General features: G+C 48.4%; 12 protein-coding genes across 18 annotated transcripts in view; 6 read left to right on the top strand and 6 right to left on the bottom strand.

The window, feature by feature from the left end:
• KIF1A (kinesin family member 1A) overlaps positions 1-6,904 on the bottom strand; it is a gene marked incomplete at both ends in the record, with an annotated part of 20,313 nt that extends 13,409 nt beyond the window's left edge. Inside the window, 9 exons of the mRNA XM_082003427.1 lie at positions 24-41; positions 319-384; positions 706-783; positions 1,170-1,281; positions 1,641-1,819; positions 2,013-2,078; positions 2,511-2,690; positions 2,789-2,865; positions 6,799-6,904. Coding sequence (XP_081859553.1) covers positions 24-41; positions 319-384; positions 706-783; positions 1,170-1,281; positions 1,641-1,819; positions 2,013-2,078; positions 2,511-2,690; positions 2,789-2,865; positions 6,799-6,904 — 882 coding nt within the window. The remainder of the gene's footprint in view (positions 1-23; positions 42-318; positions 385-705; positions 784-1,169; positions 1,282-1,640; positions 1,820-2,012; positions 2,079-2,510; positions 2,691-2,788; positions 2,866-6,798) is intronic.
• A 7,634-nt stretch (positions 6,905-14,538) lies between these two features.
• On the top strand, positions 14,539-18,161 carry AGXT (alanine--glyoxylate aminotransferase; the record flags this gene model as incomplete). The annotated part of the gene is made up of 11 exons (XM_082003505.1): positions 14,539-14,793; positions 14,914-15,106; positions 15,446-15,510; positions 15,576-15,676; positions 15,921-15,991; positions 16,324-16,408; positions 16,664-16,759; positions 17,013-17,082; positions 17,197-17,292; positions 17,490-17,618; positions 18,054-18,161. The coding sequence occupies 11 exons, from the start codon at positions 14,539-14,541 to the stop codon at positions 18,159-18,161; spliced, it is 1,269 nt and encodes a 422-aa protein (XP_081859631.1).
• A 657-nt stretch (positions 18,162-18,818) lies between these two features.
• On the bottom strand, positions 18,819-23,864 carry MAB21L4 (mab-21 like 4; the record flags this gene model as incomplete). The annotated part of the gene is made up of 5 exons (XM_082003578.1): positions 23,018-23,864; positions 21,698-21,920; positions 20,719-20,872; positions 19,166-19,522; positions 18,819-18,911 (listed from the first exon to the last, which is right to left on the bottom strand). The coding sequence occupies exons 1-5, from the start codon at positions 23,499-23,501 to the stop codon at positions 18,819-18,821; spliced, it is 1,311 nt and encodes a 436-aa protein (XP_081859704.1). The 5' UTR covers positions 23,502-23,864.
• A 10,505-nt stretch (positions 23,865-34,369) lies between these two features.
• On the top strand, positions 34,370-54,518 carry SNED1 (sushi, nidogen and EGF like domains 1; the record flags this gene model as incomplete). The annotated part of the gene is made up of 32 exons (XM_082003472.1): positions 34,370-34,573; positions 37,588-37,875; positions 38,461-38,601; positions 39,331-39,493; positions 40,420-40,545; positions 40,689-40,802; positions 41,588-41,701; positions 41,979-42,092; positions 42,220-42,336; positions 42,637-42,762; positions 43,042-43,146; positions 43,586-43,699; positions 43,847-43,963; positions 44,444-44,560; positions 44,644-44,760; positions 45,025-45,138; positions 45,220-45,393; positions 45,593-45,706; positions 46,660-46,773; positions 47,214-47,327; positions 47,415-47,528; positions 48,160-48,456; positions 49,629-49,812; positions 49,902-50,014; positions 50,548-50,826; positions 51,251-51,395; positions 51,676-51,758; positions 52,525-52,611; positions 52,871-52,990; positions 53,452-53,539; positions 54,178-54,261; positions 54,482-54,518. 32 exons carry the CDS (start codon positions 34,370-34,372, stop codon positions 54,516-54,518), a joined length of 4,338 nt encoding a protein of 1,445 aa, XP_081859598.1.
• Positions 54,519-56,945: 2,427 nt separating this feature from the next.
• Positions 56,946-58,058, bottom strand: MTERF4 (mitochondrial transcription termination factor 4; the record flags this gene model as incomplete). The annotated part of the gene is made up of 3 exons (XM_082003539.1): positions 56,946-57,357; positions 57,460-57,644; positions 57,722-58,058. The coding sequence occupies 3 exons, from the start codon at positions 58,056-58,058 to the stop codon at positions 57,004-57,006; spliced, it is 876 nt and encodes a 291-aa protein (XP_081859665.1). The 3' UTR covers positions 56,946-57,003.
• A 1,158-nt stretch (positions 58,059-59,216) lies between these two features.
• Positions 59,217-82,173, bottom strand: PASK (PAS domain containing serine/threonine kinase; the record flags this gene model as incomplete). Its single annotated transcript, XM_082003428.1, has 17 exons — positions 59,217-59,371; positions 59,579-59,725; positions 60,680-60,813; positions 62,258-62,457; positions 63,958-64,092; positions 64,681-64,806; positions 65,582-65,749; positions 66,952-67,133; positions 67,771-69,068; positions 70,235-70,409; positions 75,345-75,507; positions 75,858-76,151; positions 77,351-77,485; positions 78,056-78,196; positions 79,514-79,684; positions 80,646-80,881; positions 82,002-82,173. The coding sequence occupies 17 exons, from the start codon at positions 82,171-82,173 to the stop codon at positions 59,217-59,219; spliced, it is 4,032 nt and encodes a 1,343-aa protein (XP_081859554.1).
• Positions 82,174-83,422: 1,249 nt separating this feature from the next.
• PPP1R7 (protein phosphatase 1 regulatory subunit 7) lies at positions 83,423-100,023 on the top strand (the record flags this gene model as incomplete). Of its 4 annotated transcripts, none has more annotated exons than XM_082003824.1 (10): positions 83,423-83,465; positions 84,394-84,516; positions 88,812-88,897; positions 89,856-89,921; positions 90,563-90,693; positions 91,594-91,756; positions 95,229-95,345; positions 96,342-96,446; positions 97,390-97,476; positions 99,702-100,023. In XM_082003824.1, the coding sequence occupies 10 exons, from the start codon at positions 83,423-83,425 to the stop codon at positions 99,876-99,878; spliced, it is 1,098 nt and encodes a 365-aa protein (XP_081859950.1). In that variant the 3' UTR covers positions 99,879-100,023. The 4 variants fall into 4 exon arrangements, with proteins under 4 accessions (XP_081859950.1, XP_081859951.1, XP_081859953.1 ...); XM_082003825.1 differs by having other exon boundaries at positions 88,842-88,897; XM_082003827.1 differs by having other exon boundaries at positions 84,394-84,501; positions 88,842-88,897.
• Positions 100,024-105,576: 5,553 nt separating this feature from the next.
• ANO7 (anoctamin 7) lies at positions 105,577-113,586 on the top strand (the record flags this gene model as incomplete). The annotated part of the gene is given in 27 exon segments (XM_082003321.1): positions 105,577-105,684; positions 105,760-105,826; positions 106,320-106,477; positions 106,756-106,863; positions 107,225-107,362; positions 107,488-107,538; positions 107,858-108,176; positions 108,519-108,609; positions 108,833-108,930; positions 109,231-109,273; positions 109,275-109,365; positions 109,453-109,461; positions 109,465-109,590; positions 109,886-109,981; positions 110,073-110,177; positions 110,605-110,714; positions 111,084-111,138; positions 111,277-111,374; positions 111,513-111,658; positions 111,863-112,068; positions 112,430-112,474; positions 112,478-112,507; positions 112,510-112,574; positions 113,052-113,098; positions 113,101-113,132; positions 113,235-113,354; positions 113,503-113,586. Coding segments are annotated over 27 exon segments (2,646 nt in total).
• Positions 113,587-116,894: 3,308 nt separating this feature from the next.
• HDLBP (high density lipoprotein binding protein) lies at positions 116,895-135,833 on the bottom strand (the record flags this gene model as incomplete). Of its 2 annotated transcripts, XM_082003611.1 has the most annotated exons (26): positions 116,895-116,981; positions 117,714-117,842; positions 118,309-118,425; positions 119,875-120,060; positions 120,251-120,394; positions 120,994-121,128; positions 121,851-121,955; positions 122,600-122,754; positions 123,522-123,660; positions 124,388-124,606; positions 124,835-125,056; positions 125,936-126,154; positions 126,464-126,595; positions 126,760-126,846; positions 127,165-127,278; positions 127,536-127,640; positions 127,945-128,084; positions 128,788-128,866; positions 129,330-129,434; positions 129,989-130,096; positions 130,308-130,514; positions 131,350-131,565; positions 132,033-132,239; positions 133,897-134,112; positions 134,649-134,803; positions 135,725-135,800. In XM_082003611.1, the coding sequence occupies 26 exons, from the start codon at positions 135,798-135,800 to the stop codon at positions 116,895-116,897; spliced, it is 3,804 nt and encodes a 1,267-aa protein (XP_081859737.1). The 2 variants fall into 2 exon arrangements, with proteins under 2 accessions (XP_081859737.1, XP_081859738.1); XM_082003612.1 differs by lacking the exon at positions 130,308-130,514 and having other exon boundaries at positions 135,725-135,833.
• Positions 135,834-166,304: 30,471 nt separating this feature from the next.
• SEPTIN2 (septin 2) lies at positions 166,305-173,036 on the top strand (the record flags this gene model as incomplete). The annotated part of the gene is made up of 6 exons (XM_082003374.1): positions 166,305-166,397; positions 167,726-167,827; positions 168,142-168,287; positions 168,963-169,046; positions 171,410-171,467; positions 172,932-173,036. 6 exons carry the CDS (start codon positions 166,305-166,307, stop codon positions 173,034-173,036), a joined length of 588 nt encoding a protein of 195 aa, XP_081859500.1.
• A 19,894-nt stretch (positions 173,037-192,930) lies between these two features.
• FARP2 (FERM, ARH/RhoGEF and pleckstrin domain protein 2) lies at positions 192,931-267,679 on the top strand (the record flags this gene model as incomplete). 2 transcript variants are annotated; one of them, XM_082003762.1, is made up of 26 exons in its annotated part: positions 192,931-193,134; positions 210,952-211,056; positions 212,442-212,484; positions 216,747-216,825; positions 218,743-218,840; positions 221,106-221,220; positions 228,623-228,770; positions 230,142-230,237; positions 231,622-231,785; positions 231,932-232,000; positions 233,135-233,192; positions 233,863-234,118; positions 247,544-247,722; positions 253,120-253,209; positions 254,462-254,595; positions 255,593-255,674; positions 256,696-256,933; positions 257,993-258,123; positions 258,946-259,014; positions 259,412-259,501; positions 260,181-260,263; positions 262,136-262,254; positions 262,928-263,091; positions 265,360-265,467; positions 266,248-266,399; positions 267,589-267,679. In XM_082003762.1, 26 exons carry the CDS (start codon positions 192,931-192,933, stop codon positions 267,677-267,679), a joined length of 3,165 nt encoding a protein of 1,054 aa, XP_081859888.1. The 2 variants fall into 2 exon arrangements, with proteins under 2 accessions (XP_081859888.1, XP_081859889.1); XM_082003763.1 differs by having other exon boundaries at positions 233,863-234,103.
• Positions 267,680-273,466: 5,787 nt separating this feature from the next.
• STK25 (serine/threonine kinase 25) overlaps positions 273,467-282,269 on the bottom strand; it is a gene marked incomplete at both ends in the record, with an annotated part of 18,044 nt that continues 9,241 nt past the window's right edge. For both annotated transcript variants that reach the window (XM_082003828.1, XM_082003829.1), the window contains 7 exons: positions 273,467-273,506; positions 275,123-275,259; positions 278,824-278,895; positions 279,191-279,305; positions 280,192-280,337; positions 280,554-280,739; positions 281,021-281,178. In XM_082003828.1, the coding sequence (XP_081859954.1) occupies positions 273,467-273,506; positions 275,123-275,259; positions 278,824-278,895; positions 279,191-279,305; positions 280,192-280,337; positions 280,554-280,739; positions 281,021-281,178 (854 nt within the window). The remainder of the gene's footprint in view (positions 273,507-275,122; positions 275,260-278,823; positions 278,896-279,190; positions 279,306-280,191; positions 280,338-280,553; positions 280,740-281,020; positions 281,179-282,269) is intronic.

Here is a 282,269-nt window from a genome sequence, read left to right on the forward strand (position 1 = left end):
CCCAGTCTGGCCAGGGCACCCACCTTGTTCGGTCCCGAATCCTGCAAAGAAAGGGAGAGACACTGTTTAAGTGAGCTGTGCCCCTCCTCAGCACCCACCACAGCTCCTCATCCCCCAAGCACAGAGTGGTGGGCACAGGTCCCCAGGGAGATGGCAGCCTCACCAGCCCAGCTCATCCCAGCCCTGGGGACAACTTGGGATGTATCCGCCCATCCCTCGGAGCCAGGATGCTCCATCCCTCAGAGCTGAGCCCATCCCTGCTGAGCTAAGCCTGTTCCCCTGCGGTGCCGCTGCTCATCTGCACTCCAGCTACCTTACCATTTCGGCCAGGGCAGAGATGACTTTCCCCAGCGTGGTCAAGGACTTGTTGATGTTTGCTCCTTCCTGGTGGAGAGAGGAAAAGCCCAGATGCTCAGGCCCCATTTCAGAGCAGCGCTAAAGCCCAGTGCACCACGAGGATGGGGAAGTTCCAGTACGGGGTAGGCAAAGGGCAGCTGGTCTTACTGGGTAACCAGCACCTCCCCGTTGGGACTCATGGACCCCAGTGGAATTGGCACTGGGCAGCTTTCAAACAAAACCCCAACAAGGATTTTGGCAGCGTAGTGGGCAAAGAACCAGGCAAGGAAAGGAGATGTCACAGCTAGGAAGGAGGGGGCAGGACACGGCGTCCACGCCAGCAGAAGGGGACTTTGTGCGAGCTCTCACCTTTAGTCTTGTGCCCTTCGCGCCAGTGGAGTCAGCTCGCTCGCTCCCTGCCAGGTCCACCAAGCTGATTTTGCTGACCTGCAGGCAGAGACGAGGCTGTCAGCCCCGGCAGGCACAGCAAACCGGGCCCCGGCACAGAGCTGAGGACGGAGCAAAAACCTCTTGCAAGGCGACACTGCTCTGAAGGCAGAGGTGGACTCTGCGAGGTCATCCTCGCTGGGATTTGGCCAGGAGCAGGGCTAATATCCTTGCAGGCAGGGCTGGAGGGCACCAGCTGCCAAATATCCTGTCTAGGGGCCAGTCTCTTGAGGGATCATGAGCCCAGCGTGTGCCTGGGACTTATCTCCAACCTGTTTCAACCCTCCATCAGGCCACACCATCTTGTCCCAAGTGCTGTCGACAGCACACAAAGCCCTTTCCAGGTCCATACAGGTTCTCCTGAGTCCCCCAGGCCCCGCTCTCACCTTCTCAGTGGTGATGTCTGTCTCAGCATCGTGACGCTTCTGTGTGAAGATGATGTTGAACACGGCATGGGAACGGCTGCTGGTCTCATTCATGTTGGTGGCAGCCACCGTGCTGTGGGGAGAGGAGGACAGGGAGGTATGACACTCTGCAGGGGACACTGCAGTGGCTGGCAACGGGGCCAGGGCTCATTTCAGGACAGGGTAATGATGGGAAGGTAAGTCTGGAGGCTGGAAGAGGACTCTGGGAGGAGACATGCAAAAGTCCAGGCTTTCTCCTGCTGGCTTCAGAGTGTTTTGAGAGCATGAAGGACATAAGGTGCAAATAAGTGGGGGGGGTACCCAATGCTCAGATAGGAGGGGACTTCCACCTCCAGAGCAGCCTGACCCAGCAAAGCCAGGAAGTCAAGCAGGAATTTCTGCAGTGTCTACAAGCTCTCCAAATGCTGGGCATCTCCTGCTTCCCCAACTCACCGGGCCTTGTTCCCAGAGTCCATGAGGTCCTGGATGTCATTGTAGGAGGTCACAGCCAGCTTGGAAAGGTCCTCAACGTATGGGCCCATAAGGGGATGCTCCCTCACCCGCAAGTTCCCCTTGTTCTTGGGGTTCAGGAGGTCCCTCACACGCTCACAGTATATCTCCATGTAGCTCACCTACAGCAGAGGGCATGGGCAGGGCTAGCAGCCGGCAGGACGTGGACACTCAGCACGCGGGCAGAATAAGGTGCTGCCCACCCCCCACACACACATAGGGACAGGAGCCCCCAGAAGGGGGTCTGCACACTGGCATGGCTTCAGAGCTAGGTGGGAGGCTGGACCCAGACTAGGCAGGCAATGGGGTGCCTACCTCCACAGAGTAGGACATGTTGTCATTGGTTGTGTCGTTGATGCGGGAGAAGAGGTCCTCGCACAGCTGCGGAGAGAAGAGCCAGGCTGCTCAGCCCCCTGCTCTGGCAGGGGATGCTCCTACTCAGGGTGCCCAGGCCACAGGGATTTCTACCTTCTCACCCCAAAAACCTGAGCCCCTGAGTGCTGCATCAGCTCCTGAGGAGCTGAGAGAACCCCCCGTGCTGATATGGGGGGTTCAGCACCCCTGAGCTCCCTGGCACCCTGCTGGGCCAGCAGACGGCAGCTCTCGGCAAGCACAGCTGGCAGCAGCTCGGTGCTTGGACTACCACTGCTCGCAAGCACCAGCCTCATGCAGCCAGACTATAATTCATCTGGTCTCCGAGGGTCAGCGTGACCCTCCTTGTCCCCCCACCCTCTGGCTCTGCTCCCCTCTTCCCTCCCCACTCTGCTTTTCCTTTGGGCATCCCGCTGGGACCGGGGAACAGGCAGGCGGTACCTGCGGGATGATGCCTTGCTGGTCCTTCTCCTGTTTCCCCATCATGGTGTAGGACTTTCCGGCACCCGTCTGCCCGTAGGCGAAGATGCAGACGTTGTAGCCTTCGAAGGCGTGTTGCAACATCTCCTCGCCGATGTCCCGGTACACTTGCTTCTGAGATGCATAGTTGATGTCTGCGGGCTACAGAGAGGAGGGGGACAAGGAGAATTTGGCAAGGACGTCCTCCTGCCTCTCCCCAGCCCAGCGCGCCAGGTGGGCTCATGCCTCCCACCACTTACCGTGGTGTGGGACCAGTAGGAATAGTCAAAGCTGAAGCTTTTTGGTGTTTCTTTGGGCTGCTTTGGGTTCAGGATAGCTAGGGGCAAACAGATGGGAACATGAGGCCACCCGGCCACCCATGGTACCCCCGCCACCCACATTCTGCTCATGAGGGGAGAAGGGTGATGGGGTTCAGTCCAAAACAGTCCTGGAAAGCGGGACCGGGACCCTCCAGCTCCATAGATGCATCCAGAGCCCCCAGATCCCAACAGTCCCAGCAGAGGGGGTGGGTGCCACAGCCAGCAGAGCCTGCACCAGCCTAGGCAGCAGGGCAGCGCCTTGCCCCATCATCCTGCTGGGCACGGAGTGGGGGAAATGGCTCCTTCCTGCTTTGGCACCTGCCCATGGGAGCCTGGCACCGGGACGGGAGGGTCACAGCCTTTCTTCACCCCACAGCTGCAGGGGCCATGCCCAAAGTCACATGCGTTGGTGCTGTGGGGTGGGAGCAGCCGCAGCCCCTCAGGGCTCCCCCAGGCCCCCTCTGGCTCCAGACTCTCCTCCCCTGCGCTTTCTTTTGGGTCCCCAGTCCCAGCAGGGTGATTAATGCCTCGTGTTACACCGCCAGCGGAAACAAGAGCCTGCTTTTTCCCATCCCCTGGTGAAAAGGACGTTGCCATGGAAATTGGAAACTGCATCACCACTTCTCCTCACTCACCACTTTTTTTTTCCCCTCATAGTGCATTTACGATGGGTTTTTTTTCTGAAACAACAGATGCATCAGAAGAAACCCAAACCAGCAGGGTAATCATGAGATCCAGCCATCAGACATGTTAGGCGACATTGAAATGACCTTGCGGGCTGGTGCAGCACAGCTCCCGTGCCCACAGCACACAGCTGCTCCCTGCCACTGCTGGGGACAAGGAGGCCATACAGCACCAAGGTCGATGGAGCTCCCTCCATCACAGGCCCAACCTGCCCTGCCCCGGGGCCAGCGCTCAGCCAGGGCTCACACCTGCTTGGGATTCAAGCTGGGACCTTCCCAAGCAGCCCCAGGCATGGCACAGCTGCTCCCTGTGGGCTCGGATGCCCCGGTGCATGGCATTATGGATAGGATGCTTTCTGTCTGAATTCCTCCTCCATTGTCATGACAGGTTCTCCCACAGGAGGGATCCACCACTTCTGGCCTGAGACCTGCCCATCCCTGCCGGCAAAGGCAGCAAGGCAGGCAGGTGGAAGGTGGGAAGCAGGGTCAGGATCCAGCCCCAGCCGTGAAACCGCAGTGTGGTGCTGCTCGGATGCCCCAGCTCCAGCACCAAAGAGGGGCTGGGCACTGGCTCCCTGCCCACTGGAGACACCGTGACTCAGATGCTCTGGATGCCTCCTGCATCCCGGGCAGACTAATTACCAAAGCCAGAGCTGCTCTCTCAGGAGGAAAGGACTGGGAAGTGACATCTCCATAGCAACCGCCCATCCCACAGCTGCAAACGGGGCTTTGGAGGTCCCCACTGAGATTCAGGCACCAGCCCTTCTGGGCAGCGTGGGCAGCCACAGGGGCTGCCCATCCCTGCCAGTGCCTGGTTGGTGTATTGAGGGCGTGTAAGCAGCCGTTACAAAGAGAAGCAGGTGTGGAGGCCATGCAAGAAGCCATGTGGAGCATCTCGATGGCTCCTGGGGTTCACCTGGCAGCTCTGCCATGCCACCCAGCCCCTCGGCTCTCAGCTTGGCTCTGTCTGTGCCCTGCAGAGATGACCCTCTCCAGAGGAAACGGGAGCATCACCTCCCAAAAAAATGAGTCCAATGGGGGCAAAAGCAGGAGTGGGCAGGATGGGACCATACAAGGTGGCTGTTCTGCATCCCAGTGCCAGCTCACACCAGGCACAGAGTGGAGAAGCAGCTGGGGATGGCACTGGGTGGCTCTGGGCATCCCAGCTGCAGGCGCCCAGCTGGCCCTGCAGGCTGGAGACCGGGACACGGGGTGGAAGGAAGCTCATCGAGAGCAGTGGGTCTCCCATTCCCAAGCTGAAACACCCTCCCATGTCCCTTGCATTCCCATTTATTTGCACCCCGCGTGGCTGTATGACACTGGTGGGTTTTTCCTCTCCTGTGACCAGGCATCCCAGGGCTTTTGCTAAGCTGCTGCAAAAAGATTCGTGCTCTGGCCAAAGGCGATTAAAAAGCAAAGGGCGGGGGGGGGGGGGCAGACAGACATACAGACAAGAGGGGGAGGAGGAAAACATCTAGAGATGACCCTTGCCTTCACCCTTCAGGTGAAGGCAGCAGCATGGCAGAGTGTAGCAAGTGGGCAAGCACGGAGCAGGATAAAACCCAAGACCCACAGGAGAGAAAATAATCGCTGTATTTTAAAGCCTGCAGAGGCACGGCTCTGGCCAGAGAATATGAATAGCCTTGCAGGATGAAAGCCGGGGTCCCTTCCGCTGTCCTGGCGGGAGCTGCCAGGAGAGGGGCCGGGGGTGTTGGTGCCCGGGCTGGTCCCCAAGGCCATGCGGAGGGGGGCACGCCATGCGAACAAAGTGGCAGTGTCGGCAGGCAGGCGGGTGGCGGCGGCTATACGTTTGGGGGGAAAAGGACGGCAGAGAAGGGCTGACCCCTTCCTTCCCACCCTGGTCCCCGTCCCCTGCTGTCCCCCACAGGGCTAAATGAATTAGGCAGAAGAACAACCTCCCCCACCCCAGTATGTGTGGGGGTCTCTGCAAATAATCCCAAGAAGGCGGAAACTTGTTCTTACCCCTAAAACACATTTATTTTTGGCTTCTCTGCAAGGAGCCGGGGGGCCGAGACAGTCCCGCTCTGCGGGGGGCAGCCGGCACTACTGGCCTCCTCCCACCTCCCCCAGCCGGCAGGAGAAGCAGGAGCCAGAGCCCCCCCGGCCCCTGCCCCCCAGCCCCAGCCGAGGGGATTAGCTGACAGTTTGTCCATTCATGGAGAAAAACCTCGCTGTCAGCAAAGGGCTGGCTGGGGCGCTGCCCCTGCCCGCAGCCCTGCCGGCCCCCCGGCCCAGGCAGGCCCGCAGCTCCTGCTGCGCCAGAATGGCTTCCTCGCCACGGGGGGAGCGGCTCCGCACCCCGGGCACACAGAGCATTCCTGCGCAACCGGGCAGGACAGCCCCCCCGGCACGCCAGAGACCGGCAGACGCTGCCCCACGGATCCCCCCATTCTCGCTGCCCAGGCCTAGGCTGAGCGGGGGACCCGGCAGGGTCACCCTTGGGTCCCCTCCCTCTCCCTCCCGCTGGGGTTGTCATGGCAGCCCGGCAGCGCGCGCCGCGGGGGTGGCTGGCGCCGGTTTTTCACCCACCGCCACCAGTGACGCAGAAAGCCCCGGGCGGGCAGGCAGGCAGGGAGTTATTTTAGACGCTGTCCCATCTGGAGGCTTCCAGAGGAGGGATTCGGCCACCTTGCCCACCCCGTACTGCCAGCAGCCATTATTTAAAGAAAGAGGGGAGAATGCCCGACGGGTTCCTGATGGGACAGGCAGCTCCAAGCCCCTGTGCTGCATCCCCCCTCCCTGAGCACACCATTCCCCCGGCAAACCCCGCTCCAGCCCCTCCATCCTGCTGCTGTTGCGGCTCCAAACCCCACAGAAGCAGCGATGGGTGCCCACGCGGTACCCGGCCGGGCAGGGCCGTCAGGAGCCGCTGGCTGGCCGGTGCGCAGCTTCTGCACTTCAGCAGGCGACCGCAGGCTGGGCACCCTCGGTCCCACATCCATGCACCCGCGTTTCCAGGCTCTTCTGATACTTCCTCGCCCATCGCCTGCTTGGGGGTGCAGCCCAAGGGCTTGGTGCCACACAGACCCCGCCACTGCCATCTCAACAGCAGGACTGCATTCCCCTGGGGGAACGGTGACATCTCCCCACACGTTCCCTCCTCTGAAAGACGCCGGGTGCCGCGGGCATCTGTACCAAAGATCCTGGCAGCCCGGTGCTCGCTGCTGTGGCCAGACCACGCGTGCCCCTCCCTGAGCAGCACCCAAAGCCTTCCCGAGCCTATCTGCCCCCGATGCCAGCACTCACTGGTGGTGCTTCCCGACATCTGGATAATGCATTTAGATTCCCGGCTCATCTCCCGGGAGTTGAAGGGCCGGACGCGGACCGCCACCTTCACGGATGCTCCCGCCATCGCGCCGGCTGGAGGTGGGTCCTGCTAGCGGGGAGCAGTGGCTGTCCTGCAAGGAGGGAAGAAAAGGGGGTTAGAAAAACTCACATCCCAATCCCCATCTTGCAGCTGTGCCAGAAAAGTGAACAGAAAGCCTGTGCAATGAAACCTCCTGGGATTGCTGGTTTGCCTCTGCCTGAAAGATGACATTTTGTTTCATCCCTTAACCTGCCTGCATTTTGCCTCTGCCACCTCCCCCTTCTATCTTAGGTCGGGACCCCCTGCTCGGTCCCAGAGGACATCCCTACCCTTACCCGAGGGCAGCACCCAGAGCCTCCGTCATCCTGCAGTGTCACTCAATGGGTGCCCACAGCAGGGGACAGGGCCACGTAGGCACCGTCAGCATCAGTGTGACCCCCAAGGAGCAGTTTCCCCATCGCAGGGTGCCAAAGACACTGAGCAGGTAGCCCCTCACCTGCAAGCAAGCCCACAACCCCCTGCCCATCACCTGAGCCTCCTGCCTCTGCTCCAGCCCAAGCACAGGAGGGACCAGGCAGCAGGACTGGCTGGAGGGGGGAGGAAAACAATGGCATTCACATCGAGAAAGGAGGCGGCTGTTGAACACAACTGCTGGTATTTGCCTGTCATTCAGCTCCCAGCAAAAGCAGAAGCGCGGCGTCAGCAGGAGCAGCACCAGCCAGCAAGCTGGTAGAGATCACACTCAGCTCAAGCTCCCAGCTCATGATCATTTTTCCACTCCTTCTGATAATAAATTATTAAACACAAACCTCACAAGACAAAACAAACCACTCTCTAACATCTCCCAGAGCAGCTGCTCATCCCAGCATTGGTGTCCAGGGTCTCTGCAGCCGGTCCCACCTTCCCCGAGCCCCAGTTAAGCCTCACTAGCATTGGCCAGAAAAGAATGCTGGGGTCCTTCCCTTGACCACTGGGACCTTCAGGATGAGCCCTGACACAATCCATTCCTGCCTTCTAACATCCATCCCCTCTTCTGCCCATCCCCTGCTCCCTGGGTCCCCGTGCTGAGCCAGCCGGCAGAAGGGGAGCTCAGCACCCCATGGCATGGGCAGGCACCAGCTCCTCCAGTATGCCCGCCAGTGGGACTCCTGCAAGGGTGTTTGCAAATTCCCTGAGGCTTTTTGACCCTGGTCTTTGCCAGCGGGATGCTCGCTCTGGGATAAAGGAGATCAGGAGTGAGCAATGGCACAGCTCTGATTACGCAGGCCATGACGCAAAGGAAGTGGAGCAGTGAGGATGGCTCCTCAACACCAGATGGGTTTTCCCACAGTGGAAATGAAAAGTACAGCTAAGTTTGTGGAAAAAGAGGGGAAAAAAAAGAAGAAAAAAATAAATCCACAGAATGGAAAGTGTCCCAAGAGGGGATGGCTTTAAAACCAACTGAAGTCTGACAGCTCCAGTTTTGTTTCCAAAGAGGGTGGGAGGAAAGCAGGTATACCTGCCCCCAGAGGCAGGTATATTCAAGGCACAGTGGAAAAATTTGTGGCCAGAAAGTATTATAAGCTCAGCGCTGTCTTTCAAAAACGCTTCACCTCTTTTAAAAGCAATCCCTGCATCCCCGACACCAGGAGGAGGACAAATCTCCCGTTAAGAGTTCCCAAGCCCTCCTTTCACCACCCTGCTGGGGCAGCTCCGGAGCTCCCACTGCACTCAGACAGCAATTGCACCCTTAAATCCCACCAGCTCCAGAGTTCAAGCATTTGATCTCAGGCTTTCTTGTGTGCAGATTATTTTAAGTCGGCGTTTAACACCACCGTTGAGTCCCTGAGCCAGCAAGCGGGCTGCTGTATACCAATGGGCCTCTGCCTTCCCCACTCTGCTGCTTTCTCAGATGGGGCAGAAAGGAAAAATTAAACAGGACTCCTTGCCAAAGGGGAATGAAAAGTTGGTTTTCCCATGAAACGATGCGATATATTCCTGGGTGGAAGGGCTGCATCCTCACAAGGCCATCAGCTCAAGCTGCTCCATGCTGCGGCACCGCTGGTGCTCAGGTGCGATAGATCCATTGCTGGACTAAACCCCACACAGCACCCAACAACTGCCCATGTCAGATGTTTCCCTCTCCTCCTTCCGCAGCCGGGACAGCTCCCTTCCCCCTGCTTTGCAGTCTCTCCAGCTCCCAGGGCTGTGAAGAGGTGGGTCAGGTCCCCAGGCTCCCACCTTGTGGCACAGCCCTTGGCAAGAACCACTGGCACCAGAACGGCATACCTATCAGCAGCCCTACCAGCCCCAGGACTGACTGCTGCCCACCACGGGCAGCTTCAGACCCTGCCCTCGTTCCCTCCCGCCCCTGGGCCATTCCCATCATAGCCCTCTCCCAGCCCTATCACTTCCCACAAAGAAGCTCCGGTTTCTCCTTTGTCCCACTTTTCCAGGTGCCTTGTCTTGCACTGTGGCCTCCATCCGTGGCTGCTCACACTCCTCTGCCAGGAGGGCCCGCTCAGCCCCGCACCAGTCCCCCCCAGCCCACCCTCACTGGCCATGAGAAGCCGTCTCCTCACCAGCAAGGAGAGGACTTCCTTCTCTCCCTGCCATCCTAATGCCCGCATCCCGGCATACTCCCAGCAAGCCACCTGGCTCGCCTAGCCCAGCAGTGCCGGTGTTCCCTGCTGCAGAGCCACCACCAGCTCAGCTCCATTTTCTGTCTCCATCCATTTCCTTCAGCTTCCTTGGTCAGCAACACAGTGCTTCCCTCGTGCTCCTCTGCAGCTCTCTAGCCCCGTCTCTGCCACAGCAGCGCAAGGACCCCAGGCAGCACCATGCCCCCTTGGGGAGCACCAGCAGCCCCTGCCCAGCCCCTTCCTGAGCCTCCTCTCCTTCCCCTAACTCTTTATTTCCCCAGCTCAGCTGCGGGGAGGAATTCAGCCTGCAGCCCACATAATGCAGCCACGGCCAGCACCGGCATCACTGGCCACAGGCACTCAGCATCATTCAGCATCCCGCAGCGAGAGGATACATGCTGCAGCGTGCAGGCTGTGGACAGGCAGGGCAGGGGCAGGCAGCCAGCCCCAGGGCAGGCAGGCAGCTCAAGCCCAGCCAGCTCGCTCTGCCTGGGGACAGTCAGCCACCGCCTGCTTAATTCTCCATCGAGAGAAATTCAATAAGCCGCTATCAGCCTTTCGCTGGGAGGAGGCCAGCACCATGGCCCCACTCTCCGCTCCCTCCCTGCCTCCTCTCAGGGCCACCCCACACGCAAGGGAGACAGTGGAGGACGACAGGAGAGTCACCAGGGCCATGGTGCAGGGACAAGTCCGGACCTGTCCCCCAACCCTGCAGGGCACCTCTTACCCCCCATCCTGCACAGCCTGCTGCGCTCTGCCCATCCCTACCGGCACACCCACCAGCCTTTGAGCGAAAGGCCTAGAGAGCGATGATTAACTGGATCAGCTAAGATTAATTGGACAGAGATTAGCTAACGAGAGCTCTCTTAAGCCTGAGGGCTACTGACTGGCAGCCCTCCTGCCTCCACTGAGAGGTGACCAGTGGGACGGGGAGCATTATCCCCAAGTGCCACCCGCAGCAAACTCTTCCCCAAGGCTGCTGCGGGGACATGCCGTGCTGCCTGTCCCCTGGGTGCTGCAGGACACCAGAGTTCGAGTGATGCTAACGCGGGTCGGCACAGCCAGGATGCCCCATTCCGTGCACACAGCGCAGGGCAGAGGCTGCTTCGCCAGGGCCGCAGGCAGCTCTGGCAGATGAAGAGCTGCCTGCGCCGAGGGAAACCCTAGGCGAGTTTCTCCTTTTGTATGCGCGCATCCCCATGTCACCTCGGTGGCGAGGGCGGATGCCCCGTCTGGCTGCATCTCCTGAGCCATGGAGCTCTCAGCCACTGACGGGCTTTGTTTTAATGAGCCCTTCTCCTGTACCCTTCATTGGGGCCCCCCAGCTCTGTCTGGGACCACGGGACCCTGCCCTCCCTCTGGGGACATCAAGGGACCCTGGGGGCAGCTGGCCTGAATGACGTGGCACCATTGGTGCCTGCCAGCCGAGCCCGGCAGCTGCTCCCCGCTGGCCTCTCGCCCTGTGCAGGGCAAGGGGCCGTGACGGTGCAGTTTTCCCTGGAGCAGCATCTGCGGGCAGGGAAGCAGCGTGGAGAACAGCCCAGGGCAAGTGCCACCCCATCCCCAGCTGAAATCCAGACCCCTGCTTCCCCAGTGCCATCATGGGCACCCTGCCCTGTGCCTCCTCACCTCCTGCCCACCCCAGTGGGGGACATGGCTTCAGGGCACTGTTTGCAGCTCCCTGAGAATTTAAAAATGGGTTAAATTTGCAGGTAGCAAAGCTAAGGCCATGGATGAGGGGTTTTGCTCACTACCAGCCAGCTCCCTGTCCCTGCTGCAAAAGCAAGTCACCTCACACTCTGTTGCTCATTCCCTCCATCCTCTCTTCCGCACACTAAAACCCACAGTGGGGAAAAGCTGCACAGAAAAGGCAGCGAGCACGGCTGGGCATGGAGAGGGGTGGGCAGACAGGGATGGGGGGAACACCAGGTTCCAACACGCCCCAGGGTTTGGGGGGTGCAGCTCTGGCCACATGCAGGGAGGTGGGGTGGTGGTGGTGGCATCTGTGCCAGCGCCAGCTACAACATCCCAGACAAAATGGAGGTCAGCGGCAGCGTGCAGGGATGATAGAGCCCACCACGCCCCTGGCCATACCCCGGGAGAGGTCTGCTGCCGCCCCCATGCCACCAAGGCCAGCTGCGGAGGGGCTGCTCTGGGCACTGGGGTATGGAAGGATGGCCGTGGGGTGTCAAGGGAGATGCTCAGCTGGTTCCTTGCCCTCCCCGAGCCCCACAGCCAAGGTGTGGGACCTGAGCAGGCAGGCGGGAGACCCTGGCGCACAGAGGGTCTGCAGGGTCCGGGGGAGAGGATTCTGCCCCATGGGGGAGGAGGAGGAAGACAATGGGGCAGGTGCAGGGCTGCTCCCTGGGAGCCAGGGTGGCCAAGCGCCGAGCTCTGCACCAGCCCCTCCGCCCAGGGACCACCCCCTTCTCCAGCCAGAAGCCATCGGCACTAGCCCGCAGTGACATGGCAGCCCTCGCCCAGCTCCCCCCAAGCCCAAGGTCAGCAGCAGCAGCTTGCCCTCGTGGGGCAAGCAAGAGCCTCAGCTTCGCAGCGCCTTCGCCAGCCACCTGCCCAGGCGCCCACCGCTCCCTCCGGCCAACGCCCGCGTCCACTCCGCAGCGGGACGATGATGGCGCAAGATGGCTCAGCTCGATGGCCGGAGCCACCTGCCCCGGCGGCGAGAGCGGGACGGCTCTGGGGTGAAAAGGGCTCCGTGTGCCCCCTCCCACGGGCTGCGGCGACGGCATCCACCCCCTCCCCGCCCCAGCCTGGTGCCGGGGCCGCAACGGCGTCCCCCGTCCCCGGGACGCCCCCCCCTCCGGTGGGATCCTTCTGGAAGCCGGGGCGGCACCAGCCCTCCCCCGCGCCTCGGGGAGCCCCGCAAAATGGCCGCCAGCCGCAGCCCCCCGCCCCGCCGGGAGGGCGCATCCCGCTGCCCCCCCGTCCGGGTCGAGAGGGGCGGCACCGCCATCCCGGGGCAGCCCCGGGGACCCGCCTCGGCCAGCGCCCGGGGACTGCGCCCGCGCTGCCGCTGCCCCGCCCGGGCGCGGCGGGGCTGCCCCGTCCCGCGCGGCGCCACCCGACCCTACCTGTGCCCGTGCCCGTGCCCGTGCCCGTGCCCGTGCCCGTGCCCGTGCCCGCGCCCGGTTCGGCGGGACGCAGCGCTCAGCCGCAGGCGGGGGGCGTCGGCATGAGGCGGTGCGGTGCCGGTGCCGGTGCCGGTGCCGGTGCGGGCGGCGGCAAGCAGCCCCGCCCCTGCGGTCCCCGCCCGCCCCGCCCCGCGCGCTGGTTGGCCGCCGCCGCCCGGGGGAAGGGGCGGTGAGGGGACCGGGAGGGCGCGAGCCGGGGATGGAGAGGTGACGTCAGCGCATCCCTCCCACCCCCGGTCCGCGCTGCGGAGCCGCCGCAAGGGCGCGGGGAGGGGCGGGGTATCCCGCGTCACCCGGCAACCGTCGCCCGGCAACCGCCTCCCCACCCCTCGCCGCCCCTTCCGCGGTACCCTGGCCCCGCCGTGCCCAGGCCGCCTCTCCGGCCCCGGCCCCAGCCCCCGGCGGCCCCGGCCGCCCGCACCCGCCGCCGGTGCAGCGTTACTTCACCCGCCGGGCCGCCGAGCCCCAGCCCGCAGCCCCAAGCGGCACGGCCGGCTCCTTCGCCATCTGCGCCGGGGAGTTCAGACCAGTGCGGAAAGAAGATTACACCGTGGCCGCCAGCTGTTCCCAGCAGCGCACCCTCCATCGCCCCTCCACTCCCACCGCAAGGCCACACGTCCCCTCCCCGGCCGAGCCGTTCCCCAAATCTGCCCAGCGGACACGCCGCTGAGCGGTCTTCATCCCCCCACCCGCTGCTGCGCCGGTGGGTCTCCAGCGTGTCGCTCCTGACAGTGTTCTAGGGACGGAGCGTTTCGGGGGTGCTGTGAGCATCCTGCAGCAATCCCGGAGGCGGGGAGTCCCCTCAGCCAGAGGAGCACGTGGCTGGGACACAGGATGAAGGGCTGGCTCGGGACCTCTCAGGACATCAGTACTTCTGGTCCTTACTTCGGTAGACAATGACCAGGCAGCAGTCCCCAGGCTAACTGTGGTTTCCATCAACCACGCGGTGCCGGCCACACCTCTCAGAGATGACCATCTGGCTGTTGGGCAGAAGCGCTCTTGCCTGGCACCGTGCCAGCCCCACACTCCTGCCCCAAATACCTTCAGCACCAGCAGCCGGTGCCAGCTCTGCCGTGGGGCACTTTCCACCGCGTAACTGTCATCCTCAGCCCAAAGCTTTGCTCACTGAGTGGCTCCTCTGGCCAGAGACCCGCTCCTGGATCTGCCAGGAGCCGGCAGTGGGCAACGCATTTGCGTTTCAGAGTATGGGTGGCAGAGAACATGCCAGAGGATGGGCATGATGTGGTGGACCATGGGCACATGTGGCAGGTGACAGGCACAGCATGTTGAACAGGCATAGCATGTTGAACAGGCACATATGGCCTGTGGCATCATCAGGACACACTGTGATGCCCACGAGCCATGCTGAGCCCACAGAGCATGGCTCGCTGTGGCAGGGACTGCAGCCATGTCCCACCCCATGGCTCTGCCCCTGTGCAAACCATCTTGATGGCCAGCCTCCTCCAGGTGGCCTTCTGCAAGGCAGGTCCTTGGTCAGGGAGACCTGTCTGACGGATCTTTGTGCTGCTGGAGGAGTCATGACTGTGGCAGCTGTGCCAGGCCAGTCCCAGCACAACCATCCCATGGCACAGGTGCTGCGTGCCAAGGAGCAGGGATCCCACCTCCTGGGGTAGTATCAGGAACCATCAACCATAGTGTCCTGGGGGCCATGGGGATGGGGTCTGCGTGGGTGCTTGCCAGTCCCAGAGGTTGGTGTGCCTGGGGAGCAACACCCCCAGCAGTAGCAAAGGGGGATCCCCCAAAATCAGGGGGCCAAGATAGCAGGGACGGTGCTGGTGGCACATTAACTGGAGAGGAGGCGGCCAGGGCAGAGTCCACGCTGGCAGGGGGAGCGCCAAGCCCCAGGGTCAGGGTCCACAGGGACGCTGGACACTGCTGGCACAGGATGCACTGCGCTGCGGTGCTGGGTGCTGCACGGGCAGCCTCAACTGCTCCTCTCCTCAGGGCTCGGCTCCTGGGGATGGCAAGGCGTGCCATGGCCACCAGCCTGCTCCGCGTCCCCCCACCCCAGGAGCTGCTCCGTCCCCTGGCCGTGCCAGAGAGGCTGCTGCTCGGGCCGGGGCCCAGCAATGTGCCCCCCCGCATCCTGGCTGCAGGCGGCCAGCAGCTCCTGGGCCACATGCACGCCGAGGTACTGCAGGTGAGCTGCCCCAGCCCAGCCTTCCTCCCCTCCTCTCCCTTGCCTCTCACAAGGGGCTGGGACAGCTCCCCTGGGGTGAGGGAGGCAATAGCAGTGCTGGTCGGTCCCCTGCTGCCACAGGTGATGGATGAGATCAAGGCGGGCATCCAGTACGCCTTCCAGACGCAGAATCGGCTGACCCTGGCCATCAGCGGCACCGGCCACTGCGCCATGGAGGCCGCCCTCCTCAACCTGCTGGAGCGTGGTGACACCGCGCTGGTGGCCGTCAATGGCATCTGGGGACAACGTGCTGCCGACATCGCCAGGAGGTTGGGTATGCTGGGGACAGCGGGATGGCACTGGTGAGGCTCGGGGGACAGGGCTTGCAGGTGGGATGCCAGAATGTGATCCCTGGCTTGCTGTCTCCATCCTGGTGACTGTGACCAATGACATGGCTTCTGCAGCTGAAGAGCGCTCCAGGTTTTTTCCAGGGTGATGATCCTCTGTTTACGGTGGTTTATGACTTTTCCACCGGGTAAATCTGCAGGAGGCCAGACCCTGGCAAGCGGCTGTGCTCCTAGTTCATGCATGACCGATTGCCCCATGGAGCTTGTGGCTGCCCAGTGGGATGCATGCCCAAAGCTCACTCTCCCTCTGCCCAAATCCTTCCCAGGAGCCAATGTCCATGAGCTGCTGAAACCCCCGGGCGAATACTTCACTCTGTGGGACATCGAGGAGGTGAGTGCAGGGTGGCAGGGGTGAGCTGGCCCTGGGAGCCGCACCTTCCCTTCTGTTTCATGTAGGGCCTGGTGCGGCACAAGCCCTTGGTGCTCTTCATCACCCATGGCGAGTCCTCCACGGGGGTGCTGCAGCCGCTGGAGGGGCTGGGCGAGCTGTGCCACCGGTCAGTGCATGGCGGGCACCCGTGGGGGCTGGCGGCATCCCAAGGTTGCTGTCGGGGATTGGGGCATGGGGATTTATACGCCCTGGGGGCTCCTCTGGCTCTGTTGTGCTGGAAGCAGTTGGTGCCTGTGAGACACACGGCCCTTGTGGGGACCAGGATGCTGGGGTTGGAGGAAGAGGGGTGGCAAGAGAAGGTGGCAGGAGGAGGTGGCAGGGACACCAGGCTGAGCTCTGTCCTCCCACAGGCATGGCTGCCTGCTACTCGTGGACGCGGTGGCATCGCTCGGGGGAGCCCCCATCTTCATGGACCAGCAGGGTAAGAGCCACAGTGCCATCTCAGACACACAGGGGACAAGTGTGCTTCATGCTTGGGCCAGGGAGGGAGGGCAGTAGGATCAGTCCTGCCTTCCCCATTTCTGGCTATAGCAGTGCTAGAAACTGGTCCAGCTGCAGACAGAGAGCCTGTTCCCCTCAGGGGACCATCAGCACTGCCAGGGTATCCTCCAAAGCTGGCCAAACGCAAGAAGGACCTGCAGCGTGTGCCACGCTGTGCTTCCCACCCGCTGCTTGCAGCTGGTTTGGGGGGGCTCACGCGTGTCCCTGCTGGGAGCCTCCAGTCCCTAAGGAGCTGCCTCCCCTCTTGGGCAGAGATCGACGTCCTGTACTCGGGGTCTCAGAAAGTCCTCAACGCCCCCCCCGGCAGTGCCCCCATCTCCTTCAGCGAGCGAGCCAGGTAAGGGCAGCCCTGTCCAGCTGGGGGGAAAGGCGATGGGGCTGGGGGGAGGCTGTCACTCCCCTGCTTTGCCAGCTGTCCGCACCAGCCCCGCTCTGAAGAGCATACCCAGCAGCAGCTCTGCGGGGCCAGAGCCCGGCCCATCCCTGGGCAACAATGGGTGCTGGAGCCAAGCTCGGCACTCGCTTCAGGGGATCCCTCCCTGGAGCTGGTGGGGTCAAGGTCCAGCTCTTCCCTAGGACTCTGCTTTGCCAGGGAGAAGTTGCTGAGGAGGAAGATGCAGCCCCCATCCTTCTACCTGGACATGGGCTGGCTAGCAAACTACTGGGGCTGTGACGGCGAGCCGCGAAGGTGAGGGCAGGCTGTCCTGGACAGATGGCCGCAGCTGCCCCACTGCGCCTTCGCCACGGCCGGGGGGCTGCCTGCCCTGCAGGGCTCAGGCCCTGTCTCCCCATCGCAAAGCGGCCCTGGGGGATTTGCATCCCCCCTGCACTGGGTGTGGAGGAGGGAGGACACCGCGCCCCAGTTCCCCCCACCACGAGCTGGAGTACTGGTCTGCCGTGGGCCGGGCTGAACCTGCCTGGGTGCCCCGTGGGTTTTGCAGGTACCACCACACGGCACCGATCAACAGCTTCTTCAGCCTGCGGGAAGGCTTGGCCATGCTGGCGGAGATGGTGAGCGGCGCCGGGCAGGCACAGAGGCACTGGCACTGCCAGTGGGGCTCGGGGGAGCAGTGGGCACCGGGCCCCGCGCGCGGTAGGGACCTTCTCCCTCCTCTCTGTCCGCAGGGTCTGGAGAGCTCGTGGGAGCGCCACCGGGCCAACTGTGCCCAGCTGTGCCAGGGGCTGCGCGACCTGGGGCTTGAGCTCTTTGTGAAGGAGGAGGTGGGTGAGGGGCTAGCCCACCACCGCCGCATGCGGGCAGTGCGAGGACACGGCCCTGTGCAGCTGGAGACATGCCTGGGCAGGTTTTGATGCTACGGAAAACACTCCCTCCCCAGCAGTGTCTCTCTCCTGGCCGGCTGCTGGGCTCATGGTGGGGACAGGAGCTGCAGATTTAACCCAGTTTCTCTCTTCCCCAGAAGGCGAGACTTCCCACCATCACCACTGTCAGGGTGCCCGAGGGCTACGACTGGAAGAAGATCACAGCCTTTCTCATGGACCACCATGCCATCGAGATTGCCGGGGGCCTGGGCCCCTCAGTGGGCAAGGTGGGCAGCATCCTCCCCTCCCGCTGCCCACGCCTGGGCACTGAACCCGGCTGCAGCTGCATCCATCAGTAGCGCACCCCACGATTAACGGGTGCTCTTTGGCTGCAAACAGCAAACACATGGCTGGATGCATCCCATCGCCTGCAGCAATGCATAGCAGCTCCTAACCGCACACAATTTCTGTGTGTAATTGAATAACCACGCACATAATTAGCAGAGGCACACATCTTTAGAGGAACCGCATGTTAAACAGGAGCAAGCAGGGAGTTGTGCATGTGCACTTCACACCCAGCCGTGCCCATGGCTGCTCCTTGTGTGCCCCTGCTCTGCACAGGAGCCTGCGCTCCGCTGGCCGCTCTGCTCACAGGGCGATGGCTCCGGGGCATGGCCGCAAAGGTGGGTGCTGCAAGGAGACGCTCGCCCTTCTCCTCCCAGGTCCTGCGAATCGGCCTCATGGGCTGCAACTCGACCAGCAGCAACGTGGACCTTGTGCTGCGTGCCCTGCGAGACGCCCTCAGGCACTGTCACCACAGCAGGCTGTGAACACCCCTGCAAAGGGGGGATCCGGACGAGGCGGCACGGCACTCCCCCCCATGCCCAGCTGCAGACAGCTGGCGGGCAGAGGGGCTCCGCTGCCTCCCCGGGATACTGTCAGGAAACACTGCAACACCCAGCAACCCAAGCCAGAGCAGGAAGGAGAAGCTGGGAGAGCAGGGGATGTGGAGGTGAGGGCTGCAGCTCAGCAGACGTGGGACGTGGACCAAACGCCTTCTCCCAGTCCCCCACACAGGGTTGCTCCTCACCCTGATGTCCTGACCCCCCAGCTGCTCCCTTTCCCCTGCCCCCAGGGCATGGCAGCCCCACTGCATCAGGGCTGGATGCAGGATCCGACCACAGGTCCCTTCTCCTCCCACCACCATCACCCTCGGCTATTCCTGCACCAGAACCCAACACTGCGGAACACCAGCCACTCCCCCAGATTAGGTACCCTGGGATGAAACACCCACCCCAGCGCCCAGCTCTACCAGGGTAGCCAAGAGGCCATGCATCCCCACCCAGCTGCAGCAGATGTGCACTCGGCCCTGGTACCATCTTCCCTCAATAAAGCGACATGGCAGCGTGCTGCTCCCTGGCCCTGTAGCTCGCCTTGTGCCCCCCTGAGTTCTGACACACCCAGATGGGGCGGCAGCAGGGTCCTGCTCAGCTCTGCTGGGGGGTTTCTTGACGGATCTTGGAGAGGAGCTGGGACATTGCCGAGTGGCGCGCGCCATCCTGGATCCGGTACACCTGGAACTAAGCAGAGGCAGGTGGGGAGTGAGGGGAGAGGGCTCCCCACTCTGCCTGAGCAGAGGGGATGCTCTCCCCAGCATCGCCAGCCTCCCGCAGCCTCCACAGCGGGGTTGGGCAGTGCATGCCAGCGGCTGCCAGTGGCCGGAGGGCTCTGGGGGGCAAACTCCAGCGCATCCTAAGCTGCCCAGCCCAGGTGGTTTCTGGCACTGCCACACTCTGCCTCGCGAGACCAGCCCAGGGTCTCTGGTCCCTGTTACCTGGCTGAGCAGGATGTCAAAGTAGGCTGTGTCCCAGTAGGACCCGTCCTTGGCGGGGAGCTGCAAGAGGGCTTGGGTGCCAGGATCTGCCTGCCGGTTGTCAGTGCGTGCAGGGAGGCCAAAATGGAAGCGGAGGAAGTGTCGGGGATCCCAGGCGAAGCTCTCCACCTTACGGTAGAGGGAGGTGGGGTCCAGGGCCTCTCCTTGGAAGAGGTTCTCCTCCGGGTGCAGGAAGTGGGGCAGGTGCCCAGTGGCCAGGCAGCGGAGGAGGATCACCAAGAGCCTGTAGACTGAGCCCTCCAGGTCCTGCCAGTCCTCTGGGGAGGGGAAGAGCTCCATGCTCCACAGCAGCACCATCTGCGGGGAGGGAGAGAAGGGTGCAGGATCAGGCACTCCCCACAAAGGCCATGCCTTCATACCCTGCAGGCAACTGCACAACCACCCGTGGGGCTGAGCCCTCAACACAGGTATGATGTCCTCAGCGGCCCAGGGCTGCGCAGGCTCTCAGAGCTGCTGCTTCAGCTGCTGCAGGCACAGCTGATGCCCCACCACTCCTTCGTTTTGAACCTTTGCTGCACTCCCCAAAGATCCCCCATCTCAGGTCTGAGGCAGGTCCCAGCTCCACAGCAGCTCTGAAACAACATGCCCAAGCTTTCCACAGGCACCAAGCAATAGTAAAAAAACCTTGCTTGTGGTTTCCATCAGCTGCCGGCAAGGCAGGTGAACCCCCAGCAGCTGCCATGCCAGTTTCCTTGGCATTGCACTGGCAAACGGCCTGGCACCGATGCCTTTTGGCAATATAGTGTAATAGGCAATGCACACAGTGGGCTGGAGCAGATGCTTTTTTGGACAGATGCATACTATGCCCTTTTAAAACAAAAAAATCAAAGAATGCAACATAAAGCAAAACCCATAGGACTTGGGTTACTTGGAGCTGGAGCCATTCTCTCAGCAGAAGACGACTTTGCCTCCTTCTCCACCCTGGCCCGGGGAGCCACCACAAGGCAGGGCACACCTGGACTGTGCCAACAGGTGCTGTCCCCAGCATGGCCACTCTCCCGATCGGCGTCACCAGCTGGTGCGTGTCCAGAGTGCCAAAAACAGGCCTGGTGGGGAGAGAGGGTTTTGTCAGACAAAACGCCACCCTCAGCCCTGTCTGGGCACCTCCCAGCACGCTAGGGCACAGGACGACCTGCAGCATGGCACGCATGGCAACACAATCCCCAGCAGGGGCCTGTGCCAGGGGATGCCTGACACATCGGCACAGAGTCCCAGCTCTTGACGCTCAGGGTGTTTCAGGCTGGAGGTTGCTGGTTCAATCCAGCAAGTGCCTGTTGTTTGCCAGGAAGAAGGATAAAACACCCCTAACCATGGCTGACACTATGCATCCTACCTGGACACAGCCATGGGCTGGTACATCCCAAAGCACTGCAAGCACTTGCCTTTGTTGCTTGGGATCCTCCAGCAGCGACTCGGCTGCAGCAGGGTACAGAGGAGCAGCCTTGGCTCTGCCTGCCCAGAGAGCCACGGTCCCGCCAGCAGAACCTACCTACCTTCAGGTGGTTGAAGGTGAGACCACACTTCCCACCCTCCTCTCCCCAGTCCTGGCTGCGGAGCTGGTCAAGCAGGCGAAGGCTGTCCAGACGGGGTCCCTTCAGTGTGTCCACTGCCTGGAGCAGCTTCAGGATGGGGAGGTGAGTGGAGGATCTGGCGAGAGAAAGTGGTGAGAGGGAGGATGGATACCCGCATCCTCCCAGCTGGAGAGAGGATACTGCAGTGACGCGGTGCATGCGGGGATCCCCCCGGGCTGCCCATGTGGGCCCGGACACGCAGCACCCTGGATCCACCTCCCACACCTGCCTCCGGCAAAGAGGCACCAGGGAGATTTGCAGTGTGATGGGGATGCTGCTGAGCAGCTCCTGCCTTCCCGGGAGGTACAAGAGGGGAGGCGAAGTGGGGTTGTGCTCCCCGACGTGCAGCGGGGAGGGCTGCAGGCTGCCCTGGAGGGGAGGGTGGATTGGACCCCAAGGAGGGGCCGAGCATCCGGCTGGACCACATTGTGCCCAAAATAAGCCTGGTCCAGCCAGATGCTCGGCCCCTCCTTGGGGCCGGGTGGCTGTGCTGGCAGGTGAGATGTGTGTCACCCCAGCCCTGCTCCCTGCTGCAGCCCGCCCTGGGGGGCACCTTGTCACCCTGCTGCTGCCAGATGCCCAGGCTTGCTCCCAAAGCCCGAGCAGGGATTCGAGAGCTGCTGCCCCCCAGCATGGGCGGGGTTCAGCTCCTGCAAAAAAATCTGGGGGGCCTCTTCAGTTGCACACCCCCCCCCTTTCCTTGAGCTGTCTGTAATTTGGTTGAGGTTTTTCCCCCAACACAGGGCAGTGTGTTTGGGCATCAGGAGGGGGTGCTTCACCCCCCTGCTGACATGTCCCTCCACTTTTCCATCACCTTTTTCCCTACACCTGGCAGTGCTGCCGGCCAGGGGGGATCCCCGGGGAAGGGTCACCCCACTATGCATGCGGCTGAGCCACTCACCTCCAGCAATGGGGAGAGGCAGGGATGAAGTGGGCCTCTTCTGTGGCCTTCCAGAGGCTGCCTTTGGGGAAGCCCCTGTCACTCTGCCGCCCTTTGAGCCGGAGCGGCTCCTGCCACCTCCTCACCACGGGGACAATGTCAAAGCGGATGGTCTTCCAGCCGCCACGGATCAGCAGGGAGAGCTCCATGGCATCTTCCTGCAGATTTTCGGCACTGAGATCACCTAGATGAGGAGGGTTTGGCTGCAGTTAGGAGGTTAACGCAGCCGGTCCCGCAGGCTGAACCAGGTATGTGCCGCAATGCCTGTGGGCACGTCCCACCCCGCTCAACTCATCCCTTTCCAATACTGCGGTTTGTCTGTGGTTCCCCAGCAAAAGCTGTTCTCCAAACCCTGACGGGGTGGTTTTCGGGAAGGAGCATCGCTCCAGCGGGACTCAGGGCCAGCCCAGCGGGTGTGGGCACAGCAGAAAGCCCCGAGCAGCCAAATGGGGCCGTGCTGCTGCGTGGCTGAGCAGTGCCAAGAAAAACAATGTGCTCTGAGAAAAATGGACCAGAAAAGGTCTCAGGTTGTGGGGGCAGAGGAGGACAAAGGCTTGGCTGTGGAGGAAGGAGGGATGCTGGTGGGCTTGCTCGGGCTGGGTTCTTTCAGAACCCAGCTTTCAGACCTGCTGGTCCTCTCACATCACCTTTCACCAGGGATGAGATTTACTTCAAGAAGCACCCTTGGAGATGGAAATGCATGGAAGTGCTGATGTGACCCCTACGGGCATTCCCAGGGTCTCTTCCCCACTGTGTCATTCCCAGGGATGCTGCTCCCAGCTGGGGCCCGTGTGTACAGGGCCGGACCCATGCCCCAAGGTCCCCGTCCAGCCCTGACATGCCTCCAGCTCACCCTCCAAACAGCCTCATCCAGGGACGAGGGGGCACTCTGAGGCCAGGAGAGACAGAGGGAACATGGTTAGAGACAGCCAAGCATGCCAAATGCCTCAGCAAACCATCCCTGGGGACTAACAGCAGGGTAAGTCCAGCGTGGAGCCACCCACCAAGGAGGGTGCCATCAGCCCAGGTGGAAGATGCCCAAGGATGACTCTGCTGTCGTGGAATGGCAGGGAGTAGTTCGCATCTCCCATTCCTTAGCTGAGGGCAAAGCCTGTTCCAGCGCTTGGCAGGGTGCTTCCTTGCTCATGCAGGATTTGGGTGGGCCACATGCCCGGGAACTTATGCCCCAGCCCGTTTGTGCAGGGACCACCACCCAGCCGGGACCCCCAGCTGTGCTGGAGGCAGCTCCTGGCCGGGGAAGCGCCCTGCCCGTGTACGCACCTGGCTGAAGCAGGAAGCGGCGTTGGCAGCACACGATGGCAGAAACAAGGAGCTCTTTCAGGTGCTGGAGGACTTTGCCCGGAACCAGGCACCCCGCACCACCTCCCCGCTCCATCGCACCCACCATGCTGGTCCAGTCCTCCAAGTCAGTCCCTGGAGAGGGCACTTCCAGATAGCAGCTGCCCAGCCCTGGACAGTGCCCAGCTGGGGTGTCCCCAGGCTGGCATGCCAGCACCCGCAGGGCATCGCCATCGATCCGCAGGGGGACCTCCACGGTGACAGCATCCTCGGAAGCGCAGAGAGCAAACTCAAAGGCTTCCAGGTTCCTGGCGTAGTCCACAAGGAAGCGGGGTTCCCTGTCATGGACACCCTCCAGCAGGGTCAGCAGGATGTCCTCGGCCCGCTGGAAATGCTCGAGCCGCTGCCTCTCGCGGGACACGATCACCCCAAGGTAGCTGTGCCAGTGGGAAGCGCTGGCTGTCATGGCAGCTCCGCCACTGTCCCAAGCCTGCTCTAAGCAGGAGTAAAAATGTGTGGGCAGGGAGGGCAGGGCTGGGAGTCAGTGCGGGGCGGGTGGAGGGAAGCCACAGCGGGGCGTTGGCAAGCACCACTGCTGGGCGAGCGCCAAGGAGCGCTGCCGAGAGCACTGTGTCCCCCCGGGGCAGACCCAGGGCGGGGGACCGAGTCACACCCTGGACCCCTGGCAATGCAGCAGGATGACAAGGGATGCTCAGCCGGTGGGTCATGCCAGGATGACGCTGTGGTCTCCCCACGCCTCTCCCGGCACTGGCGCTGTGTGCCGGCAGCATCCCCTCGCAGCCAGTGCCAGATGAAGGCAAACCTCCGCCCTCTCTGCCTGGCCCAGCTCGGCTTGGCAGGCCCAGCTCCCTGGGGCTGCCGGGTCAGGTCTGCTCCAAACTTGTGTTGCGCCCACGGGAGCTGGGAGCAGGCACATGCTGGAGCCGGGCCGTGCTGCGGTGACTGTGGGAGGGCTGCGCGACCCCACGCCCAGCATGCAGGCCCCCAGCGCAGCCCTGCGGGCCCAGCCCCGGGCCCAACCTGCAGCTCCATCAGACTCAGGCTCGAGCTCAGGCTCAAGCTTGCCAGATGCTGGCAGCCCCCGGCGCCCCTCGGCCGGGCAGACCGCCCGAGCCGGGCTCCCGCCGAGGCCGCGGGCAAGTTCGGGCTCCACGCGTGGGGCGCCCCGCCCCGCCTGTAGGCCCCGCCCCGCCTGTAGACCCCGCCCCGCCTGTAGGCCCCGCCGTCATCCCGGCAACTCCGCCCCCGCCACGCCCGAAGGGCGACAGCTAAGGTCTCCATAGCGACGGCGCGCGACTTGCAGCGTGGTTGCCTGGCGACGGCGCTGGGCCGCGGGGAGCATCGCCACGGGGGGACATGCAAAACGTCTCTTTCGGCCCCAAAACCGCGGCGCAGCGGGATCGTAGAGGGCCGGGGACCCAGAGGTGGCGGTCCTCAGCCTGGCCGCCGCCAGAAGGAGCGGATGCTGCTGAGGCAAGGGCTGTGTTTTGGGACTGTGCTCCGATCTGAGGGGGTCTTGGTCACCTTCCGCCTCCTGAGAGCTGCCTGGGAGAGGCTTAGCCCCTGGGCTGCCCTGAGTTAGGACAGCTCCGGCCACAACTGGCTGTTGTTTCTGAACAGCCTTTCAGGCTGTACCCTCGTACCTGCCCTCAGTCCTCCAACATCTCCCATAAATCCCAGAGAGGTGAGTGCATGCTGTGCCCTTCCCGGGGCAGGTTCCCCCGCTTCACGGGCCCTAATCCGGAGCTCTTAATAATCACAGCCTGCGGATGGAAGGCAGGCCTCTCCCAGCAGGACAGTAATCCCAGGCTTCCCTGCAAACCGTTCCTGCCCTTGGTCAGAGCAGGGGAGGGAGTGAGGGAGACTCCATGGCAGTGGAAATCCATATGGGAAGTGGGTCAGAACTGAGCATGGGGCCCTGGGACCACTTCTGGGGAGAGGAGAGAGCGCCATGGGGCTCACAGATGGTCCTCCCACTTCCTGAGCTCAGGTTCTTCATGGTCCTTTCACATAGGCCAGACGACGTTCCTGGATCTCCCCGGGGTTGTTTCCAGTTTGTCCCTGTGCCTCCTCCAATCTTGCATGGCTGAGGAACCACTCTGCACACAGAGGTCTGTCCCTCATGGTCCTCTGTCCTTCCACCAGCTGAGCTCCAGGGAGCTCCAGCTGCCTGCCAAGAGGGAGCAGGGCCAGAGCTTCAACCCACAGAGTGTCCTCATGCACCTGCAGTACGAGCCACAGAGGTGAGTGGGGGCCCGCACCAGGCTCCACACCGCCTGGAGGCTGGGGATGCCCAAGGCTGGGGACCCCCAACCAGATTTTAAACCCCTGACAGCGGGCGACAGGCTCTACATCTCCTTACCTGAGCCCCACGCTCCTGATTTGACCCCACCTGAGCAGGGGGCCCTCAGCCCCCCATGCTGAGCACTGTCCCGGCTGGGGCTGCATGCACAGCCTGGTCTTGCCCTCCTCCATCACGCAGGGAGGACAAGCTGGCTGGCATCCCAGGGAGGAGCTGAAAGAGGCAGGACTACCTGCTGCCGAAGCAGGGCTCCTGGGAGCTTCACCCTCCGTGTCAGAGGAGTCTGGGCTCATCCTGGAGGATGCTTAGCCCAAGCCAGGCAGGAGAAACAACCAATCCAGGCCTCGATGTAGGGAAAAGGGGGCAGAGAGCTGCAGGCCACTGCTTTCTCAGGGGTGGTGGAGCACGGTTCATTGCTGGCAGGGTCACGGTGTGCCCGAGGAGCATCACTTGGTCACAGATGGAGTCTCTGAGTGGCAGCAGCCAGGACAGTCCTTCAGGCAGGGTCTGGCAGTGATGCTGGAGGAGGCCACGGGGGTCATGCAGAAACTGAACTGTGAGTGGGAGCGGTACTATAGGAAGGCAAGGCTCATCAGAGTGGGGAGATGGGGCAGTCTCCCCAAGTGGCTTGGTGCTGTTGGGGAACCGTGTCCTCCTCGGCACGGTGCTGGCTGACCCCGCAGTGTGACCCTGGCTGCCTGCTCCCATCACTGCCAGAGCTCTGGCATTGGGAGGAGCAAGTGCGATGTCACTCTCCCAGCTCCTCACCACCTTTGGTACCTGCACTTCGCAGACCTCCGTCTGTGACCAACCATTGAGAGGTGGGTGCTGCAAAATGCTGCCCTCTGCCCCTTCCTGCAGGCCAGGGCCTGCCCCATTCCCCCTTCTTTTTCCTTCTTCCTCTTCCTCCTTCCCCATCTCCTTCCTCCTTCCCCATCTCCTTCCTCGTTCCCCATCTCCTTCCTCCTTCCCCTCCTCCCCTTTTTCCTTTCCTCTCTCCCCTCTCCTTTCCTCTTTCCCTTTCCCTTTTCTCCTTTCCCTTTTCTCCTTTCCCCTTCCTTCCTCTTCCCTTCCTCCCTCCCTTTCCTCTTTCCGCTTCACCTTCCCCTTTCCCTTCCTTCTTCCTCTTTCCCCTTCCCCTTCCCCTTCCTTCTTCACCCTTCCCCTTTCCCCTTTCCTGCTTTCCCTTTCCCCTTTCCCCTTTCCCCTTTTCCCTTTCCCCTTTCCCCTTTCCCCTTTTCCCTTTCCCCTTTTCCCTTTCCCCTTTCCCTTTTCCCCTTCTTCCTTTCCCTTCCCCTTCCCCTTCCCCTTCCTCCTCCTCCTCCTCCTCTCCACCGCAGGCAAGGGGCCAGGAGCAGGCCCTGGAGGAGCAGCTCCCCCACTGCTGCCAGGCACAGGCAGCGCAGGCAGCGGCCCTGCTGCAGGCGCGGTGGGACAAGGAAGAGCTGGCCAGGGAGCATGCTGGCTGGCAGCACAGCTGGCAACACAGCTGGCCAGCTGGGAGAGGTGGGAGCAGCCGGAGGCACTGCTGGTGCTGCCCGATGCACTGGGCTGGGGGGCAGCTCGGCAGGTGAGGGCTGGGGTGCAGACACCCCTCTGGGTGTCCCCCTCGAAGCAGAGGGATGGCCACCAAGGCCAAGCAGACAGCTCAGCACGGCGGGTCTGGCCCCTGCCTGCGCTTTGCCTGCCAGCGGGGAGGTTGCCTGGTGCTGAGACCTTTGCATGGGAGCCGTGGGGCACGAGGCCACCCGTGCCCACTGGCTTCCCTCCACGCACCCAACCCAGCAGATGCGACCCCGCGGGAGGGAGATGTGCTGGTGTGGGGAGGGGACGGCGTGGGCCGGGGTGCTGGGGAGGCAGCAGAAGCTCCGTCCCGTGTGGAGGAGGCAACAAAACACCGCAGGGGCCGTGCCATGCGCAGGGCTGGGCGTTCAGGGCAGCGCCAGGCTGGGTAACCCAGCGATAGGCTCAAACGTAGCACACCTCCATTGGAGGTGAGACGTGGGGGTAAATTTCGAAGGAAGAAGGTCAGTTAGACCCGGTCTGGAGGAGTCACCGGGAGGCTGGCGGGGAGCGGCCTGGCACTGGCAGAGGGGCTGGGCTGAATGAGCTAATCGCTCGTTTTCCATCTCGGCATTTTATGGTTCTATGAATTTTCACTCCGTTAGAAACAGGAGAGAGAAAACAACCTAAAAATAAGAGCAAGGGCAAGCGAGAGAGAGGGAAAAACACAGGAGCATGGGAGCGCTTGACATGGCAGGGGTGGGCGAGGGGCTGCCGAGAGTCCCCGGTGTCCCTCACCCAGCTCACCCCTCTGTAGGACACCATGCACAGCGTCACCGCTGACCCTGGCACCCTGCAAGATGCCATCGCCACCCAGCAGAAACACATCGGGGCTTTGAGCTGGTGGGTGGAGGAGCTGGTGGGAGGCAGGGAGACCGGGATGCGGGAGGCAGGTGATGCTCTGCCCCAGTGCCCCGGCTCTGCACCGGCCCCAGTGCCGGTACCCCTGTGCCTCACGAGCCTCCCGCCCGGAGCGGCACGGCCTCCGGCAAAAAGGCTGGGATGGGGAGGGGGGACGCAGGCAGGGGAGGTAGAGAGGAAGGGAGAGTAATTTAACATGACAGGCTGTTTATTTTGGCAAAAAGGGTTTCTTTTCAACAGATTTCAAAGCCTGGCCCTGGGGCTGGGGGGGGGACCACACAGAGGAGTGAGAGAGCAGGGGTGTGAGGGGGGCTCGATGGGGCACCTGGGCCGAGAGAGTTGGAGAGGACCCCCCGCCTGCTTGTCCCTGGGGAACGGCCGGGTTTTCACACCCCCGGGTGTGCTCCCCCCCGCCGCGGGGTGCCCTCGCGGGCGCCCGCGCGCTCCTGCCTGCACGTGCTTGCCTGCACGCACCCGCGCATGTTCGCACGCTCCCCCAGCCCCTGCGCCTTCCTCCGGGCCAGGGCTCAGCTGGAGTCTTGGCTTCCCCCAGCGACATTTCAAAAGAGCCTGTTTATTAAAAAAAAAAAAAAAAAATTGCTAGGAAAGAAATAATTATTATAATCACATTAAGAGCTTTGGCTGTAAAAGCCCTGCGAGAGCGCAGGGAAGGAGCCGAGGCTGCTAACGGCAGGGAGCACGGGGGGTGGTTTTCCTGCCTTGTGCTCTTTTTTTTTTCAGTCCCAGTCCAACACCCCCCCCCGCTTTTCCTCCCCTTTATCCTGGGAAATGAAAACAATTTATTTAATGATGGATCGTCCCTTTCTCTGGTCACTGACCTTCTTGGTGAATTTCTGCTGAGCTCGGCGGAAAACGTGAGGCTGGGTTGTGGATCCCATCTGTGGGTGGGGGAGGGGAGTAGGGGAGCTCACCCTCATCCTTCCCAAAAACCGCAGCAACGGTCCTGGGGAGCAGGATGAGGCGGGCGGGGACAGTCCCCACGACAGCGAGGTGCTCTTCTGCAGCTGCTGTCCCTGCAGCTCTGGCCCCGGGGCTTTGGTAGCAGATGTGGGGGCTGCGGCGGCCCCCAGAGCCCCCCACCCTCTTCTCTCTCCAGAAGTCCCACAGGTGTTCCCAGCACCCACGTCCCCGGTGGGCCTGGGGTGGGCGGTGGGCTCTGGCCTGGGGTGCAAGGGCTGGGCCGGGGTGCAGTGCCGGAGAGGGAGCGGGGAACAGAGGAGCTGTACGCAGGGTGGGAGCAGGGGATGGAGGAGTGGTCTCCATCCCGCTGGCAGCAATGTCCCCCCTTGCTGCCCGGTGCTGGGGTGATGGAGAGGCTTTCTCGGCTCAGAGTGGCCATGGGAGGCAGTTTTCGGACCCGGCCAGGCAAGGGGCCCAGGCGTGAGGCCGGGGACAAGGCCAGGGATGCATGCGGGGCTGCACGGGGCTGCCAGCAGCGGCCGGTAACAAGCGCCCCGCAGCAGCCGGTTTGGCCCCCGGCCGGTCCGGTGCTTGGCCAGGCTCTGCGCCCCGGAGAGAGAAAAGCCGGGGGAGTGAGGGGAAGGGACAGGGTCACACCAACCAGCACCTTTCATTCAGGCGGGCTGTCAGCACCCAGCGTGCATCGCCCCGGGGCCCCGGGCACGGGTGCAGCCTGGCATCCCCGGCCGGTCGTACTCAACCCCCAGCTGACCTGCGAGGCAGGCATGGAGCAATCCAGCATCCAGCCCCCCTCTCTGTCCCTTCCTCTGCCATGGCCTGTTGCTCAAAGCATGGTTCTTGTAAAAACACGTAAATATTTATACAAGAATAATTTAAAAAACATGGTCTGTCAAATAATCAAAGCAGCAGAACATCCGAGGAGCTTTCAGCTGGATTGGGAAATCCGGTGTTGCTTTCCGACGCCACGCTGTGATGCTGGAGGTGCTCATGGCTGGCCCTGGCCCTGCAGGCTGCCGGACTTGCCGGCGCGGGTTCGCAGCAGGTTTGAGGTCTTCCTTAATGTGGTTTGGGGACCACAGCAGTGGGTGGCTTTCACTTGCATCAGCTTGAGCCACCCGCTGCTGGGAGCCCCAGCTAGGGATGGGACTTTGCCAGACATCGATTTCAGACTCAGGCGTCCTGGTTTCGGCACCATCCCCTGCACTGGGACCATGCCAGGAGCCGGAGAAAACTGTGGGTGAAGTGCTGCGTCCCTGTCCTCCCCCAGGCTGCATGGCAGGGCTGGGGACTGGTGTGGGGAGTGGCAGGGTGGCCCCCGGAGCTGCGGGGTGGCAGGGGTACTTCCCAGCGGCATCCCCATCCCTCCCGAGCTGACAGCACCCTCAGCATTTCAAAAGCTTTGCTTTGCAGCGGTGATGTGAGAGCCTTGGGCCAGGGTTTCCCCCCAGGGAACGAGATTTGTGTCCATCTAAATGCTTGCACATCCCCGTTTGCACTGGTGTCACCAGGCGCCAGCACAGCCAGACGCCTGTCCCGCGTCCCGGTGGCACCACATCCCCCGGGCGCTACCGAGAAGCCCTGAGCTGCAGCTCCCCAGGGAGGCAGGGGAATGGCCTTAAAATGGCAGTACCTGGAGAACCCCAGCCCTGTTTCCTTCTGTTCCCTTGGGGCTCCCCTGGTTGGACCAAGACGGGAGATGCGATTGCCACCGAGCGATGACCCTGCTGCCATAGCTCAGCCCGCCTGCAGCCGCCACATGCCTCGGCTATGCTGTTCAGGGAGTGCCAGGGTGGCAGGGGGAGGCGAGGGGGTGGGAGAGGGGAAGGGGTCCCTCCTGTTCCCATGGCCCCATAGGGCTGGGGGGCAGAGGCAGACACTGCTGCTGGCTGGGGCAGCACAGGGGGAGCAGGAGCCGTGTGTTGCAGCAACCTCCGTCCTCCTGGCTGCCCTCCAGCCCCTTCCCACCACCCGCATTTATGCGCGTGATTCGTGTTCTTGCATTCTTTGAACCTGGGCCAGATAACGAGTTCAAACCCTTTCATTAAAACCTCATCTCCCCCACAAACGCCCAGGCACCTCCCTGGGCTACCTGGCTGCCTTGCCCACCCTGGGGAGGGGGCTCCTGGGGCTAGTTCCCCCCTGCAGGAGGTGATGCTTGTGCCGCGCACGTGTTCAGCATCCGCAGGGAACACTCTCTGCGCTTGGCCTAATTATCTGGAAGGGAGGGGGATAGCCAAATCCAAACCATGTGCTGACCTGCAGGCCCCTCCGCCCGAAAGCATCCATGCTGAACGCTCTCTGGATCATTAATAGCTCCCCGTGTCCTTTCTGCACACCCCCCCCAAACACGCAGGGCCTGGCTGGGGGGTTAGGCTTTGTGCTCTTTTCCAGTGGTTTTCCAGGGCTGCCTTTCGTGGGAAGCAGCGGGCGGCCCTGGGGCCATGAGTGGCAGCCAGGAGGAACCAGGGGACAACTGCCTGCAGTTTTGAGGCAACCCGGGTGCTGTGATGCCGGGCAGAGACAGGCTTGGGGTCAGCCGAAGGGCCTCTGCCTCCATCACTCGCTCCTGGAGGCAGCATCTGCCCTCCCTCTGGTGCAGCTTTGCCGTGGGTGAGCTTGTGCCACAGCGTGCCTGGCACCCGCCGGCCTCCTTAGCCCAGCCGGGTGCCTGCAGAGCGGCCCAGGAGGAAGCACCGGGCCCAAATGCCACTGGGACCCGTGCTGAGGCGTTTTGCTGAGGAGCATCACTGGGCAGCGGAAGCCCGGGGTGAACGCTTGGGATGCTCCTGGGGCCTGCACAGTGCCCACCCCGGTGTGACAGCCCCACCAAACCCACCACCCGGGGTAAGCGCGGGGGGTCCCAGCTCTGTTTTGGAGGTCACCAAGAAGCTGGACCCCTGAACGGGCAGAAGAAAGGGGCACTCGCTCCTGGAGAGGGAGCGGGCGACAGCAGCCAGAGCTTGGCCAGATGGTGCAGGGAGACGGCTGCTTCCCCCCGCGCTCCTCCCAGCCTTCCCAGCACAGAGCCCGGCTTCGCACCGGCTCCAGCTCCTGGCTCAGAGGAAATGGCTGCCGGCCGTGGCCCGCAGCTGTTTTCCCCGCTCTGTTCGCTGCTTTCAATTTAACACGCTGGGGAGCTGGACCGGGACGACGCAGGGGGAGCATTGTGGTGCTTTCCCGTGCGAAGCCTGCCTGGAAGAAAATCCTTCCCTTGCGCCTGGGATGGCTGTGGGCAGGGCTGCTCCCTCCTGCCTTCCCTGCCTGTCTCCAGGGGGAAAACTCACTGGCAGAAACCTGGGATGGCCCCTGCGGGGATGCTCATGGCGGCGGGGGCAGGTTGGTGCCACGATGTCCCCATGTCCCTTGGGAACTGAGCTTGCAGTGGGGCCTGGCACGGCAGGGCAGGGCTGGCAGACAGGACTTTTGGGAGCACATGGCATGAGGTGGGTGCAACCCCTGCCACGGGACCGTGGGGCTCACCCTCCCGGGTGCGAGGTGGTGGATGGCGACAGCCAGAAGGCCCCCCGGCTGCTTGCCAAAAGAGATGGGTCTCAGCCGGCCCCCCCAGAGACACCAACGGGCTGTGTGAAGAGGGTGGCGGTGCCCCGCTGCATCCCCCCGCGCAGCGTCCCCCGGGCTGGGGAAGGGGCGAGCGGCCTAATGCCTTCCAGAAGATCAGCTGTAAATGGCTGGGGAGAGTAATTCATATCAAACTCATAAAGCCTTTATTAGTGTCTCAGGGGAGAAATCCGGATGTGGCCGTTTATTTATTTTGGCTTTGGCTTTTTTTTTTTCCTCTCTTTTTCTTTTAACATTTTCTTCCAGGAGATTTTTAAAGGGACAGGGACGCCTCGCTGTGTTCGGCAGCGGGGCTCGGCGGCTGCCGGCTGCCCGTGGGGTGTTCGGTCCTGGAGACTTGGTGCCAGCCCAGGTGCCCTGGCATCTCAAGAGGTCAGGCAGACCTTGGGGTCCAGCTTTGGGGCCACTACAAGGCGAGGAAGGTGCTGGTGCTACCAGGGGCCACGGGTACCACGGTGCCCTGAGAGCATTTTGGAGCCCTGCAGCTTTGCCCTGGGTGCTGCACCCCTGCGCCCAGCCCTGCTCTCAGCCCTCCACCGCACCACATGCCCCAGTTTCCCCCACTCTACAGAGAGGGGATGATCCCCACACCAGCGCTGCCGCCTCTTCGGGCGGCCAGCAGCACGTGGGCGAGGATTTTGGGAGCACCCTTGCACCGATGGCAGAGCTGGGCCCCTGGTGAGGCAGACTTTCCGCAGTGGTGTCCGTGGCTGGTCCTAACCCAGTCCCGCTGTTGTTTGCTCCTCCGCTTCGCTCTTTACATAATTTGTTCCTTGGCCCGTTTTCAAACGTACCTCGCAATCGTTACAGCAGAGGATATTTATACAGCGGGGGTGTGGAATAACATAGAAAACCTCTGGAGCCGGGGACCGGATTCCTGCACCATCCCAGCACTGGAGGCAGGCGACAGCCCTCCCCGGTTTTGCTGGGACCCTGGACCAGGCTGGATGGTGCTCTCTCTCGCATCGCCCCATCTGCGCCCAGGCCCCCCGGGTGCTCCTGCCGTGGGACAGGGTGGGTGCAGCCGCGGGGGCACCAGGAGGTGGGAGGGGATGGGGGTACTTACCCCCTGGTGCAGCGGGATCCTTCACGCCAGCACCTGCCCGGCAGCAGCGTGGGCAGCACCCGTCGCTAATATCAATTAAGAATCAAAACCCACCGGCGCTTTCTAGTGGGGTCTCCCAGGGGCAGCCCCACCAGTTTTCTGGGAGACACGGGCTTTCTTGATAAAACCATTGCTGATGATAAATGTAGGGTGGGTGTGGGGTGCTTTTTTTTTTTTTTCTCCAGTGGAGACAAAGAGGCCCTTGAGCCTAAAGCGTAACTTAAAACATGGCATTCCTGAAAAGAATTTCCTGATAATATTTTTAGCACCTGAAAAAAAAGGGGGGGGGGGGAAGCAAAAAAAAAAGCAAATAACACCATTTTTTTCTCTTCCACTCTTTATTTTCCCTCCAGTCCTCTGTTTTAAACGGGCAGAGGGGACCCGCTGCTGAACCCGCTGCTGGAGGGAGCGGGGCCGTGGCTGGCTCTGGATGGGGACTCTGCACCCACGCGTGTCCTTGGGTGGTAGCTACTTTTCCCCCGTGGGGGATGAAGGGGCCGCGAGGGGTCTCTCGGCGAGGGGCTTGGGGGGCAGAGTGGACGGCAGAGGATCCCTGCGTGGGGTCCCCTGCCGCCCCCCGCAAAGGGACCCCACGCCCCCCGTGGGGGGACCCCCCCGGCCCATCCGAACCCTGCCCTCTAACGTTAGCATACCCCTCCCCTCCGCCACCGCCCTCCCGGCGCGCCGAGCGCCCATTGGCCGGCCGCACCGGGGCTATGCAAATCACCCGCGCGGGGGCGGGGCTGGCGGGGTGAAGGAGCCCGGCGCGGCGGCGGAGCTCCGAGCGTGCAGCGGCTGCCTGGTGCCGAGCCGTCAGCTCCGCGCTCCGCGCTCCGCGCAGCGGCCGCCCAGCTCCGAGCGCCGAGCTCCGTGCTCGTCGGCGCGCGCCTTTCCCTCGCCGGGCCGCCATGCTGCGGTGGACGGTGCCGGCGTGAGAGGCGAGCGGCGGATCCCGGCGGCCATGCAGGGCCTGGCGGGCTGGGCCGTGCTGGTGGCCCTGGGCGAGTGGCTGTGGGCGGGCGGCGTGGTACCGCTGGCGGACTTCTACCCCTTCGGGCCCGCGCAGGGCGACGCCGCCACGCGGAAGCAGGACGACGGCGGCTCCGAGCTGCGGCCCCTGTCCGTCCCCTTCCCCTTCTTCGGCGCGGGGCACACCGGCCTCTATGTGAGTACCGGGGGCACCGGGATCACCTCCCCTGGGGCCTCCTGCTTCATTTTATTTCATTTTATTTTTAAACTACTGTCCTGTTCGGAGGGATCCAAGTGCATCTGTCTGGGTTTCCACAGGGGCCATCGGGTGGTCCCCGTTTAACTTGGAGCATCAGAGGAATAACAGTGTGCTGAGGGCGGGCGGAGATCCGGTAGGGTGAGATCTGGGGAGATCGGGAAGTGTGCTGGACCCCTGGCTCGGTGGGGCAGGGGCTGCTTCGGGTGGTGCAGTGAGGGTCCTGGCCCCGTCACGCTGGGAATGCTGGATGAAGCACTCGCCTGCAGTGGGGAGCCCCAGGCTTAGCCACGGCTGGAGCCACAAATATCCACGCCTCGTGGGACTGGCCCCCACAGCAGCACACCGTTGGGGTCCCAGAAGTGGTGAGCCAGGCATGGCTGGCGGGTGAGAGCTTGGAGCAGGCGTGCCATGGCCCCTGGATGGCTGCCCCTGGATGGTGTCCCTTGCTGGGGAGGAGGTGGCGGTGGGGCTCTGGGTGCGATGCAGAATAAACACAGCTGCCCTTTGGGTTGCACTGCAGTGGGCTTGGCTGGCCGCTTGGCACATCCTGCTCCCTCTCCTCCTTGTGCCCGCCGGGGCAGCCAGGCCACTGGGACCCCTGCTGACATGCTCCCTTGAAGCCCCCAAGCCACCTGGAGGGGACCGCGGCTGGAGAGCTCGAGTCACGCCTGGCCCTTCGCATCCCCCATGGCTGTGGCCATCAGGCAGAGGAGCAGCCCCAAGTTCCTGGTTGTCCCTGGAGCCTTTTGGGCTGCGCTGGCTCCAAATGCATCCTGGGGTGGGTTCCACGCTCTCCACACCAGCTCCCACCTGGCACAGTGAATCCTCCGGCGTCCTGGTCTCTTCTCCCTGGTTTGGTCTGGGCTGGCCGATGATCCAGACCTGGCTGGTGGAGGAGAGGGTTGAGCATCGCTTTGGTGCCGTCTCGGAGCTGGGTTCATGTACCGTCCCACCGCCTCGGCTAAGTGCAGAAGGTCCTTGGTCCTTGCTGATGTTTTTCTTCCCCTAATAAAAGCACCAGCCCTGCCATCCGGCAGGAGGGACCCAGGCTTGGGGCTTGGGCCATGGTGGGAGGATAGAAGAGGCTGGGAGAAGCCAGGTGACATGATGGCTGTCCTATACGGGATCCGCAGCACAGCTCTGGGTCCTGGAGGGGCTGCAGAGGTGAGACGGTGGTGTGTCCCCCTCCCCTGAACTGAAACCCTCTGGCTCTGCAGGGCCAGCTTGCCTGCTCCCAGTATGGGGGCTTGCGTGGCAGGGCTGCCTCTCCCTGGGGAGCCGCTGTCCTGGGGGAGCTGGCATGTGGGCTCACCTGGAAACTTCCGTCCTTGAGAGCTGCCTCCAACACCCCCTCCTCCTTTGCAAAACCCAGCAACAACAAAAAAAGCCCTTCTTGGCTCCGGCTCTCTCCCATCTTGCTTTAATCAGGAGAAGAATGTTCCTCCGCGGACACTGCGGGGTTACGGAGGCTTTGGGAAACAGGAATCCTCTTCCCCTTAGTCACAGCAAGGACTGCCCCATGTTTGCATGGAGGGGCTGGGGACCCCTCCCCGGGGGTTGCACAAGGCTGTTCATTTTGTCCCCCCTCCCTGGCCTGGACGTGCAGGCAGCCAGGGTGCAGGCACGCTGGCTTCAGCATGGCTCCTGGTGGGGTGCTGGCTCTGAGCTCCTTGTCGGCACGCGAGCGTGATACTGCTGCCTGCCCCTGCCTGCTGCATGCCAGGGCTGCTCTCTCCACTCGAGAGCATCTTGCCTGCAGCGTGCCCTCCCTTTCCCACCCTGCAGCCCATGGGCTTGCCAGGCCGGTGCTGCCAGGGCCAGCATTGCCTGCGGGGGGGCTGTGTGCTCCTGCCTGTCCTGTTGTCACCTGTGGGCAGCACTGCAGGCAGGGGAATGGAGTGGCTGGGAGCTGCCCACCTGACTGGGATTGCCAATGTGGCAGGGTGCTGGCAGGGTCTCCTCCTGGGAATTCGGGGACTGAGGGTGAGAGTGTTTCCCTTTGATCCCTGCCCCCTTGCTGCCTGCTTAGGCAGCAGTGCAGGCAGGGGTTTTCCCTCCCCTTCATAGCTCCCGCTGCATCCCCAAGCCAGGAGGCAGCACTCCTGGCAGCAGCATCCACTATCTCCAGCTTCCTTCCCTGGACTGAGGGCACCTCCACCATGCGTCTCTGGGCTGGGCACCCCAGGATCCTAATTGCTCCGGTTAATTAGTATGGGGGAAGGGCTCGTAGCTTGCAGTATCTTGCCCTGGGTGGCTGGCATCCCCTGCTTTAATGAGAGCAGCCTGCCGAGGCCCAGCCAGCACTGGGGGCTTTACATGGGATGGTGGCATTTGGTCACCTGGGGACCATGAGCCCATTAGCTCGACTGCTCGTTGGCTCACTCAGAGTGCTGTGCATGCCAGTGTGTTCACTGCTGCCCAGCAAAGCTCCCCCCATCGTGTGCCATGGCCGCCTGGCTTGGGCCTGACCCCCTGCCAGGAGGGTGGTGGCGATGCCCGGCCCTAGACCCAGCCCTGCAGGCTGCGTGCCAGCCGTAAGAGAGCAGGGAGCGAGAGAAACAGCCCCTCGTCTCCGCCAAGAGCACCGGTGCGAGCTGGCCAAGCACGCCGGGCGCTGTTTGTTTAAAGCGCCGGGACCGCCGCAGTTTTCTCAGCTGTTCCCCCTTCCCCTGGCCTGGCCGTGGCAGAGAACAGGGCTGGGTTTGTTCGGGCGGCTGCCTCCCCGCAGCCGCGCTCCGGCGGGCGAGCAGCCGGGGTGGGAGGCGGGGGGCTGCGGATGGCGGGGCACGTCTCCGTTTCCAAGGGCAGGAAAGGGAAGCACTCCAATATTTGTGGAAAGAGGGGGGGGGGGCGGGAAGAAAGGTGAAATGGAAAGCACCTCTAAAATACGGATTCCTGCTGGCGGCAGAAATCAACTGTGGCCGCCTGTTTCTTTCCCTCCCTCTCTGCAGGTGAACAACAACGGGATCATCTCATTCCTGAAGGAGGTCTCCCAGTTCACGCCGGTGGCCTTCCCCATCTCTAAGGACCGGCGCGTGGTGGCAGCTTTTTGGGCGGATGTGGATAACCGGCGGGCGGGCGATGTGTATTACCGGGAGAGCACCGAGCAGCCCATCTTGGAGAGAGCGAGCAGGGACATCGCACAGTATTTCCCCGAGTTCCCGGGGTTTGCTGCGCAGTGGGTCTTCATTGCCACCTGGTACCGAGTGACCTTCTTTGGGGGCAGTTCGTTTTCACCGGTGAGTAGCTGCGGCAAAGCAGCCATTAGTTTAGGGGTAGTTTGGGTTTTGTTTTGGTTGTTGGTGGGGTTTTTTTGGTTTTTTTTAAAAGAGCATCCCACTCCGTGCCTTCCAAGGCCGTGGCGCTCCTGCTGTGTGTGGCACGGAGCTGTCAGCCGGGCTAAGCCAACCCTGGTGGCTCCGTTGCGATAACTTGCCATGACAGAGCAGCACTGGGCTGGCAAAACCAACCCTCCTCTTCGTGCCGCACGGAGGCTGCAAGTTGCCGGCAATCCCCCTTCTCAGGCAGCAGCAGGCGTTTGCCTGCCTGCCTGTGGCTGGGGTTTGGTGCCTTTCTTCCGTAGGCGCAATAACCATATTTCTCCCCATTTTTCCTGTTCCCCCGGGGCACTGGGCAGGGCGATCCTCAACACCTTAGGGTTCAAAATAATTAAACCCAATTGCCTTTTCTAGCAGAGGAACACCAGGGCTTAGAGAAAGACCCCTTTGCTAAATGCTCTGTCACTTTATTTTCTGGCTGATGTTTGACTGGCTTGCTTGCCCCGTTCCTGCCTGCTCACTGCTTGCTTCCCCTCCCTGCTGCAGGTAAACACTTTCCAGATCGTCCTCATCACGGACGGCAAGCTCTCCTTCACCATCTTCAACTATGAGTCCATCACCTGGACCACGGGTATGCACGCCAGCAGTGGGGGGGACTTTGCCGGGCTCGGCGGCATTGCAGCGCAGGTAAGCGGCGAATGCGGCCCCTGGGTACCCAGGTAGCACATCCGCCCTGCAAGCTCGTGGCTCCTGATTGGGTTTTTTTGGAGGTGGAAAGCCTCCCTCTCCTTTTTTTTTTTTTTTTTTTTTTTTTTTTCTCTTCTCTCTCCAAGTTAAATATCCATGTGTGCTCTGGCTCCCAAAGCCAAGACCATACAGGGGGCTTTGTTATCCTGAAACCACAGGTCTTTGCCTTGGCTGCTGCCTCTTAGGCCCTTTTCCTTCCGAACCTCAGCCTTTAAGAGCAGCTGCTGCAGCCAGCACAGCTTTCTCTTGTATTTTTATTTCATCCTTGTGTGTGTTGTTGTGTTTAAGGGAAAAAAAGCCAACACCCACACCCGCAAAAACCCCAGTACCCATTCGGATGTGTGAATTTACCGGCAGTTGATCCATGCTTGGCTCCCTGCCTGCCAGCCTGCAGCAGGCAGGACGCTGCAGGTGGAGAGGAAGTGGATGGGTTTTGAATCCCAGGGGAGGGACCGAGTGGGCAGGGGGGCCACTTCGCCCTGTCATGCCGGCTGCTGTCCTGGTGCATGGAGCGGGCTGAGTGCTGGCCGGTGGCCCCTGGAAGGGGACAGTCGATCCGAGCGGCGCCGCTGGCCACGCTGGGTGACAGGAGAGACGAGCCCTTGTGTTGCAGCCGCCTTCCCCCATGCACTAGTGATGTCTCTTTACCCTCTGCCCTTGTCCTCCCAGGCAGGTTTTAACGCTGGTGATGGAAAGCGCTACTTCAACATCCCCGGATCCCGCACCGATGACATCGCTGACGTGGAGATGACGACAAATGTGGGTATCCCCGGGCGCTGGGTGTTCAGAATCGATGATGCCCAGGTGCAAGTGGGGGGCTGCAGCAATACAAGTAAGAGGACAGCAGTTAGGTTTATTTAACTCCCAACCCAACCCCACACTGTTCTCCAGCCCTGTCTTTCCCTGCCTCAACCCCCACCTCCGCGGGGTGGAGGAGATGGCTCAAAGGGCTTGGGGAGGGAGGGGAAGCAGCCATGGGGGGACTGTCCTCAGCACCTGCCGTGGCTGGGGATGGCACCCACGGGTGCCCTGGGGCTGGGAAGGGGCTGGGAGAGCAAATGGGAAGGGGAGGAAGACTTTCGAGACAAAAAGAGCCTGTGGGGAGCGATGAGGGAGGCTTGGGCAGAGGTGATGGCACACAGGCGGGACCCTGCCAGCCCGCTCCCAGGCAGGGCAGGGCATAAGGGGTCGGCACCCGGCACCCTCGGGGGATGCACATGTCTGTAAGTCCCAGGAGGCCGGGGCGAGCCATGCGGAGGGCTGCTGGGTGCCAGCCTCCCCCACGGGGCTGGGGCATCGGGGCTGGGCCACGCTCCCCACCCCAGGGATCCTGACACGTGCCCCACGGAGCCGCTGGCCTCCTGTTCCTCATCCCTGCTCCCCCCGGCCATGTTCTCCCACCCATGATCTGCGTGTGTCTCGCGTTACTGGTGGGTTTGCTGTACATGGGCTCTCCCATCCCCCTTTCCCTCTGTCCCGGGTGATAAGTGAGGGCATGTCCATGTCCCGCTGCCCGGCAGGGCTGACCCTGTGCAGCCTCTCCCCCTTGCACAGGAGGAATAAAACTGCCTCCGTGTCCCAGGGGAGCCTGCGAGGGGTGGTCCCTGCCCTGCCGTGAGGCAGGCAGCCCCCGCGGGCTCCCTGAGCGCCCCGGGAGCCGGGCAGGCCGTGGACAGACCCGGCGCTGGTGTGGCTAGAAGGTGGCGGGTGAGCCCTGTCGGGGCATGGGCTGATGGGGGGCACTGCCTGTCCCCACAGCCTCTGTCTGCCTGACACTGCGTCCCTGCCTGAACGGGGGGAAGTGTATCGAGGACTGCATCACGGGGAACCCCTCCTACACCTGCTCCTGCCTGGCCGGCTTTACTGGGAAGAGGTGCCATGTCGGTGAGTGCCAGCCCCGAGCTCCCTACGCTTTGCGGTGGGGAGCAGGTCTCACTCCTGGCCTCGCGGCCGCATGCTGGCAGTCTGTCTGTCCCTGTGGCTGTCCCTGCCCTGAGCTCGTGCCCCCACCCGGGGCTCTGTTTCAGATGTGGATGAGTGTCTCTCCCACCCGTGTCAGAATGGAGCCACCTGCCTCAACGGTGCCGGCAGCTTCAGCTGCCAGTGCCCGCTGGGCTTCAGAGGCACCAGCTGCGAGACTGGTGAGTGCGGGGCCGCTGGCGTGGTGGGGCTGGCTCTCTGCCAGGCTTGAAGAGTGAAGCCCAGGCTTGGGGGGCATTGCTGCCTTGGGGGGGGGCTCTTCGAGACTGGGGCTCCTGCAGCAGCTGCTGGGCTCGAGTGGTTTGCGACGGCTGGCTTGGATTTCAGCTTGCTGCAGGCAAAGGAAACTTTGCTCTGGCCGTGAGCCCTTCCTGCCGCTGGCAGCCTGCTCTGCTGAAGGCTCAGCTCAGCGCTGCCGCTCTCCCCACCACCACCACTCCCTTAGTGAGAAAAGCTGGTGGTTAGTGCTCAAACAGAAGTCTCAGAGGCCCTGCTTTCGCAGGTGATGCTCTGGTCCCAAGCCCTTCAAAGCCAGCGGGGACTCTCTGGGTCCCTCGCGGGGCTGTGGTGGCTGGTTTCCCCTGCCACCGGCCTCTGCCCACTGGTGGAAGTGCAGCCAAAGTTTTTGGCTCCCAATGAACCTCCATGCCAGTGGAGAAGGCGAGCAGGGAGTTGAGTTTTGTGAAAGGGAGGCAGAAACACTCAGCGCAGCATGCTGGCATTCAAGAGGCGCACGGGGATGAAAGGGCTGAGCTGCCTGAGGAAGGGTTTTGGAAGAGCTGCAGCTGGGGATGCCGTTGCTGTCTCCCACCGGGAGGTGTGTTGGTGGCTCCGAGTTGTGCACTCTGCCCGGCCTCAGCATCACTGGGAGTGCAGAGGGTGCCATGTGCTGGTTCTGTGCCTGGGTTGATCCCCCCCGCTCTCTTTTTTTGGTGTCCCATTGCAGAAGAGTCGCCATGTGAGAGCAGGGTGTGCCAGAACGGCGGGAGGTGCCAGGCAGCGAACGGGACGGCGACGTGCTTGTGCCAGCCGGGGTACACAGGGGCAGACTGCCAGACAGGTGGGTGGCAGGAGCAGGCACCGGGGGGGATGGTGGCACGTCACACCTTGGCAAGCTGCCTTCCCACCCTGCTTCACCCCGGCCATCGTTTTGGAAGGGGAGTACTAGGTGTTGCTGGTGGCACTGATTTTTTTTTTTTTTTTTTTTTTTTTTTTTTTTCTCCTGGCTGTCACCTTCCTCCTCCCGAGCATCATCCAGGATGGGAGGCAGGAGGTGAACCGGCAGCCTGGCAGTGCCTGTGCACAGCCTGACCGCCCCTCCTGGCCTCCTCTTGCAGAGGTAAATGAGTGCGAGTCCAGCCCGTGCCTGAATGGCGGGCACTGCGTCGACCTGGTCGATAACTACACCTGTGTGTGCCTGGAGCCCTTCGTGGGACAGCGCTGCGAGACAGGTGCCTGCTCCTGCCTGCACCCTGGGACAACCCGTGCCAGGGACTGTGTCCCCCATGATCTGCTGGCCATCACGGCCCCTCTCCCAGGGCCAGGCTTTGCTTATCGCTTGCTTGCTCCCCCGTCAAGACTCGTCTTCCTGCGAGGACCGGAGCTGCCGGAACCGGCAGACATGCAACTACATCCGCCCCGGCCGCTACATCTGCACCTGCTCCCCAGGTTATTATGGCAACAACTGCCAGTACGGTGAGTGGAGGTGCCCTTCGGCAAGCTGGCACAGGAGCTGGTTTCGGGGAGTGAGGCGGGAAGAGGCGAATGGCTGAAAGGGGCTGTGTCTGCCATAGGCACTGCCAAAAGCTGGTGGGCAGCGTGTGCAGAGGGCTCGTGGTGCTTCTGGGAGGGAGCCCCTTCCATTGGGGCAGCTCGGCCATGATGGGGTCACCAGTGGGAAGGTGGGCTAGACCGGCTGTGTCTCGGCTACCCGGAACAGAGCGTATTCCAGCCCTGGGCTGGGATGGCTCTGGCTCAGCCTCCCTCTCCCTGCAGGCGGGCCCCGCGTGCCTGGCGCCTGCCTCTCCCACCCGTGCCAGAACGCGGGCAGCTGCCTGGAGACGGAGCAGGGCTATGTCTGCGAATGCCGGGAAGGCTACACCGGGCAGGACTGTCGAGAGAGTGAGTACTGGGGGCCTCTCCAGTGGGGTCTTGCGTCTGTAGGGGAGCCCTCATGCTCCTGAGCGGGAGAAGCAGCAGCCCTGGAGAGCCTGTTCAGGGCTCCTGGACTGAACAGCGGGTCTGTCTTACTGAGGGAGGCTGTGCCTGGGTGTCTGGAGGGCTCATGGCTGCCGCTTACCTGAGCTCCCGCCCCGTGGGTGGCATCCAGCAAGGCTGCTTGGGTGTCCCAGCCCCACAAGCAGGAGGGGTCCTGGGAAGCTCCTGTCTCCTCTCTTGCAGAGCTCTCGGAGGGCTGCGAGTGTCGCAATGGGGGCAGTTGTCTGGAGGGTAACGTCACCATCTGCCAGTGCCCGCCTGGGTTTTTTGGTCTCCTCTGTGAATTTGGTACGTGAAGGCTTCTCACCCACTGTGTTTGCCCCTTCTCTGGGATGCTTGAACCAGGCAGGCTACCCACACCTGAGCCTAGCATGGTACCAGGGGCACACACTGAATTTGAGCCGGAAAATACTGTCCCCTGGTGAGGAGGCAACGCTTCCATCCCCATTGCTCCCTCTTGAGCTGTGCCTTTCCCAGCCCCTGGCCCCAGCCCAGCTCCCCTGGGTTGGGTGGGGAACCACAGCCTTTGTGTGCTCCTGCTCCGAAGCTCACTGGGTGCCCAGGCTGGCCCTTGCCGTTTGCACGGTCTGGGGCATGGGGTACAGAGGGTTCCTCCTGTCTCATCAGACCCCACAAAGTTAGGAGATCTCCATTTCCAGCCAGGCAGCCGGCTGGGTGTCCTCCTGCCGCTGGCTGACGGAGGCCGGCACTGGCTGTGTGTTCGCAGAAGTCACCACCACACCGTGCAACATGAACACGCAGTGCCCGGACGGTGGGTACTGTATGGAGTATGGTGGGAGCTACCTCTGTGTCTGCCACACTGACTACGGCACCAACCACAGTAAGTCTCATCCACAGGGATGCAGGACCAGCCCCAGGGAGGGACATGAGACTGGAGGGGGTGAGCAGAGGTTACTGTCATCAGCCGGGGAGCCACCCTCACCCCTGGTCATACATCCTCAGTGATGCCCTGTGTTTGGCTTTGCAGCGATGCCATCCCCCTGTGACTCAGAGCCCTGCCTGAATGGGGGGTCCTGCGAGGTTCATGATGACTCGTACACGTGTGAGTGTCCCCGAGGCTTCCTTGGCAAGCACTGCGAGAAAGGTACCTGCACAAGCTCCCTGCCAGCCCCAGGACCTGGCAGGGGTTGGGAGAAGAGCTTGGACTCTTGCGGGAGACAAGTGGCTGCTTGCTGAACTGCAGCTGGAATTGGGTGCAGGTTATCCCATCCCACCCCACAGGCTGGAGGGAGGGTCACGTGGCTCACTTTGCAGCCCCCGACAGTTGCAGCAGCTGATCCAGTTGCCGTGTTTCCTGCACACCACCATCACTGTTGGAGATTTTTTACATGCTTGAGCTTCTGGCCTCAGGAGCAGACGCCAATGCCCTGGCATCATGCGCCCCTGGCTCCCTGTGGCCCCGGCACGCCTCTGCACGGGTGTTGTTTCGCAGCCCAGGGCTGTGAGGCCCAGGTGCGCTCCTCTTTCCCGCAGTGAGGGGTTTGGTGGGGTGCTGGTGGGAGGCAGTGGCCCTCGAGGTGCTGACAGCAGTGGGCGAACCCCAGTCTTGGCACTCTCTCTGCAGCCAAGCCACGGCTCTGCAGCACGGGGCCCTGTCGCAACGGGGGCACCTGCAGGGAGGCGGATGGCGAGTACCACTGCACCTGCCCCTACCGCTTCACCGGCAAGCACTGCGAGATAGGTACGGCCCCTGGCCCCCACCCAGGGAGGAGAGCAGCGGTCCTCCTGCTCGCTGCTCAGCTCCCATGTGCCCTCTACCCCCAGGTAAGCCAGACCCCTGCGCCTCGGGGCCCTGCCAGAATGGGGGCACCTGCTTCCACTACATCGGCAAGTACAAGTGTGACTGTCCCCTGGGCTATGCTGGCCGGCACTGTGAGATCGGTAGGTGAAGCATGCACTGGCCGGGCGTGCCAGTGCATGGGGCTGCCTGGGGAGGTGATGGGGCTGCCAGCAGAGCTGATGGCCGCAGCAGCAAGTGAGCCTTGCTGCTTGCTTTGAGCCCCCTTCCCTGTAATTTGAAGTGCTTCGACTCTTCCTTGCACACTGCCGGAGGGCAGGGCAGCACTGCTGGAAGGGGAAGCGGATGACTCTGGTTTCTGGGCTCTGCCAGCTCTGCAGCAGTCACTCTTTGCTCCGCTCTTTTAGTGCCCTCCCCATGCTTCCTCAGCCCCTGCGAGAACGGCGCTACCTGCGAGGACCTTGGCGGGGGCTACGCTTGCACGTGCCCTGCGGGCTACGTAGGGAAGCACTGCCAATCTGGTAAGGGCCTTGCTCTGCCCCTGCCAGCCAGGGGCTCGGGGTGCCTCTGCGGGTCCCACTTATCCCTCCATCTCTCCCCAGAGATCGACTGCGGCATCCCCAGCGAGGTGAAGCATGCCCGGGCCTCTTTCAACTCCACCAAGGTGGGCTCACTGGCTGAATACCAGTGTGAGCTGGGCTACACCCTCAGTCAGCACAACCACCCCCGCGTCTGCCGCTTGCCAGGTGTCTGGAGTGACCCCCCCGAGTGTGATGGTGAGGAGCACCGGGGAGCGGCTGAGCCCTGGGGCACTGTTCCAGTGGGCTGTGGTCACAACCATGGCTCACTGACCCCAGGACACGTACTCCAGTCCTCCCCTGCCCGTGTCTTTGTGCAGGGCCCCTGGGGACCCTTGCCCCCTGCCTGGTGCTGACATCTCTCGCCTTGTCTCTTCCCCTGCCCAAATGCCTGCAGAGATCGATGAGTGCCAGTCCCAGCCTTGCCTGAATGGTGGCCAGTGCAAGGACCGCATTGCTGAGTTCCTGTGCCTGTGTGAGCCGGGTTACACCGGCCACCACTGCGAGTCAGGTAAGAGACCATGCTGGGTATGCTGTGGGGTCACTGCAAGCAGCTATAGCAAATCCTTCCTTGCCCCCCAGTGCCTGGGGAACGGCAGTGGGCACAAACCCCATCGTCAGGAGCCAGCCTGCCTGTGGTTGTGCGGGCTGGTTTCAGGCTCCTGCCTGTGTGCTTGGATCAGCCTGCAGCAAGGGCTCCTTTTCTGGAGCCTCTAGCCAATTGTGGGATGTACTGGTGGGGTGACACTTCCCGGTCAGGTGGAGGAGCAGGCAGGGCTGCGGGGACACGTGCGCTACTTGTGTCCCCCAGCTAATGGATGCTCTGTGGGCATCACCATCACTGATGGGGCAGTGCCTTCTCTTGACACATGTTAAGCCGGTGCAGAGAAGCCCCAGATCTCGGGATCTGGGTGGGAAGTGCCCTGCTTGGCTCCAAAGCTCTTGGCCAAGAGTCGGAGGGGAAAGCAGCTTGAGGGTGCACATTTTTGGCCGTGCTGTGCTCCTGCTCCTGTGTGTGCACATGGTTGTGGTGACATGCAGGCACTGGTTGAAGGGGGTGATGGGCAGCGTGTGGGCTGATGGGACTCTGCGGCAGGCAGCTCTAGCCTGGCTCCCCATGGCCTGGCAGAGGACAGTGGTGGGAGAAGGTGGGATGCCTGCAGGGGATTAGAGGGGGGGACATGCTGCAGGCACCCTATGGGACCTCTTGGCACAGCCCCACACTGCCAGCCGTCCTCAGGTGTCCCTGTGGGCCTGTCCTCCGTGCAGGAGCAGGTGTGGGGTAGTGGGCTCCCAACAGCCCCAGGAGCAAGACTGTTCCTGGCCAGTGGGCTTGGGATAGCAAATGATGTGGGGAGGGCCTGTGCCCTGCAGGAGAAGCGCTGCCTCTCCAAGGCCCTGTCCCCTGCCACTGGCTCTGTCTCTGTGCTGAGCTGGTGCCTCTCCTCCTGCTGCTCCCCCCAGATGTTGATGAGTGTCAGTCGGAGCCCTGCAAGAATGGTGGGACCTGCCGGGACCTCCCTGGGTCCTTCGCTTGCTACTGTCCTGAGGGCTTTGTGGGGACCCAGTGTGAGACAGGTAGGGACTCGCCCTTCCCGGGGCAGCGGGAGGCTGGACTGTGGGCACCGGGACGCAGCCAGGACTGGCACCGAGCCAGGCAGCTGGTCACTGTCTTGGGCACCTTGACCCCGAGCCATTGCCCCAGGCACTCACTGCCTGTCGCGCCTCCTTGCCTGCGGTTTCAGGGGCAGAGCTGAAACTGCTTCAGTGGGGAGGGAGCAAGGAACAAGGTGTTTGCCAGTGACAGATCCCCTTTGGAAGGTGTCCAGCCCCTGCCAGGGGATGTGGCTGCTGCGGCACTTGGGTGGGATTCTGGGTCCCGACTGGCTGTGCCGAGCACTGGGCTGCGCATCTGTCCTGCTGCCGCCGTGGGGCCTTGTTGCCATTGCTCGCCCATGGGAGCTGGCGGCCGGCGTGCCGGGAGCCCCTGCTCACCACTGGTCTCCTCCCACCTCCAGAAGTAGACGCCTGTGAGTCGGGCCCTTGCCGAAATGGAGGGGAGTGCGAGAGCTACAGGGGCTCCTACCTCTGCGTGTGCCCAGAGGGTTTCTTTGGCTACCACTGCGAGACAGGTGAGGTGGGCGGGGCGGCTCAGCACGGGGTGGCCACTTGGCCAGTCGGCACTGCTAACACCGCTGGGCCTGGCGCCTTTCCCGCAGCTAGCGACCCGTGCTTCTCCAGCCCCTGCGGGAGCAGAGGCTACTGCCTGCCCAGCAATGGCACCCACAGCTGCACCTGCAAAGTCAGCTACACAGGCAAGAGCTGCGAAAAAGGTAAAGGCCCTCAGCAGCGGCACCAGGACATGGCGCGGGGCTCCATGCCAGCCTGGCAGTGGCCACCACCTGTGAGGGGCTCGACGCCGTCTGGGACCAGCAGCTCTCCTTGAGGCAGGCAGGCTGGGGCCTCGCCTCCATGAGTAGCAGCCCAGGCCCCACCGATGCCGCGGGCAGGCGCTGGCATGCTGAGCCGCTGCCGCAGGCGCCAGGCTCGGCACGAGGACGCTGGGGACAGGTTTCCCTGGTCCCCTGCAGCGACGGCGATCCCTCGGATGCCCTCAGAAGGGGAGGCCGAGGCGTCCGAGGGAAGCCTCTCACCGCCGGCACCAGCCTCCCCGGCGGCCCTTGCCCAGTCTCACTGGTGCCCTAGGCCCGGCAGGCAGAGGCAAGCGCTTGGCCGCCAGTGCTGCCAGGCCGCAGTGGCTGGGAGCGCTCCCGGCTTCCTGGCTCTTCCTGTGCCCACTGGGTCAGTGGCGGCTGGTGCCCACAGGGCCCCTGCCAGGCGCGCCAAGGGAGAGAGCAAGGGACCTGTCCTCCATCGCTGCTTCTCTGCCTCTTGCTGCTGGGGTCTGTTCTCTAAAGATTCATGGCGTTACCTCTCCCCTTTGCTTTTGCCCACACCCTGAAGAATTGCTGCCACCAACCTCATTAAAGGTGGAAAGGGTGGAGGACACTGGTGTGTTGATTTCTTGGCACCCACCTGAGGACGCAGCCGCCAGGCAACTCATTGACGGCTACGCCGTGACGTACGTATCCCTCGACGGCTCTTACCGCAGGACAGATTTTGTGGACCGAAGTCGTTCTGCCCACCAATTGCGGGCACTAGCCTCCGGCAGAGCCTACAATATTTCTGTCTTTTCAGTCAAACGCAACGTGAACAACAAGAATGATATCAGCAGGCCTGTCATGCTCACCACGCGCACTAGTGAGTAGCGTCCCCAGGGGAATCGCGGTCGTGAGCGCGCATGGCCCCCGCAGGCGCCAGGTCTTGTACCGCCTCCTCCCCGCCGCTGGCTCCAGCCACAGCCCAGGCTTGTGCCAAACCCCGGTGGGTTTGGTGGTGCAGATCCTAAAAATCCAGCTGGGGGCCTTTGGAAAGCGCTTGGCACAGAGAATTGCTGTTCTCTTTGCTGTGAGTAAAAAGGGACTGAACCCCCCACCGCTCGCTGGGCCCCTGCCCAGGGGCTGGTAAGGGAGCTGGCAGTGGGGACTGCTGCTGGCTTCCGTTCACTAGGGCCAGGCTGTGCCCACTGCACCGCTTACTCCTTGCCACTGGGCCCAGGTTCGTGTGGGTACCCAGTGCTGCTTGGCTGAGCTGGAGAAGCCGCCATGCCAGCTTGGCATTGAGGCTGAGCGATCTCTGCCGACAATGACCCCCATGGGCGAGTCAGTCTGCCACGCCGCCGGGCTCAGCGTGGGGCTGTGCCAGAGCGGGCAGAGGCTGGCAGGGACCTCTGCTCGTGGGCAGAGGGAAAGGGACATGGTGATGCCTCTGTGGGGGCATGGGCAGGTGCAGCAGCTGCAGTCCTGCTTCCTAGGGCAGGCGGATGTAGAAATCAAGAGCAAACTGGCATTAGACCTAGAAAAGCTGCCCTCTAATGAGAGGGGGATGGTGGAGGGAAAGCCTGTGGGCCACATCTCCTACCAGTGAAGCCCACGGGTCTCAGCCTGCTGCGGGGGAAGGCAGACGTGGCGCTGGGCACAGCAGGGGTCTGCGCCCCTGGCCATGGCATCTCGGGAGGCCTCGAGCCGGGGCTGGATGCCAGGGGCAGTGAGAACTGGGCTCAGGACTCCTGGGGTATGCAGTGGGCTAAGGGCCCCTTTGGAGCTGGGGGCTGGGGCCAGAGGAGGACAGCCCCAGGGGTGTCGCAGATGGCACGAGGCCTTGCGGGCGGACAGACGTGTGTGCCGCCCGCCCGCAGGTGGTGAGGAAGGGAGGGCGTTGAGTCTGGCAGGGCAGCCGGTGCTGAGCTGCTCCCGCTGAGGAAGCCAATCCAGAGTGGCAGGCAGGACGTCCTTGCAGGGGCGTGGGGAAAGGAGGGGGTGACCCACGATGACTAATGGCTGACCACAGCCCTCTCTACTTGCTCCGGCCAGGACCGCGTCCGGTGGAAGGCTTTGAGATCACGAACGTGACGGCCAGCGCCATCACGGTGCAGTGGGCTCTCCACCGGCTCAAGCACTCCACCGTCAGTAGGGTGCGCGTCTCCATCCGCCAGCCGGGGGACCTGGCAGACCGCACTGTGGAGCTGAACAGCAGCGTGGCCAAGTATACCTTCCTGTGAGTGGGGCGGCCGGCGGGTGCCAGGCCAGCTGGCCCTCCCAGGCTGCCCAGCTTACCCCTTCCCACCCTGCCTTGCTCCTCCACAGGGACCTGCAGCCAGGAGAGAGGTACATTGTCCATGTCACAACACTGAGCGGCCTGGGGACCGAAGACCATCCCTCGGAGAGTCTGGCCACGGCCCCCTTCCACGTGTGGACGAGTGAGTGGGGGTTGCCTTCACCACCCCCGCTGCTGCAGGGGCTCTGGGGCTTAGCCGGCACAGGGCAGCCATGGCTTGTGGCCAGCAGGAAAGCTGCAGGGTGGGGAAGGTGTGAAAGCCGTCAGCCTGTCTGGCCAGCATGGCGGGTAGGAGCCATACAGGCAGCCCTCGGGAAGGGCAGGCAAGGCAGCGGCACGTCCTCCCCTGCCAGATGTTGTTCGCTGCCCAAGATCAGCCCCATGCAGAGCCTGCACGGGCCTGATTCATCCCCTGCTGTACAGCAGCCGGAGGGCGAGGGCCAGACCTGGGTGCCAGGGTGCAGTGAGGCCCTGCCTGCCTTGGCAGGGACCCAGTGCTGAGCATTCCTCCCGGTGAGTTCCACGGCTGGAGCCAGGCTGAGGGCTGGCCAGGGCATGGCCAGGCAAGCTGGGGCCCTTGCATGCTTGTAAGGTGGTGTGTGAACAAAGTAACATGGTCACCATTCAAGGACACCAGCACTGACCCCTTTTCTCCCCCCCTCCTGCCTGGCCCAGGGCCTCTCCCCCCTCAAAACCTCACTGCCTCCCGTGTCACCGCCACCTCCGTGTCCATGGCGTGGGAGCAGCCGCCCACTGGCACCGTGGAGGGGTACATCATCAATGTCACCACCGCCCAGAGCGTGAAGAGCCGCTACGTGCCCAATGGGAAGCTTGTGTCCTACACGGTGCGGGACCTGCTCCCTGGGCAGCGGTACCGCCTGTCCGTGACGGCTGTGCAGAACACGGAGCAAGGCCAAGTGCACAGCGAGCCCATCCACCTCTATGTCACCACCTGTGAGTACCCGGCTCACCGGCGCTGGGCGCTGCTGGTTTGCTGCAGCACAAGGGAGGCGATGGGCTAATGGGGAAGCAGGGCAGGGGGTAGGAAACCAGTTGACCAACTGAGTAATGAGCCTATGGGGACTCGCTGCCCCAGAGCCAGATGCCCGCAGCAGGCTGTGGGAACAGGATGCAGGTCCCCTGCAAAAGGAGGTGGGGGTTGCAAGGTGCTGCCTTAGTTAGTGGCAGGCAGATGCAGAGTTACAGCTCAGTGATGCTTCACAGGGACTGGCACTCACAGCCCTGGTGTGTGGAGAGCATGCACGTGTCCCCAGACAGCCCTAAATGGCAGCCTGGGGACGAGGGGACTGGCTGGGAGTTGTGTTGCTGTGCTGACTCACAACCTGCCTCCTGCTAAGCCAAATCCTTTGGTCTGCAGTGCAGAGGGATGGGGCTCTGGAGAGACGGTGGAGCCAAGCTGGACACCCCCGGGTCCTGCGCAACCGGCTGCCCCCAGCTTTCCTGCCTGAACTCCGCTTGCTAGCAGATCATGACACAGCTGAGGAGCCCTCACCAGCCCCCAGGTAGGCACTGCTCCAGCACTCCTGGCTCTTCCATCAGTGCTTAGCCCAAGGTGTCCTGCTGGGTTGTACCTCTAGCTCACCCACTGGGGTCCTGAGCCAGGCAGGCCCTTGCCCTGTAAGCAGGTCCCTGACGCTGCCCGCAGCTGAGCCCATGGGACTCACACCAAGCCTGATGCCACCAGCGAGTGCTTTATCCAGCTGCCTCCAGCCCCAGCACATGGAGCAGCTGTGGCCTGGGGGACCTGCAGTGCGCCATACTCTCATGGCTCTCCTGTCCCAGGTTCACTGAACTGGTGGATGGCAGAGGGAGGATCAGTGCCAGGTTCAGCACTGCACTGGGCAAATCCATCACTGTGAAGACACGTAAGTGCTCTGCTGCCTTTCTGGCCCACTCCTGCCACCCCGTGCCATCTCCTACACCTCCCCTGAGGACAGGGTGGCAGCCAGGCAGGCTGCTATGGGGCTGGGGGAACCATAGGGTGCCCTCTCACCTCTCCCTGGGCAGTAGACGTCTGCCCTGCTTGATAGTCCCCTGCCCAGGCAGAGGGGTGATGCACAGCCGGTCAGGGAGCCTAGAAAGGGACCCTTGCTGATGGGAGGCAATGCTGGCTGCCCCATGGGCTGCCCTTGTCCCCTGCCAGCAGCAGCAGAAGCCCAGGCAGTGACTCCACAGCCCTCCAGTGCAGCCCCTGCCTGCCCAGCAGCCTAAGCCCCCACTGCCAAGCACAAGCCTCACGCTTGAGGAGAGTGCCTGGGCGAGAAGCCCCTTGCTAGCCCAGGACCAGCCTGCTGTTTGCCATCCCCAGAACACTAGGGATACAAGTGCCAGCCCAAGATACCCTTCCAGGCCTGGGAATCCCATGCCACAGGGTGGGGAAGGTGCCCCGCACACCTGACAGCAGCCCTGGGCTTGCTGCATGTTTCGGCTCTGCCCCTGTCTCCCCAGGGCTCCGTGTCCCACAGCCCTCCAGGAAGGGTGAAGCAGTCACCCTAATTCTAGGGATGCCAGCTGTGAAGGGCTAAACAACTGCCTCAGGCCTGACCAGCTACTGATGCTGGATCCCATCGGAGGGGCTGCCTTTGGGCCTGGCCCCAGCTGGAGGTGACATTTGACCCTCTCGTTGCCCAGAGCCGGAGGCTCCAGTGAAGCTGGAAAACGTGGAGGTGTCCAACCAGGCCAGTCTGGCACTGCAGCTGCGCGAGGCAAAGAGCAAGAGTGAGTCTGGGGGGGAGACACACGAGTAGCAGGGACCCAGCCCAGGCCCCGCAGGCAGGCAGGGCACTTGGCACCAGCCTGCTCTCCTTGATGCTGCCTTGCCAGGAGGCACACGAGGGGCATGGCGTGGGCCCCTGCCGGCTGCCCCATCCCTGCTTGCCTGCTCACAGCTCTCCCCAGGAGCACCCTGGCACACTGCGGGGGGGCGTGCAGGGCTGAGCCTTGGCCCTGGGGTCTGACAACTATATGTGTTTTGCAGGTGAGGGGCAGAATTGCCCCATGAACCCCTGCAGGAACGGAGGCACCTGCGCCAGGGACGCCGAGTCCTGGTGGTACTGTGACTGCCGCCCAGGATTCAAGGGCCGGCTCTGCGAGCTGGGTGAGTGCTGGATGGCTTGTGCCCAGCCTGGCAGCTGTCCCAGCCACAGGTCCCTCAGGGTACAGGTCACCGAGCACACCCTGTCAGCACCCGCCTCCTCCTGGCTGAGGGGGCTCCCACCACGCCCAGGCCCTGCTAGAGAGGGCTGTGCTGTGACAATGGACAGAGGGGCTGGGCTCTGCTCTTGCCAGTTTGGGCAGATCTGGGAGTGCAAGTCTGCTCCCCAAGCTCTGGCCAAGCCCTCTGCCAGGCAACCTGGCAAGCCAGGCTCCTGCCCTGCCCACGTAGTTCACTGGGCTGGGGGTTCCGCTTCTCCTGGAGGGTCAGCTGTGTTGAGCCCAGCCTTCCAGGACAGCAGAGGGGAAGCCAGGGGGGCCTTGCCGGCCCCCTGCCATGGGGCACAGGCAGGCAGGGCCAGAGATGGGCTTGTTGATAGCTCCCCTCTCCTGTTCCCCAAGCAGCCTGCAAGAAGGTGCCACACTCGTGCACGCGGCTGTACTCGGAAACCAAGTCATTCCCCGTGTGGGAAGGAGGCACCTGCCACTACCTGTGAGTACTGCCTGCGGGTTGTGCTCCCCCCTTCCCCTTGTGCTCAGCGCTGGGGATGTCTCCCCACAGCTTGGCTCCGGGGAAGGGAGAGCGAGCACGAGGCCGTCTCAGACCCGGGCTGGCAGCTGCCAGGTGGCTGCAGCTGCCCCCTCCCCAGCACAGGCTGAGCAGCCTTGTGTGCCCTCAAGCCCCCCACCCGGGGCTGCCCCACCAGCTGCATTCCAGAGCAGGGTGTTGCTGAAATGACAGCCCCGTAGCAGTGTTACCCACCTATGTGGCATTGAGGTTGGATTTGGTATGCGTGACCGCCAAGCAGCAAGCAGATCTGCTGCCTGCCAGCCCAGCTCCTAGCTGCCTCTCCATCTGCAAGCAGAAGGCTGGGGACAGCCCTGCTGCAATGCTGGGGCATGGGGGCCTCTGCTGTGCCCGTGTCCCCCAGCCTTCCTGCAATGGAGGCACAAGGTCCTGGCTTGTGTGGGGTCAGCCCTCAGGCATAGCAGGTTCAGCCCCGTTCCTACCAAGACCAGCTACTGCAGCCTGGAAGGAAATGGGGGAGACCCCCGACTACACCCTTCCACTCATAAAAGCAGATCTGTCCCTGTTATTCCCTACAACTTTTTGCTCTGCTGTGTGTGCAGGTACAGGAGAGTCTACAAGGTACACCAGGACGTCTGCTACAAGGAGAGCTGCAAGAGCACCCATTCCAAGAAGACAAACAGCAGGTACAGCTAGCAGTGGCATGCCGAGCGTGCTGGGACAGGAGGATGCAGCTGGCCAGTACCCAGGATGGGGGTGGACTGGGAGAGGGGCGCAGGCAGCCTGTGCAGAACAGAGTGCCTGGAGCACACAACCGAGGCTCAGATGCCAGCTCTGCGTGCCTTCCCTGTGAGCGATGGCCAAGGGGCTGCAGGGCTGACGGTGTTCTCCTCCCTTCTCTTTCAGAAAACCAAGCAACAGTCACACACTGAAGAAGCCATAGAGTAAGTACCTCCTGCCTGTGGCTGCGTGCGCCCTCGCACAGGGAGTTGGGGAGGAGGAGGGTGGAGGCCAGAGCACAGCCCAGGCTCACGCTGCCACGTCGAGGGGGTGTGAGGGCTCTCTAGCTGCTGCACTGGTCAGGCTTGGGCATGCGGCTGAGGCCTTCTGGTTGTGGCTCGGGTGGAAGAGCAGAAGGCAATGCTTTGCTTTCCCGTGGCTCTACAGCCCCATGAACCAGAGATTCCTGCACAGAAAGGGCCTGGGCGCTGCCTGCTCATGCAAGGAAAAAGCTGGAGCCCTGGAGGGGGCAGGTCCCCTTCTCCCAGCCTCAGATGGGTGCACAGGAGGGGAAGAGACAGCTGGGTGGCTTTTGGGGGACTCTGCACACCAGCTCATTCTTCTCCTGCTCCTTCACAGGGTTCAAAGCAGTAGAAGCTTCGTCTTTCCACATCTAAGGGCTTTTGAAACACCAGGAAGATCAGATCTGCTCAGTGGGTTGAACACAGCAGGGGAACCTTCCTGCCTGGTGTCAGCCTCTCCCTCTCCTCCAGCCCATTAGGGGCACACAGTCAGATCGGCATGCCAAGCAGCGCTCCCTTCCCTCTGCCGGACTAGCACTGCCTTTGCTCTGGCTTGCCTTATTCCAGCCGCCTCTCTGCCCCTGAGGAGCTGAGCACCAGTGTACTGCAGTGGCTGGCTGCCCCTCCGAGGGGACCAGTCCCGCTCAGCCCCCTCAGCCACTCTGCATGAGCCATGGGGTCTCAGCTCCGCTCAGGTGGCGGCACAGCTGCTCCTAGCTCCCTGCCAACAGCATCTGCACCAACCTGTTTTCGTAATCCGAGGTTATAAATTACCTATAACCCCCAAATAAAACAGTTTAATGCAGACAAAAAAGCCTTAGCTATCACCTGAAATGTGCCCCACAAAAATCTGGTTGGAGACCTTCCCGCTGTAGATGAATTAGAAATGGTGAGCAACTCCCCCAAGCAGTGAGGCAACCATGGGCAGTAGAGGCATGTCTCTGTCTCCTCTGCTCTAGCAGGAGAAACTGAGGCAGCTTCTACTGCCTGCCTTTTTTCTTTGCTTTGTAAACACTCCCTGGTTTTAACCAAATTTCCAGTTCAGAAAGCAATAGAGTATCCAGAAAGAATTTTAGAAGTGAGCTGTAGGGTGAAGTTTGTCAGCTGAGCCGTAACACCATGCTTGTTCTGATGCTAATTGCCTCCAAGCCAGTGCAGGGCACAGTATGGGCTTAGTGACGAAGTGAGCTCTGCGTGCCATCGCCTGAGCTGCTCGCAGCATTTGTGTTCCCTGTGGCACCAGCTGGTGCCAAGATGCCAGCGCTGTGGCATTTGTGGAGGAGAGGACCAGCACGCAGTGGCTGTCCCACCAGCTGTGGCAGGGCAGGCAAGGAAAAAGTGTAGCTTAGAAACATTCCTAGTTTTTGTGAGTTTGTATGACAACACTAGTTAAACATAGATTTGTGTATTAACATACACAGTGTATATTATAAATTAATACATACCAGAGATATATCGTAGTTATGGTATAGAGTGTTATTTCCCAGCAGTGCAGGGGCCATCCTTGTGGGGCAGCCCTCCTCTCCTGCGAGCATGGCAGGGCACTTTGGTGTTCAGCCATGCACATTGAGCTGCAGCCTGGAAGATGCTCTCCGACCAGAACAGGCCCAGGAGTGTCAGTGCTCCCCGTACTGTCCCTTCCCTCTCAGCCTGGAAGTGGCAGGGATGGCGTAAAGCCACAACCAGCTGGTCAGCGTGATGCTCACCTCCTGCATAGGCTCTAGCTCTGCTCCCCGAGAAGACTCCGAGTCGGCGATGGACATACCTCTTTTATCTCCAGCACCACCTGCCGCAGGGGGAGCACAGGAGTCCAGCCTCCCCAGGGCATGAGCAGAAGTCAGCCCTTGCCTGGAAGAGCAGGCCAGAGAAAAGCCAGAAGCGCCTCTGCTACCTGCGAGGGAGGGGAGGCTTTGGGGCCATGGTCAGAAAGTGTTTGTACCCTGCCTTGTCCAGGCGCGACCAGCGCCGACAGGGCCTGTGAAAGTGGAGGTGGCCCCGCCATAGGCCAGTCCTGCCTCAGCGCAGCCCGTGGCCCAGCGACCGCAGCCACGGGAAGCAGCCCACTGCCTCCTGCCCCACAGCCAGCAAAATATGTAATGCAACCATCAGGTTTTAACCTAGCCTTGGAAATAAATTAGTTATTTTGTTTTGATTTTTTTAAAAATAAAAACACTTTATGGAAACTGGATATTTTTTGAAGTACTTGGTCAATGAGAAGCAAAGAGGGTTACTGCTGTATTCTGATATATGGGATTTATTGCTGCCCCTCAGCAGGGACCCTGCACATGCAGCCCTGCAGCCACCATGGCTCGTGCCTGTGTGGGGAGCCCAGAGCACCCACGAGGGCCGTGGTGCCAGGGAGTGTGCCAGTATGGGAGAGCTCAGACACCTTGGAGTCTCACCTCCTTACTTGCAGGCTCCTTCACTGTCCAAGTCTTCATCGTCCTCTGTGTCACTGTCCTCCTGTTCTTCTTCCTCCTCCTTCTCCTCTTCTTCCTCCTCTCGAGCCAGCAGCTTCTTGAAGACCTCGTACTCCTCTACGGTGGAGCGGGCCAGGCTGGCCAGGAAGTCCTTCTCTGACAGCTGAAGGACGTCCTTCAGTTTCGGGTTGCGGGTTTGGGCCTGGCCTTTGTGCGGGGTCTGGTAGAGCCCCCGGCGCTCCAGGAAGATGTGCCGGCTCCTGAGCTCGGCAAAGGGCATTCGGAAGAAACGGGCCTTCACCATCTCCTTCTGCTGGACCCCCATCCTGAAGTACGCGTACTGCGGGCGGGATGGGGTGTTTCACGCACAGCCCCGGCCTCGCCACGCAGGAGACGCGCCCCACGCGCCCGGCCCCCGCGGCGGGCAGCCCGGGCCCCTCACCTGGAAGTGGTGTTGGAGGTGGCGCGGCTCCTCCAGCAGCACGGCGGGGCAGGTCACCAACACCTCCCTCAGCTGCTCCGCCGTAAAGAGGCACTGCTCCCGCAGCAGCCGCACGGCCGCCGCCATCTTCCTCCGGGGCAAGGTGAAGAGCTGGGGGCAGCGGCCCACCGCCCGCTCCAGCTGGCCTGCGGGCAGCGGGGTGAGCGGGCCGGGAGGCGCCGGCGCTCCCCGCTCCCGCGGCCCCGCCGCCGCGCTGCCCTACCTCCGTCGAGGCCCAGGCGCCGTAGCTCCCCGGCGCGCTCCTGCAGCCGCTCCGTCGGCAGCCGCAACAGCCGCGGGCTCCGCTCCAGCAGCCCGAGCGCCGCCTCGGCGCTGAGCCCCAGCAGCAGCAGCTGCGCCGCGGCCTCCCGGCGCCGCGGGCCGAGCCCGGGCTGCAGCCCCAGGAGCCGCCGGGCCTGCTCCTCGCTGAAGCCCATGGCCCGCAGCTCCGCCGCCTCCCCGCTGCCGCGGCGGGGGCACGGTCCGGGCGCGGCGGGGAGGGCGAGGGTCACCGGCGCCCAGCCCGCCCGTCCGCAGCCGCGCAGCAGCCGCGCCGCCATGGCCCGGTACGCCGTGGGGAGGAGCCGCCGGGGCCCCGCCGCCGCGCTCCTCCCACGCCGCGGGGGCGCGGGGCTGGGGCGGTCACGGCCGCCCCGGTGGGGGGCGGTGGTGGCGGCGGGGCGCGCCCGGCGACCCGCGGGGAGAGCGCGACGGCTCCAGTGCAGCGAGCAGCAGGCCGACGCCACCCCCGAGCTCGGCCCCGAAGGCGCCTTGGGCAAGGCGGCCTTTCCCCCCGCGGCCGCGGGGCAGGCGCGCTTTCCGCCGCAGGTGTGAGGGCGAGGCCACGGGTAACCGGCCCCCGGCGTCGTCATTACGCTACGGACCGCACCCTACGGTGAAGTCAAGTAGAGAGGCACAAGCTGGATTCAGAGAACTAATGTTTAATATTTTAGGTGGCTTTACGGCCAAGGCCTGCTGCTGCTCCCCAGAGATTCTGTCCAAGGGCAGCAGCGGGTGTGAGTACAGCCCCACTGCTTGTCCCTCGCTTCCAACAAGTCTGACTCTGAGCGAACTGCACTGTGAAATGAGCTGCTTGCTCCCCTCTACTGCGACTTGGTTAAAATTCTCTTTATTGAATCTACTTTTTCTTCCCCATATCTTTGTCTCGCCAAAATCAAAGACTATTTTCCCGGATATAGAGGACTAACCAAAAAAAGGGGGAGGAAAAAAACCCCACCCCTGCCTCATGCAACTTTCTGTTTTTGAGGCCTCTCTGTGCACACAACTTCCAAAGAACAGGCAGAGGGCAGTCAACTGAGACAAAGTTGTTTATTCATTCACTTCTCAGAAAGAGGGAAACTACATCTAGAAAGTAAAAATGGCCAATAAAAATATGAGTTATGAACAATTTAAACAAGACATTAAAATCTTTGCCTCACAGCTTTAACACACATCCCATCTAAGAACAAACGCTTATTAGCGAGAGGCTTTTCTAGAGGAACCGTGTCCAGGCAGAGCAGCTCAGGGCTGCCCTGCCTCCTGCCAGGTCCATGCTGACTACCAGATCTTTTGACAGGAGAGGAGTAGCAGCAAGCTTTCTACAAGAGAAATGCTGACAATGAAATCCTGCTGGTTCCTGAGTGACAGTACGTGTGCTGTGGTAAGGGAGCTGGCATTCCACAGAGAGGGGCTTGTGCTGCAGAGAGGGAGGGCCGACCCTAGCCCTGGCACCCCATGGCCGCCCCTTCTTCCCGGCGGGGATCTACGCGCTGGCAGTTGGCAGCATGCAAGCACGGCTCACTCTCCGTGCACGGAGCTGGGAGCCCGTCTCCACGTCTGCACTCACCGGAGCTGCTTCTGAACCTGCTGCTTTCTAGGGAGAAAGACAAAGAGCAAGGGGTGAATCGTAGGTGCTGCCAGGCAACAGGCACACCTTCAAACTGAGCGCATTTGGATGTCAGCAGGTGAGCTTCTGGTGGGAAGTATCTTGCCAACCACAGCTCAGACTTCTCTTATAAATCATTCCTGTGTGCTTGATGGGCCCCAGGCAGAGGGGAGAGCCTTCAGAATGACATCTCACCTGGTGCAGCAGAGATGTATACCTCTGACCAGGTATAGTCACCCAGGTTCACAGGCTGCTTCAGCCAGCAATCCTCTGCTAACATCGCCAGAGACGTGCGCTGCTCTGGATCAGGATGCAAAAGCCCAGCCATGAGATCCATGAGACCTGGGGAGAGACAGAAGTAAGAGGAACAGCTCAGGCTGTATTTTAGGCATGCTGGGAATGCAAGATACGGTTTATATTCAAAGAATGCAGATTTTAATTACAAATCTTCCCCGCTAATCCCTACAGTTCTACCACAGTCTCAGTCACATGTGCTCAGCCCTGGGAATGATCTGAGATTTCCAGGTTGTGATAATAGAGAACTGCAAACCCTGACTTGCTGTTTCCAAGCCCAGTCTTGTCCTGCAGTTATCCCGTGTTCGATTTGTGGTTAAAGGTGCACTCAGGGTTCAGGGAAAGTGTCAAGAATTTACCAGCACTTGCAGCACCCTGAATGAAGCCTTATAACTGTAGTGCTCCTAAGGACCCCAGAGAACTTGCTGATGAGGATTTCTTTAGCCTGACATGCAAGTAGTTTTCTATACCTCCAACAGAAAACAAGGCCAATGTATTTTTCCTGTGAGGTCAAGCCATACCATTAATTCAGAAATTATAAATTAAGATACGATCATCCATCCCAAAAGTGACATGGCATTGATTTGCAATAGCTCAAGTGAGGTGAAACTTGCACTAGCGTTACATGAGTGCCATTATTGATCTTTAAAGTTATCTACTAGAGTGAACCTTCCCATCAGGCATTATTTGTTATGGTTTTCTCAGGTATAAACCTCACTGATGCTTGACAAGCTGATAGGTTGAGTCATCATAATAAATGGGAGGCCTGGAATTTGAAACATACAGCACATCGCTATATTCATTGTAGGCATGAAGAACTGCAGAACTTACCTGAAAAGGATACCTCAAGATAACACTGCTTCAGTGAGCAGCTTTTAAACCATTGCAGAGCACATTTGGAAGCATTTTTCCAGTCTTCCCCTTTATTTCTGGAGAATAAATACTGCTCATGCTTTCCCAAGAGATCTGTTCCTTCAGAAAAATCAAATAGGAAAAATTCACCTTTTGACACAGGCTGAGGAGGATTCAGGACAGCTGCCATGGCCTCCTCCAGCTCACAGAAAGGATTCTCTCCAAATACTAGGGTATAAAGGGTGACACCAAGTGACCACATCTCCAGCTCAGGGCCATGGTACCTATGCAGAGATAAACTTGCATAAACTCAGATGGCAAATACATAATTGGGCGCTAAAGAAAGTAAAAAGAAAAAAGGTAGTTGATAGCCATTGTTTCCGATTTTTAACATAGGAAGTTTGTGAGAATTCTAATAAGGTTCTCACGGGTTTTTGAGAAGTCTGTATTATCCTTCCCCATGAAAGAAAAAACAACCAAAGAATGGACAACCAGTTTCAGTTGGTGAGTCCATATAACATGCACCTAGACTTCCACATGCATAAGAGAACTTAAGCCTTGTCCTTCCTCCACCAGAAGCCAAAATTATCAAGTAAATCTTTAAATGGAAGATTAGACACTTCAGTGGAATCCCATTGATGTCCTCCCATCCCTTTCAAAACAGAAGTTATTTGGAAATAAACATTAACTATCTAGATTCCATCTGAGAAAAAAGGACAGTTTCTTCACACAGTAACAGGCTGAATTCCCAGGGCAGTGCTGCTTCATTTTCCATCTCGTTCTCAGCAGGGATTTCCTTTCCTCCTTGCATTGCTTCTTAGCCCCTGCCATTAAGAGCTGCCTGAAGGACTTACGAAAACAGCTGTGAAATGAGAGCAAGGTAACTTGCACGTACAGTTAATGTCAACCACCCTGTGATGGTAAGGCTTCCCTCCAGGTAGAGAACACTCAGAGAAGAAAGAAGGAGAGAAAAAGGAAAAGACAGCTTAAGATTTGTGCAGCACATCCAAGGTAGCAGCAAGACATGCTGCAAGGGAAGAACCCTTCAGTCCACAGGAGCACAAAAATCAATGGGGAGATGAACAATGATCAAACCACAAAAATTCATACCGGGAAGCAAGGAGGAAAGAAGGGAACAGACGAGATGAGAGTGGGGGAAGTACAAAACCCAGACATCGTAAGGGGCAGGTGCTATACAGCAACGCTTACTTATACCACCTCTCTAAAAGAGCAGCTTTTAGTAGAGACATGTCAGTGTGTTCATACACAGGTATGAAGAGAAGGTTAGCAAGCTGATGTACGTATTATGAAAGATTAAGGAAAAAAGGACACATTCAAGTCACAACACGACTCATACAGACTCTTCTACCAGGCTGGAAATTAAAATCATAGGCTTGTTCTTGAACTTGGCTCTGCAGTAGGACAGACATTAGTGCAAGGCTTTGCAAAACATCTGACCAGAATAAGAAAGCCTGTCAACAGACTTAGTCAGAAACAACTTTGTATGTATTCAAGCCTTTACAAGTAATTTCTGTCACTGCAGTGCCCTACTTTATATGCATTCAAATCTCTACAAGTAATTTTTGTCACTGCCAGTGGCCTAAATCACACTGCAGCTTTCTGTGGCTAGATACTCTAGTAGAGTACCAATGGCTTCTCTATCCCAGCCTGGCATGCACGTTTTTTGGTGCGACGGACACAAAAACTATTTTTCAGAGGGTGACATACGGTTTGCCAGACAGCACTTCTGGTGAGCAGTATTCAATTGTCCCACAGAAGGTATAAAACAATTTGCCGGGTTCCAGGTAGGCAGCTGAACCAAAGTCCACTAATTTAATTGTGAAATCTTCAGCAATGACAATGTTTTCATCCTTGATATCTCTGTGAAGGATGTTTCTACAGTGGAGATACCCAACAGCTGATACAAGCTGAAAAAGGAGAAAAGAACTAGGTGTTACTACACAGAAGTGTCCTTCTGGCTAGTCTATGTGGCATCACAGAGTTCCGAGAGCCATATTTTGGCTTGTTTTGACACTATATAAACAAGATATAGATCCTAGTTTTGGTAACTGGAAATGAACTCAGGCATGCCTGTCAGCATTGTGACAGTGGGCGTTACAATGCTCTTGGGAGAGAAGCTTAGAAAAAACCTTTTCTTGCTTTCCTCTCACAAACGTGCAGGAAGATGGCACACTATAGTCACAATGTGCTTGTTTTCTTGGTTAGAAGCATCAGAGCAATCCTGCAGGCTACTCTATTTTTATCCCAGCTTCATTTGGAGGGTCCTTTGATTTCTCCAGAAGGATATCACTGTGTGCCTCTGATACTGCAGGATGACAAAGCATTTAAGAGTGAAGTTTGGTATAAATAATATAGTCACTCCTAAATTCCATTCTTCTTTCTGCACGATTCATGCAATAGTGCCATAATTAAGAATAGCATCAGAATTATATCACCTTGGAGACAATCATGATCCCTACCACAATACATTTAAGCAAGAAAAGCAGATGGCTGAGGTAGAAAAGTTTCTGTTTAAAATACAAAGCTCCCTCTGCAGAGAAATACTGTACAGGTCTGAAGTAACAAAGCAGCCCTACAAAATCAAGATTGGTGTAGGAAACGGGCTTATCAGTCAGAATTCTAAAGGGACAGTAGACTGCAATTTGTGAATGCATGCTGCACAGCAGACAGAGAACAGGTGCATCATTTTGGCTACCATCTTCCATCAGCACCCCAGGCGAGGGGAGTGTGGACACAGCCACGTGCAAAGTAATTCTTGCAGACCTAGACCTTCCTAGAGCAAGGAATTTACTCCAAAACCCGTGAGGCGGAATTACCTCGGGACTGCTGTTGCAGTTAACTCAATGAACAAAGGACAATTCAGCTCTCAGGCAAACTCCTGACTCACAGTAAACTACCTTGAGTTATTTTGCAATATGCCATTTTAAATTCGAAGATAATTTCTTGATTTTAAATTCCTTAAAATGAGGAGAGCCCTTTACCCCTGTAACCACCCTAAAACAAGCACTGACCTAAGTGAAGGCACAGCTATTAGTGAGGTTTGGGGCAACTTCCAGGTGCTTTCCTCCTCCCGCAGGGGAAATGTGACTGCTACATGAACTGTCACCCTGTACAGTCACAGCCAAGAGGCAATGGCTCTACAGGAAATCCTCATATGAGTAAGGTCCTGTAAAGGTTTCTTTGTAACAGGTTCCCAAATAAACCTTAAAAACGTTTCTGCAGGTAGTACTAGTTAGCTAGAAATCAGCCCTACAGCACAATGAGGAAAAGTTCTGCAGGTATTGAGCATGACTCTGATTCAGCATGCCTGCTGATTAGACAGGGATTCTTTTGAATGAAATAGGGTCCTGCTTCTTTATTAACCAAATCTTACCTGCATGTAGCAACTATACATTCCCAGCTCTTACCTGTCTGAATATATAGCTCGCTAATGGCTCATCCAAGTTGGGCTGATTATCAATGAATGTAAAGAGATCCAGACCAGACCCATGCTTCTCCATCACCAGCTGGAAGAAGTATTCATTTTCAAATACATCCAGCACCTATAAATAACAGACTTTTTAAATCATGTGTTTCATCCTCAAACTGCCTTTTTTTCTTTTTTTTTTTTTTTTAAATCAAACAGTGCTCTCCTCTTGGAGATTTAATCAATGTGTATTATAATCTTTGAAGTCTCATTTCATTGAGCACAAATGTTTCTTGAAAAGACAGCAGAATTAAAACTGAAAGCAGAATTAAAACCAAGAGGAATTCTCTTTCTGGGAAAAAAACCCAATACAACACAATAACCCCAAAACAAAGAACAGGAATTAAGATGTGTATCCAGATTATTTACTGAACTAGTACTTTTTCAGATGTGACATCACACTTCCAAGATACGCAGCCTATCATAACACACAGACATCTTTTCTGTTAGAGTCACGCCTTCAGATCTATGTTTACATCAATTGTTTGGGCTAAAAGTGTCAAAGCAAGTAAAACAAAGCAGGATAAGCAGGTTCCTTTCTTCCTGAAAAGACAGGTTTAATATAGGACACTTCCTCACTCCTGAAGAGGAACATTGAGACACCAAGTATTTAAAGGAACCATCTGATGCAGTTCAAAGTGTATTCACTCTGAGTTTATGGTACCTTAATGATACTGGGGTGCTGCAGCTTCAACAGGATTGCTATTTCTTGAGTAACTCTCCCCAGATCAGGATCATCTACCCAGCAGTCCTCAAGCACCCTCTCCTTCCAGATGAACTTTACGACAACCTACACAGACAACAGCATTCAGCATCACCTGCAAAAGTATGTCTTTAAGTGTTTGGTAAGTTAATTTCCAGGAAAAATATTAGTGAATCACATTACTAGAAGGCCAGAAGTAAGCCAATGTGCATTGATTATAGTATCTTTAAACATTTTAAAATTAATTTAGTCCTAGAAGCCAAATGATGCACAGAAATGGAATATAGTTGTTTTCACTTTATTGATGCTCTGAGTTCCAAACGCTTTGACAGGCCAGCTCTCTTATCAACCTCATTACAGCAGTGGTGACTTCTGGCATAGAGGTACAGTGGAAGGAAACAAACACTTTACATCCATGCAGAGAAACACCAGAGCTTGCCTCTCAACACCCAAAATCCTTGTGCTGATAACAAGGAAGGTCCCATAACATCATCAAGTCTACTCTGCATTCTTGAGTCGTTGCATGATAAAGACTTTGAAGTTTGTCATTCTCTTTAGTAACGGAAGACTAAAACCTGTAATTCTGTTAAGCTTACTGTATACTACTTTGAACAGGTTAAATTAGCTACATGGTCAGTCTCATTCTGTGCCTGTTGTATTAGGTAACGTTTCATATCCTATATCAACGCAAACATTTTGTTGTCCTGTTTTCATGAGGTTAGTGATTTCAGATTTCTGTTTAAAGAAAACACTACCAAATAGCAGCCTTTAATAGTGTAGTGTTGACAGAATATGAACACTCTAACCTTTCAGTTGTCATCCTAAATAATTACTGCAATGAGATCTAAAAGAAATACTTAACCTCCTGGTGATCTTCCTTGCCCCTGGCAGTCCAGACAAAGCCAAAAGATCCTTTGCCAATAAGACTGAGAGTGTTGTAATTTTTTGCGTATTCTCCCTCACATGCCCTTAATCCTTCAAGCTCTTCAGCTCTTCGGGAATTCTCAAAAAGTGAAGCTGATCTGATGGCCTAGGTACAGATAAAAAAAAAATAGCAAGAAAAAAATAAGCAAGCCACAGAATCATGTTTATAAAATGAAGTAAATACTGAAAAGAAAGGACACATCTGCAAGAATAGCTAAAAGGTGTGATCTTTGGTTTTGATAGCAAGAACTGTATGGTGATGTAACCATCACCATATGAGACACATTAAGTCAACAGTCATCTCTCAGCAGCTACAAATACTGCTTAATTCAGAGAAAGGTAAAGAAAACAGAAGCATATGCACCTTAGATACTCGCACAAAATTCTCTGTACAAGTAGGAAAATTAATTCATTGTGGTCTATCACCAAATGATAATTTTATTTGGTACATAAGAATTAGGTTACTTTCAATGTCGTAATTTTTCCAGGTAAGTGTATGCTAGATGGACAGAACTAAAAAGGTGCTGCTTTAAGCCCTGTCTATAAATTTCACTATTTCTATTTGCCTCAGTAACTTAAAGATATTAAATTACCAGTGTTTACCAAACTTTCTGGTAAGATAACATTTTAGTTCTGTAGATTGGTCTTTTAGCAGACATGAAGAGGAAAGAAATTTGAGGCATACCCTTTCAAATTTTAATAGCCCAGTACAATCCCTGCAGGTGGTAGGAAGGCATGTGATGTTTCTTTACTCGGGATTGTGGTTCTGTGTTCCGGTTTTATGACATTGACATGTACCTACTGTTCAGCTATGCAGTGTTAGCTTTCTGTACACCATCTCGAATGAGGCATCTCAGGAGGCAGCTAAAAATTGCAGTTTTCTTTTCTTGACACAAGTCAGTCAATGAAACTTTTCAGCCTAGTATTTCCTTTTTTAATAGTGTTGTCTCATTGGTGCCAGTGTGATTACATTGATTTAAAAATTAATCTCACCACACTGGTGCAAACCTCTGTTGTAGATGTACTTAAACCAGCCTAAGAACAAATATAAAATTAGGTGCTTTCATTGTTCAAACTGGAACAAAGACAAACACACACTACCAGAAATGTTACAAAATAGCAATTTGACCTTTTTACAGCAAATAAACATTTCTTTTGACATAAAAATAGGGAAACAAAGAAACAGCAATATCTGCCCACCACCTCATGACATTATTTTAATTTGAAAAACTTTTCAACTTTAGCTTCAGCTTAACAGTCAAACAAGGAGAGAAATGCTCAACATCATACAATGGTAGAATGTCTTACTTCTCCAAGGCTATGTGTAGAAAGATCTGCAATAGACTGGGCAGAGCTTGCCAGACTGGAGTGCAAAAGCCAAGTCTTTCCTACAGCTTCTTTCTCGCTCTGTAGAAGGTCTTTCATGACCCAGACACAGAAAAGTATGGCAGGATCCTGCAGTTCTACACATTTCACTTCAAAGAGTATACCTGTAGAAACCAGTGAGGAAGTTCAAATGGTAGAAGGAAAACTCAGCATTGAACAAGACTGCAGACATTTTAAGACAAAATTCTGGGCTCTTAAAGTGAATTCCTTCATTACTTATTTGGGGAACACCTACTCAGTAAGGAATCATCAGAGGGGCTGACTAAAGCACAGCTATTCTAGAGATACTCAGCAGCTACCTCCATAGTTCCCACCCCTGGCAGAAATTTTTGTCAGTGTCCAATTGTGATTATTAATTAATATCCTTGTTATTTTATACAACAAGCCACCAAATCCAGGTGAAGGAGTGAACAAAACACATTCCATTACACAATTTAAATACCAGTTTATATTTTCTGTTCAGAAAAAGTTATCAGGTTCAAATCTTTTAGCTGTGTTTTAAGACTACTTCTGACTATTCCGTCTGGACTAATTTCTTAGTAACTTTGTATTTCACATAACCTGCTTTTCCAATATACTCTGAGTAGACTGAAATACCACTTTTTCTTCTAGATGCTAGAGCTTCTTCCCTCCTCTCTACTGTGAGCTTCTAACCAGAGCCATCTGCCTTCCACAAAAACGTGAGTGAAAAAGAGCATCCCGGTAAGAGTTTTGGGAAGGGGAGAAATAGGTTTAACTTACTTAATTGTGAACCATCTCTGTGACAGCAATTCCCAGTATAGCTGCCTTCCAGAATCTCCAAGGTCAAAGGGGCTGCTAGATTCAGCCTTCCTTCTTGTTTCACCGGGGTTGATGTTACTTTTATCTCCATATTTTGCTGCCCATGCAACTGACAGTCTTCTTCAGGACTACCTTTGCTTTTCAGTGGGTTTCTGTTGATGTTGTCTCCCCCAGTCTCTGCAAGAGTTTCAGGCTTCTCAAGAAATGCTTTGGAGGATTCTTCAGAGTTTTCTAAATGCCTTCGGGAGGCCAGCCACCCAGAACCATCTTCTATGGCAACAGTATTCAACAGCTGCTTTTCTTGCCCAGCTGAAAAGGCACTGCTTTTCTGAGTTAGCGTATTGCCTACAGCCAAGTCCAATGCATTAGAGCAGGATGCTCCTACAAGAGCTGCACTAATACCTAAAGAATTGTCTGAGTTCCCCTTGATGCCAACATTCAGATCCAGTACCTGAAGACCAGAGCAAATACAGTTCAGCTCAGTGCCTGATTCTTTAACATCTTCAGAGGTTGTGGCAACTCCTGGTGCAGAAGCACTGCAACCTGTTTTATTTCCTGGGCAAACATCATTAACAGTATTTCTTCCATTTGCAAAGAAGGATGAAGCATCATTTGGCAGGCAGTTTTCAACAACAGTGTGCTCAAGAGTGGAATGTTTTGCATCACACATCAAGTTTGTTTTTGACAACTGCCCTGTAACCATGTGGTTTTGAAAGTCCTGCCTGGGACAACACCAGACTGCATATGATGGCTCATCTATTGTTGGTGTTCCAGGTGAGTTACAAGTAACATCAGAAGGCAGCTTAATTGGGCCATACAATGCAGTATCTAGATTGTCTTCTAGCCTAGAATAAATAGGTGACCAGGCAAGATTTACTGAAGAAGCTTGTCCCCAGGCATCAGTGGAGTGCTGATGCTTCAGCATTTCATACGGTAACCTACAGATCTGCTGACAATTTACTTCCTTGAGGTCTTGATGATGAACTTGTAATTGGTTAGGCAAGATACTAGTATCACTGGCATTTCGAGTCTCAGATGCACCAGATACTGCACTATCACTGCTTCTTACTGGAATCTTCATGTTCTGACCTAAATCCAACTGTTCTGAATCAGATGACATAGCAGAGAGCCTTGCAAAGAGCGTCTTTTGGGAATTATTTGATCTTGCAGTTTCCACTCTTCTAATTCTGTCAGACCAGGTTGCAGGGTAAGGCTCTTTGTGGTAGGCTGACAGCCCATCCGTAGCAATGCTGTCTTTACTGCAAGGATTCAAAGTTATTAGTGATATCATGATGACAAAAGAATGAGTAAACCATCGTATTGTATACTACCCACTCTTGCGTTACTATAGTCACTATTTAAAACCTGCACCAATTGTTTTATTTTTAAGTTTAAAAGAAAAAGGCAGAAAGTTCTTGGCACAGGCATCCAAAATCCTAATAAATTCCATCTTGACCAAAGAGCAGGTACACTCAAATGGCTCTCCTTCCCTATGGATGACTTCTTTCTCTAGCTTAATTTCTAAATATATATCATGGATCATTTACCACAACAAAAAAACAACACACATGGCAGGATACTTCCTGTCCTGAGAACAGAAGATCCCTTGTCTCCTCAACAGAAGATGGATGCCCCCATCTATCAATTTAACCACGGTTCCCTGAAGCCCATAGCACAAGGTATTTTACAAACATTTCTATTAGTAAAAATGCAGAGTAGAAAAACAATCCATGCAGGCAGAGCACTAACAATCCAAGTATGATATGACAGACACAAACCCAGGAGAACACAAGGAAACAATGAGACTATCAGTCTCTTTAAAAAGCAGCAAGAACTGTGCTGTAATAGTCTGTATATTAAAAAGGGCAGTAAATCTTTTCTGAGAACAGTTAGAATTGTTAATGTGGAAGGCTTAAAATTTGTCTTATGATAAACCATGTGCAGAACTTCTAACCTCATAACAGCAAAAAGACCTAGAAAGGTACAATTAAAATGACTGGACTCTAGTAAGACAGTACCCTGTTTTAATGGATGACACTGAGCACTGGAAGGCATAACATTTAGAATTCATTCCAGGTAACCTGGCTTCAGTGCAACACCAGCTGGTGGATACCACAGAAGGAGATAAACACTCGCTGTTTCTGATCTAGCAAAGATAGAGATAATTACCTTCCCTAGCCTGGGTGAAGCATTTGGTCCCTTTTAGAGATGGAAGTCCTGTAACTTTACAATTGTAGGTTGTACAGATTTAAATAAAAATCTAAGGTAGGCAAAACTCAACCTGTCTTGCAAATAGCACTCAGAATCTAAAGAGAGCAAAGTGCTCCCACAGACATCAGAGAGGTGAAAAAAACAGTTTTTGATGGTGATTGCCACCACGGCTCTTCAGTTTTCAAAGTGAATATGCAGCCCATGAAATGCCTACCTATTAGAGGGTGCGGATGCCACTTCAGGAGGTGAGGGAGTAGAAAAGAAACCGGTCCCATTCTTTTTTTTAGTCTCATCATGTATTAATTTGTCATCTTTGTGTCTTTGTTCCAATTTCTGCTCTTCATCTCTTGACAGAAGGCTTGCTAAAGATGCAGCCAAGAAGCTGCTGTCTGTACCAAACAAGAAACAAAACCATACTCACTTAACCTTTTATGTTTAGGCTTTGAAAACTACAATGATTAAAAACAATCTCAGAAGTGCCTTGGTCTGTCTTGTCCCAAAGGAATTGGGTATAAAAGACTTGATTAAAGTGGTCCAAATATGAGCACTCCATTCTACTTTGCGGTGAGAAGTCATCACATGCAGGAATCTAAATGTTTCAGGGCTGCTAAAATTTGCATTCCTATCAAAGCTCTTCAACAAGTATTAGCCTCCTGGGTTAGCCACTTGGATTGAAGTTCAGAGACCTAAAAAAAGGCCAGTGACCATACAAATACCAGAACCCCCCCGCAAAAGTCCAGAACACAGGTGCACTCCCCATTCCAAACACTTAAAAGTTTAGACTGCAAATGTATACAGACTGAACATGTTTAAGAGAAAGAAAAGCTCTGGAACTTGAGGGCCAGGAACATGAGGACCCTGACGAAGGTCCATCCAAGGGGGTGCCTAAGGGTGAGTCAACCAGCCCCACGCATTAAGATGTCCTGTGTTAAGAAAAAAAGGAGGGTAATTGTCGTAGGCGACTCCATTCTGAGGGGTACAGAGGGACCAATATGTCGACCAGACCCAACTCACAGGGAAGTCTGCTGCCTCCCTGGGGCCTGGGTGAGAGACGTCACCAGGAAACTCCCTGGTCTGGTTCGGCCCACTGATTACTACCCACTGTTGGTCATGCAGGTTGGCAATGATGAGGTTGCACTAAGAAGCCCAAAGGCAGTCAAAAAGGACTTGAGAGCACTGGGGCGACTGGTCAATGGAGTGGGAGCACAGATAGTGTTTTCATCAATACTTTCAGTGACAGGGAAGAACGCTGAAAGGACAGGAAAGCACACCTGATCAACACATGGCTCAGGGGCTAGTGCCATCGTCAGAATTTTGGGTTTTTTGACCACGGGGCGGTTTACACAGCACCGGGCCTCCTCGCAGCAGATGGAGTGCAACTGACTCCAAGGGGCAAAAGGATTCTTGCTTATGAACTGGCAGGCCTCATCGAGAGGGCTTTAAACTAGATTTGGAGGGGGGAAGGGATAAAACCAGGCTCACTAGAGTTGAGCATAGGGGTGGCGTGCCAGAGTTGAAATTGATAGCCCAGCTCAGGTGCATCTACACCAATGCACGTAGCATGGGCACCAAACAGGAGGAGCTGGAAGACATTGTGCAGCGGAACAGCTATGATGTAGTTGCCATCACAGAAACATGGTGGGATGCTTCTCATGACTGGAGTGCTGCAATGGATGGCTATAAGCTCTTCCAAAGGGATAGGCAGGGAAGGAGAGGTGGTGAGGTGGCTCTGTATGTTAGGGAGTGTTTTGATTGCATAGAAATCAATGATTGTGAAGACCAAGTAGAGTGCTTATGGGTAAGGATGAGGGGGAAGGCCAATGAGGCAGATATCTTGCTGGGAGTCTGTTACAGACCACCTAACCAGGATGAAGAGACAGATGAGACATTCTATAAGCGACTGGCAGAAGTCTCGCATTTGCTGGCCCTTGTTCTTGTGGGGGACTTCAACCTACCAGACATCTGTTGGAAGTATAACATGGTAGAGCGGAAACAATCTGGGAGGTTCCTGGAGTGTGTGGAGGATAACTTCCTGACACAGCTGGTGAGTGAGCCCACCAGGGGAGGTGCCTTGCTGGACCTGCTGTTTACAAACAGAGAAGGACTGGTGAGAGATGTGGTGGTCGGAGGCCATCTTGGGCTTAGCGACCATGACATGATAGAATTCTCAGTTGTGAGTGAAGTAAGGAGAGGGGTCAGCAAAACTGCTACCGTGGACTTCCAGAGGGCAGACTTTGGCCTGTTCAGGTCACTGGTTGAGAGAGTCCCTTGGGAGACAGTCCTGAAGGACAAAGGGGTCCAGGAAGGCTGGACAGTCTTCAAGAAGGAAATCTTAAAGGCGCAGGAGCAGGCGGTCCCCATGTGCCGTAAGAAGAGCTGGCGGGGAAGGCGACCGGCCTGGCTGAACAGGGAGATTTTGCTGGGACTCGGGGAAAAGAGGAGAGTTTATCTCCTCTGGAAGAAGGGGCAGGCAACTCACGAAGAGTACAAGGATCTTGTTAGGTCAAGCAGGGACAAAATTAGAAAGGCAAAAGCCCAGCTAGAACTCAGTCTGGCCACACTCGTAAAGGATAACAAAAAAATGTTTTTACAAATATATTAACAACAAAAAGAGAGGCACGGAGAATCTCCATCCCCTACTGGATATGGCGGGGAACATTGTCTCCAAGGACGAGGACAAGGCTGAGGTACTTAATGCCTTCTTTGCCTCAGTCTTTAATAGCCAGTCCAGGTATCTGCAGGGTGTTCAGCCCCCTGAGCTGGAAGATGGGGATGGAGAGCACCATAACCTGCCCATAATCCAGGAGGAAGCAGTTAAGGACATGTTAAACCACCTGGACACCCACAAGTCTATGGGGCCTGATGGGATCCACCCGAGAGTACTGAGAGAGCTGGCGGAGGAGCTTGCCAAGCCACTCTCCATCATTTATCAGCAGTGCTGGTTAACAGGTGAGGTCCAGAAGACTGGAGGCTTGCCGATGTGACGCCTGTCTACAAGAAAGGCCGGAAGGAGGATCCTGGGAACTACAGGCCTGTCAGCCTGACCTCTGTACTGGGGAAGATCATGGAGCGGTTGGTCTTGAGAGTGCTCACAGGGCATGTGCAGGACAACCAAGGGATCAGGCCCAGCCAGCATGAGTTCATGAAAGGCAGGTCCTGCTTGACCAACCTGATTTCCTTCTATGATCAGGTGAGCCGCCTAGTAGATGAGGGAAAGGCTGTGGATGTTGTCTACCTGGACTTTAGTAAAGCCTTTGACAGTGTCTCCCACAGCATTCTCCTGGAGAAATTGGCGGCTCGTGGCTTAGACAGGTTTACTCTTCGCTGAGTGAGGAACTGGCTGGATGGCCGAGCCCAGAGAGATTGTGGTGAACGGCGTTAAATCCGGCTGGCGGCCAGTCACAAGCGGTGTTCCCCAGGGCTCGGTTCTGGGGCTGGTCATGTTCAATATCTTTATAGATGATCTGGATGAGGGAATCGAGTGCTCCCTCAGTAAGTTTGCAGATGACACCAAGTTGGGTGGAAGTGTTGATCTGCTGGAGGGTAGGAGGGCCCTGCAGAGGGATCTGGACAGGCTGGATCGATGGGCAGAGGTCAACTGTATAAGGTTTAATAAGGTCAAGTGCAGGGTCCTGCACTTCGGCCACAACAACTCCATGCAATGCTACAGGCTTGGGGAGGAGCGGCTGGAGAGCTGCCTGGCGGAAAGGAACCTGGGGGTGCTGGTTGACAGCCGGCTGAATATGAGCCGGCAGTGTGCCCAGGTGGCCAAGAAAGCCAACAGCGTCCTGGCCTGTATCAGAAATAATGTGGCCAGCAGGAGTAGGGAAGTGATCGTGCCCCTCACTGGTGAGGCCGCACCTTGAATCCTGTGTTCAGTTTTGGGCCCCTCACTACAAGAAGGATGCTGAGGTGCTGGAGCGTGTCCAGAGAAGGGCAACGAAGCTGGTGAGGGGTCTGGAGCACAAATCTTATGAGGAGCAGCTGAGGGAACTGGGGTTGTTTAGTCTGGAGAAGAGGAGGCTGAGGGGAGACCTTATCGCTCTCTACAACTACCTGAAAGGGGGTTGTGGCGACGAGGGCGCTGGTCTCTTCTCCCAAGTACCCAGCGATAGGACAAGAGGAAATGGCCTCAAGTTGCGCCAGGGGAGGTTTAGATTGGATATTAGGAAAAATTTCTTCACTGAGAGGGTGGTCAGGAGGCATTGGAACAGGCTGCCCAGGGAGGTGGTAGAGTCACCATCTCTGGAAGTGTTCAAAAAAATGAGTGGATGTGGCGCTTCAAGACATGGTTTAGGGAACATGGTGGCGCTGGATTAATGGTTGGACTTGGTGATCTTGAAGGTCCTTTCCAACCTTAGTGATTCTGTGAATAAGACAAGAACTTCTTTCCTTCCCCAGATCAAAAGAGAAAAACACGAGGTTGTAAGATAAAGTAAACCAAGTATTGTTAATGAGTGAACAAATCTAGATTTGAATCTAGAACAATCCTTCCACTTTGTAAAGGCTGAGTGCCAGCACGTCCTCACTGAAGAACTGAATTACTCCTAGATCAGAGGCATCACTTCAAAGAATTACTTATGAAATCGCACAACATCTACTAACTCTTCTTTGTTCCAGTAGTGTGCATTGGTTTCAATGCAGATGTGCATTTCTAAGCAAAGAAGAGAAAAAGAAAACAGGAAAAAAACCCTCCAAAAATGAAGGAGACAAAAGCAGCATAAAAGATCTCGTGTGATACAGATGAAAGTACACACTTGCTTGTGTTCTTTGTTTTGGGCAGAGCTAGCTGGAAAGACAGATTTGGAGTCACAGGGCTTCCTTGCTTCTGTTTATTCCTGTTGTGTTCAGAGAAATACAATGTTGATAAATTCTTTGTAAATGCAACGAACTGCATCAGTGGAATATGTGACACCTCCTAACTGAAACACCACAGCAACATAACATTGAATAGTAGCCAGCAACATTAGCCAATTCAGAAGAATATTAGAATTTTCCCTTAAAATATTAGTCCTAAGTATCTATAGCAATACTGTCATAAAAGCTCTATTAATCTTAAAATACTCAGAGATCCTAACAGGGGAGGGAGAGAAAGTGAAGTGCTTGTTAAGTACAAAGCATTCTCTATTAACTGTGTAATCTCCAACTTGGATATTCAGTTTCATCTTTTTAGCAACAAAGAGAGAAGCACAACCTAAGGTGAACAATTCTGTTCATCTTAGGCTATAGCGGAAATCCAATTTAAAAACTGCATACAGGTATGTTGCTTTTACAAAGCATGGTCCCATGTTCATGGGCAAATTTCTCGTCTCTATTCATTTTACCTTTGTTACAGCAGCCAAAGACAGTTGTATGGCAGGCAGTAACATCTTCAAAGATGCACTCGCTCTCTGTCCCCATGGAGTCGTCAAGAGGAGGTAATGGCAAAGAACAGTCACTGCTTCTCTCCATGTTGCTATAGAAACCAGGGATCAGGAACGTAATGTTCTAAAACACAAAATGAAACCTTATAAAGCTGAGCTAACTCTCACAGGTTGGGGGCAAATGCTAACAATCCGTGTTTGCGGGCGTGATTCTCATGAATAGCCAGGGAAAAAGTGACCCACGTGACTGATGGAGAACATATACTTGAAATCCATACCAGCTCCTCAGCACTGCAAGACTTAGCAATTACAGCACGGAAATTTGCGTGTCAACCTACAAGTCACTTGCCGAACACATGGAACACAGAGGTTTTGTGACAAACAGAAATGAGTGTAAAAGATGACTTTACAATTCCAATGGATACACTGCCAGACATAGCAGTCTTTTGGGAGGGATTTAAACTTCTATCTTACCTTTCCCAACAGTTCTTTCTTCTCATAGCCAAAGAGCATTAAAGCAAAACTATCCTTGATTGCACAGATGGTTCCATCTGACTCGACAGTAATAAGACCACTGATGGTGGAAAAAACCACGACTGTAGCAGAGTAATGATAGCCTGTGAAAGAGCCTTCTTTTTCTGTCTGCAGAACACCGTCTTTCTGCACTGCTGCTTGGTCCTCCTCCAGAAGGCTTACTTGCAGATTTAAGCTGAGAGGAAACATGTTACCCTCTCTGGATCGGCCTACAGCTTGCTGGATCCTGAGGTTCTAAATTAAAGCAAAAATAAAACCAACACCAAAAAACCCAAACAGAAAACCTCTAACTAACCAAATATTTTGGTTCTATTTCAGTATTCATATAAAATTACACAGGAATGTTTTCAGGAAAAAGGAGCAGGAAAAGGAAAACGAACCAATCCTGTGAATAGCAAAATGACCAAAGACTGGTTTTCTAAGGATTTGGAATCCAGTGTTGAACTCCTGTATGAATGTCCTGATGATGAAGACCAGGGAAGTCCATGCTGCAGCTTTTCAGCACATGAGGCATTAATAAGGCCTCTTTCAATTATCTACCTGCCTGTTTTCATGGCATTTGCAAGACCTGGGTATTCTTTAGACTTTCACTCCTCAGACAGACATGACTGAAACTGGCTAAAGAATTCAAAGGAATTTTAAGGATCTGACAGAGACAGCATGGTTTCTTAAAAAGCCAGGATTAGGGAAAATTGTCTTTCACCAGGACAGTAAGAGGTCGGGGCTTGGTCTTGTCCCTAGGTAGGAAATACTGAGACAGCAACTCCTTAAATAAGCAGCACGCCATTTTTCAGGGGACTTAACACTTCTCTCTGTTACATAAGGAGGGAAAACAGAATGCAATTATGTTCCAAATGGGAAAGGTATGTGTCCTGGTTTCAGCCAGGATAGAGCTGGTTTTCCTCACAGAAGCTAGTGTGAGACTGTGTTTTGGATTTGGGATGAGGAACTGTTGATAATGTGCTGATGTTTTGGGTTGTTGCTGAGCCGTCAAGGACAGTCCAGCTTCTTGTGCTGGCCTGCCAGCGAGCAGGCTGGGGGTGCACGGGGAGCTGGGAGGGGACACAGCCGGGACAGCTGACCCAGGCTGGCCAAAGAGATATTCCCTACCATACGACGTCATGCCCAGTACATAAACTGGAGTTGGCCGGGGGGGCGGAAATCGCTGCTCGGGGACGGGCTGTCGATCACGGGGTGGTGAGCAATTTCTGTATTGGGCATCACTTGTTCTTATACATTCCTTTGTTGGTATTATCATTATTGTTCCCTTCTTTCTTTCTGTCCTATTAAACCGTGTTTATCTCAACCCACGAGGTTTTTCCTAATTCTCTCCCCCGTCCCGCTGTGGGAGGGAGAGTGAGCGAGCGGCTGCGTGGTGCTTAGCTGCCGGCTGGGGCTAAACCACGACAGTATGGTTGGTGCTTATACCATACCTTTGGGATTTTTTTGCCTAGAGGAGGGATCTGCACAGAAGGAATCAGGTCCTTTATGTGAAGCCCAACTACTTCTTCCAATGTTGGGTAGCCATGGAGATGGGCAAAAAGGAGGTCACATGATGTAATCTCTCCCTTGGGAAGAAAATTTACAGGCCTATTTTAATGTTACCATTTTAAGCCACAGTCCACTCAATCCTTTAACAGTTTCTGCAATATCTAAGCAAATGGCAGGAATGTTCATTCTGCAGTCTCTTTGTGCATACAACTAACTCAGTAAAAGCAGACACAGCATAATGCAATACCTCTCTGACATTATCCAGCAGAAAGCCTGCCCTTTGCCATATGGGAGAAGCAGGGGAGTCCAACACTCCTCACAGAACTTTTCCTCAGCGAGCTGATCCCTTCACAAGGGCACCCCTGCCATGAGTAACCACCCCCCTGCCCAATCGTCACTGTTCAAGTTGAAGATGTCCTTGGGGGAGAGACAGCGTATTTTAATGTGACTTATTGAATACATCAAGGTGAGCCTTGCACGGGTGAAATAGGCACAGATCAATCCTAATGTGCAATCCTGGTTTTGGGCACACTTCGTGTTCACAAATAGTAACATGCTTACTGGCTTTTAGACACATTTCATTCACACGTAATTCTCATAAACAGCCACAAACTGCAGTCTTATTTGATCATTAGGAAAACACTCACATCAACCCTGAAGGAAACAGATGCTGTAAGTCTTTCCACTGGTTCCAGCACAACCACACAACACTGGTTGTCCTTGCTTCTTATTCGCCTCAGCCAGACCGAGACAGGGATCTTTTCTTTGAGACGGCCTATAACATCCACCTTTCCATAGGATTCAGAGATGTAGTCATAATTTAGTAAAACTGTAGTTACTTAGCAAGAACTTCAAACAAGAGTAAGTTACTGAGCTAAGATATCTTCCCGTCATTGTTAGAAAAACATTGTTTCTCAACTACTTACTAGTTTTTTATTGGAAGAAACACAGTTTTAATATAGAGATGAAAAGGTGTGCAAATAATTAATTGATCATGCACGAAATCTCATTGTTGCTTTTGTATCTTTTCTCCCAGCCTCAGGAATACTAAAGGCATTTCTTTCAGCATAATAAATGTGCCAGTCTAATACCTTGCATTCAAGAGAAGTGCCTTTCAGAGGTGCCTTATTTCAGGGATGTCCCATGGTGCTAATGAATACTCTACATTAGTAACATAGTTCTTACTTACAGCTGCAAAATATGAGTTTAATTTCTTATGGGTGGAGATTCTTCTCAAATTTATTTATCTTATAACCTGCAGTCTTCATATCAAGCCTTTTATCATTTTATGTGATCTTGACAGAATGGATTTATGAATTACACAGTGACTCCGATAAAGTACTTGGAATGGCTATAGCTTAGAAACACCTTTATCAGATGTTTAATTTTAATCTTGGATTTCACCCAATCAAATTTAGCTGTATTTTTCCCCCCATATCCAATTGAGGATACAGGAAGATCAAGCTCTGAGATCCTGACAATTTCAGTACCAAAAAAACACACCAGGAAGAATAGGAGCTCATTTTTCAAATATAGTCTACTGACAGCTTATAACAGCAGCAAAAGAAAATAATTTGGAGACATTTCTCATGCAGTTCACTTATAAACATCCTCATTATATGCAAAACATCAATCCCACCTTTTTGCACCAACTAGCATGTTTTGGCACAGACATTTCACAGTATTTGACTAACTTGTAACTTTATAATATGCACAATGCAATTTAAGATAATTTAAAAAAATATTTTAAATGACCAGACAATCAGGAACTTTTTCAGAATAGGTTTTTCCATGTTAAGCAATCTATTTTTAAATTTTTATTTTTTTTTTTAAATCTAATGTCTTTTAAGTTCTGATTTGGTCAAGTCATCATGACTATACATGTTAGCAGCTTCAAGGCTCTCACATGTGCCTCCCAAACCATCTTTTGCCCTTTGAATTCCCACACCTGCAAACTTTTAAATCAAACAGTCCTACAAATGACATAATTGCCAAATGCCCACAAAGTTAAAATGTTAAAAAAAAAAAACAACCCAAAACCCCAAACCAAAGCCTACAAAAGCACTGTATATGGTGGGGAATATTTGCTTGAACATTTCACGTACCACAGTTCCTGAAACCACCGACGAACGTTCATCAGTTTCTATGTACTCCTCACCCACAGCTTCCCATACCTCTTGGCTGGATTTGGATATAAAGCGGGACAGCTTTTGACCAATGAGTTCCTGACTACTGCACCCAAGCAGCTTGCAGGCTTTGTCATTAGCCACTAGGATCTAGAAAAGTGGAAAAAAACCACCACAAAACACCAAAACAAACAAAGAATAAAAGCTGTTAATAAAGCATCACCTCCTGAGGTTGTTGCTTTAACGTCTTATGATATTGCTTCCTCTTGGTGGAAATGGAGTCATTCTTTTAAATTCTGAAATCTTCAAAAACAGTTCACTAAAGCTTCTTATTCTAGGACATCCCTTGCCCATGTGTCTTCTTTGTTAAGAGGGTTTGAGGCATTGCTTTCCTTGTACGTTTCCTGCTAGCTTTTAACTTTCCTGCTCTAGTCTCTTGTGTCATTTAAATAATTACATCCACAGAGGCAAAACTACAAAGCTGTATTTGCAAGTAAAGCCTGGGCACACCACAAAATTTTATCCACACCTGAAGGCATGCAGTAATCACACCAGTCATTGACATACTTAAGCCTGTGTTACAGGCCAAGTCAGGATTAAATGCCTTTAAGACGGGTAAGCCCAAACTGTCAGTTCAAACTAAAAAAGGCACAGCTCTTTACAGTTTTCAGTACTCGATTTTACTCCCTCCCAATGCAAAAAGGCATATTTACTGGAGCAGATAAAGAGACCTTGTGCCACTACAAACCCATCCCAGGGTTGGCACATAATAGACAGAAGGCTTGCAGCACATTCTGCTTTTCCTTTCTTCCCTCATGCCACATCACAGCTGCATTCTTTTTTATTCCCCTTTTGGTTAAAAAAAGACTCAAGACATCCATGCTTCTGATACTGTCTTGTATATTTTGCTAACTACAACCTACAATGGAAATAAACACATTATCAGTCTTTAGAAGACTACTGAGCTTGAGCAGACTATAAAATACCTTCATGATGTTCTGATTGCCTGCAGACACATGTAAGAATAACAGGCATTTTAGCCTGTCCGATGTCATACAACCTATACCAGTTATGGTATACTGCTTCATTTAGCAGTTACTACTGCAAATACCTCTGTTGTGTTGACATCCACGGTGAAGATGGCTTTGCTTGGATTGCGTGCAGCAGTGGGGAGGTGCTGGCTGGATTTCTCCACAGTGAGGGCATGCAAAAAGGAGCAAGAAGCAGAACTTTCAATGGAACTGGAGAGGGAGGCAGAACCCCACTGAGCCCACGAGTTACCAATTTTGCCGGTACAAATGTTACGAGCTGCCAGTGAAGACAAACAGTAAGAGCTCCATTTCTCCCCTGTGAGAAGATAAAGATCAGCTATGTAGCTATAACAGTCTACTAGAAGAGTGTTAGAGAAATGAATAAAAAATTAGTTGTCAGCTGAAGAAACTGTCAAATCATCAAAAAATATATGCTTCTAGGTTTTTAAAGAAATTACAAGAAAATAAAGTCAATGAAACTACAGAAAACAGAAACAATTCTAATAAACCTATCTTCTGAATCAGTCACTGGCACGATTAATCTCAGTCCATAGGCTAGAAAAATATTGCCAATATCCATAAGATTCAACCAGACTAGTTAACTTTTATTTTTCACTTAACTGAGTTTAAAAGGTTTTGAAATCTCTCAAGTTAAAATTGAAACTGTTATTAAATATAATTACAGTAAGCGTTCAAACCCTTATTACATACTGTATTAGTCAGAAGTCAGTCAATTAACTATTCACAAGACATGACACTGAAATAACTGTGCCCACACCAATGTTTTAGGTTACACAATGCCAAATGATTGTACTAAAATTTTCAAAAGTTCTGCCTGTAAAAAAACATTTCCCTGGGAAGTGGCATCAGCAAACAAATGCCATAACTCCACTTCCAAAACAGTAAGCAGCTTTGAAAGTTTAGCAGTACTGCAAGAAGCATTATGAACAACTCATCACAAGGACAGCTCTGCATTTATGTACCACATGCAGTTATGAATATGGTCACCATGATAAAACAGGGAGACCCATATCTGGACGAATTGTAAACTGCAAAGTTCTTCCACTCTTAACAAAATCCAGTATAACAACATCTTTCTTCCCATTTGGAAATTTTTTTGTGTTTTAGATAATAATACAAGGTGGCAGGGTGGTCTAATGGCAGCCAACAAAGGTTGCTCAGGGACAAGTGTAAGTGCAGAGCACCTATCCAGCAACATGTCCCCTGTAAACTCTCCCAGCCTGCAGTCATCTATGGCTCAGACAGCTACTGAACAAGTGCTTTCTGGCAGCTACTTACTGCTCTCACCTGTTACTGCAATAGCAGTACTACTGCTTACTGCTATAGGTTTGGGGGAGGAGGAAGATATGAAACCATCTGAAACACATGATGTTCACTGACAACACATGAACTCAATCTCCAGATACTGTGCTCACCAGACAGAGATGCTCTAAGCCGGCAGAGTTCAGAGAGTTGACTTTTCCTGCTCTTGCTGGCCCAGGGGTAGGATCTACTTAGTTTATCAGAGTCATTTAAGTGAGCAGGGGCTAGGCCTACTGACGAAGGCAGAAGGCCCCGTTCAGAGGGGCTATAAGCCTTGGCTGCCATGATCACACTCTGGTTGCCGCACCACACCTAGGGAGCCACCATCTGTAACAGAAACGTAAGAAATTCAGTCAGCTTTGCAGTCATGCACTAATACTCTGGATGCTGGCAGGTAACGATGTCTTCTAACCCAAAGCACAGCCCTATAAGTTATGGCGAGACAGCTCCTCATTCTTGCATGTTCCGATCAACGTTTGGTCTGTGTCGTTAACACAAAGGTGACAGTACTGACCGTTATCCTGCCAGAGTGGTATAGGATACCTGTGATCGACAGGACACCTTCACCATACTTCTGCAGGAGCTACCAAGCACCAGCTGGCATTCTCTCTCTCCATTCCTGCTCGTTTTAAAAGCAAAAACTTTGGTAATTTGGGAAGTAATTCCAGTTTCAAGTCAGCAAGTGGGGCACAACTTCCTTCCTTCCCTGCCTCCCTCCCTCCCGCCGTCCCACCCACCCAGGGTGCCACCCGCACCGCTCACCCTCCCGGGGGCTACAGCCCTAGCCCGCCTGCAGTGAGGACCGGGCCCGGCTCGGCCCCACCAGGACGGTTCGGCCCCACCAGGACGGTCCGGCCCCGGCCCCGGCCCCGGCCCCCGCTCCTCAGGGCGCTCACCGCAGAGCCGGCGGGCGCGAGGAAGTACGGGGCGGGACTCGGCACCAGCGTCGCCCGATAAGCGAATCAAGTGGGAGAGCGGCACGGAGGGAAGCCAATGGGGCGCCGGCGCGGGAAGAGGCAAAACTGATCTGCGTCAGGCAATCTGCGGCTCCCTCCGGTTTCTCCTTTCCCCCACCACCGCTGTCCTGCTTCGAGTCGCTGACCCCAGACAGCCCCGGCCGACCTGCCCTGGGCTTCCCGCTCCGGGGGTGGAAGCCTGTGGGTGGCAGACCCACCCCGCAGGCTGACAGCCATCCTCCGAATTTGTAGGTGGAACGACGAGGCCAGAAGCAGCTCGTTAACACCTCAGGCTCGAGGCGCTAGTGGGGAGGAAGCAGGTCTCCAACTGCTGCAACAGCGCCCGGCGCTACCACGGCTTCCCGCCCCGCCTGCAGGGAACTACAACTCCCAGAAGGACGCAGGGCCACGCCGGCACACATGCGCGCAGGTGGCCGGCGGCCGGGGCGCTGCCCCGCCTCCTGTATGCACCACCTGCAGAAGCGATTGGCTGCGGCGCCGCGCCAGTGGTGGGCTCTGATTGGCTGTGATGATGGTTGAGAAGGTTTCCGGAAGGGGGAGGTGGGAGGAGAAGCAATATGGCGGCGGAGAGCGGCGAGGGACTGCAGGAGATGATGGAGGGTGAGAGCCCGCTGGGGGCCGGCACGGTTGTGGCTGCTGAAGGGGTCGGGACGGCCAGCCGCTTGGGCACCGCCGCTTGGCAGGGCGGCTGCCAGCTGCCTGCGGTGGGGCTTGTGGGCCCTCCGAGGCTGGGCAGCCCACGAGTGTCCACCCCGAGGGCGACTGCCCCAGGGGGGACGGCGCCCTGGCTGGCCGCTCGGGCTAGGGCGTGTGTTACCTGGGGCATGGCGTGATGCCTTCTCCCTCCCTGGTGGCTCCACGCGCGAGAGGTGGAAGAAGTAGTTTTGTGGAGGTGACCATGACGGAAAAAATAAAGATAATAAGAAAGAAATTCCTTGTCATGGCGTTGCTTTTCTTCAGTCGACCCGTGAAACGAGAGCAAATACTGAGGGGGGACTGAGGAGGAGCGAGGAGCTTCAGGTCCCCGGGGCCAGGGTGGCCACTAGAGTTGTGGCTGGGGAAACGGTGAAGGGATCTCCCAGGTTGTGCTGGGGAGACGGTTGGTTTTATCTGCAGGGATTTTTTAAATGCTTTTGTGCCTTTTAACTTCTTCGTGTCATTGGTACTATTGTACATGATACTGATTTTTTCTAAAAGCTTTTAAAATGTAACAGTTCTAATTCCATCTCCGTAATCTTTGGAATTGCACTTCATTGATCTAAGAAATTTCCTTTTTCCTCCAGTCTTCTTCCCAGATTGTTGGTTTTAGGAAGATGTGATGGGAGGAAAAAGTGCATCCAAAATCAAAGTAGAAACAAGGGGTAAGAGGCCTTTTATTTAAGACTAAACCTTTCATTTAGTTAACTTAGGATTTCTACTAACTGCATAGTGGTATATGTGAATCCTGGTTATTATATCTACTTACTACTTCTTCCCCCTGCGCCACTGCTGAAAATAGTCTAATTCTGCTATTATGTATCTTACGCAGTTGATAAGCGGATTGAATCGGAGGAGTCGGGAGACGAAGAAGGGAAGAAGCAAGCAGTTCGCTTAGTAACAGACCTCAGTCAGCAGAGCCTGAGAGATGAGCAGAATGGTGAGAACTCCACAGGTACCTTGCCCACCTAAATGATCGTATTAGGAAGTGTGTACAGCAGTGTACATTTATTGGTCTTTTGTGTTTCTTGTGGCTACGTGATGGTTGTATCAATGTTGGGTAACAATGTGAATTTGCCCTCGAGCAATCTTCTTTAAAAATAAATAAATGACAGTGTCACCGTTGCTAAAATAAAGCTGCCTTCTTTTCTTGAAACCACTGATATTAGACCTTTGGATTTTCCTCTTATTTATTTGCCTATCCCCGTTTCTCTTTGAAATCTTTAATATCAAAATGCAAAACACTTTTATTCATACTTTTTTTGTGGAAACATAGTAACTTTATGTAGAAAGATGTTGGAAACATTCATTAGAAATAAACAGAAAAAGCTTTTCATAATTCTGCTTTTTTATGTAAAGAGTCACCAGATTCCTTTGGAAGGCAAAAACTATTATTTCTAGGTAGACTGAAGCAATCTGTCCATTTTCTTTTTTTTTTTTAATTTAAAAATTCTAAGGTACATCAAAACTATGTTTGAATCCTCTTGACTTTAAACTTTTGCTACTGTTTTTACTGTTGGCATTAAAGCATTGGGTAGAAAAGTTGACAGACTTTTTTAAGCCTGTGTGTGTTGGATGGAAGGGTTTGCTTTTCAGTAGCTTGCATAGAATTTGTCAGAGCAGATCCATTTCTGAAGACCCTGGCGATGTGATCTGGGCTTTTGGTGTAACAATCAGGTGTAACAGTATCCTTTTGATAGAGATGTTCATGTGATTATCATTGGTCTGGAAATGGAAGTAAAATAATACAGCAAATTTTCTGCAGCAAATTTTAATCCTTTTTCGCTGTGCATCTGCTGCAGACCCCTCTTAATCTTAACCTTGCCCATTAGAATTTGCAAAAGTATTTTCCAAAGTAATAAATTATTGTGAGAATTTTAAATCTCATCTCCTAACTATAAATGAACTCTAGGTATAATTCATTGTTGATGGTAAAAAAACCCTCTATATATTAATTAAAAAATGCTGTGATGATGTCTGTAAAAATTTAAGAGCACACCTGGCAAATTGTACATCCCAAGCACCATGTGATCGATACAACCATGCTGATCAGTCAGTTGCAGTTTTCCTTTGCACGTAACATTGAGTGTTCAGCTGACATAATTTATCTGTGCATTTGGGGGTGTATTTTTGTATGGTTTTCCCCTCGGAATTATAATATTAGAGAAAATTCTTCAAGTGATGTACTTTCATTCCAATGAAAGCAAGAAAAACACATTCCGATTTGGTGGCTGAATTACATTGGATACAGTAATGACTGCATTGTTATTTTTTCTTCTTCCGAACTGTTAGGATTCAGAAAAGTTCTAGGGCAGAAACCAAGCAGAGGAATAGTTTTGGAACATTTGAGTTAGTTTCTGCAGCTAGCTTTTGAGCTTCTCAACTGAAAGGAAAATTAAGAGTTTTCCACATTTTTTTCACAGAAGATCATAAATAGAAAGAGCTCAAGCAGCTGAAATTTCAAATTTATCATTTAGCTACTTCTCTGAGGAATAGCATCTCTGTTTAGAAAGTTTATAACTTAGCTATTTATAATGTTTTTCATGCATATGCAATTAAAAAGTGTAGTTAGGCTGTTACTTGCTTTAAATGCTTGTGGTAATGTGAACTTACATAACTCAGTAACTACTGTTCCGTACTGCGGAATTTGGGTTTCCTGAATGTCATATTTTTTTCCTACATCTGCAGAGCTGTGTAGCTCGCAGACATGGGTTACACAAAAATGTGCTTAAGTAATTTCACTGTCAGAGCAGTGTTTTTTCCCCTTGAGAAACTTGCTGCATTAAAAATTGTGGACTAAAGCACTGGTTTTATGCTTACTGCATGCAAGTGAAATGGCAGTTCTGTTTGTAAAGTGATTGTAGAAGGGTTGGTTTAAGGTGTTATATGTCCATCTGGTTCATAAATAAAACGTTGGTTGACAATTGATAGGACTGTAAATTTGCTAGAACCATTTTTCTTTCTCTTGTTTGAGAGAAAATGTACTTTAATATTCTCATACCAATACTGATTTATCAGTGTTATCAGTATACCTATCTCACTTGGGCTGATGTATGGAGAGTGTTTTATACATGGTACATAAACTTTATGAGAATTAACCGTGTTATATAAATGCTAGTGCCTCTGTGCTCAGTTTTAAATTGCTTTTATTTCAGTGGATTCGGTACGTGTATCCTGTTTGATTTGGTTTTGCGCCTTCAGACTTGTGTGCTTTTTTCACCGCACTGGCTCTACCAGGACTGGTCACTCAAAGCCACGTGGCAAAAATACGAGGAGGAGATGTTCTTGTGTTGATGAAGTTCCTTCACTCTGAGCTACCCTTTGAAAGATCCCAGAACAGAGTATTTAACATGTTGCCAAAACCAACTATGTATAAATGGTCTGTAATGGGTGCTGTGATGAAACGCCTGGCAGCCTAACAAAGTTGAAGCATTATTTTTGTTTTAACTTGAATTTTATTTTGGTTGAAGAATTTTTTTTACCGAGTGCATGAATGGCTTTGCTGTTGCACAACTTTAAAGTCTCAAAAGCAGATGTTTCTTCACCATGAGCACTAACTTACTGCTAGTACAACTTAATACAAGGGGAATTGTTTGGTTTTTTTATGTGATCTCTCAAATAACTGTTGTTCCAAACTTGGCCTATGTTCCTATTAGCTGTAAATTCAGCTAGGGTGCCTGTTTGGAGCACTTTGTGCTGGCAGCCCCTTGCAGCCAAGAAGTAGGTCAAAGAGATGCAGCCTTGGTAGCAGCAGGATAGGGTATCCCACTCCCCTGCTGAAGTGCATAGCTCCTGATCTGGAAGAAAAATAAGTGTTGCCCACTGCTAAAATGCTGACAAGCATATGTATGCATGTCAGTTTTGGTGGCATTTCTATACCACCATTCAATGTCACCAAACCTACCAGCTCATTTCACATCACCAAAATATAATTTATGCTCCCTGCTAATTTATGCTTTAAAGAATGTTAAAAGATGAGAGGCAGAGGTTTGCTTTTCAGTCTTAACTTCTGTGAGTCAGTTCAGGTAGTGCTCTTTGCTGTTTGAATGTCCAGGCAAGAGCAGTAGCCCAAATACTGCAAGGTAAATGATGGTGTGTGGAGCTATCAAAACATCAGAGTTTGATGGCTGTATTAAAAATGGTAATGCTTGTACTGCTCATCCTTACAACACTACTAACAATGCTGAGCATCAGTAGGAAAAATACTCATTAAGTATAGGGGACATTTGGCATTTAAAAGGATGTTGTAACCATGCTGGGCTATAAAAATTGTCATTACTTCTGGGTTAATGGAATGAGCTTGCATACAGTAATGCAGTGTCTAAATGCTAAACAATGACATGCAGGAGTTAATGCAGAGCCTTTGGGATTTGACTGTAATTAAAGTTCCTTGTTTTTTTGGTAGTACACACAGAACCCACATGTGTGAAGTAGAAAGGGGTTGCGTGTTGTATGTCTATTTTGCAAAGTTGCATTAGACTTTCTTTGGAAATTGATGCAGCTAGCACACCATCTTCAATAAATGGGAGTTGGGCATGAATTATTCAGCATGAATTTATCCAGTAAACTTTGCTCCCTCTTGTGCTGTGATAGAAGCACAGCAAATGTTGGGCTGTCTTCCAGAGCTATAAAGGCATTTCCCAAGAGAATGTGTGCAGTGTGATAAACAATGTTTTCTGGCATACTAGTGAGTTCAGTCAAACAAAAGAAGGGAGATCCATGCAGAAGTGTGCACAGCGTTCACAAAAACTGACGGTATTTATGAAGGAAAAGCTGAAGGGTGGGATTACTGACAGTGGCAGGAATGATCAAGCATCTCAGCAGAGAGTTTAGATTCTTCCTTGGCAATGTTGTATTAGGTTGTCAGAGGAGCATAGACACTTTGAATGGTGCATCCTTTAGAGGAATGATGACCCCAAGTGTGAAGAAAAGCAATCCTGCCCAGATCAGTCTTAAGCCAGCATTATTCAGCAGCCACACAGGCAGGCTGAGGAAGGTGCTGTTCTTTCTGTCGTTTGCATATAGACATGAAATTCTACTGTTAAGAAAGGTTTTTTTTTCATGACTAGCTGTGACAATGAAAGCCAAATAGATGAAGCGTATTTTTAATGCAGCTGTGATCTGCATTAAAATCTGCGTGATTTTAATGAACTGTGCATCTCATGTGTTTCTTCTTCTGAGGAGCATTTGGTCCCTTTGTCTTTCCAAATGTTAGCCACTGTTATCTTGCCTTTAGCTATCAGGTAGCAGAAGTTTATAATGTATTTGCTTCTCCTGCAGGAGAAGCAGAGACACCAGTGGACATGGAGACGATTAGCCTGGACCCAGAAGCTGAGGTAAAGGCAGATTTTTGTCCTTGTGGGCTTTATACAGCGGGAAGAAAAGGTAGACAAAGGCAAGTATTGAAACTTGGTTAAAAGATGTAATTCTTCTGAGGGTGCTGGCTATCATGATCTTCCCTAGAACTGATTCAGAGCCTTTAGACTAGGAGAGGTGTTTTATTCTCAATGAGTAGCTGAAATGTTCTGTTAGTAATTTAGAGTTTTAAATTAAGCATGGAGGCACTGAAAGTGGGGCTATGCTGCAAGCATTATTGAAGGGCTACGAGCTTTTGTGAGATATCTTTAATGAAGTGATTGCTGCTGTCAGACCCATGACTTGTAGGAGGCACAACTACTTAACTGGCCTTGTACCTTGGCATTGGAAGCCTCAGGAGCCTGTTAGTTGGAGAGTTTTTGAGCTTGGGTGGTGAAGTGCTCTATTTCTCTTTGACTGACCTGCAGAACTGGAACATCTGGGGCTGGACAGCACAGATGTGAAGTGCATCAGCTGATTGCCAGTGCAGAGTTGATGGTCACAGAACCACAAGATTATTTGAACTATCTGTGGTTCCTGTTCATCTGAGGCCTGGAACTGGAAATAGCAAGGTGTGTTCCAGTTAAGCCCTAGCAAAGTGGGTAAGAGAATTTTATGCAATGCTTTATTCATGGTAGACAGGAGAATTTGCCTGTCTCCAGTAAATTCAGAATTTAATGCAAAAGATTTCTAATTTTGCCAAAACAGTGCTTAGACTCAGGAAAGGGTTGTTGCCGTTTTGGCATATCCTGTGTTTGCAGTTGACAAGCTTGTGGTGGTAAAATCATGTGCCAAACCAAATTTTCACAGGCTCTTTGAAGGGAAGTTTTAATGAGCTCCACATTTTGTAAGACCATCATTTTCCTTATAACAAAGTACCAGGTTGGTCTTTGAAGAGTGTTTTGAAACAAGTGCTGAATCCCCCCATTTCTCTTTCAGGATGTTGACTTGAATCATTTCCGAATTGGGAAGATTGAAGGATTTGAGGTGCTCAAGAAAGTGAAGGTAACAGTCCTAATGAATAAAGAATGCCTCTTGGAGCTGGAGATTTTTGCATGTCAAACCTATAAAAGGACAGATACAGGAGTCTCTTTTTGGCTGAGATCCTGATGAGTTCACTTCACGTTTAGCTGAAGGAGATAGTGTTTACCCATTTGTCAAGTAGTAATGACAATCCTGGGGTTTTGCAAGTTGGTTTTGGAAGCAGATGAGAGACAGCACATCAGGACTCATCCCAAGAGACACATTCTGCACTTGCGCAGCAGGCTTAAAATAGAATCATGTAGATTGGAAGGGACCTCTGGAGGTCTTTAGTAAACCCCTGCTTGAAGTAGGTCCAGTTAGAGCATGTTGCTTAAGGCCTTCTGCAGTCAAGCTCTTGACTATTTCCAAGGATGGAGGTTACGTAGCCTCTTTGGGCTGCTGTTCTAGTATCCCACCATCTTTGTGGTAAGAAGATTTTCTTCTGTAGAGTTGGAATAAAACATGAAAAGATTCTATGAAAAAAACACCAACGCACCCTTCCAGCAACAAAACCCGGGGCGGGGGGAACCCCAAAAACTTACTGTCTGTATGCCAAAAGGCATTACATGCTGTCATTCATATCCATTTTCCTGTTTGTTTTTAAACTTTTCCCCAACTATTAGACTCTATGTCTCCGTCAGAATTTGATTAAGCGCATTGAGAACCTGGAGCAATTACAGACCTTGCGGGAACTGGATCTCTATGACAATCAAATTCGGAAGATTGAGAACTTGGAGTCCCTGGTGGAACTTGAGTGAGTCCAAGGGAATCACCAGGATTAGGTTGAGGGTGGTTTGCTGCTCACTGAGTTACTCATGCTGTACTTATTCCAGTATTTATCGCCCAGGCCTTTCTCATGATTCATTTGGATGCTCTGTGAAGGATCATGTTTGTTCTCCATTGATACTTAACCTGTGCCGTAAACTAATTATCTTGAAGCTCACCAGGGTCAGTCAGCTGGAAATGAAATGTGTGCTGTTTAAGGCAGTGAGAATGATAGGTGGCTGCAGCTTTTGTGTATGTGCAGAAGCACTCGGGCACCCCTTGCTCTTGGCAGCCTGAGCTCTGCATAACAGGTTTTTATTCCTGCGGAAAATGACAAGAGATTTCAGGTGAGATCATGACTTTTTTGGGGGGGTGTTAGGGAAAGAGTAGCGCTTTTCCCCGTTTCAGGTACTTGTCTGTGATCACTCTGGATATACATTACAAAACTCTTCACACTGGGGCAAGGAGGACTGGCCTACTTCCCGCAGTCATAACTGTTTTATGCTTACGGGAGGCCTTGACATTGTCCTTTCAGAGGCAGATCTTGCAGGCACGCATCTTTCCCAGGGAATATGCAGTACTGAAGATTGGCTTCCTTCCACAGTGGGAGCTCCATGGCTGGGAAAACTGATGACTATCTGGTGCATGTGACAGATTTAATTTTTTTTTTTTCCTCTATTTTTCCCTGACACGCTATAGAAGTATTTTGGAAATTAAGTTTGTTGTCATTCCTGATAAAAGGAAATAACACTTACAACTCTTAACTTCCAGGCCTAGCGAAGTGCTTGATTTCTGCAGATAGTGAGGTTCCCCAACAATTTGCAAGTGCCTCTTCCAGAATCATCCATGCCTTATGGACTGAAGAGACCTTTGTTTTGTTTTGCCTCAGGATCCTGGACATCTCCTTTAATGTTCTGCGACACATTGAAGGACTAGATCGGCTTACACAACTCAAAAAACTCTTCCTTGTCAACAACAAAATCAGCAAAATTGAGAATTTGAGCAACTTGCAGATGCTACAGATGTTAGAGTTGGGATCCAATCGAATTCGGGTAGGCTTGCTCTCCAAGATGTTAGCTGGAAAATTTTGAGCTCTTTGGCTTGAGATCAGTCTTTTCTGAAAGTGCACTTCATTGGCTTTTACTTGCAATTTTGTTTTTATTGTTCCAGTCATTTAATGTGTAATTGCTTATTGCTGTGCATGCTGGATCCTTTAAGTATGCATGTAGTGCCTGGCTACTAAATTGCTATTTATGAATTTCTCTCTTTCAGTGAACTCATCCATTCCCTGTGTGTTGCCTTATGCAGATGATGGTTTCCTCCTGCTAGAGAGCCAAGCCTATCAAAACTAGCAGTTTTTGTTTTCTCTTACCTTTCTAGAGGCTGGCACTGTGGTGATAAAACTTATTGAAAGCAAATTTAATTCTGGTTTGATTTGTATGTGTTGAGTGATAACCTGCTACGTCAGTCTCACTCAGGAAAAAGATTTTCTTGAGGCTTTGCTCTGAAATGCCTCAAAACCCTGATACTGTACTGCTGATTACTTTTTTTAATTGTGCAGTTTGTGACCTTTTCAATTTAGGTGATTTAAAATCCATGCATCTTAAAGGGAAGCAGTTCTGAGTAGTCTCTCCCGTCCTTAAGGTATGCTTTTCTGCATTTTGCCCAATTTGTAAGAGAACTGGTGAAACACATGACACAAAAGACTTGCAACATGCAAAGTAAACTATTAGAAGCTTTTTCAATTATAAATGCCTTAGAAAATACTTGTAACGAGTGCATTTCAATCTGAAAATGGTCTGAGTTGGCACTCCCCATTTACAATCTCTGGAAAAAAAAAAAAGCAAAGTAGGAAAACAACTATTTGTCCTCTGTATTTCAAGCCTTGTGGAAGCACACTTCTCTTTTCTAGAAAGGAAGGAAACTTCAGCTATTATAAACAGCCTTTTAAGGCAGAAATGTTTGTTGCTTTTATGAACTGGAAAAATTTTCTTTTGCTCCTAAATCTAAACTGGACTGACTTCTTTTCCATCTGAAGGAATTTCTGCTTTGCAAATGAAATTACTTAGGGGAATAAATCTAGAGTGTGAGAGTATCAGCCAGATCAGATGGGTGATGAGGAATCATAGGGTTTGCATAGTTTGGGGGAACATGAGTTAGAGATGCACTTTCCTTTATTCGGAAACATAACAGGCTGAGCGCACTGATCCTTACATTTCAAGAGTGTACTGTATTCCATATGTAAGCATCGTTACCTTCTGCCAAAAAAAAAGAAAAATCCAGCTGGATTTCTGAATAGATACTTGGGTGGTACATTGTCACCAATGTTGTCAAGCCAAAGAATATCTTTTAAACAATTAGATTAGATTTATGTGTATTTATTTTTCTCAGTGTTGAGCCTGAGCATATTAACGAAGCAAAACAACCAAAAAAACCAAATTTATCACTGTATGGGTAACACAAGCTTCTTAAATTACTTTATTTTTAGTGGTGTTTTTTCTGTTTGTCTGTTAATTCTATGCTGGCTTCTTCAAACAGCACTTTTCTATGCTTCTAATTGCTTTACTGGAATAAGTAACCTGTGCCTAGGCTAGGCATTAAGAAATATATCTCATGTTATTTGGGGGCACCTCTATTAACAGTTTTCTGTTGGTGAGGTGGCCTGGTTATGTGCTTTTACAGGTGGTCATGTCCTTAACTCTTTAGGGTAAAAGCCTATGGACTGTCTGTTAAGGCAGCGTTGTTGTCTCTGATGTGCCTAACAAACTTCTCCCCTGTGCATTTAAAGCTTCTGCAGTAATGCTGTCTTAGTCATTTTGCTGCACACTCTAACCTTTCGGCGTGCACTTACCCTGGAGTCCATCCTGACTTAGTAAGCACTTGCAATTCTGTTCCTTTTGTATGAATGGTGTGCGGAAGCAGAGTTTATGTTTGAGCTGATGCATTTCATGCTTTTTTTCCAAAGTTGGACTGAGCAACTGTAAGGCAAGCATTTCTTTATTTGGTCCTTAGGTTTTTTTCCCCTCACGTCCATCTGTTTCATACTCTGGCTTAAGTGTGACTTTTTTATAGCTTTAAGTAGCTATTTTTTCCCTGACTATTTCTTTTCAGTATCCTCCTCAGGGCTGGGGAGCTGCCAATGAGCAACAAATCTATCATTTTCTTGCAAGGTCGAAACAGGGGGTAAGTTGATAGGCTAGAAGGAGGGTGAATCCAAATCTGAGCTGACATACACCTTATGTTGAATCTGTTGGCAATTGTGGAGTAGAGCTTGAAAAGCTTCTTTCCTTTCCAGAATGTATCTATAAATTCATAGTGTGTGTCCATCTTTGTCTTCCTTCCTTTATACACACACATAAATGCACGCACACATAAGCACAGGGTATGTGTCCTAAGTGGTGCTAGGACTCAGTGGCTTGTCTTGCCAGCACTCTTGGTCACTGAAACTCTTCCAGGCAAAAAGGATGTGGAAAAGCTGAGTTGTCACAAGATACGTGAGCACAAGATGCACAGCTGTGTGTGTATCTATATCCATATTACTGTTTTTCTGTGAGCTGAAGTCTGTTTTTAAAATTCTTGTCTGTTTTAACAGCACCTTTTTTTCTTTTTGAATCAAAAGGCTTTCCCCCTGTGAAAAGCCATTGTGTTTTCTTTCCTTCCGTTTACAGCAACCTTTTGCAAGTCCACCCTTTTCCCTTTTTCTTGCCCATTATTCTCTCTTCTGTTCATGCTTTCTGGTGCCTCTTCCTTTGTAAATAAACAATATGGTTCTTGATGCCTCACAGAGATCCTTATTTTCTCCCACTGAAGGCTGAGCTCAGGACGTAAACTGGTATAATGTGTATGTTGTGCCAGTAGCATGCGTATTTAAAACATGTACATCACTTAAATTGATAAGTGTATGTTCTGCCAATAGGATGAATATATAGCCAGTAGTTAAATATATTAAGACATACACCCATGAGATAGTTAACCTTGCTTACGACAGAGAAACTGTTGTGCAGAGAATCTAAACAGCCCGCCTCTGACTGTGTTATGCAGTCACTGATGGTCAGGACTAAATTTGCAAATTGTATTTTCTTCTCCCAGTTTCTCTTTCCGTTCACTAGTGACAGATTTTTCTTACTTTAAAACTGAGTATCTCCTGCTCTGAATACATCTCATGGCCCAGGGAATGTCGCACTCGGTGCTCCCTGAGCCTTTTCATTCTCTGTTTTTTGGCCTGGACAGTGGAGGCAACAGCCAAGACAAAGCAACGTGACCCTTGCTGAAAATCAGCGGCGTGCCACAAGCCAGCTGTCACATGGGCTGAGGTTCGCTGTCACTGCACAAAGTCCTGCACTTACTCTGCCCTTGCATCACAAGGGAGGCCCTGACTTGTGCGCAGTTTGTGTTCTGGAATTGGCAGGCTTGTGTTTCTCAGGAGTGCAGCTACATGGGTCAAGGCTATAAAATGCCAGCCACGTCTACAGGTTAGAGTTTTGCATCACAGCAATAACACTGTCTCCTTCGGTCATTTTGCAGGCAATTGAAAACATCGACACCTTGGCTAATCTTGACAGTCTGTTTCTTGGAAAGAATAAAATCACCAAGCTCCAGAACTTGGATGCACTGACGAACTTGACTGTGCTCAGTATACAGGTATTGATTCTACTTTGTACTGTTATGTTTTGAACAGCATTGGTTACATGAACCACGTTGTGATATATGATAAGCTCTTCTCAATCAGCAGGTCTTCAGTGTTTGAATCAAACTCCTGTACTGGAAGAAAGTGTGACATTCTATGTGCTGTCTTTTCTCATCCTTTCATACTAAACGAGATTGGCAGACACTGATAAAAATCAAACATTTGTTTTATCATTCTATGGAAGAACGAACAGGAAATTAATGTTATCCCCCATTTCATCCCTGAAATACTGTTTTCTAATACATTACATTAACATCAAATGAGCTATGCCGGGGAAGTCGTTATAATGGCAGTTGGCTCAGTGTTACTACCGCCTTCCTGAAGAGGGAGGAAATGTGAACAAGCCTGTACTGAATGAAATCTGTCCTTAATGAGCTTAAGGAAAGTTTCTTCCTTTTTAAAAGGTGGAATAAAAGATACTCAACTAATATTATTATTCATTGAGTCTCCTTCTCATCCATATGACAATGCTAGTGCGTTCTAATATCTCTTAGAGCTGTCGGTAAGAAAGGCTTACTCGCTACATGTTGTAGCACCTGTATGCATTGTTACTCTATAGGATGTAAAGAATTATGTACAGCAAAGGGTATTGGGATTGAAGTGTTATAACTTCCCTTCTGACCATTCCATTTATAAGACCTAAAAAATGAATGCTATCAATGCGTAGGCCTGCTGTTTCTAAAGACACCAAGTGAAAATCTTTCAGGCTACAACTTTTGATGGGAAGGTCAGAGTCTTATTCTTCTAAACTTAGAGACTTTGTCTCCCATGGAACTTCCTTGTGCGTCGGTGGTACAGAGATAAAACGGGCTGAGCTCATGGAGATCAGTGTGGACCCAAGCAGACTGTTTCCCTTTCCCATCCATTCTTCAAAGAAATTCTTTTTCTCCAAAGACTCACTTGGGTTTTGGTTTGTTTAGAGTGGACTTAAACTGCTGTTACACTTTCAGAACAACCGCCTGACCAAGATTGAGGGGCTGCAGAGCTTGGTGAATTTGCGTGAGTTGTACCTCAGCCACAATGGCATCGAAGTCATCGAGGGACTGGAGAACAATGTGAGCAGGCTCTTGCTATCTGTGTGACAGAATTGTTGCCCTAAGCTGTTCCTGTTAGTCGCTGTGCTTTTTTGGAAGTTTTTGTTCCTCAGCTTCCCCAGTTACATGTGGGGTCCCGTGTCTCTTGAATGTGATGCAAGTATTTGTTATGTTAAAGTATCTTGCATGGGTGAAGCTCCTCCAGATCTTCTGGAATAGAATTGGTTTTATCACCTGGTGGGGGGGAAGCACAAGATGTGGTTACTGCAGCACCCTGGCCAGTCTTCAGCAATGGAAAGACTGGTGGCCACAGCTGGCTGTCTCTGCTGCAACCTTTCAGACAGCAGTTTGTAGATAACCATGAGTTCTTTTCTGTAGGACAACAACAGGAGCTGGGAGTAGAAAGACAAGCCGTGGCATGTGACTTGCCTTCCTGTCAGTATATGTTTCTAGATTTCTGGATAGGATTGATTTCACAGAAGCCTGTAGCATTTTCATTCTTGCCCAACAGTAGACAGCATTGTCAGAGGAAAGAGAGAATCTGGAACTTGGTTGGCTGTGTGCAAGGCAGAAAAAAAAACTTTTTCTAAAACCATTGAGTTTCTTTCTGTAAAAAGTTTGTTCAACTCTGCTGCTCGAGAGGACACTTATGATCTGATTTTTAATGGATTCCTTTTCTTAATGTACTATGAGGAAAGCTCACTTTTTAGGAGCCCTTGGATAGCAGTTGCCATCCGGCCAGTAATTGCTTTCCTTTTTGTCACATGGCTTCCGGGAGGTCAGTAACCCAGCTTAATTAAAAACAGTCTTCCTTGCTATATTTAGGCAGTGAGAGTTCTTGTGCTGCATGTAAGCATCTGGCAATAATGTGTCATTGCTTCTGACAGTTTCTGACTCTGGGCCTGAAAAAGGTGGGACAGAGAAGATAAAATCTGGTCTAATGTTTTTGTGTTTGCTTGTCTAGAACAAACTCACAATGCTGGACATTGCATCCAACAGAATCAAGAAGATTGAAAATATCAGTCACCTAACAGACATGCAGGAATTTTGGGTAAGCGCAGGCTGGAGCCTGATTTGCTCCTGATTTGTGTGTACAATGATGAAAGAAATCCTTCTGCTGGGGAGCTGTGGGAGGGTGCTGTACACGTATGTCTTGGAGTAAACTTGTGGTCTGGTGACCAACTTTAAGATCTTGACAGTCCGCATGGATAGAGTACAATGGTTTCCCCTAAGGAAAGAGTTGAGCTTAAAAAAATTTTTGCAGGGCTTTGCTTAGTGGTAATGAGCCTGTCTCTCCCCCAGAAATAGGCCCTGCCTTCACTCTTGTGATGGTTATGAAACAGCCCTTCTGTGCCCTATTTTTGCAGATCTCATCTTCCTTTAAGTGAGCATGACAGTGTAATTGGGGAAGCTGATATCATCTCAGCACTGCACTGGAGCACAGTACCTGTTTAGAGCAGAGTTGATATGTCCATGTCATTATAAATATGAAGAAAATGAAACCATCTTCTGGTTTACTTCCATTCCTATGAGGTAGATAACTGTTTAGGGTTGCTTCTGTTTCTTTCTGGCATCATAAATAGCTAAGCCCTTTTGTCATTCGCAAGTCTGATCAGGAAATATGCGGAGACACCCCCTCCTGAAACATCAGTACCCTGCCATATTTGGGAGCTGTGTATAAATCTCATGTTTCGGGCAAAAAAAAAGCAGCAGATGTTCATGAGTTGGCACATGCTTTAGCTCTTGTAGAGTTTCTGCATGTCAAGGCTGAGAATAAGAGTTGTGCTGCTTAATGTCTGTGACTTGGAGTTCAGTTATTTAAACTCTTGGGCAGAGGCTGAGATAAAAAGAATGGAAAGCAGCTGCAAGTGAAACCAAGCCAGAGCCTGGAGTTGAGGCTACTTGGACCATTTTCCTCATTTTGCAGTGTGGCTTAGCAGACGGCTAGTGGTGTTATCTGGCTGTGCCTATTCCGTAAGGAACTCTTTAAATAACAGAGCTGAGAAGCCTGTTTAACATGACATCTTTTGTGTGGTAAAAATGAGAAGTGCAGTGTGGCTGGCATGGAACCTGTTGTGATCATTTGCGATTTCCTCCAGTCTTCCTCTTTGCTGTTGCTCTGCTTATAGAAGGAGGCATTGCACAGCTGTTTCCACTTGTTTTACAGAAAGTAAAAGGAAGATCCTAACCTCATTGGACTTCCTTTGCAAAAACACTAGTGCTTTTAGAGTCCTTTGTCAAAGCAGAGCATTGGCCAAAATCTGTTAGCTGAACATGGAAAATGCCCGCCTGGGTTTTTTCCATTTTAACATTGTTTTTTAAAAAACATGGTATGTGCTTTTTGATAGAGAGCGGGGCAGAATTTTCTTCGATGTGAACAAAGGTTGCATCTACTAATTTATATTTTTTTCACTGACTGTAGAGTTGAAGCCACATAATAAAGCCCTTTAACACCTTAAGGAAGCAGAATTTCAAATCCTAGATTTGAACATCCCAACGTGAGGAAGAACAGTTGTTGAGGGGGGCCGGAGGCAATCCATTTATTTTTAAATTCTTTTTTAAAGGTGCTACTGCTGTAGTGACTGCCTCTGTATCCAAAAGCAAAGGGTGGCTGAAGTCGGACAGGTTGGACAGCACGTGGCCACCTTGCACTCTTTGCTTCCTTGTCAGGCGGTTGAAGCATTCATACCCTTGCATGGCAATTCCTTTGTAGTGCCAGCAATGAGGCAGCTCCCCGGCTGACAGGAGGAGAACCTGAATCAGGGAGCTTGGCGCTTTCTCTGCAGTGTGGAAGCAGTTTTTGTGAGGAGAGGAGAATGTCACTTCTTGCATTAGCTTGGGACCTTTTCTGATGTTTCCTGGGAAGTCATAAAAGCAAAGGTAGATGTTGCAGTGGAAGAAAATCTTGACGTAAAGATTTCCAAGGGACACTCTGTATGAAGAGATTGTTCCAGTGTCTTGCTGGGTCTTTCCCAGCATAACAGTTGGACTGGATATGCTGTCTGAAGGGCGGGATGTTTGACCGCAACCCAGGATAGTGTGGGGAAGCTGGAGATAATTAGCAAGGCCTGGAGTTGCGAGACAGGCAAGCACGCTCAGAGGTTCCACGGGGAGAAGGATCACGTGGACAGGGTCTTATATGTGCATGAGAACTGTACATTACTGCCCCTGGGCGCGGTAGTCCTCCTGAGCAGCCGTGGTGTGGCTAGGTTGCTGCTAACCTATCTTAGCTTGGAAGTATCTGTTTGTGTGAGTGTGCCCATATGTGCTCTGCAGATGAACGATAATCTTGTAGAGAGCTGGAGTGACCTGGATGAGCTGAAAGGAGCAAAGAATTTGGAAACTGTGTATCTGGAGCGAAACCCCTTGCAGAAGGATCCCCAGTACCGGCGCAAAATCATGCTGGCCCTCCCAACTGTCCGGCAGATTGATGCCACGTTTGTTCGATTCTGAACCTCCTGCTGCCCTCTCTCTCCTGCCCTCCTTGGAGAAATGTCCCAGCTGGGTTTTTTATCCACTTACCACTCCCCAGGTCTTCAGTACACTGACACTCGCGGAGCAAATCGTCAATAAAAGGCACTGAATACCAGATCTTGTGTACAATGCACTCATTGTTTTTGAAATGTTGTTGTTATTATTATTATTATTAAATCTTAACACAAGAGACTTCCTTGTTCTTGTGTCTGTTATTTATGGGGGAGGTTTTGGCAGAAAGTGTTTGCAACAGACGGGAGCTACTTGCTGACTTTTGTTGATGCTGTGACACACCTGCAGGTTAGTAACATCCTTGCAAACATCACTTTTCCAGATCTGGGCTCAACTGTGGTCTGAAATGTGAAAAGACAAGTGACAGTATGGACATAGAAGAACCTGATAAAGATGCTTATCCAGGTTATCAGATGTGAGTCAGTGCTAAATATCCGCTTGTAAAATGGGGAGAGAAGTTAGCCTTTCTGTTGCAGTTTTTATTTTTTTTAACCATAGCTATATGGTCATGAGGGGATTGAGGACAAATAGCTTGAGGTATGAAAGCAGTGCAGGGTTGTACATGCCTGCATGATCTACTGGCCTTCATGGAGCCACTAGTGACAGGGCTTCCACATTTAAGTGTAGTGCTGTAGACCGAGGTGGGAACTGGAAAAGGGGCTAAAAGGGGTGAGACAAGAGGGGCTATGGATTCCATTTGAGGAGGTGAGGGGTCTAGTCCACACTCAGGTTCTTTATGGGTGGTTGTGGCTTCATTTGCCTCCTGATTTCCTCAGATTTGTCAGAGCGAAGTACAGCAGATGCTGAGGCGTGTTGCTCCTTCCTGGGCTGAAGCTGAGGCTGCTTCCAGATCCTTTCCAGAACAGAGGAGTGCTGAATGTGGCCTGCAGTTCCTCGATGGTCATATTGGACATCTCTGCTGCCTGAAGTGAAGCTGAAAGGCTCAGTGGACATTCTGGTTTTTCCTGAAAATGCGTGGGCCTACTCTAGAGGGAGCCATTTATTTGGTAGGACTTCAAACATGTCCTTCATCTTACAAATGCCATTGAGGTCCCTTGATAGAAACTCATGACAAAGCCCACCTGCCTGGAGTGCCATGCTCTTGCACTGCAGTTTTGGCAGCCTGAATCTGGAGAGGAACAAGAGACAGCCCAAGGGGCTCAAAAGGGCTTTGTACCGATGTAGGAGAAGACAGCAAGCTTACCATGCTGTAGGGAAAGCTGTTGCTTGTTTCACTGCTGTACTTCTGTCTGTTGTTAGTTATTTGATCTCTGCTGAGTGACACCTGTCATCTTCAAGCTGTCAGTGCCTACTGGAGCAGGCTTTATCTGTGATAGGACTCCCTAAGCACTTTTGCAAATACAGCCTCTTGCAGCTCTCTAATTGAGGAGTCGGGACTGTTCTGTGGCCGATGTATTTGGCGTTGTCTTAGCATTGTCATTTGCTTGTTATTAATACTAAATTAATACAACTTATATTAATATATATATTAATGCTGGTGGTCAGCAAGGTAAGGGTTTGGTGGCACTTTGTTACAGATGGTGTTTGCACTCAGGAAACAGTATCAATCATGCCCTGCTACCACTAAATACGGCGATGCGGTGCTGCCGTTCTCTGCACGTGTGTTTGATCTGGGCAACTGAACGTCCTACCTCCAGTGGCTGGAAAACCTGCCTGGAAGCATTTGCCATCTGCTGCTGTGTTTGTCTAACAGTTGTGTCATCGGGCCAGGATGGGCGTTTCAGTGTGTGCTGGCCAGGAGAAGAATTGAGCGAGTGGGTGTGCAGCAGGCGCAGGGGAGATTTCCATCCGGGCCAGCCTTTAGGAACTTTCTGTTCAGTGAACCTGTGAGGTGTCTGGGAGACATTTCCAATGTGGTCCATAGCGCTTACAGAGGAACATAGCAATGAAATGTATCTTAAATATGAAAGCTGTTCAAGGGATGCGTAGGTTTGCGAGTTCTCTGGCAAAATTGCAAATCCTGGCTGTTTTTTAAGGAAGCAGATCCTTTCCCTCTGGTAGGGATTGGACCAGAGCTGATAGCGATGGGGTGTGGGTGTTAGCAGGAGATGTGCTGGTCACTGCACATCAGCCTCAAAGGTTTTGTTGGGCCATCGCCCATGAGAGCTGAGTTCCATCCTGCTGCCCTGTCAAACTGTAGAGAAGTATAACAAATAATGGCAGGGGTGTTCCAAAATTTGCTCTAGGTGGTACTTTGATTCATTCTGATCTGACGTGGATGTGAATCTTTGCAAGAGTGAGGTGCATCCCTTCTTCAGCAGGAGACCGGTAGTATTAAGCAGGACAGTGTGGCCCTGGGGAAGTTTGGGAGGTTCCCTTCATGGGCTGTGTTGCTTTTGCTAACCCGGCACATCTCAGCTGCAGAGTGTGATGCCGCGGATGCTGCTGGAGGTGGTGGGGAGCTGCACCCCGCCATGCCACTGAACCGGGGTGATTCACCTCATTCTGCCACAGGTGCATATCTTTGGTGGGATGAGTTGCTTTAAGCCCTCCATGGCTCCACGAGCTCACCCTGGGTACTGTAAAAGCAGCATGTTGCTGCTTAGTGGCCGTGGCGGCTGCACACCCACGTTGTCCCCTGGGCAGCTGGCTGGTGCCGTGCCTCTTGGTTGGCAGCACTTGACAGGCAAAACAGAGGTGCGTTTTTTCCCCTTCTCTCCCCAAAGTTGCAAAAACCAGCAGAAACTTTTCTCTTGCAGGTGTGGGGTAAGCATGATGCTTAAAGCTTCCCTGGCATCCCAAAATCCTTGTGCCTTGGCCAGGCACTGGACCCTCCAGGGTGTGGGGAGTGGACCTGCTGCCCTTCGCTGCCTCTCCAAGGCTTGTTGCGCACGTGGCCCCGAGCTCTGCTGAACCCTGTTTGTCCAGGGCCATTTGAGTCCCCACCTCCAGCTCAAACAAAAGCAGGGCCTTCTCCAGGCTGCTCCAAGGAAGGTGCTTGCGAACCCATTCTCCCCTCCTCCTCCCCCCCAGCTCTATCCCTCTTACGCAGGGAACCTGGTGTTTCCCAAGACGGGAAGCAGCCGTTGACCGCTGGGTTAGAGCAACGGGGTGGCACTTCCCGCTCCCTCCCCACCCGAGGAGAAGCAGGTGAGGAGTGATGGTTGGGCAGGAGGACCCCTTTGCCCTGTGGCGTGCCGGCGCTCGGATCCGGCACTGTGGGAGGAACAAGTGGGCAGGGGCCCTGACAGCAGGTACGGTAGAAAAGCTGCAGGTTTGGGGGTCTCGCTGGGAGCCGCAGGAACGGGGTGGGATGCAGCAGCCCCCTTCATCCAGCTTCCTGGCCGGTGCCTGGCCTTGCCGCTGCTTCCCCGCCATGCTCTTCCTCCCTGGCTCCAAAGCAGGGCGCAGAGGTGCCTGTTCCTTGGGCTGTTGTGGGGATCGGCTGAGGTTTTTATGACTGTCCGCTGGGAGCAATGACCAGATACTGTGCCCCAAGGAGCAGGAGAGCTAGGTCTGGAGTCGCTGCTCAGCAGAGATGTGTGCCCATGTGCTCCAGATGTCAAAAGGACTTCTGGGTGCGACGGAGGATTTTACAGGGTAGATCAGCCCAGAGCTTTTCAGGACATGGATGTGTTTCCTTGGGGAGATTCTGCGCTTGGCATGCGTTGCCCCAGCCCTCCCGGCTAGTCTGAGTGGGGCTTTGAAAGGTCACAGGATCCAAACTGAGCAAAATTCAGTGCTGACTAGCAACCCCTTTGACTTGGTAGGAGTTGCAAAGGGTGTAAATGAAGCTAGAATTTGGCCCAAGGTGTGGAAGTTTAGACGGGGTTGGCGGAAGGGGACTGAGATGCTGGAAGGGAAATGGGTGGAGGTTGGCACCTGCACCTCTGCCTGGCTCAGCATGGCTCTGCCCCAATTCCCAAGCACATTCCTCATTTTCCAGGCCCCCAGCACGTGAAGTCAGTCATGCTGGGAGGACATTTGCTGCAATCCCAGGCACGTCTTCATCTCGTTGTGTGGGTCTCTTGCTGGTTGCCTCGTGCAATTCACCAGATGTCTGGTGGATTGTCACAGCGTGGTTGCAGGGCCACCTTCCCAGGAGGGACCTGGCCTTTTTGAGGAGCCCAGCTGGAGATGTTTTGGTGGTGCCAACATTCAGAAGCTCGGGCTCCTCATGACACCTTTACATCTCTTCATGGTCCAAGCACATTTTGACTCCACACTAACCAGTCCTTACTGTGACAGCAAGAGGCCCAGCCTGTTCCCATGACTTCCTTGCTTTGAGGAATGGGTTTCTAATGCTTTTAGGTGAAGCTAGCAGATGTCTTCCTCCTGCTCCATTGATGCCCAGAAGAAGCTCTTGTATCAGAAGAGCTCTGCTGGTGCAGGTTGTCAATGGCTTCTGCAAAGGGATGTTTTGCCCACTTTGCTTTTTGTCTGGGAGTACATGGTGACCTGAGAAACTGAGGCTGTCTGGTGTTTCTTCTTTTACACCATCTGCCTTGGAAGTAACAATGAAGAGTCACATCCTTTCTGAGGAGCAATCTGATGTCACTAGAAAGGCCAACTCACTTTCCCCACTGTTTAGCAACGAACTTAGAGCCACAGTGTAAAAGGCAGTGGCTGTGGGCATGCTGTGTGATTGTGGTAATGAACCACTAAAGATCTGGGCAAATGAGAATGCGTTCGCTCTGCTCTGTTACTGACAGAGCTGGTTTCCTTGGCTGACGTGTAGTCCTTGCTGTTAGCAGTGCTGCTGGTGGCTCTTATCCAGGATCTCTGGAGTGCAACCGCCAAGCCAGCTAAAACACAAACATCAGACTCAAGGAGCACAAAACTGAACCAGCAGCTCTTGCCCCTGATCAGTAACGGTCTTCACGATAACAAAATACATTAATGAAGGACACAGGCACGTTCCCGGGCTCCTTTTTTAAGTGGAGGATGCACTGGAAGAGAAGTTTTTCCTTTCACTGCATGTGCAATGTCTTCCCTGCCTGGCTGCCACGCATGCTACTGCAACACCCTCCTTGTCCCCCCGCCTCTGCAGAAGGCATCTTTCTGGCTCCTTGTTCAGGTCCTGTGTGTCTGAGCCGGTGTCAGCCATCATGTGAGGTTCCCATCTCCTACCTTAGCTTCTCGAGGTTTCCAGTTCCAAATCTGAGAGCTGGAGGAGCTCGGTTTGCCAAGTCTTTTGGACGTGGAGTGCTTGGGCATGAACTGGACACGGTTTCTGGGGCAGAGAGGGCGTCCCTGGCTTCTCCATCACTGGGTCACACATGCTGGTGGATGTGCCTTCGAGCTGGGTTGCCCTGGGGGGCAGGTGGTGGAAAGTCCTTCCCCACAGTGACAGAGACAACTGTTGAGAAAAGATGCAAGGCTGGGGTTCCCCACCACGTCTTTGGCCGAGGTGGTGGAGGAGAGGGTCACTTGGAGGGGGTCTAGGTGGTGATGTGAAGGGAAGACACTGCACAAGACCACTGACTACTTGTGTCTCCTTGTTTTCCACCTGGAAGAATTCCTGATAGTAGACAGAGCAGGGTCCCAGGCCTCACCATACCTGGGCAGGAGCTGAGGGGCCAGTAGAGAAGGGGAGGTCCAATACCACCAGAAGGGGTGGTGGGGCTGTCCATGTGCCATGGGTGGGACCCAGTTGCCTGGATCTGCTTCTCAGCACCAGGAGGAAGGAGCATGAAGGTTTGCCATGCAGCGGAGGAGGACCACAGATGATCCCCACTGCAGCCTGGTGGGGCAGGATGGCAGAAGCGCTTGCTACGGCAGTCTGAGGAGGCCATCCAAATCCCCCAGGTGGGTGGCTGCAGTCTGTCCCTGTCGCAGTTGAACTGCCTGGGGAATCACTGCTCTCATCGCTCCGTATGCCTTCCAGCCCAGCGACGCAGCCCTGGACCAGAAGAACACAGCCAACTTCTTCAGCGATGGCTGTACGAGGATAGGTGAGGGAGAAAGGCTTGTCTTTGAGGTTGGTTCCTTTCCATCTTGATGAGGAGGCTGGGACCCGCTGGGTTCAGGAAGGTGGGGAAAGCCCCTGGGCTCCATGGCTGGAGCTGGCAGCAGCAGGTCCTGCTGACCATGGCTGGTCTGTACAGCACGTCCAGAGGACATCAGACCTCCTGCAAGCTCTGGCAGGCGCTGCCCTGCTCGGGTGCTCAAGTCTTTTCCTTCTGCAAGATGGCCACAGTCCTCAACTCATGTTAACAGGGTTTGCTAGCCTCCTGCCTCCTGTGCTAGAAACACCCGAGCGAGGTGGCTGGCAGCCCCTTCCAGACCAAGCATGTCCTTCCCTCGACCCCTTGTTTTACTCACAAGACAATGCCCAGCCCCATGAGAGCACCATGTCCTGCCAGATAGGGACACATAGGGATGGGTCTGGGGTCTGCTGTCCTTCCTGGCCATGGGGTGGGCATAAGCTCCATTTCCTTGACACAGACTTTGCCCTGGCATGGGAAACCATCCCCTGGGAGCTGAGTGGGCAGCAGGACAGCCGTGAGAATGGAGACTTCCAGGAGAGATCTGCCACCATCCACAGGACCTGGTGGAAGAAATTTCTGGACAAGCTTCATGCTGCTGGGATCCACATGGAAAAGGTACCCTGGGACCTGACCTCAAATTTCTACCCCCTGTGATAACCACAGCCTTCCTCTGTGAATTGGGAGGAGGGATGCCACGCCGCGGGGGCCCGCACACGGTAGGGGAACCTGGACTTGCGGGCAGCTGAGCTGGAGCGTGGGGTGGGATGTGCTCCTCTCCACTGGGTCAGCTCTGCCAGGCTGATCCACACCAGTGCGGAGTCACTCTGGTGCCTCCTGCAGGGTCGTGTACTGGTGCCAGCAGCCTCATCTCCGCTGGGGTCCCCTTCTCCCAGCACATGACCCGCGTGGAGAAGAAGGTGGTGCATTACCTGCTGCTGAGCGCGCCCTGGAGCGTGCTCTGCTATTACGCCAAGGAGCTCCAGCTCCGCATGCCGCTGCAGGTGGGGGACTGTGGTGCCCAACCTCGCCAGGGATGGGGGACGGTGCCCCCAGCGCTCCTGGGCATCTCACTCTGGGTGACAGGCTGGGCAGCTGCTTGCTGTGGCTCTCTGACGGGGTTTGCAGCCTCCTTGCTTTCCAGTGGACCCAGCAGTCCCCAGTCACAGATCTTGTCCCATGCACAGCTACAGCATCCCACCTTGTTCGCCTTCTGAACTTCTCCTCCAGCATCCCATCCCCTCTTTCCCTGGCCCTTGAAGAACAGGCTCCCGTGTTCAGCACAGCCCAGGCACTGTTCCTCCCCGGCTTGGCTGCCGTCTTGCTCCCACTCCCTCCTCCTGAGACATTTCCGCTGCCCACCAGGGGCTGCCCAGACAGACCCCCAACTGGTCGCCCAGCGTGCTGCGGCGGCTGGGCATCCCCAACCTGCTGGCCCAGGAGGTTCCCAGCCAGCTGCTGGACTACTACACCTGCCCCTTCAAGGCCAACAAGCTTGCTCTGGTGAGCACCCCAAGAGGGACCATGGCAGGAGGTGGTCCTCAGCTGGCAGGCACCGTGGCGAGGGGGTGCCGCACCCCCCTGCTGAGCACTGGGCTCTGCTGAGCGGCTCCTCCACACCCTTTCAGGTTCCTGGGGAGCAGGACACCTTCTTCTCCACCACCCAGTGGCACCAAATTGTGAGCATCGGGGCCGCTGTGGCTTCTCTTCCCCAGTGCTGGGTGGGCTGTAGGGTCTGGGGGAGAAATGCTGGGAGTGGGTGTGTTGTCGTGTGTTGTCAGTCTCAACAACTGTCAAGGTCCCAGACTGGGTTGCTGTGTGCTAATAACTCCAGAAGGGATTAAAATGCTTGGGTGGAAACCCCCCTCCTGCCATTCATCATCTGAGAATCAGGCTTGGAGCTGGTAGTCAAAAAGCTGACATGGGGTGGGAACCCCTCTCCCCATCAGGGGGGATGGCTCCGTCCCCCCATCACCTCTCCTGGCGTTGCCCCGGCAGCTCTACGAGATCCTGGCCACAACACAGTATGGCCACTGCGGGGAGCGGGAGGTGAGGGTGGACCTGCTGCTGAGCAAGAACGTCGTCACCGCCGCCGTCCCCCGGGCAGCCACCCCCAGCCAGCCCCTCGCCCACCTCTGCCCCTCCCCACAGGGTCCCTACAAGCTCCGGCCGGAGAAGCTGGCTGCCGGCAGCCTCAGCCAGCGCCAAATCCTCTTCCAGTACTGGGCCAGCTGGGGGAAGTGGAGCAAGTACCAGCCGCTGGATCACGTCCGCAAGTACTTTGGGGAGAAGGTTGCTTTCTACTTCGCCGGGCTGGGTGAGTCCTGCTCCAGAGCAGCCTCTGGCCCTCGCAGGGAACGGCTCCCTCGGCCTCGGGGTGCGGGGTGAGGGGCTGCTGGTGGTGGGAGGCAGCTCCCGGATGCCCCGGGATGCTCTCCGTTTCGAAGGTGGTGAGTGGTGGCACCACTAGTCCTAAAAGGACTCCCTAGAGCCCGACGGGTACTTTGCAGCCCCAGGTCCATGCTCAGGGTCTCCAAAGCCTGCGTGGTTTTAGGCTGGTGCTATGCTGGTGTCATCCTCGGTGGCTGGAGCCGTTCTTGGCTCGGTGGCCATGGTGGAGGCCTGCAGGACTCATGCTCCCCATCCCCGCTGTCCCAAGGCTTCTACGCAGGGTGGCTCTTGCCTGCCGTGGTGGTGGGCATGGTGGTGCTCATCGCAGGCATTTTCCTGATGTTCAATGACATACCTTCGTAAGCGCCCTGACCGACCTCCTCGCCCCTTCCCCAGGGCCGCATGCCCCGTGCGCCCAGGGCGGTGGGGAGGAGGGCAGGGGGGTGCCTGCACCCTGGCGTGCTGGCGCTGCCAGGGCTCGACCACAGCACTCGGTGCAAAACTGCTGATGAATGGTCCAACAGGGAGAGGTGGGAAAGGCTGAGCCCTACAGGCTGCTGGCTGCTCTGTCCTTGCCCGTAGGCAGGAGATCTGCGCGAGCGAAGAGCAGTACGGGATATGTCCCCTCTGCAAGACCTGTCCGTACTGGCAGCTCTCCAAAATCTGCATGGCAAGGTCGGGTGGAGATGCGTGTTCATGGTGAGGTTGGGTGGAGATCTTCATCCCAACACTAGCTCATGCTGCCCCAGTTCACCTCCCTCCTTCAGCCCCTGCTGCCCCGGCCCTTCCTCTTCCACCCATCTTCCACCCCTTCCTCCCCAGTGAAGGCTCCCAGGCAGCCCCTTCCACCTTCCCTCCCTGCCTCTCCCACGGCTTGGGGACACCGAGGACCTGGCATTTGCCACAGCAGCTGTGCAGAGGGCAGCCCCCACCACCCTGGTCTCCTGCCTGTCCCTCAGCCCCACTCTGCCCACAGGCAGGATGGCTTTTTGACCATGGTGGAACCATCTTTTTCAGCATCTTCCCTGTGGGCAGTGCTGTTCCTGGAGTTCTGGAAGCGGACCAAGGCATCCCTGGCTCACCACTGGGACTGCTCCGAGTTCAAGGACATCGAGGTGGGGTCTGACCCTCTGCAGCGCCTCCCGAAACTGCATAGACCAAAGCCATCGGGCGCCGCTGATGCCTTTCCCCCTCTTTCCCAGGAGTGGCCGTGACCCCAGTTCATGGCCATGGCTCCCATGATGATAATAAACCCTATAACGGGGGCGGAGGAGCCGTATTTCCCCAAGCGCAGCCACCTCCACCGGATTTTGGCTGCTTTGACGGTCATTATAGGGATGGTAAGATTGCGAGAGCTGGAGCAGCATCTGCCCAGTATCCACCCTGGGGCAGTGGGACATGGTGGGATGGGATCGGTTTGGGGTAAGAGCATGGGTTAAGCTGGGGATGAACATGGGTGTCCCTGGCCCATGGTGGAACCTGTGGCTCTCCGCTGGCTCAGCCCGCACTCCGCTGCGCGCAGGCTCAGCTGCCCGCCCTGGGAACGCTCCTGGGATTCATAGTGCCCTGGTGGGTTGTTGGTGGAGTTCTCCTTCCCAACACAAGCTGCTCATACCCCATGCGCTGTGTTTGCAGATTGCCATAGTGGTGATGTTCGTGGTCTCCATTATCCTCTACCAGGTAGTGGTCGCCATCCTCTCCAGCTCGGAGTACTTCTGGTTTGTGGCATTGGTAAGAGGTGGCCAGAGCCACTCCTGGAGCTGCTTCACTTGCTGGGCTTCCTCGCCACCCTCCGTGCTCTGTGTGTTTCTTCTCCCTCTAGGCATCCTGCATTGCCAGTATCACCGGCTCGGTGGTGAATCTCATCTTCATCCTCATCCTTGCCAAGATCTATATTTCCCTGGCTCATTTCCTCACGAAGTGGGCTAAGCTGGTGAGGGTCCTGCAAGCTGGACGGTGACAGGAGGGAGAGGTCAGTAAGGGCAGAACATCAAACCCAGCGAGCTCTAGCTTAATTTTTGCTTGAGCTTTTCTGGGGGTTTTTGATGAAAATATTCAAGCTGACTTTTGAGGTCTGGGGGAGAAAAGCACGTGGGGTATTTTTGTTGTATTTAATGAGACACAAAACCTGTTTGTACTGAGCAGAGGGATATTATTTTTTGGTGCAAAGCAGATGAGCATCTCCAGGCACTGCACGAGTGGCAGGTGCCTTCATGGGTACCACAGCAGGTCTGGGGACCCCGGGCTGCAGGGGGTTGGTTAGAATCAAGCGATGTGGGGTGACTTCTGCAAGGATGTGGAAAAGCATCCTGGTGCAGTGTAGGGCCACGTCCCCGTGCTTCCCCCTGGCTGAGACGCACCGCACCCAGACCACGTACGAGGACACTTTCACCCTCCAAGTGTTCATCTTCCAGTTTGTCACCTTCTACTCCTCTCCCATTTACATCGCCTTCTTCAAGGGCAAGTAAGGCCTTTGTGGGGAGCACCCTCGTGGCCTCCGGGCTTTGCTGCTGGGGAGTGCTGCTGCCATCACGGGCAAGGAGTGCCGCGGCGGGGGGGACCAGAGAGCAGGAGCACGCACAGGGCCACGGGACACCCGGGAACGAGGGCAGTGCCCACCTGCTGAGCGCTCACTGGGCTGCTGGCCCCAGTCTGGGACTGGGGGACCCTCTCTCTCAGAGTCACCTGCCAACAGCCCTTTTGTCCCTCTTGGTGAGGGAGAAGAGGGCTCTGGGTGAACCAGAAAAAGCCCTTCCATCCCCAGGGCTGCTCCGGACGCATCCCTGGGCTCGGCGCCTGGGGTCCCGCTCATGCTCTGCCGTGGCTCCCGCAGGTTCGTTGGCTACCCTGGGAACTGCCTGAGCTTTCTGGGGGTCCGCAACGAGGAGGTGAATGCCGGGTGGGAGAGACACTGTGCCTGCCGCCCCAGCCGGTGAGTGCTGCTGCAGGGATGCCTTCCCATGCTTGGGGTCCTCCCACCCCTGTGTGCTGGACCCCACAGGCTGAGGGTCCCTCTCTCCCCGCAGTGCAGCCCAGGCGGGTGCTTCATCGAGCTGGTGCAGGAGCTGCTAGTCATCATGGTGGGGAAGCAGATCATCAACAACGTGCAGGAGGTGGCCATCCCATGAGTACGCCGTGGCTCACCAGGGCCATCGCGCGCCTCCAAGCCTGCGCGGCGTGGGGGCTTTGGGGCTCCACTGAGGAAGCGTTGAGCAGTGCCGGCTGGCTGCAGTGGGGGACACGGCCCCTCTCGTCTCCCCAGGAAGCTGAAGTGCTGGTGGCACAAGCACAAGCTCCTCTCCACAAAGAAGGTGGGTGAGGAGTCGGTCCTGACAGAGCAGGCGCCCTGGGTGATGGACCACCAGCTGCTGGTGTTCAAGGGGCTGTTTGACGAGTACCTGGAGATGGGTAGGGACCGGAGGGCTGACGCACCAGGAGAGAGAAAGCTGGCGGGGAGAGGCAGGAGCTGCCAGAGGAAGGGACCAGCCGCAGGAGCTTTCACCCTGAGCATCCCACCGGTGCTGGAGGAGGAAGGGCTGCCCTGCTCCCCATGGGATAGAGCTGTGAGATGCCGTCCCTCAGCCTGTCCCTCCCTGCTCCTCTTCCTCCCAGTCCTGCAGTTCAGCTTCATCACCATCTTTGTGGCAGCCTGTCCCCTGGCACCCCTCTTTGCCCTGCTCAACAACTGGGTGGAGATCTGTCTGGATGCCCAGAAGTTTGGCTGTGACTACTGGCGGCCCGTGGCCAAGCGGGTGCAGGGCATCGGCATCTGGTTCTCCATCCTGGAGACCATCGCTCACCTGGCTGTCATCAGCAATGTACGCCGGGCAGGCGGGTGGTGAGGGGGCTGCGAACAGCATAGGGGAATTAGGGGGAAAAACTAATTTGGCTGCTGCAGGGTGGGTCCACCTTTGCAGAAGGCGCAGCTCCGGCTACAGGCAGTGGGAAGCCGTCACCCTCCGGGGCATGTGGCCCTGCCTGGGTTTACACTGAGGGGTGAGAGCAGGGCACAGCGCCATGAGCAGCAGAGCAGCATTCGTGTCTGGTTTGTCAGGCTGAGGGCAAGGAGAGGTGGAAAGCCACCTCAGGAGCACAGGGCACGGAGAAGGTCCTGCTGGTGGGGCTGGGGCATCCCCTGTCTGTGGGACCTGCTGCAGCACATCATCTCCCTGCTCCCAGGCCTTCCTCATCGCCTTCACCTCTGGTTTCCTGCCCCGCATGTACTAGGAGGACATCCACAAGAGCAGCCTGCGCGGCTATATGTGAGCTTCACCTTGGCACATGCACCGTGGGACTTTGTCCTGCAGAGCAACACCATGTGCAGGCGGGAGCCCCCCTCCCCACCTGGCTCCTCTCCTCGTTTGCTTAGGCTTGGATTTGCTTTTCTCTGCCGCTGCCACAGTCAACGTTTTGTTCAGCACAGCAGCCTTTAGCCAGGTCCAGGTTGTCCATCTGCTTTCCTGAGGTCCTCAGGCCCTTGCCCAGCCCAGGCTGAGCACGTGTGTGTGTGTGCACCCACAGGTGGGGTAGTGTGGGGGGTGGTTTGCCCGGCCTGACATGGTGCTGGAGCAAAAGCTCCCCGAGTTGTGGAAGGAGGGGCTTTTGCAAAGGAGAAAGTCCCCTGGGGCCGGGCTGCCTGTAGCCGCCCAGGTTGCGGCTGAGGCTGGTCGAGGGCTGGTTTGGCTGCGCTCCAGCGCGCCGGGCTGGGGGCCGCGGTCAGAGAGCACCCGCAGCAATGCGCAACGGGGACGCCCGCCGTGCAGCGGACAGAGGCGGCAACGGCCGCACTTTGCTCCCACAGATACAGAGCGTTTAGGGACCGGGACGGCAACTTGACCTTGACTTACTGGCCATACGCTTGGGCTTCATCGTCGTGTTCGAGGTACCAGCTGCTGAGCCTCGCAGGGTGGCCCAGGGCTCGCTGCTGGGGTGGGGCATGAGGACCTGCCCCTCGGCCAACCTCCGCGTTCCCACTCACTTCCAGCACATGGTTTTCTCTATCGGACGCGTGATTGCGTGGCTGGTACCTGACGTTCCTGAGGCTGTGGAGGTCAAGGTGAAGCGTGAATGGTACCTGGCCAAGGAGGCCCTGGCTGAGAATAAGGTGGGCTGCGGCAGCTCTTTCATCTCCTCCTTTAAAGCCTTTTTTGCTTTAAACTCGCTCAGAGGCACAGGCAAGCAGAAGGCAGGCCTGTAAGGAGCTGCAGCAGCTCCTACTAGTGCAAACACCGGCTCCTTTTTCTGTGGCTCAGGTCCTTTTGGAGAGACGGGACACAAGCAGCACGGATCTGGGCGCAGGCAGGGACTGGGAAACGGAGCAGTTTGCCAGCAGCTGAGTGCCGCAGTGTGTCCCGAGGCCCATGGCATGGCGCCGGGACTGCTGCCAACCGGCTCCTCCTCGGAGCTGCAGGGCAGCAGGCGTGCCTACCCTGCCTCCGGCACGTTTGGGGATGGCTACTGCTAAAGGTGGGGGGGGGATACAGCTGGCTCTGGGTGTTTGTCCAAGCTCGTTGGTGCTACTGCAAGGTCACCCTGCTGCATAAATGACCTGGCACGGAGCAAATTAAAGGAGGCTGGCCATGCCACGTCCCTGGGCCGTGCTCAGCTAGCACGGGGCAGCGCCTGCCCACAGCAACTGTACGGCTGCTCAGTGCAGCCGCAGCTCCCTTGCTTGGGGCAAGCGAAGGTAGGGCTACGGCCTCCTGCTCCTCCTGCCTCCAACCTCTTCTGGACGCAACCGTGTTGGAGGGTTTGCTCCTGCCAGTGCCAGCAGGTATAGCGGGAACGGCTGGGCTGCTGCTGGGAGGGGGAGAGCGATGGAGACACCGGGGAAACTTGAGAGGCGTGCTGTGACCCTCCAATGCGGCAGCCCTCGAGCCAGCCTTCGCCCATCAGACAGCAGGAGCTTGGCCCCGGCTGGTGCGTGCTGTGCAGCGGTGCCCATTCCAGGAGGCAGAAGAGAGGCTCTGGTCATGGAGGGACCATGGCTGGTGCCTCCCTCTCCTTGCCTACGCTGGCAGCGCCCCCAGCCCCACCTCTCTGGGTGCGAGCAGGTCGGTGCCTCCCCATGAGGAGGGTGCAGCCTCTGCTGCTGCCCAGCACTGCTTTCGCCTCCCTCGACCCAGCGCTTGCTGTGCAAGTCCTGCCACAGCAAGGGCATCGCCGCAGCAGCGGCTCACACATGCAAGCTGAAACTCCTCAAACCAGGCTAAATCCAGACAAGAAAGGGCTGCCTTGGATCTCAACCCACGAGTACAAATAATATCCACGACACTCCAAGCTGTTTCAGGTTTTATTTTAGAATTTATAAAATTCCAGTGTCATCCATACTCATGAGCCTTTTTACATGTTTGCATATAGTCTCCAAATTCCAAAGTTAAGGCCAAGGGATCATTGCTATGGAAACGTACAATATGGAAGACGTCAGAGAGGAAATGGACACATGCCACAGTCTGCTGCGGGAGGAGGGTGCTGGGGGGGACAGTACTAGGTACAATCACTTCATGACCTTCTTTAGAGTGGAGGGCCGGGCTACGGGGCACGAGCCCAGTCGGTGGTGCCCCAAATGTAACTCAAGCCTAGCTGTGCAACTGGTGAGGGCACGGGGGGCATAAAGAGGAAGAGGGGGGGCGCAGGCTTGGTGACATAGGACAGACCTAAGCTGCAGGGGTAATAACCATTTTCTGACAGATGCAGGTGGGAGGGTGTCACCCTAGTTCTGTCTGACCCCCCCATCTCCCGTGCTGGACGCAAGGCCACCCTGTCCTTTGGGGGCAGCCAGATGCCCTGCAACGGGCCCTGGCCAGCTTCAGTCATTTCTCAAACTTTAAGGAGAGCATTGTGAGGTTTTGGTTCAACTTCTGCATAGCAGCCTCTTCCAAGAAGAGCTAGCACGGGAAGGAGAAGAGTCGGTGCATCAGGCCTGCCAGGCAGAGGGAAAGGCAAGAATGCTGTGCTCAGCTTGCCAGTTTTGGGCCTTTGCTCCATAAGCAGCACTAGAGAAGAGAGGCTAGGGACTCCTGCTGGTCCAAGAGCTGAAGCAGCTGGGATCAAGGAATGGCTCAGACCACAATCTCTGTAGGACTGAGGCAGGGGAAGGAGGGAACACAGAAACCCCACGCTCCCTGACTCCCTCCACAAAGACGTGGTTTTCCTCTTACTGGCTGGAGGAGCTTGGACACAGCCCCCTTCGAGCAAGCCATGGCAGGGCCTAGGTGCAAGCGGCCCAGAGTAGAGCATGGATCACCCTCTACTGCCCATACGATGGAGGCCTCGTGGAGGGCTCAACGCACCACGCCATCAGCCCCCGATGCCATCAGAGCAGAAGCCTGACTCACAATCTCTGCAGCCAAGGGCTGCGGCAAGGCTGCACCTATGGCCTTGGGGCCGAGCCCTGTTATAGCTCAACAAGCAGTCCTATACTTCTCTCCAATTCACAGCTGGCCTCATCGTCACTGCACTCGGCTTCCCTCCAGAGGAGCTCCCACAGCCACTCGGAGACAAAAGGCTCCTCTTGCTTCTCCTCCATGCTTCTGCTCTGGGTTCCAGGGCAAGAGCTGGAACAGCTGCTTACACTGTGAGGCCACCATCGTACTGACTTTTGAGGTAGAAAGAAGGCAATAGTAATAGGTGTCCCAACCGCTCATGCCTAGATGCTGCAGTGCTAGCAGAGAACTACAGCTTCTCGAGGCTGTACTTCCCACCAGCTGGGAAGCTGGTGTACATGCCACCGCAGCAACCTTGGCTGACCCGAATCTGTCCCATCCAGTAATATTGTCATGCGCTGGCTCGCCTGCCTGCTCACGCTGTTGGGAAGGGTGAACGAGGGAACGCAGGGAATTAGGAGCGGGGTCTGTCATCACGCGCTGGAAGACTCATCAAGCGTGCAGGCTGGGGCTGTGCTTGGTGTGGCACAGGGGCGGGCTCCTGCACCCGGAGGTGTTTACCTGACCAGGGTAGCCATACATTGTTCTGGTCCCTTCCATCTCTGCTGCCTCTACAGCCTATTGAAGGTTTTGTTCCTTTAAAAAGCAAGTTTCTGACCTTTTAGATTATTTTAAGCTCTCCCCACAGTCAGCTATCAGCATTAAATGAATTTTTGGCAGTCAAAAGGAAAAAAGTTGATTGCACTCTACAAAGGTAAGGTAAGGCCTGGGATAAACACAAAGGAAAGAGGGCAAACGTTTTGGCTTTAGAAAGTCAAGGAAATTTATTTCCTGAGGTCATGAGACAGGAAGTAGATTCCTAGCCACAGTAAAGGAGGTCTCCTAATGAAGGCGAGAATGCCTAGTAAGACATGCTCAAGAGAGCAGATCGCTCTGCTAGCGCTTGGGAAGCTGCAAATCTTAGCCACTTTGAGTCAATTATGAAGTTTCTAACAAAAACACACACATTTAGTGTTTGCATCTGAGTGGAAGTATTGTTCCAAAGGAGGAAAGAATATCCATCAAGAGATGAGGGTGGGTCCTAGCCACGGTGATAGCTGAGGGGAGCAGGATGGGGTCTAGCACTCCAGACACCATTAGGAGACCTCTTGGGGCAATTGACTTGTGCTCCAGCCGCTGGGTCAGATTTCAGACAAGGAAGTATTTGTGGCAGGTTAGTGTCAGGTCAGCGGGCTGGAGGAGTTTCTGCTTCCAGGTCATTATCGTTTGGGTCCCCAGGGAAGAGTCTTGGGGGCCACTTGAGCCCCAAAGCTGGGGAAGTCTTCAGAACTGCTCATATCAGGGGCCTAGAGTAAACAAAAAGGGAACAAGTTAAGCTCCTGCCCTGCTGCAAACCTGCACAGTGTGCCCCTGAGCTAAGCAGCATTTCTGATGTCCCATAAGCAGATGCAATGGCTGAGGGCTGAAAAGGATCGTTATGTCCTTAGGACTGCCCAGGGTGGATGGTCAAGCCATCTAGAGATGACATTTAGGAGGCTGCTGGCAGGCAGATCAAGGGCTCTGAGGGCCCAATCTCAGCAACACATGGTCACTGGAGTGGGGTCAGGCCAGCCCTGCAGCAGCGCCGGGGACAGGCAAGGACAGAGCTGCCACACATCCCAGCTCACTGCTCCCAGCCAGAACACAGCTGCAAACACTAAGCTGGTTCTGTGCACAGCAGAAAAGTCAGAAGACCCAGGGCCCCATACCCGTAAACACAACACGACCTGGCAGGACACTTTCTGGTAAGGGTCCCCCATTCCTCAACAGCTCCACAGTAAGGTAGTCAGTGTGGGCAAGACATTTCGAAGAAGGAGACAGCAGTGCTTTGGAAGAAGGAGAGGTAGAGCCCAGGCCTGCCCTCAGCTTGTATGGGCTGCAAAGAGCAGGAGGGCCCTTCGTTGCTTTCTCTGCCACCAATGGAGGGAGAGTGGTCTGTTTCCCCAGCTGAGATAGGAGGGCCAGTCCTCAGAGTAGGTCCTCGGCAGAGGGTGCCACCCTCCCCGTGCCCCCAGGCCCGTAGCAGAGGCAGCACTCACCTTTTCGTTGTTGACAGTGGCCCAGGGGGCATCTCTCACCACAAAGCCCTTGGATGGGGCCTTGGACTCTTCATGTGAAGAGGGCTTCATATACACCTGCATTGCCTCATTGTCCACCACATCTGCAAGCTGCAGTGACACGGCCCAGTTAGGGGAGGAATCCTGACAGTTCCTCAAACGGGTGTAACACCACCCCCATCTCACCATGCTGCAACTCATCCAAGCCACCAGCCTGTTCTACAATGACCAAACAGTGCCTTTTGCACTAGCCTGAGGGCCACAAACACTTAACTGATGCAAGCTGCAGCAAGGTAAGCATATGCAAATGCTGGTGGTGTCCCAGCATTCTCATTCACTGTCCCCTCCTGCACAGTGGGGCCAGTTTTGTGCCTGCATTGCTTTGCAGAGCACAGCCTGGGGATCTGCACTCAGCGGGTCTGAGGGACAGTTGCAGACGAGAGCTGACTGCCACCTGCACAGGGCTCGAGTTCTCCAACGCAATGGTAGAAAATACCACATGGAGATACTTCAGACATCCAGCTCTGTGGCAGAGAAATCCTTGCTAAGCCCCTGCACAGATTTGCTGAACACTTACGTATTCCTCCTCCAAGTTCAGGATGTGATCAATAGCTTCTTCCACGTTCTCAGGGAGTCCTGTCACAGTCACACAGTTGGGGTCAGGAGCTCCGCTCTGGGGAAAGCGAATATCCACCTGCAACACAACAAACAGAACGTGACTTAACACCTGCACATCTGAAAAACCACAGACTCCCCATGACTCTCGTCATTAGATTCACAGAACAGAAAAGCCCTGATCTGTTCACTGCCCCAGGTCTGCCTAGGACCTCCCTAGTTCAGAAGCTGGGGGGTGCACTGGAATATACTCGGCCCTTAAGCCTGTCCAGTTCCCCTGTGAAGGCAGGCAGAACAGAGTCTGCAGTAACAACCCATCTTCAGCAGCCCCCGCTGTTGTCACTGCCCAGAAGCTCACCGCTTTCTGTGCAGCACTTGCAGCAGTGGCAGAAGAGGGCTGCATTTCCAGACAGTGTCCCCACTCTGCTGCAAGCATTTTCACCACCAAGCCATTAACATGAAGCACAAGCAGCTTTCTGTCTCCTCCACAGATAGAGCAATCCTGACCGACAGTCACTTTATGGAGCTGATTTAGTGTACCCCATACGCAGCCACTGAGCTCTCTCACAGCTTGCCTTCCAGATGTGTGCAGGGAAGACATACAAGACAGGACCAAAACCAAAGGCTGCTCATCTGTGAACCAAACAGCTTGTTTCAACAACTCAATCCGGACAAGATGCAAGTCTCCAAATCCACTCTGGATTCACATTCTCTACCGTCCCTGTAGTAAAGCATGCTGCTACTGCCACACATTGTCAGGGGCAGAGGTCCCTGCCCTTCCCACAGTCAGCTGACTTTGCCACATCTGGAGCTCTGAGAGTGTGTCGAGATTCCCAAAGTCAAGGGAATCAACAGTGGCCTAGAGAGACAAAAAAATCCAGAGGATTCCCTTGAGTTAAGCTCAGGCTGAGGGGGGGTCTGGGCATAGTCCCCTCCCAGAGCAACCCAGAAACAGGCCTGGCTGTCCACTTCCAGTAACCGGAGTAGATGACATAACCACCACCTCCTTTTGAAGACCATCTGGGACCCTGTCTGCAAGAAATCCACTAGAAGCGCTGCACAGAGGGACAGAGCTCAGTGCTTTTTGCAGGGCTAACCCAGTGCACCAAGGAAGCATTTCAAGGTTCCTCTTCTGGCTGTGTTCTAGCAAGACCGGAAGAGCTCAGCCTCCTCCCTGCCTGGCTCCCAGAAGGGTGACTCACAGCTGAGGTCCTGTGGGGATGCTTCAGCTAGTGTCTGGGTGTGGTGTCCAGATAGTCCAGCTGCCTGGGGCATACCAGGGATTCTGCTCACATGCTTGTGGTGACAGAGCTGGAGGTAAGCAGGACAGCACTGGCTTTTCTCTCGCGCCTGTTCCAGCTGCAGGTGCTCAACAGGCACAAGACACAAGGACCACAAGATGTGAGCCTTGTGCTCCTGAATTCAGCCCCTAGCACCAAGCTTCTACCAAGCTCTTGGCACAGGAGCAAGTAGCACCACTGGCCACCCAGGCCCAGCCCAGCCTGTGCTAAATCATCCCACCACTCACCTTGAACTCATCCATGATTTTGCGGATGGCTTTACCACGTGCACCGATGATACGTGCGTGAACACGATGGTCCAGAGTCACATCCTCAGAGACCATCTGCTCCAGCTCACCAACAATCTTCATGATGGCATCCCGGGCAGCCTCGGCATTCTTCTCATAGCCAGTTATGGTGATCTGGTCTTGGGCCTGAGGCACAGGGAAATGTGTGAGACATCACGCTCATAAGCAGCTGAGCAAGCCTTTCCCCTGCTAATGCCTTTTACCCTCCACCTTATCCAAAGGCAGCACAGGGAGGTCAGAGCCCTGGAGAAGATGCTGTGCATGCTATGCTCAGAGACAACCAGCAGCCCTTCTTGCACCCTCTCTGACCTCTCACCTGGCTTTCATCATCCTTGTCGGGGAACTGGATGTTGACCTCATGCTCTGTGCGTATCTGGGTGATCACTGCTCCCTTCCGCCCAATGATTTTAGGGTGATACTTGGGATCCACAGTGACTGTCAGCTTGAAGCTTCGCAAGGCCTGGAACAGGAGAAGCAGAGTGAGATACAACAGCAAGGAACACAGCATGGCTGGTCCAGTGATGTCCATCTAAGTGTGAGTGTTTCCTCCTGGCTTCTGAGACACACAGAACAGATTCTGCAGGGTCATGACTAAGTGCATGTGGCTACAGTAGAGTACCCAAGACATTTGTCTGCTGGGGCCTTGTGCTTTCACCAAACTCAGCAGGAAACTACAAACTACAAGTAGGAAACAACCATCCAATTCATCCCTCACCTATTTATTCAGAGCTGTGATAAGGATTCAATGAGAATAGGTACAGAGAGACTCCTAGCACAGTGAAGTTCCCCCCCTGCAGTGTCCCGAAGGTACATGAAGGTGTGATAGAACCCTGAGCAGTCCAAAGTTACCTAAAGTAGAATCCTGAAACTCTCCTGTCAGTTCATGTTAAATGGGTTACATTTGGATAACCCACTTATTGAGCACTCCACACCCACAGAGCAGCTAAGGGTGCTCTTAAAAGGAGAGAGGTTCCAAGAGTCTGTGCAACTTCTGAAAGGAACACCCAGAAGCTAAAGCCTTGTTTGTCTGGAAGGAGGAAGGATAGGCCCGGGCCTCACCCGATCCTCTTGTTCAGCTTGCAGCTCCTTCACTCTTTCCAGCAGCCCAGCCTTGGCACGGTCCAGGTTGGTAGCCAGTCCAGTGATGGTGATGATATCTGACTGCAGCTCAGGAGCAGGGACCTGGATGTTCACCTGAGTAACAAGGAGCCATTACCGTTTCGTATCACTGCTCACTGCAGGATGATCTCACTGATCTCCCTTGCCACCAAGACCAGCTCCCACCCAGACATCCTGAACCACAGAATCACAGAATGGTTGGAAAGGACCTCTGGAGGTCGTCTGGTCCAACCCCCCCTGCTCAAGCAGGACCACCTAGAGTCAGTTGCCTGGGACCATGCCTAGACAGCTTTGGCTAGAACGCTGTTTCTTCAGCCATTATCTGTATCAGATTGCTTTGCTGGGGGCTGAAGCTCCCAGCAATCCCTGTGCCAGCCTGGAGAGGCTAGGAAACAGATAACACGTTCAATAGCGCTGTCTGCAACCAACATGCATCAGCCCCAAGAGTCCCTGTGGACCTCTCGGGAACTCTGCCAAACGGGCAGGCACAGCAGATCTGTTTCCGATGGCCTAGGAGGAAAACAACTCTCACACTGGTGAGGAATCCCTGTAGGCACCAAACAAGTCACGCAACATTCACGGCATCAACACCGATCATACAGCTTCAGCACGAAACCCGCTGAGCCCTGGAGCCAAGGACTAAATCACACAGCTCTCATTGTCTTACTACAGACCCTGTATTTCATGGTCAAGCCATGACAGTCCTGAGTGTGTTGAAACTGATTGCCACCACCATAAACATGGTCCCTTATTGATTCTCCGGGACAGAGGAGATGGGAGAAAAGGCAACAACTTACTTCAAACTCATCCATCATTTTGCGGATACCACTTCCTTTCTGGCCAATGATGTAACGGTGAAGATCAAAGGGAACTTCCACCTCAATGGTGACAGGAACCAGAGCCTGCAGGGGAGGGAGCAGAGTTTACCACTTGAAAGACTTATCCTGTCTTTCAGCTTGCCATATACTTGCCCAAAAGAACATGTTGCTGAACTGCGGTACATTCCCTTGTAGTCAGGATATGAACTCTACAGGAAGAGAGAACAGCTGCAAACACCCAGATGACCTGTTGGTTGTTAAAGCATTTTTTTCAAACAAGCACTGTTAAACGCTGCCTCTGGGGACACGCTGTTGTCACATCCTTGGCCTCCATCTAGCAGAGACTTGGACAACATCACTAAAGGAGCATGGCAAAGTCTTGCTAAAGCTAGAATGATTAAGCCTCATTTAGACTCTTTCTCTTGCCAGCTGTCCTCCATAAAACAAGCATGTCACGCTTTTAGGGCAAGTAACTTGGGGCTGCCTACAAGCTCTAGCAATTGTGAGGTCAGGCAAGGCTGACCTTCAAGCCACCAGGCTAAACGACAGAGCAATCAGAGGACTTCCCTTGAGCAGTACAGACCACCTCTACAGTTAGCATCAGTGACCACCTGGATTGCAAAACCTTGACTGAGTAGCTTTTATTACCACCACTGAAGCCTGCAGTGAGCTTCTGGCATCAGGGCATCACTATATTACAGGGCTAAGGGGCTCAGAAAGCCAGATACCTGCAGTGCCTCCTTTGCTGCCTCACACTTCTCTCTGCGGCCAGAGATGATGATGATATCGCACTTCTTTGGTGAGCTGGGATCTGCATCCTTCCCGTCCTTGCCTTCCCCACCTTCCTCACCATTCTCCTGCACAACTGGCTCTGCAACAGGGGCTGAAAACATGGAAAGTCTTGTGTTAAATGCACAGAGTCCCCTCCTTGCTCATTATCTCCCCCTCCAGATCCTCAGGCTCAGCCTAGACTTTGCCACAAGAAGTCAGACACTATAGGTTGCTATGGAGGAGGTTACTCCTAGCACAGGCAGCTTGCCATGGCTTAGCCTGGAACGAGTAGAACAAGAACATCTACCGAGACAGTCTCCTCCACACCTCTCTGCACAGCAATGAGATTGCCTTTGCCTACACAGAAAGGGCCTGCAGCTGCACTATGAAGCGGAGGCTGCACTCCTATGTCAGCAGAGGCGACAAGTAAGGCTGGCAGTTTCTTCCCTAACAGGGAAGTTCACCAGCACAGCACTGGATGTTACAGCAGGATGGCTGGTGCTAGGCCAGAGGATCCAACATGCCCCAGCTCTGCTGAATTCAGTACACCCAGCAGTGAGAACATGAGAGATCAGAGAGACCTTGGTAAGCCTGTAGAGCCCGTTTTGCCAGGGTAGGTCTTCGTACTCCCTGTGCTCTACGGTGAGAACACATTCAGAACACCCAGGTCTGCGGTTTTACCTCCTAAAACTGTCCCCTCTTCCCAAGAGGGCAAGGTTGATGCCAAACCCAGATTCAAGGACACTGCAGGGAACACTTGGGGTCAGTTCTCCATAGATTTTAAGCAGAGTATCTCCACTGGTATGGATTGTAGGCTACACTGCACTAGGCTCATTTGATCACCCCAACTACCATGTAAACATGCATCCATAGGTATACCTGGGTTCTCCTCCCTGTCAGGAAATTTGATCTGGACGCCATAATCCCGGGTGATCTGCTGGATCCGGGATCCTTTGGGACCCATAATGGAGCGGTGGAACTTTTGTGGGATGGTGCATTCGATTGTCACTTGAGCTTCCTGTGAGAAAGCAGAGTTGCTCTATTGTGATGCAGCCTCCTCCACACCAGAAAACAAGACGCTTGTGCATGGTGAAATCCATAATGGATGCAGAGAAGAGTCAGAAAAGATAACAGCTGCTGACAGGGCAGCTGTCACACTGAAACCTCCCTAGAATCTTTCCTCTCTCTGAGAATTTAGCAGAAGATTTCTTAATGATTTCTTAATGAAGACTGCCTCCAACCCATGATGTTAAAGGCTTCCAAGACCAAAGCTCAAGTTCTCTATTACCCTGAAGGAGAGGCAGCATTAGAAGAAAGGAAAAAGATAAAGAAGGAAGGAAGGGAAGAGAACAGGTTGACAGTTCGCTGCTTCCAAAAGGCAGTACTAACAGCAGAGGAAACCCCAGAGTAACCACTGCCTAAGGCCAGGCATGGAGATGCAACAAGAAAGCTTCAATCTTTTAATGTCTAGAAGTACACCAAGGATGGGCCTCCTACTTCCACTCCTAAAAACCAAGAAGATGGTCAGAGAAGGCAACTCCTTCATATAGCATTGACAATTTGGAGCCAGCTGCCATTCCCCAGGCCGGGATGTAAGGTCTGCAGACCCTGTATGTTGACAGCAAAGCTTCAAATCCCAGAACTACTGCGAGACTTGTTCACATAAAGCTTGGCTGTACAGCAGGTTCAGGGAGGGCACTGCTGAAGCAACGAAGGATAGAAGAAACAGTTTTCCTGCAACATACCAAGTCCTCAATGATCTCCTGGATGCGTTTCTTGGCTGCCTCCACACAGTCCTTGGCTCCCTTGAGGGTGACTTTGTCGCTCTGGGTGCCAGAGCGTGGGAAGCTGACCATCACACCACCATATTCATCTGCAATCTCACGCAGAACTTGTCCTCTCCGAATGACAAAGTGGCGGTGGTGCTTGGGGTCAACCAACATGGAGTCTTCAACCACATTATCCTGCCAACAGATGACAGCCAGTCAACCCTGACTGTCCTGGTGATAACCATGAGTTTGCTGCACAAAACAGCAATCAGTTTACAACCACCCCAACCAAATGACAGCAAGGAGGATCTTCCTGAGCTCCCATGAAGGGCAGTAACGGTTTTAGGACAAGCAGGTCCTCCACACTGAAAGATTACATCTTTCTACAGTGATAGACAAGAATGTAGAAAAAGTAATTCATACCAGGTTCTTGATGAGGGCCTCCAACTCCTTCTGCGCCTCTTTGACAGCCTCCTCAGTTCCCATGATAGTAATCAGCTCCTGATCTTTGTCCTCAGAGGTTGGGAAGATGATGCGGGCCCCAGTGTTGTCACGCACCTTACGGATGTTGCCACCACCCTTACCAATAAGGAATTTGTGATACTCTGGCTTTGCACGGAGGTCCACAGTATAACTCTTTGTTTGCTGAAAGGAGTCAGATACCCATGGAACATGTCAATATATAGAAAATACACATCCGCGCCAACAGTAAGCATGGACGTATGTTATCTGCACCCACATACACAGTGTTGCAAAAGCAAAGTAGATGCAGTGTGCTGTCAAAGTCAAAAGGGTATACAATGTCTTAAATTAAAAACACTACCTGAAAGATGGTCTCAAGGTTGAAAAGCTAACTCAACACTCAGCATGACTGGGTGAGAATATGAGCAGAAAAGACTTCCCCAGGAAAAGGGTCTGACACTCACAAAAGGCAGCATAACCATTTGCTAACTAACTGCTGCAAGCCAGGCAGCAGAGGCAACCAACCGATCAGGAGAACATGTTCACATGCTGATATTAGAAAGGGTTTTTTCTTGCTATTAAAAAGACCAGTCAGTCAGTCAGTCAGCCACAACTTAGAGCAAGGTCTGGTAACCCGAGGTTCTCAAACCTGGATATATGCCGTGAAATGGAAGAACTGGAGCTGGAATTCATAAATCAAGAAAAAAGGAAAGGAGATATGCAGAGTAAGCTGTTTCAGAGAAGTGTGGATAACCAACAGCATTCAAATCACAGGAGTAGGGAGCCTTAACCCTTTGAGTACATCCCCAGCATGGGGAGAGAAACATTACAGCCAGTTCTTCTACCCGTGGGGGTAGAAGGTAGGTACCCATGGGTACTCATTATCACAAGGATGGAAGCATAGTTTTCTTTTAATCATCCAAACGGTGCTCAAATCCCTCAAAAGAGGATTAGGCTGTCTGATGCCAGAGGCTTCCCAGCAGTCAGACGGGATCACTACAACCCCAGAAAAGAAACAGCTGGCTAAAACAATCTGCTCCTTCCCCTACAGACAAGGCTCACCTTCTCCTCTGCCAGGTGCAGCAGCTGTTTCTTGGCTTTCTCCACATCCTGGGCTGGGCCCCTGATGGTCACTGTGTCACTGCCAGAGCCCTCTGTGGGGAAGTGGATATGGACTCCACCACACTCCTCCATGATGGAGCGGATGAAGCGACCTTTGGCGCCAATGAGGGAGTTGTGCAATTTGGAAGGAATAGAGACCTCCACCTCCGTGATGTTGGCCTAGGAGAGGACAGTACCGGGCTGTTAAGTCAAGCTGCAGAAATGTGTTTGCGGCCAGTCTGCTCACCCTCCAACTCCCACACTGCTAGGAGCTTTATAGAGCTGTGTGTAAAAAATGCCTGACCAGAGGGGTTTGAGACTTAACTACTCCTGACACATGAGCAGCCACAAACTTGGGTGTAAAAGTCAAGAACACACTGACATATTTCTCTCCTCCCTGCCCTCCCCCACTACAAGCACTTCTGTATTTATGTATTCTAGCAATATTTTCAAGTCCCTCATCTGCAACAGGACAGTCATTTCACCTACCAGCTCCTTCTGGATGGCAAGAATTCTGTGGCGAGCAGCCTCACAGTTTGCCCTCTTGCCTGTGATAACAATTGTCTCTGAGTTGCTGTTCTCTGCTGGGAGATCAATTTTGGTGTTGCTTTCTTCACGGATCTGCCACAAAGGAAAAAAAATAATAATCTCAGAGGTGTCCCATGTAACAAAAAAGCCCTTGGAGGTTGTATTTCACATCACCAATGAGCAGTAGAGAGCTGCGAGTGGGATTTAGCTGCACGCAGTGACCGTACTGAGCACTGGAGATAGGGAAGATATCTCACCTTCTTGATGTTGGCACCTCCTTTCCCTATGATGTTCTTGTGGAACTGTTTGAAGATGGGGACAGAAATAGAAAAGCTGTTTTCAACCTAAGGGAGAAAGGAAGGGACAACTGAAGATTACACTGTCATGGCAAGCAAGGCCCCATCCCAGGAACTTGATAAACAAGCTTTTGACAATAGGCTTAGACCCAAGAAAGTTCTCTATATGACACACTTGCAAGAATAAGAAAAGGCAAGAAAAGCCCTTAAATAAGAGGTATTACCCTCCTATCCCCATCCAGCCAGAACAGTGTTCATAGCTCCCTCATCTTGAGGTGTTTCAGCCCTAGCCAAGCCAGTACAGCTCTGTTTTATGCTAGTTATCCAGGCATGTAGGAGAGAAGAGCAAGCAGAAGTCCCCCATACCAGGTCTGCCACCATCTTTTGCATGTACTTGGTGCACTTCTCCACCTCGTTTTTGGGACCTCTAAGTTGGACAATGTCACTCTTGTGTGCAGGGTCTGGGAAGTTGATGATAACCTGCAAAAGGTGGTCATTTATAGTCAGCTCAAGCAAATGCAAGAATTGCTGTGTAAAACACATGCAAAGCTTGGGGGGATCCTACACATCCCATCCCATTCAGAAAAGGGTAACCAGGTTAGCAGCTTTTGGCCAAGAACTATCTTCTCATACATATTGGATACAGAGCCACTAAATTTATGATTTCAGCAATGACGTGTCTACTACCCAAGTAGGAAATATTCCCTCTGGATTTCTCATCCCCTAGAAAGTCTTACCTCTGGGAATTTCTCCCGGATTTCACGGATCCGCTCGCCCTTCTGCCCAATGATGGTCCGGTGGAATTTCTGCTCAATTATTAGGTCCTTGGTACGTTCATTTTCCTGATGAGAACAGAGTTTACACTAAGTGTTCGGCAGGAGAGCTACATACTTTTATTTACCAGTTTGCTGCCCGACAGTTTACTTGCCACCATCGTCTCTCTCTTCTCCTCTAGACAAAATTCACTCTAGGTTGACAAAGAAGGGGTATCCAAGGGAATAGAGAAACACATCTGTGAAGAGGAACTCGCACTTGTCATGAGATCCAAGTGCTCAGAGGGCAAGGGGCACACACTTGCACTAGAAGGTTACGAGGGACATAAAAGCCCAAACCCTGCAGCCTCCCAAGCATCGCCATCCCACTCACCATACGGGAAGCGAGTTCCAGCAGCTCTTTCTTGGCCTGTTGGACCCCCTGTGGGTCTCCTTCAATTCTGATCAGGTTGCTCTTCTCATTGTCCGGGGGAATGCGCACAGACACCTTGTAGAGGTCCTTAATCCTGTTAACTTCAAGGCAAGGACTGTGGTGACACAGTCTGCTAGGTCAAGACTTGGAAGCAAGACACCTTGATTATCACTGGTAAGAGGCTGTTTAAAAAGTAAACCAGCTGCTGAGAAGGGCCCAGTGGGGTGGGGTTGAAACAGGGGAAAGTGTCTCTTCACCCTGGAGTTCAGCAAAAGCACATCTGTGCCACACAAGAACCTGTACAAGTAAATACTGTGGCATCTACAGAGCCAATTGTTCTCTTGCGAGTGAGGCATCTGTTTCTTCCCCAAACAGCATCACATTTAGATCAGAAGATGATAATTCAGTCCTAATCCCAAATTCTTTTTTGGAGAGAAACTCACCAAGCAGATTTCCACCACCCCCAATCAGCTGCTAAAATGTAATTCATGCAGAGCAACTTAAAAAAAAAAAAAAAAAAAAAAGACAATTCTCCAACTCCCCCACCCCCAATTTTATCCAGGACATAGCAGTAATCCCACTGGCATAGCAAGTAATCCCACTGTTCATCCTCTCAAGACACTTTCACACATTAAAACCACCCCAAGGCCTCACTGCCCATTTATCTCCTTGTGCCAACACCACTTCAGAAGAGCAGACGAAACGTGATGGAGAGCACAGTGGATGAGCTACAGAGCCCCTGTTATGATCTGCTAAACGCGGAGAGTCCAAGCATAAGAAGGATTAGAAAGGCACCCCACTTACTGTTAGCTCCATTCTTGCCAATGAGGTGTCGGTGGAATTTATGGTCAACGTTGATTTCTGCATAATCCATCCGGTTGATCTACAGAGAATTGTACAGGGCTAGGTAGGGTAGGCCACCACTTCTGTCTTGTGCCCCAAGTAACTGCCTACTGCCAGTATTGGCACTGACTCTCCAGTAGTCAGCTACAAGCACTCCTTCTGCTATTAAGCAGAGCAGAAGCACTCCTCTGACTTGAGCTGAAAGCAACATGCTTGTGAATCATTCAAAAGGACTTATATGCCTCTCCAGCTACAACTGAAAGAGAATCCTTCCTTCGCTTCATCAAAAGATTTAAGACCTGCTGCTGATTTTTTAAGAATGCTATGGGCGAGCTTCGTAATCATGGGTTTCATCCATCTGCCACACAACTTGTCTTCTGCAAGTTCTGTTAAGCACAGCAAGACATCATATGGATGTGACACACACCTCATCATCTCTGCTCTGTTGCCCCTTCTTCCCACCCCTTTCATCTTATGTACTGGAACTAGTAATACCAACTTACCAGATCCTTGACCATGACTTCAATCTGTTCCTGAGCCACATTCACATCTTCTGTAGGTCCTTCCAAAGTGATTTTATCCTCTCCTTCAGTGAATTCGATGTGAACCTTGAGACACAGCAATGAATCCAGTAAGAATTTTTTAAGATACAAGCCAGGTCAATGCTGCTAGTCAGGCCTACACCATCAAGCCCTGCCACTAAGAGATGTTTTACTTCCCACAAAGTACGCACATCATTCCCATGGTCTCAGAAGTAAGTAACTTGCAATTCTGTCCATATCACAGTGTCTAGAGCCCAAGCCTTTGGTGCTGTCCTGGAGTCCACAAGAGCTTTGGAGAAGTTGGTCACCTAGCCTTTCCCTAGATCTCAGCTAACTCACCAGGGAGAAGCCTCGTTGAAGTCAGCATTTGCAGGTATCCTACAACATCAATTCTCAAAATAGTACATAAAAATTCCTTTGAAAGGCTCAACCTATGAGAATAATATAGCATGCGTAGTGTTTGCAGCAGTAAAAGAGAGGCTCCCCTTAATATTAAGATCTGTGTCATTTCCTCCCTGGTTTTACCCATGCTAGAATACATTTCTCTCTTCTACAAAGAGTGATCTGGACTAAACCACATTCTACATCAGAGTGTGCTAAGCTAATCAGCTCATTCATACCTTTGGCATCTGCTGAGTTATTTTGGCCAGGTTTTGTCCTTTCTTTCCAATAATGAAGCGATGAAGCCAAGAGGGGGCAGAGACTGAGGAGACGGTAAAACTGTTGGCCTGAGAGAAATTAAAACAGAGAAGCTGTCTGATGGACAGACTGGAAGAGGTCTTCAACAAAAATTCAGTTTCAATTCCCATGCTACACCCTCAGACTTCTAAGCTGCATCTCTAACAGTCCAACAGCGACGACACTCTACACTCATCAGTGCTCACAGACGTATCTTTATGGGACTTTCAAAGAAGGCCTAGTCCATCTTGTCAGTAGTACCTTTGCATAGACTTCAGTCAATGCTTGCCCAAGCTTTTCAGGCTCGCCTCGCAGTATCACCGTCTCCGAGCTACTGTCAGTGGGTGGGATCTCGACAGAGACTCCAGTTTTCTCCAAGATCTCCTGCAGGGAATTCCCCTTGGGGCCGATGACATACTTGTGCTGGGACTTCTTCACCTCCACTGCAATGGTAGTAGTCTTCTTTTTCTGTAGGGGCAGAGGCACTGGGGCATCAATCACACGGGGACAGGAAAGGACAAGAGCAAAAGAGGCACAAGATGCAGTGAAACTCTGCACCCAGGGAAGAGCAAAGCAAAGGTGAGCACAGCGGTTCTGTGGTACCCCAGCACCCTTTGGGCTCCTGCCTACAGAAAGCCTTGTGCTCAAAAATTCACAGGTGAAGTACTAAATTAGTATTCTGTGTCAAGCTCCCTGGGACACCACATGGAAGAGACCACATACACACACACCCCCTTGCACAACACGGCTCAACACCCAGCTGTCCCCCAGGCAGTACTGTAACGCAAGACCATGCAGGCTACTAGGCTATAAGCTGATTATCTCTGTTGAAATCCGGACTGGTACAAATGCAGTCCTAACCATGAGGACAAACAGCCCAACAACCCACAACAAGGATATTCACAGCGATGTTGGCTGTGGAAAACAAACTGGAGTGAAATTACTCTTCAGCAACTTCTACTAATGTAGCAACTTCAATACTGTCAGCTGCCCACCACTGAAGACATCACACTTCCTTTCCTTAGTACACCTGTGTGAACAAGAGCCAGGGGAGCTCTTTGTGATCTGCTAATTCCCATGACAGAAAAGCAAGAAATCGGTCACCTCCCTGGTAATACCACCCCAAGTCCCACTCTGCTAGGTGAGGAAATGGTAAGATCCAGGGCCATGTACTGCAAGGGCTGCTGAGCCAGAGCTGATATGAGGAGGATGCAACAGAGGAATGCACAAAAGTAGAACAAGAAGGGAAGAGGGACTATGAGCAGGCGGGGGGAGGATGGGAAGCTTTATGAACCATCCATACCTTCTCCTCATAGATCTTCTTAACACGAGCCACAGCCTGGGCTAGCTGCTCCTTTTCTCCTGTGAAGACTATCTCTGTCTTGTTGACGCTGGGTGGAGGAATGTTGATGCGCGTCCCTGTGTCCTGCATGAGCTCGCTCACCAGCTTGTTGTAAGGGCCAGCAATGAAGGGGTGGTACACTTTCTCAACATCCAGCCGCTCCACGGCACGCTTATCCTGGAAAAGCCCAGAACAGACCTCGGTGGGAACTGCCCTCCATATTACAGTCTCTGCCAGACACAGCTGAGTTCCCAGTGCTGTCTTGCTTGACACTCTGGCCCAAGCACCCTTTTCAGTTTGCAGGCTTGTAGATCTCTATCGCTTTCAATCTACAAATAGTGCTTTTACTGCTGCTGATTTAGGATATTCACCTCTGTAATCTCCTGCCTTATCTCAGCTAGCACCTAATATGGTTCACTTCAAATATGAAACATACTTATCTGACTTCAGAGATGGACAAAATGTAGAACCAGAAGTTGCAAAACGTGGCAGTGGTGCCCGTACAGCCAGGGCCACAGCATACGTCTCTTTTCAGAGTAACATATTAGCCACTGACTGTGGCCATGGTGGCCACAAACATCTAACATACCATTGAGAAGGAAAATGTCCGTCCAGCCATGAGAGAGATCACAGTACTAAAGTACCTGCTCAGCAGAGATAAGCAGGATCTCGTGTCGGGCCTTCTCAATCCCTTCTTTAGTGCCGGTGATCTTGATCTGATTGCTGGGGTCATCCGGGCGGGGGATCTGGATTTTGGTTGCAGTTTTGAGCTCCAGGTCCTGCAGCTTCTCGCCATTCTTTCCTATGACAAAACGGTGGTGCTCCTTGGGGATGGCAACTGTCGCTGAAGCCTGCAACACAAGAACCAAGCATCTGTGAGAACCCTTGCCTGCACTGGCAGATCCACAAGAACAGAGCCAGGGAAAGCAACTTAGATGCTGCTTAGTGGCACCACTAAGGAGCAAATACAATGCCTTCCCAGTACTTTCTGTCCAAGGACTGATACTGTACCAGAACAGTTGATCTACAATGCCTGTGTATCAGGAGCCTCAAACCCATCTTTCCCTCAAAACCCTTCCTTTTTTTGCACAGGAATAGTACTCTGAATTAGTCTTTGGGCACAGACGAGGAGGTGCCTATCCTCCAGTGTAAGGCACTGGAGCAGTACCAGACAGCAACTGAGATGATGGCTCATGCGTGGAGTTTACCTGAACTCTGACATCTGCTGCCAAGGCTACAGAGCACACAGCCTGACTCCTAGGAAACAGAAATTCAACACCAGAAACCTATTCCAGCAGGCAGACAGCTAGGAGATGCTTACCACTCCTAAGTACTACGGTGTCTTCAATACAGCGCATGATGCTCCTGGGACCGCTTCTAGAAGGTCCCTCTTGGAAAAGGGGTCCCAAGAGCTTCTCTCAATCTACCGTTAAAGGGCTGGTTTGTAACAGGGATTCCCAACTTCTTCCCTTCTCACTGAGTTTTTACTGACCTGGTAGCTGATTGCCACCATGCTCTTGATGCCAGTGAATATGTTACTATTAACAGTAATTAGACACTTAAAATTCAAGCTACAATGGAAAAAAAATAAAGAAAAGATCACTTGGTATGACTCTTCAATGCTGTGTCCCTGTACTGAAGCCAGCCAAGCCTAGGAGAAGTTGGGGTTACAGACACACCTTTCAGACCTGGGGCCAGGGCAGTAGGAGGTATATTTGAGGACAGTGGGTCATGGATCTGTGGCAGTAAGACCTGAACTTTTTTTTCAAATGCACATTATCTAGGGTTTGTCCCTTTCTCTTCCCTCTGGCAGGGTATGACACATGGACTGAACAGCACTAAGCAGACACAGTATTAACTATTGCATTAACTACCTTTGATATTATACTTTAAAACACTCTATGAGACCTGGCTGTGATATATCCTAACAAGAACTACCACCTTGATTATGAACTCAAGAATCTGAAGGTAAGAAATCAAAACCTAGAGCACGGAAAAAGAGAAGCAACTGAAACAATGGGGCTGTGGCTCCTCAGCAGTATGGCTTGAGTTACACAATCCAGAACCCTGACCTGAAGCTTTCAGCTTTTGGCAGGACTTCCTCTTCTCCATTTTTCCTTCTCCCATCCCTCCACGTTCTCCTCTGAAGGATTTCAGAGGAAGCAACAGTGCCATTCTCACACACTACTAGCTTTGTGTGAGGGGCCTGCACCCCCTCCAGCACCAGCACCTCAGCACAATGTCACTGTTTGCAATTCAAGTGTTCACGAGATTACAGGCTCCACCCTTCATGCAACACTATGGCCTGTAATTAGCTTTGAACCCTATTTTAAGCCTCATTTCCATTCCAAATTGCCAATTGTGTGCTTTGAAAATATATGGCAAAGCTGAATTAGTCATCTAATAACACCTCATTGGTTTATAAGCACACACACCCAAGGGTCTCAAAGCATCTGCAAATCTTGGGGAAGAGCAAAGATGAAGTGAGGAACAGTTAGATGTCTTCACCTGAGTCTGCAGCCGAGCGACAATCTCCTTCCGAGCCTTCATGACTGCTTCCAGCTTGCCAGAGACCATGATCGAAAGGCCCTGGTCCTTTGCGAGAGACAGCTCCAGGTGAGCTCCTGTCTTCTGCATGATGTCAAGGCAGATCTTGGCCTGCTCGCCTTCTCCGAACTGATTCATGTCCTTGTATTTCCTCTCCTCCAGTGGCACATGAAACACCTGCTCAGACACAGGACAGATAACAGAAGGGCACAGCAAGCAGTCAGTATGCTTTTGATTGCCAGTGCCTCCCTCTCTTATTGCCGTACAGGACTTTACTGGCATACTAAATTCCCGGGTTTGTGCAACCCATCAGACTTTGCAGTGGAGACACCAAGCTGCGACCAGGGAAAGTGCGAGAGCACTGCAGCAGGCAGTGTCCTACACTGGGTGTCTTCCTAAAGTACGTGCTATGGGGGGAATACTTTAACAGATTAGGACTCACTGATTGAATTCTTCAATCCTCCCTTCAGGCCTGCACCAGCTATTTCTGGAACAGGGATGCAGAGCTTTTTCTGGACAGTTTTCCAACACATCCCTCCCCTCCAGAGCAGTCCTAGCTCTCAGTTGCAGTCCTCCTTGTGCCCCAGGGCAAAGTACAGCAAAGAGGCTGTCAATCTGACACATTAAAGAATTCACACTCCTGGGAAAGCTTCACTTCACCTATTTTTTGGAGGGAGAAAAAGGAGGGAGATAAGACATCCACTCTCACCAACCTGAGTGATGACAGAAGCCTTTATTGGTCGGATTTTGCTCCAGGGCCCAGCAGGTTCCTGGGCAGCTTCCAAACATGGTGCTTTCTCAGGGAGCGGAGGGAAGGCTTCCTTGTAGGTTGGAGGATCATTCTCTTCTTCAGAGTTTAAAGCTGTAACTGGGGTGAAGCAAACAGGGTAAATGAGATGCTCTTCCTGCAGAAATGCCCCTGTTCATAGGCAGTGCAATTGTATTTAGGCACCACTAACAAGGGAGAGCAAATGACTTGTGCACTACTGTTAATCCTATTACAGTTATGCTTGTAGAGCAGCCAAGCCTGGAGCACAACTGACCTCAGCACAGCACAAACTGCAGTAGATGCCATGAACAACCAGCCTTGTCTGAGCTGGCACCACAGACACAGGAACGTGCAAACGAATGGTGGCAGCAAACAGCACATTATTGCCAACTTTGTCAAGAGGGGCTTAATTAGGGGAGAATGGGCTGAGCAGGAAGAACTGAAAGGGACAGAGCGAGGCTGCAGGTCAGAAAGGGATCAAACATGCACCCAGGAGGAAGGCAGAGAGAAGTGCTACAGTTAGGGCAGAGTCCAGGGAAAGCCTGTATCTTACGTTCGACTCAGCTGTGCACTGGGCTGTGCCAAGTGGGCCAGCTTGCAGCTGGCGGATGGGTGCCGAAACCCATCACTGAGTCAGTTAATACAGTCATACTGACTTTCCCCAGCAGCTGGCTGAGCAAAGGAAGGAAATGACAGCCCAGCACACTGATCCCATGAGGCCCTCTTGTAGCCCCACTCTTGCATATGCCCCATCCCACAGCTGACAGCATTGCTAGCCAGAGCTCTATGAAGATCTGAGGCTTGCCTCCTCCTGGCCCTGCACTGTGCAGCATTGCCACTGTGCTGCTGGTGGTGGAAAGCCAGAGTTTTGCAGGCCGCTAATCTAGGAATAGAGAATGCAATGTCTGCACACTTGTGGGGAACTGGATGCACGGAGTGAGCTTGGGTAGCAGCAAGGAACCTCCCCTGTGCAGTCTGTATTTAGAGACTTACCACACAAACTCAACTGCATTTTCTCACCTTTCACCTGCTGCTGAGCCAGGCCGCTGCGGTGTTCAGCGAAGCTCTCCTGGGTCAAAACTGCCACGGAGCTCATTGTCGACTTCCCACCCACACACAATCCGGGTATGCCACTGGAAGAGACACAGGTGGCAACACTATTATCAACGCTGTTCAAGATGCACAAAAGTCGCTCCGGAAAGACAAAGCATGTGTAACTGAGCACTCTTCCAGTCAGCCTCTTGAAAAGCTCCTACAGTGCCAGTCAGCTGTCAGTTCTCCTGCTGAACCAGACAGTAACTTGGGATTATTTCCCAGGGGGAAAATAGTCAGGGGGGATATTTCCTCACAGCACAGTGGTCACCAAAACCAGAGCTCCTCATTAAGAAGGCAGAGCATGTGCAACCTAAGAAGGCCACTGGAAAGGGGGACACCAGAAGTTGTTAAAGCATACACTAATTAACCTATCAATTATTAATGGTGTGCAATTTTTAAATGAGTATCTGAAGGTCTGGATAGTCAGTCCAAGACCATTGTGTAACCCTGGAGAGAAAACAAAAAGAGCCCAGGATGCTGCCTCCTCCTGAAAAAGACATATTTAGGTGCCTGAACTCCCACTGACTTAGGGGTACACTCAGAAAGCCACTCTGATAAGCAAGCTCAGCAACAGCAAGATCCTTGCTTCTCCCAAAGTAAGAACTTACCAGCTAAATGGTCAGTAGCCAGAGAGTCCGTCCTGTAAGCTGCCCGTTTGTCAGCCTGCCAGCTTTTGCTTTATAGAAAAAAAAGGAAAAAAAAAATTATGTGACTGCTCCACAAGAACAGGAAAACATGACACTCCTGTTACTGTAACTTTCAAAAAAGCACCGCCTGTACTGTGTTTCAAACTTGCACCCTATCCAAAGTGTTCTCATACTGAGTCACATCTCACCACACTTTACCTGTCATGTTTTACTAGAGCTACAGACAACACCACTATCTACTTAAACCTCACAGCAGGAAGCCTGGAGTAGCTACTCTTTCATCACACTGGCTACAAGAGCAGCCATCCAGTATCAGGCTAAAATACAGTCAATTAATAACAGATGTTCAAGATAGACATGAAATTTCAGGGTTGCAAGCAAGAGCATCAACATCTAGTCAGAGGAGACTAACAACCTGAAAACCTGCCAACAACACAGCCATCAGTCAGAAGTTAGGAATGTAGTTTAGTGGAGCTTGGGTGAATCAATATAGACATCCTCACAAACTAAGGCAAACACTCAGGGCTATCCACACACAACTGCTGGTCAGTCCACCTCTTCATTTTTTATTGTAATTAGATCATGCACCAGACCTAAGTCTGCAACTCGGAAGAACAAAACCCACGCTGGTTTACATGGACTATTTTAATCGTGTACACAAGATGGAACCAGGAAAAAAAAAAAATACACTGTTGGTGGGAGCTTTACATCTCCTGTATCTGAATCTGCAGATTTACTGAAAAAGTGTTCAGGAGTGTAAGTAAAAATGTAAAAGCTGGTACAGTACACACTCTGCCAGATGTACAACAGTTCCCTACACCTGGAGCCCCCCACAGAGGTTACGTGTGCTCCTGCAGGGCTTGCACTCTCCTAAAATCCAGTGCCTCTGGCTGCTCATGGGACAAGAGGCCCCTCTCCCACACAAACCTTGCAGTGCTGCTCCGACCTTCTTCTGAACAGCAAACTCAAGATACTTCTCAGTAAACTGACAGCTGCCATTTCTGACCTTCCAATGTGCCAGAAAAGGCTCCCAAAAACATTTGTTTGTTGTTGATGTGGTGTCTCACATCACGCTCATGTTGTGACACAGTAAGGGAAGGCAACAGCGGCAGAAGAAGGGAAGAACAAGGACAGCAGTAATGCAACTGGGCCATACAGGCCTGATCTGCACCTCAGTGAAGGCTGGAGTGTTTTCCCCCGCTTCGACAAGCCTCTTATCAGGCACAAGGCAACACCACCTGCGCTATCAAAGCAATAGAGCTAAAGTTGCAATTAATCCCGTAACAATCTGCTGCTATGAGGTGGCAGCTACCAGGACAGCCAGCCATGCTGTCTGGAGCACAGCTGCTGCAGTGCACAGAGGCTCTGCAAGGCATTTGCTGGTATACACAAAAGGGTGACTAGTAATCTGATCTCAGAGAAATACCTGAGTTCTCCTCGCTGACCACGGTTACGCCATGGTGTAACACATGGTTACGTGTCTGTGGTACATGATGGCACAGCTCAAGCTGCTGCAGAACCAAGAAAAGCATGTTAGCAGCAGGGCACCTGTCCCAGACTATTTTGGCAAGGCCCACAGCCTCGGACGTTGGCTCCTCCAGCCCACTGGGTCACTATCGAGGGTGCCACCACCTCACGGCAAGCTGCAAACAGGAAGGAGGGCAGGAGCGAGAAGCATCTCAGACATCACAAGCAGCTGCCAAGGTCTGGCTTGAACCTTGCTAATGGTATGGATGTGCTTACAACTCTCATTTCTCTGGAAAGCACCACCTGGCTCATCTTGCATGTGCTCTGCTCCTTAGAGGAGGAGGGTAAGGATGAGAAGTCCATGAATGACACCCAATACAGTGCCTGTCTGAGAGCCACGACCTCAAGGCACAGCTGCTGGTTTCACTGTGTCCACACCAGCTGGAGAGATCTTCATTGCAGCCTCCACCTCAGAGAACAGCTAGGCATTCAAAGAGAAACCTATGGGCAGCGTTTATCCGTATGAATTTCTGCTTTGTCACCCATACAGCAAGCTCAGAACAAATGCTCTTCGTCTCCAATAACCCCAAACATCTGGTATGTTGTAGGCCTCAGGGATTCATCTCTGGCCAAAATTGCAGGCGGCCATCAGAATGGTATTTTAAATGTAACGTCAAAACCAGCAGCTCAGGCATTGCATTTGGAGCCTACACCTCCTTGACTTCCCACTTTAGGTTTTGAAACTAAGGTTACAGCTACGTCATGCTAGCGTGTGGCTGACTGGGTCAACAGGTTTTAAACTGTCTAGTTTATATACCGTCTGTAGCGCTGGCTTTGTGCACCAAAAGAAGTTTCACAAGTCTAGATCACACTTAAAATAAAAAGAACGAAATCATCCTAAAAATAACCTCCAGCAAGGGCCAGACCTAACCACATGGGAAACATTTCTATGAAGAGAAACAAAGGCAAAGTCATGAGTTACACTGCCAATACAATCAGTACTTGTGGACAGAAATGTCAGTTACGTGTTATTTGAAATTATATTTAATAAAAATATTAGCATTTTGTTCATCGAGGTAGCTAAAATCAAGCGCAGCTAGGATCGCACACAGCAACAGGGCTGGGCTGGTTGTGGCAGCCACTGTCCTCTCTCAGATGTTCGTGCAGGGCAGGGTGAACTGTTGACAGATGAGTGGTCAGAGATGAAAATACTTGCTTCCTGAAAAGCGACCGGCTCTCCCTGATACTGAAGGCCCAGGCCCTTTGGTTTTGGAGGGACTGCGCAGGCGGACAGCTGCTGTGCAGCACGACTGAGCTTCTCCCTTCATGCTGGTTCCCGACGTGGTACACCTGAGATCGCGACATGACCGGTACCTTAGACACAGCCAGACGTATCTGACCTACCCTTGCATTTACTCTGCCACTAACGCCGCTACCCACCGCCGCAGCCAGCAAGAACGTGCGCCCACCCGCCTCCGCGGGGCAGGCCCTGGCGGTGCTTTGCGCCGGGACCGGGCTTCCACAGCCGCGCACCGAGAGGCGCACCGAGAGGCGCACCGAGAGGCGCACCGAGAGGCGCAGCCGGCCTCGGGGAGCGCCACCCGCCCGGGGCAGCCGGAACCCATACCGCCACCACCTTCCCCGGGACGACGACGCGGGCAGGCGGCCGGGGCCCGGCGGAGAGACGTCCCGCCGCTGCCCAGCGCGGTGCCAGGCCGCGGGCGGGGGAGCCGCCGGGCCCCGCGGCCCAGGCCGGGCGGGCGGGCGGGCGGCGCCGCCAGCGCCACCTCAGCACTGCCGGCACCGGGGGCGGGGCGGCGCGGCGGGGCGGGGCGGCGCCCTTAAAGGGCCCGGTCAAGCCCCTCTGTCACCCGCGACCCCACGCGGGGCTCAGCGGGAGGGGGGCGCCGGGGGACGCCTCCGCCCTCCCACGCACCGCCCGGGCGGGAACGGAGCTGGGAGCACGGCGGGGGAAGCCCCGGCCCAGAGCAGCCCTCCGGGCCGGGGGTGACCGCGTCACGCAAGCGGGGGAAAGGCGCTCCCGCGGGGCGCCTGGTGACAGCCCCCGAGCGCGGCTCCACGGCCGCCGGAAAGCTGCCGCTTGTGGCAGCGAGGGGAGCACGGCCTGCCCCGAGCCCAGCGTTAGCACCCTCCCGATGCCCATTCAGCCCTGCCGGTGGCCCGGAGAGCGGGGCCGGACCGACAGGAGGGCCGCTCAAGACAGGCGCGGAGCCGCTCGGCCGCCCGGGAAAGGCTGCCCACCGCCGGCGGTCCGCGGGCTGACCCGGCGCTGGGCGACCGCCCATCGCCGACCGTTTTGGCTCGGACCGGGCGCAAACCCTCCGGCGGCCGGGGACGACGCGAAGCCGGCCCACCCCCCCCCCCCCCCCATCCCCATCCACCCCCGGCGAGAGGGGCCGAGCCGGCCCGGGCCGCCCCCTCCCCACGCACCCCCGGGGCCCTGCGTCCCCCTCGCCCGACCCCGGGACGGCGCCCCACGCTTGAGCTCCCCGCCGCTTGCTGCCGGCCGGCGGAGCCGCGTCGGGGCCGAACCCCGCGGCCTCCCGCCGCCGACTGCCCCGACCGGCCCCCGCCGGACTTTGCCCGGCCCGGCGCGGCCGGCGGGAAGTTGGCGCGGAGTTTCCCGGCGGCGCCGACACGTCGGTGCCCAGGGGAAGGAAGCGAGGCCGGACCGAGCCGCCCCCCCGCCCCGCCAGCCTCCACGTCGGCGCCGCGGCTGCGGCGGAGGGGCCGCCCCCGTCCCCCATGACTCACTCCGGCCGGTGCCCGCTCGCCCGCCCTGCTGGAGAACCGGAGCGCTCCTGGGAGAGCGGCGCGGCGCCCGCCCCGCCGCCTATATAGGCCGAGCCGCTGCCAATCCCTGGCCCGCACGTCAGCGGGACATGCCCCCTCCCGGCGGGGACGGCCCGCCACGCCACGCGTGCCCCGCGCAGCCGGGGGCGCCCCACCGCCTGCCCGCCGCCGCCGAGCAGAGCAGTGGCCCGGTCCGGCCCGCGGGGCTTCCCGGCGAGGGCCGCGAGCGGCGGGTGGGTTCCACGCGCGGGAAAGTCCCCGGCCACCTTCCCTCACGCAACGGACTCACGTGCAGAAAGCGCCTCCCGCCCGTTGCCCGGTGGCAGCGTTGCCGCAGAACCCAGCCCACGGGCCCGGGAGCCGGGTCAGCTCCGCAGAGTTGAGCATCACCCACTCCTCTCGGCCCGGGCCGGCTCCGCGCAGGGCCAGGAAGCCCGAGCGGCTCACGGAGGACTCCGGCCAGGCCGAAAACGGCGGCCGGCAGCGGAGAGCAGCACCCACCCGGGGCTCCTGCCCTGTCCCGCCCACGCGGGGGGCACGGAGGCTCCGGCCACAGCAGGCCCGTTCCTCCTCCTGCGCTGTCTGTGTCAAACCAGCAGCTACGCGGTGCTGAGACTGCAACCAAGAGAAGGGGCAAGGTAAGAGCAAGATTTTAAAAAACTATAAAATCCCCCACCCCTCTCCCTATTCCAGTCTCTAATATGGAAAGGGGGAAACGTGAAGGAGAGGAAAGGCAAGCCAGCAAGCACAATGCTCTCCTTTCCTGCAGAGAGGATGTTTATTAAAGTTTGTGCAATATAGATGTGTTTAATTATTAGCCCTGCACCCCTCAGGGAACTGAGGGTGAAAAAAAAAAAGTGACATCAATGTAAAAATACATGGAAATTGAACTGATTTTTGCATTAGCTCAGTCTCTGCCCATTTTCCAACACAGGATTAATTTTCCTCATCATTCATATCTTGTGCTTTGTGACTGGTTTTCTCATTCATGCTCCGCTCTCTCCCAGACCCTGGTAAGCAAGAACCTGTGCTGTAGAGCTCTGACCACAGCAATGTGAGGTCTTTGGAATAACTGCTTTTGATTACATGCCATAATTTTAAGAGATATTCATGTGATGTATTTATGGAAACATGGATGGTATTTAGCCTTCAGTAAAATTATGATTACTTATTATTATTGAACAAGAGTAGGAGATTTCTCCAGTTTTCCTCTTTTAATCCTGTGGCTGGGAGGACATCATTAAAGCACTTGAAATTTTGACATAAACAATTTATCACTGTAAATAAAAATACACTCATGGGTGAAATCGGGAAGTATGTTAGAGGGAGGAGAAGAACAGTCGTCAAGAGTTGACACCCTGCCCAGGCACCAGGATGATCCATCTGCCCCCACCCCGGCCTCTCCTCAAAAAGTCTGTCAGTCTCCATGAGGATGCGAGGCTGCTACACAGAAAGGCAGCAACCACTGCTGCCACGTCATATACGCTCCAAGAGCTGGCTCAGGCTCCTCCAACAAAAACTGGCCAGGCTGCAGGTGCCAGCAGCACCCCGCAAGACACGCGAGCAGGCTGGTGCCTACCGAGACACAGGTGGCTCACGCAAAAGCAGAGCTCGGGGACGCGGGCAAATCGCAGCACCTCCAGACTTTGGACACTGCTGCTTCCAGGCAGCAGCTGGGAGTGCGGGGGGTTGTAATTTGGGACTTGGAGTCTAGCACTCTGAACCTCCCTCGAGGTGCACGATGGTTTTCTGGTGCTTTCACTCCCTTGTGTTTATCTCCTCAGCGCAAAGCGAGCAGCCTCCTTTCACAGCTCAAACTTCGCTGCGTCCAATTAACACTGACATGGGTAAGTACTGCAATCCCCTGTGCTGGGGAACCAGAGGAGCATCACAACCCCCACACTAGAGCATCTTACTGAAACACCAATATCCTTCTCCCTCAACTCCACCTCATTACCTGGTTCAGCAGGGGCCCTCTGTGGGGACATGCCACCTTGTGCCTATGGGACAACCATATGTCCTTCTCCTGCCCTATGTAGTGTTGCTGCAGCCACTGGGGCTGCTAGGACATTATTTCTGGCTTTTATCACAGCTGCCTCTCCAGGACTGTTCATGAGCCAATCTTCCCCCATGTGTTTCTGTAATTCTTCCTTTATTTGCAGCTGCAAGTGGTGGGAGGGAAGCCTGCCAGGCCCAGAAGTTACTGGAAGGCCTAGTGCATCTCACTGCGTGCCACCCTCAAATAATCAAATTTCTGCTGAAGGAAACCTGTCGTGGGCTGTTCTCCTTAGAGGAAGCTCTTCCATGGGGTAAGAAGGTAGTGGCAGGGAATGCTCACTGTTCCTCTCACATTCAGTAAGTACAGAATTGTCCTGCGCACAGACAAAAAACACTTTTAGAGAATGCTAGGAGGCCTGTTTCAACCTGCTGCTCCTCCTGTCAGCAAAACATCGGCCATCCGCATCCCACCCTGTCCTCCTTCTTCAATAAGGCAATGGGGTACAGGCAGAGAGGCCTGGGGGGCTGCTTGGTGCCTGTTCTGTCTACTTGCCCACAAGTGCAATCTCACATGAAAGAAATAAAAATATGCTTGTCATGGAGATGTGTGTAAAATGGTTCCTCTACAAGGCAGGCGTAGGAATTTTTGGTAGCCAAGGGGAAAGGAGACAGAAGAAGGTACCAAACCTCTTGACAAACACTAACCTGCCCCTCTCCCTCTAGCATCCCTTATTTTGGCAGCATTATGACAGACTGGTTTCATGACTTGTGAGAACAACTGAAAAGGAAGCCTCCCAAAAAGAGTACCAACATGCAACAGAAAGGGTGAAGGCTTGGGCAATAGTTTCCACAGCTTATCAAATTAGCCGCTCGTATCATCTGTCTGAGGGAGGACACAGAAATGGGACCAGCAAAAATATGAAATGCAGAGGTAAAACTAACACTGTTTTGGAACATATGTTCACCACCAAAGGTTGAGGAGTTAAGATGCTTTCCATAATCACACCACCCGAGGACACTTGGGGAAGAGAGAGGAAACTTTCAGCTTCTTAAACCACTGGAGCAAAGATCACAAAAAGGTTGGTCCTTCCTGGCACATTCACCCTCAACTGAGCTAGGATTTTGCAAAGGATTTCTTCTAGTTCTGTTCTTATTTTCTGTTGTTATGAGAGATCCCTATTTTTCCTGCCAGAAGCTGCAAGCCATATTTGGAAAGCAACCCAAGTATGCTCCGAAGTGTGTGCTGTGACACTATTTCCTGTTAAATATAACTCCAGATTTCCAAAACTGTACAAATAAGCACCCTTTTTGTACTCTGTGTGCTTATCCCACACACTGAAGTCAGAGAACGCCACAAAAGAATTGCCCCTGAAAGTATCTCAGCACATCCCTCACCAGTGGCACGAAGAGAACGGATGGGGGAATACTTTGGATCATACTAGAAAAAGAAGTGGAAGAGGATTCAGGACACAGGGCACTTCTGTGCCAGAGAGTACTTGGATTCTCAGCCAAAGCAAGGAAGATAGGTCTCTCGGCTCTAAAGCTATTGCTATGGCTTGCCATGGGATCTTCCAATAAAATGTTTTTATTTCTACAGGAAAGCTTCTATTAAATTGAAATTAAGGGTCAAATTATACAGATCATTCTGCTAAGAGAATGAAAAAAGTTTCATCATAAAAAAGTGACTGAACACGAGTCCACATTGCTTATGTCTCAGTGACTTTTGGACCAGATTATTTGCCACAAGGAAGGAAACTTCCAGGGACATGCAAGGCAGGCACCTCTCCTTCTCATTCACACATGGGTATAAGGACGAAATGATTTTGTAGGCTAAATTCTGCCCATCAGCTATACTTAATGGATGTCCAGCATCTGCAGAAGCCCACTGTAAATGCCCAGGTGGAAAACTGCTGGTAGAAGGAGAAAAGTCTACCCTAGCCTGTACACTAATCCCAACTCCAGCCATCTAGTCACACTGTGAAGGGAGGGAGGTGGAAGGAAGATGAGCGACTGCATGTGTTTGTCTCACACAAGACCTAGGTGGTATAAATAAGGGGTCTTCGTGGAAAGGAACACTACTTGCCTTTCTCCTGGTAAACCTACATTGTTTATTGAGGGCAAGTCTCTTGCACAAGCAGAAGAGCTGACCAGACATTGAAGGAAGGTGACTAACCTCAGCAGGCCTCTCAGGCCAAAATGGTTGCTTAAAAGACTTATTTATTTCCTGGGCACCCTGACAATAAAATTATGCAACTGTCAGCTAGCAAACAATATATACACTGCCCTTCCTAGACTATCACAGGGTGCTCTATAAAAAGGGGCAAGCAAAATAAATAGGAAGAACAGGAGCAACTTACTGGTGTGGACAGAATTCTAGCAGCTTCAAGCCCTCTGACTGCAGAGAGGAAAAGCTGCTAGTTAAGGGGTAGATATGCATGTTTTACATGGGGGCACTGTGAGAAAACTAGATTTAGAGGTTAATGCAGACAAACTAGTTGAGAGACTTGAGCTCTGCTGTTAGTTTTGCTGCTGATTTGCTGTATCGACCAGTGAAATTCTCTTGGTTGCCCTGGCTGTGCACACACAGTGGTCTCACTTTACTCTGTGGACTCATTATTTCATTTCAGGTTGTTCAGAACGCTGTGATCCTTGGATGCCAGGTGCTATGACAAAACAAATGCCATTTCAGAGATGAGGAAGAAAGTCAATGGACAGTTTAATAAAATCAATCCAAAAGCAAAGCAAAAGGAAACCACAGAGGACAGGTCAGAGTCCATCCTTCCACTTACACCTGCAGAGAAATCTGATTATTTAATACAAAGTTTGCTTTCATGAGAAGTTAGGGTTTCAAATAACCAAGATGAAAACAGAAGTAATGCATTCAGACCAAGAATGACTGAGGTGAATTTCCCACCTGAATTTCAGAGATGGTTATAGGCAAATTTAGGAATTGAAAATGTTGTCAAAGTAGACGCAAATTTCAGGATTTTGGCTCCTTTGCGAGCCAATAAACACTTTGAAGAGGAATGCTTTTTAAACAGGAGGGGCAAAATGAAATAATGTATCTTCCGGTGTTGCTTTGCAGTTTTCACAGTAAAGCAAAGTACTGGCTTGACTTAAGAATGGGAAAAGAGATTCAGAAAACAAAGATTCCTGATATATTGCCTGGCAAGTGGCAATGGCACAGAGTAGCAGAAGTGAAAGAAACCACAGAAATCCAGAACATCTGACAACAGGCTGCAGGGTCTCTAGTCCAACCTCCTGCTCGAAGCAGGGTCAGATCAGGGCATTCAGGTCTTTCTTCAGTCAGGTCTTGAAAACCTTCAAAGCTGCACAAGCTTTCTGGGCAACCCGTTCCAATACCTGACTATCTTAACAGTGAAGAAGGTTTATTACTTGCAGTCAGAACCTTTAATTGCGATTTTGGCTCTTTATGCTGATCTGAACTTGATTTTTAATCTAAATTACCACCACACTGTGTGCTCATACACAGGTGCTTTCGGAGTGGTGCTGCAGCACTGTTTTCTGTTCAACCTGCGCTGCAGAAGAAAAAAAATCTTTCACAAATAATTAGCCGAAAGCTACTTCCCAAAGACTGCTTGCATACTTGCAGTTAAATATCACAGTTACCCACGAAGTGAGGACTGCAGAGATACTGCAGAACAAAGTACACACTATTTCCTTTTTGTTCTTCAAAAGGAAACTTTCCTTCACCCTCCTTTGGCTACTGAGTTGGAGTTCTTTTGTTTACCTTTTCAGTGTCTCTTGTTCCCTCTCCCTTGGCAATCGCAATATAAAATGAACACGTGGCAACTTTTTTCTTTTTTTCTTTTTTCTTTAAGGGATTTTGCCAGAAGCTCTCATGCACTATATATCACGTAGCTTGGAAAGGCAAGGGACTCGCAGGCCCCAAACATACCCTTTTTCACATTAACCGAAAATTCTAAGCTGACTCGGTCGTCTGAACATGTCACCATGCTCCCTAAGACCCTCCTACAAGTACTCGTAGGCTGATGTTTTGCAGGGCAGAATTTAAGGACCTGCTTACAGCAGTTTATAAAGATGCCGAACACTTCTTTTCACAGAGACTCAATTAGGTAAATATACACAGCAAATGAAGAAAAAAAAAAAGCAGCAAACTAAATGAGACATCCCAAATGGCATTTTTCAGAGGGGCTGGGAGACAATTTGCAACTTGAGCATGGAAACTGTAAATAGACATTTATTTTTGTTTTGTTTGGGTTTATTTTGTGGGGTTTTTTAAATCTTGCTTAGCTACTTTGATTCTAGGTATTGTATAGGAAAGTACTAAGCAAGGTTGTTCACGGCTCCTTGAAAGATTTTAAAGATTTCTCAGTTACTAATGTTTATTGGAAAACGAAGACTCAAGAGAATGCTAGAGCTCCATTTTTATAAACTTTCTATGTGCTCTGGTATGTTTTCCTCCAAGTTCCAGTTCCTCAAGTCACGTGGCTTCACAAAACTCTCCAATTTTGTAATTTTTTCCCCCTTTATTTCTATCTTTCAGTTGAAATAAGCAGTTTGAAAATATGACTCAGAAAAGTTAGCATTATTGTGACAAAAACCTCAAAAGAATAAAATAATTAAACTTGCAGGGAGGCTAGTGCTTTGTTTGGAGAGAGAAGGAACAATTTAAAATTGAAAAAAAGTCTTCAGTTTGGCAACAATTCCTCTGAAAAGGCATTAAAGATCTGCTTCCAACTGCCACTTTTTAAAAGCAATGATAGGACCCTTGCTATTTAAGCGCAGCCTTTCTTTTGTCCTATTCATAGCACATGCAACAGGGGCTCAACATATCCACAGACAAGCACTAATTCCTAATCTCTACTAGGCCAAGCAAAAGGCTCTTCATGTGTTAGACAGAATTACATCACGGTGATCTAAACTGACAGTGAAAAAACCAGACAGTCTTCTCTTCCAAATCTGCAAGGCCACTCTAAGCCTGCTATGAAAGAAGAGAGAGAGAGATAGTGAGAACTCAGAGTAAAACTATTTCCACTAATTGTTACAAATAATATTATTTTATGCTTAAAACCTCTTTTCATAACTGAATCATTTCCAGTCCCACCCTGCTCATCTTTGGGTTGAACTAGAAGGGTACATGTGCCATTTTAGGTACAGATTTTTTGCTTTGATACCTCAATGCTGTACAGTCCTCCACCCACACATTGTTATTGTCTTTTGGACTAACAGAATAGTGCCCTGAGCAATAAGAGTTTTCAAATAAAATAGAGGGGTTAACATTTCTTATATTTCCAAGAACTTCTAAATTTCTCTAAATACTCACTTCTTGCTCTCATTTTTAGCCACAACTCTGCTGCAATCAGAGCCATCAACTCAGTATTTTAATTTCATGAAACTTTTTATAAGAGCAGGTGGGGAACTTCATTTTTGAGTTTCCTCAATGCTACTTAACCAGCTCGACTTTTAAGCAAGTCACCTATCTACAGTTTACTAGTCTCCAGAGATTAAGGGTCCTTGTAAGACCATGTGCCTAAATCCCAGCAGGCTATACCAACTGCTGAAGTATTCATTTTGAAAACAAAGGCATATGCGATAACACGCCAACCATAATTCCCATCCATACGCTCACCCTGCCTGCTCTGACGGCTGTTCTTCTCGGCCTCCCTTTCAACTGCTCCAACACAGGTTTATGTTCAGCTTTATCGCTTGAAGAGAGATAACAGCAAACTTACTTTCTACTGTGCAATGGAAACAGTTGGGGCCTGGTTTGCGAAGAGCAGAGCCCGACTCCCCTCGCTGGGAAGGGCAGGGGAGGTCAGACAGCCCACTCCATCTCCAGTGCCCACTGGAGACACACAAACACCCCCAGCTCCTCACCCAAGGCTGCAGCTGGGGCAAGCAGCAACAAGTCCATTTCCATCGCTCCTGGCCTCTCACCTCATTGGGGCTTTCTCTGGCTTTGCCTCTGTCCCAGCCAGTGGGGAAATCTTCCTCGCATTAACTCTGCCCCTTACTTTCTTCCTTTTTCCTAACTCGACCCATGTACCCATCACATGCCCGATGTCCCTGTTCCTGCCACGCAGCCTGGCCTAGGCTTTGTTTGTTGCTCATCTTCGGCAAATATCCAGTTTATTTCGTGAAATATCCAGTTTAATTCTCAGTGCCAGAAACACAGGGATAGACATAAACATGGTACCAGAAACAACAGGAAGAGAACCATCAAGCGGTACTACTGTAGGTGGTACCACCAAAACTGAGCAACAGCTGTCAAGATGCAGTGTTCCTCTAACAAAAAAAAAAAAAAAAAAAAAAAAATCTTTCCTGATTTTTCAGACAAGCCACTGCAAAACCTTCGAAACACCAGTCAAGCAAAACCAGTGGGGGTGGGGGAAAAGGGACAGGGGAGTGATACCCATGCTACATGCCAATACTCAAAACCAACCCTGACACTGGAATGATGCAAGAAGATTATTCCAGTTATCCAATCCCTGATGAAAAAATATGCCAGAGGTTAGCTTTATGAAAGCCAGCCTTACCTGCCTCCTAATATTTATTGTGAGATACGATACCTTCCTTTTAAGGTAAGGTATCATATCTCACAGGTAACCTTCCTTTAAAACCAAAGTCCTAATATGCACCTTATCACCTGGCCTGTGTTCAGGTTAGACAGCACTTTTACAGGCTTTCACAGAGATCCCAACAAGCAATTATCAGCTTAAGAACAGAGGGAAAAGGCTGGGTCCTGCCACCTCCAAGCTGCATAATAATAGTCAAAACACTACAGGGTTCCAAGTCTTTTCTCCTTAAAATCCAGTTAGTTGCCGGGCTATTGGACTACTAAATACATAGCTACAGCACAAGTGTCACTTGTCATGATACCAGCACTCGCTTCCAGAAATTTTCATTTGCAGGTATTTCTTGTGCAGGTAAAAGTAGCACACACAAGTTATACGTGGAGATGCTGTCACCCCAAGTCATGACTTAGGTTTATATGAAAGTTCCTTGTGGAATTCTGTTTGTTGGTTTTGTGTGTGTTTGGGTGTTTGTTTTCTTTTCTTCCATTAACGCAAAATAAATCTATCAGTTCCACCCCCAAATGGTTCTTTCTCATCAGTGAAAAATCTTTAGAAAAAAATGACAAAACCGTTGCTGGAAAACAGTTCCAGACACTGTGCTGCTGAGCATAACAGAATCTGGTACTACTTCCATTTTGCGTCAACAAGTAAATCCATTTTACTTTACAATTAAACAGTGTCATTTAAGGGAGGTCGCATGAATATTACTGTGCTATTCAATTCTCTCAAAGGCAAAACTTTTCCTGTGAATCATCATTTCTTGGTGTCTTACAGCTACTGAACCAATCCCTTCCCAGTGCTGTTTTTCCACTGAAGTTAAACTCATTACAATTTCCTCTAACTGAGCCTCTTGTGGTCCATTTTTCTCTCAGGTTTCTCCCTGATTTTTCTGCCTGCTGCTTTGAGAGTGCCTCTTTTGTGGCTCTCGCTGGACATAGCTCCTTCCCTCAACCCCTGCTCCTCACAAAAGTGTGACATGCTTCCGTCGCTGCCTCAGCAACACAGCCAGCTCCCACGGAACAGGCAGCTGTGGCCAAGGTCAGCCCTTCGCACCCACACGACCGCTGGACTGAGACTGCCCTGCTCCACACGCCTGCCCCTTCCATGCTGCTCAGGAACCTGCTCCTGGCACCGGGGCCACGTGCTGCTCCTGCTGGAGCCAGAGGTTTCTTCCCAAGTCCAACAATTGCCAAAAGTGCAATTAAAAGAGACTTCACTGAGCCGCCAGCATTTCTAGGACCACAAGTGTAATGACAAGTTTTTCTCCCCCCCTCAAATACCACTACCATTTTACTTTTATTTAGAGTAGTAAGCAGAAATCCAGCTGGCTTTCTCATACGCAAACACATACGTAAATGCACACCCCCTGCCGCCTTTGCAGAAGCTACCTCCTTAGCCCTCCCCAAAACACAGGAACAGAGACAGAAACCGAAGTTACAGTCCATCTAGATTGATCCTAATGGGTTTTTTAATCAGCTGAAGTCAAGAAACTAGCACTGCGAGTTATAAAGGTACCTAAGTTATTTACATGCTAATTTATCTAACAATAATTTGCAAAATATTAGTAGATATGTTCAAGACTTGAAAGATTTACCAGACAAAAGATTCAACACAATTGAACCAGTTGTGAGAGACAAGTGATGTCTACCAGCAAGTTCAGAGAAAAGTATCTGTATTATATGGTAGCTGCTAGAAAGGACACTCGTATTTCTGAGAGACTGCTGGGAAAATGCCAGAGCTTATGTAGGCAGAAACACCAAAGATCACCTAAATGAAGGAAAAGAAAACCACTTCAGCTTTAACATACATAAGTTTCTTTTGAAACAAAATAAACCCAGAACACTCATCACAGCCTGACTACTTTTCCTTGTTAGAATTAAAACCTTAAGCACAAATCTAGCAACCCAAAGTCTCCTATACACATAAACTATTATAAATAAAGCAGCTTTTCACACCCCGCTTTGGCTAGAACTTTTCCCCTTGTTTATTGATAGATCTTTTTTCAACCTGATTCCCTGATTCTCTTCCAGTGAAGTCACACTGTGGGGCAACATTAGTTCACAGAAGGAAGATGGGGTAAAACGTCACTAGAATTATTAGGCATGCAGGACTTTTCCATTTAAGATGGTAATGTAAATAATGAGATTTTAATAGCAGATTTTTTAGAACATAAACAGTCCTTCTCTTAAAGCTAAAGGACAGCTAAATATAAAGCCACATGCTGAATTCTCTCAGGTATGATTCCACACCCAGGATAAGCCTATAATCCAAAATTATTCTTCTAAAACTAGGAATTTCTAAAATGAAAAGAGCTCTTGAAACAAGGCCCAAACTGGGGACACTAGACTCTTGCCTTAATTACGAACACAGCATGAGCACCTGGGGTCTGGAGACCAGCTCCCTCCACAATCCCTCCCCCAATAGGTCTTACAGGACCCTCCCTTCCACTCCAAACGCAGTCTCACAGCCCACAGTTTGTGTTACCACAGCCTCCTGGTAACATGGACTCTGCTGGAATAGCTTCTAGAGCAAAGCCCCAGAAAAAACAATAAGCAAAACAAAAACCACCAGCAAAACCCACCACGCTACACAATACAGCCTAATGCTCTCTTCTTTCAAGGTTAGGGTAATTAGGAAGAGGAACAGAGACCTAATCTTGCAGCTGGGTTTTGCTTTCCCATCTCTTCTTTATGTGTTTTCATATTTTAATACACATAACACCTATGTCATTCTTGCACAGGCCTATGTTGCAAAAGTTTTACAGGCTCTGGGCCTCTAGGTAAGGTGCTCTTGGACAAGTTAGACTCGTTACATCCTGGGTGAACATGCCTTTCTCAACCCACTTTAAAAACCCCTGTTGCAACTTCTTCAGTGGTGTGTATCTTTGTCAAGATTATAACAGCATTTCCATAAGGGTAACACTACAGAGAGGAGGCTGTTCTTGTGCTTGATCCACAGGGCGCTAAAAGGCTTGTATTTCTTGTTATGGTGTCTTGACAGGCTACGCTTGGATGCCTACTCCTGCTAAGGATGAGACCGACGGATCTGTAACTTCTCTCTTTCTGGCGGCAAGGAAAGTGCGAAGGCGGCTTTCAAAACACCCATGAGGATGCTTGCCAGCGTTTTGCTATTTTGCTGTAAGGTTCATTTTATAAGCTCTGCACAGTATAGGCCTGAGGATTTCCTTCTGTGGAATTCTTCAATACAAAACAGACTTGAACCAGTGTTGAGTGACTTTTGTTTTTTAAAGGAGAAACAACATTTTCACATAAATCTGATATTCTACACAAACCCACAGCTCAAATTGTCAGATACACTCGCAGTCACGGTGAATGAACTTTTTCACTCACACACCCGCATTCAGTTTGAACATTCTGGACTGGTCTCAGTGCCACTGCCAACTACTCTAACCATCTGACTGGCAGTGACCTGGGGGAATTACCCGAATTCTCACAGTTGCACAATCCTAAGTGCATTTGTACCAGCTTAACATGCTTCTATATGCAAAGGGAAGAGTATGTTTTGGGAAAGGCGATATCAGGTGATATACTGTAAGCTATTTTCCCAATTGGCCATCCCAATTTTCTTTGAAAAAGTGTGAACTGCACAGGCTGGCTTCTCTGAGATGGGTCTACACACTGGTAACAACTATGAAATCCAAGGTTACAGATCTCCCTTAACAGACCATACTGCCTTCAGAAGCAACTTAACGTGAACTGGAAAAAATACTAGCTACTTGACAAAGAACAACTGCCCTTATCCTACAAAAACAAGTTACTATTGTTACCATTATGCTACATAATGATAATGTTATGATCCAATTCCAGATGAAAAGAAAATCTCTTCCCTTTCCCCCCACCTCTTCCTTGATCATCCCAGTCTAGAGAAGCGAGACCAGTGAAAAAGTGGGGAACATAAGATCCTTTAACACATAAGAAGTGACATTTTTTTCACCTTTTCAGGTAGAACTGGGGGAGAGAAGGGGAAGGTAACAAGAAGAAATCAGCTTAACTTGCAATGACAGGAGTATGTGTCACTCTATCAGGAGTGAAACACCAGAATAATTTATATAGGACAAACACAGAGCAAGCTTTCTTAACCACTTCTTAGAAGCCACTTGGAAAACTGTCTTTTGAGAATGATCTAGGCTTGCTGTATCTTGCCGCAGTGGCAAAGCTCAGGCTAGTTACACTGCCTTTTCCACTCTACATTTACAGGCCTCCAGATATTGTTACCTCCACAGCTAGAGAGAGCTTTTCCTGTGCCTCTCATTCTGATCTGTGAAAAATGTACTACTGTGGACTTTTTTGAAAGGAAAAGGTTGGAGTTGTTTCGTGGCTTGAGTATGTGGGTGGCCCTATGATTTGGGCCACGCTGCATGAAAATCCACGTACAAACAGGAAGCCTGTTTTTTTCTAACAGCTTAAATCTAAACAGGCACAGTGTTGGAGATACAGAGCTACAGCAGACATACAGCTACAAATTACGTTAGTGCTTCCTTTCCTGCCTTGTCTCTGATCTATATTCCTGTACCACAGGGAGGAATATCCACTCCACCTATGAAACGATACCTGAAACACCACTTTGCAGTATAGTTTGGGATGAAAAAAAAAGCCATTATACTATCTGTTAAATTGTTTTCTAACAAAAAACAATTGTGTAGCATTTGGACAGCAACAGCAGGAAAAATGGAGACTAAATCATTGGGTAGCAGCTTCATTTACCTTGCTAAACGGAAAACGTGCAATATAGCAATACAGCACAAATCAGTGTGCTGAATTTTCTCTGTCATTACATAATGGTATAGGAAAAGAACCGATTCCTTCAAAGTCCTTGGGACTGTGAACATCTCTAATTTTCACTTCCCAGCCACAGTTGTGAATTTGGATTCGAATTCTAAACTAGAGCTGTGAATTCAAGGACCTTGGCTCACCTCGTCAGTTATGAGTGAACTGCTGCTGCTATTACTAACCTTCCCAGCACGACCTAGTCTCGTGTCTCGTCTTTCGGTGGAAGGAATTGCTCTCACCAGTTGGGAATCCTTCCTACTGTTTGGGGAAGCACAACTTACCACTTTAGCTGGAGCCAAGCTAGGCCCAAGGATCACTAACTCCCTGCACTGAACCCTCTTCACTTCTGCTTGATTGTCAGATCACCCTGTGCTATAAATAACCTGCAATAAAACCGTACTACAGGACTGAAGAGCAGTTCAGTAAAGAGGCAGAATATCCCTTCTCTCACACAGAGGCGGCTGGCTCTACCTGAGGAACCACAGGCGAGGCTGAAACCCTTCTCCAGAGCAGCCCATGACCACAGCCTCAGCCTCCGGGCTCACCAGCGGTGCAAGAGGAGACAACTACACTCAGGCTCGAACTCTAAGACTCCGAAGCAGACCGGGCCTGGGGACACAGGCCGGGATCTGCCGCCAAGCCGAAGGCGGCCGCATCCACGCTCTGACGGCTGTAGGCGAACGAGCCCTCCTCAGCCCCATCTCCCCAGGAGCGGCTCGGGCACACCGCCGGTTGACCCGCGGGGCGGAGGGCGGCCGCCGCAGGGCGGGGATCCGCGGCATGACTCATGTTTTTTCCTCCGCTCCCCGGTCGGCGCCGGAGCGCTCCCCGCCGCCGAGGCAGCGCGGGGCGACCGCTGCCGGAGGGAGCGGCCAGCCGTGGGGGTGCGCGCCCCCCTGCCCAGCCCCCGCTCCCCGTCTCGGGGGGGGGGGGGAGCACCCCGGCAGCACGTGGCCCACCCCGCGCCAATCGGAAAGGCCGAGACCATAGAGCAGAGCCGGGCGCTCGCTAGACCTTCCGCCCGCGGAGCCCGTCTCTCTGCTGCCGCCATCTTGTTGGAGGCAGCGGAACCCGCCCGGCAGCAGAGCCGATCCCGCGCCCTTCTCCCGCTTATCTGAGGCGCTCCTCACCTCCCGCGCGGCCAGCGCCACCGCGTTCCGGGACCGGCTTTACCTGTAGTAGGCCCGCAGCGAAGCCTATGCTGGGTACGAGGCCGAGGGGCCGGCCGCCATCTTGGTAAAGAAGAGGGATATGCGTGACCTACCAACATACGGGTGGTCCCTCCCCCACGTACCCTTGGCCGGCAGGTTGCTATGGGAATGGGGCGGGCGCATGCGCGCCGGCCCCTTGCGCCTCACCTCCCGGCACCGCCCCGGGGGCGGGGCCTGCAGGCGGAGCGGGACGTCTGGGCTCCTCCCCTTCCCCCGACGGTGCGCGCGCGCGGGAGGGACGGTTGGAGTGGTTGGCTGCGTGCGGCGCGGGCCGGCAGGTGAGGCGGGGGGTGGGCGCTGCCCCTTCTCGGTGGAGCCCGGGGGTCCGTCTGCGCGGCCCCTCTTTGCGGGGGCGGTGAGGGACAGCCCCTTCTCCCTCTTTCCGGGCAGTCCCTCTGGGCGCGGCCGCGGGCCGGGACTGAGGGACGGCGGCGGGGCGGCCGGTGGAAGAGGGCTGCTGGGGGCTGCGGCGCGGCTGGAGAGCCGCCAGCTGCGTAGGGGTGCCGGAGGGGCCGGGTAGTGCCCTCTCCCCCTCGCCAAGCGCAGGGCCTGGGGTCGCCTGGGCCGCCTGAAGCACCCGCCGGCGGGGGGGCCTCGGAGGTGCGGTTCCCTCGGGCGGAGGGGCTGAGGTAGTCGCTCCAGCGCCGCTTGCACGCTGCGCTCCAGAGGAGGCTTTCGTAGGACCCCCCCGCCGGGCTGTGGAAACCGGAGGGTAAGAAGCATGATCGACCAGCTCCGGAGGAAAATCTGCACTGCTGCGAGGCTGCCGGCTCCTGCCTGCGTGGGAGCGCCCAGCCGCTGCCCCGGAGGGCATGCTGTGGGAGCGATCTTTTCGTCAGCGATTTATCGGCTTGGTCCGTCTGTTAAAACCTAATGTAACTGCAGCTGTCTGCATAAACAGCTTTCCTTCGATTCTTCGTAGCTGTGAGAAACTTTCCTCCACTCTTGGCCTGCCTCTGAGAAATAGCTGGGTGACAGACAAGCCTCGTGAATTAAAAGAATGTTCTTCTGTGTTCTAGCAGGATCTAGTTTTGCTTGGCATTGGAAATCTCTTGTGGAGAATGGTTAAGCAGGGATCAATGACATCACTCGACAGGAAACACTTGGAAGAGTTCTATCGGAGCAATCCTGCACGATGATAGGAGTCTCTCAGATTACCCCTTCAGTAGTTGACAGCCTTTGTAGGTCATAGACCAGTTTATTGACTGAAACATAGACATTTGCAGATACTGGCTTTTATTTTTAACATGAAATTTCACCTGAGAAGCATGTTGCCGAGTTTTTATTCTGTGTGTGTAACCAGGATGACAGATTTTTGTCAGCAAGTTCAGCTTCATGTGAAATGACACCAAATTGGTGTTTAGCACCTTTAGTCTGTCTCCCCCATCAAAAAGCCCTCCTCAGAACTGACCTCTTCTTTACTGGAGGCAGCAAAAGCAGCTTGGTGACTCTTAACAGAGAAGTAATCACGGTGAGCTAAAAAGTTGCATCTTAATAAACCTAAAGGAGGTTGCACTTGTATACATATGCAGTAGCTTTCAGAAGCAAATGCCATAGCTGCCGGAAATCATCACCAATTTGAAAACAACTTTGCCTTCAGCCTAGCACCAAAAAGGTTGGGCTCCTGTCTGTCTGACACTTGGCAGTTTACTTTGACTTCAAGATGGCTTTTTAATGGGAGGGAGAGGCTGATGTTTGTTGAGGTAATTTGTTGTCATTTCACAAAAATCTGCTTGGAAGACAGAAGGAATCGGACAGTGGTAATTTCAAATCAGTAGAATGGAAGTGGGAGTGAGCTAGGTAGATAAGAGGTGGCTATGGCGTGTGGGCTTTGTGAGTGGGAACAGATAGCTTTTTGGTTAGAGGGCAAGCCAGGGCAGGGACTAGAAAGTGAACTTGCAGTGCTCATCACTTGAAGATACGGCATATGCAGACATTTTTATTTTGCCATAGTAAATTTTATGATCTCTTGAACTCATGCAAGTTAGCGTGATAGCAGTTCGCTTCTGTTGGCAGGTCTCTCTTTGTCAAGAGACTTTGTTTGCATGGAGGTGTTAGATAAGAGATTTTTTTTTTTCCCTTTGCATTTCAAAGTGATGCGGCTGCATGTGAAAATCTTATCTTGGCAACAGAAGTTAAAATGACAGAGTTTGCAAGCATGCAGACAGAAGAGGAGGAGAAAAGAGAAGTTTTGAAGCTCTCAACTCTTTACGGAACACTTGAGCATGAAAGGAAATGTTGAGGGGAAGGAGGCTTAAAAAGAAAAAATAATACATGTGTTGGTTTTCTGAGCTTTGAAAAAACTGTTTCCTGTAAATAGTGAGACGTCTTTAAGTGCAGGGTGTTTGGTTTGGTTAGTTTCCGGAAAGGATGTGAACTTTTTAGGCTTCAAAATGGTTTGTCATACATCTAGTGCCTTTAGCACCCCACATTCATGTTACTTGAATTTATTGTCCAATGATGTTAATAGGAACAATGGTTGCTGAAAATTTTGCTCCTCTTTAATACCGAACAGTCACATACTTGTACTCTGTGAGGCAATTGACACTGTTTCAAAATCTGGACATCCAATCAAGAATGCTTTTTTTTTTAATTTAGTGTGCAACAGCGGATTTTATATTGCGTTGTGTTTTGGTTTGTTGTTCTTTTTTTTCCTTGTACTATTTTTAATAAGCTGAAAAACATTATTATTTTTCCAGATTTGTTCCTGACCTTCCATAAAAATGTCCAAGGTAAGAAAAACATTTCTATCTTCCAATGTAAAAATGTGAAACAGATATTCTGTTTTTAAATATTAATCTGTAAGGGCAGAATGTATAACTTGCATTGTGCGTGATGGTGATGCATATGCTAAATTTATGTGTCCTAAATAGAGAGAATTCACATGTCGAAGACATAATACTGAAAGATTGATGATGTAAAACATACATTAAAGTAGTTTCCTACAAGTATAAACCCCTGCAGTTAACTAATACTGTTGAATTTTGGTCATGGAGTTGCATGCAAACTCCCTGGTGCATTTTCATTGAAACTTCCATTCTGCTACTGTGTTTTGAGCTGGAATCATTTAAGAAAAGAATGTTCTTAGATTTAATTTATTCATTTAGTGATAAAGACAACTGATCTTCCAGTAAAATTCTTCATAATCAATGTGGAAACTTAAAATGTTATCGACATGCTGGGACACGTCTAATTGTTGGTCCCCTGCATTTGGTATAATGGTTAGAACATCCATGTTAGCTTACTGGAGTGAAGTGAATGATAAAGGGTACTTGAGTAATGTGTTTGAAGAGGGAAAGTAGTAGATGTAAAGATTTTTCTGCAGTATTTGTAGCGGTGGGCATGTAAATTCTACACACACACACATATCCTTGAAAAAAAGATCTCTAAATAGGACTTCCAGATGGCAATCACTTCACTAGTTGTTCAGTGGTTTCATTTGGGTGTACTAAAAACAGATTAGTAATGGTCACCTTTTTAAGTCCATGAACATTGGACACAAGCTGTTTTATTTTAAATGTGTGTGAAGATGCTGTTTAAAAAGTGTGTGATTAGTGAATGCACTTCATGTCAATAAATAAATGTTTGGGGTTTTGCTGCTTTTTTACTTAAGGTGATCTTGGCTGGATAGCTCAATAAATTAAGCTTTTTTTAAAAAAAAAAACCTCTAGGTTAATGCAATTGTTCTGTACTTCATTGTGAAACTGTCGAATAGTAGGAACAGCTGTGTAGTTTTCTCTCTGTATGTCATGTAGCTTCAAACCATTTGAAATAACTGAAGAAAGCAATTATACAAACAAGTATGTTTTGAGTGGTTGCTTATTATTGTCTTATTTCATTTTTAGCAACAGCCTGCTCAGTTTACCAATCCAGAAACCCCTGGCTATGTTGGATTTGCAAACCTTCCCAATCAGGTTCACCGGAAGTCTGTGAAAAAGGGGTTTGAATTTACTCTTATGGTGGTTGGTAAGGAAACGTTTTGTAGTCTTTCTCAAAATTAGTATTTGCTCACAGGGAATTTGGTATTAAAATGAATATTAGTTCCACTACTGTAAGGCTTCGGCTTGCATCATAAAGCTCTTCTGTACTGTAGCATTTAACTTTCTTTTCTAGTTTATTAATTCATGCAGCAGTTGTTTTCCACACTACAAACCATGTCTGAATACATTAATAAGTTCATGGGTGAAGTGAAGAAATCTTGTTGTGCACTCCAGTGATCATTACTTCCCTCTGCCTCTTCTGTCTTACAGGATTCAAGCATTCTGTTTAAAATGGAATGCATGTTTTGATTAAGAGAATAGTATTTTGATTAAGAGAAGAGTATTAAGGATACTTTTGTATTTAAAGTGTTCTTTATGCTTCTGTACCTCCAAAGAATCTGAACTCTGTTTTTTCCACTCCTTCTACATACTCTTTTAAGAGAAGAATGAGAGTTGGAGTAGTTGGTTTTGATGTGAGCTGTTACTTTTTCAAATGATCTTGATCTTCTGTCAGCAGTTATAATTTAAAGTTTAATTCTATTTGATATTTCATTGAGAGTCTCTGTTGGTAGCTGGAATGGAAAGAGAAATCTAGTGTGTCTGCAGAAATACCCTCCCTCTCAGAAGTCGGTGTTAATTTTTGCAAATTAAATAGGTTCCCAAATCAGGCTTGGGCGTCTTCTATGTCTCTCCTGGCCACACTGCTTGGGAGCTGTAACTTCTGAGTTTTAGTGTTTGAACTTTCTAATTCTCACTTTTAAAATAGGCTTTTGCAAAAAGTACCCTAATAGAATTAGGTTCTTTATTACCTGGCATCACAAGCAGTAAATCCCATTTGTGTGTTAGATTAGTCCAAGAGAGATCACAGTGGAAATGAGCAGGAGAGGTGAGGCGGTACATGATAGGAGGTGTTTAAGTTCTTAATTATTTTGGATTCCAGTAGTTACAGAAAGAGTCTATCCTCAAACCTTTCATTAGTTTTGCCAAATGACAGCGCTAGCATTGCTTTTATCCTGTTTCTGTCTTTTGCAGTTCGGTGTTGGGGAGAGTTGGCCCTTATTTTTGTCTTCCTAGAACTTTATCATAGTTGTTTACTGTATCTTTCATTGGATTTGCTTAGGATAATATCATAATGGACATCTTATAAAATGTAAAGGTAAAGCCATAACATAAGCGGATGTTTCACATTATGGTATCTACTGTAACTCCTCAGAATTTACTGTTAGTGATCCTAAAAGTCTGAACAGTTCTGAGAAACAAAAGATGTGCTTTCTCTGCTGCAGCTAAACTTAATTTCCAGATCTCTTTGAGATTAATCGCAAATAGTGCTATGTGAAACAGTTCTGGCAGAAAGCTATGAAAAGTTATATAGACCAAACAGTTGTTTCTAGCCTCTTGTGAAGTGGAAAATAGGGGGAAAATGACATGGTGTCAGAGTAACAGAAAGGCAATTAACTCCAGCCATGTCTCAGAGTAAAATTTAACTTTACAGTTGTTGCCTGCCACTGTTCTAAGGGATAAATGAAAACTACAGGAAGAGAATTTGGAGAAAAGTAATTTAACTGAAAATTTGGAGTGATATTTTAAGATACATTAGCAGAGGGAGGCAGTCAGTGTAAGATAAAATAAACTGTGCTTTAAATTGTTGATTATTTCAACAGTTTGGAATGTGAATTCTTTCTCTTGAAATATGCATGAAGTTTAAGTATGTTCTCTTGTGGCCTGTATCACAATGCCTGTATTGAACTGTTACACTTCATTAAGTTGCCATGCTTCCTAATTTCTGAGCAGGAGAATGTTTCTTTAAAGGCTATCTGCACTGACAGAGTCCTAGTCAATGGTTTTTCTTCTTTGCATTGTTTTTTCTGCTATTGTTTGTTGTGTTTTGTGAAAATATGAACTGGAATTTATAACAATTTGGCTGCTTGGCTGTGTTTCTTCCAAAGAAATACTAACTACTTGTATTTATTAACATGTATTTATTAATTTCATGATCGTTCTCATTATTAAGCTATGACTTCATCCAAATAGTTACTTTACTTTAGAGTCACTAAACTATTGTGGCCAGTAGTTAGAATAACTACTCTTTTAATTAATCCTTGACAGAGACTATGAAAACTGATTTGTTTTACATGTAATATTTACCGAGACTGAAAGTATGGAATATGCTACTGGTTAGAATCACACTTTTTTTGGTTTTGCTGATGCCACGTGATTGTTGAGTTACTCTGGCTGCATGTCCCTTTCACTAGTGAAGGCTGCCCTGGTAAAATCTGATCTTGAGAGATGCGTTCTATATGGCGTTAAAAACTGGCAGTTCCTGGTCAAATCTTTATTTAAAAAATAATTCCATCTCTTTTTTGCTTTTGTTCAGACGTTTTTGCAGACTCTTATTGCAGAATAATGTGTGTTACTCAGAGGGATCATGCAGCCCATCATTTTTAACATCTAATTTTTTTTTAAATTAATTCTATGAACACCTGAAATAAAAAAAAAAATCTAGAAAAGGAATTGTTGAGTGAATTGAAGTATTGAGCACTTTGAGTTGTTGCTCTTCTTTATGCTGTGAACATTTGTTCTGATTACGATCCTGATCTTTAGCTAATTAGTTTGCCTTTGAACTTTCCTTGCGGCTCAGTCAGTAGCCCTAGAACAAAAATATATATATGGTACACTTTGGTAATACCCCATTTCATCAATGAAAAAATTGCTCTGTGCATATGCTCAGTGGCCATGTCATACTCCTCTTCTTTTGGCTTCTTGTTTGCCATATTAGCATAAAAAATAGAAATAAATTGCATTTTATGATGGCTGGGTGTGCAGAAGTTCAGCAATGCCTTTTTTGTTGCTTAAATTGATGATATAGCGTAGGCAGGATCTACCTTCTCACTGTGTATGATCTTTCACATTCTGGAGTGATAGCAGAAAGGCATGCCTTAAAAAATCAGGAGACATGAAATAGGAAATTTTAAGTCTAAATTGATCAGAATTTCACTTAACTAGCAGATTAATTACAAATCATCAGTGAAAGCTCTGAGAAAGTGTATTATAAAGCTGAGATGTAAAAATTGTTATTCAACTTTCATGTGTAAGCTTTTCTAATACAAAATTATAAGCTGTAAATTTTTAAATCACAATTAAAAGATTTCCACTTCACATGAAAAAAGGTATAGTCAGTTTCAACTGTCTGGATACAGTTGAAATGAATTCTGTAAATGTATTGAATTTATCTTTATATTGAATCACAGGTGAATCAGGATTGGGAAAATCTACATTAATAAACAGCCTCTTCTTGACAGATCTCTACCCAGAAAGGATAATCCCAGGAGCTGCTGGTAAATGCACCTTTGTTCTAGTTCCTCTGTTCTCGATGATTTTTGGAGTTGAATGCTTTTATCTTTGGATTTTAGTAACAGCCAGTAGTGATTTCTAGCTATAATAATTTCTAGTGTATTTCCTTATACTTGAACTATTTGACAGAATTGGTTCCCTCGGTACCCAGGATGTATTGGGGGTCTTTGTCGTTTAGTCCTCGGGTGTACTCATATTGGCATTTAGAAAGTTGATCCCTTCTTTTGCTTAAACAAATGTCGTTGTGTCACAGTAAGATAAACAATCAACTAAAACAATCAGAAACTCCTTAATTTTTAACCTATTGCAATTCCAAGCATATGCATTGTTTATGCCTGCTGGGACTTGCAACTTAATTTCTCTGCTTTGGGTTGTGAATGTGAACTTCACCTCCTTTTCTTCTTCAATCTCCTGTCCCTTTTTTATTGTGTTAACCAAGACATACAATAAACCTTAGTTTCTACATTATAGAGATCTCAAAATGAGATAATAATAATCTTATAATTCTGTTCTGAAAGATCAAGTTTATTGTCTTTTAGAGAAGATTGAACGCACTGTGCAGATTGAAGCCTCAACAGTTGAGATTGAAGAGAGGGGTGTGAAACTACGTCTGACAGTTGTAGATACACCAGGATATGGGGATGCTATCAATTGTCGAGACTGGTATGTACACAGAGTATATATTGATCTGTGTATGAAGACTTACATCCATTTCATATTTGTCCTGAGGGCAGCGTGGGGCGCGAATAAGTAACTGAATTGGGGCTATACTGATACTGATATGTAGTTCAAAGTAGGATGGCCCATGTTGCAACACTATCTCTTTCATTCCAAAGGTGAATCGAAGTGATTATACTGTTAAGTCATTATCTTCCCTTTTTTTGATGTGTTATGCACAGTGCTGAATTTGAGGTGTGATTTTTGGAGACATGGGCATGTTTTCTAATTTTGAGGAAGCTTAACTTAAGTGTTACAAGTTCATTCTTGTAAGAGGCACCAGTAACTTCCACACAAGTTGAAATAAATTTTATGACACAGATACTTTGATTTATAATTTTTCTTAGTTAGCTTTATTAAATTTGGAAGAGTTTTAAGTGAACAGTGACCTTGACTTTTTTATAGTCAAAAAGAAATGGAACAATTGGGATACAAGAAATTCAACAATACTTGAGAAAGTAATTCATCTAGTCTTTAGTGCAAGTAAAGATCCACCTTTTGATCTTGTCTACATTCATTTGAGCATTCTCAGATTCTGAATTTTCATCATCTTGGGTTTGATTGTTTGGGTTTTTTTGAGAAATTTTCATTATAAGTACTGACAAATAATCTTGAGATCAGTGGCAATCAGTTTTCAATGGTAATCTCTCTTCCCACATCTCAATGAAGCCCCTCCCATAGTAAGTCAAAGTGGTTCAAGACCACCTGAGGGATTTGATAAGTCCATCGGACCCGACAAGATGCATCCCATGTCGTTGGGTTATCTATCGCAGATGTAGTTGCCAAGCCACTCTCCACCATATTTCAAAAGTCATGGCAGTCAGGCAAAGTCCCCAGAGACTTGAAAAAGGGAAACATCATGCCCATGTTTAAAAAGGGTAAGAAGGAAGACTCTGGGAACTACCAGCCAGTCAGCCTCATCTCCATGTCCGACAAGAACATGGAACAGATCCTCCTGGAAGATATGTTGAAACATATAGAAGACAGGTGGGTGATTAGACACAGCCAATATGCCCTTCACCAAGGGCAAATCGTGCCTTACTAATCTGGTGGCCTTCTGTGGTTGTGTGGATAAAGGAAAAGCTACTGATGTCATCTACCTGGACTTCTGCAAGGCCTTTAATGTGGTCCCCCGTAACATTCTTGCCTCTAAATTGAAGAGATACGGGTTTGATGGACAGACTGCTAGATGGATAAGGAATTGGCTGGATGGCCACATCCAAAGAGTTACAGTCAATGGCTCAAAGTGTAAGTGGGAACCAGCAACGAGGGGTGTCCCTCAATGTTCCGTACTGGGACCAATGCTATTTAATATCTTCATCAATGACATAGTGGAATTGAGTCTGCCCTCAGCAAGTTTGCAGGTGACACCAAGCTGAGTGGTGCAGTTGAATCACTAGACGGAAAGAATGCCATCCAGAGGAGGGACCTCAGTAGGCTTGAGGAGTGGGCCCATGCAAACCTCATGAAGTTCAACAAGGCCAAGTGCAAGGTCTCGTACATGGGTTGTGGAAATCCTTAATACCAATACAGACTGGGAGATGAATGGGTTGAGAACAGCCCTGCAGAGAAGAATTTGGGGATACTGGTGGCTGAAAAATTGGGTATGAGCTGGCAATGTATGCTTGCATCCCCAAAAGCCATTTGTATCCTGGGGTGCATCAAAAGAAGCGTGGCCAGTAGATCAAGGGAGGTGATTCTCCCCCTCTACACTGCTCTTGTGAGACCTGCATCCAGCTCTGGGGCCCCCAGCACAAGACAGACATGGACCTCTTACAGCAGATCCAGAGGAGGGCAACAAAAATGAACCAAGGGCTGGAACACGTCTGCTATGAGGGAAGGCTAAGAGCATTGGAGTTGTTCAGCCTAGAGAAGAGAAGGCTCTGGAGCAACCTTACTAAGGCCTTTCAAGACTTATTACCAGGGCCTGTAGTAACAGGGCAAGGGGCAGTGATCTTAAAGAGGGTAGATTTAGGTTGCACATAAGGAAGAAGTTATCACCACCATCTTTACAGTGATGGTGGTGAGACACTGGAACAGATTGCCCACACAAGTTGTAGATGCAACATCACTGGAAGTGTTCATGGTCAGATTGGACACGGTTTTGAGCAACCTGACCTACTGAAAGATGTCCCTGCCCATGTCAGCGGGGTTTGGACTAGATGATCTTTAAAGGTCCATTCCAACCCAAACCATTCTATGATTTTAAATCAATTTGGAACAAGAAGCTTGGATTATCTTGAGCATGTGTAATTAATACCAGACAAAAGAGAAATACTAACCCAAGAGAAATTTCCTGTAGAAGATGTGTGTTAATGTATGTATATCTTAATTTAAAAAAAAAACCAACCAAAACTATGCATAGTAGTTTGTTATTCTGGAATTCAAGTAAAATTTTACGGTATGTGGTCTTCTACTCTTATAGTCTTGCAGCATCAGTAAATTAATTTTTGTGCATCAGCAGGTTGGTTCATCAGCAGGATGTCTTAGTGTTTTAATATTACCTTTGAAACATCACTAAAATTATTGACCATTTGGGAATGAGCATGATTTCTTGAATCCATATTTGTTTTACAGTTTTAAGACCATAATCTCTTACATTGATGAGCAGTTTGAGCGATATCTGCATGATGAGAGTGGTTTGAACAGAAGACATATCATAGATAACAGAGTTCATTGCTGCTTCTATTTCATTTCACCGTTTGGTCATGGGTAGGTGTTTCTCTGTCATTTTATTTTTTAAGTGATTTTCCTTCAGGGAGTTGGTTTGTGCCTGTTGACTTAAATTTTGAGAATCAGATTGCCATTACTTAAGGCAGTACTAGAACTGCTGGAATTAATTGGGTGTGTTCTTTCTGTGTAAGGCAAGAGATCTACATTGATGTGACAATAAATTGGTAATTAGATTAGAAATAAACTTAACTTTTTCCATATTTTAATTTTAGCCTTAAGCCTCTGGATGTTGAGTTTATGAAGGCCATACACAACAAAGTAAATATTGTACCAGTGATTGCAAAAGCTGATACGCTTTCTCTGAAGGAGCGAGAAAGACTAAAGAAAAGGGTAAGTATTTTTCTAGCTTGCACAAAATTGTTGTACTTTGGTTATAGCAGCATGGTTGCTGAAGAGAGGGGCACTCTCTTCAACCTCACTCTGTGCTAGCCAAGCAAAATAAAATCTTGTGCACAGTGTAACGCTATTTAATACGTAGTTTGGTATCTTGTAAATTCTTTTATTATGTATTTAACTGAGAAATTGTCCTTAAAATGTTGCCTGTGAAATGGCAGATTGGCTATATTTACACTTACATTATGAGTGAATTTTGAAACCTTGGGAAAATATTTAAATGCATTTGCTTATGGTAGTTGCTCCATTACCTGTTTAATCAGTCCCAAAGCAGAGACAGTATCTGCATCTATAATGTGCGTATGTTTTTTTACCCAGTCAGAATTCTGAAGATTGAAAAATAGGATTTTCAGAGATTTTTCTGATTTTGGGGTTGTTTTTCTTCCCCTATGTCACCCTTTTCTAATACATTCCAGTTCTTTCTTCCATAGGCAAGACCCCTTAACACATTGAGCCTTGCAGGACTTGATGCTGGATTTGCTGAGGGTGTAAAAATGCAACAAACAATCATGAGTTAATAACAACTATGACATTCAGAAAGAGGTGTTAGAATTAACTTGCCAGAAAGCACATTTGATCCAATCTTAGCTGTTATATTTAAAACTTTTTTTTAAGTTTTGGGATTTTTTCAGTTATTCTGAAAATCCTTATCGTTCTTTTACCCAGCTTGCAATAAAAATAGAGAAGTATGCTTTACTTTAATGTATGTATTGTGCTAGAATTCTGCAGAAATAAAGATTTTAAATTTTTTTTTCAAGAGCAAAATTTGTGTTTATGGCAAATGGATTCCTGCTGCAGATGCCATTCTTAGCAATCGTGAAGACAGAAAAAAGTATTTGTCGTGTCGGCAGCTTGATTAGGTTTTTAAACACTCCCACCCCTACCCCCCAAATAGTAATTTAGAGGCAAGAGGAAGGAGTTTTAGGCTGTTCAAAGCAATTATGACTTCTGAGTCAATGCTTTATAACTAAAAAAACAGATGGCAAAACTTTAAAAAAAGCTCAATTACTTCTGTGTAACCCACAAAGGCCAGTGTTTATTTGAACACTGTTGTTTGTCTGGAAGTCTGTGTCAAGTAGTTGTCGAATATCAGGAAAGAAATATGGTGTTTAATAACAAATACTTGCCAAGTAATTTGGATCATTAAGATAGGCCCAAATTTCTTAAGAGATTGTGTGTAACTGATTAAGTAATTTCACCTTAAGATTTAAAAAGTACTGACTTTACATGTATATTATCTTAATTTCTTATATTATAAATCTCAGATTCTGGATGAAATAGAAGAGCATGGCATCAAGATTTATCACCTGCCTGATGCTGAATCAGATGAGGATGAAGATTTTAAAGAGCAGACCAGACTGCTGAAGGTGTGACTTGCTTCATAGGTTACATGTGTGGATAATGTACAGTATCTTTTCAGACTGCTCAGATGGCTTTAGAACAAGATACATATGGTGACCTGCGATGCAACCTTGAGTGAGTCACTGTGTCTGTGCCCAGGCTGCCCTATCTGGAAGATCGTGGTAACAATGACTTGTTTGATTTTTTTTTTTCCACACCTTCAAATTAAAATTATTACGAACTTATTGCCATAATATGCAGTGCTGAGCAGAACAAGAGTTGTTCATGGAGTTGTTTGTTCTGGTTCATTATTAGTAACTTTTGCGTTTTTGGCTTTCAGGCCAGCATTCCATTTTGTGTAGTGGGATCCAACCAACTCATTGAAGCCAAAGGTAAAAAAGTTAGAGGTCGACTCTACCCATGGGGTGTAGTTGAAGTGGAGAATCCGGAACATAACGACTTCCTGAAGCTGAGGACCATGTTAATGTAAGTTAGAAAATTCCAATTTTAAACCACCAATTAAATGGTGGTTTAAAAAACAATCACCAGGAAGATACTCAAACATTGTAATGGGGGTTTGGAGCGGTTGTGAAATCCTTGGAGACATTAAAAATTTCTCTGGAGAAAGACCATGAGCAGCCTTGACCTAGCTGGCCTATGCCTAGGCAGGGCTTGGACCACATAGGCTCCATAGGTCCTTTCCAATCTGAATTACTCAGTTATTCTGTGAAAAGAATCTTTTGTCTAATTCTTTTGTTGAACACAGTGTTGTATTGCTATTCAGATCTTAAGGATTGCTTCACACCTTATGCTTATTTAAATATATCCATATGTAGATGTATATCTGCAAGGGGTAGACTTCAAAAGTCCACTCTGATTTTTTTCAAGCTTTGCTGCTTTGCTTCCCCTGCCTGGCACTGCTGCATCAAATGCCTCACCCAGGAGGACAGCTTATGTCAGGGCTGCCTCAGGGTCTGAGGTGGTCTTTCGTTGTGTCTTTTATTACACTGATTTAACTTAAATTAGCTTTTAAATTAGCATGTTAAATGGGTGTACATGCTGAACACCTTGACCCAATACAATACTGAATGTTGAGAGTTGGTTAAGCAAGTTGATGTGACAAAGGTGTGTTTTATCTTTTAACTATTTGTCTTCTTCCAGCACCCATATGCAAGATCTTCAGGAGGTGACCCAGGATCTGCACTATGAGAACTTCCGCTCTGAGAGGCTCAAACGAGGCGGCAGGTTGTCATCTTACGGTTACATGTGCTTTCTTCCTCTTCTGCATTTATTTTTTGGACTCTGTCTCTCCTACCATTTCATTGCTAGGATTTGGTAGATCATGGACAGCTCTGTAGCTCCAGTCAGCACCAAGTTCAGTCAACCAGCTGACACTGAGTGTAAGAAAAAGCATTACATAAATATGAAGAGACAGTTGTGACATTAAAAGTGTATAGTTAGATCTCTGCTTTGTTTTAAGGCTTGAAAACAGTTGGATAGGAATGTTTAAGGTAAGTAAACATGGCAGATGTCTATGATAAATGTTGTCTTAAAAAATCTGCAAGTTAGGTCAGTGCTGATATGTTAAAAAAAGGGATTTGTTTAGAATTAACTACTGGAATATTTGGACTGCGTCTTTAAAAGGACTGCATCTTTAAAAAGAGAAACGCAAGTCCTTCTGCAACGCTTTATTGAACATGGTATAAATAAATAATTTTATTTGCATAGGAGTCACGGGATAATATCTTTCAACCCTATTTTGAGCTGTAGGGGCTAGGGCACAGCGTTCCTGGTAAGAGACACAGGCAGAACATCCCATTTTTAACTAAAATACCAGGATATGTAAAGTTGAGTTTGTGACTTCTTGCTGAAAACTGGGTGTTTCCTGGTTTAGATTTTTCAGTTGCTTCTCTTATTTCAACCACTAGAGGGTTTCATAATTGCACATTTCAGTGGGTTTGGTACATTTTGCAGTGCTTTTTCCACCATGCTGTTGGCATAGGTTTTGTCACATGCCTAGCCAAGTTTTCAGGAAAAGGAGTTTATCTCTGCCTGTAGCATTGGCCTACAAGTCCAGTTTTGCCTTCAGGCAAGATGACAGGCTCTTCTCCCCTGACTTTTGAATCCTGTCTTCTGAAGTTCAAGCTAAAAAAAAAAAATACTTTTGTCAAGTTCTGGTGCCTGTTATCCAACAGGTATGTACAAAGGTCTTAAGAAGTAATGTAACCTAAGGTCATCTAGAGTTAAAATAATGTTTACCAATTTTTAGAGGATGTTAAGTGGCCCATTGATCTTTGTTTTCACATTTTTGAAGTGGTGCCAGAATGTAGTTAAGTTTACTATAAGTGAGGGTAGTTTGTATGTGAATTTGTTTCAGAATTGCACCTACTGCACCAGCAGTGCTTGGCAATTAGTGCTTGTTGACTGTATTCACTAATGTTCTTAGAAGCTTTTGGGGACAGGATTTTTTGACAATCTATTTCTCTGTTAACCTTTTAGCAAGCATCAGTTTGCCTGCATTGCACTTTTGATGGCACTTGTCTGATTAGATCTGGTGGCAGATCTTCCCCGTTGCAACGTGTCATAGGAGAAATCTCTTAGCAAAGTTGTAGGTAGTCTTGAAAATATAGTACATAAAAATATTCTTATGCTTGGTTTCTCAGTCTAAAACTGGAGTCTCCAAATTAAGCAAGAGTTTGCTGAGATATTCATTGAAAGCATTTGCTTAATTTTGATGGGAGTAGTCCATGTTTGTACTATAACAAGTTATACAAAAGAAATTTTTTGGACTTGTAAAAAAAAAAAATTACTATACCAGAAGAGACTTAAAAGTTTGATTATTTAAGTGGAACAGAGGATAAAGGGTTCCTCCAGTTGGAAGGATTCCAGACATGTACAAGTGGTTGTGTTAGTTTTATGGTTTTGGTTATAAGCCTTTTAGATGTTTGGTAGCAAACGTGGTTCATGAAGTTAGAGATGGGTTAGAAGTGCATGTAAGGAAGGTTCTGCCTGGAGGTATCCAGGTTTCCAGATACAGAATTTCTTAGAGCACTGGTTATTTTACATGTTGCTTCCATATTTTTGTTCACATCTTCTCCAGCATTACCTTGAACTTATATTTTGATATAGTTGTATTGATTTATTGCACCAATGAAAGAGAAGAATTGAGTATGTCTTTGCAGTATTTCTGAATTTGCTGTATCTGTGTGGTATCAGCTAAGATAATGTTATGCTCAGGTAAACTGCGGTACTTGAATGCTATTCAGAAACAGTTTTTACTGATACTGACATGCACAGATCTGTCATGTTTAGTTGTAGCTAGAATGGTTTTTGAAGTTTTTACTTGTTCTAGGCATAACTTTATGAAGGAATAAATTGATGTCTGAGCATAACTTTATGAAGGAGTAAGGGATAAATTGATATCTTAAAAATAATATAAAAACATGAATTGCAGCTATGTGGGGAAACATGTTTCAATCAATTTTTTTTGTATTGTGAAACTCTGACATATATGTTCTAATGGCCTTGATTTTGTCAACAAAACATTCTGTGGAAGTTTAAAATCCTGAATGTGTGCATGTTACTGAACAATATTCATCTTATTTTAGGAAAATAGAAGATGAAGAAGTAAATAAAGATCAGATTCTGCTTGAAAAAGAAGCTGAAGTAAGTTGACAGACCTCTGTACTCCTGTGATGGGGGAATTTTTGTTCTCGTATTACTACTTTAGGTCAAATTATTTATATGATCTTAGTAATTTCATAGAATCATAGAATTGATTGGGTTGCAAGGAACCTTTAAAGGTCATCCAGTCCAACCTCCCCTACAATGAGCAGGGAACTTGTAAAGGAAATAATTTGTAAAGGAAAAGACAGAATTTGCTAATATTAAGTTATTCAAGGTGCAGTTAACAAAACCGAATGCGAAGATGTGTAGAGGAATCTCAGGGTACTGATTTACTGGATCAAGTGGAATCTGCTAAGATGCCAAATTCCATTGTACTGATCAATGGTGGATGTAATGCACATTGTATGGGGAGGGAGAGCCATCCTCACATGAGTAAAGGTTCTAAAGTTAGCGATTGCCGATGGGGAAAAAGTCGGTTCAGCTCTGCAGCAAAGGAAGAAACAATGGTAGGAATTGTCAGGAATAAAGAACAAAACAGAAATTCTCATTCTGCTACTATAATAAATCCATAATGCATAGCTCTAACTGTTTCCATTGTCCCCCTAACCCGAAAGGGATATAGCCAAGACTAGAAGAAGTACAATGAATAGCAAAAAGCGGGCAGAAAGGCTGAAGTGCAGATCTGAAGCAGGTACAGGGGAGATGAGGTTAATGTTCTTGTTGGGAAGTAGATGACAGAGGGGAAGGATATAGTAAGGGGCTTACATACTCATAGACAGCAGGATAAATGGGAATCTACTATACAAGAAACAGGTCACACTTAATGAGATTAATAGGTGGCTTGATTTCAAATAAAAAAGATACTTTTAAGGTAGTCTGTAAATTGTGAAACTCATTAGCATGGGATTTTGTGCGTAGCAGGAATGCAGATAAGCTCAAAAGTGCTGAGAGACTGGAAGGGTTTACTTTTTCCGTGAATGTGCTCCCTAAACAAAAAGGGAGAATTTTTTGATTTAGTAAGTTCAGAATTGAAAGCCTTCTAGAATTTGAGAGCGTATGTCAGGAAATACTGGGTCTGTGCACTTAGCTGTTAGGCTCCATGCATTTGCAGTGTTGGAGAGGAGGCTTAGATGGACTTTTTGGTCTGTCGCAGCACAAACAGACGCTTAAGTCTTCTAGTAGCAGCCTTTGTGGCTACCCAAGTCCCAAAAGATAACTAGGCTAAAAATGAAAAGGGTTCAGAAGAAGCAAAGACATCCATTTATGGATGCTATCCCTAATTACAATAATAAAGCCTGCTTATTTCAGTCAGTGAATTTCCAACCTCTTTAATGGATGATGAAGAACAGAAGATGCCATAACCTGACGTTGTTACCTATCAGATAAAGATAATGCAGATATGTGTTCCCTCTTTAATATAAATAATTAATAGTGTAGTGGCAGAAAAGAATCATCTTCTGAGGTGAGATTAGGCTAAAGGATTCTTCTGTGTTGCTTTTCCAGCTTCGTCGCATGCAGGAGATGATTGCGAGAATGCAGGCACAGATGCAGATGCAGATGCAAAGTGGAGAAGGAGATAGCAGTGCAGTTCATGGACACCATGTATAAAGACTTTGGTAAGATGTTCAAATAGCCACTTAAAGGGTTTTTCTTTTAACTACTCATTATTGTGGTTGATACTAAGTTTTAGAAAAATGTTTACAAGAAGGGTTTGCATAGGTTTCAATCTTAATTTTAATTTTTAGACTTTAACTGCTGTCTGTGAAGTGAAATGGCTTGGAGCTGAACTAAACATTAGTGTGGTTGTGTGTGTGTGTATATTTTTTTTTTCCCCCAAATTTTCCAGAAAGCTAAGAAACAAGATGACTGGCAAGAATCATGGAAGGAGTGTTTGAAATTGTGTAAACAGTTGATTCTCAGACTCATGATGAAGTCATTGTTTCATTGTGGCTTTCAAAATGTGTGCAGTTTTGGGGAGTTTCTAACTGTAAGAAGATAGCTGATCTTAAATTGTATTTTCTGTCTTGTTTTTAGACTACTTTACACCCTGACTTAAAGGAGACTTTCTGGAGTTGAATTACAGTGGTGTTATACCAGAAAAGATGCCTTTTGTTCAGCATGTGACTTGGAGTTTGCTTTAGTGTTTAACGTGGAAATGCATTGTGGTAACTCTTGTGATATGTATTTCATGTATAACATGTAGTCAGTCGGTATTTTATATATTATACACATTTGACTTTGGTTTTGTTTAGTAATTCTTATATTGAGCTTATTTTCAATTTCCCATTGTATTAGGGATACAAAATAGATATTGAAACTTTTCCAGCCTGACACGGTGTTAGATAATAGTTGTTTTTTTTAATATGGCTTATTAGCTCCCTGCTTTTAGCTTTGTATTATGTTTAGAACTACACAGCTGTCAGTGATATCTTGTTCAGTGGCACGTAATAGTCATCTCACTAGGGATCCCCGCAAGGTTAATTTTATATTTTCTGCAGTATTTACAGGTGTGTGTCTGTGAGATTATCAGCCCTTTTTCTGTCTCTGCTCAGTGCAGATGATTTCCTTGGCCTCTGCTAGCATCAAAGTAAAATTCAAGCATGCCTTGTGTCTTAACAAAAGAAATACGAGGAAATGCCTTTTTAAGAGGCACACTGTATTTTATATGACAGGGATTATTATCCTTCAGATTTAACCTTGAGGAACGTATATACTTTATTGTTGACTAAAATCTCTTATTCTATTGCAGGTAATTTTTAAGAGTTTCTTGTAGTTCAGCACAAATCAGTCCTGCCATTTTCTGGCATTACTATAGTCAAATAAACTTGAATAATGCTGATATTGTTAAATGAGGTAAACCCCAAAGAGTAGTTTTCTATGCATGGCTGTTTCCTATATCCAAATGCATAAGAAATGTTATGATTCCTAATGAGTATTTTCTTACTATTTTTAGGGCATTGCGAACTGTTAATTGTAGTATAAAATACATACTAGCACACTTCCCTTTTTTTAAAGTGATCTGTGCCTGACAGGATCAATGCAAACTGTACTTCAAGGTCTTGCTCCAAGAGGGAGTTAGCAGTATTACTTTGGAAGTGACTCTGATAAGTTAGTTATTTTTTTTTTTTTTTAGGCCAAGGTCACTTTCCTTAACACTGATAGAAAAGGAGACTGTTTTTTAGCTTGGCTGGACTTCTACTACATATCACGTCTGGTATTGTATTTGCAGCACATAATCATAGGTGGTAGCTGGTAAGGGTAAGCTGTAATACACTGTGGTGTTTTTTTCTACTACTTCTGATAAAGCCAGCAATCAGATTTCCTAATCTGATTTGTTACAAAACGTTGTTACCTGAACAGCTAGTAAATAGATAGAATTGCAACTTTTTTCTCTTCTTTCAGCTCAGGTGCAACTGTGACACTTTTTTTTTTAACACTTCTTTGAAAAAAGTAATAGGATTTCTACAGTTAATGTATAATTTCAGTGGTACTGAAAGTGGCTAGATGAAATATAAACCTGCTAAGCAACTGAAATTTTTACCTGTCTGAAGCTACTGTTTATGAATTGTTTTATATTTGAATCTTTCTAAAAATGTGAAGTAAAATCCTGCATGGAAGCCTTTGCTAGGGAGCTCCAGTTTTCTTCTCAAAAGCAATTACTGTCGAAGTTTTGCAGAACTCATTTGACCTTCCCTAACCTTCACAAAAGTGAAAATGAGAACCATTTTGTATGTTGAGATGCAAAGAAGTGTTAAGTCCCATTTTGTTAAATATTTACATATAAAACTTAGATGGAAATACATGCACTTCTAAGTTCTTGTCTTGCTTTTTTGAAAGAATGTGTAGAAACAAAGTAATGTGGCAGCATTGTCAGAAAACACTCCACAACACTGTATTTATTTCTAAATCTTTTTCTATATTTTTGTGAATCAGTTGTCATAAATTTACCAAAAGAACTTACTATAAACTTGTTATCGAATAGTTTGTGAAGTCCCATGGTGTTCTTCAGTTGCTACAAATCTCGTTGTTTTTTTTGTTTTCTGAGAATGCAGCATTTGTCTACTTTTAAGCTATTTCTGTGGTATCGCTCCATGAAATGTTTTGAACACAGCATGCTTCAGATGCTGTCTGCTTTGCCAAGGAGAACGACTGTTAAATTCATGTTTTCATCTACAAGCTTGGTAGGGTATGGTAAGCTGCAGTAGTACTATGAACCTGTACTTGAAGAAAAACTGTGAAATCTAAAATGTATGCAAAGGGGGCCTGATTGTACACGTAACTCTCTCTCTGTATGTTGGTTTGATAGTTTTTTTCCTGTATGTTCTATGGGAACAAAAGCAGATTGTCCATGCGTTTAGTGCTGTTTGGTTACTGTTTGGTTACTACCTGTGGAATTTTTTCAGGCGATGTTGTCTTCTTGAAATATTATGTATCTATTAAAATATTTGATCAGGATAAAGTGTTCTGTTTGATTCTTAGGCAAATAACTTTTGATCTACAAATTCTAGCAGGAGAAATATTTTCATGTATGATTTGTTTTGGTTTGGGTTTTTTTAATAGGAAAAAGCAAGTTTATGGCTCTTGCCATTTTAACTGAAGTACTTAAGACAGCTAATTGCTGCTTCTTCCCAAGTCTTTTCCCCTTCATTTTCTTGTGATGGTCTTGCAGTTAATGATTTCATGGTAAGACATGAAAAGTAAGACTACCTTTCTTAGATTCTGTTTCAGACAAACTCAGCTACTGGTATAAGAAGGACTTGGGTAGAAGAAAAGACTGGGAGACAAAAGGTAGATGTTGTTTGGTGGCTTGCTGAACTGGCCACAATTCCTTTTCTGTTACAACATTGTTATGGTTTTTATATTAGGAATCAAAATACTTTTGAATTTGCAGAGCTTTATAGTTGGTAGCAAAAATTACTTGCTCTTGGTACAAAAATCTGTTATATTCTGTTTTATGTACTGCCATTAGCCAAGGCTATAATAAAAAAATGCTAAAATACACCTTTTTTGGTTATGATTCTTTATTATAATCAACTCTGGCAATATTAATTTGTTTGTGGTGATATGTTTTAAGTATAAAGGAGAAATGCAGATGTGGTTGAAAGAGAACACCTTGATGAACCCACATAAAATATGATCACTATGTATTGTATGTCCCAAGCGTATTGGTACAGTGCATTTCCCTATGGGTGTTCCCAGAGCTGCTGAAGTCCTGCCTATGGGATCTTGCTTTTTCAGCATCTCTCACCAAACTTGCTTGTCCCTTAATTATTATGGTAGCATGGAATGAAGCTGCTTCTTGTTAGGTGGTGCTTTAAGTGTTAAGGGTCATTGTTTTCTCCAGGGAGAAAGTGGAAGGGTGTTTGATGTTTGTTCTAGATCTTCCAAAATAACGTAGGGCTCACCTTCCTGTGAAACAACTTCAACGACCCCTATGGCTGTTACAGATTAAGAGCACCAGGCTGTGTCCTTGATTTGGGTTCTTGAGCTAACTGTTAATACCAGAGGATTTTACAGCGGTACTTTAAATTTGGAATGTGTCGCTCTTGCACGTGCCCTGGTCTGGACAGCTCACTTTGGGTGCTATGTTGGATTGCTTTGCATTGCAGGGAGGCACACGTTATGTGGCCAGACCACTGCACAGGCATAAAACCCGTGCATGTTGTGACCCTTCATAAATGGTTTTGAAATAAGTTTGTTTCATTTATCTGAAAGATTTCGTGTGGAACTGGTACATTAAAGGAAGATTCATCTTTAGGCCATAGTGAAAGAAGAGACAAGGAAACATCCTGAATATGTCAGAGCTACTTTTTGAAAGAAGACTTTTTGTGTGTACTGATTGTATTTTTTTTCAGAATGGCATCCTTTCTGTCAGGTGCAGAAGGCTACTTTTGTGGAATTCAAATCCAGTTCTGGAAAGGAGTGCTGGAAAAGAATTACACTAAGGGTTGCACGATGAAATAATTACTGGAAAACTTACTATAAAAAAAATCTTCCAGATGTGTTAGTTGTGTGCACGTAAACAAGAAGAACGATAATTGTGGACGGGGACTGAAATAGCATGTCAAAACTGACATGTAAAACACCTCACAAAACTGGGGAAAGATATTGTAAGCTTTCTATTCAGAAGTGTGTGGCTTAGTGCCAGTGGTTTTTTCAAACCTTTTTATTATATGCTCCTATGTAGGAAGAAAAAGGAAGACTGGGGTTAAAAAAAAAAAAAAAGTTACAGGGTATCTCAACATAAATATTAAAATCATGATAAACCTACCTATCCACATTGACAATGTCCTTTGTACATTGTTTTGCCATTGACAGTGCTAGAAGGAATGTTACACTAATGCACTTTTTTTAGGCAGCATCTTGACTTATGTGCTCACATGCTGGAACAAGGTTTATTTTACTTTAAATCTGCTTAATAAACCCAAGTTATACATTATTTTGGAGGAATTTCAATGCATTGTTAGTATATGGCTATGCAGATAAACTCATATGTTCTTTATATGCAGTGGCATAATACAGCTGAATATATTTGGATGCAGATTTTCTATATAACTGTGTACGTCCATCTTTTTTAACCTTTTTCTCTGAATGTATTTCTCATCCCATTTATGCCTGCACTTCTGGGAATATTTCTTTTCCAGTCCCTTTTCGCCCACTCATATTGTTCCTCATCATACTTAGGATTTATTTTCTTCTGATCATCTCTGTCCTATCCAGTGAGATTGTTCTCTTCTGTCTTTAGACTCCTGCCCTTTCTTTGCTTTTTCCATTTAGTATCATGCAAATTTCCAGCATTTTTCTCATATTTCATCCACAGCATTGGGTTAACGTTCTTGTAGGTTCCCCTTGTCCTAGTTAGAGTGTGACAGTGGGTTGTCTACAGAAGCGTCCCCTTTTCTAAACAGAGTAATTGGAGCTTACTCCCTGGCCACCTTGGCTCTTCAGCAAGGAATGAGGAAGGAGAGAGATAGAGCCTCCTGCGTACCTGTTTCAGGTCATTCTGAATATTAGGAAGGCTGGCCTGGAGATTAAATTTACACCACTTGCTCCTAGGCTTTCCGTTTAGTTGACACTTGTGGATGAGTTAGTTGTACCTCTCTCTCTAATGACCTCAGAGTAAGTGACTGAGAGGAAAGCTGTCTTGTGATGCTAGAGGAAAAGAATGTTTGGCATTTCTTAAACAAATTCTACCAAAAAGGACTATATTCAGCCTTTCTCTTAATAATACGCTTGCAGTTTACTATCCTGGGCAGCAGTATCAGAAGGTCTAGTGCAAAAAAGGATGGAGTTTTTTATTGCTTTATCTTCTACAAAAGGTGGAAATCAGTAGGATATCATCACAAGATTCTGAAAGAAATTATGTTCAGACTTGTGAATTTTAACTTTGATGTCAGTTGAGTCCTCTGTTGTTTGTATCTGAGTAGGCAGCATGAGTGCAGAGAAGTGTCTTCTTTTCAGGTAACTATCCTGTACCACACAGAGTCCTGTTTATCAAGTGGTCAGCTAGACTTGCATGGGTCTTCCTGAGTGTCTAGTATGGACGTGGCTAGGCATGCCTCATGTGTCCATTTTGTTGACTACTCCATGGCAGTCTTGCTGGTTTTATCTCGCTTCTGTGCCCTGAAGGAGGATTTCTGTCAGGATTTTGCTAGCTTGTTTCACAGATTTAGTGGTTAAAAAAAAGGTGAACAAAATACCTGCCAATGCAAGTTTCTTGACCTCTGTGTAACAAAGAAAAATGAAAAAGTAACCTTTTCTGTATTTTTCTGGATCCTTAGTAGTAGATCCTGAAATGCTGCATGCTTTGTGGAAGTATCTGAAATAAACAGCAAACAAGGTTGTTAATTACTGATGGTCTGTGGAATGTGCAAGAATATAACCCATAAAGGCTTTGGGAAGAATTGAAACTGTTGCTCAGGAAGACATTGTACTGCAATTCTATACAAAGGACTCCATGGAATTATGTCATCTTCCATATTTGCTGTTTTCCCAATGTTGTGTATGGAATAGTGCACAAAGAGCTTAACACTGGGCTCCTGCTGACAGTGAGAGAAGGCCAGGAAGAACCTCTTAAAGGATTCCTGCAGTGGAACCCAGGTTTCATCTGGGTGATTAAAACACTTCAGTAATTCAACTGGCTGTAGAGCCTTTCCCACAGGCAACAGCTCTGGAGTGCATTTCTCAGAATTTAAATGAACAGTTCTGCTAACAAGTTGTCTTGGAGCCCTGTTCCCAGCCTGTCACCTTTCTGGAGACGCTGGATCGTGGCTCTGGGCTGCAGTACATCCTGTTCGTTCGGGCAGCCCAGAAGGCAGAGTGCCGGGAACTCTGGCCGGTTACCAGCGCAGCAGGTATTTTCCTTGGGCTGGGGCAGCCGCTGGTATCGTAGCTGTGTCCTGCTGGACGAGCTTTCTTCCCTGTGGCACCCTGCTGCCAGAGCATACAGCCAGGCTGTTGCAGAGCGCTCGGTGCTGTTACCTGCTCGCGTGTCCTTTTGTATGAGATTTGAATGATGCTGGAATCAGCCTGTTTTCACGGTGACCAGGTGAGAGCACGTGCAGTCAAGTCAGATTTGGTGTAATTCTGGGTCAAGTCCAGAAGCTGGGGATGGAGGGAGTATGAGGAGGAAGAAAAAGGTTTACAGAGCGGTTTGATGGCCGGCTTTGCTGACGGTGCAGCCCAGACGTGATAGCGTTGCCTGGGTCTGGCTCACAGCCATGTCAGGGTGTGTCGAAGTTTCAGGTGCATTGGGGAGTTTCTGTAGTGTTTAGCAAGGCGAGATCTTCTGATGTAGCTGTACGTTTGCAAGTTTAGTTTCGGTGCTTGAAATGCAGCAGACAAATGAAGCTCACTTCCACCCACAGGAATGAGAGCCTGTAAGTCTAGCAAGACGGAGGAGGTGTCCAGCTATCTCAGACGGAGAACAACGTGCTTCTCGGAAATGACCTCTGGCTAGAGCAGAGGCGGCCCTGCAGACAGCCCGTTCGGTTGTTAGAAACAGGTCCCACAAAGCAAGAAGTGCAGTGCTTTGATTGCTGTGGGAAAGACCGAGCTCCTTGGTAGGAAAAGAACGAGGAGAGCTACTAACTCTGCCAAGCCTGGGGCTTACCGCTGCTCACTTTGTTGGAAACCCAGTATAAATGGTTTTGCAGGACTGATGGAGCTAATTGTTTGTGCTCTAGTCTCAGCCCTCCTTGGATCCTCAGCTTTGCACATATCTCCTGTGCTGATGTAACTGGTGCTTGGCGCGTCAGACTTAAGGTACGGCTGTGTTCCAAGAGGGGTCCAAGTTGCCAGATACAAAATTTCTGCTCAACTGCCTAAGTCATATGAAGGAAGGTATGGCAAAAGGTCAGAGATATTCGACTTATATAAGGCATGCCAGCCGTTCGCAACAGTGAACTGAGTTGAGGTACCGTGCTTCATATGCCTCAGGCTGGCTGTCCTGTTTTTTATGGAGAAACAAATTGAGGCTGGTGGGGCAAAGAGAAGGAATTGCCTCGCTTTTTAAGCAGAAGCCAAAAATTCGTGGGAAAATTCCCAGGTAGGAAGCAGAGGAGCTCCCAAGTTATGTGAAGATAACTCGGCGTATTGTATAGAATGAGTAAATAAACGCACCCTGAGAGGTAATGCAAAACGCTCATTAAAACAGATACTGTGCTGCTTCAACAGCACATTTATTAAAAAAAGGGAAAGGCACTGACAGTAAAATGCTTTGTTCAGAACATGCCTGCTCCTGTGCCTCATAATCTGCAATTCCCCCATTGTTTTAATGTTTTTGATTAATTTTTACTTTTAAGAAGTTTTTCCATAAGGGAGAGCCTAAAACCTAGGTCAAGCTTTTCCTGTAGTGGTACTTGCTCCAAGTTCAGAGCTTCTTCCCCTCAAGAGAACATGCGGTTTGGCTCTCCAGTGCTATTTCAGTGAAGCAGTTAGCTTCTTGACTAGCGCTCTCCTTGGGAAGTTTGTACCCAGAGCAAGAAAACTGGTTTTAACCTTCCTTTCGTGCCCAGCAAATAGTCTCGGGCTGCCTACTTTATATGCAGAAGAACAGCGTTGCAAGAGCGGCAGTACGTGTGGCCAGCAGGAGCAGGGCAGTGATGGTCCCCTGTACTCGGCACTGGTGAGTTCACACCTCAAATCCTGTGTTCAGTTTTGGGCCCTCACGACAAGAAGGACGCTGAGGTGCTGGAGCGTGTCCAGAGAAGGGCAACGGAGCTGGGGAGGGGGCTGGAGCACAAGTCTGATGAGGAGCGGCTGAGGGAACTGGGGGTGTTCAGTCTGGAGAAGAGGAGGCTGAGAGGAGACCTCATCGCTCTCTACAACTACCTGAAAGGGGGTTGTGGCGACGAGGGCGCTGGTCTCTTCTCCCAAGCGACCAGCGATAGGACGAGAGGAAATGGCCTCAAGTTGCGCCGGGGGAGTCTTAGATTCCATATTAGGAAAAATTTCTTCATTGAAAGGGTTGCCAAGCATTGGCACAGGCTGCCCAGGGAGGTGGTGGAGTCACCATCCCTGGAGGGATTTAAAAGCCATGTAGACGTGCTACTTCGGGACATGGTTTAGTGGTGGGCTTGGCAGTGCTGGGTTTATGATTGGACTTGATGATCTTAAAGGTCTTTTCCAACCTAAATGACTCTATGATTCCATAACAGCCGTACGCAGACCTGGGCTGTGCTCGATTTCTGCCTTTCAGCGTCGGTGGAGGCGTTACGTACCGTTTCCTGGCACAAACAGGGACAATTTGTTTGGGTTTGGGGGCTGAGGAATCTAACAGTTCCCTGTTTTGCCAGCAGCCTATCATTTGGTTGCCTCATTTTTTTGAAAGTCACTTAAGGTAGGACAGTTAGTCAGCTTTACTGAAAACCTCAAGTCAGGTTTATTTGGCAGTAGACTAATTGCCACACTTATCTGTGATTACTGTTTGTAGGTCCTTCATTTTTCTTTTTGTTCTGAAGTATCCTGTCCTTGATACTATCTTCTGAAGTATCCTGAAAAAAAACGAGGCCTTTTTCTCCTTTATATTTAGGATGCTTTTTGTGAAATGTACACCCTTAACTGGGCTTTTGTGTAGTTGTGTTTACTGAAGTTTATTAGTATGTGAAAAAAGTGTGATACTTTTTTCTTGCTAGAATTTCCAATTCTGGGGGAGTGGTGGTTTCTGTTTGGCGGTGTCTTCTTCCCCCCTAACCACTTACAGAAGTTTTTGATGTAGATCTTTGAAGCGCCGTACAAGTTGTGACTAGATTGAACCCATGTGCAGCTCCTCTGAGGTAACAAATACTAGCCTGACGTTATGGATAGGGAAATCAGATGAACTCCATGAGATTTAAAAAAAAAAAAAAAAAAAAGAGAAGGGTGATGAGGGGGAGCTTCCTGACACTCGCAATGGTATGGCGTTTTTTTTTTGGCCTTGCTGCTTCAGACACAATTGGTTAACCTTACCATGCAGGTTTTGTTAAATAAAATAAAAAAAAGAAAGAAATTGTGTAGTTGTAGAAAAGATGGCTTCATATCTACTTAATGTTTAGGCTGTTACAGTCAAAGAGCTAACAAGTATTGAAAAATCTTAGGATTCAGTTTAAAGCAAATTTAGAGGAATTTTGGGGCTATTTATGCTCTTCTGCAATAGGGCGTATTTACCACATGGGGGCAACATGCGATTGGACTGTATCTGCTCTTTTACAGTTACCGATAAAGAAAATAGGTGGCACAGCTGGCAGTTTTCGCCTGGACTTTTGTTTCTGTATGTGGCTCAGCAGCCGTATTTCTTTGCAGCTTGTAGCTTGTGTATGCTCTTGATTTTTGAGCTGTTGATTCAGAAGTGCTGCTGGCTATAGACTGAACCTTCTGGGTAGGAAGAACGTGTTTAGACGAGTACGCTGATCAGACTGAAAGAAGTTGCAGAGCAAGTGCCTGCGTGTGTGCGCGCGCGCAGGTATGAACATATGCTATGCTTAATTTGTTTCTTGTAATTGCCGCTTTCACCACGAGAGCTAACTTAAAATAAAGATGCGATTATGAAAGTCAAAGTAGGTGATTGCAAGAAAGGATTGCATCCACTCATTTTTGTTAGCAGACCAGCAGAATTTTTTCCTGTACGTAAGTGCCCACACCTGTTCTAAAGAATTGGTTCATATTCAAGGTTTAATTCTAGGTCATGGTCTGAGGCTAGTGGACTTTGCACTTTAAAAGCCAATGTAATTGCTAGGTAGAATGTGTGTAGAAGGGCTCCTGAAGAATGCCCCGAAGGGGAGCAACCTGAAAAGCCCAAAGGATTACCCCTGTGAGAGGTGCTATGGCATGACTGGGGTGGGGGAGGCAGAAGTAGTTAGGATTGGAAGGGCCCCCCCCAGCAAAGAGTCTACAAATTTCTGTAGCATGGAAATTAGTTTCTGTACTTAGTTTAGCAAGATGCTGCTAATGATGAGTACCTTTGGCATTATATATCTGCCAGTAGAACAACGTGCATTCTGCCAGTTTTGGAAGTATCTTCATTCATTACTGTTGAAGAACAGTATTTCTCTTGTGTCTCCAGGTCTATTTTAACAGTAAGTAAACCTGGTGCTAGAGAGTAATTCTGGAAAGTGATATGTATAGGTATGTCTCTGTTGTTCGTTCTCTGTGCTGAATATATGGATCAAATCTCCCGTTCTCCAGCAATTATTGTTCACCTTGGCTTGAGTCTTTTGCCCTTTGCTTATGACAGTCACTGTATTGATCAAATTCTGTGATTTTGCTCTCTTCTTTTTCATGTTTTCCTACCATCTGGGGTACAAGTGGGCTGCGAGTACAGAACACCACCTGACTGTAATTGCCGAAATTGGCTTGGTTTTCCTGTTTGAGAAGTGGTCTGATGCAATTCTGAGCTGTTAGGTAAAGAACTTGTTTATCACCGATGAGATGGGTTGAGGAATGATTCAGCAATCCATGTAGACCAGCCTCTACCGAGATGTCTGAGTCAATGTGGAAGGCAATCCAGAGAATGGGTCCATGAGACAAGGCAACTAGTCTCCTGTCTGGTTCTGCTGCACAGACCGTTACAGACTGCAGAGTACTTGACTGAGCTCTTCCGGGATGAAATGCTTTCAGATCAGGAATATGACTGGGGTAGTCACTAATTGTCATGACAGTCAACCTAAGATGTCAACATATTTGTGGAAATGAGACATTTTCCCTGTGGTGGACCTCTGAGGTGCTCTACGGCTGGTACTGTGACACCAAGTCCTCAAAGGTGGTGATGGGAAAGAAGAGTGATCATCCTGTGGAGAAGGCGATCAGCCCTTGCGGTTAGTCCTAACTGACAATACACTTTGTCTTAGGCTTAGGTTAACGATGTGTACAGCAAATTGTTGAATGTCTCCAGGTAGTAATTGATGGGAGAGTTGTAGCACAAGGCACTGCACTAGCTTGAACTAAAGACGTACAACAGCAGTGTACTGTGGCGTTCAAAGCTCCGTGAACTGCTCCCCTCCAGGGATTCTGGTGCTTTCGTTGGTCTGCCTGCAATGAAATCCATACAATTCACCTTTGCATCTTCAGCCGTGGCACGCTTACCCATGTTGTCATTATAGAGTCCCAGTATAAGGTGCTAGAGAAGTGAAGCGGTGATGGGCAGCCCAGTTAAAGTGGGGAAGCGTGGCGTACATGGTACAAAACACTGGCTTAAATGATCGTAACTATTTCCATTCTCAGCTATACCTACCTTCTGCTACAGACAGAAGAGGACACATAATGTAAGTTTCTGGAATTGCTTTGCCTTGTTATGAGATAGGAGACCTCTAAGAAGCACAATTTTGTAATATGTATTTGGAAAATATGTGCTAACAAAATTAGCAATAGAGGTATAAATTTTCAGTCTGCAGAGTTTTTCTTTGCCATGATGAAGAACTTGAATAGGAAGAAGCTTTTCTAGCTGCTGGTTTTGTTGGTTGGATAAGAAGTCTGCTTTGAAGGACTTCCTCCACCCTCACCCAGAGGGTGATTAAAGAAAGGGATGACATCATAGTACACTATGTATAGTACTACTATAGTAAAAGGGTAATTCTAATTGTCCTACTCAGGTCAAGAGGAGAATATGGTGTCGATTATCTGTAATATTAGTTGAGTGAATGACTTACACCTTATCATTAGTTCTTGTCTCACAAGGATAAAATTGCACTTCATCCTGACACTGCATCCTTCCAATGGCAACAGCTGACTTTCATATGTAATGACATTCTTCTTCTTCTAGCTTTGTTCTCTAAACTTCCTCCTCCTGTAAAGGATTCAGACACGCTCTCTGGATGGTCAGAAAGTTTTCCTTCATGGGAGTTAAGGAAACTCAGAGGTCTTTACGGATAGCTGTGAGGAATGTATGCAGTCTGCTGTGTAATGGGTTAGATAGCCATCCGTTCCCTCTTTTAGGTTTCAAATCCATTCAGCAAACACCATGTCTCCAGCATGTTTTGTGTGTTCCAGTTGCTGAGCATTTTTGTAAACAACCACGCATAGGACAGAGGTTCAGCTTGACAAGGCGCTTCCTATTTGTACACTATTTGGTTGGGAGTAGGAATTGCATCATCTGTTCATGGGCTTTTTCCTGCCAAATGATTCAGAGAGTGCAGAGAGCAGAGCTGTTGTCATCTTCTAGCTTGTAAAAGTGAAGTCTTGTCCCTTCCCTGCTTGTGGTGGAAGGAACTGCAGATGGCATGTGGTGCCATGTCCCTTTGTAGCCTGATCCTAAGCATGTGTGTAGAAGTGTGAAAATGGGTGGTGACTTCTCTAACAGGGAGAAGTCACTTGTTATAATGACCTGTTTGTATGTTACAGTTTTCTCATATATATATATATATAAGAAAACCTACAATAGAAAGGCTTTAGCATCTAGGCAGCAACAGCTGCCAGGTACCATCAGCATGGCTGATATTGTCTGTGCTGAAGAATTGGGAATGCAGGTATGAAAAGGAGAGACTTCTCAAGGTTCAGGTTCATGACAAGTAAACTGGTCTCAGAGGAATACTTGCACATCCTGCTAAACTCCTCATGCTATGATGGAGAATATTTTTTTTTGCCTGTGGTGGGTAGAAGGGCTAGAAATGAGCAGCATGTAGAAACAGAGATACTGAGTATGTGGACACTTAAGCACGCAGAACCTTCAGTGCCTTTTCATTACTAGATTGTTTCAGCACAGTAAATTACATGTGTTTTGTGTGAGCAATAACAGTTAGCAATATACAGCGAAGCATAAACAGCAGGGTGTTGATGCTTCTAAAGACTTCACTATATCTGTAATTATTGCTTCCTCTCTTTGATTGTTGTCATATGTTGCTTTTAAAGTGATCACATCAGATGTGTTCTCCAGCTAAGCAACAGCTGCTTTTTTGCACAAGAAAATTTTTGCGCTCTTTTTAGATGTTAAAGTGATTGAAATGAAGATTACTCTGAAGTGTCTGAGCTTTAAAGGATGTGAAACTGTATTAGCACTTAAGCTGCAAATAAAATTGACTGCTCCATTTTCATTGCCTATGGAAGTGCAATGCAAATAATAGGCAAAACAGGACACCGAAACATCCATTTCAGTAATGAAAGCACTTCAGTTTACTGGAATCACACATGTTTTTGTGAATGGAGTTATCTAAAATGCTGTGTGTACTTTTGCAACTTTCACATTTTTTTTGTATGCATGAGGTTCTTCAGCTCCATTTCACTTTTTAAGGAGAAGAAATAATGGGACATATTCTTAAAACCTTTTGTCTTTTTTCCTAAGAGATGAGAATGTTGCTAGTCAGGAATTGCTCATTAAATTTGTGAGTTGCTTCTTTCTGTGGGTGAGAGTCATGAAGCTTCTCCAGGTTGAAAGGGCTGTTCTGCACGATTTATGTGTTTTGGTAATATAAAAGTCATATGCTATGCTAATATTTTGTTTTTCAAATTGTGTAAAGGTCAAGTTCTCAGAAACAAGGTGACTCTTTGCATTTCTTTGCCATTGGCCATCAATCCTTTCCTAGAGAAATCCAAGTATTTCTCTCGGTTCTGTTGCTTCTCGTCTTGAAGAGCATCCTCTAGTGACGTGGTCCCTCAGGCTGCCACAGGTGGTCCTTTTCGGACGGTGCTGTTTTCCTGGCTGCACTGTTATTGATCAGCCTCGGCATCTGCTTTTGAGCAGACTCAGAATCTGGAAGGCGTAAAGGTTCAGGCAGAACTCTGTTCATTCTGTGCTGGATTTCCTACGGCGTTCGGTTCTTGTCTGTGTTACTGAGGCTTGGTGGTTGGGGAGTGAGGAGGAGAAGGAGGATGTTCTGAGAGCCTTCAGCCACTTTGGCCAGCGGCAGTGCCCAATGCCTCTGTGCTGGATCTCAGCACGCGGGTGCAGCGCGCGTGTTTTCTCTACCGCTCTACAGTGCTGTGGCTCTTTCTATCCCCATGTAAAATTTGTCTGTACCTGAAAAAGAAAGTTAACAAAATGAAGACCAAAAATGTTAATTATTCAAAGCAAAATGTGTGAGACTGTTGCCTGAACCTCAGTAACTGGTTAATGGAATGGTATCTTCTTCTAAAGCTTCCGCCTCCCGGCGCCCTCCTGCTGGACAAACACACTTTGGGTTCTTTTTTTTTTTTTTACACAATAACCCGAGAACCTCGGCAGAACGAACCAGCCAGCGCGGCGGGGAAGGGCGGGCCGCAGCCCCCCCGCCTGCCGGAGCAGTTGGGGCTGCTCGGGGGAGGGGACGGCTCTCACCTCTCGTGGTGCGCCGCGTGCGGGGCCTGGGTTCCCCCCTGGGCCACCCGCACCCGCGGCACGGTTCCTCCTCCCGGGACAACGTTCCCTGGGGGAACGAGGAGGAGGAAGATGGACGGGGGGGTGGACAAATGGATGGATGGGCGCGGCCCGCGGGTGGGTGTGTGGGTGGCTGGACGGTGCGTCCTGCCCCCCGAGGCTCCCTCACCCGCCCGCTGCCGGTACCACAGGGCCGCGGCCCCGCCCCCGGAACCCGCTGCCCCGCCTCCGGTCCCAGCCGGCCAATGGCGACACGCGGCGGGCGGGGAGGGGCGGAGCCGGCGCTGGGCCAGTGCGCGCGGGCGGCGCGGGGCCGGGGCTGCAGCGGCGGCGCGCGGCGGGAGGGCCCGGCCCGGCCCTGGGCGCTGAGGTGAGGCGCGGCGCGGCCATCCCGGCCCTGACAGCCGGCCCCGCAGGCCGCGCGGCGGCGCCGGGGGCAGCGGGCGGCGGGGCGGGAGCTGAGGGCGGGCCCTGGAGCAGGGCTGCCGGCGAGCGGCGCCCCAGGCCGGCGGCCCGGCCCGGCCCGGCTCGGCTCGGCTCGGCTCGCCTGCGCGTCGAGCGCTTCCGCTGTCGTGCGCTGCGGTCCTGGGCCGGGGCTCGCGTGGGAGCGTGGCTGGGGAGGGGGCCCGGCCCGGCCCGGCCCGGCCCGCGCCGCCGGAGGGTCTGCGGTCCCCGTTGCTCCAGCCCCGGGGGCGGGGGGCTCCGGCTGGCGGGGGGCTCCGCAGCGCTTTCCCTGGCGTGCTGCCGGCCTGGCCTGGGCAGCTTCGCCGCGTCCTTCTCGGACTGGGAGTGTTTGAGCACCTGCGGCCCGGCCCATCCCCTCCCCGACATCCACCGCCCGGCGAGGGCCCGCCGGAGCTCGCCGGCGGTGCGAGGGGGCTCCCCCAGTCCTGCGCATCCAGCTCCTCCCAGGCAAGCGTCTGGTCTCCGGCACCGGGTGCTGCGGGCCGCAGCGGTGCACCGCTGCAGGGGAGAACTGTGGACCCCTTCCATGGTTGTGCCCGAGGGTCGGCGTTCGTAACGGGAGCGAGGAGCCCGGGCTTCAGGGCGAGGCGTCTCTCCTGGTGCGGCTGGGCGCTCGTAGTCTTCATCCCTCATCGTTGCAGTTGTTGGATGCCTGAGGCGTCAGTTGGTGCCAGCTTGGTGTAGTGATGTTAACGGGTTGCCTTTGCCTAGTGAAAAAGGTAAAAGAGGGAAGTTTGCATCTGGTGGACTGAAGGGACCTGATCTGAGCGCTCCTGCTGAGAGCGCTTCCTTGCCGCTCTGTGCGGGCTCCCACTGCGGGCAGGTGGTGGGGATCCGTTCCTATGGGAGCACCCGTCACCCTGCTCACAGCAGGGAGCTGTGAAACTGACGTTACTTCACACCAGCCCTCTGTGTAGGTGAGGGATGAAGTGTTGTAGTGACTCTGTCACTGACCAGAAGGCACCATACTTGGAGGCGTTCGTTTGAAAGCCCTTGGTGCCTTGCGCAGGCATATCCTCGGGTGTAAGCTGCCTTTCCAGATTTGCTGCTAGCTGAAAAATGCTGTCTTGCCTCTAAAAAATAAGTTTATTCCATCCAAGTAGAATATAAAATTCATTGCAACATCAAAGATGTTGTAAAAAGGCAACAAAAAGTACATAGTTACCTAAATTTTCTAAGTTTTTGTTCCCAGCTATTTCTTCAGACTCGCTTGGGGCTGACAGTGACAGTCATTCTGTCACTGTGCTTCAAGGGGCTGATTTAGCTTTCATGCCTGGTCCCCGTTTGTAGGAAGATAAGCACTCAAGGCAAAGAAGCTCAGGGTGGGTGAATGCAAGGGAGTTTTTTTTTCTTAACCGCTACTGTTGCGGTAATGTTGCATTGTAGTTTTTGCATTGGTGAGGAGCTAAATGAGACCTTGTTCTGGCTCGCCTGGGGTGGGAGGCTCTCCGTGCTGTGGGATGCTTTCTCTGCTCTGCTCACAGAGCCTCTCTTTCCGTCTGGTGCTTTGTAGCCTGTCTTGGGCTTTGCTCTTTCATTTTCCTCCACCTTTCATTTAGACAGCCCCTTTAGCCGAAATGTTTCCTAAATCATGACACAATGCTTTTTGTTAAGAAATGTCATATGTCGTCAGCTTACATAAAACGTGATATGTAACTGTAACCGGTGGTAAAACTGGAAGTAGCATTTGGCATGGTTAATACTCCTCAGACTTTTGTTTTTTTGAGGCAGTTGGAGCAGGCTAGGCTATTTGGGGATTTTTAATAATTGTAATGGCATTAGTAGCATGCACTGGGAGGGCTCTGGATGTGTCGTGGAGAGATGCTCATAACTGCCACAAGATGGGCAGGGCACTGCTTTTCAAGTGAAACGTGGCTTGCTTCTGCGCATTGTGTTTTCTGCCTAGGTGCTTGTTAGACCTTAAAAAATCTGAACACACGCTGGCTGGCGACTAGTCTAGTGGTAAATATTTTTAGGAATGTGTCATCAGCAAGATGCGAGGCCAAGCCCCATTGAGTTCCCTTTTCCTGTTAACACCTGTGAGGAAGGACTTTGACATCTGCTTTTTCTGTTTGACATGATTTTGGTCTCTCCTGGCTGGTAACCAAAGCTAGTAAAAGTACCCAGGGTGGGGTGGGCTGCCTGCCTTGCCTTCGGGAACTGGCTGGCTTCAGCTGAAGGGGAGGCTGCTGAAGCATCTCTGCCATGGGGCTGCTCCCTGCCTTGGCTGTCACTGTTCACTTTTCTTTTCATTTTGAGTAACTGCAGTGTCCGTCCCTTCCAGTAGCTGTTTATTCAGAATGGGATGCATGTATTCATGGAGTGCTAATTTTAAGAGTGGTTGTCTAATAAATAGCCTCATGGGGAGTATAACTGATTCTGGGCAACTTCTGTTGCTTGTAAGCTTCTGAATGGCAGTAACACAATCTTACCACACGGTTAAGTTGTAAGAGACACAGCATCAAAGGGATATGGACAACACCGAGCTACGGTTTCTCTTCAGATGAGCAGTAAGAAGTGTAACCTGGGCAACTGTCCCTGCTGATTTTTGCTGTTGTGGTGGTTTAAAATTTGTGACCTAAAATTTTTTTCTCCTTGGCTGTGTAGCCACACAAACTGGGAAGTTTGGTGAAAGGATATGCACAAAACAGTCTGAGAAAGGTGACACATTAACAGAAAGTTTCTAAAACTGATAGGTTGGGCACTAGGGAGTGTATGCACACTTTTAAGGTTGAGATCATCTTTCTTACACTTTCTCGTCGTGTGTGTCACCAGCCGGGAGGCTGGAGGTTTCTGTGGTGGTCTCGAGCTGTGCTTGCAAGGGCTCTGAGAGACCGCTAAGCCAAACAAGCCTTGTGGTGAGCGCATATAGGTAGGAGGCATCTGTCTCCTCCCCTGTGACAAGTTTATCTGGACAGGGGTCTGCAAGTATAAAAGAAAAAAAACGTAACTTTGAAACTCACTGGTCAGGAAGCCAGTCAAATCTCACTGTGTGCAGGGATTAAAACCTAAACTCCCTCACTAACTTTTAATGACGTGTAAGGCTGGTTCCATTTAAATCCACAGAGCGGGCTGCCTACCTACTCAAAGCATAGAGGGACAAAGGAATGTTTTCATGATCTGCCTCTCTCCTTTTTAGACAAAACACGTTTATTACAAAACAATAATTAACATTTCATTGAATTTTTGTTGTGTGGTGGCCATGCGAAGGCTGTCCCAATGTCAGTGTCCACATACTTTCAATTGTTCAGACGAAGTGTGGTATTTGGGAAATGCAACCAAAAGCACTGAGGAGCCTACCGGTTTCCCTGTGCCCTTCTACCGAGCGCCTTGCATGTTGCTGCCAAATACTTCGTGTGAGCTGTGAGTGGGGGGCAGTGGCTTTGTTGGGCATTGCATCCTGAGTACACGTGCTTCACATTCACACGGACCCCGCTGCAATCCCCCTGCGACCATTGCTGCTGCTCCCGTGATGCGGGAGAGCCGGGGAGAGGCACGCAGGTTTTTTCCCCATGTCAAATTAAACATTTGCTCTGCAACAACTGTCACCAAACATGAAATTAAGGATCATGATGTAGGAATCCACCTACTTGAACTAACGTATGTTTCTGTGAGATTTTTGCCCACTGACTTAATCTGGGTACAGCGCAGGTTTGCTAATAAGGTAAAGAACTGTTATCTGTGGCAGAAATCTGTGTTACGAAGGCTCTGAGCTGCCAGCATTGGTTGGAGTAGTTATGTTTTTGCCTGAGTCATCATTTTGAGGGATGAAGAAAGTTAATTGTTCCTGTTATCTCGGGGTGCGGTCCGACGTTGTAGCAAAGTCAATGGGACGGCTAGGTGCCAGCAGAAGGCAGAGTCCTGCGTTACCCTTCACTGCCTGCTCCAGGTGGCTTTTCTTGTGCTGTCAGCAGCGCTCGTGCTGCTTGTGGCCACCTGGATTAGGGAGCTAAATAGGCAGAAAAAGTTAATCAGAAATTAGTCAGTGTGTAAGGAGTGCAGAGGGCACAGGTTTGAGTATCCTATTTCCTAACCATGTTTTGGAATAGGCTTTTTTTGCCACTTAATTTTCTTCCCAGCAGCTGTATTGTTGACCAGAGTTTCACCAACTTTATTATTGGTTTTGATAATGTGATGAAGAGCATTAAATAAGGGCTTTGTGTGTGATTGTGGTTCAGTGGGTAGTATTTTCCTATGGGATATCTGTGGAAAACTATCTTTCAGGCTGTAATCCTCCTCTTCCAGGTTTCTTTAGATTCTGCTCGCTGTTGAAAGATGGGAGAGATAGAAGGAACATACAGAGTCCTGCAGACTCCTGGCTCTCGTTTGGGTGCCCAGAAAACCACGGGAGTGAGTACCTTGGAGCCAGGACAGAACCTCTCTACTGCAATGGCATCGTCGCCTGCCAAAGCGCACGAGCGGGACCTACCAATCAAAATAAAGATGTTGGACAACACGGTGGAAGTACTCGACATTGAGGTAAGAGAGGTTTAAACCTGGTTTCAAGTACACTTGGCCTCCAACAATGTAAAGCTCACAGGATGTGCTGCTGTACAGAACTGGGACATTTTGAGGCAATATCTGAATAAAGGGATTTTACCTGCTTAGAAGTAGTTAAATCAGTAGAACATCCTTCTTTTTAAGATCTTCAAAGTATAATAGATGTTATGTGTTTTAAACAGACTTTAAATACAAGCACATACTGTAACAAGAAGCTTTAACTGTTATTTGTTTTGGGGGAACACCAACTATCTTCTGCCAAACTTCTTGCTTCCTGAGCCACATGCAGCTATGTTGATTTGGCAGTTGGGAGAGCAGGAGGGCTTTTTTTTTTAGTTACTACTTTTTATTAATTATTTTAATGGTTTATATCTTCTTCAAGTAAACTTGCTCCTATTTGAAAGTTTTGCTTGTTGCCACACTTTGAGAGGGAGGCATCAGAGGGGTAGCAATGTTTCTGAAAATTTGTATTTAAAAGTATGAATGCTTAGCAGTAGGCGAAATCTGCCTTAAGAAATACAAACCGGGCTCAAATTGAGGTGGTTCTGTTTTTAAACAGTCAAAAATTTTTGTTCTTCAAATTCTTGTTTCATTCTCAGCATTAACCTCAGACTTAGATCTTTAGGCAAGCTAAAATTAGTTGTTAGAAAACAGCTCTGTCTAGTGAAGGTACTTGGCTATCGGATATGCTACATTAGTATCAAACTGACTTTTGTAATTAAGTACTTGTAGCCTTAGTTTGTTGCGTAGACTTAAACAGGTTTTTCCAAATAGAGTGAAAAACATGTCTGTGGAGCTCTAAAGAAATAGTGGCTTTTGGGGATGTCTTCTACACATTGCTGTTGAGCTCTTCAACTCTCAAACATGAAGTCTGATTTTTTTTTTTTTCCCCCCAAGTTTGTGTAGACATCAGTGCTTTTGTGTTTTGATTCTAAAAAAAGAAAAAAAAAACACCAAAAAACTACCCCCCGTGTAATTTTGAAAATCAGTGCAAGTCTACCATAAGCTGTTAAAATCAAGAAAGAATTTATAACTCCTAGTTGCTGCTTTATTACATGAAGTCAGTGACTACAGATCTTCTGTATTTTAGCTTAGATACTTTCCTTCTCTTCCTCATTGTATTTGTACCAACTCTGTCTGCACTTTTCATGCATATTATCCACTTCCCTCAGTAACCTTACCCTCTTCATCTTACTTTGTAACTCTTACGTGGCTCTTTTTGACACAGTCAAAGCTTGCCTTACTGACTTTGATCTACTGCTGAAGGGAAATCCTTTGACTGTGCTTGCCTCTCGGACAACCTCAGAATCCTTTTTCCCTTTCAGACTCGCTGATGCTTGGGTGACCCTGCGGTCCTGTCCTGGAGCTCTACGTGAGCTTCTCTGCTGCTCTCTAACCTCTGAGCACTCTCCCTTGGTTCCCTGTGGTTCTCATCTGCGCTCGACATGGTTCACTATTTCCACAATACCTTGTTTTTTGAAACTCTCTTGACCTGGTTCTCCTTCGCCTGCTGGAACAATCTTGACTGTATATCCTTCCAATTATCTTCATTGCTCTGTAGCTTCCATTGCAGGTCCAGTTTAGCTCCATCCTTAACCCCTTGTCTTATCCTACAGCACTTCATTGTTAGTCTTTCCACCAAACACAAATTCAGCTATGGCTCAGTTCTTTACGGTGTCACAACTCTTCACTGTCTCTCGACCCCAAAGAAAGTCAGCCATTGCCTGGTGAAACTTGGTTTGGATATTTATGTGTCAACATCAAGCTTCTCATGTAAAAAACATGAACTCCTCACTCAACACAATTTTTTTGACCGCTGTGAGTCATACTGCAGTCTCACCTGTCTGACTAATAATGTAGTTTCTATTCACCTCTGATTCTTTCATTTACTTTAGTGGGCCATCTCCTGCAGGTGTGCCGTACAATCTATGGAATGGTACTGTTTAACTAAACAGCTAAAACTCATCCCACCCAGGACCACCTAATTTCACACCTTCATTGTTGTCATCACCTTCTCGTTGACTTTAGCCTCTCCAGTCTTGCTGCATATGTACCCATTTCGCCTGTTGCAGTAAGAGTCAGCCTGATGGGTCGTTGTTCCTAGCAGCTGACCATTTTTTGCATTGCTCTACGGGCTCCCTCTCTTTGTAGCTTCAAAGGTAGATTGCTTATCTCTGCTTTCAGTTTTCGTCAGGGCCCTACCTGTAGTCCCCTGCAAGAAGACACTTGACTCCATCCCCTAACTGGGCAACAATGCAGTACCTGTGCTGCTGCTGCTGTTTTTTCCCATCACGACCAGAGGTTTCGTGTAATTAGGAACTGTCTTATTTTTTCTTTTTACCTCGAAAGCTCTCTCTGATTACGACATCCACAGAAACATCTGAATTTGGGCAACTAGCGAGCTGAGGCCGTAGTTAATATCGTACTATTCTTTTTACGAGGTCAGTTGGAACTAAACAACTTAGAAACTTTTGCCTGATGTTGTAAGCGGTGATGAGAAGGGGTCATCCTTTGTTCGTATGTAGAGCATTGAGCGCATAAAGGTCCATAGTCAGCAAGTGTAGCATTACAGTCCTACTAATACAGCGCCTACATCGCCTTTCATTTTTGTCTAAATGTGGTAGCAAATGATAGCAAACAGGGATGAGGTGTTAAATTGTAACCCTCTGCCTCCTAATTTGTTTGGTGGACTGGTTGGATAGCAGTAACTGCTGACTGCTGTTTCTGATGGAAAATTGAAATTTTTTACTTGGGGATTGAGGGCAAGAATTGGGAAAAGTCAGCCACGTTTGCTGAATAGATGGTGTGGCCTATAGCCACACTTTTTATTTTTTTTTAAAAAAAGCAAAGAGAGAAATTCATGACTAAGCAGTTGTCCTAGAGGGATTGAAGCTCTGATTGCCGTGTTGGTTGCCTGCTCCTCTTTGCTTTTGCAATTTTTTTCACTGGTTGTGGAAATGGGAGGTGGTGGTGTTTTCATTACCTGCTTCATGGGGTTTGTGTTTATTGATTCGGGTCAGCAATGATTTTTCAGTGTAGTGAGGCCTTTCTCAGAGGTGCTGTTGGCACTGCCCTTCTAATGGAGATGTAGCTTATGACAAAAGGTGTTTTTTCCTCCTCTTCAAATAATTTTCCCTTCTGTCTTTAAGAACTATAGCAAATAACTTTTTTCCTGAGAAAAGTGGTGTGTTGGTGGAAGAGACTGACTAGGCATGGTGGTCAGCTTCTGGAGAGGGACCTTCCCTTTGCGGCATGGTTGGGAAGCTGACAGAGGAGCCCTGTTTTCTGCCTCACTTGTGAAGCCGCCTAAAATGAGCCACATCAGCATTTTTAACTGTATGGGATAAACAGAGTAGCCACAGTAATGATTTAATCTATGCAGCTTTTCCTTGTTATCCCCTCCTTTCTCCAAGATGCATTTGAAACACTTGCTTATCTCCTGGCAGATGTTGGTGGATACTCTCATTTGGTAGCTCTTCTCCATCACTTGGGTGTTTTAACTTACCAAAGAGCAAGGAAAGACACTGACAAAGTGGCATAATGGATGGGATGAGAACAAAAAAGCAAAAGACAGTCTTTCCTTCATGTTATTGTTCTATCTAGAACAGTGTGTTAAAATTTCAGTATAGCTACAATCCACTGCCTTTTGTCTAAAATCCGTTGTCTCTATGCACTCTTACCATCTGTACTGTAAGATTTTCTTTCGAACTATGGGTTTCATTAATCAGTAAGAGGGAGCTATTCTTTAACATACGCTGGGGCGGAGCCCCTCCCTGGGGAGTCTGTTTTCAATGTTAGGGGATGGAGAAATGCTGAAATGTTTTCCAGTGTTTAGAAAATTGAAAATTCTGTATTTATGGTTTCTCCTTTGCCTCCCAAAAGAGAAAAGAGAATGAAATATATCCATCCAAAGCTAGGCTTGAATATTAATTATTTTCCTGAGTTGTGGTTTTTTTCCCCTTTTTACGGCCAGCTTGTTTAGTCAGTTCAAGTCTTGCATGTGCCATACCATGTACCTGTCCTCTTCCCTCCAAGCTAAGTCAGTCCAAATGGGTGGTTTTCCAGACTACTACATGAATGATCGGAAAATTCAATTTAATTCAGACTGTGGGCACACTTCAGGGTTTTAAAATAGAAGTTCTGCCAGCTTTCCTGATTTTCTTAAGAGATTAAACTTGTAGGCCTTTGATCAGCATAAAAATATGGCAGACTCTTAAGTAGAAGGGCCTGGGCTGGGTTTAATTTTCCAAGGTGACCACTTGGTGAAATTATACTTGTCTGCTGCTGTTTATGGAAGGCAATAAAATGCACTGCAACAAAGGACAGCTTGGGCTATAGGAATTCAGGGTGTAGGAAGTTGTGACCTATACTTGCTGAAGGCTTTTGCCTTGATTTGTGGTAGAGTTGGAAGAGGATTGTATTACAGTGAGAGACCTACAGCTGTTGAAGACCTAGAGTACAGTGTGCGTGTCTGGGTTAGGGGAAACAAGGGGTCTTTTTGCATGGTGTAGTTGGAAGGGGAGTGGTACCGAAGGTAGGTGAGAGTCTGGTGGGGTCTTAGAATCCCGGTAAGTGAAATAGCAGGTTTAGTCAACAAGAAAGGAGTCAGACTTGCGCATCTTCCAGCTGCTTTCTCTGATGCAGTACTTTCCTGTGGGATCTGTAGACAGGCAGACTGTAAGGTCTGCCTCTCTGGCACAGTTTTCTCTTTGCACTAGCTTATAAGACATTTAATAGCATTGCTGCCATAATGTGACGTTTAACATTTGGTCTATGTGTTGTTCCTTATGTAGGAAATACATGTGCTTGCTTGCTTATTTGAATTATGCTCTATGCTATGAGGAAGTGTCCTGGAAAAAGAACTTTAGATTATTATGCTTCAAGTTTACCAAACTGTGTTTGGGGAGAGCTTGGCACCTCTTCAATTGCGTGTACTTCCTCTTCTCCTGTTTGAATGTAAAATAAAACTTGGGAGTGAGAAATACTTACATGTTATATTACAGCTGAATTTTCCTCTATTTTTACCTACTGGAGAATGAATTCTGTCAAACTGTAACAGCCATCCTAAAACCGTAGTGCGGTTCTTGGTGCTTAGCAAAACCAGGTGGGTCTGCCTGCCTGTTTTACTCACTGGGAAAACTTAAACTAGTATTTTTTCTTTCATGTTGTTCTTCGTTGGGCTGCTTTGAGCACACAAGTCTGTTCTCTCTTTTTTTAATTATAATGAAGTAACTTGCTTCTCAATAAAACATGTTAGTAGTATGAGTTAGCTTTATGTTGGTTTGAATTTGCCTTAGATTTCAACTAACTTGTGCTGGGATTTCGGTTTTGTCCTGCAGTCCCACCGTGCTCTGAAGTTCAGTATTGTTTAAGGCTTTCTCTGTGGGTCAGGCTAGTACAAGCATTCTCATGCCTTGGAGCATGAATCTGAGCCTTAGGAAAATGCTTTTTTGTTTTGTTGGGATTTTTCCTATTTTCTATATTTCTACCAGGCCTGTTGTTTCCTTGTGCATGACTCAGTTTCTTGAAGGTGGTTGTATCTTTTCTCATTTTCTTACCAAGTACGTGAAAGATGGAGTGTGTTCCGCATACCTGCGGCGCGGTGTGATGTGTCCGTCTCCTGCCTGGGAGCGAAACGCTTGACTCTGCTGTTCATAAGAACAGGCTAGCCAAATAAGATTACACTTCCCCCCCCGCTATTTTCTTATTAGGTATTGTCTTCTCACTGCTCATGTCTCTTTTGGAGTTTACTGATCTACCCTTTGAAACTTACTGTTGTTTTACTACTTACTGTTGTATTACTACAAAATTTAAGTGGCTTTATTCTACACTAAGTTGAAAACAGCTACGTGATGATTATTCTGTCCGCTAGTGATAGTGTCCTTGCTGGCCACCTCTATGACTCTTCCTTGGTTTATTTAAATTTTAAAATTGCATTATTAAAAGGCATCCGTATAATTGAAAAGATGTCATGAAATTGGCACTGCTTCAGATGCCCGTTGTTTCCGACCAGCCATCGGAGCCCACGGCTGTGACTTGCTGCGGTCGGGGGCCCTGAAATCAGGAGCTGGGCTGGGACCGCGGGAGGTTTTTGGGGCGGCTGTGGAAGCAATCTGACAGCTTGTATGTGCCTCGTGACTTCCCGTGGTTTGGAGAGAGTGTTTTCACCTCGTGCACAGTGAAAAATGCTGCTTATCAGTAACTTCTTACGGTACATTAGCACCCCTAAGAACTTTGTTGGGGCCGAAGCAGAAATTATGCAGCTTAAAATGCTGTTATTAGGCAGTTCTAGGTATGAAATACGCGTCTGTTAGCAATGGAGTGCGTGAGGCTGTCCTTACTGCGGGCCGTGGCGAACCACCAGCGCATCGCCGGCGTTTGGGCACTGCGGCTACTCCGGCAGGACGGGGCAGCCTGCCGCCAGCTCCCCGGCAGAGCCAGCCTCCGACGCGAGCGGCCCTCCTGCCTCTCCCTTGCTCTCCCTTTGCCTGCTTAGACCTTCCTTTCATAAAGGCTTTTTTCCCTTCTGTGCTGTAAAAGTATTAACAGCTTAAATATGTGGGAAGTGGGAGGACAGGCTGCTTCTGAATCCTATTAAGCACTGTGCTGAAGGAATCGAGATGCTGTGTTAGTCAGCTCAGTGTTTTTCTTCCCTGGCTGGGAAGAAATAGTCAAAATTCCAGAAAGAATCATAGCCAGATGTCTGTCATTGCTCTGGTTTGACTATCCTAAATATGGCAAATAAGCTGCCTTAGGACTTATTTTTGTCTGACCTCAGAAGAGAAAGTTAGTAATTCACTATTTAAAATTTGAAGTTATTATAGGGTTTAAAAAGAAAGCAATTGAAGTGTTGCAATTTGTGTAATGTTTGATTCTACCATATTTTTTTTTTAACCTGTTATTTTGTGTTTGGAGGCTTGACTTTTTTGGTGCTATGTAGGAATGTGGTATTGGGTGGGGAAAGGTAAAACCTCAGCCATTTTATTGACAGACATTTGGGGGGCGTGTGGCTTTTTTTGTTTTTTTTTTCCTAAGGGAAAAAATGAATGTAAATTGTGTTATAAATAAATATTATATTAAATATTATATATTAAATATAAATAATATATTAAATATTATAAATACAATTTACTATTTTGCATTTCTCTGGACATTAGGTGCCCCACTGTGTAAAGAAAATTGAGTTGCACTGTAGCAAAAGAGAAATAATCAGAATATTGCTGTACGAAAAGTCTATTATATGCACACACTGTAACTTAAAACACAGAAACCACTTAGTAAAGTGGTCATCAAGTGTTATCACAGTCCTTGAAATATGAATGTATTAGTTTGAGTTCATAACTGTATGGCTGTGATAGTGATACACACTGTAGTGAGTATGCTTCACCGCATGAAGTGCATAGATGAAAAACTACTCTTGTATGGGTTCAGAAGAGTGAACTGAGAAACAGTATGAGTGCTGCATTTACTTAGCTTAACACTGTGCTGCATTTACTTAGCTTAACACTGAGTTCATGTAAAGCTGAACTCTTTTTAAGCTCTCTTTAATTTATTGTAGGCATGCTGAGAACTTTCTGCCTGTAATTTTTCTGTCTGGATGAGATCTGATAAAGTAAACCAATGCATAACTTAATGGCCTTGTGCAGTGGTACAGTTCTTGTATTTAATTCCTTTTGGGTGCCTTCCGAAATAACTGATACACAAACTTAGAAAAAGCTGTTACCTGTTAGCTTTCTAATTCCAATAATGTGTAATCATCACTAATAAAGGAAGGAAATACTTAAAAACTTAAGAAAGTTTCTTAAACACTTCTACAGAATACAGGTGTTCATTTTTTTTTTCAGAATCCAGTGATGAAAGATAGTGAAAATCAGTCTTATGCTGGTCTACCAAAAGAATGGTAAGAAATGCTGTGTAAAAAAAAAAAAAAAAACAAATCCCACACACAGCAAAAAACACAACAAAAACCAAAACCAACCAGTTGTTCTCTGGAAGCCTCGTCTGGGTGTGGGTGACATTCAAAATTGGTTCCACAGATGGGTAATTCTGTAGAATATATAGAGCCTGAAAGGGAAGAAAAAAGCCAAGAAACAACCCACAGTCAGCTAAAGACAGTTACAGGAATGCAGTGTGCTACGAGGCAGTTCAGAGAAATTTTAGGTTAGTGCCTACTGAAAAAAGGGACTTGATGTTGAGCCGGGATGGTGTCACCTGGTACCCAGCTGTGTTCAGAGGAAGAAAGCCTTGTGAACATGCATTTAAATAAACAGGGTTGCAAAAGCATACCTGTGTGTCATCTGTTTCTCCTTGCAATAAAACACATTTCTGGTAAGGGCAATGTTGCCTACTTGTGTACGAGGGAGACCATATGAATTGAATATCTAAAAAACTGTGCTGTGGTGATGATACCTAGTATAAAAGATTTACTTTTTAAGACTGTGATGTTGGATGTGGAGGGGGGGAAAACCCCTCTGACAGAGCAGTCATTCATTAATAAAAATAAGTTTAAAAGAAAAAAGAGAAAATAAAAAAGAGAATTACGCTGCTAAGTAGTCTATATTGTGAGTTCAGAGACTACTGGAAGTCTTTGAGCAGTGCTGCTGCCCTGACCTGGGCTGCGTGGTCAAACCCCACAGGTATGACACGTGTTGGGGGGAAACAAAAATCAGGCTCTCTAAATTGGGGTATATTGCTCATTAGTGATCTCTTTTCACTTGTAGTAGAACTTGTGATGCCTTTTTGACACGTTTGTAGCACTGTGCTTGGGTTTTGCACACATGCATGTATTTTGGAGCACTCTCATGATGGTGAAAGCAGGTTTGAAAACATCACTTAAGAACTCATTTCTTCCCAGCCTCACGGCAGAGGAATGGGAGATGAAGTGTTTTAACTATTAATGCCTCCTCACTGCTCGGGCAGGAGAAACGATGGGAGCTCAGTTGCAGGCCCTCTTTCCCAGCAGTGAGATCTCGGCTGACGTGTTTGACATCTCTGCTACCTGAGCCTGCTGCTCTTCTCCTCCGGCTGCCCCTGGAAGAAGGCTTGGGGACAGCACTTGGTAGGGCTTGAGCACAAAATGGGAGTGGTAAAATACCCGTATTAGTTTGAAAAAAGGAGAGAGGACTGTGTAGAGAGTCTGTGTTAGACTTGTCTGACGTATACTTCAAGTGAAATCATGAAGGACGAACATCACTGTGCCCCTCAGCCCGCTTCTTGGGCAGCTAGCCCAAAGCCGGAGGTGTAGGAAAGACTCCTGCTGGAAAGGGGGAAGTTAACAAAGCTTCAGCCTTATCTAATCTGACCTGTAGGTATTTATTAACCCATTGCCATGGTATCGAAGCTCTGCTCAAAGTACAGTGGGGAGTGATGTTAGGACAGCTGGTACAATTTCAGTTTTGCATAAAACAAAAGATAGCTTTGGCCTTTCCTGTAAAAATACCTAATTTGTTTAAAGAATCTTTCATGATCATCTTATTTCCTTAATGTTTTAAGTTATTTCCTTTGGGCAGGCTTCCTCAAGTGGTGTGCCAACTTGGAGTACTGTAACACCTCATAGGGAAAGCCCAGATCCAATCTAGTTGATGTGAGCATGGGTGATGGTTTTGAGACAAAAGCATAATTAATGGAGAAAGGCTAACAATTTTAGTAATCTTTTTTTTATGAGGAAAGGGAAGCAAAGTTATGTCTGTGTTTAAAATTACTTAAGAACATAGAGGTTTTTTATATACGTATACACACATATGAAATGATGTTGTGGGAGTTCCTAGAGTACCTACAGCCCAAGTGCATGAAGTGGCCAGGCACGTTGGAGGTTTGCTTGAGTGTGTAGGGTCTTGTAGCAGAGTTCAGGGGGGAAAAATTGAGATCATCAGTCTCCTAACTTCTAATTTCTTAGCTTTATTATACAGTTTTACAGCTTCTGTGAACAAAGTAGGTGCTTAGATGTTCTGTTATGAATCTATTTCTTGAAGCGGAAAAAGGCTTTTTTTGAGAATGGCTGTTAATGGCATACTGCCCGTTTTGACAGCAGGCCATTTTTATAACTGGGCACTTGTATCTGTTCTTGGTTCTTTCAGCCACCAAGTTGTTTAAAGGTTTGAAATAGTGCAGCTATTTAATGTAGCATGCTGACGAGGCTGAGCCCTTTTAAGTGTGTGCTTGATGTTTGAGGAAGGCTGTTGGTGCGGCATTGCTCTGGCCGTTTGCAGATGATTTGTACGTGTTGTAAAAACTGCCCCAGCGTTGCCGTTAGCACAATTTTCTGGCATTTCCACTGCCGTGATCTTGCCACTGTGTGGGATAAACCATCCCAAAGCAGCTGCTTTCCGTGATACTGTTGCCGCTGTCATCTGAATGTTTAATTATTGGCAAGCGTCAACTCTGGTGCCAAATTGTCAAGCAGTAGCATCCTGCAAAACTCTTTCCAGTGATGTGGTCCAGGGCTTTAATTTGAATGACTTACGTGTTTCCCAGGTAGTCTAGAGCAGTGCATGAGGCAGAGGTATTGGGGGGGTGTGCGTTTGTATTTCTCTCTCCAGGTGACAAAAGCAACTCAGAATTTCTGCTCAATGCCCAATAATTTTTATGTGGATCTTCATGTGCTGTTTGTATATAGTGCTTGGGGATCACGTGTTGGCTGAATGCCTGTGGTGCCGTTTTGTTTTTCTGTGAGCGCAGTGTGTTTTATTTTGAGTGCTCCACGTATTCCAGCATGAGAGTGCTTTTGGAACTTGGGACCATTTTTTGTCTCTACATGCTGTCTACCTACGTGTATGTTTCCCAATCTCGTTCACATAATTCCCTCCCTCTTGGGGATCTTTTCCCATGTCAACAAATTATTGTTTTCCTACTTCCAGGCATCCAGCAAGTCTAGCCACTCTGGAAAAGCATGTTTGTTGGGTAGAGCTGGTTCATTTGGCAGTGAAGTGCTTTAACACTGCTTGAACCTTTAAATGATAGCAGGTTTTAAAGCTAACCTTAATTAAATGAGCCAGAGGCTTACATTTCTAGAATAATTTGTCTGGCTGTGGATTCTGTTTAAAAAAAAAAAAACAACAAAAAACAAAAAAACAAACCACAACAAAACCAACCATTGAAATCTTAGGACAAAAAATCTTGGGGAGGAGAGTCTTAGAATTTTTTTTTTTTTTTAACAGAAAATTATGCCAAATATACAGGGTAATAATGTAACTTAAAACAGCTCAGAAATTTGTATTTGATTTTGCAGCTTCCATATTTGAGTAAATTGGATTTCAATGCTACGTAGCAATACCGTGTCACACAATATTTAAAAGAAGTAGTACGTTTTCAAGGTGAAAATGTACGCTATCTGAACGTGTTACAAAATAGTTTTCAGGGTGGCGGTGTATTCCCAAAGTTCAGTCGGTGTCCATGAAATAAGAAATGCCGTGCAGCTGCAGCTCGGGGCGGATGCGGATGTTCGTGCTGGTCCGACGGCAGTGCCTTCCAGCGTCCAGGGGCTGCTCTGCCGGCGCGGTGACAGTGCAGGCTGCGGGCATGGGAAACGAGGTCTGGCCATGGAGTGAGCCGGGAGGTGCCGGGGCTTCTCCCAGCGCCGTGTAGAAAAGCTGCCGCCGCAAATGGGGGACCTCCGGCGTGCTGACAGCTGGACCGTGCTCCCTCGGGCTGAAAAAAAAAGTTAAAAAAAAAAACAACCCACAAAACAAAACACCACCATACCAGTGGCTAGGCCAGAAAATTGGAAGAAGTTTCACGCACCTTACGTGTGTGCTGGGTTGACTCCTCTAGCTCTTGACCCAATCCTGGAAGCAGTCAGGATTGTCACCTTCAGTAGTGGCAGGTAGGGACTGCTCGGGTGTGAAGCAGTGGGGAGGACCTTGTACGAGAGAGTCGAATCCCCTGACATCACCGGCGGTGCATCTGATGCTCTAGAAGTTGTTAAATGTGCTGCAGACTCCTTTTGGTATTGTCTTAGTGAAATAACCTGTAGTTGGGACCCATCAGTATATAAGTGAAGAAAACAAATATATGTGTTTAAAGTACAGCTTTCTTCACAAAGTATTAAAAGAAAAATTGAAATAATTGAAGCTGAAAGTTACTGTTAAATGTTCAGATAATCAAAATGAAATAATATTTAAGCAGTACTTGGCTAAGCATGTGAAACCAGAGTTTGATACAGCTGTTGTTACCAGGTACCCATTTTCGTAGGGAGGCAGGGACCGTTTTCATTTGAGTTACTTGTTCCAATCAAAATTGAAGAAACTAATGATGCACTGAAAAAGAAAACAGTTATTTCTTTCTTTTCCAGTCTGCGTATTAAAAACTAGATACGGAGCTGTAAGGTTGTCTTGTTTTAGCCATGAAAACAGAAAATTAATGAATGGTATTCCTTGCCATCTGATATTATTTCCTTCTTTCTAATAAATGTGGTTTAAATGTACACCCCGTATTCATAAATGCAGTTTTTGTTTATAGGTAGCATTAATGATACTTATTAATAGAGAGTTCTGAAGGCATTTTTTATGTATCACGTTGCATTTGGACAGAGATCTAAGAGATTACAAAAGCGCTGTAGATAAACAGAGCTATAAACTCACTGAAATGTTTGTGTATTTCTGGTTAAGAAAGGAAATAACAAGTCTGGTGTAACTATTACGTTTAGTGGCTGTTTGCCATTTTTTTTTTAATTTGCCCAAAGATGAGAAATCACTTTTTCATTAGGAAGACCACTGAAGACAAAAAGAAAAGAAAAAAAAAAAAAAATCCATGAATGGTGAAGGGGTCTTTATTTAAATCAGTCCAGTTTACTTTTCATGCCTGCGCTTCTTGTTGGCCACTCACAGGGCGCTCTGTGTTGGCCACTTGTCAGTGATGATGTCAAATATAAACTTCTTCCTCCCATGCAGATACACTGTTTACTGGAGGATTTGGTCTCCCAACAGTCACAGATTTCTGTAACACAAAATCCAAGGTGCGATGGTGTTTGCTGAAGTTGGGGGCCAGTGGCTCCTCCTGCTCTGGCTGCACAAGAGTTTCCATTCTGTACCTCTGCTCTATAACTCTGTTTTTTTCCAAGCTCTTGGCTTTTGGGCTAACTGCTGTCAAAAGTGGATTTCGTTTTTGGAAAGGTTGAGCAAGGGCAGTTTGTCCATTTTGGAATATGAGAATACTACTCATTATGAAAATACTGTGGTTTTTTGGTTTTTAAGTTAAAATACGTGGAAGCAGAAAGTTAAGATGTTCTGGAAGACATGTTTGGGAGTTACTGAGTAAGAATTGGTTTTGATAATACTGAACTATGGTCTACTGAAAATCATAGTCTATGTGTTCCTCGTTTGTTTTTCTGTTTTCCTAAGCTAAAACGTTATGGCAAAGGGAGGACCTGCTGTGTAGGTAGTGATAGAAGCTATTTGAGAAAATGGAAGTTGCAGTTGGGATGATAAAACAAAAATAACCGCTGTTGTGACTTTTTTAAAATTTACATTTTACTCCTCTGTCCTAAAAATTGCTACCATCGAATCCATTTACTTTTCTGACTGAGTAAAAAATACAGACACCTCTTTCGGCCAAGAAACTTCAGCTTAACGTGTTTGTTCCTATTCATCTCTGCCCCTGCCTGGCGCTGGCTCAGCGCGGAGCGAGGTCTGAAGGCGTTGCTCCTGCCCGCGGGCAGGGGATTGCCACCCAGGCCTTTCGCCAGCGCAGGGCCCTCCGTAGCGTCGCTGCCTGTCAGGGTGCCCTGCCTGCACAGCTGAGAGATCTTCTCAAGCTTCATCAGAATATACAAATGGATTTGGGAAAAAAAAATCTATTGTACTGAACGGTCTTCTCATGACGTGTTAAAATAGTCTGCAGTACAGTTAGAGCTGGGTCACTAGGAAAGCTTTTGTTAGCTGCCTATTTTTTTCCTCTTTTTTTTTTTTTCTTCTTTTTTTGTGGAATAATTCAGTAATATCAGTAGCCGTCGTCTTGGCAGAATATAAAGAGTAATTGAGAAGTTTGGAATGAAAAGTATGCTGTGTTGTGAATTCGTATTGAAAACGGGACCTTTCTGAAATGCATTCATGCAGCTTCTTGCCCTGACGTCAAAATTACAGTAATTAAGTAATTACTTAAAAGATTTTTGCTTTGTGCTGCTTTTATGCAGATTAAACAATGACATGGAGCTACCCGCTATATAACTTTCATTTTTGTCAACTTGAATATGTTAAAGAAGCTTTTTGGAAAGGATGGTTATAAAAATAGCAAACAATTTGACAAACTAAATAGCTCTAACAAGAGTTTTCCCACAGCATTTGAGACATAATAATAAAATACTGTGTTCTGTCTCAAGCTTTTGTAACTCATTTTTATTTAAAAATAATATAAAATTAATACTGTTCTTTTAAGATGTGTTATTGTTGCTTTATACTTTGAAGGAAGTACTATGAAATGATATTCAGCTTAGAATGAGGTTTTTCTTAACTCGTCATTGTAAATGATAGCCCAGTCAAAATAATTTTACACTTTTAACATTTAGATGGCACCTGTTATAATTAAACCAGTTGCAAAGTGCTCCCAGCTCCAACCATCTTAATTTCTTCATCTCCAGTTTCTTTTGAAGGGACCACAGGCTCAGCAGCGGAAGGAGAGAGGTGCCAGGGTATGTATGCCATACAGACTCCCTTTTGGGAGGAATGAAGGACGCTCATGGGGCACGGAGCTTGATGGAATCAGAGAGATGTAACTCCATCTAAATGCCGTGCATGGGAGAGACCTGTGTATTATGGTCTGATGGGGATAATTTTAACAGCTGTATATAACCAGCCGTGGACAGGACAGTTTTCTTTAGCAGCGCAGCACACAGTTTGACTGTAAAACTGTAAAACTAACTGTTACCATCTTACATCTTTCACAAGTTAGTCCAAGTTTATTGATTCAAACAGGAGGTGGTTGGAACCAGAATTACTGCTTATTTCACAAATGAGAAATTGGAGGCTTGGGGTCACAGGACATCTCCTGGTCAGTGGCTTCAAGAGGTTAATAGATCCATCCGTGAAAAGGCAGGCTGGCGTGGCCCATCTTCTGCAGATGGAAGTATATGAGGTTGGTCAGGGTATCACTGCATCCCCACAAATATCGCTGGCTAAAAAGCATTCCTTTCTCAAATCCGTGGTACCTGTGAGCAGTAAGCATACAATAATAATAAATGCATGTGTATCTGTACTTTAAAAAAAAAAAGAGGGGGGGTCCGACTATATTTAGGGATGTTTTCTTCTGTTACTATTTTAAGGTTTATTCACAAGTGCAAAGCAAGAAGTGTGTTTCATTTGAAAGTTAAAAGTTTAATTTTCAAAATGCATTTCTCCAGGAGCATGTGGGTCCTGTGGTAAGCAGTCTGTAACATGCCTGAGAAACACGCCTGTAGACAGAAAAGCAAGAACGTTATTTATTGAAGATGTGGTTTACCATTACCTGTATCATGCCTTATTTCATCATCACTTAAAAACCAAAACCCATACCCACAGTCTTCTGCAAGCACAGATTTTGGCTAAAAATATTCAGCTGTGTTCTTACGAAGAAAATGCCATTTTAGACTTCACAAAACTTGTCCAGAAAAAGAGAGCGCTCCTCCTTACCATCCTGCATTGTCTGTGTCACCTCCCAACAAGGCATCTCTGTATACACTGAAGTGATGACGAATTGGATCATTTCTTCTGACTCGCAGTTCTGTTTGGGGGTTCCGGCATGCTGGCCTGATCCAGCAAGACACCAATAAACTTTCTGGATGGATGGTGTTTGTGCCAGGTGAATTCACCTGACCTGTGCATCACATCACACCCAGGGTTGCCCTTATCGGTAACCATGACTCGTGAAACCAAGGACGAGGCAATCTCGAATTATTCTCTGTCCTTCTGTTTCGGTGCTTTCCTTCTTGGTTATAGCGTTGGATTCAGTCAGCTCTGTTCATGCCAGTGTGACTACCCAAGCCATTTCAGATTTGCAGTGCTGCAGAGCTGTCATACTTTTTCTTACTGAAGTTTTATTGTTTTGTTTGTTTGTTTGTAAGTGGTACAGAGGCATTTAGCTAAATTTCACAGTTCTAAAAACACTGACTGTTACTGTCTTTTTCCTGTAAGAAGCAATGACTCTTGAATTTTTATGCATCTCAGTAGTGTGAAACAATTTCCCCAACTTTCACCATCTTTTTTTACGTTAAAATAAAGAGAGTTTCAAAAAGTAAAGTGGCCCATTTCTGTTATTTTCATTTGCACATTTTAATAAATTATTCTAATTCTATTGCTAGTTTATTATAATACCCAATACCATTCCGAGTTTAAAAAGTCAATTACAGAACTGTGTGCAAGCTTTGATGGGAAGGTTGTAGAGTCTTTGGCACTTTGACTTCTCCAAATAAACGAGACCTCGGTGGCATGAATGCCTGAGGTGTGTCCTGCTGGATAACCTGGCCGACCAGAGCGACGCCAGACCCTGTTGCCGCAGTTGCAGGTTTACTTCCATGGTCCAAGGAAGAACATTGATGTCAGTGGCCAAGCTACCTGCTTCTGCAGCCTACACTCGCCGTCCTGCTAGCTTTTGTGCGTTGCTGGAACAGGTACCGAGGGATGCAAAAGCCCTTTGGATTCTTTTCTGTGTGATCCGGATGGATCGATGTACAGGTTCATAAATGCTGTTTTTCTGTGGTGACTGCTACAGTCATACAATAATAGATGCTGAGAGCAAGCTCGTGTTTTTTAATAAGCAGACCCAAGCGTAGTTGTTTTGGGTGTGCGGTGAAGGCTTCCCGTTTTCCCCCGTAGTGCCATAGCTGCTTTCTGTCGATATTTGTTTGTTTTGTGGCTTTGCACCTCACTTGACTGTGGAAAGCGTTAGTGAGTGGGTTTCTTGAGGGAGGGGTTCGTTGCAAATGACTTTACACAGAAAAGCATGGTGCGAGAGGATGGTGTTTTGCTTCCTACAGGTTTCTTTGGCAGGGAACTATAACCTTCCTGTTTATTTCTTAAATAACAGAATAAATACTATCACCTTGGGTTTTCTTGAACACTGGTGTAAGAAAAAAGTTAGGGTTTTTCAAAGACGTTCCTTCACAGAAGACAAGTTCTAGTTCTGTCGTCAAAGGCCTGCGTGCACGTGCTGCGATGAGCAGCCTCTGCGCGGTCGGCGTGATCCCTGGCAGCGGCCAGCTTGGCCCCGTGAAGTCCTGCTTGCGCAGCTCGTGCTTTCCTGCGGGGCCGGCTGGGGCTTCCTAGGCTGGGGTGAATTCTGGTTGGGTGCCCACCGCCCTGCGCCAGCCTTCCTCGGCTGTCTTGGACCCGCCTAGCGCATCAGCGTAATGTTTCCCGGTCTTGGTGGTGTGAGAGTCACGTGCGGCCGTGCGGTCCCCGCCGTTGGCACAAGCGAGGGGGTGTGCGTGCGAGCAGGGGTTTGGCCGTCCCTGCTTGGGTCCGCTGCAGGTGGGGGAGAGCCACACCGCCCAGCGACACAAACAAAGGGTGCTGGTTTACTGAAGGAGCTGCAAATAGTTTGCAGCTGATCTAGTCTGGTCTCACAGCTGACCCTGCTTTGAGCAGGGGTTGGACGTAGATGACCTCCAGTGGCCCCTTCCAGCTTGAGTTCCTCTGGTTCTCTGAAACTTGCTTGTATGGACCTGTGCTTGTATATTGGATGTTTGTGTGTTACAGTGACAAAAATAATGTGAAAAATCTTTGAGATTTTTTTCTACGGTTTCTAAAGATGCTATGAGTTTTTTCTTAATTTGCTGTGAACTTATTCATCTTCATCTCACTGCTTTTTTTGTTTGTTTGTTTTACTTAGTCAAAATACTACGGCCAAACATTATTGACAGAAGTTTACAAGCATCTGAATTTGATTGAATCGGATTACTTTGGGATTGAGTTCCAGAACATCCAGTCATCTTGGGTATGTACACTTCCCTGATGAATTCAGTATAATAAAAAGGTTGGGTGAATGCGGTTTCTTGAGTATCAAAAGTTTCAGAGTCTGCTGGAGTCTTCTGTAGGATTATCTCTTTGATTCTTGTAAATCTGCTTTGCTTACCAGAACAACAACAAACTAATAAAGCAGAGGGGAGGGATCAGATTCTACTTCTTGTTAAATCTCAAAAAATGTATAAAGTGGTTAAACAGTTGCTGATGTTCCCACATTCAGGGACATAAATAAAATCCTTCTTCCCTCTGAAATGGGGGACATCAACTCAAAGTGTAGTCTGTGGAGCACTTATAAAATCATATTACATGTGTAATTTTGGTAGTGTTTATATTAATCTTCAGTTAATTCAGTCTTCAATTAATTTTCTGAAGAATCATTATGAACCTCTTTCTAATAAATATAAACCTCAGCAGATATATAGACCTGCAAGCTTTTTAAGTCTTTGATCTAGATAAATACTGACACTGTAAGCGTCTTAATTGCTTATCCTGTACCTTGCAAAGAGGACAATGTGGCTTCTAAACTAGAAAATGTTCCCAAAACTGTTTCTTCATTATTTTTTTCTATTACTTTTTCTAGTTTTAGGACTCACACGCAGAAAGTGTGACTGAGAACATAGAGAAAGCTAATAGCACTAATACACGCTGCTCTTGAGCCAAGGAGATACAGCAAAGCTTGTTTAGTTTCTGTTTCTTCTGCAAAGCATCCAAAGTGTTTCTGCATCTAATAATGTTCTTAGAATTCTCTCTCAGACACAGAAGTAACTAGGCAAGAGATAATTGTCTTGTTACCATCTTTTGTTTGGACGGGTAAAAAAAAAGGCTCAGAATCCAGAATACTTAGTCTGCATTAGTTTTATGGGTACTCTTTTTACTAGAACATCAATAGTCTTTCTTTTCTCTTTGAAAAGCACATTTTAAAAAATTGTGGGAAACTAAGTAGGTAGGTAGGTAAGAGAGATGGACAGAGCATGGAGGGGGAAAAAAGTTGCACCTTGTATGTTCTCCAGACCTTCTGCAATTCTGTAGCCTGGCTCTTGTCTACAGTCGTGTGTTTTGGCGTGATTTCTGTCTTCCCAGCAGCAGTGGTGTGCTTTTGCTGACTTGACTCTTCTTCTGTCCAGATGAGCTGTAAGCACGGATGAGTGTTTTTTCTATTGATACATGATAGATGTCAGTTCAGATAGACAAGTACTTTTTTTTTTTTTTTTTTAAAGCAAAGGAACTATTGCATTACTGCAGTGAGGAAGAAATGCATACCCGTAAATTCAAATAAAGCAGTAATTTACTTTTGATGATTTCATATTGAATTCAAATATGAATCTCAGTTTGTAATTTTTTTTTCTTTAATTTCAGATTTGGCTGGAACCTTTGAAACCTGTTATTAAACAAGTACGGAGTAAGTAGTTTTAAAAAAGGAAGTTTTCCTTAATTTGCATCTGCTTTATGTGGGTTGCTTTCACAATTACTACTTGATTTACTGGTTATGCTTCCCTGAAAATTGTACTTGGTAGGGGTGATAGTGGTTCCTGTCTGGGCATGCAAACCTGATGTTTTTAATACGTAATATGAGGTGGGTGGAATGGAAAATTACTGAAAGTATGATTAAATACCTGTGATAAATATCCACATAGATTGGGTCAGCTGGTGTCACGTTGAAGTGAAACATGACATTTGCTGTTTGTGAGCTTTTGTAAGCTGTGTTGTCTTACAATGGAAAGGAAAAGGAACATTCTGTCTTATTGCACCCGTTGCATGGGAGGAGGTAGCATCTGCAGTCATCACATCCTTTCTAAGAGCTGGTACACCTTTCCGAAGGCTGCAAAAAGCTGCACTCGGAGCTTGCTGACACACAGGGAATTTCAGGGGGGTGGGTATTCCCATCTCATTCTCAAGAACTGTCTCCGATGTGCTGAGGAGCAGCTTTGCTGAGAGAACAGAGGTAGGGATCTCCCACCTGGTGGGTGGCTGCAGCTTCAGAGTCCTCTTTGCTTCGGTTGTGAAATTTGTTTCTGCTCTTTGGCCAGATGGATATTGCAATAGCGATGCTATCTTTACTTTATGCTACTCAAAAAAGTAATGTGAGATGCACTCTAAAGGCTAAAAATAATTGAAGGATACAGCACGCTAGTTCTTTTGATGTTGAAAGATTAGATCAAACTTTTTTTCCCCCTTAGAACAGGGTTAAGCTGTTAGCTTATTTTCTGATTCTGATTGTAAAGGCTTTGTGGAAGAACAAGATCAGGGGTGTGTGGTGGATTCCTACTCCTTTCAAAATCTTAATTGAAAAGTGTTCAAAATTAGAACTGGGAGGTAGTTTTTACTTACTCTTCCACCTAAAACTGATTGCCCAAAAATAAGAAATCACTAATTCTAGCTAGATTCTTTTAACTTTAAGGTCATGGTTTTAACTTTTGTCGACATTGTTTTTTAAGCAGAAGAGCCAAACCAGCTACAAAAGAAGGCTTCCTTAGAAGGGTATACAATCTTTCACTCCCTATTTTACACCACCACCCCGCTGTGTACCACCACCACCCCCCCCCCCAGTTGTTGGAGTGCCATTGTTTTATATACTCCATGCAGTTAGCCTTGTTTTGTTTTTCCAGTGCTCCTGGCTGAAAGGAACTGTGTCTTAGTCAAAAGATTTGGTGGACCATAGCTCTGTGATGCTGCTTGGTTACTCCTCCTGTATCCTCTTCTATAGCATATAAATTGGGGAAACTGGACCTTAGACTGTGGGCTGATGGACATGTATTCCCTGATGATGCATATATTGGTTTAAATGGTGTAAACCATGGGATGTGCTAAAATCTATGGCAGCGGGTGGCACTGAGTGCAGGCGGGCTAGCCTGGCCGCGACGGACACGAAAGGCAGCCTGCTCTCTTCTGCGTGCCCCAGCTCTGCGTGCGGCTGCTGGGTGTTTCCCGAGGGAAAGCAAAATTCTGTAAGAATGAGATTTGGTGAACGTACTCATGCTGTTAAGAAATGCCTGAACGTGGCATGGGTGGATGATCTTTTCTTATAGTCTCACTTAAAGAAGTTTAATTGAGGTTCTTTTCTATTGTTTTTTGGGGATTGGGTTTTTTTGTTTTGTGGATTTGGGTTTTTTTAGAATGTAATGATTTTGGAGTTAACTTTGTAACATAGTCCAGCAGTAGGGGAGTGTTAGAAGTGATCGTGGGCTTTAAGGTAATACAGTTCAAACCTGCTAGTTTGTGTTGATGGCGATTGCTGTATAATTGTAGGCGTGCAGTTCTGACATGCTCTCTAAAAATAAAAGATCTAGGTTATTAACATGTACTTCAAATTGGTCTCGGCTAATGACCTCTTCTGAGATATATGGAACATTGTGTTGTATGATAAGGATTTTATTTTTTATTAATTTCAAATGAATGCCGTTGGTTTTACTACCGAACCACTCCAGAAGGCAAAGAGTTTACATCCAAATTTTTGACTTCCTAACAGGCGCACAACATCAGGTTGGCATTTGGGTACCTTCTCTGAGGTGTTGCCAGTTTTATATAGTGCTGTGTTCACCGTACCCGCATGGTTTCCTGAGGTTTTTTTGTTGTTGTTTTTTCTCAGATTTGTCTTCTTACAATAAATTCTGCATCTTGCTTAAGACTGACCAGTGTTTCTTTTTCTAATCAGAATGGGACTTATTCATAGAGGAAAGGTGAGATTAAAAAAAGTAAAAAGAGGACCAGTTGTGCTACAGAAGCAAATACGCAGCATCATGGTTTTAATTTTTAATATTTATTGTCAATTAATGTAAGTGATGCTCAGAACACTGCCAAAATTGCTCCTGCAGCAATACTTTCCAGTTGATTGGCATGAATAACATGCAGGTCTCTCTTCCCCTTGCGAAGGTCTTCCAAAGACTCGGAGTATTTTCAGAAATTTGATGTAATGTTTCGTTTTCCTCACTTTGGGCGTCTCAAGAACTACAAAATCCTTAGTATGGCTTTAGTCCCTGCGAAATGTGAGCTTTGTGTATCGTTATAGGGTGCTATTTCCAGCTTCCTTTAATTTCTAAATATTACACTGTAATTAGGATGAGGATTTTAGGTTTTTTTGGTTCACCAAAGCTTTGGTAATTCTGTGATCGGAGGCTGGGAGCTGCTCTTCTGACAGCTGTGGTAGTCTGAGAGTTAGTTCTCCCAGCTACTTGGCGGAAAGTAAAGTTTGTAATTCCGTCCCTAGCAAACGAGAGGGTGAGTGAGCGAGCGGAGGAATGCTTGGTCTATGGGAATCGGGCATTCCAGGGAGAAGAAATCAGTGTACCTTGGGGCTGATGGGGTTAAACTGGACTTTGTCAAGCTTTAAGAGATCTTGGTGCTTAAAATAAATTAAAGCAGGCTGGCTTGTGCTTAACCAACATGCTTAAACAAATTTTAAATTTTTTTTTTAATTTGTCTGAGCTTGCTTTGAAATGGCAGCAGCACACAGAGTCCTGGGTGGATGGGGCTGGAAGGCATCTCTGGAGGTCACGTGTATGGAGAGCTGGCTTTGAGGTTCAGTTGGGTCATGAAATACGTGGAGAGGAGTCTAGCAGGAAGAGCGGTTGCAGGTTGTCCCTTGCCAGGTCTTCCTCTGCCTTTCAGAGGAGGTCTGTCTTTCCTTGGTTTGTCCTGCCTTCCTCCGGCTCCACATGCTCAAGGCAGACAGTCCTCGCTGACTGTCACAGTTGAGCGGAGATGCTGTTGGTGGACCGTGGGGCTGCGGTGGATGAGCGGCGCTCCTCTTGTCTGGGGGATGCCTGCAGATGCGAGATGGATGCTCAGTAGGCTTCTGTAAGCAAAGGTTGGCTAGTGCTCTGCCTGCCTGCAAAATATTCAGCCTTCTCTGCGTTAAGACAGGAAAAACAGCAGCAGAGTGATGGTGCTCAGTCATGGTACGGTAAGCGATTGTGTTATCCTGTAATATTCCTCCAAAAGTACAGGTGAGACAGGATCGTGGGCATCGAGTCAGCCGGTTACGGAGGCTGAGTTGTGAGGCTGAAACTGTTCACATGGTCCAGTCACAGTTGGGTTTTCTTGTTGTAAAGTGTTACACAGAGCATTATGGACTATTCCGAAGAGTTACTGAGGATGCTGTTTCGATTTAAACATTAAATTAGTTTTCTCCCTGTTGTTGAGATTGACATGAACAGTGGTAAAAATGGGAAGAAATGCTATTAATGGGCATCCTGGGACCAGACTGCAAACACACTTTTATCTCCGTGGGGAGCAGCTGGGTCCGGCTGGACTCGTGGGTTCAGTTCACGGACAGCTCTGGCTGGTGGCGGCTGCTTGGGAGAGCCTGTGGAATGTGTCTCTGCCCTCCTCCCCTGCTGGGAACCTCTCACTGGGTCATCTGTGATGCCTTTGTCTGCAGTCAAGTAGCTGCTTTGGGGTTTTATAGCTTTCCTGTTGCTTGAAACAATTTTTACAGCATTCAGACTTCAGACTTGCCTTGGAGGTAGTATAGATAGTTTTCAGAGGAACTATCTGCCGTTGACATGGATGGTCTATACCCCATAGGCCCGCTAGAGTTAACTGGCAAGCTGAAAGCTGGCTAGACTTTGTGTGCGTTCTACTTCTCTGCATGTTGGAAAACATAATACGCACGTGCTTATGAAGAACAAGAGATTTTTGTGAAATGACTAACTTTTCTTATAGGACCAAAGACTACAATGCTTCGTCTAGCTGTAAAGTTTTTCCCTCCAGACCCGGGGCAGTTGCAAGAAGAATATACTAGGTAAAGTATTTTTTTGAAGAATTTGATTTGCATTACCTACTGAAATAATAAGAAGGTAAGAGTAGGAGGACATTGCTTCTGTTCTTTGGGAACAAAACTTACATTGAAGGTGAGCAAAAGAGCACTTTTTGTTAGTGTCAACAGTTGGAGTAGACACGTGTTAGCAGATGAATGTTATCAGAAAAAATATTTTTCAAAACAGAAGACAGTGCAGGTTAGGGCTTGCTAAACATCATAGTGTCAAAAATGAGGGGGTATAGAGGAAATACATTTATAATAAAATAATCAGTATATATTTTAATAAACGATTTCTCACTTAAACTTCTGAAGTCCACACTTTTAAGTATTCTACATCTAGCAAACATGCTTTACTGTTCATGTTTTTCACCAGTGCTCATCATGACTCACTTTTCCCAGTCACTGATTGTTGCTAAATTAAGCAGACCTGTCCACTTCCTAGCACCTGGGAACGTGGTTTGAACTCTGTGCCTCTAACAAGGACATTACCCAGGATTTTAGTGTTTCAGGAGCTCATTTAGTGCTTTTTCAAGTTTTACTACTTTTAATTGGAATTTGTTTTATAAATCTGCAGAAGCTCCTCATTATCCTTCAGACTTATTTTAGAGCAAACCAGCATGATAACAGCTGTGGTGCGAAGCGATTGTCTCTTGTAATGATAAATACTATCTAAATATTTCCTTTGCTCCCAATTTTCTTATGTTACTTGCTGTTCCGTGTAGGAATTTCATTAGGAATACAGCTTTTTGGAGCAGGAACTGTATTTTTGTCTAGTTACGGAGTATATATTGTGGATTTTTGGTCTGTGCTTAGAGCATCTAGGTTTTTCATAATGTTGTTAATGATATGTATACTTCACTGTGAGTGTATTGAAAAAAACAAGATAGCTCAGTCAGATATGCAGAAAACAGAGCATACTTTATAGAAGTCTTTAACACATACTTACAGTACTTTAAAAAAAAACACATTCAAAACGTATACCTTTTATTATCTTTTTGCCTCAAGAATGTGATACATAATGTTTTAAAATTAATTCTCCTTCAGAAAAAAAATTACTGTTCTCTTCCAGGGTGTAATTCAGTAAAGAATATTGATCAGTCTGTCAGTTCAAAGGTTTATAGTAATGAGTTGTTGCCTATTTACTGGAGTTCTTATTGCACCTTCTTTCAAGTAAAAAGGAAGGCACAAAAGACTTACCAGCATTACATTCATTAAAAAATATTAAAATTGGTTTAGGTTTCTAAGTCGGTCCTTGTCAGCGCACTTTCAAGGCTGACGTGTTTTTCTTCTATCCTTGTATGTTTTGCAGGCAGCTTATTACTTATAAAAAACTTCTAAACAGAAATCTATTCCTCTTTAACAACTGATTTGGGAAATACTTTAGTTAAATGAGCACAGCAATATAAGAAAAGGAATTTTAACTTCTTGCTGTTTTTGTAGGCTGTTAACATTATAATCCTGGAAAATACAACTGCTGAGTAAATTAATTGAGTGCTAGCAGAAATGCTCATTATTTTTCCTAACAAGATATTAGTCAGTGATGTTCTCCCATCTTTTTTCTAATAGATAAAATCACTTGAAGTGTTCATTAAGTTTCTTTTCCAGCTAAAAATTATAGCTGCTGTGTTACTTCACAGATCAAACTTGTTAAAAGCATGGTTTTCCTTCTGCTTCCTTGTTCCTGCGTGTTCATTTATGCTGATAAAATGCACTGGGTTAGTCATGGGCTGTTTGGTTTGATTTGACCATCCTTGGCAGCAAGGCATCTGTCTTATCTTGTTTTTGGAGAGAGGAAGAATTAAGAGGTGCTGGTTTTATAAAATACTGCTCAGTCGTTTTATCGTTCTTTCGCGTGTCAAGGTGGTACTTGTAACTCCGGTACTTGTAACTCTCTCTCAGGTACCTGTTTGCGTTGCAAATCAAGAGAGACTTGGCAGAGGAGCGACTGACCTGCAGCGACAATACGGCTGCTCTTCTGGTCTCTCACCTTCTGCAATGTGAGTATCTCAGCTCTGGTGACATCGGGTGATGTTGCCGTTGCTAACCCCCGAGTTAAGCAGCGTACAGGAGCTTTTGGTACCTGCAAGCATTTTCTGTCTCGCGGTGTTTCCTTCTGTACATGCAGCAAACCTGTTGATTTTGAACACTGGGGTTACCCTCGGGGCCACCTGCGGCGAGGAACAGCTGGTGCTCATGTACGAGATAACTTTGGCTTCGTGGAGACTGTACGGATCCAAACCCCTTGCGTGTTGTCTGTTTTCCCTGGCTCTGCAAACCGGGTCACTAGCACTCCTCGTCTTCCAGGCAGCTGCTCCCGTCTACCTCTGTGCTTCCTTGGCTTTGTTTCTCAATTTCCCTGTGGCTGGGGGGGACATAAGTGTATAGAGACTGGGCTGAAATAAAACTAGAAACGTGCCAGAACAAGTTCAACAGTAGGGTTGTCGGCAGCTTTCCTCCTTGCTGGGAGCGCAAATGGAAATGGGAGGCAATTGATTCGGAAGCTCTCCGTGTGGCCGCTCGCTCAGTCTGTAAGCACCTAAAGACCTAAAAATGTGGCATTTAAGATGAGCAGGTTGAAAAACTTGAATGGGGTCAGACAACAGATCAGTTGGAGCAGCAGCCAAATGATACAGCGTTTACAAACCTGGAACCTGAGCTGCAGAAATGTTTATGTGCCTCCTTGTTGGCTTGAAACAAGAGCTGTTAAATGATACCTCTTCACATGTACACTGCTAAATAGGCATTAGTTATATAATTCCACATTGTAATATAATAATACAATTATAATAATATTAGTTGTGGTGATTTTATTAGCAGAGCAGATCTATCTTGTATGTGTGCCATCAGTGAGTGACACAATTAAAATTTACTCACGATTTTCCAGCATAAGTTCTGCACTCCACAGCGCAGTGTGGAGCTGGTGAGCAAATCTCAGCATCTGGCCTTGCTTAGCTTGCTTCAACCCTACTAGAAAATTAGAAGTGAGATAGAATATGATCATTTTTAACATAAATTATTTTACAACAGTGTCTCTCAAATTTTTTTTTCCTTGTTATTTCGTATGCTGTCTTGATTTTAAACAGAATATTGCTGTGTTCTTTTTAAGAACAGCTGCCTTGGATGAGATTAATAGTTCACTTAATCCACTCCCCTTTCTCTGATGGTAGTTGATAGCAGATGGTATGGGAAGCCCTCAGCAAGCATATGGTGATACTTCCTTTGCTGCATCCATCCAGTAATCTTTGCATGTGGCCTTTCTATGTCAAAGACTAACTCTGCATCTCTTTGTTAGATGCCCTTGATGAGCTTTGCTTCCATGCATTTGGCTAACTTTTGAATTTGCCTATATTTTTGGCATCCTTCCATGAAAATGAGCTTCACAGCTTAGTTTTTGGGAGGTTTGTGGGATAACTTATATCCTTTTGTCTTTTTAAAACATTTGTATTTTAATCTAATACTGTAACTTCATATTTCATTATCAGAAAAAACCCTCTTAAAAATGTATTTATTCAACTTTTATATGCATATAAAAATTACATGTGTAATTTGTAATTACATGTACTTTCTTACATGTAATTACATTACATATGTTCTGCCTGCCTCATACTTTTCCAAGCCAAAGACTTCTGGTCCTATCAGATGGAAGCTGTTCCACAATTTTGATTCATGTTTTTTTCTTCTGTAAATCTCTTCCTAAATCCACAGTGTCGTTTCTGAAAGGTGTGAATATGTGAAGGGGAGACTGAAACTCATGATGTGGGCACTGTGGGGATTTATAGTCACATAACTGCTTTATGTTTTTGCTATATATTTATTTTTGGACAATTCCTAAAATCTAATTTGCCCTCTTCCCAAGTAGGTTTGTCCATAACTATTTCACAAAGTCATAAACATTTCACAGTGTGTATATCTGTATATTATATCTGTATAATATATACTGTATATGTATTATCTGCAAGGAAGAAACGTTTAGGCCACCTCACAGGTCTTCTGCAAGTCTCACATCTTTGACCATAAAGACATCTAAATTTTCCAAACGATGATAAAATACTGCTATAATCCCCAGGAAGTCTGCTTGGGTTATATGTGAATGTTTGGTAAAATGAGGCTGGATACAAAGCGTAATGCACAAATTTGAAGCACTTAAAGGAGAATACATTCTGAATCTTGGGGTATCTCTAATTCCTTACCAAGTATTTTCTGTCATTGTTCCTTGTCCATTGTTTCTTCTTATTCTAACGTTGTTTTGTTTTCTGTAATAGCTGAAATAGGGGATTTTGATGAATCAGAGGATCGAGAACACCTTAAAACAAACCAGTATTTGCCAAACCAGGAAAGAATTGAAGGAAAGATTCTGGAGTTCCACAGGAAGCATGTGTAAGTGAGGATTAATGTATACCCCTAATGTATACTCCTGGGGAGCACATGGACTCGCTTGGTGGAGGTTGAGCACGCTGCACAATAGCATGATGTTGAAATTGTATGAGTTAAACACCATTTACATCTAAAAAGAAAAGTTGGATGGAGCATTTGTTACATAGTTAGGACAGCATTGTTGGGCAGTAGTTTGTCTCAAGTGATTTTTCAGTGTACCTTTAATAACGTACCAAATAAAGCTGTCATGAGCTTGTAATAATGGCTTTAGACAAAATCGGTCTTCAGAATTTCCAGTTTACAAAACTTAAGTTCAGCTTGCTGTCAAATGCAATAGGTCTTGCTTTTGTGTAAAAAATTATTAGAAATCAATTGCATTGTACTCATTCTGTACTCATTAAGCGTAAAGAAGATGGAGAAGAATGGAGTGGGGGAGGAATAACTTTCACCAGAATTTATGCAATACTTTATCTTACAGCTGGAGTATTTTTGAAATAAGTAAAGTTTATTAGGGACAAAGAAACTATTTGCCACAAATAAAAAATTAATTCAAATACACAGTCAGGAATGGCAGAAATTGATGCTTTATTATTTGAAATGCCCACTTCTCCCATCGTGTGCATTTGATATACAGTAGGTCATGTGCTTTACGGTCTAATCCGGCTGGTCTTAAAATGCAAAGGTCTACTTGATGTGTTTAGTGTAAAATATTTTGATAAGTAAGAATATTTGGAGCAAACAGTCGACACGGTGCTCATGAAAGAGAAGTCAACCTACAGGGAGGCTCTGTTGCGACCAAAATACTACTCGGAAGATAAGGGTTTGAGTTGCATGATCTATATTTGCCACAGCTTTGTTCTTCTAGGCTTTTAAGCACACAGAGTTAATATTGCTGAGAAATTTCAGACTCTTACCTGCCATAAAGGTCCTAAGCTTGCTTGTGCAATTCTCAGAGTCGACAGGTTAAATGAAGAGAGGGTGTTTGATAAAAAGGTGATGGAGGTTTGGTTTCACCCATTCTTTTCTGTAATTTTTGAGACCTTGCCTATTAGGATTTAGCAATTTGAAGTGCCTTTTTTAGTTGTGAATATCCACACCACAGTTCATTGTGCATGGTTATACGTTATAACCCAAATACCATATTAGAAATTTTAATTCTCCGTTTGCTCTGGGTGGGTAAACTCTGGGATTATTGCTGACTGATTTCCTTTAAGACAGAACAAGGAGGTTTTTCAGGACAGCATCTGTGTTTAAGGCTAAGACGCATCCTATATTATTAGAAAATAATTTCCTGAGAATTTCAATAATTAACTATTTGCTTTTTATGATCACTCATTTTCAGTTGTACTGAAATTATTGGTACTGATGGAATTTCAGCTTTGTCGATTCTTGATGAAATCAGTTCTCTGTTACTTTTTTTTCTGCTTTTGAACCTTTGAGGTGCATGTGGAAATGATGAAGGAACGAACTAAATGTTATTTTGAAGTAATTTGCAGTAATTTTGAAGTAAATTAAAATGTATGTTAGGATTCTTCACCTTGGGAGAAGGTAGCTGAGAGAGGGAAACGATTAACTGCACAGAAATATTTCATTATTTTTTCTCATGTCGAAAGAAAAGTGCTGAAACAATTAGGCAGTAACATCAAAGCAAATTAAAAGAAAGGGAGGAACATAATTTTTGTACAACTTGTAATGACATTGTGAAACTTACTGCTGCAAGATGCTGTGGAGTCTAAAGCTACAAATGGCTTCATGAAAGGGTTTGATGACATCATGCAGTATAGGCGGATGGCTTTCCAATTTGAGACGAAATGTGTGATTTTGTAGTTCTGGCATAAGTACATCCAGACTATGCACAGAACAGGCCTTTGTTCATCACATGCCTGGATCCAATTTAGTTGCTTCTGCTTGTGGGGAATTTTCTTGGTTTACTTTTCTTGATGGAAGGGTCGTGACTGTCTTCTGAGTGAGTTGGAGACTGGTAATTTTATTAATTAGGTTTGAGCTTTTTTTCAAACAAGTTACTTCTAATCATTCTTTACAGTAAGGAAAGTTTGCAGTTTTGCTGGTCAGGAAGAAGCCAGAGGAAGGTTAACAGGAAAAGATTCCTTGCTTCATAAGTGTACTTTTCATTAATGAGAATTGCATCTAATACAGCCATATTATTAAAAAGTTTGCAATTCTTACTTTAAACCAGTGTTTTAGAAGCGTACATTCAAACCACGGTTAAGATTAAAAGCTGAGGTGTGTAGTTAGAAAAGGTTACAAATGAAGGTTAGTGATACCCGACTACCTTGGAACGCGTGTTTTAAATCCCATGCGCCTTTGGAAAAATTTTTGTTAGGGAGATGTAATTTTGGAAGCACTGCAATCCTAAAAATAGCTGTGACTTCCTTACACGTCTCTTCTCTCTTCCCTTACCCAGGGAGTATTGGTCACCCTTTTCCATTTTTAGTAGGAGTTGTGAAGGTCCCATGTTTTCTCAGTTTAGACACATTTTTTCTCGTTTCTGTTAGAAGGAGCAAGCAAGATCATGGAGCTTGGGCCATTGCCTCCTCCCTGGCAATGCGCAGTGCGGTTAAATGGACAAAATGCTTCTCTTGTGCATTGTATTTTTATTTTTGCATTTTATTTTCTTTTTTTTTTTCCCTTCAGTTGACCTTACTATTCCCCCACTTACCTTTAGCAGACTGGTATTTTCTTCCACTGATGATTGTTTTTGACAGAGACTTCTCCTATAAACAGAGCCTCCAGGAAAAGAAATGCATTTCTGGCAGGATGGCTCATCTCCAGATCGCTGCTGCACCATCTTCTTTCTGCCTCAGTTTTCCTTCTTTGCAGCCCTCGCTTTGCCTTGAATGCACTTACTTATACACCAGTTTACAGGGGGTTTCTGTGTCATATCAAGCTGGGAGCACTGATTTGGCTTTCCCGGGCTGGAATTGCAGCAGGATGCCTTTCGGCGCCATGCGTGAGCTGGGGGAGCAGGAAGATGCATATGCCTTCACAGAGGGTGCTCAGTCTCTTTGGATGATGCTATGGAGTGTCTTCACATTAGAAAGTTGTGGTTTGATTTATATTTTTTTTTTAATTGCTTCACCGTAGCTATTAGAAGTGGTAGAAGACGTAAAGCTGAATAAAAGAGAATCTCTGATTCCAGTCCATTCTGTATCAAATATATTGAGAATGTTGCATTCAGAAAGATGGGAATCGAAAGCTTATTTTCTATTAAATATCCTTTAATTTTTTTCTTTCACTTTTACAAATACTTTCTTTTACTTTCACAAATATAGAGGTATGGCTTTTATACGTAGCTTTGCAAATGTAGTAACAGTAAAAAGGATGAGTTATATTTTTGGTATAGCACATTACTTAGTTGCTTCAGCGAGAGCCTGAATTAGCTTTACTTATTTTTATAGTTTATTTTTAAAAAAAGCTTATATTTTGAAGATGTTATATTGTTGGTTGGTGTAGTTAAATCCTGGCACCCCAAACACTCAAAATGCAACGTTTACTGCCTTCCTGCAAGTAGCGTGAGTAGAATACTTACTGTGGGGTGAGTGTAGTCCAGAATTAAACATAACATAATTTGCTTGCATTCAGATGGCTGTGGTTTTTTTGTTTGTGTGTACATACATAAATCAGGAAAGAAATAGAAGATTTGTTAGATTTATATTTATATTTACTGTTATGCCTCAGGTCCTTTGAGAACTTGTTAGCCAAATTGTCCGTGATTTAAATTCCTTAAATTGTTTGTAAATTAGAAAAACTATAACTTGAGGTTGCTACATAGTCTAAACAATTTCTATACATGCGACATTTTGATACTTCATCTTTAAAATTCTATATTAATCACTGGTTTTAAATGCTCCGTAAATCACCTAACATTTAACAGCATTTATTTTGAATCGATCGCCACGTGAATATTGTAAAACTACCAATGATTGTCTAGATGGATGTATGTAAGGAACCTTTACATTAAAACCTATTGCACTGACAGCAGCTTTTGCTGGAAAAGACTTGTAATAGATAGTTTGTTGTCCATTGACCTGGGGAAGACTAAGTAGATTTATCTGCTTAATGGATGAACAAAATTAGACTGGATTGTTTTCAGGCTGGTCTGTGCAGCTTAGTCTGCAGCAAACATCGGAGAGTAATTACTCTGAAACTGCTTCTCATTTGTAACCGTCAGTGGTGCAGCGTGAGCTGCCCGGCATCGCTCCCGGCTTTCCCCATTCAAGGCTCTTCCTTCTTTGGTAGCTACAGGCAGGTTGTGTGCATGAGAACACTCTTAAATTTTAATGTTTTTTATTCTTTCTGAGATGCGCTGTGCTTTGGATCATGCACATCCAATGGAACATAAAATAACTGTCAGTGGTTCTGAATCATTTATACTGGACTATTTATGAAGAGTTTTTAGTACTATATAGCTCAATTTTTTAGTTGCCATTTTATCCTAATTTTTGTTTCCCTTCCCTTCCAACCCCCCTTCCCAACCTCTGACAACCTCAGCATCCTCAGCATCCCCTTTAAAAGACAAAGCACCACTTTCATGCTTAAAGTCACTTTATTCAGAAGAATTATAGCAGGAATTAGTGTGGGTGGGAGTTACACACAGTGCTCTTAGAGTGTAACTCAGGAAGCTGTGGCCAAAATGAATATTTATGATCTACCTTTTTTGTCTTGTATGTGTTTAAAATGGGAACCATGGTACTTCAGCTATTTTGACACACTAAGGGAATCAATGGAAGAAATGCTAGTAAAGCATAAACTCAAAGCGGCTATAAAAATAATTCTTTCAACATTACTCATTTCAGTGTGGGGAAGAGAAATCTGCGTTACGAATTTAAGCTCTTAGACATAACTAGTACATGTGGTGGTAACACTGGTAGAAGTGCAACTACAAGACTCTTTATGTAGTTTGGCATGCCTTTTTCCATTTGAAATCAGATTTTTGTTCCTCTTGTGTTTGTTCTTTACAGTCACGTTATACATACACAGCCATACAATACTGATGTTTGGGTAAGGTTGGAATTATGGACTGTACTTGTAAAGTTAGGAATTTCACTGAATCCCTACTTTCTCCAGTTGGCAAAAAAAAAATTTGGATTTCCTTTTGTAGTGTTTTAGGTTTTTTTCCTTCCAGAATGAGTAAGGCAATAGAAAACTGTTGAAATCCTATCGTCAAATATATGTGCATTCAGGCTTACTTTCTTAGTGCATTTTTGTGTACGTGTGTGTTTTAGTCTAAGGAGCATTTTAGTAAGAGTCAAAGAAGCATTGCTTCTTCTAACAACTTCCATTTTTAAAATGTTAGCATGCTAAATAAGTTTCCTAATTGCACTCTGAATTTTAGAGACAGTTCCTACAAGCAGTTAATGTGTTGTTGTCATCCCTGTTTCTGATAAATTTAAATGTAATAATCACTCACTTTAATATTCTCAATTTATATTTAAAAGAAATCTATATGGAGCAAAAAAGTTGTTTCATCTAAAACATGACTATAGGTAAGTAGAAGGAGGTATTTTTAAGGAGCATGCCTAGAAAGGCAAGTCAGGGTAGCAGGAGAATTTATTTAGTACCGTTGTTGTGGTTGGCACTACATAGTACATGAAAATAGATCATGCTGCAAATAGTTTATCATCTGTTTTAATGAAATTAAATACAGATTTGTGGAAGGAGGCCATTTCTTGGAAAACAGGATTTTTAAAATTTGTCTTTATGTGTGCAGGAATCAAATCTGCTTTCAGCACTAGTTGGTTGTAAATAGAATAGTGATAACTTTTTATCCCCGGTGTCTTGCTTGTACCATTACATTTATCCTAGCGAACTTGCACGTTGCAGGAGCAATGCAATGCGCTAACATAGGTGCCTCGTGCAGCGCTTGCTGGAAGTATCGTAATATCTATTATTTCTAATCATTTTCAGTAGGGATGCAGGGGTCACTTTATACAGCTGGGGCTGAAGCAGCCTCACCGGACCTAGTGCCCCGGCCGGTCCTGTGCTGCTTGTGTTTCCGTGGTGTTAGCACAGGAGAAGGGTCTCCTGGACCCTATTTATGCCTAAAAGTGGCCGGTAGTGTTGCCTTGCAGTATGTTTTTAGCTCAGAGACTACCTTACTCGGGCGACGGGCTTGTGTTTGTCATAAGGACTTTTTTACTTTGCAGCGCAGTTGGACACGTTCAGCAGCAAGAGCTCCTTCGTTTCCGCAGCAGCATTTATTTGTTCTTGGAATAACCCAAACCCCCCGTCAAGACCCCCAAACCGATATAGACAGTTTTGACTTGTAGGAAAAAGGTCTCGTCAGGTACCAGTGCTTTACTAGATCACTTCAAGGCTTGTGAAATTATATATTTTGGGGTGCTCCAGATTTTGGGGTCTCGGCCCTCGCCTGTCTTGATGGCACGAGAGCTCTGCACCGCCTTCTGTGCCCTGGGCAAGCGGCGTTGCAGGCACTGGGTCTCTCCCGCCCCGCGGGCGCGCTCTCCTCGCGCTGGCTCTGCTGACCAGCCCGGATGCATGGTCCATGGCCACCCCTCCTGTTCCTGAGAGCCGGCAGGAAAATGCACTGTCATCCAGTAAACTCCCCCTCGTGGAGAAATATGGGGGGGGGAAAGAAAACATAGAGAAGATACAGGACTATTTTGTCATGCAGGAAAAGAAAATGTCAGTTGTTTGTCTTCAGCAAACTTGCAGAGCAATAAATGGAGGCTGAATCTGTGTCTGGTGTGTGCCAGAGTCTGTAATAATCCCTATATTGCTTGCTTGGACTTTGCAAGAATGGGGGTGCTCTGTGTGTACATCTTCCTCCTCTTTTCAAAGTCCTTTCAACAGCGGGTGATACTTCAAAAATGATTTTGAAAATACTTCTCTGGATTTCTTGGCAAGGAGGAAATCCTACAGCCAAAGCCTGGGGGAATGCGTTGCACCTGATAGTAGTGGTGTAATAATTCTGACGTGGTCCCAACACCCTACCTGAAATGGGTCGTTCTGTTGTGGTATTTGCTTCTATCATGCTGGCTGTGCAGCTCTTTTGTCTCTCACGTCTTATCTGGTTAATATTAATATGTATACAAGCAAGCAGAAGAAGGAGCATTGTGGATTGAATTCTGATTTGTTCAACCTCATTGTTTCTAACCTGAAAAAGCTCCGAACTAGCTGATGTTTGTTTCAGTGCATCTGTCTATGGGATGCATTTTAGGTCAGTCATCGGATGTTGCACGTTGCTCCTAGTTCAAAAGTTTCAGTGTAATACTTAACTTGGAGTGAAACTGCCCAACTAGATGAGACAGAAAATTCTCATTTAGTGCCAGAGTTAAGACTTAAGTCTTAACAGTGTTAACCATGTTGGTAATGCTATAGAATCAGATTGTTCTTAGAACTTTATTTTTCTTCCTCACTACAGGGGTCAAACTCCTGCCGAATCGGACTTTCAAGTGCTTGAAATTGCGCGGAAACTGGAGATGTATGGCATCAGATTTCACCTCGCATCTGATCGTGAGGGCACCAAAATTAATCTAGCTGTTTCACACATGGGTGTGCTGGTATTCCAGGTAAGGTGGGAAGAGCAGACCGGGTACATGTGTCTGTCTTTCCATTAGCACATCTTGGCTCTCATTTTAACTTCAGGTGTCTCTGATGATTTTAAAACTTAGCACATATTTACGCTCAAGGGAGTGTCATTTAAGGCCCCAAAATACTGTTTGGTGCAGTTTGCCCTTGTTGGTGCAGAAAGAAGAGCATAAAACCTACAAAACCAACACTGACACCGAAGCAGAAGGGTTTTTGTTGTCTGTTTGAAAGTTACCTATATGTTCAGAGAAAATCATCAATTCATTTGGTACAGCCCTGGAACAGGTCTGTAATCCTGGAATTTTGGTATAGGTTCTCTTGTTTTAATGTCACAGTGTATTTTTGCTGGGATAACATTGCTCTTAGTGTATAGAAGTGCTGTTTCATTGAAGTGATGGGACCAATTACAATTACTCCTTTTGTCATATTAAATAAGCAACTCGATGATCAGAGTTCTGTTTATGAATGTGATCATATTGTTTTCCCTCAAAACACAGGCAGATGATGTACTACAATACTTCCATTTGGGCACTCATTTTCTGTTCATTTTGTGTCTTACCTGTTCTTTTGTTACTGCGGGGCAGCTTCTCTTCAGAGATGCATCAGCCACTGCAGTCCTGCAGTTCCTCTCAGGCCTCCCCAGCGGCTGCGGTTTCCATCCTTTAAGCTCATTTGGGTCTTTCTCTTGAAGTACCGTTTTTGGTCTCCCTTTGCTTACAGAGGGTGACAGGAGAATTGCTGTGGTTGTGAGTGCTGACGGGGTCCTTCCTCGAAGCTTTGGGAGTCAGTGGTACGGGGAGGGGAGGGCTGACGTAGGGCAGCAAGGTAAAGGCAGAGCATGGTTTTAGCCAAATAAGCAGGCTTGTGAGCGAGAGAGCTTGGCAGGATTCCTCACGCGCATGGTGAGTATTCCTCAGTATGTTGTGCTGCCCAGTTAGAAAAATTGGAAAAATCAGCTTGAAGGAATGTGCCTAGAGTTCTGTCCAGAGGAAAAGGAAAGCGTGTTACGTAAAAGGAAACCCTCATCTTGCTTGTACCATAAAGTACCCTGAATATTGATGGGGTTGAAATGTTCCTTTCTCATCCGGTTTTCTAGTTTTTTCTAATTTTTTTAATACACATTTCTAGTGTCTGCACAGACAGACAGACATCACACACTTGTAGCTATCCTTGTACTGAAAGATAAAATTGTTTAAGGGAATATTGTAACCAGAAATAAAAACCCAACAGAATGTGTTGGGGGAGTTGTGTGTTTGCACGTGCACATGCCTATATAGCCACAACAGAATTTTGTTTGCTTCTCTTACTTCTGAAACTTTTGCCAACTTTTAACTGTTACCATTTTAATTCAGGGTAATACGAAAATCAATACCTTCAACTGGTCAAAGGTCCGTAAACTAAGCTTCAAGAGGAAAAGATTCCTTATTAAACTTCACCCAGAGGTCTGTGTAAGTTTTACTGTATTAGTAGGCTAGTCAGTGTTGAAAAAAATGTGTACTTAATGTTATTGTGAAAAATTCTAGAGTTTGTAATTTTATAAAACAACTCAGTGGGGTAGGCTTGGCTTCATCATTGAAGTAAAAACCTTTCCTTTCTCACCCCATGTCTGTTGTCTTAGATTTTTAGGTTTTGTGTGTCAACCTCAGCTTATCCTTGACATAGGCTCACACATGTGTAAATGTAAGATAGAAAAAAAAATAAAACCAAGTATTTGGTGCATCCTGTCTCAGTACTTTTACTCTGAAAAAAGTTACATTTAATATTTTCCTTGGATATAAATGGAGATGAACACTGTCATGAACTCTCTGATCCATTAGCATCAAAATGAACTAAGGTAACTTAAGCATTGAAATAGTATAGAATAGTCTCTGGTGTTTAGGTAAAAGTGTGTTTGGGAGTACTTTTGGCCGTAGCTCCTTAAAAGAACACTGTAGTACACTGCTGATACAAGCATGATTGCTTTATAAGACTGCTTCTTCCAGGATCTTGTTGCATATGTACTGCTCCAATGAAAAATCTGGTAGTGTCCCTTGATTCAAATGAGAATAACCTGATACACCTCAGGAAAGAACAGGTGGCTGAGATTATATTGTTGGAGGCTAATTTTAAGGACGGTGCGATTACTCTTGCTGCAGCCTTATCTTTTCTGTATGTCTGTATAGAAGTGTCATCTTTCGTGCTTTGCTGGTTTACAGTAGACGGTTTTGATAGCAGATGTCATCCAAGTTGTCGTTGCCTCCACACTGGATGACTAGATTATGTTCAATGTAGGGTCGTATTAAAATGAAGGGGAGGGGAAAAGTTTGGACATTACATAGTTACATGTGTCAAGGAAACCTGAAGCAGGACACACTGTCTGCATGTGTAGTAAGGTGTCTCACAGACACCCTCAGAAATTCCATGTGATAACTGTACTCCGACATACGCAGTATTCTCCAGACTCGTCTAAATCTCAGGAAGTAAGACAAGCATCAGAACTAAGGAAAAAGTATTTTAAAATTGCTACTATTTCATTTAAATATTTTAATTTCTTTCCAATTACTAAGTTTATGATCCATAGTTCTTAAGGTGTATTATACTGAGCATGCTTCTAGAGTCAAGAGCATTTTAAACATTTTTACACTTTCACAGTAAACAAGTATTTTTGAAAGCTATTAAATGATTTAAACTGCATTCAAAGTAACTTCCATTGCTTTAAGGCGTATGAGAAGTGACTTAGCAAAATACTGCATCTCACTGGAGTTACGCCTTTTTGTTGGCATGTATTTGAACTTTCCTTTTCTTTTCCATTGCCATTTTATGTGGTACTTAGCTTTTGTGTTTTGTTCCCAGGGCCCGTACCAAGATACATTGGAGTTTCTTTTGGGAAGTAGGGATGAGTGTAAAAACTTCTGGAAAATCTGTGTTGAATATCACACGTTCTTTAGGCTCTTTGATCAGCCAAAGCCAAAGGCTAAAGCAGTGTTCTTCACCAGAGGGTCATCGTTCAGATACAGGTAGGGAGAAACATAACAGACTTATTAAAGCTGAATTCCTTGTATCTTTGAAAATGAGATCAAAAGGAAAAAGTATTCTGAAGTCATTCCATCTATAATTCTCATCCACTGCGTTTCATAACGTTTGTACTTTTGTGGGTTCACAGTGGACGAACACAGAAGCAGCTAGTGGATTATATTAAGGACAGTGGGATGAAGAAAACACCATATGAAAGGTAAGTACAAATTATTTTGTAAGGTGGAACGTAGCTGAGACTTTCACAGCAACCTTATTTCCTAAGTTTCAGTGTTTTTAAATGATGCTTGGAGGCATGGTCATTTGCTGACTTCTCAGTTACTAACGTCTACTTCAAATTTAAGGTAGCTGAACTAAATTTAAAAAATTTATAACTTTGTGGTGATTTAAGAAGCTTAGGAAAGTTTCAGTGTCACATTTTAATGTCCGTGGACAGTGTGTGACTTAGCCATCTAAAAGGTCAGTACGTTTTGAAGATTCACTGAAATTAGTGAGGACTTGTCTGTATGTCACTGTAGCTATGCAAGTAGCCAGTGGCAGAGCTCATAATTGAACTTGGGATCTGCAAGTCTGAAATGGTGACCTAAATACTCATTCATTTCTAAACATATAAATAATTAAGAATGTGCATTTTCATTATAAAATTGTCATTTACTTACTTGACTACGAAACCATCCTGTCTCCATGTAGGAAACTCCTCATAGTCTTTCATCTGAAAGATTATAGGAACTTACTAGGAATTTTTAAAAGTTTGCATTAATCTACTATTAATAAATGTTTTTAATGTCTTGGATTCCAGTTGAGCTCCTTTTCTGTATGAAAGATTGAATTTTCTAGTAAATTGTTGACATAGAATGAATGTAACCACAAGTGTGTCGCAGGATACCGCTTTTTGGGGTGTAAACATATAGAACTTTATACGCCTGAAATTATATGGTTGACTGAATTGTAAGTTGTTTGTAAAATTGTTACAGACTAACTCATTCTGTTTTTGAAGCCATTTATTTGTAGATGTTTATACTGATGGCAAAGGAGGAAGTTAAACCAAGTGTGCTATTTAGTCTAGTCTTCTGGCACAAGTTGCTCTAGAGTTCTCTTTCAGTGGTATGAATGATCTGGATCTTGCTTTATTCCATTTTCTGCACGTTTCTCACTCCTGTGTTGTTTAATTTACAACTCTTGTGACTTAAAATCTTGACTTAGTGATTAACAAGACATGATAAAATACAGCTTGAGACGTTTCTGTTGACTACTGGAGTAGAAATAGCTGAGTGGGGAAGGGAGAAGGCTGATTCACGCCTTGGAAGCTCACAGGATGCTCTCTGTTCTGCAGGAGGCACAGCAAAGCCAGAGCGTCCACTCGCGCTTCGAACACCGATGTACCGAAACAGGTCAGTTCTGCAGCACTCTCAATATTGCAGCCAGGGAAGCTGACAACCAGCTTTCCAAGATGAAGGTGAAGGAAAGGTGATCCGAGTGAACCGTTTGTCTGGAATCACTGTGTTTAATCTTTGTCCCTGATGCATGGTTTTTCTTCTTTTTGGGAGCGGTGTCAGTTTTGATAGTAGTAGCCAATGGAGTCTGAAGTGAGTAATATTTCTGTTTCAGAGTTCAGCTTAACTGAAAAGAAAATGTCATACTTTCTAGTATGTTGTTTGTTTCAGAGTATTAGTTTGTCTTCAGGTACTATCTAGCTGTGTTCTGTGGAAGTCTTGAGTTCATTGTATGAACTTCTACAGTTGGTGGCAAGAGACAAGTGTTCCACTGAGTGCACTTGCTTCACATGCAAGAGGTGAAGGAAGCATCACAGGATTTTGCTGTCGTTTTGTGTTGCTTTCCCTTGTGGATGCTTTTTCAGCAGAGGCTGTAAAAGACATGGGTTTAATTTTCCATCCAGTTATCAGAATGGGATCTGTTTCTGAATGCAATGTTCTGTTTGCTGTAAAGTGAGCCCTTTTGAAGCACGTATTCCTTCTGCATCAGGAACTGGATGTTGCATTTGTTTTTATGTATTATAAAAATCTTTTTATCTGTTGTGTTTCTACTTTTTTTTCCTCTTAGAGTGTCCCATTCACTGAGGGCTTGAGAACCCCAGGGTCTCCTGCCTCAGCAGCTGCCCCCTTCCACTCAGTTCTCTCATCGGCCACTCCTACTCCTGTCCTGCCCATCTTTGCAGAAACCAGCCCTTCCTCTTTGGACCCCCGAGCGCCTTACACAAGGATTCCAGAAAAAAACACTGCAGCGCCAGCAGAAGCAGCGGGCAGGAAACTGATGCAGCAGCCTGGATCTCCCATACTCCAAGGTGTTGGGTTTGGTAGTGTTGCAGGAAACTGTAACCCTGCTTGTCCTGTTGTTGAGCGTAGTTGCAGTTTAGATCTAGACGTAGAGAAGAGTAGTAAGGAGAGCAGGGTCGCTGTTTGTAAAAATGACAATGATGAGGATGACTTTACCACAGGTGTTTTCATTGCTGAACAAGAGCATCAGCATGGCAGCCGGGGTGCCCCTCTTTTCACATTGACAAATTCACAGTTACAGGTGTCAGAGGAATTTATTGATGATGACCCAGCAGAAATTTCCTTTTTTGCTGGGGGCTCTGAGGCATTTTCATATGTGTACAGTGGTTTAGAGTTAAAGGGCTCTGATTTTTCTAAGCATGTGTCAGAGTCGCCTGGCTTAACTACAGATGCCCTTCAGCAAAATACAGTCTCTTCTCAGTCAAGCCCCGACAGGTACTCAACCGAAGCAGTAGATATGAATATGGAAGATGAGTTTGAATTTGAAGAAGGGAGCGATTTCAATGGCAATGAGAGACCATCAGATACCTCGGAGCTGTTTGAGGTGAAGGCCCAAGCAAGCAGAATGCAAAGCCTCCTGAGCCCATCCGAAACAAGTTCGTTGATCAACAACCGCTCCGAGAGTAGCTCCCTCAATAATTTGCCACTGAACGGTACGTCCTCCCTGCACACGTACAGCTCTGCGAATCATTCGGAGGCCAGTTCCATGGTGAACTTCCCCGCCTACTCGGTCCGCTCCGAGTCCAGCTCAGCCTTTCAGTTCACAGACATTATTGACCAGCTGGAACAGCTGAGCTATCCACCTACCACCACAGAAGACTCCAGCAGCACAGACACAGACTCCTGGGACTCCGAAACTGCTCCACCACTGGATGTAAACCTTTTCTTTAGTAACCCTTTTGCTCAAGCTACTGGTGATAACTTTACTTTTGACTTTCAGAATAATTTAAAAAATCTCACACAAGAAGACTGGACAGAGAAGGCACGTGTTGATTGATTCTTGATTTTTGTGATGGATCCCTCTGTGCTGTTCAGGCTTAGAAGTCAAAAGGGTGTGATGTCAGTCACTTTAAGCAAGAAAGCTCTAACCCAGTGGCTGGATTTTAAATCACATAATGTAGTTGATTTTTTTTTTCCACATATCTCTTCAGTTTCCCTCCAAGCTTTGGTGCTGCATTATGTGCATCACACTGCATCCAGAATGTGTTATAATAGGCTACAATGTTCACAAAATACTGCATTTAGGAAAAAACACTGCTTTCAGGGAGGTTAAGTATCATCAGTTGGCTCATACAGACATCACAAATTACAGTATATTGAAGGATTTCTTTGGCTATAAACGTATCTGTGAGAGTCTGATACAATATGCTGTTCCTCCAACACCCGAGTGCAACAGTCACTTCTGCACGTGCTTGTTAACAAGCAGCCGCATCCACTAAATTAGCTGTTTTCCTGCACTGAGAGCCCCCATTTTGGGGGGTTTCCACAATCAGAAAAAATGGACAATCTTCAAATCAACTATGAAGGAAAGTTTTAAAATCTCAACCTATGCAACATGTCCACGGTATACATTGAAGAATAAATAACCTACGTGGTAGTTTAGAAGAGGGAATGTGTACGCAATCAAAATAGCAGTTGCCAAAACTTCTTCTGAAGACAGTCATTGTATTTTCTGACTTCAAAGTGCCTTCAGCAGTTCAGCAACAAACAAGTAGCCTTCTGCTTTGCAGCAGTTAGGAGATACATGCATAGACTATAAAAGCACTTAATCCCCATTGCATTTTGTCTCACCTATTTCTTTACTGAATCACTCTGCATAAAAATGCTTACAAATTAATTCATAAGTGTCCTTTATCTGTGGAAGACAGGTGGTGGTAAACCTGGTGATAGCTTTAACTTTTTCTTTAAAATATGAGCTGTCTTCAGAAAAATACTGTAATCTTTCTGAGAAATTGAGATGTTGGGAGGAGTGAATACTGTAGACAACAGTTAGAGCTTCAGTGTTTTTAAAATTTTTTTTAATCAAGTGACTTTGATGTGAGACTGGATCTGTAAGTTCAAAAGCGTAATTGAAAAGGCAGTTACTGAACTGGTCACATCTAGTTTAGAAACATTTATTGAGGTGAACATGGTAAAAGTTGAGAAGTGTCCTTCCCGACTGCCAATCTGATGGCTTGGGGGGGTAAAATTCTGAGCTTCAGCTCATAATAGCATTTTTGGAGTATTTTGCTTTTGTACGAGCAAAATACTTGACTGAAACCTTGTGATGGCAAGTGTCATCTCCTTCAGCCGTTGGGTTTTGGGGTTCCCTGTTGCCCAGTTTTGAGTCCTTTGCAGTTTCCAGAAGGAGTGAGTACAGTACTAGTGCAATCGACGCCTCCAAAATGAACAGCTTATAGTTACAAGCATAACTGTATGCTCAATATTATTCATATCAGTTTTCTTAAATGTGGTCTTGATATATTGTTAAAAGACCTTCTTTCTTTACTCAAACATTTAAAAAATACTATTATTTCTCAAAATTCTGATAACTAAAACTTCATGGGAATTCCCCTCAATGTATGGTAGAACACGAGGAGGTAAAACCTCCTTTAGTCACCCATGTCTTCTAGTGTAGTTTTTACCAAGGTATGATTATTCTTCACTTGCTTTTATGTTGTGGTTACTGTGTGTGAGTGGAATCACTGTTGTTCCCTGAGAAACCTGTCGCCTTTGCCAGTGGCACAGAAAATCAAAGCATATTTAGAACAAAGTATTAGTTTGGATCTACAGGAATGTACAGCAGTTTGATTGCTCTTTTTTTGTTTATAAGTGCTATATGTTTTTTGTTTGGTTTTTTTTTCTTCTGTTGAATGTGTGTTCTGGCTCTTCGTGTGACTTTATTCATACCTGTGGAGACGGCGTCATGGATGTGCAATGTGACATTTCTAAATAGGCACTTGGAGGAGGTCTTCAATTGTGTCCAAACCTGGTACCTTTAAGAATGTTTTTAGGTGGTTTGTCTTCCCACAACTAACTACATTATGTAACTTGAAAAACAACAGAAAAAAGACTTCTGTCAGCAAACAGTCTTACAGGTGATAGAGTCAGGGACAAATACATAGATAAAGATTTAGAGGAAGGCTGTTCATTTCTTTGATCTTTTAAAAAAAGAATCAGGATTCAGCTCTTTACATATAACTGTGTCTGCCTCCGTTTCATGTTCCGTGCCTCAATCACAGGCATTCTAAGTGTTTTAGCATTGCTTAATATGGGAATAAATCCAACTAAATTCTCCAGCTTTTCAAAAGATCTTAGGAAAAAGCTGCCCGTGTTTTCAATAAACACACTCGGCAATCCTGAGAGAAGGCTTGCTGATAATTCGAAAAGGCGTCTTCAATGTTTTTCTTCTTGTATTTTGCAACTGTGCAGATCCTTTATTGGCAATTTTAAATCTCAGGGATTTAAAAAAAAAAAAGTCTAAATGTCATGGTCCTTTTGTTTTCTAAAGGAATGGGAGTGACTAGGATCTTGCTTGTTTAGCTTAGAGCAAGGTGTGTGGAGCCACAGGTGACGTGGGTATGGAAGCTGTTCAGGTGAAGGTTTCAGTTACAGGTGTCACCAGGAGCACTGATCCTTCACATCATCTGACTCCTCCGTACACCTGAATTTGGGATGCTTGCACAAAGGCAATGCTGATATCCCCTCGGGACTGCACACAGCGGTGTACTTGCAGGTTGTGTGGGAGTTCGGTGCTGCTGCCTGTGCCCCTGGCACCTGCTAGTTATCTCTCTGCTGTTGCTGATTGATAGCACATAGCTGTCATGGTTTCTTTCTGGGCTTTTCTGATTTTCAAAGCTATATGGCTTCTGAGAACATAGTTGTATGCTTAGCTCAGTTGTTTTGTTCGTGGTTTCCCAGATCAGCACAAACGAGGTGAAAATTCAGCTCATAAGTAGAGTTTTTATTATAGCAAGAAAGCTGTAAGAAAAGGTTCTTCTTCATTTCCTCCAGAGGGATAAGTTCAGGTTCACTTTCCAATAGAGATGGAGAGAAAAACAGCCCGCCTTCAAGGGACCAGGAGGGCTCGGTGTTTCGCAGTGAACTCGAGCAGCAGTTGCGAGCTATTTCAGTGCATTAGAGCTGTGCCAGGCATCCTTTCCCCCAGCTGTCTCCTGAGGTGGTGGGAGAAGGTGAGAGAAGGAAGGGCTTTCCATTCTCTGTATCATTCGTCTTTGGTGAACTTCGGCGCAGTGTGGTTATGTCCCGAGTACCAGCAATGCTGCTAAGCTTTCAGTGTTACTCCGCGCAGTTTGTTTTGTTTTCTTTTTACAGTGTTGATACTACTAAAACTTAGTTCCTGGTACTGATTTCTGGTTTTTTTCCTGAGCACATGAGTTGTCTTTTCAAGAAGGCGAGTAGTATGCTGGCAGGCGACGAATTGGTGCCAGCCACCTAATGGTGAGAGCTGGGACCCTTGCAGACCCCGAGCAGCGAAAGCTGCCACGGGAATCGCATGACATCAAAGAGGGTGAGATTACGTAGGAACAATCAACAGGTCTTTGTCAAATGTCCCGTGCATGCTCGCCTTCAGAAGAAGGCACTTGAGGAGCTGTGGTAGGAGCAGATGAAAGCCTAGGTGCAAACCTTGACTTGTCTGTGGCGAGCGAGTGGTCATCCTTTCCTCCACCCGACGCTGTCACTCCTGCAGGTACGTTCTTTCATGTTTGCTTTCTGCCCCCATCTGTGGGAGGCTTGTGGGGGACATATATAGGTACTTATATTCTAGTCAATGTACAGGGTTCAGTGCCGTGTTTTTCCTGTACGGAGAACCACTGGGGGTTCCAGGTTTGTTCTTCTGCTCCAGACTGTGCTCCTTTGCAGCGATAGCTCAGCGAAGGGAGTATGCTGGAGCCATCGCTCCTGCTCCTTGGTGAAATAGGGCTGTTTTCCATCCTTCCACTTCTCTGTTTTCCTATTTTAGCAAATAAATGCAGCAAATACATGCTTTCTCTTTGCATGTCAATATTAGTGGCTTTTCAAAATGAGTTAGGCTGATGGGCTTAGCTCTTTTGTGGTACTCCACTTGCGTGTTGCAGTGCGACTAAAAGACACGAAGAATTACGTGTCTTGAGTGGGTAATTTTATCTGCACCTGCAGTCCTGTATGTGTATACTTGCAACTGTTCTACGCTTAAACACATTTATTAAATGTAAAGCACTACATTGGAACATTTTTGATCTTCGTGTATGCAGTTAGTGTAACTCTTAATTTGCACAAAGCACAGGTCATAGAATATTCTCTGACCTATCCACCACCCAGTTAAACACTGGTAATCTTTACCAGCCTGTGTTATCTATTGTGTGTAGACTCTGAAATTTTAAAGTACTCATTCATTATTAAAATAATACATTCTGTATATTTCCCAGGACTTAGCGTATTTTATCTGAGGCTGGAATAGGGCGATACATTGATCTGCTCTCAACTTTCACTTTAATTTCCAGTGAATTTCAGAGTTGCTGGATAATACCAAGCATTGATCTCCTTTGTCCTGTGTATATTTGTATTGTGATTGTAGGTGATTGTGTTTAAGGGTTTGGGGTTGGTTTGTTTTTTTTTTTTTTGGCTGGTGACTTGGTTTTGGTTTGGTGGTGTTGGTTTGGGGTTGGTTGGGGTTTTTTTTTTGGTTGGTGGTGGTAGTTTTTGTTTCGTTGCAAATCTTGATACGAGTTAAGATTTCATGGAGACGCTAATAAAAGTCATTATAATTTTATGCTTTTTGGTGCAAACCTGTCGGTAAGTCATTCCCATTATTGTCATTTTGCAAAAAGTTCTAAGCCATAATTAGCTGGTATCGATTGAACAAATGAGTATACAATACGGTTTTCACTGCAGTCCTTTAGCTGTCATTGCCTGCAGTTTTGAGTAGATCTTACATCACACTTGTCACAAATGCTGTGTGTATATGTATGGGTATACATATACACGCTCTGTATGAATATGGGGAGACTTTACGGTTTCAAACATGTATCATAAAGTCCATGTAATTTATTATCTACCCGTGGGCTGTCGTCCAGCGAGCGAGCTGTAGCTTTGGGGGTTTCAAATTTGGAGCATGGTTGATTGAACCTGGTTTGTGGGAAAGAGGTTGCTGTAAATTTTCCGAAGTCCCAATACTCTGCTGTTGCTCGAATGCGCAGGGCTCGGATGGCAGCCGAGAGCGCGGCTCACGACAGCCCTGCAGACTGGTAAGAAACACGGAATGCCCGTCTATACGTACGGGGGTACGCGTCCCTTGGTTAGAGTGACTCCCCGGGTAAATAGGTGCTACTCTTTTTTGGGAAAGGATTACGTTAAGAAAACAAAGAGGGCTGGAATTTTTTAATCTCTTTTATACGGTAAATGTTTTATTGAATTACATGTTGGGATTTTTAATATCTTTGTGTCTGTTCAGATTGCTGGTTATGAACCTACAGATTTGTACTAATTCATAATTTTAATTGATTATGCAATAAAATAAGGAAAACTTTGATATAAATGACAACGTGGGCTTTTTAGCTTTATTTTTCATTACCCTTGTGTTTGAAATAGAATAAATATTTGTTCTCCTAGCCAAGGCATCTTAGAGTTTTATTACCAGATTTTTCCAGGCAGTTTTCCTCCTGTACTCCTTTGTTGTAAGTAGAGCACAGCTGGGGCAAATATCAGTGTGTGGTTTTCAAATTGCTGTGTTGTGCAGACCTTTTGCTTGGGATACAAGTGGGACAGATTTCATTATATGAGTTACGCTTTTTGTGGAGACATTTTCTTTCAAACTGGGTATGTCCCTTGAGCTCTCTCCTGTATATTCATTTTTATTGGAAACCTGTGCTTTATTGTAAACATAGGGTATGGAGGCAATTGCATATTTTCTAGGTTGAAAGTTCCTCAGGAATCTGTGGCCAACGTCTGGGTAAATCCTCTTTTCCTGAATCACGTAAACATTTTCTTTAAAAAAAAAAAAAAAAAAAAAAAAAAGTCAGTAGTACTTGCATGAGGAAACCGAGCAGGTTTCAGGGCTATTTTGATTTGACAATTTTAAAAAATTATTCTCCATATTATGTTTGCTGAGTTATAAAACAATGAAAACACCTACTCCCAAAAACCTGCTTTTCAGCAGTAATTACTGGGTGTGGAATTGCCTCTGACTTCCTTTCAGACATCAGGAGAATTTAGAACATAGCATGTTGTATCACTCTGTTACAGGGCTTGAACTTGATTAACTTTGCTTTGATTGTTTTCTGTCGCAGTTAAACCAATTTTACGTAGACTTAAGGAAAATACGTACCTGCCACAAATAAGCGACTGGGGTTGAAACCCTGCCCGTTCATTTCAGCAGTGCTGCAAACAGGGCTCTGTGCCGAGTCGTGGTTTGGGCACAGCCAGATCAAAGCTGTCAAGGCAGCATCAAGAGGTTTCTGCTTAACGCTGTGACAGTGTAAAAGTTTACAACCTGCGGTCTGTACAACAGATACATATTCTTTCTTGCCTGCGCATAGCGTGGCCTTTACAAAGCAGGGGAAGGTGGCAAAATAAGGGCGGTCACTTCAGATCCTGGACGTAACCCTAAAACTGGGGCCAATGTTAGGACTCTCCGCAGTATCATGTGTAGGTGTAACTTCACAGGTACATATAGTTTCACTGGGGCACATGTCAAGTGCTGTAAACATGCTCTAACGTTTAATGTGATCTGTACCCACTGGAGGATGAGAAAGAAATCTTTGAATTTAAAGTCTCTCAGATAATTTTTTTAGGCTCGTACGTATTTTTTTTTTTCCCAAGATTCTCCATCTCCCAACTATCCCTCATTATTTTAAAGTGAAGATTTGCAGGGGAAAAATGTAACAGTTGTGATATTTTGAAATAAGGAAGATTGGGGGTATTCCATGATTTCAGTTGTAATATATTAGCTTGCAGAACACTATAGAAATAATAATTTGGACTGTATATGCAATGGGTTCAGCAGGGCATTGGGCAGGAGGGGGCTCTGAGCGGGCTCCCATCGTCTTCTGGTCAGCCACTGCAGGGCTTTAGTGTAAAAGGAATCTCATTTGTTTGAAGTAGCAATAATAATATTAATAATAAAGTTACATCTTCAAAGGGAATCAGCCAGTGAAACGCAAGGGGCACCTCCCTCCTGAGAAGGAGTCGAATTGCTAGCTATTGAACCTCACATAACTTTTAGTACATCCAATAATGCTCTTGGTTATTGGGATACTATTTTTGTTGTCTGTCTTTGAATTGTTTTAAGCATTCAAGCATAAGGCTTACAGAACCAGTACTTGCATTTTATTTTTGTCAGGCTTTGCACTTGAATCTGGCTTTACATGTAGAGATTGAATTTAGATTGAAGAATAGAAATGTCCTCTGAAAAATAACTGAGAAGTGATGCCAAAAGCTTATTAGCTTATTGTCTTATTATCAAGCTTGTTATCACAGTGTAAACCAAATGAAGTCTGCTTCTACTTAAACTTTTAGTAAAGACCAGTGCATATTAATATAATTAGCAAACCCCATATTGTAATGGACTGGCCTAGCCCTCTAGTGGGAGCTTTTACCATTTAAAATTGTATTAAACTGGGAGGAAAGCCCCCGAGCTGTGAGCTGGTTGCTTCTCTTTTTCTGAAACAACAGGTAGCCAGTATTCTTGGTAATGTAAGGTATGACAGATCCTAGATTTGATATATTTGGGATCTGAAGATCGAACTCTCACCTTTTCAGTTTAGTGTCACCATTGGCCACAGTGATTTTTTTTTTGGTCCAGATTCTGCCTCGGACATGGCCCACCTCCCTGTTTCCTGCTGGAGCTGAACGTTTCCCATAGACCAGAATTTTTCCAAAAGAAACAGAATTTTGCTTTGCACTTCTAAAGGTATACAGCACTGACAAGGGGGTGGTGGGGGAAAGGCAAAAGCTTTTTCTGAGTGTCTGCTGCCATGCTTCTGAAGGCACCCAGGAAACCGAGATGTTGGGGTTTAGCATGCCAGTTTTCCAGAGCCACTTTTAAAATTAAAGCTGCAATTAAAACAGATACGCAATTTCCCCTCCCCATTTCCTTTTGTGGGAGTTGAAAGGCATGAAATAGCCTCTCCCTTACCTATTGTATAAGTACGCTTCAATTTAGCTTGTTCTATAACTGCAAAAAAAAAAAAAAGGTCTTAGTGTGTATATGGACTTCTTCTAGTAGTTTATTCAGAGTAAAGGCATCACACGAGTGATTTCAGGCAATGGAAATTTAGAGGCTCCTGGTAGTTCAAATAATAAAATCTAGTGTTACGGTTAAGAAAGTAATCTAGCAGGTTGTTACTCAATCTATTAATTTATTTATTATTACTCAATTTTTTCATTTGCAGAAAACAGTTGTAATTTTTCATGTATCTGTTTCTTTTTACTCTTGAAGCTTGATCAGGAAGGTGGTTTCATCTCCCTAGCACTTCCCCTGCTGCTGTCCCTAATGTGAGACCAAAACTGCTTTATGCTAATGTAGTAGATTACAAGTCAGACTTAAAACCTGGCTGCCGTGTGCCTTCTTCCTTGCTTTCTCTGGCATTGCTGATTGTCGTCAGGTGATAAATTTCCAAAATTTTCTTTCACTAACCACACCTCTGAAGTTTGCAAGGGGTAAAGAAGTCTATTCCCTGTGGAATGCTTGACAGGTTAGAGAAGATCCCTGCTATATTTCTATTAACAAGGCAAATAAGAATGGATTTTGGATATTGGACACTAAACAGATGTATTGAGCAAAAAACCAGCCAACCAAAATGATTGTATAACTGTAATAATGTCAGTGAGAGGGATGGGATTCGAGTACTCTTGGAGAAAATACAAGGTAAGGTCATGGTTATAGCAGCTGTCTTAAGGTTGTTTTCTAATCCCATAATGAAGTTCTCATGACTGGTTTTGTATAATATTTTAAACATACTTCTTTTTCAAATTTGAGTATGAGCCTTTACATTTGTATACACTGAGGATCCTCTCAGTAAAAAGTAGAGTGGATGAACATTTGTATTAAGTCATAGTTTCATACATTAGGCAGAGGCTTTTGCATTTTTATAGCTGGACAAAAGAAGAGGCAGCATAAACAGTAATAAAACAGTTTGACAATGTTATACAGTAGCTGTGTAAGATAAGGCTAGCATCCTCGCTGAGGTCCGTAGCGGTGTTCATGCAAACTGCAGTGCTGTTGCAATGTTTTACTGTTAGACTTGATTTCCGCCCACGCCCCCAATTATACGTGTGCTGGTCTTTTTATGAAACTGTGGTTTGTTTGCTTAAGGATAGATGGTTGTAACTACATAGAGTAATTAACGAAGAAGTATTGGTATTCTTAAAGAAGTTTGAGTATGTGGAATATTACACCGAACTGTCACATTTTTTGGTGTTGCATTGAGTTAAGTGCATTTGTCTGTGGTGTGAAAGCTGAAATTTGTCGTGCGCAGAATGCAGGCGCGTCAGTGAGGGTCTGGTTTCCATCGCTGAAGACCCACCTCATTGCATGGACACCCTGACTCCTGCTCACAGCGGCATTTCCCGGTTTGGGGTGTTTGTGTTATGACTTACCTGTAGAGAACAAATTTCTACTTCATGCAGAATCTTGAAACATGGAAACACCCCTCTCAAAGAATAGTCCTTTTAATATTCGTGGAGGATGCTGCTGCCTGCGGGGCAGGGAGGACCTCAGTGCACCGGGGCTTGGTGCCGGAGGAAATCTTTCACAGGTTTTGATCTTCGCACCGATATTTCTACCTAAGAAGGAGTTTTCTACATTGAACAGCTGTAGAAAGCAGCAACTCTTGCTCCAGCTGTTGCATGGATTCTTCCTTTACCATCCCTCCCCGGGAGAACAGAGAACCGCGGTACGTCTCACCTGCTTGGCTGGGAGCTCCCCCCGTGCTGCTCTAGTGGAGAAATACTGTTGGATTACGAGAATGAAAATATTGATACACGCTTGTAACGTCATCTGCCAAGATACGCCATCGTATTGAGTTTATATCAAACATTTAAACATTAGCAAGAAAGCTAACCCAAGCTGCTGCGTGGCATTTTATAGTCCTTTCTAGAAAGGACAGATTTCGGAAGTCACATTAACCTCGGAAAGTCACTTTGCTGAATTTGCCATTTAAGTTAACAGCCTACTACAGCTTGCAGCTGTAACAGCTCCTTCCTGAATTCTTCATTTTTTTCACCCTAGGGAGTTAAACAGAGGCTCCGGGTGTCCTCCGGGAGCCGTCGGCGTGCGGGGCAGGGCGCTCCTGCCCCCGACGAAGCCACAGGCATTTGCACCCCGCGGTTAGCCCCCTCCCAGGCGTGGGGAGAGGGGAAGCCCTGTGTTTCTGCGTGGTGGGTTCTGCTGCTTGGTTCAGGCTTCTCGAGGAGCTGAACGTGCCTTCTCACTTTCGTAAATCCCTCTGGCTTCGGGCAACGGGGTTCTTGCTGTCAGATTCAAATGAGCAAGTCTTTGAGATTAATTCGATGGCCAGCTTCTCCTGTTGGAGGTGGTAAAAACTAAAACAACTCCATTGAAATGGGCAGGCAGTGGAGTTTGTAACGAGTTATACCCCTTTTGCTCCCCTTGTATCTGAACATTTGGTCTGTCCAGAAGCAGGTCAAGTTACAGATTTTGGAACACGTCACTACATCGTGTTAAATTCCAAGAATTTAAAGAAGCTCCTCACCCCTATAAGCTTGTAGCTTATTTGTTTTTAAGCTGTTGTTTCAGCATCCCTGACACGTAAAAGCAAACTTCCAATAAACTCCTGTCCCTGTGCAGGTGAAACAAATGCCAGACATCGTTGCTTTCCTGTGCTAATATTAAAAGCAGTGGGAATGAAGAGGAATACTCGGGCAGAAACAAAAACCCGCTCCAGAACGACTGTGCTTGACTTAGTGTATTAATGGTTAACTCCGCAGCCTCGATGATCTGAATCTCTTCCAGGTGACCGAGTGCAGCACTATTTAGCTTCCTGCATTTGTCAATGTGAAAATACGCGCTCGGGCTCCCTCGCCATTGTCACGCTGCCGCGCGCCTTGCGGGGGTTTTGCTTCCTGAGACAGCGCAGCAGCCGCTCCTGCCAGCGGTGAATTGAAAAGCTCCCGACTCCTTCTCCCCCAGCACGCGTGCCCTGCGTCTGCGCCGAGAGGGAGTCGATATCCACGGCGGCTAATTTTTAAATTTTTTTTTTTTAAAGCCTTTTGGGATGATTGTTAGTAGTCTGGGAATGGACGCGTTGGCGTTTTCGGTTTCACCGTCGGTTTTTCTGTTTGCCTTCGCTCGGGCGATTCAGCCCTTGCTCGCTGCTTGTAGCGCACAAGAAGGCACGCTGGGGAGGGTCGCGAGAGTGGCCGAGTGCTTCGTCAGCACGGTGAAAGTGGTAGATACTGAAGTGCCTGGTACCCACTCACTTTCCTGCTCTGCTTGTTTATCATAGGGAAGATCAGAAAACAACCAAGAAGTTGAGGCGAGGTAGGAATTTTGTGGGCCTAGTGTGAGTAATTGGAGTGTCTGTTGCCTTCGTTGGTCCCAAAACCAGATCTTGAACAGTCATTTTCACTGTGAACCCCTGAGGGATGCCTGCATGCTCTAAGGAGTCTGTAGAAGAGAGGAGAGCAGCTACTATTCATAGGCTTAAGTTCACTGTAATGGTGCTTTACAGGTCAGAAATCTCTCAAGGGTCCGCAAAAGAAGTTGTAATCTAAAAAAGAATTGACGGTTAATCGTGTAAAGCAAAGCAGAGCATCTTACTCCTACTTCAGACAGGTTTTGCTGTGCAAGAGGATTGTGCCCATCTAATACTCAGTGTGGCAAAATTGTTCTCCTTTGAGATCAGTAGATTATTCCATCCATATACTTAGAAGAACCAGGAATAAAATCTCTTGCGTGGTCCCTTTTTGTGTAGCAATATGTTTTCCTCTCCCGTTGGTACAATTTTGGAGATTCCCTGATTTCTGAACGTGTTTTTAATGAGCTTTATCTTCTGGAGTGGAGAGTAGTGGAATGATTTGTCCTGGCTTTTCCCTGGGGTGAAAAGTAATTCTTATTTTAAAACGGAAAAACTAAAAGCTGTATTCTTGTTACTGCAGTGGAATCCTATGTTGCGAACCCTGCTGCTACTCAACAAAATCCAGCAGGATTTGAACACTTCTCCCTAGACACTAAACAGTTTCTCCTTTCCCTTAAATGCAGTTGTAAAGGTGTCTGTCCTTACCGTGCTGCCACCTGACAGCTGGGTTGCAGGGAACGCTGCCTTTGCCTTGAGATACGCACTGAAGTCTTTGGACGTATATGCCTTTTTTCTTTCTTTTCTTTTGCATTTTTTTAAATAATGTGAGATTGCAATTACAATAACAGTGGGTAATCATCTTAGATGCACTGTCTTCAAAACCATTTCCTCTCCTTTTCCACTCCATCTTCTCGTTCTCTTCCCACCCAGGCCTCCCGGTGGAGCATCCTCAGCTCTCTTCCCTTGTGCTGAAGAGTCCTCTGGGCTTGAATCCAGCGTTTCAGGTGAACTTGAACGCAGCTGACCAGGGTTCATCTCCTCTTCTGAGTCCTGTCCTCAGTGATGCTGGCGGTGCCAGGATAGAAGAGGATGACGAAATGAAACGCAAGGTAAGATAATGATGCGACTGAGAATTTACGTAATGAGAAAAGTGATGGTTTCAGGTGAGGAGCTGTGCTTGCTGGTCACTGAATGTTGATTGCATTGTATTTTGTGGTAGAACAGATGTGTTTGGTGGTTAGTGTTTAAAAACTCCGGTGCTGAAGGTTTGGTCGGGTCTGTGTATCTTGCTGTTGTCCCAGCAGAGTCCCTGCTGCCGTCTTGGCGTAGAGGTGGTCTTGGTGCCTGCTGCTGGGACCACCTCCTGCAGTTTTAGCAGGAACCGCTGTGCTCAAAATCTGCCTTTTATACCCCAGGATGGAAACAGGAGTTCAGACTGGGTATTAGGAAAAGGTTCTTCACTGGAACAGGCTTCTCAGGGCAGCGGTCATGGCACCAAGCCTGTCAGAGTTCAAGGAGCATCCGGACGATGCTTTTAGGTTTAGTTTTAGGTGGTTCTGCGAGTAACAGGGGGTTGGACTCAATGATCCTTATGGGTCCCTTCCAACCTGAGATATTCCTAAGAGACGTGGCTTCCTGAGATGAGCTGTTTGGGGGAAACGATATGTGTTTGATACAAAACGGCAGCGGTGCACTTGGCGCCTTTTGGGCTGTAACTATTATACTAGAATGTAAAAAACCTTCTCTTTGTGCTGAGACTATTGAAAGACCACTGACACTCCACAGCAGGGAATTGTTCAAGGTGAACATGTTGTCTTACCTCCATCAGGATCCTCAGGCGAGAAGGTCACAGGCCCATGCTGTTTGCTGTCTTCGTTGTGTCTTTGGGTACTTCTAGCTTTCACAGTGATTGCTAGCAATAACAAGAATCTGCAACCACAGAATCATTGAGGTTGGAAGGGACCTCTTGAAATCTTGTAGGCCAGCCAGCTCGCTCTTAATCAATGACTCCAAGCATTTAGATGCACTCAGGAGAAGTAGTGAGTGTGTGTGTATACGTATGGTGACACACGCAATCTTTGACTACTTTTCAGATGTGGATAACAAATTACCACTTTGCCTTTGTAGGGGCATGGTATATAGTATCTGACAAACTGCACTCCACAGAAGGCTGCATTTCTCCTGGTAAGATAGGGAAGCCCACCTAACAGCAGACTTCTGAGGCCATTGTTCTGCAAGCTGCTTTGCTCCCCTTGCCTTGCCTGCTTGCAGAGAGAATGCGAGCAGCCGGGTTTGTTGACTCTTTGGTAGCTGAAAAGGATCCAGGACCTTCCATTACAGTGCAAGGAAGGTTCCATCATCCAAACTCGCTTCCTTATGGAGTCAGTAGCCACACTGTAATAGATTATATATCTCTCTCTCTAGTTTGCTGTGCAGCCTCAAAGAAGAAACCACTTTTGTGCTCTTTACTCCCACTTTTCTGCGTGCCACATCCAGTGTTCTGGTTGTCTTACCTCCATCAGGATCCTCAGGCGAGAAGGTCACAGGCCCATGCTGTTTGCTGTCTTCATTGTGTCTTTGGGTACTTCTTGGTGCCAGCAGGTGCAAGCTTGCTGACTCTTGTTTCACCTCAGTTGGTGATCTAGAGATATCTGCACCATATGTCCTGACGCTCAGCTGCTCAGGGAACATACAAAAATGTCACCCTGAGCAAAGGTGCCATTCTGGATTTAGTGCTTCCGAAGTTCACTTCTCCCGTGATTGCTCCTGAATGCTAAGGGACCTTTCTGAGATCTGCCACGCAGCTCCATGGTGCCAAGCCCTGCAACATGAGAGACACAAGCAGCTCTTGGCAGGACAGTCCTCCAGGCACTGTTCTCCTGGAGACTCCAAATAACCAAGCCAGATCATGTGATGCTGTTAGGAACATACTCATAGTGTGGCCATGGTATGAATAAGTGCTTGCAGGAGAGAGGGAGGTTTACCAATGACTGGAAGTTGAGAATGAAACAACCCACAGAATTGGGTTGTTTCCACCCACCTAACCCCAACTTTCAGCCTTGCTATCTCATTCAGATTTTTTGAGGTAGAGTTTATAGCTTTGACAGATCACTCTACCATTAGTTTTCAATAGTGTTTTTTTAAAATACTTCTTATTTATCTTTATAGCAGGCATAGCATAGCCTGGAAGTGACGAGCAGTGACTGTGGTGTCTGTCCTAAATGCTGAAGCCCCATCCTTTCTGCCTCAGTCTGGTATTTCAGCAGCTTGAGTTCTCGTTGAGGCTGAAACTAATTGATAAAAGTGAGAATCCTGGAAGGGAACTTTTTTATTGTAATTGGTCTTAAGCGTGGTCAACTTCTGAGACTTCCAAGGGTTCGGTGTCCATTCAAAGACAGTATTTTAAGTGAAACAAACCCAGACGGAAGCCAATGTTAAATTGGTTAAATTCAACCAAGTTAAATTTCACAGCAATTTCACAGCTTTATTGTACACGAAAAATGTAATCTTACAATGTCTCTATTAACAGAGCTCTGATTTTAACGCCGCTGTAATTCCACCTGGAATTAATCAGGGCATTTGTATGTGAACTCTTCAACCCTTGCAGTGTGTGCTTTCCACTCCGTGATGCTGCTGTTGCTGGACTGAGACCTTGAGAAAGCTGAGGGGGTTTTGTTACTTTTTCTTTCTAAGTCACTGTCGTTTTCTTTCATCTTACTGGTAGATTTCTCCCCATTCCTTTTCTAATGGAGGTTACTTGTAGCAACCCACTTGAAAAGCTTGTATAAGCTGGGCTTTTTTGGTGTGGGGTTTTTGGGGAGTTCCTGCCACCTGGAGTTATTTTTAACACTGCTGAAGCCTTGTCCTTGAAGTGAGAAGTTAAGCATTTTTGTGTGCATGGAATTGTTTGTTTGTTTGTTTGTTTCTTGACTTGATAATTTTGTGACATTGTGGTCTAGGTAGAAGGCAGGCAGGAAAGTCTTTTAGTCTCATAGGCCTTTATTTTTGGCCTCTGTAAGTTCAGAGTAGAGCTCTTCACTCGACACGAGGTGGTGTTGCTGCATCTGTTGAGTGTTTCAGGGTTTCCAGGTGGGATTGCGTATACCTAGTACGATGAAACATCCCAGTGGGGATATTTGCCTTGATGCCTGCTATGGTTGTAGGAATGTTTGCTTTGGACTTTGGAAGCAGACTGCCTCCTCAGAGACCTCTTGTGTTTATTTTTTTCAGACATGAATTGATTTTCTTTCTCCTTGCAGTGCCTGACCGGTACTGAAGGTGTTTGGCAGGGCCCTTGCTGCACTGTGGCAGCCCCACCAGCGCTTTCCAGTGCTTCTGGTCCAGGGTCTGCCTAGCAGCTGCTGCCAGGGCTTGGCACAGGGCATCCCGTTAGGACTGGTGCAAGATCAAAAAAAAAATCCATGCAGGCTATGAAAAGTGCGAGGTTGTGGGCACGGTGTTTTCGCACGCCTTCACTCTAAGTTTTCAAGGAAAAAACAATCCAGAAGAACACTTTTGAGAGTGGGGAGAAAGCACTTGAGTGAGGATCAAAGCACAAGGTGTGAGCTGGGGACAGGCAGGGTCCTTTCCACAGTTCTCAAGAATATACTAGATGATCCATCGCTTGAGGGTAACTCTTTAAGCAACTGCTTAAATGGGTATGAGATGGTGATGGGTGCAGGTGCGCTGGGAGGCTGCCCGGGAGTTCCCCAGAGTGGAGAGGTGATGCTGAGGAGAGGGATGAAGCCAGCGGGTGCGCACGTGTGCGGTGATGCCGTGAGAGCTCACGCAGGGTTGTCTCTGCTGTGGCTACAGAGGTGATGATACTCCTTGTGATCGCCTCTTGCCGCAGCCTGTGGCTGATTCTGCAACCCAACTTTGCTTTGCCTTGGGAAACTCTATTTTTTCCATGGAAGTTAGTCCCTTAGGGCATTGTGTGCTCTAGTATCTTGTGCGGAGCCCAGGAGGAGGCGTACGCAAAGCTGCGTTGCACAAAAAACATAACCTGGTAGTAGCAATTCTCATGTCATGTAAGAGACTGCTGAAGTTATAGTCCAGCTAGTGTGTGTTGTTCCATCGGTTTACATACAGGGTGTTTCAGGCCAGGTAAGTGCTGCAGGAGGAAGCTGGTGAGACAAAAGAGCTGTGTCACCTCTGTTTCCAGGGAGGTCGGAAAAATGATGTTGTATCCTTTGGGAAGAGGCTGTTTGAGAAGGGTGCCCACTGAGGTTCAACAGCATTTTGGGGGTTTATGAGGCTACAGTCACATAAATAGCCCAAGAAGAAATAAAAAACACCTGAAGCCAAAATTAGGTAGGACTTTCCCTGACACTATGTACCCAAGAGAGGTACATTAAAGTTCAGAGGATGACTATGGAATGAATAGAAGTATGTTCCTCTAGGAAGGGGGTGATGTGTGGGACTACAGTAACTAGCATAGAATTACCTGAAAAGAGGCTGGGCAGTTTCTCAAAATTGATTATTTGAGGATACACACCTCCAGGGATCCTGTGTGGCTGAGATGGACTCAATGGATATATTACTGAGCAACCAGAAAACATCTGCTCCGTGAGCAATACTGAGATGGAGGATTTAGAAGCCCTGAGTAGCTGTGCTGGTGGTGCTGGAGGGCACCTCAAAGCATCTCTCCAAAGAGAATTTTTTATTAACTTGGTACATACAATGAAAAGAGAGAGATAACGTTCAAGCTGTGTTACCCTCAAGAGGGACAGAGAAGGAGGGGACCAGATTTTCACGTAACTCAGATGGGTTTGCTGTCATTTATTTTCACCAGGCAAGGATTTGGCACAAAACTGCTGCCCGGGGTAGTGAGCTAAGGGGACAAAGCAGCATCTTAGCTTAGAATGTGATTAGACCCTTAGTATTACTTACGTGATTTTTAATAATGTGTGTTTTCAGGCTAACTCTGATTGTGGTTTGTGGCAGCTGCAAAACATCGCTTTCCACCATTTCATTCCCTTGTGCTTCCGTGTCCATTCTGTCCTCTCTTTTCTTTAACTAGCAGCCCTGGAGCAACCATGCAGCCAACATGTAGTTTGATTTTCGTGTTTTCTTAACTAATTTGATCTAGTTAGTCTTCTGCTAGAAGATCTAATAAGATCTTCGAAGGATTTGGGTAAAAGCTGTGAGTAGAAATAGAATAGTTTTGGAAAAGGACTGTTGCAGATCTGCTGTACTCTGATTAGAGAAGTGTTTAAAACCTAGGAAATCTGGAATAACTGTTTCCATATTTTTGTAAAGTGCTCCCTTGATTTTGAAATGGAAGTTCATATAACTGACATTATTTTTTTAATAATCTTGAAATATAAATTGTATTTTATAGTAAAGTTGGTATTTGAGAATACGGTACTGAATACGGAGATGCCCTGTTAGTAACTGCTCCATTTGGACACAGCAGGGGAAATGTATGTAAGGCTTGAGCTTGTGCTTAGTAATAAATAGAGCATTTATATTTTAATACCTGTGGATGCTGTGTATTCTTTCAGCGCTATCCAACTGACAAGGCATACTTCATAGCAAAGGAGATTCTTGCTACAGAACGGACGTATTTAAAGGACCTGGAAGTTATTACAGTGGTAAGAGTTTTTAACTTTCTTTAATGCTTTTCCTTCTCTTAACAGATTTGTAGTTGTTGATTTGGAAAAACTTGGAATTTCTTCCAGGTAACAGAAGAAGGAAGTCCTGTGACAAAGCACAATTCATGAGCCATGTAGCAGTTACCTTCCTTGTTCTGTAGGCCCTCATGTGGGAGAGCAGATATCTTCTCTGGACTTCTATTGCTAGCTCCAATAGCTACACTACATGTCATTTTGATGTCTTGGGCAAACTTTCTCTCTGAAAATTGTGAACAGGGACTGCTTAAAAATGTCTTGCATTCAGCTCCAGTGATAGTCATTGCTGTCAGCTCTGCCTATAATCTAGCCATGATCTCTGTGGTGGTCCTTGGGAAGCTTTCCTCTGTGCCTTCAGCTCATGAGAGCAGATGAAAATTGCAAAGGATATTAAGGATCCATAGGGGTTTGAGGAGTTTTGTCTTTTTTTTTTTGTTGCTGCTTTTTCATTCTCCTTCTTTCACCCAGAGTAGACAAGTGAGTCCTTGTTTGGAGGACAGCTTGAGTTTCCAACTCCTGTTCTTTAAGAGCTTTTGTTCATTTACTCCAGGTTTGAACACTAACTGTTGTGTTTCTGTAAGCTATTGTTTTAGTTTTATCAAAGAGAAGTTTGAGTCCCGTAACGCCATATGTCTTCAGCTGAGGTGTTCTCTGCGAACTCAGTGAGCACCATCTCACTCAAATTCCTCCCAGCACTTCTCCTAAGACAGGGGAACATCTGGCACCTCTGAGGATTTTTGTAATGTTCACCTCCCTGCCAGAAAGTGGGGAACCGAAAATGATAAAAAGTGCAGTATGTGACAGGCGACAAGGTGTTTCCAGCTACCGAGTAACTTGCGCAGGGCTCCCAAGTTTTATGAAAAAGCAATTGTGTCTGCGCTGAAGTACGAGCAGTGGTGTGACATCAGCTGTGGCAGCCACTCGGTAATTGACTGTAATTTAGAGCCGTTACCAACCATCTCATCATTTCATTAAGAAACGTGCTTGTGCCCAGAACCAATAATAAGCCTCATATTTGTGATGTTTGGCAAGGAAAGAAATTACATCTTTTTATCTTTCCCAGATTATGTCTTCCCTAAATATTTCTCCTTCCTTCCTGCTGTTTCCCTTTGCACACATTTTCTCCTCCCTCATCACTGCAGGAACAGAAATTTTTATGCTAGCGATTCATTTCTTAAATAGAAAAATTTATCATAATTTATGATCTTTCCATCAGTGGTTTCGCAGTGCAGTCATCAAGGAGAATGCTATGCCAGAGGGCCTGATGACATTACTCTTCTCTAACATAGACCCAATTTATGAGTTTCATCGAGGCTTTCTGAAAGAGATTGAGCAAAGGCTATCGCTGTGGTAAGCATTAATAGTGCACTGCATGGGCAACAAGCCGGGGACCTTTTCCTACATCCTCCCATCAAAACTGTACTTAATCTATATTTTGAACTGGTATTTCTGCTTAAATAGAATTAAGGAAAAAGTATTTTAATAAATTATAGCTTACTAAATACATTTTGCAAGGCCCATTTTTCAAGCACTGCCTTGTACATAATATCCTGTAGCTGTATGAATTGTGCACCAGACCAAGGTTTTTGTAATCACAGAATCATTTAGGTTGGAAAAGACCCTTAAAATCAGAGTCCAACCATTAATATAACCTGGTGTTGTCTCTCTAGCCTTAGAAAAGAGAGGGAACACAAGGTCAAAAAGATAATGTGTGTGTTTTTCAATACCTTCCAGTTAACGAATGTCCTAGTGAAAATCTAGGAAACAATTTTTGGTAATTAAGACTAGAGTTCAGTTCTTGCAGTACAATGTATTTCAAAGAGCATGTCTTTAAACTTTTACCCATTGTATTACTTTCTCCTGACCTGAGATGTAATGTATGAGAATCTAATTACACTTCAGGAGGAGGTAGTTAACGTAAACTAAGTACAAACAAAAATAAATTCATAAATTCAGGTGGGATCATGTTATGACATTTATCCAGAAGTCTGAGAGTTTAAAGTGCAAAATAGACTTTCACACAAATTCATTTCTATTCCTTTCTCAGTTTTCTAAGCATGGCTTTATGTTTGTTATTTTATGCAGCTTCCATATTTACTGATCCAAGTTTTTACCCCGAACAGTGAAATGGGAACATCAAGTGGCTAAAAATGGGTAGAGGAGGCATTAATGTTAGTACTGCTTCCCTTAATTTTACTAAAACAGTCCTTAAAATACACAGATACCCAGGAAGCGGTTCTTAAAAAATATGTCTTGAAGTACAGGGGAAGGTGGAGGGAGGAAAGTGAAATTTCTCGATCTCCCATGTACTGCACCTTCTTATTTCATCTCCTTATGTGTGTTTCAGGGAAGGAAAAACCAATGCTCACGTGAAAGGAGATTATCAGCGCATTGGAGATGTTATGCTCAGGAATATGCGTACTCTAAAGGTAGATACAGGATTAAAATAATGGAACCTTGGGATTGTTGAGTCCTTTATTCCTTTTGTCAAGGATGAGAGTTCAAGGTTTAGTATTTCTACTAAACTTGAAGTAACTTGCAAATGATTATTGTTGATAAACAAATTGAAAAGAAAACATAATAAAATATTTACAGCAAGGCTTTATACCACTGTTGTTTATTTAACCACCTACATTTACCATGAAAAAGGTTGATTGTTTGTTGGTAGTTCAGCAGAAGACAAAAAATATTTAGGTTCACCATCTCTCCTATATTTGCACAACTAGAGCTCTCGCCTATAGAGACACTGTTTCATAAGGTTGCTTAATTCCAAATTATAAATATTTTTTAGCTGCAGAAGAGTTTATTCTGAAACGAAATCACCTTTATTTGGAGTAGAGTTTCTTCACGGGACAGTTACACTTGTGCTGTAGTAGTGGAGTAATTATGCCATTAAAACCAGCAGCTGGAATGGGAGTGCAGAAGGGTGTGACCGCTATTCCGACTAGCGACGCTCGCTGCGTTTGACCTTCCCAGCGGGCATAGCCATAGTGCCGCACGGACACCTATTTTGACCCCAACAGGGATCTGCCTGCCTGTTTCTTTAATAGATAAACCTCGATGAGACAACCCTTTCGGCACACTTCTGCCTGTCCTAACTTGAAAAAAGTCAGTAACTGACAAGAATTGTCTTAGAATGGCAAAGTATGGACGGGTGGTGCCACCGGCTGTTCTCATCCAAGGCACACGGAGGCATGAACAGAGGACAACCAAGCAAATATTTTTATTTTTAATACTGGTGGTTCTTTTTTAAAAATGAAGGCCTTGAAACCTATAATGTTGTTAATGCTATTTTTGTCAATACTTATGACAATATATGCAATCTTAGATTATATAGTCATGGCCAGAGACAAAAGTAGAGCGGGGAGTGGATGTTTTTTCTTATTCGCTATGAAATCTATTAAAGACTATTTTCCTTTGATCGAGTAATTTTTTTGTACAATTCAACAGGAGTTTACCAGTTATCTGCAGAAGCATGACGAGGTCTTGACAGAATTGGAGAAAGCAACTAAACGTCTAAAGAAGCTGGAAATGGTTTATAAGGAGTTTGAGCTGCAGAAGGTTTGCTACCTGCCCCTCAACACGTTTCTGCTCAAACCAATCCAGAGGCTGATGCACTACAAGTTGATCCTGGGGAGACTTTGCAAGCACTACACCCCAGAGCACCGGGACTTTGCAGATTGCCGGAGTGAGTGAGCACTCGGCTGTACACGTGCGAGGCAGTAAACCTATTCCCATGTACATACAAAACCTTGCCTGTACCCTGGGGGAGACAAACATTACATCAAATTCAATGTAAATGCTTTTTCTCCACTCAGGACCTCTCTGACTCTCGCGTGCAGCTCTGCGAAGTACGCAGAAACTTTGATTTAGATTGCTGAAAACAAAACTGCCTGGTGAATACTGTAATTTAACTATCCCGGGGAAAAAAGCAGAATATACCAAGTAGAACAGCAGAAAACTGGCAGGAGGCAGCTTAATTAAACACAAATGTTTAGCATACATTTTAAAATAAACTTTGTTTTTCTTTAAGGTTTTCCGTACCAGTTTTCACTACTCTCCTATTGTGCTCTGGTGCAGGGCTCCGAAGCTTTCTGCAATAGATGGAAAATTGCTTTAACTGCTAGTTTGGAAAATGCAAAAGATAACTTACATGTAGACTGTTCCCTTTGCATAGAATGAATGCATTTTCTGGCATTCCAGCAAATGTTTTTCTTACAGTAATCTTGATGGATCTTAATGTTTCAACCAAAGCTGGCAAATCAGTCATTTTCTTGTCCCCTTTTTTAGCGGGGGAAAAAAGTAGGTTTTTTAGTAGGTTATTTGTCATTTATAAGTAAAAATGGGACAAAAATAATTGCTTTGTAGTGTCAAAAGCTTGCATAGTATATTCCATTCATTTATAAAGTAATCTTTGGCAGAAACTGTTGGCTTTAATTTTTTAATCTACTTTTGGCTTTATGTGGTAAATAGTTTTTATATGTGCAAAATCTGAGATACCCAATCGTCTCCAGAAGCATAGGAAGTGCTATGAAGTTGCTTGGGAGTCTCCGTTTTGCCCCTAGGTAGCTATAAATTACGCATTAACAAGTTGGCAGTTGGACCAGATGTAGGTCCCTTCCAACTGAACTATTCTGTCCTGTTCTAGATCTGGCTGTAAATTCCAGATTCAGTTTTGCGGGGATAAAATTGGCGGCCTGAGTTTGTCTGCTCTGTTCTGATCCCCTCGGTGCCGTTGTCCTTACAGATGCGCTGAAGGAAGTCACAGAAATGACGTCTCAGCTGCAGCACAGTCTCATCCGCCTGGAGAATTTCCAGAAGCTGACAGAGCTGCAGCACGACTTGATTGGTATAGATAATCTCACGGCACCTGGTAGGGTAAGTGCCTTTGCTTAGTTTTTTAGAGCCTTTATTGGTTTTATTGCCAAGGAAGCGCCTTCCAACCATGTATTTGCCATCACTGCCGCTCTGTTTTATGGAACGACTGTAAAGGCTTCGTATAATTGTCTTCATAGTAGGTCCCATGGAGATCTTGGTGATGTCCTAGGGAATAGATCAAAAGTGCTTCTGCTTAGACTCTGGCTACAGGGTTTGGTGTTTCCTGTACCGCAGATACTGGGTACGCTGGGGTACCGTGCTCTGTGTTTGAGTGTGAAGCGGTATGTCGTGTACCCGATAGGAAATCCACTGCCAGGTCTGCTTACGTTTGTCTGATGCAATCTCTGTCTGTGGCCCGCGACTGCGTAGAGAACGCAGTGATAGTGAGCCACGTCACTGAGCAAAACTGGTATTGATGACTGTTTTCTAGAGTTTGTTTAGTTCCCGCTTGGTTTTTTGTTTCTTTGTTTTTGATAGATATACTGAGCATAAGTACAGGAGCATCGCATGTGCTTTTGGGATGCTATGGCAATCACTGCGGTGGGATGTAAGTGTAATAGGTGAACTGGTGTCCAACAGGAACTCTGCTCCTTTTCCTTCTCTTGCTTCATTGATTTAAGTGCTGGCTGCAGCAAGGAGCTGATTTATGTTACAAAACAGAAGGAAAGGTGTCATTTGGTGTTTAACAAATCTGTTAATGATCATTGCTGGGCACCAATCAACATCTGCATACTCGGGGATAAAAAAAACCCAAAAACTATTAAAATTCTCAACGTCTGGGAGAGATCAAGCTTTGCCCAACTTCTTATTTTTCTGCTGCAGGAGTTTATCCGGGAAGGTTGCTTGTACAAGCTCACTAAGAAGGGTTTACAGCAGCGGATGTTCTTTCTGGTGGGTGTTGCTTCTGCTTTTCATAAACCCAAAGTCTTCAAAAAGAAGTTGTCATGAAAGTGTGTTTTCATGTGCTTGTGATGAAAATCAGCAATCATAACTGAAAACTCACTCTGAGAGATTTTTAGATAAAGCATGGCTGTGACAGTACTGTCTGTTCAGCTTGTTTCTTTAACGGCACATAGTTTTAACAGAATTTTAAAAATTAATTGCCTCTCTCGTAAGTAAACAGAAGAGCGGTTTTAAGGAAAGTAGGTCAAATTGACTAAGAAATGGCATTTTTTTTTCATCATCTACAGTGGCCTTTAAACAACAGATTTTAAAAAAGATGTCAAAAAATACTTGGTCCTATCTGCAATCTTCAGAATATTGATGGTCGTCTTCCTGCCTTTTTCAGTTCTCAGACATGTTACTGTACACCAGCAAAGGGGTTACGGGCACAAATCAGTTCAAGATTCATGGACATCTTCCTCTGCATGGCATGCTGGTAAGTGGTTTCAGTTGCATCGCAGCGCTGAGGAATCGACTTTGCCCCAAGGCAGGTTGAGGCATTCCTTCAGGGCACGAGGACCAAAGGCGTAAGCTGCTCCCAGGCCGTGGACTGGACCTTCACGTGCCCCAGCCTGTGTGTCAAACAAAGAGTTGTCTGCGGGCGATAAGCTTATTCCTTCCATCGCATTAGCAAAACAGCTGGAGCACACCCCTTTGGCCGTTCATTTTCTCTCTGCTGGGAGAGGCTGATCTGGCAACGGGGATTTGTCCTGGCATTTCTCCCCTGTGCTCACTTAGGCGTATCATCAATCCTCCTGCCTCCCACCCCCTATTCTAATGGGACTGTTCTTTCTGTGTTTGATTTGCAGCTGATAGTGCTCGACCCACCGGTAAGTAATAAGCTGAATCCTGCTCAGAACCCTCCTTTTCTCGCCCTGCTGGATGTGGTGCTGTGCAGCTAGAGATGCGGCAGTAGGAATGCACAATATAGATTTTCATATAGAGCCGAAATAGACTTGAAATAGGTGGTATTCCTAAAAGAGTAGCTGTTTTGCACTTACTGCAACTGGGTTGTAATCATAGCATGACTGAAATTCCTAGCCAGCCACAGAGGACAGTTTCAGTGTTTATCAGTCCCCAAGCAGCGATGAGAAAAACCTTTTCTTTTTCTGCAGGTGGAGGAGAGTGAGAATGAATGGGCTGTCCCACACTGCTTCACCATCTACTCAGCACAAAAAACCATAGTGGTGGCAGCGAGGTAATATTCATTTTCCTCAGTTGTTTGATAGGTGCCTTCTCCAAAGAGTTACTGTTGAGTTGCGTGGTGCAGAGCCAGGGGGGTGTTTCATGTGTCCTCTGGAAAGTGTGTCTTCAAACACGGGACATTTCCCAGCTCCCTTTATCAGTGTTGTGTTTTGGGAACGAGTAGTTTATCTCACCGAAGGGTGTGTTATTACACAGCAGCAACAACAACATTGCCCTTGTATTGTTTTGCAGTTTGCTGAGTTGCCAGTGTCATCCTTTAAATAACTGCTATGAAGCAGGACGGAAAATCTGAACAAACAAATAATTTAGAGACCCAAAAAGAATTAAAATCCAGAACATGCAAATGGCTGTAAGGAGGGGAGAGTTCCTGCATGGATCTCGTGGAGGAAAGGGAAACTGGGAAGGGAGAGGAAAAATGGAGGAGACTGCCTTGGAGAGAAAACAAATCCCTTTTCAGTGTAACTTGTCCCTGTGCAGCGAGTTTGTCATGTTTTTTTTACTTTATATCTGAAGTATACTTAGGACATCTGCTACACCAGTTCTCTCAGGATTTAGGAGGTTTCGTCCCTGTGCAGGTGCCCTAAAAGGCAGCTGGAGTTTGGTATGCTAAGAATGCAGGATGGGAGCCCTAAATCTCAACCTTAAATTCATAGGGTCTTTTACTGCTTGATAACGTGTTCTTGAAAAATAACCATGACTGAACATTTATAAATCAGGTATGTAGTGGCACAGGAGCCAATACTTTTGGTATGCAGATGTATTCAGCAAGTAAAACTTTTTTTTAATTCCAGCCTAACACCTCAAAATGTCAGTTATTTTTAAGATCAACCTCAGCAGCGAATCAAAAAATGCTTGAAAGGTTCTGAAATTTGGGGAAAAAAATACAATTTTTATCTTGTCATAACTTAGAAATACCTCAAAGGCGGTTGTTTTTCTTATGTTACCTTTCCCTACCTGTCAAAAAAAATTGCTGTTGGGCTTAGACCATGTGTGGAATTCTCAGTCTAAATTAAAAACCTTCAGAGAATAAAGAGATGGTTAACAAAAAAAAGCCCCACAGATCCTCCCAAGCAAACACAAGAGCTCGTAGCTGTATATAGCACTTCAGAAAACAATTGTGCACGCAGGGAATGTAGCCAGAGGTAAAAAAGAAATGCCGTGGCCATGTCTAAAGGAAAACCTTGAGCTGTTGCATACCGATGGATATAGATACACATATATGAATGAGCTGTAAAGCTCTTACCCTGTAATCATGGTGTGAGCTATGTAACCCATAATGGAAACTATGTGGGGTGAAGGAAGTCCGCACCTTCCTGCAGTCTGTGCTTTACTTGCTTGAGATGCAAGGTAAATCCAATGTCTCCTTTAAAAGATGTGCTGTCTCTCAGGTTGCCTTTTATCCTTGGAAAAAATCATTTACAGTATGGTCATACCACCCATCTGCAAAATGCTTTTTGGAGTGAAAACATGATTTCATGTTTGAAATAACCCACCAGCTATGAAGCTGTCTGTATGAACAGCGATGACCTAGACCACATAATTCCTCTTCTGAGTCCGATAGCTCCAGAGGGGGATATTATCTGGCCCTCTGGCTGCCTATTCATTCTCTTTGCTGTGAAGTCCAAGTTTGTAATGGTTATTTTAGTCTTGTTTCAAGGCTTGAAATTAGAGGTGAAGGCTGTGTGAGGTCAGCTTCCTGGCTGGAAAGCTCACGCTTTGGAGGAATTTTTGTGTTATTTTTATTTATTTAAGGAAAGGGACTGCTCCTTGTATTGGGCAGTGACTTGTGCCTTCCTTCAGCAACCTAGCACTCTGTCACGGCTCCAGGCTAGGGTGGTCTCCATTCACACCATTTGTCTTGCAGTACCCGCCTGGAGATGGGGAAGTGGATGGAAGACCTAAACGTGGCAATTGAAATGGCCAAGAAATCTACTGAGAAATCTGACATGCTTCTGGAAAACTCAGTATTCAATCGCTCCAACAGTAAGTGGTTTCCTGCCTTCTTGAAAAGCATCAGTTGCCATGTCCTTTTCATTTTTCCTACTGTGAATTTGATGACATAAATGGAGTATTTTTAGAATTCATATGGTAATGGAGAGTTACTGTGCTTTTGTTTTGTTTCAGTTAAAAGAAATATGCTTGTCTTCCTAGACTGATGTTCCTGGTAGCTTTAAATGCAGCAGAGATGCTCCAGTTGCAGAACTGCTGATTTTGCAGTGTCCTTATTCATCTCTTACATAGATTTTTCTCAATTTAACCATGTAATATATTTTGTTGTCCAGAATTTTGGTGTCTTTAGAGATCAGCACGTTTTTTTTATAGCCCAGCATTCTTGTGCCTGTCTCTGTTGGTGTTATGGATGTGCTGAAGCATGTAGTATCTCTTCTTGATACCGTTTGAAGATGATATGTGGGGACTTTTGTTCCTTTGTTTGTTTTACACAGTATTGAGTTGGCTGCCCCAAACAGAGCCGAGTAATGAAAGCCAAAATGATCTGCTCAGAGTGGTCGTTAGGAGCTGCATAACAAATTCAAGTTGATGTATTTTAAAACTGGACCATGGCAAGAGAAAACAGTTTTTCTCAGGAAATCCCTGCTTCTCTTGCTGTTTGTATTGCACACTTTTCTTAAACCACTGCCGAATTCTGCTCCCCCAGGATCCTCTGATGAGGTCTCTCTAGAACAGGAGTCCGAAGATGACATACACTCTTCTCGTAGCTCCTTGGACAGGCAGAGCCACCACCGTGCCAACACAACCATGCACGTGTGCTGGTACCGCAACACGAGCGTCTCCATGACTGACCACAGTGTGGCTGTCGAGGTACCTGCGGGGCGCAGCTCTCACGTCTCACTCTGTCCGTCCTGGCTCGCTCGGCTGCCGCTCGTCCTCCACTCCATCTCCCATTTCACCTTCGCAGCCTCTCTGCGTCCGTGGGAGAGCATGGGCCATTCAAAAACTGCTGCACGCTTGCCCCTCTCTGTGCGTGTCTGTGTGTCTGCATACACACGCTCCGCTCTCCTTGCAGCAGGGCTTTGCTTCAGCAAAGGAGAGAAATTTTAAAGGAAATCCAGGATATCCCAGGACTGAATTGTTCCCTTGGGTTTCATCAGCCTTGCTGGAGGACAAGTTACCTAGCCATGATATTTTCCTTCAGAGATTGACTCTGCTATACTGAGGTCTGGTTAGCTACTGGAGTTAAGAAGAGTGCTTTAAGTTCAGTGGGAATACAACTTCTCTGCCCATCCAGGGGGTGCAGAGGGTGAGCAGCGAGCATTAGAAAGTGCAATTTACACCAGTGTCGTATTATGCTGAACAGAGATTTATTATATGCCCGCTGAGCTGCTGTTACCTTGGGTCTTACCACTCGGCATGGCTTGATGCAGCACTGGTGGCACATTTTGGTACCAAATTCTGCAGATTTCGAGACAGATGTCTGTTCAGCACTCCTTACACAGAGTGCTGGTTTCACTTTAGGTGGCAGTTGGGCAAGGTCAGTTGAGTAGGACACCTTCCTGGAGGCTGGGATGCTTGGAAGACTTGCAGAAGTGGGCAGGACCCTAAATAACATGAGAAAAAGGAGGTCACTAACTAGACAAACAGCAATGGGGCAGGGTGCTGCATCGGTGTATTTGTACCTTCCTATCTTCCCTGCCCTGCTGTTAAGGGTCTTTTTGTTTAATGGAAGGGGTTAAAAGCCGTGCACTGAAGCTCCTGCATTTTCGTGATGTAGAGAGCGCATCAATCACCTCAGTAAAGGAAGTCCTATAGATGTTACCTTGGCTTAGGGTCTGGAAGTTGGCACTTTAGCTGGCAAAGAAAGTGGTTTCTATCAGAGGGGACAAGCCTTCCTTTCCCTGCTGATACCTTGTGAAAGGCACCATCTTGCTGTTCTGTACCTGGATAATGAGGCCACCCTGCCACAGGCTCTGGGATTAAACATGCAAGTTCTTGCAGCTCCTTCTCGCTTTGATCTGTTCCACGCTCTAATACCATCATTTTTTTTCACAATCCATTTTCCTTTAACAGACACCTTTCTCGCATCACTTATCTTGTCCTAATGTTCCATTTTTCTCTTTCTCTCCCCCTTTTCTCTGCTCAGTTTTCTGCTCTCTTGCTGTTTCTCCAGAGCTTCCTCCTCGCTATTTGCTGGGTCAGGCCCAACGGCCCAACACAATCACCCATGTTTGTTGGTACCGGAACCAGAGCCTATCCCTGTCTGATTATCTGTGCATGATCCAGGTAAAAATGCCTCTCAAGTTCTGCGCTGGTGGGGAGGAGCCATGGGATGCCAAGGAAAACGTACTGCTGCTCGCTTCGTAATTGCTCAGTGAGCCCACATATGCTGGCGTGAGGATGCAGCAGAGTCGTAGTTAGGATATCCTCCTAGTTCTTCCCAAAATGGTCCTCTGTGTAATTCTGCTGTGTATCCTGTCTTTTTCTCTAATTACAAAATCCATTAGCTGTCATTCCATGTGGAAGGTTTCCTTATCTTCCTGCACAAGCGCTGGGTGACTCCGACTCCAAGGCGGCAATGTTCAACTTCCCTGCAGCCTGCTTACCCCTCCGGGCTTGGCTTTGCGTAGCTGCCACATGTAGCTTGTCCACAGCTCTGGCACCCTCTGTTTCCTCTTCTGCTTTATCTTCCTTCTCACACTGTGTGTTTTACGTGGGTTTTCTGCACGTAAAAAAGGGTGGGTTAAAGGGGTGGATGCCCTCGTGGCTGTCACCACCCCCTGACCGTAGGCTGCAGAGGAGAGCGATCGCTGGAGGGACGAGTCAGTGCAGCACCCTCCTGTGCGCTGCCTGACACTGCACTGAGATACAGCGAGCACTTAAACATGAAGGGGAACTTGCTATTAGTGGAGAGAAATCACTGCTTTGTTCATCAGAAGATAGTTGTGCGTTAGTGAAGACACAAAGTCACTCGATCACCATGTGAAATATCTGGGAGGCCTTTTACAACACGGCAGCAATGCAGGGGTGGTTATGGCAGGCAGCCTCAAGCTTTCTGTCTGCGGCAGCTGCCCTCTTTTCCTGAAGGATAGCGACCTGTGGTTTCACAGCAGTTTTCTTCTCGTTCCGTGCTAGAACCAGCTTTCCGGATACTTGCTGAGGAAGTTCAAGAACAGCAATGGCTGGCAGAAACTGTGGGTCGTCTTCACCAACTTTTGCTTGTTCTTCTACAAAACGCACCAGGTGAGCAAATATAGCTGAGGGGACCATGTTTGGGGTGCCAGGGGGAACCTGGATGTCCTTGGCTTTCTGCTCCTGGTGCAGCTCACTGCTGTTTGAAGGAGAGTAACAAGTGGAAGAGGAGGTAGTTCATAATGAAGCCAGTCTCTGTGAGGCTGTGGGCCCTTCTTGCAGGACTTCCAATTCTGTTCATGGTATTGACCCTCTCTGGGTGAGGGGAAGAACGTCTCCTCATGCAGGGACTAATGGAGGTGGGGGAATCAGCAGCCCTTGGTCGGTCTCTGCCTGTTTCTCTCCCTGCTGCGCTTCAGCACAGTTAAACAGGCACCCGGGATTTTTCTGCCCATGGTGCATTCGGCACCTGCTTGGTAATGGACTGTGCTGCAGTGCACTCTGTGCCTTTTTATCTTATTTACCCAATAATCTGTGTTTATTTTATTCATGCTTCGTGCCTTCAGGACACACTTCTTCTGGGAGGGATATTTTAACTTTTATGTCGGATCTGTGCTTGGAGTTCCAGAGAGAGGGTGCGGAGGTGGAAGTGGGGAGCCCAGGAGGCAGCAACAGGCAGGGGAATAGAAGCAAGTAACTCTGTAAAGGGGGAAGATTTTGTTATGAGTATCGAAGCCTCAAAAAAGATAAAGGCTGCTCCTCCTCCCATTCTCTCCTAAACAAAAATACAAAGACCTTACCTGTACAGTACAAAAAGGTGAGTGCGTGTTGGGATGAACTGTGTGGCAGGGGATGCCTTGCACTAAGGGCTGGGCTATTGGGCTGTTCCAGGATGATTATCCCTTGGCCAGTCTCCCGCTGCTTGGCTATGCAGTCAGCTCCCCTCTGGAGGCAGATGGCATTCAGAAGGATTATGTCTTCAAGCTGCAGTTCAAGTCCCATGTGTACTTCTTCAGGGCTGAGAGCAAATACACCTTTGAGAGGTAATTTTATGTTTTCTCTGTCTGTCTTGGTATATAACATGCTGTTAACTCACTGGTTGATCATCCAGGGCCCTCTCCTTGCTCCTGACTGCCTCCTAGTCTGAGTGACTTTACAGCATGTTCTTAATAATAAAGTTCCTCCTCCTACCGATGATGTTTGGACATCCCTCCTCTGCCGGAACCGTCGTCCTTGTGGGGGAGAGCTGATGGTTACGCCTAGAGCTGTAGGCTCTGCTTTGTCTCAGGAATCTGGGGCTTCCTTGGAGATGAGGAGCAGTGTGGGTGGAAGGGCTGTGAGATGCTCAGCCCCACTCAGCCTTGGCAGTCAGATTTCTAGGTTAATGAGAGTTCTGGTAAGAATACTTTTTTTATTTTCCCCTCTTGATCTCTGGAAACAGGAGTTATAACACAAGGCTGAGAGCAAGAAGTACAATGCTACTTTTCCCTTTACTACTTTCTCTGCAATTACGTTTAGCGGCGCTTGTTAGGGGCTTCCACACATGGTCCAAAGTGAGTCACGTCTAAAGTGCATCACGTACAAAACTTTGCCGTTACGTTAGCTGTTGAAAGCCCTTGCATTGCATTCTGACGTGCAGTGTTGGTTTGTTTGGTGTGGGTTTATTGAGGTGGTGTCACATACTTCCCCCTTCCTTGGGAGACTATTGCACTCATGAGGAACGTACAGATCAGCTACCTGAGACAGCAGTGAGTTGTGCTCTTTAATTGACTGGTCTCATGCAGTGATTTCAAGGAAAAAATGTCTAATTCACAATGGATGTTCGTCTGGCTTTTTTCACTGTTGCTTTACTTGCTTCCATATGAGCAAGTCTGTTACGTAATTTATGGTAAGAAAAGCAATCCATTGACTTTGTCTGACATTGTCAGCCTGTCGTCTTTGGTAAATACTTTCTGTATGCTTACAAGATAATACGGTGTGCTCTCATAAGAGCTCTCTGGAGCTCAAAGCACTGTAGAGCTGTTACTTGGACAGGCAGCCATGTTCTGCAGTGTATTTACCACATCTCAAGCTATTCATTTGAAGAGTTAGCTTCCTAAAAGAATTGTAAAAGAAAGTTAGAAAACCGATGTTTTGTGAGGTTTGGTGAAAGGGGTACAGCTCATAACCAAAGGATCAGATTGTGCATCTGTGAGTGAGGGGTTGAGCATCTCCCATGTCCTTTCTTCCCAGGTGGATGGAGGTGATCAAGAGAGCCACCAGCTCTCCAGCCAGGCCGAGCCTGCTGCTTCCAAAGGATGAGAAGGACAGTCAGACTGACTAAAGCGGGGCAGAGCTTGGATCTCTGCTGTAAACATCAGCAAAAGAGGCAGGTGGAAACAGCAGTCTCTGGAGTTGATAAAGCAAAGAACCAGGAGGCTCATTTCCACCTGGCATGGAAAGTGGGAGCGAGGCAGCTGCAGACAGGCATCACATCCATTCCCAATGGTATGGAAGAGGGTCAAGTCTGTTCCAGTTGAACCTACTTAGAGAGAACCTAACAACCGCAGAGCTCCGGTGTGCACACATCATGGAAGGTCTATTGTTCCGGTTGTACCTGTACAGTAACACCCTTGTCTGCCCTGAAGGCAAATGCCACCTTCTTTTTACGTTTTGTCTGGGTGGTCAGCATATCTGGGAGAAAAAAAAGCAGCTGTCAGTGGTGCAATGGGCTCACAGCTGCTGGTGCCAGGGCTTGCTGGCTCCCAGAAGTTCCTTTCCCCTGATGCTCGGCGTGGCTGGCTATACAACCGCTGTCTTGCTGCTGTTAATGTCAACCTGCTGGCACAGTTGTCTCAGACTAACAGGGGATCCACAGATGTATTAGCTTGAACAGAAACTGCAGCTCTCATAGAACAACTCTGCTCTTTGGAAACTGCCATGGCAGCAATTTTCTGGGGGCAATGGGAGGACTGAACCTCTGCTAAGCCGTTGAGGTTTCAGTATGTTGTGGATTGGTACAGGTTGGGTGCATGGTTTTTCCTCTGAACTCTGCTATGGCGCATGCTGAGAGGGTTAGTCGCTATTCTCGTATCACAGCTCTGGTTTCTTTATCCTGTAGTAGGCGTTATGTAAGGCATGGGATGGCAAACACACTCTCCACCCTGATGGAGAGGCATTTAAGCACTATAGGAGAACAAGCTTCTCTGAAAGTCACTGTTGCTTTGTCATGCAAAGACTTCTGAAAATCCCTCTTACCTTTAAATTTGGAGTGGGATCCATCTTCTGTTTCTCATGAAGGTGTAAAAGTCACTGGATTCCAGATGGAGCAGCAAGTCTGTGGGCTCTATTAAATCTTTGTATTAAATCTGAAATGTTTGCAGTTTGTTGTTTTTGTAAAGCTGTCAACTTCGTTGCCTCCACAGAAGGACTGAAATAAGCTAAGCACCACAAAAGGCTGTTGGATGTGGCTTTGATGGGCTCTAGGGCCTCTGCCTCTATATTAGAAAAGTATTTGTGTACTAAAAGAAGGAACAATGAAGTGGTGTAGTGAACGAAAAAGGAAAGTGTGGTGGGGATGGAGGGAGGCGGAGATCCCTGTACAGAGGCCAGCATGTGCGTTCTCCAAGGCCGTTTCAGGTTATGGTCTAAAACATGTGCGGGATAAGGACTGCAGGGAGGGGGTTCCAGAAGGATTTTCCAGACAGCTCGCTTGGCATTTGCATCATAGAGAAGTCAAGTGAAGGCTCCAGCCTTCACCACCACTGTCACAAAGACCACTGTCCCATGTAAGTTAAATGTACTTAATTTATTAGTGTTGTCTTTTTTTTTTTTTAATTAACTGTTGTAGGTGTATACATGTGGATTGACTAGGTATGGTATAACACAGCTGAATATGACTGTTGGAAGTAAATAGCATCTTGGTATAAAACTCTCTCAGCCTCTTATTCCTGAGCCTGCCAGCCCCATCCGTGGCCGCGCTCGTGGGAAGATGGACGGCGACTGCACGGAAGCTTTGCTTTCCCTCAGCCCCGAAAGCAGAGGTTTCACACTGTTGATCAATGGGTCTTTGCATTCCGTGGTTTTCCTGGATGATAACTGACTGCTCCTTTGCCATGGTCACAGACTGCAGTTGCTCAGCCGGAGGACCTTCCCCTTCTTGAGAGCTCTCCCATGCAATTACTGCCCTTCGCTGGTCTCCTGCAGGGAAGCTCTGCAAGAGCCATTTGCAGAGAGGAGGAGCAGGGTGGCTGTCAGCAGCTGGTGCCTCAGCACTTAATCCCACCCTTTAGTTGCACTCACCTACTGTAGCAGGGCTTTCTAGTGCCAGGATTTGAAATATTGTCTAAACTAGCTCCATAAATCAGCTGTCGCTCTCCCTAGCACCATGCGTTACAGATCTGACACGTACCTGCTGGTACTGGAGACAGAAGGAACCGTACAAGCCAGCCTCACCCTCAGCGAGCAGCGTGGAGGCTTGGCTTTTGTACACTCCCTTGCAGGGTCCAGTGGAGATTCTTCCTGCCCCGCTTGTTTTTCCATCTTGTATCATAGGGAACACTGCTTTAGCCTGTAACACAAGGAAACAACTTCTGACGTTTAGAAAAATGATCAAAGAATACAGTGGAAGGACACACCCAAGAGGCGTTAGTACATGACTGGTAGGTACTTACATGGCTAATCCACAGACTGTTGGAACACCTACGCTCCATTTATCCTCCCATCACCTCTGTGTAGCAGAATAGTACTGTTACAGCTCCTGTTACAGGAGAGATGCACTGAACAAGGGTCCTTCCGTGGGACTTTTGGGCAGTTGAGGAGTGGGTCATCTTTGAGTTGCTTATGTACTTAACCTGCAGCTCAGTATTTCCCATCCTGAAGATGCGTGTGCTATCTACAGTGGCTGAGGTGTAGGCCCTGAAAGAGGAGCCTCTGGTGCTACCTGACCAGAAACTGAGGACAGCAGGCAGCAAAAGTCCCTTCTCATGTAGCGAATACCAAGCTCAAATGCCTGTGCATTGAAAATGCAGGAGCACAGGCTATAAAAGCCAGGAACTTCACTATTCCTGCTTACCTCTCACCCTGGCAAGCCTTCAAACTGATGGCAATTTCAGTGGTGTATCAGTTCTTCTGTGAACTACCATGTAGTATTTTTACTTTACCAGAACTCTGCAGGAGTATTTTTTTGTATTTGCTACAATCATGAGCAGTTTCCTTAACGAGCACTAGGAAAGAACAGAATACAATTGGTCCTTAATCATTAGGTTTTTGCTAGCAGGATGTTTTGTCAGTCTCTCTTTTTGGCTCCAAGGAGAAAGTAGCTGAGACAGTACTGCACAGCTGTAACCTTCGCCTGTGTGTTTCTGCTTAGGCAAGGACCATCATCCACAAGGTTTGGAACACACAAAGTGTTCATGCTGTGACTGAGCTCACACACTTGCAGCATGGTTGTGGTTGTCAGGGACTGCTGGAGGTCATCCCGTCCAAGCCCCCTGTTCAAGCAGGGTTACCCAAAACGGTGTCTGAACAGCTTTTGATTGCCTCCAAGGATGGAGGCTCCACAACCTCTCCGGGCAACCTGTGCCAGGGCTCGGTCACCCTCACAACTGCAAAGGGAAAAAGATGAAGGCAGAGATATCCTGTTACCAGCTTTCACAGTCAAACCCGAGTCTAAATACTGCAGATCAGTAGACTCCAGCAAAAACTGCACTGAGGTATTCTCCAGAGCACAGCTACACTTTTGCAAACAGTGTGTGTTTCCCTTAACAGCAGCATATGTGGGCAGAAAGAACTAACGTAACGTGCCTTCCACTGTAATTCCATGCTGCACAAGAATTATTATAATGGGTCTGTCTCACGGGTCACTGTTAGATGCACACAAGGCAGGAAGATGAGCGGAAGACCAAGAAGAATGCAAAGAAAGTGCAGCTTGAACAAATACTTTTTCCCTAATAACACAAAGTTACACCAACCTCATTCGTTTTGTTACTTTATTGAAAGTGGCAGATCCCTTTCAACGTTTTTAAAAACTAAAACCACTGTTGCTTTGAATACTGGACGAAGTTTGTGGGGATTGTTTCCTTTAAAAAGTTTACTCATTACACTGCAGTGCATGTGAGTAGTAATACAAGGTACCTTATTGACACGATTTGCTACCATCATGAACAGCAACTTTAAAAGCAGCAGGAGCCCTTCAGCCACCTTCCTGCTGGACTGCAGCCTCTGCCTTCCACCTCAGTACATCTCCTTCTATTCATTAACTCCTTCTCCTGAGGAAAAAATGGGTTTGTTCTGTTCTTCTTAAACGCAGGCTCTCACCATAGAGACACCACTCCCCAGCAGCTCTCCAGCAAGATCAAACAGCAGCACCTCTTCTCTACTGGACAAGTTCATAGTGTTTGCTGAGCCTGTATGTATCCGTCGGAGAGGAAGAGTAAAGGATAATCATAAGCTAAAGTGAACACCACACACCGGGACGAGGGAATGTATGTTCCTTTTGAGCTACTTTTAGCCCAGCACTTACTTACAATCTGCAGGTCTGATTCAAAGTACCAAAACCCAAGCCTTGTTACTAACAAAGTGATCTTTCTTTTAAAAGAAAAGCTGAACAGCTACAGCTTTTGTTCTCAATGGCTTTGGGGTGAGCCACATCATTCATATGCAAACACCCAGACAGAAAGGTCTGGATATCTAAGGTCTTGCTGACTTAATGGGAGTATCTTTACAATTAGAGAGCAGAGCTCTAAGCAAACAGCTATCAGAAGTTATTTTCCTAAGTCTGTTTTTCTAGACCTTTAAAGTATAGGTTTGAGATCTTTGCATTTACCTGAATTAAAGATTTGCTTTATAAACTAGTATTATACAGAAAGCAAAGTTACTTGGGGATGGCTCCACTGGAATACCTTATGCAGCCACCATGGCAGCAGATGCTTTAATTTCTCTGCTAGCAAACACCACCACAGTTCGTCCATTGGAGCAGTGCCCTGGCTTCAGCAGGTTTAGATCCTGGATTGAAAGAAGAGCCAGAAAGGGAAAGCTGAGAAGGAGAGGGTGGAGGTCTAGAGTGGCTTTTGCAAACCCCGAACCACACCGCACCGATACCATTGCTGCTAGCTGCCATCCAGTTTATACCTTTCTGTAGAGGACAGGTTTCTTGCCCCAGGAAGAGCTACGCAATGTCGACCTGCCTTTTGAACTGAAGCCCTGTCAGCAGCTTTGGCTGTTGTGTTCCCGCTGCCCCCTTTTTTTAATCCTTCTGCAACATTTGGGCACACAGAGTAGGTGCCTACTCAGCTTAGACTAGGACTGCCAAACGTGCGTGTCTAGTTGCTTCAGTTGCGGAAAGCAGCAAGGAAAGGAACTGCACCAGCTCCCAAAGCCAATGCAACCACTTTGCCTTCCAGACCCCGGAGACCCAAGGCGAGTTCTGCTGTTGCCTGAATCAGCTGAACCAAGGCCTAATACAAAATGATGTCCCCAGAGCCAAAAAAAGTAGAGTCAGCAAACCCATCCTCCTGTGAAACGGCAAGTTAGGAAAGCAGCAGCATGAACCCAGCTGCTGCGATACTAGAAAGCTTTTCACTACTAGTGCATGAAGGAGTTGAAGCAATCCTCCAGAAAAACTGGAGAGCTGCTCTAACATTCCCAGAGGTTGTAACACATGGAATGCTTCCAAACATACCTGCACTCACACGCAACTGCTCACGAACACTTCTTTAGGAAGGGCAGGAGGCTAAACCCATCAGACTCGCCTCTGAAACATATCTATCTCAATGGAATAGAATCTCCCTCTTTTCCAGCAGCCAGGCATTTACCAGTAACAAGCTGTGAATCAAACCAAGCCAAAATGGATACATCCAGAGGGAAACAATTAAAAACTGCATTGATTACATTGTAAAAACAATTAGACCACCCATCTTGGGTTCTGCAAAAGGTCTAAATTGTACTTGCATTGCAAACCCCACCCTGGGTTATCATGGAAACACGTGTGATATGAAGGCTCTGAAATGTCCCCGAGTCCGTAACACAATGTTACATCCAACAGCAGATGGTGGTCTGGATTAGAGATGTAGTTCTTATGAAGCTGGAAAAAATCCTTCCCCCCTCAAAACAGCAGCAGGGAATGTAGGTGTCAGCGAGCAGAGGTCAGGTGGTTCCGACTGTGTGAAAACCTGCAAGAAAGAATAATGGGTGGAACTGGTCACTGCTGTCCGTTTCAAGCCCTCACCTGGAAGACGGCCCGTACACACTGCACCAACCAGCATGTCCACAGGTGAAGAGGTAAGTCTGGATGTGATTGTCCCCACTCCCATTGCCACTGTCAGTTTCTAGATAAAGAAATCTTGGAAGAAATAAACAGCAATTTGACAAAAAGCCAACGTGGCACTTTTTTCAGGCTTTTAAGATTCAATTTTAGGCTAATAAGAAATTTTGAGCACTAGTATTTTATAGTAAGAAATCAACCAGGGTCTCTGAGGTTTTGCAAACCTCTAGAAAAACATTCTCTTGTGCTTGTGCACTGTCCAGGAATGCCCTTTCTAGGCTGATCAAAGTGCAACAACTGCCCTGCAGAGCCACCCAATGCACATCTGCGAGTACCTCCTGCTCAGCTAGAGGCTGAAGTTTGTGCAGGCATCACCTGGACCCTTTCTGTGCCCTCTGTGGGTCAGCCAGAAGAGACAAGAGCGTTCTCTCACTGGCTTTAAATGATTATTAGATGAGGGCTCTAAACAGACCCATAGGATATTTGCTTGCAAGCTTGAATGACTTAGTAACAGAAGGCCTCAAGGATGGCCAGAATTGTTGGTCCTTAATACCTAAGGCTCTTTGCTTGACAGCATCTGATGGATACATGAGCTACAAGGCACAAACTACACCAGCTTAAACCCATCAGAAATAAATGCTTAGAAAGCCCAAGTTCAAGGGTGTAAAGACTGTAAAGCTTGGGTTGTATTTACAGTAGCAACCAGAGCACAGAATGGCTCCTTTGATCACACTTACAGCAAAATACTTGACTTCCAGCCTTCTAACCAGTGAAGGGCCAAATATTAAGTTTCTTGGCTGGTAAGCAAAGGGTGAGATTTAGGATAGCCTGCTATGAAAGGGAGAAAAGCCAAATTAATGTTAAATAAAGCATGATAAACCTGGGATCAGGACCTGACATTGTTGCCTGCACTATGTGGATGTGACTGAACTTGGTGCCAGCAGTAGAGGCAAGTTAGATGCAGCACCTGCTGAGCAGCAAAGAACTTCATTCTACCAGATGATACTCCTTCACAGGTTTAATAAGTGATTCACTTCAGGAAAAATACAGTTTCTGGCTACCGGAAGCTGAGCAAGCAGAGTGACTGGCTGTACCTAGTGCTGTAAAGTACGTTCCTTGCAATGAAACCGATCGTGTCTCTTCCAGAAGCGATCCTGGTGATATTTTGCACAGTCCTCACTACCTGGGTAATGGGACCAGCAGGATGTCATACACACACACACACACACATATATATGCAAGATAAAGGTGAATAGCAGCATCTTTCTGTACTCTGCAACATTCATCTACACTACAGAAACCTGTTCAGTGTGAGAAAGGACTTCTGAGGCAGGAAGAACTGCTTCTGTTAAATAAAAAGCAGTAAAAAGAAATGACTTGGGGACTATGAGGTCAGCTGTCACCCATATTCACTTTTTGGGTGCCTTGACTGCTCAGTACCAAACTTTAACTTCACAATGGAGTATGACAATGGTTCGGTTCACTGCCAGCTCCGCCCCAGCTCACACCCTAGAGGACACTCACCTTTGTACCCGCTCCACCATGTGTGCTATCAGTTTGTCAGAGATGCCTGGGCAGGACTCCTCAGCCAAGCTAAAAGCGTTCTCCAGCTCCTCCATAGCTCCCACATTGCCTCCAGTCTGCTTGTGCTTATCTTTAAGCTGCAACCCAGAAACAGTGCATTAGTTCCTTATCTCATTGCAGAAAGCACTGCTCAAGCAGCGCAGTACAGGTACTAAGTCCCTTTCCCTTTTGGTATGACTCCACAAGGGTGTAGGAGGACACCCACATTCTTCTTAAAAATATAAAAGAGGGCTCTTTTGTAGGCCAGGAAGATGGAAGTCCAACGTCTGGAGTTCAGACTTTCCTCCAGGTGCTAATAACAATTGAAGTCCTTAACAAACTAACTTAACAGGCCCTGAGGTACTCTTAAACAAACTAAATTATATTAGAAATGGATCGACAGCCCTGAAAACTCGTAAGTAGCAACAGAACAACGAACTCCAGCTGTATCTGAACCAGTACAGTCACCTTTGCTGCTAATTACAGCTTAGCACCCAGACGCACACAAAGGCTTGCAGACAGGTAGGGCAGAAAATATCATAACACCAGGAGTTAGTCACCACCACTTTTAATAATCATAAAAAAGTCTGAGGTGCTTCTAGCGACTGAGGGGCCGAGGGAGACTACTACCACACTACAGATCCTGAGCCACTTGGCCTCCAGCACTCCTCCCCAAGAGAGAGCTTTCCCCAGGAGGACAGGGGAGTGAAGCCTACAAGATCTGGCCATCTGCCTCGTGCTCTGACCTCTGGAAGCCCAAGACCTCCATGTGCAGCGTCTGACCTAGATGAAAAGCCTCAGTTTGCATCTATCACTGTTAGCACACTCCAACTAGGCCTCACCAGCCACGAGTCTGTGTGCACATGGTTCCGGTTGTTAATTTGAAATAGCTAAATCTCTGTCATTAAGGAACTCCTGACAGGTCGCTGATGCTGAGCCTGAAGGAGTGTGGCATTGGAAAACCCACAGTCCCATCCTCTGCAGCATTTCGCCACCTCCTTCACACAGGCAGCTCATGTGGCAGCCCCTTCCCTACTGCGCAACATTATGCAATGAGCTGAACAAAAATCAAAACCTTTTGTTGCACAAGCAACGTCTGCCAGCTAACCACTGTCCAGTTCAATTAAGATCCTGTTAGGCTACGCCGATTAAAGGGCTTTACATAAGCCTCACAGTTCTTTGCCTCCAATTCTCGGATCAGCCTTTCCTGTTGTTGGAGCTCACCTTTTCTCCACGGTCCAGAAAGCAGGACAATGTGAATGCTAATCCCCAGCTGGAGCTGGCCCTGTGCTCCAAGTCCCCTGCTGGAAACAGAGGGTTCCCAGCCAAAAAGAGCTGCTGCCTCTTCCGTTGGGGTAGTTGCTCACTAACACAAAGCCTCAGCTGTGGGAGCAACGGGCACAGGCCCCTGCTCATTCAGAAGTGGCAGGGGGCACGGAGGGCAACTTGATTACACATTTCTTAGGCCAAAAATAGTTGTGATGCTAAAGCCAAAGATTTGACCTGACGTCTACCTGATCACAGACTGCCAGCCTCAGAGCAAAATGAGACACAGGGTCTATCCTGCAGGTAAGTTGCCAGTTTGTCATCAGACTTTGATGCCAAGCCACTGACCTTCAGTTTGCCCAGCAGCCTGTGATGTGAGCGATCTGTGTTATCCTGTCACTTCCCACTGCAGAAGCGCTTTCTGGAGGTTAGCCGGGCGTTAGAGAGCTGTACTGCACAAAGCCTGACAGGCCCAAATACCTTACCTTTCCTGCCCAGAGAGGGCAGACAGGTTTCCAGATTTGCAGTTGCCCACATCTGTGTTAATGACCCACCATGGGTCATTTTCAATATTAACATCCAGTAACACACATGCAGGGAAGGCATAAGAAAAGATTATAAACAGCATCTCAGTAAGATTTCAATTCACACCCTTTTATGGATAGAGTGATCAAAACCTAGCAGGTCTAAAGAGGCACTAATACAACAGTGAGAACGAGAAAGTCTGCTGCTGGTAGGAAACTAGAACTGAAAAGAACAACACGTGCAACGAGCGGTGAGGCGTACTTCCTACATGGAGACTTGGAGAAGAGTTTTCTTCCGACCCCCTGCTACTGCACGCAGAAGCCAGGTTATTTCAGAGACTGCCTAGAACCTTCCATGCACCTGATGTCCCTGAGTGGGATCAGCAGAGCCAGCAGGGAAGCCTAATCAAAGGAAAGGAGGATCAGCAAATCTGGGCCAAGAGAGTCAATGTAGCAGAAATGAAAGGCCAAAGAAGCCACTTTCTGCCTGGAACTGGTGCAGCAAGGTTGGTAAGGAGAAACACGAAGATGCACTCACTGGTTTGGAGAACTCACAGCTCTGAGCACCCCCTCCCCCAGAAGGCTCCTAAACAGAAAGGACCAAGAATCAAATGTCAGTGATTATGCTGCACGAACAAACTGCCGCTGTCAGAAACCAACACTATGTTTACCTCATAGGTCTAGGCCTACAAGACCCAGACCATCTGCCTCATGCTCCGACCTCTGGAAGTCAAGCGTAGTGGAGTACGAAGAGGCCGGTTAGCTAAAATCTCTATTTCCAAAGCGGTGCTGTCTCAAGAGCCTGATTTTCAGAATGACCTCTGCTTCCTGTCCTTACAGCAAACCCTCTCTCCACATAGCACTAGACCTGAGAAATGAGATTTAAGACCACAGACTACCCCTGAAAAAGCACAGCTTTCTGCTGGGCCGCTCCTGGAACAGCATCAGGATCCAGAAAAGAGCAAGTCATCAGGACCAGAGACAGGGTCTCCATGACACAGCACCCCAAGAAAAGAGCCTTGACACGCAGTGTCTGTGTAAGCGATTTCTTCTGAAGCAGAACCTCCTTTCCTACACTCCTGCTGGAAACAGCAACTGAAGCCCATGGCCAGTAGCCTCCTTATGATTATTGTCCTCTTCTCCCTTAAAACATCACCCAGCTGGAAAGACAATTTAGCTCCCTGCTGATACAGACTCTATCGCACCATTAATGGTAGCTTTTACTTCAACTACACATCCCCACCCAGAACACAAGGCAGGGACACAGGGTGAGTTTTCCAAATGCGTTTTCTGTCTGCCTTCCACAGGCCACATGGTAGGTAACTCCTTGGCCTCAGCATGCTAGCAATAGCCGGCATGTATAAATCAAGAAGATGGCCTAGTAACGGGCAAAGCCAACTCCTACTCTAATCCACCCACGTTCCCCTCAGTGACTCTGCTGTGGACAGCAGCATATAGCACGAGGGCAGGGAGCATGCCCAGCGACCGGCAAGCTCAAACACCTGCCTGCCCTAACAGGAGCTGCACTTCAGCCATGGAGGCCAGGGACATCAGAGTCCAGAGTTGCCTCGGCATTAGCAAGCCTAAGATGCAGATAAGAAACAGGTACTCCTCTACCTTACCCTCACCAGCAGACAACACAGTAATGCTGTGCTTCTAGGAGCACAAGTGTATTGGAGAGAACACTCCAGGGACGTAAACACTTTCCGAACATATGGTATAGACCTCTGAATAGAGGCACAAATGCTTCATAGTCCCTTAATCCTACTAGGTATCTCCCCAACCTCCCTCCTCCAAATCCTTCCCATTTAGTTATCCATGTCAGGTATCTCTTCATCTCCAACCACCACAGACCACGAAGGTTCTACTCACCTCCCCAAAAACTGGGTGAACAAGCGTGGAGAGACACTGTGACCGTGGTTGCCTCTTGATGGGCTCAGTAGGCTAGAAAGCAACATGAAAAGAAGTTACAAGCACAGGCAAAGGCTCACAAGGCACACAAGCTACTAAGCCTTTGGTAAATTCACAGCACCTTGATGGCAGTCCCCTCACCAGGTCTCAGGAAAGCCACAGATTGCAGTACCCTGACAATGTGGAAGAGGCAACTCTGGGGCACTAGCCCTTGACACCAGAGTAAAGTAAATTTTAGACAGAACACGAGTTGCTGGTCACTTCCCCAAGACCCTCAAAAGCTCGTGTTAGTTTAGTCCACTTCCAAAAGAACAGACAGCAAACAGACCTTCTGGGAACCATGAAGAGCCATTCCTTTGTGCAGCTTGCTCAAGGAGTTGGGGCGAATAGTTGGTGGGAATGTCCAGATTGGACCCTGGTCTCCATCCTCTGTGTCTCCATCACTGCAAATGAAAAGGAGGTCAAGACAAAGCCTCAGCTCCATACACCGGGTCTTTTACCCATGCATTCCCATAGTCACAAGCTCTCCCCCACCTGATTGTCATATCACCACAGGGCTCCAGGCATTTCCCTATCCCAGAAAAAATCCTAAAGAGAAGCTGCTTCAGTCTCCACAGCCCATATACAGCACCACAGAGATCTGAGCCACATACTACATCCTGTTTCCAAATCACCGCAAACACCTTTCTGCTCTAGCCAGCTTGAAGACAGTTTCAAGTACTACTTAAATTTAGAAGAATTTCAAGGCAATCCAAGCTCACAATTTGAGAGGCCAGGCTTAGATGTTGCAAGCCAACCTCCCAGAGTCATTGGTCACTGGAGTTACTGCCACTACAGGTGAAAAGAAGCTTGGCAACACCAGCCTGGAACAAAGCACCCTTTCCTCACCCAAGGCTCATAGCCTCATTATCCTCCACATCAGTAGCAAAGTTCTCTACCCATGAATACACACATATGCAGCTGCTGCCACTTGTTACTAAAACCTGTAGCTGTTGTATTTAGCTGAACGTCCATAAAATATAGGCAACAGGAGCCTTGTTTTACTAGTTACATACAGACTAGATGTTTCTTGTTAGTACTTCCTTACACTCAGCAGGGGCTCCACAGGTTGACTAGAAAAGAGTACCAGGTCCCACTGAACAGAACGTAACAGCCCATTTCTTCAGGCAGCAGTCACCTGCTCCCACAAACAGATGCCCACAGGTCTCCCTGAGCTACCATAAGATCTCCTACCCAGGCAGGGAAAAGGACCTGAGCTCCTTGCAGTAGACTACCCCAGGGCACGGAGGGTATAGCAGGGGCACCCCTCCACGCAGAACATGTACGTACATATCAGAATCGCCAGAACTGGAATCTTCTCCATGGCCCTCCGACTTCCAGCGCTTGAATCGATCTATCAGCTCCATTAGGAATGAGGTTTTCTTGGTGTAGCGTGTGATGAACTTGTGCTTTAGCAACTCTTTAGCTGTCGGCCTCTGGAGAAAATAAGGAAAGCATGCTACACGTAACCATCTCTGTATGCTAAACGTGCAAGTGCACTGACTTTAATTCTTGCTAGGCTTGCCCATCCATTCTGCAAACTCAGTACTTCCTTCTCTCCAGGAGCCTTCCACCAAAAGTTCTTCCCGATAAATAAGTCTTTGACCTCTGCAATACTTTACCCAAATTCACAGCTGGACAGCAATACTCACAAATCTAGGATCCTTATTGAGGCAGGCTTCCACAAACTCCTTGAAGGGCTTGCTGTGGTGACCCTCAAGTGTTGGAGGGTTATTTTTGGGGATCAGGAAGAGAACCCTCATAGGATGCAAGTCAGAATTTGGAGGCTCTCCCTTTGCTAATTCAATGGCTGTAATTCCAAGGGACCAGATGTCTGCCTGAAAGAAGAGCAAGAACAGTGACAGCACAGAACAGCAAGAGCAGTTCTGCAACTTGGAAGCATGCAACTTCAGGATAGCCAAAGGGCTGATCACTTAAAATCAGATAGGGTGTTTCCTGTTTAATAGACAAACTTCTCCAACAAATCCTGGACCATAACAGGAAAGTATCATTCTTGCAACAAGGAGCACTTCCAATCCTTATATTAACCCTCGCACCATCTTATACAGAGTATAAGATATTGCACCAAGTAGCAATCCTCCTCCTGCTCCCAGCTCACCTTGAAGTCATAAGCAGACTGTTTGATGACCTCTGGTGCCATCCAGAATGGAGTCCCGACAAAGGTGTTTCTCTTGATTTGTGTGTCTGTCAACTGTCCAGCCACCCCAAAGTCAGCCAGTTTCACATCTCCTTGTTCCGAAAGTAGCACGTTGGCAGCTGTTCACACAAATAAGCATGAAGTCCACTGGTTTCTGAATCATCTCCAGCCCACACACAACTGAATACTGAGAATGGACCTCCTGTGGCATCCTCCTTTGCCCCAGTGAAAACCCTCAGCTCGGATTTCCAGCCTCAGACTCATTCTCATGCTCTGACCTCTGCTGGGTAACACAAAACAAGTTCAAGCACTTGGCTGGATCAGAAGGGGAATATTTCTAGGGTAGTAGCAAGGAGTAGATGTGAAGGGCCACACAATCAACTAGATGTGATTCCTAGCCACTCATAGAAGAGAGAGCAACATGGCCCAAGATACGTCAAATGGTCTTGATTTATTTTCCAAGCAGCATTCAGTGGCTGATTGTGAAGAGCTCACAAGTCCTGGTCTTGTACTGCTTCCCACTCACTCCGCTTAAGACAGTGACATTGCTCAGGTTTTGGGCCGAGGCAGGGTTTGTAGGACTTTTCATTCTGAGAGAGACCCTACATAAAAACTTGCAGCATTTCCCCACTCTGCTGGCAGCAAACAGTCCTGCACAGCTTGCAGCACTTAGAAATGCATAGTCTCACATACGCAATGGAATCTTTTCTACGTATCTCCCTGCATGAGGTTTCTCTGCTCTGCTGGTTCACATCCCCTCCTGCAGAGGGTCAGAGCAGTTCGCATCCAACACCAACCACGTCTCCACAGCACTGTCCTCCCACCCTCCTGCTGTCCTTTGCTGCTCTGTGCTCAGTGTGAGACTGCTCTTTGGGAGGCAGATGCCAGTTCTCTCTACACTGTATACAGCCAATGACTATAAAAATCAGTTATAGGATAAGCTGACACAAGCTGCCCTGATTTTCTAGGGCTGTGAACCCTGCGTGAGGACAGCTCACCTTCACAATAACTTATAACCATGATAACCAGCACACACACCCCATGGGGTCCAGCAGTAAAGCAAATGTCCAGACATAACTGCGAGTCAGCTAATACTTGAGCATTTCATTGACTCCTTTGCTCCAGCCCCCTGCCTGCCTAAACTACAAATGACAGGGAAGAGCTACAGATCCTTACTGTTACCCTAAACGCTAAAGACATGAAACACACG

This window comes from Phaethon aethereus (assembly GCF_964289735.1).
Source record: "Phaethon aethereus genome assembly, chromosome: 9".
Taxonomy (NCBI): Eukaryota; Metazoa; Chordata; class Aves; order Phaethontiformes; family Phaethontidae; genus Phaethon; species Phaethon aethereus.